Consider the following 288358-nt stretch of genomic DNA (forward strand, 5'->3'; position numbering starts at 1 on the left):
TCTGAAATGAGACGACAGATGAGTGATAGGAAAGGGACACAACAGATGAGCTCACTGGTTCAGCTTCTGATGTGACTCCAGAGTAGAAAGGGCAAAATAAAGGACTTTTCCCTCCACCCATTTTCATATTGTGTTTTGCCAATATGAGTGTGGACATAGATTTCACATTGTATTTTACTAATCTGAGTGAGGAAAGAAGACATAAGCAATGTTCTCTCTCCCCGTGAGAGAACATTTGTTTAATATTTATATAAAAGGGAATCAGCCAACACTTGTGGTTCTTCTAGTACAATCGAAACATCTCCTCAAGGCAACACATACAGTGCAATTTGGTTTGTTTACAGCTTTGGTTTACAACCATTCTGCTAGTTCTCAGATAGTAAAGTGGATGATATACTGCAAAGAGCCACAACATGAGAGCAAACAAACTGGACTGTGCATGATTTACAACACGCCTTTACATTTTTATAGCGAAAAAGGGAGCACTGCTTTCCCATCCTTCAGACTTTAAAGTTTTCGATGACAAGCAGCCAAGCATAATTAAACTTGATGTATTTGTAAATATAAAATAGCTGAACCAGCCAGTTTTTTCAAGCGAGAGGAAGAAGTACTTACTTGAGGGACTGAAATATTATAGTGAGTGTATTACGAGGTAAAAAGTATTTGTGTTACATCCAACTGAACGGGAGCTTTCACTGACTTGCTATGCTGTATATCAACCATTATCCTTATCTGACCTTCAAAGAGAGTTAACTCTCCCAAGGCCACTTTGAAAATTCCTGGCTTAAAGCATTATGGGAAGATGGCACCACTAATACAGCAACGATAAACAAAAAGTAGGTGGAGATTTGCACCCACCATGTTGCATAGCCCCATTGGAGACAATGGGACTTAGCATTGACTTCTCGTGGGGTTTCACAAGGCAAATGCCAGGACAGAGTTTGGCTCAAGTGTGTTGGGACCACCGGGGCTGCAGTAGAATAATTTACACTGATATCTAGTAGGTGAGATTCACTTGGGGTTCCCCAGTAGTGGAAAGTTTGCAAGACAGCAGCAAACTCTCCTCTTTCAGAAAACTGAAGTGGGCCAGCACAGCTCAAAGAGTGAGTAGTGCTGGCTAGCGGAAGAGTGGGATGAGAACACCCCTGCCCCCTACCCCCTCTGCGAGTAGAGCTCCTAAGGAACTTTAATCATAAAGCTCCCTTGGAACTTAATTTCCTGGTGGAATTAAAGCTGCTTTTCACTGATGGACACTCTGAGGGAGGCAGCAGGCAAAACAAACCTGCAAGGTCAATCCTACCCAGGATGCAGCAGGCCAGCCACGTGGAAGGGTGTGTGTGCACGCAATCTGTATATCCCTGCATCATAAAGAATGAATCAGGCATTTTAAAATCTTAACTGATTCAGACTCATAACCAAGAGGTAAATATTATTGTGCTCATTTTACAGATGGGCAAACCCAGTCACGGAGTAGTTCAAGGACTTGTCCAAGGCCACAGAGCATGTCAAAGGCAGGGAAGGGAATAGAAGACAGAAGACTAAGGTGTCTCCTTCGGACTGGCTGGCATTGATATTACACCCATTGGTGCCACATATCTTAGTTGGCACACAGGTAGCATTTTGTACAATTCAGTTGCATAGCAGCACTCTGGGAAGTACATTTTTACAGGAGTTTTACACTTGAGTCCACAAACTCACTTCATACTCTGTTTCATGTTTCACAGCCCACCCGAAGCCTGCAATAACAACGTCTCCAAGATATGCAGCTTGGCACAGCCTTATTACTTAAATACCCACATAAATTTATTCCAACCTGATCTGCAGCTCAAATGTAAATTCAATAAGGCAGAGGGGGATTTAAAAGCACTGTAAATAAATTAACTTCTTGATGCATGATTATTATATTTTATGGAGCCATTTAAACACTACAGCATTTGTTTCAAAAGGACAAGGAAAGTTGCCTCTTTTAAAGCACACACATTACTTTGATAATTGAAATGAGAAGTATTGCCTAATTCAAAATGTTCCTTTCTCCTTGATACAGAATTCTTCTTTCTGTCTCTACGAAAAGAAATCGCAATTTTAATTGGCCTTCTGGTTTCCTTCCCATTGATTAGCCTGATTCTTGATTGCACGATTTTTGGCAGTGTATCATTAGGGGAGAGGTCTGCATATTTTGAGCAGTTCCGTAACTTCCGTATATTTTTGCATTTAATAGAATAAAGTGAATATAAAGTTTGTGAATTATACCAAGATGGGAAGGGTTGCAGGTGCTTTGGAGGATAGGATTAAAATTCAAAATGATCTGGACAAACTGGAGAAATGCTCTGAAGTAAATAGGATGAAATTCAATAAGGACAAATGCAAAGTACTCCATTTAGGAAGGAACAATGAGTTGCACACATACAAAATGGGCAATGACTGCCTAGGAAGTAGTATTGCGGAAAGGGATCTGGGGTCATAGTGGATCACAAGCTAAATATGAGTCAACAGTGTAACGCTGTTGCAAAAAAAGGGAACATCATTCTGGGATGTATTAGCAGGAGTGTTGTAATCAAGACACAAGAAGTAATTCTTCCACTCTACTCCACGCTGATTAGGCCTCAACTGGAGTATTGTGTCCAGTTCTGGGTGCCACATTTCAGGAAGGATGTGGACAAATTGGTGAGAATCCAGAGAAGAGCAACAAAAATGATTAAAGGTCTAAAAAACATGACCTATGAGGGAAGATTGAAAGAACTGGGTTTGTTTAGTCTGGAGAAGAGAAGACTGAGAGGGGACATAACAGTTTTCAAGTATGTAAAAGGTAATTACAAGGAAGAGGAAGAATTTTTTCTTCTTAACCTTTGAGGATAGGATAAGAAGCAATGGGCTTAAACTGCAGCAAGGGAGGTTTAGATTGGACATTAGGAAAAATTTCCAAACTGTCAGGGTGGTTAAGCACTGGAATAAATTGCCTAGGGAGATTGTGGAATCTCCATCATTGGGGATTTTAAAGAGCAGGTTGGACAAACACCTGTCAGGGATGGTCTAGATAATATTTAGTCCTGCCTTAAGTGCAGGGGATTGGACTAGATGACCTCTCGAGGTCCCTTCCAGTCCTATGATTACATTGAACCAAAGTGCACCAGCCATCTGGTTACTGGTACAGGGCAGCATTTTCAAAGGGGAATGAACCCGGTCTCTGTTTGTGCATGTACAACTTTCCCCAAGGCAGAGATTCCACAGCTGCATCCTTCTGTGCATGGAAATATCAATCAGTTGGGAAGGAAGAATTTTGTTTTATACTTAAATTGCTGAAAGAAGTTGCTGCCGATTCCTTGTGCACTGCACTGAAAATTCATTTTTTATAAAGAGAACCAGCTGAATACCAGAAATATTGATTTGTCTAATAAAGTATTGATTCTTTAATAATTGATGATGTTGAGGAAATAGTTGCTTCTTGCTAGCCTAGTCATAAAGCAGCTGAGAAATGCATTCTCCCAGTTCCAAGCAGCTGTCAATTTCAACCATGATTTAGAAGTTAATTTTCCAACCCTGAATGATTCCAGATGTTAAAGGATTTTTTTTTATTCTTCCAATCACATTTTTGGGTGTGCAGAAATCAAAGCATTAGGATTGATTGGCTGAAAAAAAAGTGAAGCCTTTACAGATTTTTTTCACACCTTGCTGAGGTAATGACACTGCTTCTTGAGAAGTGGGGAAGAGTCAAGGCCTGTAGGGTATTTGAGGTGGAAAGTTGCACACTCGGCATTAGGTTTAAGGACACCGTTTAGCATGTAGGGAAATACATGAGTGTTTTGTTGCTGCAGAATAAATGTGTGTTAGAAAATTTGCTACAAAAAGGGTAAAAACAGAGAATGAGATTGGGGGAAAAAAGCAAATAAATGAAAGGAAAAGGGATGGAAGGATGATCTTGTGTTTAAGGCACTAGACAGAGGCAAAGAAGATCTGGGTGCGATTTCCAGCTCTCCCACAGAACTCCTGTGTGACTTGAGGCAAATTGCTCAATCTCTCTGAAGCTCAGCTCCTCACCGTCTAAGTCAAATTTGCTGGCCACTTTAAAAGGCCAGCAGCATCTGGCTTTCAGTTTCTGGCTGTCTCTGTAGAATACCCTACACTTGCAGGCTAGGGAGGGAGGCATTCAGACTCGCCTTTCCTAAATAAGTCACTCCTTCTGTACAGGAGTTAATAGATCCATAGATTCTAAAGCCAGAGGGGAGCACTGTGATCATCTAGTCCAGGGATCGGCATGTGGCCAGCCAGGGAAATCCGCTGGCGGGCTGGGATGTTTCCTGCAGCCCCCATTGGCCTGGCACAGCAAACCGCGGCCACTGGGAGCTGCGATTGGCTGAACCTGCGGATGCTGCAGGTAAACAAACCGTCCTGGCCCACCAGTGGATTTCCCTGGCGGACCGCGGCCAAAGGTTGCTGATCCCTGATCTAGTCTGATCTCCTGCATAGTATAGGCCAGAGAACTGCCCTGAATTAATTTCTGTTTGAACTAATGTGGATCTTTTAGAAAAACATCCAACCTTGATTTAAAAATTGCCAGTGATGGAGAATCCACCCTAGCCCTTGGTAAATTGCTCCACTGCTAAATTACCTTCACTGTTAAAAATCTGTCTGTTATTTCTAGTCTGAATTTGTCTAATTTCCATTTCCAGTCATTTGCTCTCAAAACACCATTCTCTGCTCAATTGGAAAACCCATTATCGAATGTTGTTCTTCATGTAGGTACTTATGGTAATCAAGTCACCCCTTGAATTCTCTCTGATCAACTAACTAGACTGAGCTGCTTGAGTTTACTGCTACAGGGCATGTTTTCCAGTCCTCTAGTCATTCTCGTGGCTCTTCTCTGAGCCCTCCCCAACTGAGCAAGATCCTTCCTGAATTGTGGGCTCCAGAACTGGGCACAGGATTCTAACAGCTGTTGCACCAGTACCAAAAACAGAGATAATATAGTCTCTCCAATCCTACTTATACAGCCGAGGATCATGTTAGCTGTTTTGGCCCCAGCACCACACTGGGAGCTCATGTTTAGTGACCTGTCTTCATTATTATCATCCCCTCACCCCAGTCCTTTTGTCATCTGCAAATTTTATCAGGGATTCTTTTATATTTTTTTTCTAGTTCATTGACAAAAATGTTAACAGCATGGGGCTAAGAACCAAGCCCCAGGCGACTAGAAACACACCTGCTCAGTGATGATTCCCAGTTTACAAGCACATTCTGAGTCCTGTCATTTAGACAGTTTTTAAATCCATTTAATATGTGCCTGTATCATTCTAGCTTTTAATCAAACTGTTGTATGGTACTAAGTCAAACTCCTTGAAGAAGCTTAAGTATATTATATCCACACTATTATCTTCCTCAACCACATTTATAATCTCATCAAAATAAGGTATCAAGTTAGCTTGATGAGATCTATTTTCCATAAACCCATATTGATGGATTAATTATATTACGCTTCTTTAATACTTTATGAATAGAGACCCATACCAGCAGTTCTATTCTTTTGCCTGGGACTGATGTTTGGCAGAGTTGCAACATCGGGTTAAAAGCCAACTGAATTTCACATGCCTAGATCAGTGTTGACTGGCCCTCTAACACTAGTAAGTCAGCTTCGTCATTAACCCAGATCTGCCACTTAAACATGAGCCTTCAAAATCTTAAAGTTGGTTATTTATTTCTTAAGATCAATGAATTAAAAAAAACAAAACAAAACAAAAAATCACCATACAATACAAAGGCTAATCTCAGAAAGTAGCCTTTTCATTACAGTTTGGTCATAAAATACAGTATAAATAATAGCCTGTTACATTAAAATAACATTTTAGATTGCTACATGGGGGGATTTCACATCCCACTCCCTTCCCTTTGCCAGAGTAACTATTACAAATTTGTCTCTGAAACACTCTTAACATTCATTATTTCTGGCACACAACAGGCCACATAAAATAAAGCACATACAAATTCTGTATTTCAAAAAAAAAAAAAAAGTGCACTTTTCGTATTTTCACCACAAGTACGACATGTCAAATTGCACAGCTTAAGAGATTCTTGAGCACAAAGCCAGGACATCACAATGAGATTTTTTGATTGGCTATATAGCTGCTAAAAAATAATCCAGACTACAACAGACACACTTGTTCAGCTGTTGTTTCATAATGGGAAATAATTGTAAGCAATGCCATTTTTTCCCTAACAGAATTACCATACAATTCCATAATCTCCAAAATATCAAAATAATACTCAAATGTATATTGCACCCACAAACTCTGCACTGTCATGCTGTGTAAATGTGTCTTCTTTTCATGAAGGGTATATGCTCTGGTAATCAGACAGGCTAAAGGACCTTCTGTTTAAATCTGTAACACAAATTGTGTGCAGTTGTAACACACTTTTCTTTTGTGTTTTGTTATACATTTGCTGCTATAAATGAAAAAGATCCTGTTTGCTAACCCCTCCCAGACAATCCTTCTGTTTAGTTCAATTTTTAAAGGGTGAAGTCATTGAAGCGAAATCTCATGCACTTTACAAAAAAGACAAGATCAGCACAGCATTAAAACACTGATGAGTGCTGGACCTTTGATGATAAAGTCTTGTCTAGGGGATATTTCTGACTAGTATAATGACAGTAGAAATCTGATTTCACACACTGACAAAATGGATGACACTGTCAAGAATATTGCAAAGGTAAATGAAGGCTTAAAATTACATTTAAAGAGGTTGCCTGGTGAAATCTCACTAGACTCGAGTCACTTAGAATCCATTCTAGCGTTTCACATCTGTGGGTTCTAAGGCTTCTTTGCGTGGAAATGAGCATTGCGCATCACTAGCAGGAAATTCACATAGATCCAGCATCTTACAGACGTTCTCTCTCCTCTGTCCCTATATATAATTTAGAAGTAAACAAGTACATGAAACAAAAATACAGATGAGTGAATTAATTATGCCCAATGTCAAGCCCACTCCAACTTTATCAGTTTTAGAGTTCAGTTCGTCCCCAAACCTTCTTAGGTTAGCAGAGACTGTGGTTAAAAAAGAGCAGAAAGGGGAACAGAGAAAAATTCTAATAAAGATCATTTGTATGAACCATGCAGTTTGTATCATTTTCTTGCAGCAACCAGTGTTCTTCTTTCTGTAATACATAGTGTGGGCTTCTCTTTAGCTAGAAGAATATGAGCTTTTGTTTTAAATGGAGTGCTTGAAACCGCCAGCTCACTCCCATGAGTTTCTGAATATGCTGGAACTCTGGGGTCTGAAATTATGTTCCAAACTGGAACCTGTCCATTTCCAGACATCGAGATTTGGCCAGTTGAAAAAGATTTGGGCTGCAGTTGCAAATCAGGGCTTTTGCTTTAGGCCGTCTCTGTTTTCGAATGCAGGAACAAAGGTTTGTGAACAAGAAAAATGTTTGGGCAAGTTCACAAAATGTTTTCAGTTGAGGTCTTTCCTATTTTCATGCCAAATGAAAGATAAACCTATCATCTGCTCAGCATTACAGGGATATCTGGGTATATCTCACTTAATCATTTTCCTGTCTTGGGCACAGGTGCACCTCGGTCCTGCCTATTCTCTGCATGTGGCACATAATAGTCTATAGTCTTCTGTGAGCTGTAATATTTTGGTCTAATTTCAGCTGTTGGGGTTAGTGTGCAGGTGCTAGCTGGTCTTGGTGGCCTGCAGTATACAGGAAATCAGACAAGACCACCTGGTGGTCCCATCTGGCCTTAAACTCTATGTTGCTAAAACAATATTCTCAGGGCTACTGTAACCCACTAGAGAAAATCTAGGACAAGCACCTCAGGCAAGACTGATTTTCATGCTGTGCTTCTATTCTCCCTACTGACTGAAAAATGGGTAATCAAGCCCATTGCTATTTACCAGGAATATTAATGAAGTTTAACATCTCAAGAATGATTTGGTGCAGGATCAGAGTTTCAAATGCACCCGAGTTAGGATGATGAGTCCCACTGAAAGTCAACTGGACTTATTCTCCTAACTTCCCTAGGCCCTTTTGAAAACCCTACTCTTCAACTGTGCCACCCCTGTTAGAGGCGTGATTAAAACAATCCTGAGGCCACTCCCAGGATCAGAAATATGGGCTCTTGTCCACTAGGCCCAGACGTCAGTGTACGAGGTTGTGACTCATCTTCCCTCTACTCAAACAATGAAATAGGGAGGGCAGGTTTTAGAACTGCAGGCTGAGTTTGGTGAGATTCTGCAGGGCATATGGCCACAGCCAGTGTGCACATTACTTGCTGCCATTCAAGTTATTTCTGCAGAACTCTTAATCAGCTGGAAGCAGCTTCTAAGCCATGACGCTGGCAGGCTGCAACACATCCTGCTACTGTATTATCTCTGCCTATCCCTGGGATAAGGCCCAGCTGCGGGCCTGGTGACATTCTGTCTACTGACACTGTCTGTTAATGTCAATGGGAGTTCCATGGTAGCTACATTTCCATGTTCTGTGCTGATTGCTGAAATTACAGAATTGTTTTCGTCTGTGTTAATTTTTTTCTAAGCATTCTAGGCAACAAGACTGATCAACTGCAGGAGTAGAATTCTAGTCCATGAAATGATACAGACAATCAAACAGCAAGAATCCTGCTTGGATCCTGACCTGCAACTTCTTCAGCCTAGACTTAAACAGGCCTCTTTTATGGGAGCAAATAACATCTTACTGTCAAGTATCAGAGGGGTAGCCGTGTTAGTCTGGATCTGTAAAAGCAGCAAAGAATCCTGTGGGACCTTATAGACTAACAGACGTTTTGGAGCATGAGCTTTCATGAGTGAATACCCACTTCGTCAGATGCATGTAGTGGAAATTTCCAGGGGCAGGTATATATATGCAAGCAAGCTAAAGATAATAAGGTTAGTTCCATCAGGGAGGATGAGGCCCTGTTCTAGCAGTTGAGGTGTGAAAACCAAGGGAGGAGAAACTGGTTCTGTAGTTGGCAAGCCATTCACAGTCTTTGTTTAATCCTGAGCTGATGGTGTCAAATTTGCAGATGAACTGAAGCTCAAGAGTTTCTCTTTGAAGTCTGGTCCTGAAGTTTTTTTGCTGCAGGATGGCCACCTTAAGGTCTGCTATAGTGTGGCCAGGGAGGTTGAAGTGCTCTCCTACAGGTTTTTGTATATTGCCATTCCTAATAGCTGATTTGTGTCCATTTATCCTTTTCCGTAGAGACTGTCCAGTTTGGCCGATGTACATAGCAGAGGGGCATTGCTGGCATATAATGGCATATATTACATTGGTGCCAACTACAGAACCAGTTTCTCCTCCCTTGGTTTTCACATCTGAACTTCTAGAAGAGGGCCTCATCCTCCCTGATTGAACTACCTCATTATCTCTAGCTTGCCTGCATATAAATACCTGCCCCTGGAAATTTCTACTACATGCATCTGACGAAGTGGGTATTCACCCACGAAAGCTTATGCTCCAAAATGTCTGTTAGTCTATAAGGTGCCACAGGATTCTTTGCTGATCTTACTGTCAGTTATTTCTGGGTGCAATTTAGTCCCTTTAGACATTAAATTACCAGCTTTGGTAGCATAAGTGATTTAAATTGTTCATGCAGCCAGAATTATTTGCAGCTCGAAGGCACAGTTAGGCTGAAGATTTGGTTCATTAGGCTCATTTCTGATCTGAAACAGGCAGGTATTCATTACTATGTGACTTGAAAATACTGTTACAGAACCCAACAGAGCAACAGGTTGCCTATCACTTTGGCTTATAACCATCTATAACACCTTCTACTGATGTCTAACATATACTGATTATGTCTGTAACATGCTTAGAATATCTGTTGATTATTCATAAACCATTTATAAATGAAACCTTCATGTAAAGTGAAACCACCCTACCTTTTGGTTTTTCTAGGTAAATTTAATAAGTTATGTTTCTAACTAGATAGAAGCCCACTGTATGTAAAATAAAGATGCTCATTAAAAAGTAATTTTTGCACTGCTTTTGGGATTACCATGGGAATCAAATAAAAAACAAACAAACCACAAAACAGAGCAGAGCTCACATTTTGGCAGAGTCAAATTAAACTAAACCCACAAAAATGTCCATTCTAAACTTGGAGCCCTTGATTTTCAAGTGGATTTATATAATGATAATTTAATAGCCTTTTGATAACTATGATTTGCAGCTGTGCATGCATGAACTCTGTTACCTAAACCTTATGGGGCCGAATCCACAGGACACTGGTCCTGTACTAGAAAAATTCACTGGTGGTCAGAGTATTGGCAACTGACCTTTATCAATCAGGTGGGAAGTTTAACTGGGAAAAGGAGACTAATTTTCACTGTAAATTAAAACGGTAAGCCTCTTTCATTTAACAATTAATATTGTAATCAGCTGGCTAGTATATGTATGTGTGTAATTCTGCCATTTACTCAGTGGAGTCAGAGCTGTTCAGCTGTGGGTCATAGCCCCTGCACTGCTATGAGCTGTTGGAGATTCTATTTTATTTCAGAGGATAGGAGATTAAGCTTTTGAAGCAGAAAGATATAAATTCTGTCCCCACTGCCAGAGGAAATTCTGAGTGGCCATGGTGTGCCAGCATAGCAACAACTGTTACCACCAAGAAATAATAGTTCCTAGGTGACACTGGACTAGTTCAAGAATTAACCTTGCTTGGCGTACCAGGCACTCAGTCTTCCTTTTTATATGATATGATGTGACCCACTCATTTTTTAAAACAAATCTGCAATTTACTTCCTTCTTATAGCTTATTCAAATCAACACAATTAAGCTAAGCCAGTGGTTCTCAAACCTTTTTTTCTGCGGACCACTTGAAAATTGCTGAGGGTCTCGGTGGACTACTTAGTGATCTTTCCAAATGTTGTTTGTATCATTAGGTAACCATTGTAAAGTGCTTTGGATAAAAGCACGATATAAAAAAAACCCTTAATAATAATTAACATTTTATGTTCTACAAATAAAAGCACACAACTCATATTTTAATATCAGTAGTCTCACCTTTCTAATATAATGGATATACCCTCTCTCTCCTGGGGCTGGGAAGGATGGGGGGAGTCTCTCCCTTTCTCCTCCACTGCAGCAGACCCCGAGCTGGGAAGGAGGGGGGTCTCTCCCCCACCACAGAGCTGAGGCAGGGAAGGAGGTCCGTCTCTCCTTGGCAGCCGCAGCCTTAGAGCTGGAGAAAGTCACCTCTTTCTCTGGATGCCACAGTCCTGCATGTCCCAAATTCCCCCCACCCCCTCTTCTCACCCCACTGCCCCCTCCCACCTACCCCCAATTCCCACCAAGGCCACCACCTCACCTTACATGTGCATCTTATCCAGGGTCTAGGCACCTAATTAATGAAGCCATGCCTGCATGGCTCTACTAATTAGATGGGTGGCTCTTCATTCTGTTGTGTGCAGCCTTCCAGGCACACACCTTAGAGGGATCTATCCGCGGACCACCTGAATGGAGCTTGCGGACCACTTGTGGCCCATGGACCACAGTTTGAGAACCTTTGATCTAAGCACGACTTACTGACAATCAAAACTTTAGCAAATTGCACTGATTTCCCTAAGATTTAACTTTCTCTGACTGGAATTATTGGTCTGTTGGTCAAGTTTCTGATATAACCATTTGTCCAGGAGACATGATAGCAACACCTGGCAATGCAAGTGAATTTGACTATGTGCAGGTGGGCCTGGACACTATTGTGTCAACTTGTGCATAGGTATATACTAGACTACGATGTGGCTGATCACAAGAGCTTGGCACACGTTGCACAAATGCTTGTGCTGGTTCCGTTTCACTCAACTCACCCGTGTAATAGCAGAGGTACCTCTTTAGCTTATTATGTGGAGCCTGTGTTTTTGGTGTAGATGGTTGGCTGGTAGAGATGGGAGCATTAATTCAAATCCTAACGCTACACAGCCCATTCGGATAAAAGGTTTGCAAATCCAAATCTAGGGTTAGATCTGACCCAAGTCTCACTTTTCATCTGGCCATAGATTTGGTTTGCTGCCTGCATGGTGGAATACAAATTAGCTCCTCCCAGCTGGGCTGAACTCTTGTATTAAGCACTCATTTAACAAAGAGGATTTATGCCACATAATGGTTTGTGTGTACGCACCTGCTGTTGGAACATGACTGACTGTAACAGAGCCAGGCACCTCCTGAGCAGCTTTTTGTGGTGTCTGGCTACCAACTTCTCCCCTATTCAGGGCCCCTTAATAACTTACCATGAACAGATAATTACAACATTCCCCTCCTGGGGACCCATTTATTGAGTCCTTACATACTGGACCTCCTGGTCCCAACATCAATTCAGTTACACACTGCTAGTCAGGGTCTCTAGTAGGAGCTAAGCTCCATATTCCCAGGCTTTACCTGACTGAACCTCAGCCCTCTGGCTCTGGCTACCAGGCCCAAACCATTCTCTCAGTCAGGGCCCCTACCAGGAGCCTGTGGATTACTGCCTCTCCTCTCTGTCACAGCTCCCTTAGTTTCAGAATCTTCCCAGCAGAAACCTTTCTTTCACTCACTACTACTACCACTCCCACTCCTCTTTTTACTTCATTGTGTCCTCTTGCTGCTCTTTATAGGGCAGTCATCCTAATCTCTCCCAGAAGTGGCTCATTCTGTAATCAGGCGTGGCTCGCTCCAGCCCTTAGGAGGCAAATCGCCCCATTACACTGGCCTTTTCAGACCCAACAGCTCTGTCTGCTGCCCCTCTAGTCTGTCAAAAAGGGGCCTGGTTTTGGAACTGGGAATCCTGAATTTAAATCATCTCATTTTCTGTTAATTCTTTGTGTGTGTTGCTTGCAGCTAGAGGTTGATAAATACAGCTCATTAGGTCACAGAATAAGAAAATTGCACTAGAGTCTTTTGTGGCCCTTGTACCTCAGACTTAAGCTTGCCCTTTGGGATATTAGCAAACTCTCTAATAAAACACCTGCAAATTGAGAAAAACTGGAATAAGAATGGCTAAGAAATCAATTATCTATGCCCTGCAGAATTCATGCAGGTTGCTCTATGCCTCTCCTTCATCCATTAGCAGCCCTCTTTCATCATGGTCCAGGCATGTGCTCACCTCTTGATATCACTCAACTAATTTTTTACCTTTTTTCAGTGGTAAAAATGGGATTTGGCTATGAAGTGAATGTAAGATTGCCATCTTCTTTGTTTTTAACAATTAGATTTGCATCAATTTAAGCATTCTAGACTTTGTCATCATCATCATTATATTATTATTATTATTATTATTATTATGTATTTTTTAAAGTATTTGTGTGATGACCTTGCTGGAAGGATCCAAGAGGCATCGAGGCCCCATTGTGCTAGGCACTACACACACCCCTAACAAAAAGATGATCCTTGCACCCTAAGAGCACTGAACAGTGTTTTCCAAGGTGCTATCCTGAGCTAGGTAAGGCATTATAATTATTTTATTATTTAATTTAGGGACACTAAATTGACTCTCCTGGACACCCTGGTCTAATTAATCAGAATTAAGAATGAGTTCTATAAATAACCACCTTGCTCCCTGAGTGCTATATTCCCTACTGATTCCATTATTTCCATTTCTCTTTCTTTTATCACCTCTCAGGTTACTACTCCCTCTCCCTCAAAAAATATCCCTGTTCACTCAAAACTGCCTTGCTCCTCATTAAAGTCTCAGCTTAGTGCCACCAAGAGAAATGATGTTGAGCTCTTCGACTTCAGCACAGCATTTCTGTATGGAGAAAAGGATGAAGCACGATATGAGTTGCCTAAGCTTGACATTTATAGGCTGAAGAAGTGCTGTGGCTTCCCAGATAACACTGCATCGGAATCTATGCCATACTGAAGTTACAAAATGCGTAGCCATTATTCACAAGAGGCAAGGCCGATGCTTTAAAATAATCCCAAAGTTACTGGCAGAATGAAGCCTATTTGTTCCAACAAAAATGAGACTGCTAAACACATTTGTGTTATGGAGAATTTAGAGACCATGCACTAAGGTCCCAGAGGTCTCTCTCACATCCTAAATCCACATTGAAACACATTCTCCCTTCCTTTGGCTTCACTCGGGGCTCAGTATGTCGTTTCCCTAGTGACTTGGCTGGAAAACGTATGGTTGCTAGAGATGCTGTTGGACTTCCTGGTGAAGCTGGGTCTTTTTTTCTTCTTCCTCCATGGCAGGCACAGGAACATGAGCGTGGAGAGGAAGGTCTGGCGGAAGTTTGCAGACACCAGGTTGTAGAGGATGGGGTTGATGGCAGAACTGACGTAGAAGAGGACATTTGTCAACATGTAGAAGTAGTGGTAGAAATTATAAAGGAATCTGATGGAACAGAACAAGAAGAGAGTGGAAATATGAGTAGAGGAGGAGAGTATGAATAACTTACAATTGCAGGGTTGGAGAAAGTGGAAGCCAGATTTTCAGCAGCTGGGGATTGCCATACTAGATATCAGATTTGGTCCATCTAGTCCAGGGATCAGTAACCTTTAGCCTGTGGCCTGCCAGGGTAAGCATCCAGGTGGGCTGGGCCAGTTTGTTTACCTGCTGTGTCCACAAAGCTGCAAGTTCGGCCGATCGCGGCTCCCACTGGCCACGGTTTGCTGTCCCAGCATTTCTCATCTTCACTGACTTTTTTAACAAATGATTTTCAAAATCATTCTTAAAAAATTTCATTGACCAACCCCCACTTTTCAGCAAATCAAAATTAGCAATGATGATTTTGAAATTACTTTTGATAAAAATGTCAGTAAGGAATATCATGAGAAATTTCACCAAAACCAGAAGATGAGTCCATTTCAAACCTGAAATGTCAGACACTTTAGTTTGCAGTTTTAGTCCTGTCAGTCCCAGAGTAGGAAAGACAAGGTAATATCTTTTGATGGAGTAACCTCTGTTGGTGGAACAGACAAGCTTTCCTGCTGCACAGACCTGGAGAAGTCTGTGCAGCTTGAAAGCTTGTGACTTTCACCAACAGATGTTCGTTCGTTAAAAGATATTACCTCACCAAACTTCTTAGTGAAACTGTCAACCTGTTTTTCATCCAGGTCTAACTATAACCCATACAGGAGTTCCATCCTGTTCCCATTTTAATCAACTGCAAAACTTCCATTTCTTATAGGTATGTAGGAACCAGACTATGGCCAGGAACTCATCAGCTATATAACAAAAAGGTGGTTTTGAGTGTGATGTGCAAACACTGAAAGGGTAGAAGGCACAGGAATGTCTACAGACTGAAGAACTGTGTATAAGATACTGCAACTGCCTTCTCTAATTGCTTATGAGAGTTGTCATTGGTATATGCCAACCTTTGTAAAGTCAGGACAGTTATTTTTAGTGGTATGGGAGGTTGTGCTTCATTCTAAGGCTGTCACCATGATAGCATGAATTCTGATTATAGGGTTTTGCTCTGTGCAAAAGGTTTTTAAGGGTTAAGACACACAGACCTCCAGAGAAAATCACAGTTTATTGCAGAACCCATGTCAGTGTCTCTGATTTAATGGCTACGAAGTGCTAGGATATGGTGGCAGTGGAAAGCAGCTGAAGTGCACGTGTTTGGGAAAGTGCACACCTTTCAGCTGAAAGAGCTTGTCACTTAGCCCCTGATGGTGTCAATAATTATAAAGAAAATGTGAAATTCTAGTAGCTTGCAGTGCTGGTGCCCATTATCCTGGCCAAAGGAAGTACTGTGGAAATAAGTATCCTTTTAAGCAGTTCCTTTTGAAATGTTCTTAAAGATCAACAAATGTTAACTTTGGTTTAGTCAGTCCTCTTAACTCACTTTAACAGTTTCTATACTGTGGTTTATCCCTACAGAAACGTGCAAGATTTCTGACTCATACACACAGAAAATCTTCACTGGTTCTTGTTCACTAAGGCCACAATTTTCAAGTGACTGGCAATTTTAGGTGCCTTAATTTTTGATTGCCCAACCTGAGGCATCGAAAAGGGACTGGTCTCAAGGCAAGCACTCACAAACAAGTCTCTTTTGGAAAAATCTGGGTCTCTAAAATCACAAATGCTGTCCAGGGTCATACTTTATATTGACTCCCTTTATAAAGAGGTTAATAAATGATTAATAGATGTTTTAACAAATGGATAATCAATGGTTGTAGATTGCCATAGAGTCCAACAGGTCAATAGGTTGCTTATAACCAGCTATAATACTTTCTACTGATGTGCTTAGAACCATCTATAACTAATACTACTCAGGTCTATAACTTGCTTATAACATCTATTAATCATTTATTAACCATTTATAAACAGCAATTTAACTGAAGTGAGAGTCTCTGCCTTGTTTTTCATTTGTTTCTGTAACTATTAACTGAAAAAGGACCCTGGTTCATCTCAGGCTAGGTTCCTCTTTAAAGCTGGTTTCAGGCTGCTACAGGGAAAAGGATGGATGTATTTAGACAAGCACCGTTCGATCATTCCCACAATAAACTGAATATAAAGATCATCTGAGTTAAAGGCACAACCATCATGCTGGGCGGATGCCACCAGGGTGCAAGCCAGGTTAGAAGAATGGCTGGGTGATGTGTTCTGACAGAGTGGAGTGATTCTTGGGGAGCAGGGGAATAATTTGAAGAGAGACAGCATTTTCAGTAGGAAGGGTACAACCACTGGACTAACATCCCTGGATTACTATTTGTGAGCAGGTAGAATTCATAGGCATAAATGGCTGCATTACACTACGAGTGAGGGGTGTGATTCCCTTGCTCATGTACACATGCTTGCACTAGCTCCGTGAGAGCTAGTGTGAGTATAAATAGCAGTGTAGCTGCAGTCGCATGGGTAGCAGCAGAGGAGCGAGTATACACCTACTGGGTTCAGAAAGGTTTGTACTCAGCACGGCTCAGTCGTGCCTCTGCTGCCACAGCCAGTGCTGCCGCAGCGACACTGCTATTTACACTCATGCCAGCTCTCATCGAGGTAGCGTGAGTACGTGTACATGGGCAGGGGAACCAAACCCCTAGCTCATAGTGTAGATGTAGTCTAGGTAGTAGGGGACTCATTTGCAGAGTGCTCCACAGCTCCACTGATCTTAATGGACGTTACAGGTGCTCAGCATCCTTGAAAATCAGGCCTTGTGCTCTTCTACCTGATCACAGATGAAGGATAAATAGGCCTGTGATTGTGATGTCTTACCAACCCCAAAACACAAACCTTAAACACTGTGTGTTAAGAATTGATGGCCAGTTCCAATCATTACAAATACATCGTTGGGCTGTAACTATGAGGTATTAATTCAAAAGAAGAAGATTTCTCTTGTTCAGACATGGGCATATTTCTGGATGATCTTACATCAAACCACCGTAAACAATTCATTAACTAGTGACATTGATAGCTCGCCATTCATAATATATCTGTAATTTCTGGACTTTCTTAAAATTCATCATGGCTTTTAAAAAATATTAAAATGCAAATGGAACACATCAATCTGTGTTAACTGCTGACAAAGTTGTCTATTCCTTGTGCCCAGAACAAATATTATTGTTACATAACTGCTTGCTGCTTTAAGTGCTTTTCTTACAGTAAAGTAAACAAGAAATAACAGTTTGCTTCAATGCATGCCTAAGAGTCTATTTTCACTATTAAGTGTAAAATCCGGTTATTACCATAGCAGGATATACAATTTGTTTCGGTGGACTGCTCTACTGGAAATCACTGTTTCTTGTGCTTGGAATTTATGAAATTTTAATAATCTCTTAGTTTGGCTGCATTTTAGCATTGTAGAAGTGTCCGCTGCTCTCTTGGTCTCCCATTCACTGCAGGAAACAGAACTCTTTTCAGAGAACAGAGGATGTAATATTGTAAAAGAACTACGTGAGTAATGGTTAGATTCTTCGCTGAAACCATCTCCTGCCATCTTTGCCTCAAGGAATCTGGGGCTAGATTTTCAGAAAGTTTAGGTGCACAATTGCATGTGCAAAATGTATGCTCTATTATTTACCTGATCTGTATGTGCAGTTACCATGACTATGCAAAAAAAGGATAGTTGCATAAGCATATAGCTAATAGATGTATTTGCACATGTTATTTTCATCTTTTATGTGAGCAATGTCAATACATGTGCATACAAACTAGGTGTGCAGTTACAAGTATAATTGCCCACTTAAACTGTCTGAAAATCCTTGCAAATGGATGATGATCCCTATATGTTAATTCTGGCCTTTCATTGCTAAAATTAGCAAATAACCTACTCCACTCTTCTCATAGACTCATAGATTTTAAGGCTAGAAGGGACCATCTTGATCATCTACTCTGACCTCCTGCATACTGCAGGCCACAGAACCTCACCCACCCACTCCTGGAGTAGGCACATAACCTTTTGCTAAGTTACCGAAGTCCTCAAATAATGATTTAAAGACTTCAAGTTATAGAGAATCCACTACTTACTCTCATTCAAACCAGCAAATGATCCATGCCCCACACTGAAGAGGAACGCAAAAAACCCCTAGGATTTCTTCCAATCTGACCTGGGGGAAAATTCCTTCCCAACACCAAATATGGTGATCAGTTAGACCTGGCGCATGTGGGCGAGACCCAGCAGTCAGACACCTGGGAAAGAATTCTCTATAGTAACTCTGAGCCCTCCCTTCTAGTGTCCCATCTCCAGCTATTTGCTATTAGCAGTCACGGATTGCCTACAATGGCCTGTGACCAATCTCATCAAAACATCCCCTCCATAAACTTATCAAGCTCAGTCTTAAAACAAGTAATTTTTTTTGTGCCCTTTACGTCTTTTGGAAGGCTGTTACGGAATTTTACTCCTCTAATGTCAAGCCTAAAATTATTGATGACCAACTTATATCCATTTGTTCTTGTGCCAATATTGGCCCTTAAATAACTATTCTCGCTTCCAGGTGTTTATCCCTCTGAGGTATTTATAGAGAGCTATCCTATCTTCCCATAACCTTCATTTTGTTAAGCCTTACAAGACAAGCTCATTGAGCCTCCTTTCATAAGGTAGGTTTTCTATTCCTTTAATCATCTTCAGTAGCCCTTCTGTGCATCTGTTGCAGTTTCAATTCACCTTTCTTAAACATGGGAAACCAGAATTGCACATAGTATTGCAGATGAGGTTTCTTCTTGTATCATGGTAATAACACTTCCTTATCTCTACTGGAAACACCTCACCTGATGCATCCTAGGACTGCATTAGCTTTTTTCACAGCCGCATCACGTTGCTAGCTCATAGTCTTGCTGTGACTGACTAATACACCCAGATCTTTCCTCTCCTCTGTCGCTTCCAAATTCTTGTTGTTAGTCCCTAAGTACGTGACCTTGAATTCTGCACTGTTAAATTTCTTCCCATTTCTATTACTTCAGTTTCCAAGGTCATCCGAATCTTCTTGTATGATAGTCCAGTCCTCCTCCATATTGCAATACCTTTCAATTTTGTGTCATCCGCAAATTTTATTTGCATATTCCCACTTTTTTGTGTCAACTTCATTAATGGAAATGTTAAATAAGATTGGTCCAAGACCATTCCTTGAGGAGGTCCACCAGTAACCTCCCTCCTGCCTGACATTTGAACTTTCAGTATGACCCGTTGTAGTCTCCCCAGTTCCTTACTCACCTTTCAATTGTCATACTAATCTCCATCTTCTCCAATTTAACTAACAATTTCCCATGTGGAACAGTGTCATGCATTACTGAAATCCAAGTAGATTAGATCTACTGCATTTCCTTTATTTAGAAAATCTTCTCAAAGAAAGAGATCAGGTTGATCTGGCATGATCTACCTTTTCTAAAACCAAGATGCATTTGTATGTTGAAATGATGCAACTATTTTTCTGTCAGTGGATTCTCTCCTATCACCTGGAAAATTTAGCTTTTTGGAACTAAACTGTGTTTTGACATGAGCTGCTCCACCTTACAGCTAACGTCTCTGTGTCTTAGATACATACTAACAATCCACTTAGGATGGATAAAAAATGATTCAACCAAGGATACTTAGGGACTGGCAGAGGTGAAAATTGGTCACTGTACTAGTAATAGGTGGTAATTTTGTGATTGCCAACATGAGATAATCGGATGCTATTTGAATACATGCTAATGTTTTCCACCACATACATCTTTGGAATCCAGCTTTAAGACCTGTAATAAAAAAACCAAGCTGAAGACAATTTTGAGACCTGTTTAAGTTCATATTTTCCCTGTAAAACTTCAGGGCTAGATTCTGATCTCCTTATTAAATATCACCAGACCCCCTATTGACCTCAAAGGTGCTAGTAGTTGAAGAACATGGTAGTCAGTGGAAATAAGGGGAGCACAGTCTGGTCCTTGGATTTCTGCAGTGGCATGGTACAATCACATTTTACTTCAAAATAATGACTCACTCTGTCCAGTGATCTGCTGGAACATAGCAAAACATGAGACGCCGTACATGATAAGGAAGCCAGCAGACCACAAAGGCAATCACAACAGCACCTGCAAAGTACAAACATTTCCATTATTCTTTCCTGGAAATAAAAAAAGTGATCAGTTTTTGTGCACGTTTAACACTGTTTTCTTTTAAAAGCACTAGCATGGTCCTATGTGCCATTGTGCTAATCAATAACAGCCCCAGAGGGATAACTGTGGCTTTTACCTTTTATGGTAGAACAAGGGTAATGGAAATAATGGAAATTGGTTACAATCTCTGGGGGAGTAGTGGGGTATAAACAGAAGAAAAGAGGTCTAATGCATGAAAAGGCAGTAAAGGACACCTCACATTGTCTAGTTCAGACTCCGCATCAAGCAAAATCTGTTTCCACATTGTATTTATATTTTATCTAACAGAAATAACCATGGCACTTTTTTCATCCAGTGGCACATAGAATAAGGAATACTATGACCTCAGTAGTTCATAGCACATACCTATGTCCCACGTGTATAAAGCCATTGAATTCCCAGGAGTCCCACTGTGTTACTGATCATCAAATGATTTCTAAGGATGATTTAGCTCTTTGGGGCAGGACTCATCTTTTTGTTCTGGTAGGACAACATGTAGGGGTCCTGGTGCATGACTGGTGGTGCACGACCACAATCTAAATAACGCATACTACTACTACTAATAAAAATCAATAATCAGGTGTATCTACCAATCGTAATGTTTTATTCCCGAGGGACACCTTTTCAGCAGGAGTTTGCAACGCACCAGTCACCACACACTCCATTAGATTTGTCGAAGTAGAACTTTGACAGTTCTGCTGGAAACCTTGTGACATGAATGCAGTGGCACAGATGGAGTCTTTTTCTGATAAGCGCAGAAGTCCATTTTAAAATGGGATCCATTAATATGATCTTGTAGCAGGAATAACATTTTTATTCCAGATCCACTTATTGACCGAGGGAGTTCTATGGGCGTGGCCCTAACAGCATCCCAATGCAAGAGGCTCATTGGTAGGGAGTTTCAGCTGATCTGACCAGTTCAGTGTACCCCAGTTCATTAATGTCATAAACTGTATCTGATGTGTCATATAAATTATCATTGGAAAACTTATCACACTGATCTCCCCTCACTTTAACTGAATTACTCTTGATTTACACTGGTAAGTGGGAGTAGAATCATGTCCTTGGAAGTTGTCTGAAATTATTTCTTGACATCAACCCAGGACCTTGGTAGCTTGGTATTTTGTTCTGCGAGGCACAGAGCTGTGGTTATCAGTCAGTCAGAATCGTGGACGATAAAGCCCAGTCGGTGGGTACCTTTGTTAATCTAGATTTTTTTTTAAATCAGGGAATCAAGGGAAAGATTCTTTTCTTACAATGCATATTTCCAGTACTGTAAGAAATGACAGGCATCTGGCCGAATCTCAGCAGGAAACCTCAATCAAAACAGCACAAAATAACGGCCATGGAGAAAACTCAGAGATAAATATAACCATCATATTGCTTTTCATCCCAAATGTGCTTTACAGATGGTAAGTGCCAAATTGTTCCTGGCCTTTATGTGGGCTCCTATGGTGATGGGAGACAGGAAAGATCCCTTTGAGGCCTACATAACAGCTAGCTGCAATTTGCAGCCTCCATATTCAGGGAGGCACCTGTCATAAACAGATAGCTAAGGGTTAATGTCTCTTTCACCTGTAAAGGGTTAACACAGGGAACCAAACACCTGACCAGAGGACCAATCAGGAAACAAGACTTTTTCAAATCTGGGTGGAGGGAAGTTTTGGGGTGTGAGTTCTTTGTTCTTTGTCTTGTGTCTGTGCCCTCTCGGCTCTGAGAATGATTTTTCTATCTCCTGGCTTTCTAATCTTCTGTTTCCAAGTTGTAAGTACAAGGATAGTAAGACAATAGGTTTATATTGTTTTCTTTTGTATTTACATGTGTGTAGTTGCTGGAATGTTTTAAATTGTATTCTTTTTGGATAAGGCTGTTTATTCATTTTTTTCCTTTAAGCAATTGACCCTGTATATTGTCACCTTAATGCAATAGAGCCTATTTTTAATGTCTTTTTCATTCTTTTTTATATAAAGCTTTCTTTTTAAGACCTGTTGGAGTTTTTCTTTAGTGGGGACTCCAGGGAATTGAGTCTGCAGCTCACCAGGGAATTGGTGGGAGGAAGAAGTCAGGGGGAAAATCTCTTTGTGTTAGATTTACTAAGCCTGACTTTGCATACCCTCTGGGTGAGGGGGGAAGAGAGATTAGCTCTCTTGGTACTTGTGTTTCCAGGACTGGAAACAGGGAGGGTGGAATCCCTCTGTTTAGATTCACGGAGCTTGCTTCTGTATATCTCTCCAGGAATCCAGGGAGGGAACACCTGGAGGGGAGGAGGGGGAAGGGAAATGGTTTATTCCCCTTTGTTGTGAGACTCAAGGAATCTGAGTCTTGGGGTCCCCCAGGGAAGGTTTTGGGGAGACCACAGTGAGCTAGGCACTGTATAATTCTTAGCTGGTGGCAGCGATACCAGGTCTAAGCTGGTAACTAAGCTTGGAGTTTTTCATGCTAACACCCCTATTTTGGATGCTAAGGTCCAGATCTGGGAAGAAAAGTTATGACAGCACCCCTTTTCCCTGGGTGTGAACAGTGCCTCAAAGAGTGGGAACTTGTCCCCAACCATTCCCTCTTCACCAACAGGGCTGGTGCACAGAGGGGACTATGCTGTGCATCATGAGGGGGCCTAGCCGCAGGCATGTTCCTCCTAGGGAATGGAGCACTTGAGGAGGATTCTGACTTCTGAATACAGATTAATCCTCCAGAAGTTCCCCCACTCTAATCACCCCATACTATGGGCCTATACCAAGAGGCCCATTTGGTCCTTCAGTAACTGACTGTCCTCATGCTCCTGTGGAGCAAGCAAGAAAGTGATCGTATCTCCATTTTGTGGGTGGATACAATGAGGCAAGAATGACTTGCTCAAAGCCACCCAGGTAGTCGGCGTCTGAGCTGGTATCAGAACCCAAGAGCTCCTGGCTCCCAGCCCTGTACTTGGAGCATTGTACCATGATCAGTGCCAGCTGTAACAGGACTCTACTGGGAAGGAGTAGGGAAGAGAATCATCGCCAGAAGGAGAGGTCAGGCCATGGCATTCTTGTGTGAGACTCTCACGCAGCCGGTTCTGTTGGCTGTGCCTATGGACAGCCATGTCAGCAAATGGACAGTCCAAGGAAACAGAGGAAAGTTCGTACAGTGTAAAATGAGTTAGACAAGCCCAAGAGGCCCCATTTAAGATGAGACTGAAAAGTTGAGAGTTCAGACATTAGCCAGAACTTTGTTCCACTGGGTTTGAGCTTCCCCTCTAGCCGGGGGGTGGCGGTGGTCGGCCTCCCTGCTCTTCCCCAGGCCCCGCATCCACTCCTATCCTTCCCCCAAGTCCCCGCCCCCATCCCACCTCTCCCCAGTGCGTGCCCTGTCCTCGCTGCTCCCCTTCCCTCCTGGAGCTTCCTAAACACCGTGAAACAGCTGAGAGGCGCTAGGGAGCGGGGTAGCTTGGTTGCTGGTGGGTGCTGCTAAGCAGTACCTGCTAATTTTCTCTGTGGATGCTCCAGCCCTGGAGCACCCACGGATGTCAGCGCCTATGGTCCTGAGCTGGGGCTAAGTTGGCCCTCGATTCTCTTCTCAGCGTATGCGTAACTGGCCTCAGGTGGCATGTGACCAGGCTTCATCACCAAATTTGGTGCAATGATTGGATCATTCACTTCCCCTGCCCACGATGGGTAATGACGGGGAGCACAACATTAACGCTGATCCACCTCCTAACCCCCTCACTCTCCACTATGATCTGGCGTCAAGGCTCAGAGGAGATGATGTGCATGGTTGGAGGCAATCTGATTTTCTTAATTAAAAGTATAGCACTGAGGCTGGAAGAGGGGTACATTTGCAGAGGCTAGCTGTATTCCCCTGGGGCATTGGAAGACCTTTCACAGGTGCTGCAAAAGCCATTAATTTTGATAAGATTTTTGGGAAGGTAGGAGGTATGCTCCTGAGAGAAAGCTAGAGGATCTGTTCTTTGCTCTTTTAGCTGAATGAATTCATTATTTCAATGTGATTATTTTTTGGCTGCTGTGTTGTCACTGTTTGCAATTGTAGCTCTAATTCACTGTTAGGGCACTTAGAGCTTTGTGATTAAATCTAAAGAAATAATAAATTAATACGTTCAATGAGGGCCTGATCCTGTCATTTACTTTGGTGGCTGCAGGTGCAGACCTCAAATGAGATGAGGTGAGGGAGAAGCTGGGCACTCTAGCATCTTTTTAAAACCATCCTCCAAGTCTTCAAGAGGGTGTGAAGTCATTCTTCACAGTGGGAGGCAACAGGTGTCAGCTCCTCTCAGCCACCCTGCCTGGAAACATTGCAGGATGCACAAGAAAAGGATGTTTGAATAGCTGCAAAGTTCGGAGTGACACTGATAACTCTCAGGGAATTCACAGGAGGACTGAGACACCATCTTCAACTCATTTTGTGATGAGTTTAAAAAAAGCCTAATACAATAGACAGACATTTTTGTGAGTGAAAAGCAATGCACATCAGGCAGACCTGCTTTCTCCTGTAGAGCTGGGGCTATTTCCCTCAGCTGTGCCTTTCCTTTATTTAGCAAAATTCACTAAAGCATGAATCACAGTTCTGCTATGCTTCTTCAAGTCTCCCAGTCATTCTGGATGGTAGCATTCGGGCAGCAGCAGCTGTACGGGACGGGCTGTATTGTGGACTGCCCTTTGCAGAGCAGAGAGAGAATTAGAGAACAAATGTCCTCAAGGCTCATAACAAGAGCAAAGTGTCTGGATTCTAGTGTAGCAGACTAGAAATTTTGTGACAGCTCCTCTGAATGAAAAAAATGGAGCATTTTTATTGCATATAAAAATAAATGATTTGCTCATTTATGTATCCTCTGCGCTATTGATTTTGATATTAAATTCAATGTATTTATGCTGCTCCCATGTATACTAACACCATATAATAGCATTGTAGAAGCTGTCAGGAAGAAAAACAGAAGTTTGTAAAGGGCCTCCAAAGGTGTTATGTGTATGTACACATGTTTTTACATACATACACACCACACTTTTCATGTGCTACACATGCTTTAAAAATGGTCCCCAAGAGGTTCTTTTGGAGCAAAGTTTAACAGTTGTGCACGCCCTGGTTTAGCCTTATTAAGAGACCTCTTATGGTTGATTTAAATCCCAGATATGCAGCATCTCAAAACTGTTTTTACTACTGTGGCAATTGTCTGGATGTTGTGGCATTGTGCATCTCACTCAGAAGGCCCTGCTCTGTATTTGTTACCCTTAATACTTATGTTTCAACTTTATCAGCTGGATCAAGAATACATAGGGTGGCAGCCAGCCCTTCTCTATCCACTCCCTGGGATCCGATTCCAATGGCACATGTCAATTTCCATCTAAAAAACATTGAGTAAACACCTCCCCTTTATCTCATTCTCTTTCAGAAACCTAACGCTCCTTCTCTTTCATCACGCCTTGGTAGCTAGGTGCTTACCCAGGAAAGAGATGGGTTGTAAAGGGAATGTGGGATAAAATAGATATTTAAACAATGTCTGTTGGATCCCAGAAACTGTTTACATACAATCTTTGGTTCATTCAGGGATTTCTTCTTGAGGAGGCAGAGTCTATTGATTACACGTCGCAGTTCAGCTTGGGTGTTGTGTTCTCAAAAAGAAATAGATACGGATGAGAGAGTTCATTTAATCTCACAGCAGAGTAACACGTGCTAGAGCAGAGCACACGGGGTGACAGTGCCCTGGGGACTGACTCAACAGGAAACATTACCTTCTGCCACCATGGTGTAGATCTAAAGCCCATTAAAGTTATTGAGCATCCTTCCACCAACTTCTGTGGGCTTTGGATCAGACCCAACATTGAATCAGTCTGTGGGTGACCTGCAGGAATGGTGTTCATGGGCCTGGAAATGGATTTTTCTCTCTTTGTCATTTTTGTGTTTTTAAAGATGGTTTGTTCTTTATTCCCCAAATTGCTATTTCCTTATTGAAAGAGACCAGGCCCATTATCTCTGCCTCTGAAGCAAAAGTGCTCTTAACTGAGTCACACCAACACGATGAATACCCATTTATCACATTGGAAAAAACCCAGTGAACTCAAGGGCTGCTTTTACACTGAGTTAATAGGGGCAGATCGGGCCATAATGCTGATATTTCCACATATGAAAAAAATAGGATTCAACATCTGTAAGCAGATCCATGGTGAACCAGACTGGGGAGAACACAGACACAACCCCCTAGGAGTGGATAAAGCCTGTGTTTGGTTTTTTTTTTCTTTCTACCCCATTTCTACGTCTAACTTATTATTGAAAATCAGTTCAGTCCTTAAATTATTGCATCTGGGCTTTTCTATACTTATTTAAACTAATTACAGCTTTATTCTTCTATCTGTTTAAAATGAATTACAAGAATTCAATGCTGCTGCTGCTGCTGCAATATTAGCTTTTAACCATATTTTGCTTCTAATACTATGGCTTAGTTTTTAAAATTAAATCTGCAATTTTGAAAGCGAGCTCGGGGGGATTTAGATGGAGAATTCCTATTAAAATTAATTGTACCCAAATCCCTTAGGCAGTTTTAAAAATCACAGTCTAAAAGTTTATTAAACCTTTTAAAAACAAACTATGAGATGAACACATATAGCTTCCATATAAATCTGCATTTGACAGTAAGACGGAAAGTCTAGTAGAGTATTGTCTAACTGTTCAGTGGATGACTGCATATCAAATGTAGCAAACCTTTGTTCTGCGTTGTGAAATCTAAAGTGTTTTAAGACACAGTTATACATTCTATTCTTCATTAGAAATTTAACTTTGTAGTAGGGATGCTCAACCAAAAAAAAAAGGCAAACATATACAGTACTAACTCACGTATCAGTTATCCTACAAGGCAGTGCAAAGACAAAACAAATGTTTAGAGGAAGAAAGCAGCAGATAAACAAAAGAAAGAAAGAAAGAAAGAAAGAAAGAAAGAAAGAAAGAACAGCTTGTTTATTGTGCAGGAAGCCCTGCAGAGGAAGCTATGAATTTTGATGGATTTTTTTTTTAATTTTGCAAAAGAAGATTTAAAAGATGCCAGTCTTGATTTTCTCAATAACATGTTAAACTAGATATGAAGACAATTTAGGGAGATAATTGTATTAGATTACACATAGTATTTTATCTTGGCCTGTGTTTATCCTGCAGTGGCTGGGAGACGGTTTTTTCCATGTCTAACTTCTATGAGTACTCACACTGTGTTAGTATAAACATGGAAGAATGCATGGTCTCTAGAAGGGCACTGACCGACATGCAATGGCCTCCAAGCTCAGTCTGTGTGCTGAGTGCAGGAATTACAGGAGGAAGGAGGCACTTTAAACTGTCTTTGTGCCCCCTGTATTCTGGGGCCATTTGGGAGCTTATGTGTTTCCTCAGGGCTGTTTCAACTGATGCGCTGCACCTAAGGTTCACTATGGGCCCTGGGAAGCGGAGACTTGTTAGAGAGGAGAATGTTTTGGCTGCAGCTCCTCCATAACTCACCCTGCCACTCTCAACTCACTTTGCCCCCACACTTTCTGCACTGGAGGCCACAACTCTACAATCTGCTTCTGTCAGGGGTATTCCCTGGGGATTGTTTCTGTCTTTTGACTGGCCCTTTGTGCCACCGGAGTGGTATAGAGAAGCCTTAATGGACTAGAGATCCTGCCCCTAGAATTCTGTTTATCACTCTCCATTGCTGCTAATACTTTTGCAGGAGCTCGGTGCTAGTTTTCTTTACTGATTCTGTTCAGCTGATGTTGACAAATCTTGAGGATTTTCTCCCAGAGTTTTTGAACAATGCTGAAATGAATGTGGCTGGTGGACAGTTGAGCAAAGGCAGAAGCACTTTGGTTACAAGCCATTTTTCCCAGCCTTACCTGAACTAAACATCTCAGCTTTTCGAGGGTCAGCTGGTCCGTAGTTATTCATCTCCAACACCTCTTAAGGAATGTGCACTCTGGTATGCAATGCCACCTCAGACTGTGTAATGGGGCTTACATTTGCTTTAATGCTGATTTCTAGAGAGGCAGCTTTTATGTGTACCTGTTTTATATTCTCATTTAGCTGATGCCTATGGAAAGTGTGTGTTACAGGTCCGCCACTGTGCCGATCCACACGGGATATGAGTTGTTACAGCCCCCACCTACAGAGCCAGTATGCTTTCAGTTCTGGAGGTCCCCAGTGTGTCAGCCAAGATGGTGGTCATCACACCATGGCAAGAGAAGATATTGCATAAAGAAAAACAAATGTTACCATGTTATTTGAGATAAAAGACAGTTAAAAGTGTTAGTGCCAGCAGTGGCTAACAGGTCACTGAATACCGCAATAATTCTTGGAAAAGAGGTTGTGCTAATTTGGTGCAGTACATTACACGCTTCATGTAATATTTACACAATTAAATTAATGTCTATATGGTCATGACGCCAGGAGGAGCTGAGACTAGCAGCAGGTGTCGCGGGCCCTCAGCTCCCTTTGAAGTCAGTTGGATTTGAAGACACATGGCATTTGACAAGAGACAACCCTCTGAAGCTGCTATAAAGAATGGCTCACTGGAGTAAGCACCAAGTTTGAAATCTCTAAGTACTCTGGAGCTGCTGATTTCAATTCCAGCAGGGTCAGCTCAGCCCTTCATCCTTCCAAAGCAGACAAACTGAGATAATTGTTTTGGTGTCTTTTAGAGAAGACCTCAGAATCCAAGGGCCCAACCCTCTTCAACCAAGGAGTGCCACTGATTTCACTGGGATGGGTAAACTTTTGCTGGGATTGGGCTCCGAGTTGCCGTGTGGGATATGTCACACAAAAGGACCACCTGTTCTTCCTGGCATCCTTAAACTCAGGGTCTCGTCTCTTCATTGTTGTGCACTATAGGCCTGATCTAAAGCATGATGAAGTCGATAGAAAGACTCCTTCTGACTTCAGTGGGCTTGGCATCAGGCCATGTATCAATTATCTGTGTGGCTGTGATCCATCACCCCAGAAGTTGCTGCATTTCAGTGGGAAATGGTTCCTATACATATGCAGCTTATAAAATAAATACTAATAACAGTTAATAATAATTAACAACCAGCCCTCATTGTGACATAGAGGCCCATTGGTGGTTCACTACTCTGCGTCAGCAACTTTTGTCAGGCCTAACATACTCAGTACACCTAACACTCGTCATGATATCTACCCAAAAGGTGGCATGTAATATATTACTGGACTACTAATAACTCACTGATCATTAATGTTCTCATGTGAGGTATGTACAAGGTGTGTACAAAGAATTGTGGATAGGTGCTAGAATTATATCTTTAAAATGTGTTTGGCAAGCAACGCATAAGCACGGTTTGCCTTAGACAAAGAAGTGTGTATTTGCTTGTCTGACCAGCCTGGTCGTCAGGCAGAGACAATTAAGGTACAAAGTCATTGAACTAGCAGTGTGGGAGAATAGCCCTATCTTTATAGATAGGGGACTGAACCTAACGATAAGCAATTGAATCAACTACTTGTATACAATATTACAAAGTGTATCGGGTGAGGTCTTTTACGAAAGCCAGTGACACACTGGTGGTTTATATCATCGTGAAATGTCTGTATTAACACTATATGAGGAATTATGGCTTTTAATTGACATTATGCTTTAACATTGGTGACCAAACACAGGGAGAAACAGGAGGGAAGGAAGCTAACTACCTGTCTCCGTGTAAATGAAGCAGAGTGGAACGAAAACAGAAGACGCTCCATTTACATACAAATCAGCAAGCGGATGGAGACTGCATCCCCAGGAAACCTTCCTGCCTCTTGTAGCAGGGTCAATGAACTTTGGGAAGACAACATGATGTCTGTACCCCAGCAGCTCATAGACTCATAGAATCTAGGACTGGAAGGGACCTCGAGAGGTCATCGAGTCCAGTCCCCTGCCCTCATGGCAGGACCAAATACTGTCTAAACCATCCCTAATAGACATTTATCTAACCTACTCTTAAATATCTCCAGAGATGGAGATTCCACAACTTCCCTAGGCAATCTATTCCAGTGTTAACTACCCTGACAGTTAGGAACTTTTTCCTAATGTCCAACCTAAATCTCCCTTGCTGCAGTTTAAGCCCATTGCTTCTTGTTCTATCATTGGAGGCTAAGGTGAACAAGTTTTCTCCCTCCTCCTGATGACACCCTTTTAGATACCTGAAAACTGATATCAGGTCCCCTCTCAGTCTTCTCTTTTCCAAACTAAACAAACCCAATTCCTTCAGCCTTCCTTCATAGGTCATGTTCTCAAGACCTTTAATCATTCTCGTTGCTCTTCTCTGGACCCTCTCCAGTTTCTCCACATCTTTCTTGAAATGCGGTGCCCAGAACTGGACACAATACTCCAGTTGAGGCCTGAATAGGGACCAGGTTGTGACCTCATGGTCGCTGTCTGGGTTCTGCCCTGCTCCTGGGGCAACATAACTGCATGCTGCCCCTTAGCATGCTGGATACTAAGGTTACCCTGGCCAGTCTGCTGTGCCTATGAATTCTACACTCTGGATATAGAGTGACAAGATGTCCCAATTTTATAGGGACAATCCTGATTTTTGGGTCTTTTTCTTATATAGGCTCCTATTACCTCCCACCCCCTGTCCCGAGTTTTCACATTTGCTGTCTGGCCACCCTACGTGGACACCAGGCTCTATGTTCACCCTTTTGTGGCATGCTGGTGAGTAATTATCTGATCATGCCATTTTACCACGGACTTCACTGGGCGAAGGATCAAGCCCTAAGGGCTCAAACAGACTCTCTCAAGGGGCACTTCACCCCACAATTGAAAATATTTTCTCGTTTGTAACCATCCACTCGGAGACTTGGAACTGATACCTGATCATTTTTTATTGTGTCACATGTCTACCCACAACCTGGTTATTGTGCAATTGATAATGTTGGGAAGTCTGACCCGGTGTCCCTGATTTGTTTTAAAGGGACAGGAGCATTTCCTGCATTTCCCACCCACCTCCTAATTTGGCTGCCCCCAACCTGCATATCTAGTATCCAATCTAGGGCAAGATTTTATGTGTCCACTGGCATGTTTTAAATATCAAGTATTAAAATACCAGTTGTTTTTGTTTTAAAGCATATATTACCGGTGTGCATCAGTCATTACCTGTGTGCACCAGTCAGTATGTAAGTACTTTTCAAATATTGAAAATATTTAAAAATACTCATGAATGAATTCAAAAAGCAGGCACTGAACGGTGAAATGTGAGAATTATTTAGCTTGTTGCTTGACTAAATTGGGTAAATATATTTGGAAACAATAGAAAACCTCCACAATACCTTCAAAAGACAATCCTGCGAACTTAAACTCATAATGCATTAACAGGTGTGTTGTAAACAAGACACGAGAAGTCATTCTTCCGCTTTACTCTGCGCTGGTTAGGCCTCAACTGGAGTATTGTGTCCGCATTTCAAGAAAGATGTGGAGAAATTGGAGAGGGTCCAGAGAAGAGCAACAAGAATGATTAAAGGTCTTGAGAACATGACCTATGAAGGAAGGCTGAAGGAATTGGGTTTGTTTAGTTTGGAAAAGAGAAGACTGAGAGGGGACCTGATATCAGTTTTCAGGTATCTAAAAGGGTGTCATCAGGAGGAGGGAGAAAACTTGTTCACCTTAGCCTCCAATGATAGAACAAGAAGCAATGGGCTTAAACTGCAGCAAGGGAGATTTAGGTTGGACATTAGGAAAAAGTTCCTAACTGTCAGGGTAGTTAAACACTGGAATAGATTGCCTAGGGAAGTTGTGGAATCTCCATCTCTGGAGATATTTAAGAGTAGGTTAGATAAATGTCTATTAGGGATGGTTTAGACAGTATTTGGTCCTGCCATGAGGGCAGGGGACTGGACTCGATGACCTCTCGAGGTCCCTTCCAGTCCTAGAGTCTATGAGTCTATGAGTCTATGCTGCTAGACACCAAAACTCATGGACTAAACAGCGATACTGGTTTCATGGCTCATTCTAGCAATTTGTAATACACACCTGCCTGCTAACCCCAATGACCCACTTCAAACTCCTTTTGTGTCACTGTCTAACCTTTATTGCCCACTCCATTTCAAGTGGCCTCTACAACCTGTGTTACCCCTTATGCTTAACAATCTGTCCCAACTTGTATTTAGCTCAGACACTCTGATTTCCTTCCCAAGCCCTGAAGAAGAGCTCTGTGTAGCTTGATATCTTGTACCTTTCACCAACAGAAGTTGGTCCAATAAAGATATTACCCCACATACTCTGTCTCTTTTAATGGTTTCTATATGAGAAGAGCAAATAATCAGCAGATAACAGATGGCAAGTTTTTACACACTGCAGGTGGTATATTAGGAGCTGTTATACACATATATGCATAAAAGACTCAAGTCTTAGAAGACAGTAAGCCCTGGATTCATAAACCACTTCACTGTTAGCAGATAGTGGATTTGTTTAGGCAAAAGGTTACCACAGAACAAAGTCAAATGAGCAGAACACCAGGAAATCCAGCTGCACAGAAGTTTCACACCTCTTGGGACATCTTTCAGTAGTAAAGAGGTAAAGCTCTGCACTATTTAATAATTAATACTAATCATAATTAATAATGAGAGAACTGGATGGAAAATTTGGAGAGGGGAAGGCAAAACTCTGTGCATTCTATTCAAGGAGATTTAGAGTGATCATGCTGACACACAGAGGAAATTACCCAGAACTATCCTCATAAGATATTGGAACGAAGCCAGCTCTTTGAGCTCTTTGAATTTTGATTCTCACACCTACAGTGACAGTTGGGTAGGACTAATATCAGGAACCCACACATTTAATAAATTGCCAGTCTGTTCTATAAAAGGGCCCAACTCAGACATTCTTTGGCTCTGAACTTCCTCATTATTTAGGACACAACTAAAAGTAAATGTAGCCAAGAAAGAATGCAAAAGCTAGCAAAGAGTGTGAATGATGTGTTAATTCATGAGCTACCGATTCTGAGTGCCATTAGCCTCTTTTGGTAATGTACTGCTCTAATGATTGTGCTGAGTGAATTCAGAGCTGCCAAGTCTAGCCTATGATATTCTGACGGTTGGATGAAAACATACTTCCTGAGAGAAATTAGGAAACTTAAAGCAATGAAATTAGAACATAAGAATGGTCTCATGATGGCATATATCACATTGGTAGATGTGCAGGTGATATATGCCATCATGTGCCAGCAATGCCCCTCTGCCATGTACATTGGCCAAACCAGACAGTCTTTATGCAAAAGAATAAATGGACACAAATCTGACATCAGGAATCATAACATTCAAAAACCAGTGGGAGAACACTTCAACCTCTCTAACCACTCAGTGACAGACTTGAAAGTGGCAATTTTGCAACAAAAAACTTCAAAAACAGACTCGAAAGAGAGACTGCTGAATTCAAATTAATATGCAAATTAGATATAATTAACTTAGGTTTAAACGGAGACTGGAAATGGTTGGGTCATTACACTAATTGAATCTATTTCCCTATGTTAAGTTCTCCTCACACCTTCTATGGGGCATCTTGATTATCACTTCAAAGGTTTTTTTTATCTCCTGCTGATGATAGCTCATCTCAATTGATTAGACTCTTCCAATTGGTATGGCTACTTCCACCTTTTCATGTTCTCTGTATGTATAAATATCTCCTGCCTGTGCGTTCCATTCTGTGCATCCGAAGAAGTGAGCTGTAGCCCACGAAAGCTTATGCTGAAATAAATGTGTTAGTCTCTAAGGTGCCACAAGTACTCCTGTTCTTTTTGCAGATATAGACTAATACGGTTGCTACTCTGAAACCTGCCAGAAAACAGTCACACTGTGCTTTCTACCCATGGCTGTCACCATATAAGACAGAAGAGAAGCATCTTTTATTAGAATTCTGTGCCATTTTTGAACTGATTCTGTTTTATCACCTCCCAGTTTATCCTCCATATTCCTTTGCTTTTCCCTTGTCCCCTTAAGTTAAGACATCAAGTCTGCCACAGTTCAGCTCTACTTCCAGGTTCGAGATCTTTGATTTGACCTGTGTCTGAACCACAGCTCAGCACAGAAATAAAGGGAACAAAGCAATCTCTGTATTGCCTCAAGTGTTATTGACTAAACCGTTTTCCATTAAAATGCTGTCAGTAGTTTTGCTCTTGGCTTCATTTATAAACTCTACCGCCAAGAATGTGTACAAGTGAGCATATGTGCTGAATAGATTTATGGACTCTGTGTACAGAAAGCAAGAAGATAAATCGTGTTAACCACAACAACAAGCAACCAGAAACTCTCAGCGACACTTCAATAGGCACCCCCGCAATAGCCTAATTTCTCTAGCTAATTATCCTGAACGCACATACAAATGGTTGGTTAGACAACATATGCACTACTAGTTATGGCAATTGTCTGTGCAACTGCAATAACTATGTGTGCAAATGTGAATCCATTATTGCACATGAAAATTTGCCTGGGCATGTTTGCAAAAGCTGGGCCTGCATGTCTACCTGAACCATATTTAAATTATTCAGAAGTTTAGTTTGGCTGTAGTTTATGGAAGCCCACGGTTTATTAGTGTAGTGGTTCAGGGCCAGACAGTGGCCTTCCTGTGTATTGGTGCACAATGTGGGCTGGGGGAAAGATGCAAAATGCAGCCTCTGTGCAGTCACAAATGCAAGCTTCGTGCTTGCCTGAGCACATGGAGTGTGTGGGGCTACGGCTGCTCTCCACTCCAAAGGGAGCTGAAGAGGATGGCTAGGAGGCGTGGTCCATTGCACTGAAAAGGCGCATTCCACATGTGTCCTGGGCAGTTCTGGAAGATGCACTAACTTGGGTGCCCTCTGGGACAGCACGATTCAGCAAAACCTTCAGTGCAGGACCGTACTTATATGGCACAACTGAACCCTGAGTGGCTTTAGCGCAAATGTGCAGATGAAGCCATTCCTGATGCTCCACAATGCAGTTCCTCCTTCTCCTCATTGACACTGAGTGACTGCTGGAACTCCGTCCAGCTGCAGAACCCATTAACGGGACCTCCAGAGCAAAACCTCAGCAGCCATTCGCCACTGCCAGTGAGCAGCAAATGAAAAAGAAAGTAACCCTGTCCCTCAGAGAGAAATTATAACACTGTCCATTCCCTCCCATGTAATTAAAAAACCAAACTGTCCTCAGGGAGTTAAACTGTCTCATTTTGAAACCTCAAGTCATAAAAGAAGAACCAGAGAAAAAATAGGCCATGTGTGTTCTTGGTGAAATCAGGTGAGCTGGTTGTGACATTTTAACATTATTGTTTCAAATGTGCTGTGAAAATGTCAAGTTTTGCAGGGAAAAAAATATTTCCTCAGAAGTTTAAAGGGATGAAAATTCATGATTTCGTCCAAAGTTTAGGATTCTGCCATTTTCACCAACAGAAATGGTGAAATGGCAAAGCTGAACCCTGGATCAAAGCTGTGAATATCTGTCAAAGACAAGGCAGGTGAGGCGATATCTTTTATTGGACCAACTTCTGATGGTGAGAATTAAAAGATATCACCTCACCCCCCCTTGTCGCTATAGCATCTTGGGACCGACACAGGTGCAACAACACTACATACAATATCTGCCAAAGTCTCTTTTTTCACACATAGTTACATTTTAAGTGAAAAGCTGATTCTTCTGCACAGCTCCAATAAAGTGACAAATATTTTCACAGCAATTATTGATTTTACTACATGATAAGGAAAATAAATTGGACTAAGAAATAAAAGGGGATGGATTTTGAGAAGACTCTCCGTCCAAAAACTGAATTGTATTTGTATGCATAATTACTGTAACTGCATACACAAACAGCATTAATCACACATGCAGTTGAGATAATTGTGCACATTTTGTATTGTGTGCATAGTACAGATCCAAATCTTTGACTGCACAGGTTATCCTTAGCATCTGGCTGCTTAGCTCTTGATCTCTTGGTAAAATCACAAGTTATAAATAAAATGGCTTCAGTATTTGGGCCCTGATTCAGGAAAGCTCACCTATATGGGATGGCACTTTAGCACATGCTTAATTTTAAGCACATACTTAAGTGTTTTTCTAAATAAGGATGGACTTAAAGATCTGCTTAAGTGCTTCCACAAATGATCATGCAACTGTATAACCTTAAATTTGTCATCCGTTCACTAGTGATAAGACACAAGTCAAATAACATGGTTGGTTAAAAATGGAAAAAAACAATTCTGCAGGAAATTTGGCAGTTGTTTCCACTTTAGAGTTTGAAATAGAATAATTTTTGGGTAATAATAATTATAATATTTGTATTATAATTATTGATTACAATAATAATAGTTTTGAGTTTTTTCCCCTGAGCACAACAAAATAAGTGATATCTAGGAGGTTGCTTTTACTTATAAAAAGAATAGGAGTACTTGTGGCACCATAGAGACTAACACATTTATTTCAGCATAAGCTTTCGTGGGCTACAGCTCACTTCTTCAGATGCATTGAATGGAACACACAGACAGGAGATATTTATACATACAGAGAACATAAAAGATGGAAATATGCATATAGACTGGAAGAGTCCAATCAATCGAGATGAGCTATCGTCAGCAGGAGGAAGAAAAAACCTTTGAAGTGATAATTGAGATGCCCCATAGAAGGTGTGAGGAGAACTTAACATAGGGAAATAGATTCAATTAGTGTAATGACCCAACCATTCCCAGTCTCTGTTTAAACCTAAGGTAATTGTATCCAATTTGCATATTAATTCGAGTTCAGCAGCTTTTACTTATGTTACTCCAACTTTTCCAAACTTCTCTAACTTTTGAATAGCTTCTGAGTCGCACAATTACAGAGTTTCATTTTTCTGTTTGCCACTCTTCAACTTTTCCAAGGTTGAGGGTTTGGAAAAGTTAGAGTGTGGCAAAGGAAAATGAAAAAAAGAAAAAGAATTAAAAACTCTCAAAAGCCTAGATAGCATTCATTTTACTGCATTCACTGGCAAACTTGGGGGGAAATGGGGAAAGAGAAAAAGAAAGGAGAAAAAACGAAAAAATTAAAAATTTGGGGGTTTGAGGAAAAACTGGAAAATTTTGTAAACCAAAAGCTTTCTTATGGAAGTTTTGGGCTTCAAAAGAGGCCATTTTTCACTGGGAAAAAAAAAAAGATTTGGAGAAAAACTACAACCAGATCTAATGCTGCTATCTGTAATTCTACCAGGTATGTCCCAGAACATGTTGCTAACTCATTCAATGCTTAACAGGTACATACGCAGGACTCTCACTCCGTGCTTCAGAGCTTGCACACGGCTGGGCTCCATGGACATGCTGAGCATCGTCTGCTGTCCTCCAATAATGCAGACCTGGTTTTCTTGTGCCGCTTGCTTGAACATGATGATGAGCTGGTTGGCGATGATACTATTCAGGACAGAAATGACGACCATTGGAAACACAAAGGAGATGAACGTGTTGACCTGCAGGAGATACAAATGGCAAACCCACATAGGACTTCAGTCAGGAGATCATATGTTATTTCACATGATATCAGATAAACAGCATGCAATGGAAATCTTTTCCATCCACTTAGGCTACATATTTAGCTTTTGGAATGCATGACTTATTGCACAGACGAGAAACTTAAACAATGGTGAAAAGGTTCACATCGGGTGGCAGAAAACTGGATGCAAGTGGCTAAATCAATCTTTCTCCAGTTATGGTGGCTTGCCCCTATATCATTGCAGTTTGTTGATTGAAATAAACCATCAATCTTGTTAACCACATGATCAGCAGGATACTTTTCAGCTTTCATAGTATATGGTAGCTCTTATCAATGTTTTCTGAATAGCAGTTCTTATTGTATTCTTTTCCTGTCATGGGCAATTCTTGGGCTCAGTTTCTTCTGTTGCATTCAGAATAGTGGCCTTTCCTTGTAGATTTAATGACAGTTTTTTGTTAGCGGGTGATCAAATTATCCAATAACCCTTGTGCTCTCAGAATGAAAGTTGATTGGAATAAAAAGCGGAAGTTGTATTGTTTTTAACAGAAATTATTTGGCTCCTGGGGTTTTGACAAAATTAAATGGAAGATCAAATTAATCAGTGATTGCCTCAAGTGGGAGGCACCCTTGAGATCAAACAGAAACATTTGCGAATTCTCGCTGTAGTATCTACAAACTCAGCCAGGAAGTGAGTTTAACAAACAACAACTTCAAGAAAATTAGAGGCATCTACCTCTTGAGGATGTACTTTTAACCCATGCCAAGGCTCAGTGTGATAAGGTCGCAGCCACTTTATATTGCCACTCCAGTGTCTTAAAACTCTGGCTCACCTGCACAGTACAGTGAGAGAGAGCAAGAGAGAGTTAGGAAAGGGACTGTACAATGGCATTAAACTTTGAGCTGAAACCTGATGAGTGTATATCAGACTAACAAGCCTGTGTCTCCTATACATTTGAATTGGAAAGCTTATTATGTATTTCCCACCATGATTATTATGGCCTGATTCAAAGCCCATTGAGGTCAATGGAAGTCTTTATACTCTTAGACTCTGGCGACTGTACATTTGTAGGAACTGAGAGTGTTATAGGTCTAGGTGTAGGTAGTTAGCACTTATATTTAACCCTACCTCACTGGCAGAATTGCAAGAGAAATGTGTAGTTGTGAAGTGTCTATCACCCTTGGAAACCTTTGTTCAGAAAGCTCAAATTTCTAGAGTGGAAAATGAGCTACAGTGATTGCAAGGAAATCATTTAACTAGGGTGTTCTGTGGACGTCCTAAGCTACAAGGGCAGTGTCTGGGTAGTTTATGATATCCGCATGGACTTGTTTCCATCTTAGTCGTCTGTGAAGCACCACAAGCCATGAGCCTTAAAAAAAAGTAATGAATGTAACAGTTTTAAAATTTCAAAACATTTACAATTTAAACTATTTTCTACAAGTGCCTGAAACCATTAAAACAGTTTTGTTAAGACAAAAAATTATAGGGATTTTTGCCAGAGTCAAAATTAGCAGTTTAACAGAGATCCTTCTAACTTCATTTCCCAAAATGGCCAAGTCTCCATCACAGCTGAACGGTCTAAAACAATAAATCAAAATCCATCATTTGAAAGTCAAACAAACAGATGATAACTTATTAGAAGAATGGTTTCATATGCTGTTATTTCCGCCAGCTATATCTCAATCTAATTCAGGCATGGTGATCATCCACTTGGATGATGAGTGCTTTATAAATATCATGAAGGAATGGCTAGATAAATACACACCAATTAGTTTTATGAATTATTTATACCAGCAGTAATGCAAAAAATAAGTACTACACAAACATTTGGATAACAGGCACACTGCAGTTACAAGTATTTACCTTTTTGGTTCATAAATCTAAGAAAGATGTAAGTCTAGTTTTCGAGAATAGAGAAAGAATTGTTGTTACCCACTTTTCTTTAGCTAGACCAAAAAAATTGTATGTAATGCATAGCAATTTGCTCCAGAGCCTAATGTACTTTAACAAAATAACCAGCTGTGTTCCATCTCTAGCTATCCATCTGAGGAGAAGGTCTTTTTTGGCTAATGCTAGCAATAGCAATGAAGTTCCTCTACGGTCAATTTCTTGAGGAAACTCCTAGATACAGCTCATTAAGACTATCTGCTAATTGCTCTTGTTCTGAACATTTTCTAAGCAAGACTCCTGTATCTTCTACAAAAAAGATATCTTACCTTGTTGGTACATTACACAGTTGGGCCTTAAAAAATGCCTCATCTTTTGAAATCCACCCCAAAGCCTCAAAGTGCTCTGTAAATATTAAGGGTCAGAGTCTCATCTGGTCCAAAGTGACACAGTTCCATGGAAATACATGGAGCTGTGCAGATTAACACTGACTGAGCATCTGGATCTACTTAGATAAGTTCACAATGCACCTCAGAGGTAGGGATGAACTTGTGACATAGAAAGGTAAAACGACTTGCCCAAATTCACACAGCACAACGGCAGAGCTAAGAGAAGAACCCAGGGGTCCTCACCCCCATTTCTGTTTCTCTAATTGCTGGATACACTTCTTTCTTACCTGATGCATAACTACTGCACTCAAAGAGAAATGCTTTACCCACTTCCCTGTGTTTCAGAGTTTACTAACTTTCAGCTAGAAACTTTGGCCCTGCCCGTAAACTGGCCGCACCCACAGCAATCACACAGGAATCATCCAATATCCTTATAGAGCTCTTTAAAGCCCTGTTTCTTTGCTTATATCTCATTGCTATTGTGCACTCTTCAGAAAGCCTGAGAAACTATCAGGAAACTTACTGACTTTCTCTTTTAAGAATTTATAGTGACAAAATTCGAAAATCAGATCTTGGTGGAAGGCAGTTACCTTGAAAGACTATTTTTTTCCTTTCTCGATTTATACCCAGGCTCTTATGATAAAATATTATCGACAGAATCAATGCCTCCCCCAGAGGCAGGAGGTTTTAATTTCTGTCCAAAATTATTTACAAGCACATCCTCCTCAAAGCAATGAATGCTGCTAAAAGCCTATCTCCTTCCTCCTACCCCAAGTATTCTGTGGTTTTATTCTTATTGGGTTTCTTTTTAATCAAATTCTGTGAGCTCAGCCTCGAAACTGAGCTGAGTGGTGGCCCAGCGCCACCTCATTTTCAGGAGTGTAGTGAGGCGGCCTGGCTCCCAGCCAGCCCAGAGTAGGAAGAGCCCAGCCGGAGGCCGGACTTGGAGGAGCTAAAGAGCTCTGAGCCCGCCCCGCAAAGGGTCAGGCGCCGACCCAGAACTATAAAGGCGGGCCCTCAGAGCTCAAATAAGCCCCAGCAGCCGGAACGAGCCGATGTCCCTCAGGGAGCTCGGGACTGGGAGACTCCTGCAACCCGGGGCAGCCGCCCAGAGCGGCCCGAGCTCCCCCGCGCCCGCTACCTGGAGAAGCTGCTGGAGCTTCCCCGCGCCCACCAACCAGAGGAGCTGCCGGAGCTCCCTCGTGCCCGCTACCCGGAAAAGCCACCGGAGCTCCCCCGTGCCTGCTACCCGGAGGAGCCGCCAGAGCTACCCTGGGCCGACTTTCCAGAGGCGTTGCCGGACCTACCACCCCGCCCCGGCCGTGACGAACCCATGCACCTGGACCCTGTGGAGGATGACCCAGGATCCAGGTAGGCCCCGAGGGGGAGTCTGGAAGTAGGCCAGCGGCAGCCGACCCTAGTCTGGCTGCAGCATACCCAGAGCCAATGTCAGTGTGTTGCGGCCAGGATCCCCATTGACACAGCAGCAGGCTGCCTGCCGCTGTTAGGGCCCAGGGCTGGGACGCAGAGGAGTGGGTGGGCCTGCGTCCCCCCGACACCCCACTCACGGGTGGCTGTCTCCCCCTCACCCAACGCTCAGGCCCAGGACCCTGGGCTTATCTTACTGAACTGGTTGCTCTGCCCCTGCCTGAGGGTCTGAGCCCTGAACTGTTGTTTGTTGTCCCGCCCTGACCCAGGGCCTGGGCTTAATATACTGAACTGGTTGCTCAGCCCCTGCCTGAGGGTCTAAGCCCGGAACTGTCGTTTGCTGTGGCATGTAATGAGGCGGCCTGGCTCACCGCCACCCCAGAGAGGGACGAATCCCAACAGCGGACGTCTACACAGAGAAAGAATGATGTTGCTTATAATGCCTGATCCAACTCTCATTGAAGACAATGGGAAACCTGCCATTGTCAGAGATGCAAATCTGGCCGGCTCGTGTGCATGCATGTTGGAGTCTATGCATCCTAATCGTGCTTTGGGCATGCATGTTGGTGCTGACACACAAGGAAAGAACCCTTTGAACATTTGGCTATAAGTGATTTACTTATTTCTCCAAGCAGACATCTTCTTTAGAGGCATTATGCCAACTGCAAAGTTCTCATTGACTCTGACAGAGGTCGGATCAGTCCCAATCCATGATACTGATGAATGCATGTACAGTTCAGACTAACTCTCAGATGCATCAGCAGCATTTGTACCATTATTCCTTGATGATGAAGGAAAATATACTGACTAGCAGAGTAATTCTCAGCAGGAAGACACATCTCTACCACGATGAGTCTGCTCGCTGAAGAATGGCAACTTCTTAAATACAGTGGTGAGTGTCTGATTACTGGATGCAAACAAACATCTGACTGTCATGGCCTAAAAATATAGCCTCCTGAATAAGTATCAGAGGGGTAGCCGTGTTAGTCTGGATCTGTAAAAGCAGCAAAGAGTCCTGTGGCGCCTTATAGACTAACAGATGTTTTGGAGCATGAGCTTTCGTGGGTGAATACCCACTTCGTCAGATGCATGTAGTGGAAATTTCTAGGGGCAGGTATATATATGCAAGCAAGACGCAGGCTAGAGATATTGAGGTTAGTTCAATCAGGGAGGATGAGGTCCTCTTCTAGCAGGTGAGGTGTGAAAACCAAGGGAGGAGAAACTGGTTTTGTAGTTGGCAAGCCATTCAGAGTCTTTGTTTAATCCTGAGCTGATGGTGTCAAATTTGCAGATGAACTGAAGCTCAGCAGTTTCTCTTTGAAGTCTGGTTCTGAAGTTTTTTTGCTGCAGGATGGCCACCTTAAGGTCTTCTATTGTGTGGCCAGGGAGGTTGATGTGCTCTCCTACAGGTTTTTGTATATTGCTATTCCTAATATCTGATTTGTATCCATTTATCCTTTTCTGTAGAGACTGTCCAGTATGGCCGATGTACATAGCAGAGGGGCATTGCTGGCATATGATGGCATATATTACATTGGTGGACGTGCAGGTGAATGAACCGGTGATGGTGTGGCCGATCTGGTTAGGTCCTGTGATGGTATCGCTGGTGTAGATATGCGAGCAGAGTTGGCATCGAGGTTTGTTGCATGGATTGATTCCTGAGTTAGAGTTGCTATGGTGCGGTGTGCAGTTACTGGTGAGAATATGCTTCAGGTTGGCGGGTTGTCTGTGAGAGAGGACTGGCCTGCCACCCGAGGCCTGTGAAAGTGTGTGGGATCATTGTCCAGGATGGGTTGTAGATGCCTGATGATGCGTTGGAGGGGTTTTAGCTGGGGACTGTATGTGATGGCCAGTGGAGTCCTGTTGGTTTCTTTCTTGGGTTTGTCTTGCAGTAGGAGGCTTCTGGGTACATGTCTGGCTCTGTTGATCTGTTTCCTTATTTCCTTGTGTGGGTATTGTAGTTTTGAGAATGCTGGTGGAGATTTTGTAGGTGTTGGTCTCTGCCTGAGGGGTTAGAGCAGATGCGGTTGTACTTTAGTTCTTGGCTGTAGACAATGGATCGTGTGATGTGCCTGGGATGGAAGCTGGAGGCATGAAGGTAGGCATAGCGGTCAGTAGGTTTTCGGTATAGGGTGGTGTTAATGTGACGATCACTTATTTGCACCATGGTGTCTAGGAAGTGGACCTCCCGTGTAGATTGGTCCAGGCTGAGATTGATGGTGGGGTGGAAGCTGTTGAAATCGTGGTGGAATTTTTCCAGAGTCTCCTTCTCAAGGGTCTAGATGATGAAGATGTCATCAATGCAGAGTAGGCAGAGAAGGGGCGTGAGTGGACAAGAGCTGAGGAAGCGTTGTTCCAGGTCAGCCATAAAAATATTGGCATATTGCGGGGCCACGCAGGTGCCCATAGCGGTGCCAATGTTCCCAAGCCAATACAGAGTGTTTGCTGCCATATAACATCAGTCTCCAAAGTTGCGTTTTTGGCCTATGCTTTCAATGGGAATTAGGCACTTAACCTGTTTAGGAGCTTTTCAAAAAATCCCAGCAGGTGCCAATTTGTATTTTAGGCAACTAAATATCTTTGAAAATCGGACCTCTTTTCTTTCTGTTTGTACAGAGCCCAACACATGGTGCCCCAACCTTACTGGGCCTTACTGCAGTTCAAAGGACAACAGAGGGATTTGTTTAGTCAACTCTTTACTCCCTGCTCTTTAGGTATACCAGAAATTGACTTTTTGATACCTGATTTCCTTTTAACTCCCTATTGCCAAGTGAGTTCCTAACTTCCACATAAACATCAACACATTTAACACCTAACAGCAGATTGACACAGAAGATGGATGAACTGGGTTGGGACTTCATATGCTTATGAGAAATAAAACAGATGGAAATTTATAAAAATTTAATCAAATTTCTGATAAACAAAATTCATCAGCCTCACACAATCACCTCAATAAAATCAAGCTTCTCTGAAGTTTGTTTGAATTCTGTCGATTCAGCTGTGACTGTGGGTTTCACAGAAGTCGTGCAGTGATGCTAACAAGAGACTAGCAAAACCACAGAGAAACTAAATCAGAGCCCCATCCAGCTCTGTTGTAGGGATTTTTCCTGTGATTGTTATTGTAACTCTAACTCTTCTGTATTCAAAACAGAAACTCCACCAGTCCCTGCTGAGGTTTATTCTGATGCACTGTGCTTATGTGTAGTCTCCCCTGAACTGTTCTGCTCACGTGGTCTCCCTGGGATACCATTGAGGCTGACTTGAATTTATTTGCAACATCAATAGCTAAGATAGACCATTCACTTCACTTAGCGACTCTGGGGAGGGCTGAAATTGATTCTGTAAATTAGAAGCCCTGAAAGATTTATTATGTGGCCTCTCTTTAATCCCAGGAGCAACACCCTTCAGTAGCTGGGCCACTTTGGAAGGATTCTGCTTTTATATTGATGAGCTCCTCACACAAACTCTGTGTTGGGCTTTTCTGTTTTTGAAGGGGGGCTAAAAACATCCCTTCACTTGGACGTACTTTATATGCATGCACATAATGGAGGGTGCAATGGGTTGCATTTCTACACCAAGGTAAAAAGCACATAGGAACCTGATCCTGCATTAATGGGAATGCTTTGGTGTGGTTACCATGAATTACATGCTCCTACCTGGAGGCAGGACTAAAACCTAGAAGGGGAGTGTGTAGCTGAGCACTACACTAGCATCTACATCCTTAAATGCACAGTCATCTGTCCAGGCCCAACTCCTTTTTTTTAGGAGTAAGGGAGAAGCACACAGAGGGTTGGAGAGTTTCAGATGTTCAGTCCAAACACTACTCCCAGTGCAGAGCCTGTCTCACAGTCACATTTAACTTCCACTGGAATGGAACAACCTTGCAAAAGAACTTGCAAGACCATTGTCTCTAAACCAGCCACATGGGTAACAGCTCATTTGCAAGTTGTTTGGCAGACTTCCCTAAGCATCATAGGAACCACGCAATGATGCTCTCCCAAGTGCACCCTGAATAACACTGCCAGGACCAGCTGTGACACAGAACGTCTGTCCTTCATGACAGCACTTAAGCATTGGCCTCACATGTGACTTCTCCTCTTGACACGTATGTGCCAAAGGAAGAGAATGCCTCTGCATGAGGGAAAAATCAAGGAGGGTAATTTTCAGGCTCTACTGGTTGCAGCCAAAAGAGACACATTACTGTCAGCATTGAGGATTAGTCTAAACCATGGAAGAGGTCAGAATGGAAGAAGGTGATTCACATAGTCACTCTGTCAAAGCAATGGGTAAAGGTACCAATGGATTATGCGATGGATTTGTTTTGCAAGATACTGTGTGTTCCTTCCTATGTGCTCGGAATCTGGTCCTAAGGAATCATATCTCCAGATAAGCCTGCCCAGCTATCATATATTTTCAAGTGCACTTCATTTCCCCTTTTAACAGCCTGCAGCCACAAAACGTCTTCACTGACAATCCTGAACATTAAGTACTTTTTCCACTGATGCATCAAATGGAAGTTCAAAGCTGAGATTCAAAGTGAGAGGTATTAGCAGTCAGTGGAGTCCTTGGCTTTCACCTTAAGCCATCCTCCTCTTTATTTTTGTGACATTTGGAGACTGTTGTTATTCTTAAAGAAGAACCTCATTGTCCTAAGCTGTTTCAGGATATGTAGACAACCTGGAAGGAAGATTGTGATCTAATTGAGATAAGTCAACTTCTCGTTATGGAAGCTTGATACCAATGTGACAACCCAAGTCGCCTTGAATTGCATTTAAGTGACAAATTCCAGAATCTCTTAGTAGCATTATACAGCCTTCAGCTGTTCCATTGGTTCTGATTTACAATTTCCTTCCCAGCAAAATGGATCTCGTAAGCCAACAGACCACATAAAACCAATTGTATTTTTAAACAAAACCTTCAGAACGGATCTGCAGTTCTTTGCAAATACTGTTTGCCCGAGGAGCCGTTTTATTTACAGTTCAAACCATTCCAGTGTCATCTGGCTATGGAAAGCTGAGGCATTCAAAAGCCAGAGAAAAGCCAAGAACTGTGAGCACAGAAGCAAGTTGGCTTGAGCAGAAGCATAACTGAGAGATAGTTGAAAATAAACAATTGTCAAAATGGACCAAGATAGACGGCTAATTGGAACCTCAAGTTCTGATAACTTTATCCTGGAAGAGACTGAGGCTCCTATCAAGTCACAGTAACAACGTTCAAGTATGACTCAAGAGAAAGATTCCCCCACCCCACCCCACCCCACCCCCGCCACCCTTGTTACATGATGAAACATGGAGGTCACAGCAGAGGCAAATATTTAATTTTTCAGAGATGCCAAAACTATGCCTTCTAAGACAAGGACACAGCTGCCTGCCATGTCAACTAGCAGAAAATCAAATAGGGACTAGGAATGGGAACTGGCCAAAATGAAGGATAATTTATAGCAGTGAGTTCTGAGACTGAAAGCCAATTTTCTTTCTTCTCTCTCTGGATGTGGGAAGTCTGATAATTGAAATATAGAATATGCTGCAGAGGAGTGTGGAAAACAGTGAGGTGCTAGGAACTGACCTGGACAGACGGCTCTTTCTGTGCTCACATTTTCTCACATCAACTATACCTTTAGGAAGCCTTCAGCTATGAGCTGAAGCACACATCTTGAGGTGTGAGAGCGACACTGACCGTGAAGCTCTTGATTTTCTGCTGGTGAGGACGTTTTAGCTCAGAGATTCTCTATCAACACACCAGGAAGGATGGTACAGTGGTTAGCACACAGGCTGTGGGAGACCTGGGTTCAGTTCCTGATCCACTAGAACTATCTGATGCAACTCTGGACAAGTCTCTTATAGCCTCTCTGTACCTCAGTTTCCCTTCTGTAAGATGGGGATAAGTGCTTCCCTACTTCACAAGGGTATTGTGAAGGTAAATGCATCAAAGATTGTGAGATGCTCAGATACTACAGAGATGGGGGCTATATAAATACCTAAGATGGATAAGCCCTCTTGAATTCCAAGAGCACCACTTGTGAAATGGTCATTAGCGTCTCTGTGTTTAGGGACTTTCTGGAATATGATGGTAGAAACTTCCAATAATCCAAACAATCATTTGCTTTTTGTTTCTTAGCAAACCAATTAAACCCTGTATCTAAGATCTAACAATCTACCACATTCTGGTGCATCTAATTTCCAGTGGAAATTAAAAATAAATTATTCTCCCTCTGATAGTGGAGACATTTATTGTTCGTATATGTCAATCAGAAGAGCACATTCTGTTAGATCAACATTTGACTGCTAAGAATCTTGATAATTTGACTAAATGAACTTTACAAAATTTCCAGTTCTCACTCATTGCTTATAATTATCTTTTTTTTTAAACTAGTGATGATTATTTTTAGCTCTTAATAATTAAAACACCCCTAGCAAATTGCAATATTGCATGTTCTGACAATCAGAGTATGACAAGCTTCAGCAAAAGGAAAATTACACAGGAATCACAAAGGAAAACTAATTTGAAAGTCAAGTGATTGTCTCATAGTTGTTACTGGCGCATTTATTGCACTGGATGAGGTACATCACATATTGTGATAAGCGTGTGTAGGACCCATGGATCTTGAAAGGTGTGTTGTGGGGGGTATTGATCATCAAACACAGAAAAATGATAGCCAAAACACCATATCACTGATGGGTGAACACTTTTCAGAAAGTGATCACTCCACACCTGACCTCTCAGTCCTCATTCTCAAAGGCACAACACCTTCAAACAACAAGTCTGGGAACTTAAATTCATCACTCTGCTAGCATGGGTGGCGAATCGCATAGTAGGGTGACCAGACAGCAAGTGTTAAAAATCGGGACGGGGGTGGGGGGTAATAGGAGCCTATATAAGAAAAAGACCCAAAAATTGGGACTGTCCCTATAAAATCAGGATATCTGGTCACCCTATCGCATAGATGGTGAAAAGCTGTGCCTTCCCAAACAGCCTGGTGTGGCCCCGTCCACACTCCTCCCTGAAGCCCTGCTTGCCCTTCCCCCTTGGCCCTAGCCCAGGAGGCTGCTCCTCTTCAGGAAAGCAGTGTGCTGGGGCTGGGGCGAGGGTGGCCCAGACTTGGGGGGCTGGGGCCAGCCAGTGCTGAGGGGGAGGGGCTGGAGGCACTGGGGCTACCTGCCCTGTGCTTGGGAGGCCTGGAACCATGCACTGCTGGCCTGCCCTGTGCTTGGGGAGTGTGGGGGGCCATGTGCCACCTGCCTGCCCTGTGCTTGGGGGCTGGGGGAAGGCTCCAGTGAGGGAAGGGAGGCTGGGCCGGCTGGGGTCTAATTTGGTTCTCATTCCTGGTGTATACTTCTCTGGGACACCCAGACATTTTGATGCAAGTTGACGTAATTGTCACTCTCTGAGGAAGACTGCCCCAGGACTGCACTAGGGTTTGCTGGAGGCCAGGCTCAATGTCCATGGTCATTAGGTAATTGTGCATGAGGAAGCTATGTTTGGATCATCCTGTTCCTATCAGAGAGCTATTAACAAATCAACAAACATATTTGATTACAATGCTATTAACATACTATGCTATTCAATTGCTATTAATTACAGTGCTATGAAAAACAATGCAAGTAACAATGTAACACATTTACCCAAAATATAGAAACAAAGAATTTCACAGTCTGGTACTGTGCTTACCTGGCAACCAGTGATGATGTGTAGAAACCCACAGGTAGGAAACATTCAGAGCTGGGATTATGTGGGAAACGATTTAAAATAGCAGAACATAGGTGTACTCAATCCGGCTTTGGCACAAAGAGATGAACTAGGTGATCTCTTGACCTTCCTTCCAGCCCTACATCTCTATGATTCTATACTCTCTTTGGGACCAGGCACATCATTCTGCCACTATTTTGTTGTGTGAGCTAAGAAAAAACACCCAACAGCTTTGTGCCTCAGTTTCCCTCTGTGTAAACCAGTGGCATTAATACTTTCCCATCTTTCTAAAGCATGTAGAGATATAGCTGCAAAATATTATTGTTCATACAATCTGATAGGTATTAAGATACTGTAACTAAAAAGACCCACATCAGTAGTGTCCATATTTTGCATTCTACAGAAGACTCTTGGGAGAGCTTGAATTTCTCTAGAGGGATCTCATGTAGTCCAGAAGAGGTACTCTAACTGTTTTGCTCTCGGAATGATATCCATAGACCAAGGAGGTTCAGGAGCAACTTAATTCCACCCAAGCAAAACCTTCTCAACAGAGTGTTAAATATCATCTGGAGACATTTAAAACAAAGGTTATAATGATGTGAAACATTGTTCACATGCACAGCTATCTGATGTCAAAATGTTACAGTCTGCTATGAATTACAGATGTAACCTTTGAAGTTAGCACACAGCACAGCAGTGACCATAGAGGACATATGATAGCATCAGGCTACATATCTGAAAGAGGCAGGAAGGGGAAATCAGCACTAGTTTTGTTTTTGTTTTTTTCTTATGTTATCAGTAGGAATTAGTCAAAGAACCCTCACATAATTATGCAGCAAACTGCAGAAAATGTTAAAGAGTGAACTAAGGGGCTGATTCTCTTATTGCTTACAATGTAAATCAGGAGTAATTAATCCCCTTGAAGTCAATGGAATTACACTAGTGTAAAACTGATTTAAGTGAGGAGAATCAGACCTCAGATGTGTACACCTCAGGAAAAGGAAACCAAGCAAAAAATATGAGTGTTCCCTTTCCCTAGCTAGACACATCCTCAAAGCTGTAGGGTTGGGAAGCCCACAAAGAACTGCACATTCGTGGCTGATTCAGAGCCACCTCTGTTTGAATAATTCCATGAGCTTCACTGATTTAACTACTCTCTGAGTACGGTTATCCAGCCAGTTATGCACCCACCTTATTTAGATGGGGCTACTATAAGGTGGGTGCATAACTGGCTGGATAACCGTACTCAGAGAGTAGTTATTAATGGCTCTCAATCCTGCTGGAAAGGTATAACAAGTGGGGTTCTGCAGGGGTCTGTTTTGGGGCCGGCTCTGTTCAATATCTTCATCAACGATTTAGATGTTGGCATAGAAAGTACGCTTATTAAGTTTGCGGACGATACCAAACTGGGAGGGATTGCAACTGCTTTGGAGGACAGGGTCAAAATTCAAAATGATCTGAACAAATTGGAGAAATGGTCTGAGGTAAACAGGATGAAGTTCAATAAAGATAAATGCAAAGTGCTCCACTTAGGAAGGAACAATCAGTTTCACACATACAGAATGGGAAGAGACTGTCTAGGAAGGAGTATGGCAGAAAGAGATCTAGGGGTCATAGTGGACCACAAGCTTAATATGAGTCAACAGTGTGATACTGTTGCAAAAAAAGCAAACGTGATTCTGGGATGCATTAACAGGTGTGTTGTAAACAAGACACGAGAAGACATTCTTCCACTTTATTCTGTGCTGGTTAGGCCTCAACTGGAGTATTGTGTCCAGTTCTGGGCACTGCATTTCAACAAAGATGTGGAGAAATTGGAGAGGGTCCAGAGAAGAGCAACAAGAATGATTAAAGGTCTTGAGAACATGACCTATGAAGGAAGGCTGAAGGAATTGGGTTTGTTTAGTTTGGAAAAGAGAAGACTGAGAGGGGAGATGATAGCAGTTTTCAGGTATCTAAAAGGGTGTCATCAGGAGGAGGGAGAAAACTTGTTCACCTTAGCCTCCAATGATAGAACAAGAAGCAATGGGGCTTAAACTGCAGCAAGGGAGATTTAGGTTGGACATTAGGAAAAAGTTCCTAACTGTCAGGGTAGTTAAACACTGGAATAGATTGCCTAGGGAAGTTGTGGAATCTCCATCTCTAGAGATATTTAAAAGTAGGTTAGATAAATATCTATTAGGGATGGTCTAGACAGTATTTGGTCCTGCCATGAGGGCGGGGGACTGGACTCGATGACCTCTCGAGGTCCCTTCCAGTCCTAGAGTCTATGAGTCTATAAACTGGTGTAAGTTAAAGGAGCGCCAGGATCAGTATGAATCTTATATTTCAATGGCGGTTCCATCTTTTTTCAAATTGACATTTACAGGCTGCCAGCTAGGATTTTAACACTAGACATACTTCCTTATACTCCTACACTGGAGAGTTTGTCTTGACACAGCAATCGATATTGACAGTCACATCCCCGCCATGTCTACGCAATAACTAAACAAAGTCACAACTGATTGAAAGGAAGCTTTTAGTAAGATGTATACATGCTGCACTTCAGCACACTCTCATGACCAATTTGGGAATAGCATCACATTGGGGGAGGGATAGCTCAGTGATTTGAGCATTGGCCTGCTAAACCCAGGGTTGTAAGTTCAATCATTTAGGGATCTGGGGCACAAATCTGTCTGGGGATTGGTCCTGCTTTGAGCAGGGGGTTGGACTAGATGACCTCTTGAGGTCCCTTCCAAACCCTGGTATTCTACAATTCTATCACAGGCTCATTAGAGGCCTCTGGACAGTCTCAGCCATGGAGGAAGCAAACTGATTGTAATTTGTATTTGCACAAGTGAGGAAGTGAGCAAAAGCCTGAAGGAAATCTGAAGTCACTGAGTCACATCCTAGTCCCAGGGATTTTAATGGAATAACTCACACTGTCATCAAAGATATAATATAAGTGAAGCTTCACAATAGGTAACTCCATTTGCCAAGCTCATTCTGCCCACAAAAGCCAGTACTTCAATGATGACACAGGCACTGATGGATTGTTAACATTTTTCCAACTGAATTTACATGGTTTCTACCACATTAACAAGTATCATTTGCATTAAAGACGGAACCTCCTCACTAGGTTTTATTAGAGAGGATTTGTTGATCCTGCTTAAAATATCTGAAGTAATTGGGGTTTTATGAGACTGAAGATATATTGTATATTCACTCTGGCTGGTTGCTTATATTAAGATATTTTAGTCTTTTTTTGTTGGTTGATGTTTGTTAGGTTTCATTTCCATAAAAAAAAATCTATGTGTCTGTGGAGTTTAATGGAGTCATGCAATATTTCCAGACCTGACCTACCTGCCTTAAGACCTACAGCAACTACCATTAGAAGATAGGACATGCTGCACAGTAGGCCCCGTTCTATATGGTTGGAGATGCAGGGGAACCCTGGATGGTTAAAGACTCTCTAACTTAGTCTGAATCTGTCATTCAGATATCGACTCTATTGTCTTCCAATTGCTGATCCTAGGCAACAGCTTTGCCTATAGTTCCCACACAGGCCAGCTCTGTAAATGTTTGGCCAGAGTATCCGCATGTTAAAGGGCTAGGCGAGAACAATGTGGTCCAGTGGATAAAGCATAGGATTGGGTTTGGGGTGAACTGGATTCCTTCCCTAGGTGTGCTTCTGAGCATCTGCAGTCTGTAACCTTGAACGAGGCACTTCACCTCTCTGAGCCTTCTATAAAATGGGGTAAAGGCTATCGAGCTGGCTTTGTAGAGCTATGAGGTAAAAACTGCTCTATAAGGGCTAGATATTGTTAAAAGCTACAGACACTGCTACTGTGCACATGTGTATAGTCTGCTGTACACTCTAGCTCAATGGGCACAACAGCTTTCCTGAGAAGCATTTTTCATGACAGAAATGGAAGACACCATAACAGCATTAGGGCCCAATCCTGCTCTCGTGGAAGCTGAAATTCAATTCACAGCATCAGAAACTGAACACTGGCTACAAAGAATTTGCAAACAACCCATCTGGTATCTGTTTTCCACCTGTTTGCTCCACACACATTAATTGCTTTGGGGTCTGCGTCTGATCCACTGGTGAGATATGGTGTGTCCACATAAATTGCATCTTCATCAGTATGGCTTCTTTGTTGCAATAGAGCATTTCACTATTGGTTACTGTAGCTTATCACTTCATACCCATGAGCAACCAAAGACAGAGTGATTTGTTGATTCCAGTTGGGACACTGTTTAAGAATACACAATGTGGAGAATTTTCAAGCCCATATGCATCCTACTTGATGAGAATGCAAAACAGTTAACGATCTGGAAGTGGAAAATTAATCATACACACATCAGGAGTTAATCATATACAGAGCAGATCGAAATGAACTGCTCCCCCACAAAGGATCCAACTTGTGGCAATGATGAACACATTCTGCCAACCTTCCCAATCATAAGTCTCCCTTCATAGGGAAATCACTTGCCCACATGAAACAGTAGCTGATGCAAAACAACTTCAATGTACTTCTTGCTAAGGAAGAGATTTGCAAAGCCACCAAGGTGCTGGAAGGTGGCAGCATTCCTGGGCTTGACTGAATACTTGCTGACATCACTTCCTTGCACAGTTAAGATCTTGAGGTGTGAAGTATTTCCACACTAATCACAGATAGTGGCAATATTATGCTAATTATTATTAATCATAAATGATGGTAATATCTGAGCTACATGGGTGATTAATTAAATTGACCCTGTTTTGCTTGCAAATATGAGTGAAGGCTATAGGACATTGCCCATAGGTTCATTAGCCCTGACTTTGCTTCTCAAGGTCTTGTTGTTGATTTACTTACAATGACAAGTTGAAATTATGTTTTAAATAATACATCAGTGCAGTTGGCTTTCACGTTTCAAAATCTGCTGGGATTTTGGTCTGCACTCGCGTTTGTAAAGGGGCTGTTACTCATCACCCTTCAGAATTCATTTAATTTTCTATCCTAACTCTGCTATTTGCTTGCCGTCTATATATTTTAATAAACGTTCCTCCTCTGATGGCCAATGCTCATGACATTTAAATAATCTAGTCTTAATCCAAGTCCCTATGGGCTGTGGAGCCCTAGGACTATTTTACATCTTTCCTTTCTTCTTTCTTCCCTTTGAAATAGGGGGAGAAAACTGGTGGCACATCAAATAGTGGCCTTTTGTCAAAAAAAGAGCTCGCCTGGTTATCATGCTCCCCGCAGTTCTGACTGATTCTGCTTTGCTGATGGTAACTACTGATGCCCTTGTCAAAACTGAGAAGAAAATCGTCACACTTCCTATGCTGTTAGACATGACTGCAAGCTTTCAGTGCAACTGACACATGTTTTCCTTGTGTGGGCTTTGTAAACTGAGATTGGTTAAGAAGGTGTAGCCATTCTGTTCTTAATGAGAACAGTGCAGACTTGTGACATGCACTAATGCTGTATGGTTGTGTAAATAAATCATAGCAGATGTTTTCTGAGGCCAAAGCAGGGATCTTTGCTTCTTTAACTTCTGCTTGGTATTCCACGGTTCTTCAATTCATGCTCAATATATTCATTCCAGTGAATGTGAATCTGTTATGCTTGAATATTTTCTCACAGAGCAAGTCTAAATAACCAGAATGTAAAGACAGTCAATTATCCATATTTTTTCACTCTCGTCATCTGGTAACATCAAATCTCTTCAAGTCCTGGTGATTGCAGCCATGGCATTTGCCTGCATGTGTGTTAGAATATTTAAAGGGCCCACGTGTGTGCTACAAGTATAAGTCAATGTTTGTGCTGTGAAGCGAAGGGACAGAGTTTGTGTGTTCAGTTGGATGCTGCATAGATTCCTGAACGTTAAGAGCCAGGAAACCGTTGAACTGGAGGTCACTTCCCTCACTTTTTTAGAGATCTCTGATAGATGCACTGTATAAATGGCAGAAATTAATATGGACTGCATGGTGGCTATGTGGAAACATTAAGAGGAGTAAGACATGAGTCCAGGCATATAGGAACAAATTGGCGCGACATACCGGCTACTCCTCACCTGGGCCAGCTCTAGCAATTTCGCCGCCCCAAGCACGGTGGCACGCCATGGGGGGCGCTCTGCCACTCGCCGCTCCTGCGGCTCCGGTGGACATCCTGCAGGCTTCCCTGTGGGGAGTCCGGTGGTCCTGCAGCTCCAGTGGACCTCCATCGGAGCCGCGGGACCAGCGGACCCTCCACAGGCACGCCTCTGGGAGGTCCACTGGAGCCGCCTGCCGCCCTCCTGGCAACCGGCAGAGCGCCTTCCGCGGCGTGCCGCCCCAAGCACATGCTTGTCGTGCTGTGGCCTGGGGCCAGCCCTGCTCCTGACAAGGAGGGGCGCGGGACAGAGAGTGGGGGACGCCTTGGGTTTGCCCTTCACATGACAGTTGTGTGGCTGAACTGAGGTTAGGAGACTGTGGGTAGTAATTTGCTGTTGAAATAGGTCATTTCCTTGGGCATGCAGTAAACCCACAAATAATTAGTAAGTAGTAATTTGCTACTGGTGTGGATTATTTCCTTATACTCGTTCTACAGTAAAACCACAATCTAACCCTGAACACATAAACTTAATGATTGGTTTCACTCCCTTGTCAACTTCGGGGCCAGATTAAGTGTTCTAAGACCAAGGCTAGGCCCTCAGTTTGGGGAGTCACTTGAGATCAGAATTTCAGGATACATTTAAAAAAATGTTTGTAGTTCTCAGAGCTGCAAAGAAAAGCTTGAAAACATGAACTGAAGGGTAGCCAGAGCCTGCCTGTGTGTGCACGCGACCTGAAACATCCCCAAAAGGCAAACTAGTGGGTGTGTGTATGCGGGGGGGAAGCATAGTATAGATGCCTAGAGCTCTTGACTGCTTTAATTTGGTTCTGGTCAGTCTGCACTGGTATAGTAAATCAAGCTTGTGCCTAAATCTTTCTGCACAAAGCTGGAAGCAGAGATGCTAAAGAGAAATCCAATCCAAGGGAGGTGCTGGAAGAGAGTTAATAAAGAACAGGAAACAGAAAAATTGACACTAGGCCCGATTCTGATCTCCCAGACCCTGCTGCAATGAAGAGGTTACTCCAGTGAGATCAGTGGAGTTGCACTGGTGTCAAATTGCTATAAGTGAGATAGGAAAATAAGAAAAAGATGAAATCAGTGCCAACACTTCCAGGGATGATTTGTCCGTTGGTTTGCCTCCAGGATGAAACATTTTTAAGCTACTTGAAATGGTTCACATATGATTAAAAGTCACATTAATACAGCTGATAAAATACCATCATGTCAGCTTAAAATAATTAGCATTTGACGAATAGTTTGAATTTTGAAACCACCAGGGTCTTTAATCAAACTTTATTAGTGTTAACCAAAAGCAGCAATTAAAATTCAGCCTCTGTGGGGCTATGAACTTGACAACAGATGCTTAGAGTTTTGCTCCATTGACCTTGGAAGTTCCACCAGTTCTTGACTGGTTTGTGGTGCCAAGACCTGCCATAGCCAAACTGAACCTCTTTGTTTTTTACAAGAAAATTGCTCAGGGCTTGGATTACTGGTTCTCAGATGGTGCAAAGCCATGGGTCAAGATAGGTACGCACTCTACTCTGAGGCCAGGCCTACACAGGATCTTTTGGTGGTACAGTAATGTAAATGGGGTGATTTTTAAAATATTTCTATAGTGGCAAAACTCCTACTGTAGATGCAGTTATACTAGCATAAAAGTGCTTTTGCCAATGAAGCTTATTTCATTCGGGGAACTGGTATAAGCTATACTGACAACAGCAGTCTTTTGTGGGTATAAGCTGTGTCTACATGAAGCAGGTTTCCTGGTATAGCTAGTTATATATATAAAACTTTTTCTAATGTAGAGTAGGTCTCACCACTGTGTTGAGAGCCCAGTGCAAAACTCACCTTCCCACAGGAGCTTGCTCACAAGAAAAGAAATCTATGCATGATTATCTAAGCCCTAGAATGGAAGAGCAGTGTATATTTCAAATAATTTTATTCTTATCTCAATACAACTCTCAGTGCCTAGATACTGTGGTGATTGGCTCCCTCTAAATACGTAAGGCAGATAGATTTTGCTACAGTATTTGATGATTAGCTATAGCCTGGACTATGGTACTAATCACTATGCCAGGGAAACCTGTGTGTACTTTAGGATAAATTAGCATTTTAAAACTCTCTTAAGTCCACTTTCCATGATAGTCCTTCCCAGGAGGATATTCAGGTCATTTTTCTTGTCGGGTCTCAACAGTATTTAAGAGAGACCTGTGTCTTCTCAGAGCTGTTCTGTAGCTTTGAAAACATAGCCAGTCTCTCAAAAACAAATAAGTGTGAGTAGCATTCACTGTTTGTGTCCCACTCAAGTTACTTTCCCACAGCTCTGCAAGTCCCGACTATGCATTTCATATTTGCAGGGACTGGATGAGCTACCAGGAAGAAGTCTTTCAGATTATTGCTTGAGAAAGAGGCAGAAATTGACCTGCCTCTGTTATACTTGAACAGTATTGTCAAAGACAAATCAAGAGGTGCTTTTTTGCCTATACGCCTGAGACAGCATGGTTTACTTAACTGATTTATGAGCCTGGAACTATCCCTTAACAAGGGGTCTCTGAGGCTTATTATGATCTTATGGAATATAAGAACATTGCACCTGCTTCTTCAGAGTGATATTTTTGAAGGAGGAAAGTCCAGTGGGATACTTAAATGAGTGCCTCTCCTATTCAGATCAAATCCGGCATGCCTTACCACACAAGAAATACTGCTACAGTCAAGGGGTAAATGTGGGGAGTAACACAAAACAAGATGTGATCCTCCTGGTGTATTGTGTGCTAATTGCTAACTGTATGTCTTCAGTTAATTACATTCCCTCCATCATGCCTTATAAAGAGGAATGCCAGAGGGATGAGCATAGGAATGGCGTGAATTGTGAAATCGTTTGTTCTTTACTAGTCCCAGCTAGCTGATTGTTATTGGCAAGTGCATTGCTGCATTCTTATATTATAATACAGTACATGTTTTCATGCCTGTTCCTGTTCCTGCTGACTTTAGGGGCAACTGGATTGGGCCCGTCTTGATCCAACACATTTCTAATAGCAGCTGTTTAATCAACAGAACAGCAGGGTAGTTCTTAGGGGCACATCCCAGTCCCTGTGCTTAGGCCTGGGATTGTTCACATGCGGAAACCACTGAGGTCTAAAGCAATCCTCCCCTCATCACAGACCTTGCAATATTATCAGAGATGCTCTGCAGCTGATCCTGCATCCTCATGACTGCAGCAGTCCCCATATCTCTTGTGCTACACCCTACTATGCATGGATGAGCAAGTTGGCCACACTCCATAACTGCAGCATAGTTTGTAGCTGATCTCTTCTCTCTGGAGAGGTATTTCATTGTTTTGCATTATTTTAGATGCTTTGTCACCCAAGCTTTCACTTTGACAAACAGACTTTGTTCGAGTGTCTCTGTGACTTAAGAGAATCAAGTTTACATTGTAACTTCCAGTGTTCCAGATGGTGCAATAGTGCATTTAATGCAAAGAATGTTCTATTAGTACAGAACATACGACTGGGACCCATCCAGCTGACAAGAGTCAACCTCTGGCAAATAGCTGCTGTGATAACTGGGCCTCTAAATTTCCTTTCTTGTGAGCACAATTGGAAAAAGTGAGTAAAAATTCCTAAAATGTCACAGTAACCTATAATAACAAATATTGATGGGAAAAGGTACAAAAAAGAGGCAGAGAGGCTGAATTCATCCAAACAAAAAGGCCCAGTGATCTATCTCGAGGACAGGGCCGCCCAGAGGATTCAGGGGGCCTGGGGCAAAGCAATTTTGGGGGCCCCTTCCATAAAAAAAGTTGCAATACTATAGAATACTATATTCTCGTGGGGTCTGGGGCAAACTGCACCCCCCACCCCGCTGGTGGCTGTGCTCAAGGACTGTGTTATGAGCATGCCTAGTAAACAAGAGAAGTGTGGGAACAGAAACCAGTGAACCAAAACCTGTGTGTCAGAAATTAGGGTTACTTGGTACACAAACTAATGAGAGGATAGGATATTCCATCCATCATGCCCTTCTGGGGTTCTCAAAAAAGAAACTTTGGGTAAAAAGCTAATGGACCATGACACTCACTGGCTGATTCAAAGAAGAGGAAGGAGTAAGCTTCACCATGATGTCCGCCACCCCCTCTGTCCCCTTGGACTCCAGACCTTCTTTATCTTAATCCTGGGAAATGTCCTGACCAGACTGTGCCACACAGAGGGACTCAGATGACACCACCACTTCCACCAGCTCCAGCTAAATCCCAATCGCCACCTGGTATATAAGACTTTTTCCCTCTCTACCCCCATGTGTCTTTCCTTCCTTACCTTATTTCTTCTCTTTCCTATCATTTTCCCTTCTCTCTAATAAGAGTCTGGCTTAGACAGCTAAGACTGCATATTTTGCAGCACTGCTGGAAGCCTGTGACCAGAGAGGCAGCTAAATGGTATGCCCTAATCAGCCTGATGCTTGAACAAATTTGTCAGGTCTCTGAATGGCTGATAAGACTGTTGGTGGCCCTGTGTTTTTCCCAGCAGTAAGGCTGCAAGTGAAAGTCAACACCCGAGACTGGTGCTGCATTTTCTATCTTTGATGCTCTTTTCTCTCCCTTTTTGGGAGAATTTGTCCTGCTTTGTCTTCTAGGAAATGGGACTGCACTTTTAACAGCAACAGCTATGACAGCTCCAGGTCACCTCTATTAACTTCTCCTTTCCTCCAAAAGGACAGTTATTGCCATTTTCAATCTCATCTAAGAGACTGTCGAACAAGGGGCTGTTTCCTTCTAACGACTCGCTACAGCAAAAAGGAAAAGGAACAAGAGATATTATTGAAATGAAATGAAAGCCTTACTAATACTTTACATTTTAAATACTTTAAACTGTTTCACCTGTTCTTTAATAAAAGGTTAACAGGATTTTAATGGTTGATGTGTTTAATGGTGCCAGGGTACTAAGCAGGCTGAGGTCTCTGTATGCCAAACCCCTAACTTTGTTTAAAACTATTTAATGTTGGACAGAAAGTGGGTTATGTTAATACCTTTGGCCCATATATTCCATTGAAATGAATGCAACATAGCATACGGCATGTATGATATACATCTGACACTGGGTATATTAGGAAACAGATGAGAGAGAAGCAGAAGAGATCTTGGATATTAGAGACGGGATATAATTTAAATGTTATTGTTGCTAGTGATGCACAAAGGCTCAGAATTAGCACCCACAATCTTACCAATGAATGTGGTAGGTTTTCCATCACTTGAAATCTTTCTCAAAGATACGTTCTAGTTCAGCCAAAAGTTACTGGGTTCAATGAAGAAATTACAGGGTGAAATTCTGTGGCCTGTATGATGCAGGAGGTCAGGCCAGACTGATCATTTCTGGTAGAAATGGATGAATTACAGATTTTTTTTTTGTTCCCTGGCAATCCCACAAATTAAAAGAATAAATCTTTTGGGTTGAAAAGAAACTGAAATTTTTCAAAATCTTTGGCAAATCAAAAACATAAAAACAATTAGTTTTGGGTTGCATGAAACATTTTGTTTGACCTGAAACAAAACATTTCATTTGTAATTCAAGCATCTATTAATGTTTTAAATTAAAAATTAAATTAAAGGAAATTATTAAATGAAAAATCATTTTGAGTAAAAAATGTAAACATTTTGTTTCAAAAATTTTGACATGAAACATTTTGATTTTTTTTTTTTTAGTTTTATTTCCAACTAAAACAATTGGGCAAAATCGACACAATTTTGTGAAATGTTTCAGGGTTGTTGAATCTGCATTCTTCTTAAAAGAAAGTTTTGGGTGAAAAATTTCTCACAGCTTTTCTTCCTGGCCATAAAAATCTATGAGGCTATGAAAAAGTTCAAGTGCGTTCCTAACTTCTCCATATCAACACAGTCTGCAAAACTGGGATAGTAAATTAGTGAGACCTGACTTTTCCAATGAGATTTCCTGCAGGGTCAGAAATACTGTTAGGATGGACCCTTTCATGCAGTTCGAGCACTTCCCATCCTGGCTATCATCAGCCAAGGGAAAATCCTGAGTCTACTTCTTATAGCCATAGAGGCTCCCCAACAACAAAACTTAAGCAGATCCAGTGTGCAAGGGGGGCCAGGTCAGTATTTCCCCAGCTCAGCATGAAGCTAAGTTGCACACAGGCTCCCTGCACACAGTGTTTCTTATTCCACCTCTTAGGCTCCAACTGCAAGAGGAAATTAATTGGTTGGGGAAAGCATTTTAACATCTTTGGCTAACAGTTTCCCAGGAGGGGCTACCATGCATACATTCCTCCGACCTGGATATCAGGAGTTTACTACTTTCACGCAAGACCTCCCCCTCAGTCTCTGATCTCCTCAGGGCAAGAACACGTGAACGGTGCCTAGCGCATGCAGTGTGCTACCATAAACAAACAACAATAATAGTAGAAGTGCACAAGATTATAAGTTAAGTTGGAACAAGTGATATTGCATGACAGCCAGTGGGAATCTGTTGTAACAGTGCTCCAGACACCGCAACCCTAATGAGTCTGTTGCGCTTCACTGAGAGGGTATCCATTCACTGCATTCTCCTCTTGACAATGCAACTGTGGAACATCAAGTTAATGCCCTGTACCATTTCCCATATGTACATTCAATTGCAGGTTGCCCTGGTGCATTCATCCCACTTGGGTTGCCAGGGTGTTGTCTTCTGCAGCAATATCACCTGACTGGCTCCTGTGCTGAACTGTGACTGATTCATTCAGAATCTTATCTGCTGTATTTATCTGTGTCATAAACAGATAGCTAAGGGTTAATGTTCTTTTACCTGGAAAGGAGTAACCTGAAACACCTGACCAGAGGACCAATCAGGAAACAAGACTTTTTCAAATCTGGGTGAAGGAGGGGAGTGGGGGGGAGCTTGGCTCTCTCTCTCGGTATCTATTTCCAAGACTGGAAATAGAGAGGGTGGAATCCTTCTGTTTAGATTCACGGAGCTTGTTTCTGTGTATCTCTCCAGGAACCCAGGGAGGGAACACCTGGAAGGGAGAAGGGAAGGGAAATGGTTTATTCCCCTTTGTTGTGAGACTCAAGGAATTTGGGTCTTGGAGTCCCCAGGGAAGGTTTTTGGGGGGACCAGAGTGCCCCCAAAACACTCTAATTTTTTGGGTGGTGGCAGCTTTACCAGGTCCAAGCTGGTAATTAAGCTTGGAGGTTTTCATGCTAACCCCCATATTTTGGACGCTAAGGTCCAAATCTGGGAATATGTTATGACAATCTGACATCACATCCCCCTGAAACAGCCTTAATGGGCAATGTTCCACTGTTTTTATAGGGGTATCATACGGAGCAAGATTCTTGGTTCTTCCTTCTCTCCCCTCCCCAGTGACCACAACTGAATCTATCCACATGACACAAAGATGATCACTGCATTGTGTGTCCTTTCCCAATACTATTCTTATCTCCATCCTAGTAATGTGCTTATGACATAAAATAAGCTCATTAAAATTAGTTTATTTTTATTATACGTTTTTGATACCAAGATTTTTTTGGGGCTACAAAACAATTAAGTATAAGTTCAGCTCCACTGATCTTTAAAGAAAGTTTAAGATAATGCAGTCATGTTGCTGCAAAGCATTTTCCACTGATCCTGTAAAACCATTTCACCTTCCAAATCTCACTTTACAAACCATTTTTATTTGAATAAATCTGTGACGGTACGTCAAAAAGGGTGCTTTGTGCATTAGTGCGCTTAAAGGTCTCACCCTTTTCTGCTGGAGAACGATGTACATCTACAGCGAGAGAGAAAAGGTACAGCAGGACTGAAGCTAAGGTGGTAGAATGGAAATTAGTCTGCTTTGGAGGAAAAAGAATTCGCAGCCATTTTATTTCCTGTGTTATAGGAGTAAAGTAAGAATGGCTCTGACAAAAAGCAGGGCGGAAAGGATGAATGCACAATTGCTTGGGACACTTAGGGCCAACTTTTAAAAAACGAGGCTCAAGGTCCAGGTACAATTGTGCACTTACGTGTGAGTTAGCGATTGCTGTGACTGAGGGAGTAAAACAGGTGGCTGCAGATCCAAATAGATACTTAAGTTATCATTTGCATGTGAAATACCCCGATCTGCATATGCAACTGAGATAATTACTCATGCAAATGTGCACAGACTTTAGGCCTGCTTTTTTGAAAATGTGCCCTGTTGATGTAAATGCACTCTCCGCAGCAGCTCCTGCAAAACCATAGAAGGTGTCAACCAATGACAGGAAAACTCCTGAAGAAGCTGTGCTGCTGTAGAGATGGGAGACAGGTTACTTGTGTAGAGGCTTAGGATCTCCATAGATCTTGCATTACCTACTGAATTCAGGGACCTGAGTCCCTTCCTCATTCTGGAGCCTGTCTTCTTATTGAAATAATGAACAAGAAATTCCACAAGTCATCCTGCAGGAAAGCACACAAATGGTACAGAATAATATGGCCCTATGATTGGAAGAAATTGCTGACTGAACTGGGGGGAGCAAGCAGAGTGTGAACATGAGTTTTTCAGACACAGCAGTCTTAAACTTGACCCAAACTGAGAAGAATATAGACTAGACAACCAGCCCACGGGATTGGAAAATATTTCTGCTTCTCATCATGATGACAATGAGGTAGTGTTAACTGGTTAAAACTCCTGCGCTGAATAGATTAGTTCTAGTGGGACTCAGCCTGGTGTCAGAGCTACAGATACAATGTCTTAATAGGTAGGTAGAAAGAGCGGGAGAGGGAAAAGACAACACTGGAATTCTTATGAGGTTTGAAAAAGGTTCATCATACTGTAAGTTAGGAAAACAAATCCAATGCAAAACATATACTAGTTGCATTAACAGGTGTGTTGTAAACAAGACATGAGAAGTCATTCTTCCGCTTTACTCTGCGCTGGTTAGGCCTCAACTGGAGTATTGTGTCCAGTTCTGGGCACCGCATTTCAACAAAGATGTGGAGAAATTGGAGAGGGTCCAGAGAAGAGCAACAAGAATGATTAAAGGTCTTGAGAACATGACCTATGAAGGACGGCTGAAACAATTGGGTTTGTTTAGTTTGGAAAAGAGAAGATTGAGAGGGGATGTGATAGCAGTTTTCAGGTATCTAAAAGGGTATCATCAGGAGGAGGGAGAAAACTTGTTCACCTTAGCCTCCAATGATAGAACAAGAAGCAATGGGCTTAAACTGCAGCAAGGAAGATTTAGGTTGGACATTAGGAAAAAGTTCCTAACTGTCAGGGTAGTTAAACCCTGGAATAGACTGCCTAGGGAAGTTGTGGAATCTCCATCTCTGGAGATATTTAAGAGTAGGTTAGATAAATGACTATTAGGGATGGTCTTGACAGTATTTGGTCCTGCCATGAGGGCAGGGGACTGGACTCGATGACCTCTCGAGGTCCCTTCCAGTCCTAGAGTCTATGAGTCTATGAGCTGTACAAGACCTCATCAATTAACTGCAAATAATAATAATTAATAATAAAATAATATTAAACAATAATAAAATAAGTTTTATTCTGCAGCCATGATTCTGCTCTCATTTTCCAAAAGCAAACACTTAAAAAACCACAACATAATGCATAACTAACCTATGGAACTCATTGCCACAAGATATCATGGAGGCTGATCAGTAGGATTTAAAAAAAGATCAGACATTTGTATCCACATTATAGGATAAAACATTTATATGCGATATAAACCCTCTTGCTACAGGGCATAATCCGGCGGCGACTGACTCCCTGGCATTAAGAAGAAACGTCTCCTATAGGCAGGTTAATTTTTCACTACAGAAATTGCACCTTACTCTGATGCCTTTTTGCACCTTATTCTAATAGTAGCCATTGTTTGAGATGGGATACTAGACTAGATGGACCACCAGTCTGAAACAATATGACACTTCCTATGGTCCAATGCTCCACTGAATTCAATGACAAAAGCTCAGCAGACTTCAATGGTGTAGAAATAGGATCTTGTAAGAAAAAAGGAACCTTGTTTTTCCTAAATTAATTTTAATTTTTAATCTGTTTAAACTATAGATGGAGCAGAACTCATCATCTGACGCCAAACACCCCATAGCTTGGGCAACTTTAGCATCAGTAGCCAAACACTGCAGCTCATGCTTGTGTGGAGTAGCGGTCAGTGCTATGAAAGGGTCTGGGATGCAGCTGTAGAGAACATAAATCATCCTTTCTTTGGCAAAGTGGGGTGTAACGCTACACCGCATATTCTTCATAGAAATATTGTTATGATATGAATATGGCATAACTAACACATATTGTATGCAAAATGGGTCATGTAAGGTATCATTGGAAAGGTTAAGATTTACTGAATATGATTATCCTATCTGTATCATTTCTGTATCTGAAGTTAGGAATATTGACTATGTAACAATTACAACTGTGTGTGTACTTAGGGGAACGCCCACCAGACGGTAGGCAATCAGCCTGAATGGGCCATTTAAGAAGGCCAATAGAACTTTGAAGAGAAGCTTCCTGGGATGTTGCTTTGGCATTGCAGGGTCACATGATGATGTCACCTAGTATGGAGTACCACCTTGGGCACTGCTGGTATTTTCCACAGTAAACAAAGGATTCCCACCGTATGTAAATCCTACTTAAGGCTGGGAAGTGAGCCAAACAAGGCTCTTCTCCGTTAGCTCCTGCCCCAAGAAGGAAGACTGCTGAAAGCACCTGAAGAGACAAAGGAACTAAGCTGGAGAAAGGCAAAGGCCGAGTTCAGGCTGAGACGGGGTCTAGCCTGCGAAGAGAAATAACTGGAAGTTTAAGCTGCAGAAACTCTGCAACCCGCCTCAAACAACATCCAGGGTGAGAAATTACTGTTTGTAACCTGTTTCTTTAGTGAATTAAGCTAAGGTTGCATGTTTCGTTTTATTTGCTCAGTAATCTGCATTGTTCTGTTTGCTATCCCTTATAGCCACTTAAAATTTATCTCTTGTAGTTAATAAACCTATTTTTTATTTATTTCAAAACCCAGTTTATGCAATTCATATCGGGGGGAGAAGGAGCCAAAGTGTTGTGCATATCTCCCTCCACATTGAGGGAGGGGGTAATTTTTACGAGCTTGCGCTCTGCAGATCTCTCAATACAGCATAAAACAATATTATTTTTGGGTTTACACCATAAAGAAAGTGAGCATGTGAGTGCTGGGGAATCCCCTAGCTGAGTCCTCCCACAGAGAGCTGATTGCAGGCTCTGTGTGATTTTACAGCTGGGTGTGTCCCTACTTGTGTGTGTGCTGGAAAGGGGCTTGAGAGTTTGTCACAGCAACACAGAGTAAGGGAAACCCAGGCTGCTGGGATATGCGGGCTCTGTGGGACTCCAGCACATTCGGTGGCACCCCGATAGGGTGGTCCAGGTCGTTACATGGGGTTCTGCAGAGACTGCAGCTGGCTGCAGTTTACAGACGGCCCTTGTTGCTGTGTTATATAATACATACATAAAAATAATATACTTTTTAAATACAAGCTTTAATACAAGGGCTTATCTCTAACTAAAACAATGGCTTCCCCAAAACAGGAACAGATCCTGGCTCCAGCATAAAACATTCCACTCAAAATAGTCTTGGAGACAGAACCCTTGCGGAGAAGAGGTGACCTAGCACCCTCAAGTATGCAGCCAGGCTTTCCCAGCTAATTATTTAGCTAATAAATAAGCAACCAGTTTATTTTTTTAATTAAAACTAATTGTCATCTTCTTAAAATATTTGGCTTAAAGGGTGATAGGACAAAAGGGTTATTGTTCTGGGGAATTTTCTGAAGACCAAAGATGCTAATTTCCCAGTGTTATGATCAGTAATCAAGAATCATTTCTCTGATTTATCTTCTAAAGGAAAGACTTTACACTATTTATGACATTTAAATTACTTCAGATTTTCAAGTCCAATATTGTCATAAATATTCATAGCCCAAAACTGACTATTTAGAGTGGGTTTTAAAAAAATTTTTAATTTATTTTCTCCAACTAACAACTAGATTCAGGGCATGCAAACACAAAATGGAAAGGCCTTTGTTTGTTGTCTTTGTTGCCCCACAACAACTAGCTCACAGACAACATTTATGGGTTTTGTTATTATTTATCAGACTGCATGCCAAAAAATAGATGGTGACCATTTTCCTCATCCCCTTCATTAAGGCCATTTGTAAAAAGCTTGTGCTATTTGGATGTTGCTGGATGGCTTCACTGTAATTTTAGTGTTTGTCAGATCCATTACTGAGGGAAATGAGAGAAATTCAGTGCCAATTTCTGCAAACTACAGATGCAAATCAACACAGAGCTGATAATAACCAATGAGAGAACCACAGCCGCTGGCTATACTGTGCATTGCCCATTCTATTTTTTACTATTGGCCAGCGATAGCATGTTAGCTTCCTCATTTAAATAAAGAGGAGGGTTTGGATTTGATAACACAGCCTCTGTGGGCACCAAATGCAGCTTGGCAAAGATGATTGACAATACTTCAGAAAATTAGAAACCGTGTCATAACTACGGTTATAAAAGAACTTGCAAAAGTGTCCTTAAAACCTTTGTCGGCTTAGGCTTGATGCTGAATGGTGGTGAACATTTGCATCTCCCATTAAAGTCAATGGAGATGCAGTTGCAAAGCATAGCCTGAGGTTAGGACTTCTCCTCATCTTCCGAAGTGCTTTACAAACTATGGGCCCAAAGCTGAAGTTCTCCAGCAAAACTCCTGTTGACATCAGCAGGACTATTTCCCAGATAGGGATTGCAGGATTATCCCATTATTCACACAGTACCCCTGAAATACAGCCATCTCCGGAGAGGGTGTGCATCCTCCACGTGCCGTAGTCTAGTTCTGTGCAACATGGCTTGGTTGGATGGCTCGGGAAGGAGTGGGAGTGTGGCAATAGGGTCTGCTGCTATCTGGCTCCTCAGGTTCTTCAGGTATACCGGAGTGTCAGTCAAAGGAGTTTCAGAGGGTTTAGATGCAGGTGCCATACTTGGAGGTAAAGGGCCTTAGTGAGCCGTGGGTTTGGGCTGTTTGCCTTCAGGAGGACTGGTTGGCTGGGGTTTTGGACTGCTGAACTGGCAAGGCGAGAGAGGACTGTTTGCTCATGTCTCCATGTGGCTAGGATACTTGGGTTTCAGATCAGACCCAATGTTTGAAGTCCCTTAGAGGTTAATCCATCCCTGTCAGTGAGAGGGTGGAGCTAAACAGTGAGACTAAGTAAATAAATCAGTTGCCAGATGAACCCTTTAAGAGGGGAACAGAAGCACCAAATGGAGGCTGTTTCCAAGAAGGGGTGCGATTCCTTCCATTTAGGAACGGCTGCTCACCAGGCAGTGTATATGGAGAATGAGAGAAAAACTGCTGTGAATTGTCATGGATGTACCAGGTTTTCCTTTCTGCTGGAAGACAGAAGAGACTTCTGGTGTATGAAACGCAAGCTGGTGGCCATATTGGAGAAAGTACATGATATGGAAACCCAAGTTTCATCACTGTGTAGCATCGAGAAAATGAAGATGTCTTGGACAACCAGATTCAGAAATTGTTGCCACAGATGCCACAAGAGGAAGGATCAGTGATACAGGAACTAGAAAAAGTAGAAACTGAAGAAGCAGAATGGTGATTTGTGACCAAGAGGGGAAAGAAAGCCAGGAGGCATTAAACCCAGCAGGAAGTATCAAATCATTATCAGATATCCAGTGAGTCAACTACAACTGTTTTTGGAGGAATAGAACTGAAAGCTATAGGGGCTATTCTTCATAGCTCTCATGGTACAAAGCAAGTAGCTACCAAAAAAGGTTCTTCAACTATCTTAAGAAGGCAAGCAATTGCTCTACATCAAGATGAATGGACAGAGAATTTAGTAAGGGAAACTGTCTTTTGTGCTAAGGTGCTGTCTTTTGTGAACAAAAATAAAAGATAAAATGGTAAGATTGGGTGGGACTGTAAAGTCATCTGACAAGTCTCCACTGGAGATGATACACATTAGAACCAATTAATTGCATCCTGTGGAACTACACAGAACACAGAAGACATCAGGGATCTTGGAAGGGAGTTGAAGAAAAGGAAAGTCCAAATGGGTCTTCTCCTTATAGTTGCATGAGGAGAAGGCAGAAGATACTGGAGGTGAATCATTACCTGCACAACTGAATCAATGCACATATGAATCAATGAGCTAGTTATCAAAGTGCAGGAGAGTCTACTGGGAGGGGACTGTTACAAACCACCAAATCAAAACTGAAAACAGGATGATTTACTCCCTAAGCACCTGTCTGTAGTATGTGGAAAGAAAAATTATGTTGTTACGGAGACCTCCAATTGAGCAACATAAGGTGGAGGCCCCAGGCAGCCAATCGTAAAAAATCATTAGTTTCTAAAAATTGTAGATGATAACTTTCAAACACAAAAGGTATTCAACCAAAAATGAGATAACTTTATTTTGGATGTCTCTATGACATAAAGATTAATTAATCACTGTACTAGAAGTTGGTGGTTGCCTAGAGAATCGTGATCATGACCTGATTCAATATGGACAAACACGGGACAGTCCTAACTTATAATATATATACTTGGTGCTTCACAAGAGCTAATTTCCCAAACCTTGATAATATCTTGATGTCTTCAAATCAAGACTGGCTAACTTTCTGGAAGATATACATTAGCCTAGTGTAGACTAGACCTAAGTAACTAAATAGCAACTGCTGTAATCCCATGAATAATTCAGAGCTGCATTTCGGTATCTGTACTTTGAGTATCATGTATCTGGTCTCTTCTGCACCATTTTGGTGATAAAAAAATGAGCGACATTTCTTATCTGAACATTTTAAAGAAGAGTTCATTGTATATTGGGTTTTTTGAGTCACTTTTCTGAACATGAAGAGGCAAAGAATTCAGACTGAACCGCTGAGAATAGTGAGATATCTGTTTAAACTCTATCAAAGGCAATCCAGGTGAACCAGCCAGGCAAATACCTTTGCACATATCTGTCTCAATAAAGGGCAAATTGGTTTTCCACTGAAACGTTCTTCTTCTCAGTTTCCTGCCTGATTATCTCCTCAAATTTCACTCTATCTGATAACTTTCAAAATGTAATTAATTTAGCTGCTTTTCTTCTGAAGAACAAGGCAGGAATAAAAAACTGGCTGTTTTTATGTTCATTTATCTAAAATGTATTTGTTTTTTAAAAGGCTACGAAGTTGCAAAAAGAAACAACACTCAGAGTGGCCCCTTCTGCCCTTAAACTGAGGAATGATTTCTAAGCCTAAAACGATATTGCTGCTACTAGGAACTCTCAGTGCTTTAACTAACACAAGAGACAGGTAATCTAATGCTAATGGATCAGAAAAACATTGTAGATTAACCATTTACCCCTTCTATTTCATAAGATGGGAAATCAGAAATGAACCATAAAACTAGTGATAGATGCCACCCATCCAAATTGGATCCAGGTTTGGCTTTGGATACTGAAACGTCCAAACTTCTGGGCATCTATTGACCTGGGCATTTGGGTTCAGGCCTCTCTCTACCCAAAACCAGGACAAATTCACCTGGGGGTGAAATCTTGGTCCCACTAAGGTCAATGGCAAAGCTCTCATTGATTTCAATGAAGCCAAAAATTTCACCTCTGGAAGAAGCTGGCTGGCTGATGTCTGAGAACCTTTTATGAATCAGGCAAGAGTTTCAGGGGACTTTCTGATTTTGGGTGAAAATCAGACAAAATTTGGTGATTTGATCAGAATTTCATATTGCGCATTTGGACTGATGATCTGGAGGATGGTGTGGACTGCACCCTCAGCAAGTTTGCAGATGATACTAAACTGGGAGGAGTGGTAGATACGCTGGAGGGTACATAAGAACATAAGAGCGGCCTTACCAGGTCAGACCAAAGGTCCATCTAGTCTGCAGAAGAGAAGAACGAGGGGGGATTTGATAGCTGCTTTCAACTACCTGAAAGGGGGTTCCAAAGAGGATGGATCTAGACTGTTCTTCTCAGTGGTAGCAGATGACAGAACAAGGAGCAATGGTCTCAAGTTGCAGTGGGGGAGGTTTAGGTTGGATGTTAGCAAAAACTATTTTACTAGGAGGGTGCTGAACCATTGGAATGTGATACTGAGGGAGGTGGTAGAATCTCCTTCCTTAGAGGTTTTTAAGGTCAAGCCAAGGCCAGCTCTACGTGTTTTGCCACCCCAAGCAAAATGTTTTTTGGCTGTCCCCCACCCCAGCCCTGGGCTCTCACCCCCCACACCAGTACTGAGAGTCCTGGTGGATTCTCCATCACTGGCTATTTTTAAAATCAAGATTGGATTTTTTCTTTTTTGGAGATATAATCTAGTTCAAAATAACTTATTTTTGGGAACTTCTATGGCCGGTGTTATACAGGAGGTCAGGCTAGATGATCACAGTGGTCCCTCTGGCCTTGACATCTATGAATCAAGGCATGCACTTAAGGACTTCGCCAGACCAGAGTATTTATATGCCAAAGCAGACTCACCGTGCTCAAATTAATTTGACAGCTTTGGTTCAGGCAGCTTTTGATTATCTTTCAGTCACAGATCTTAATGCTCCTCTATGATTTGAGGAACCATAATGAAATGTTGACTTTTCATATACCATGACAAGAATTGGTTTGCATGAATTGAGTCTGAACCTCAAGTTTTACTTATAATTCAGAACTTTCAGGTTTTGATTTCATCTGTTTTTCTAGTCAACTTGTCCTATAGGGGTATGGTAGGAAAACAAGACCCCGGAGCCAATTCTCCTAGGAGGATATTACAACCTCCTTTCATTTCTGATTCAGTAAAACATATGGAGAGCCTTTGAAGTGACAACTTCTCATAAATAATTCCATCTAATGGGAGATATTTTGGTAATTGCAGCATTTTAATTTCAGCCTTCAAGTGTGGAGAATTCTCATTAGCTCATGTGTTCAGACACTAATGAATTTGCATGGAGGATACGTAGAGAATGGAGATAAGGGCTGAATTCATTCAGCATCTTTTGGACATGGATTTCCAAGGATTTCCAACATTCATTAAGCAAGCCTCACCACTTCCTGGGAATGAGATAAATGTTATTATCCCATTTTACAGGTGGAGGAGAAACTGAGACACAGAGAAGCTAATTGAGCTAACAGAACAGAACTAGATCTGGTCAAAAACATTTTTGTCCAAAAGATTTCACAAATATTTTATCCGGTTTTTAATCAAAATTTCATTTGAAAGAAAAATTTCCAGCTGGTTTCCAGTGTCTTGCTCTAATCTCAAGGTAACACAGTCCTACCTAGAACAAAGATAAAGCTAACAGTGTAGAAAAAATATAACACGGGCAAGCTGGCCATACAGATAATAAAAGTTGATAATGCAGATTAGCCACACATCCGTATAAGATGCAGATGGGTATACATAGAAGCTAAGTACCATTTCTTAAGGGCTGGCTAGTATCTGGCCCAGTCTCAATTTACATGTTTTTTAAATGATTAAGCACTAGCTCAGAGATGTGTGAATAAGCTCTATTATTCTCAACATGATGTCAATTGTGAAGGCTCGTGAAGGGAATTTAAATATCAGCATTATAAATTATTTCACTGTTATTGTGTTCAAGAAAGAAGAGGGCCGCTGATCAGCTAATGTCACTGTATGCACAAGGCATAAGGAAGATGAGGGAAACTCGTATTGTGAAGAATGGCATCATCTACAGTAAGTGGCAGTGATTTGACATCTCAAGATGGTAGGGCTGGGTGGGTGCGGCTTGTTTTTTGGGCAGAGCAGCACTCCATTCTCCCCACACAATTCCACCCTTTCATTTAATATGGTTTTGAAGGGGTTTGCCAGATTAAAAGCCGAGGTAAATAAATGTGGAATTGCCTGTCCCTTAAATGTGCCTACCTGGGACTGGTGTGTGTCAAAGGTCAGGCTGGTGGGAATGGCAGGCACTGAAAAGAGTCATTCCCTCTATTTAATGCCTATGGAATTACAGGCTCAGGGAGCTATCACTTTATTTTGTTTGAGACAGGAATTAAATGTTTTCGAGACTCATCTCCCTGCTGGGTCTTTGTTGCTAATCAGCCTGTGAGCGATATTGTCAGAGAAAAGGAAAGATACCGAAGCAAAGGCAAATTTGTGCCGACCCATGGGAATTTTCTGTGCATCAGTTTTATTGCTGCTGACAGCATCTCTTTTTCAAGTGCTTTTCTTTGCATGTGTCTCCCTGCTTAAACATACAAAGAAGTGCAGCAGAATCACCCCAGTCCAGACAGCCTCACTTCAAGAGCCACTTCAGACATGTCCTCATTCTCTCTAACCACTTTCCTCCATGTCCTTGATGGTCTCAAGGACTTTGTCTCCAGTTCCCTTTCTCCTTTTCTTCTTATCCACCTCCAGTCTCAACACTGTTTCTTTACACTGCTGATGCAAGATCCTGCTCCTCTGCAGCAAAACTACTACCCAAAAAAGCCTTCTTCTACCTCACCATGTCCATTGAGTCCAACCTCATTTGAAAACTTCTCTCCTCACCCTGGTCTATAGCTCTGATGTTCTTTCCCCCATGCAAGGCATTGTTTAACTCTAGAAAAGCATATAGGGCAATGCCCATTTACACCAGCTGAGGATCTGGTCCATACTTTGCATGAAAGATGTGTTGTATTTTTTTATATTGAAAGATGCAAGTTGGTGGTTAGTGTCACAATAACCCCTTTCCCCGCACGCCTTCTACAATTCATGCAAATTCCTGCCCATCGATACCCACTGGAAGCAAAGGCAGTAGCCTTTCTTATACGATCTGAAAACTCATACTCAGAGCTTTTCCTGTCCTGCATGAAGAAATACCTTTTTATTTTGTGTTTGCTCATGCACATAATGCAAGCAATCCCCGTAATCCTGAAGTCGGAATTGGAAGCTAAATCAAAATGCATTGAAAGCTTTCAAAGGCAAGAGACCTATTTTTGGCCCATCAAAAAGATACTCACAAGCCCTGCCCTACCTCACCACTATGTGGAAACCAGGGAATATACAGGAAAAAAGGGTGGTACAAATGGGTTTGTTTATATACTGCACTGCAGGCATAAAAATACAACAAGACCTGAAAAACATCCATATTTGGGGTCGGGAAGGAATTTTCCTCCAGGGCAGATTGGCAGAGGCCCTGGAGGTTTTTCGCCTTCCCCTGCAGCGTGGGGCACGGGTCACTTGCTGGTGGATTCTCTGCAGCTTGAAGTCTTCAAACCACAATTTGAAGACTTCAATAACTCGGACATAGGTTAGGGGTTTGTTATAGAAGTGGATGGGCAGGTTTCTGTGGCCTGCTTTGTGCAAGAGGTCAGACTAGATGATCATATTGGTCCCTTCTGACCCTAGAGTCTATGAGTCTATGAATGATGACTAATGTAACGATAGAGGCGGCTTTATCCCCCTATAGTAAAGAATAAAAATAAGGGCCCAATCCCATTGAGATAAACGAAAAGACCCCTACTGATTTCAGTGGACTATGGCTCATGCTATACCTGAATTATAACACTTGTGCTGTGGTTTGTTTGGGGTTGGGTTTTTTTTTGCTATGAAAAATGGGGTTTCTGCAAGGAAGAACCGGAGAACTGTTCATACTAATAAATCTCTCTAGCTTATGTATATAGTAGAGACAAGTGAAAGTGTTTGGTTGTCAGCAGTAGAGAAATATGAGCAGAGAGAGCAACACACCAAGACTGGTATTTTAAACAAAAGTTAAATGACAGCAAATGCAGAGTAGATTGCCGCTAACTTTTAAAGTACATTTTGTATCTGTTTCTATTGAGTTAATACTCTTTTGGCAAAAATACATTGTTAAAAAAAGAACTTGACTCCCTTCCATCTTATGTTGATCTTAATGACACAGTCCTCACTTGAGCTCTGTGATCCAGCAAAAGATGGATGTGAAACAGACCTACCCAAGTCTTTAGACCTATCGGTATTAGGAAATTTATAAGGAGAAAATTACATCCTGCCCTCCTGTAATGTGAGGTACAAATGGGTTTGTTTATATACTGCACTGCAGGCATAAAAATACAAGAAGACCTGAAAAACATCCATATATTATAAGAAATGGTGTGGCCCTAACTAGCATGATTAATCAGAAGAGGAAATCTTGTGTCACCTGGATCCAGAATTGTATTGACATACTTGTTATGCCTTGTAACCTACTAGTCATAGCGTGGCCAGAGAGGATGTGAGTTTGGACGTGAGTTTGTTCCAGGCACCAGCTCTGGAGGTCCTTGGTTCAGTCCCTGGTGTGTAAACCAAGATGGCAGCCATCAAAAACAGGATCTACTAATGGTTACTTGATAGACTGGAAACTCAGCATTCAGCCCATCTGTAGGTACGTGGAAATACTGAGGGCAGAAAATTCTGATTCAGCGTCAAACAGGTATGCTGAAGTGAGTGTTAGGAACTCAATGCTTTTCATGGACACATAATGGCATTTCGTAACCAAGCCTTTTTGCAGATTTTCCTACTGCAGCCCTATTTCCAGGATCTCGTCCTTCATTATCTTTAGGTAGGTGATTGTTGTAAGACGGTCTTAGATTAAAAAAGACTTACAGGTTTTCTTTACATTTAGAATTACCCTTAAAATGGCAAAAGGTCTAAGCCAGATATTGATTTTGGCTCTTAGGCTGTCTAGACTCCTGGAGAAACAGAGTAAACAGACACCGCTGTTCCTCTCTTCTGTGACTACCACTAGGAAAGTATTAAAACAAAAGCCAAGATTAATTTATTTTAATACAAGACCAGGAAAGAGAACATCAGCAACTAGCAACAAAGTATACTAGAAGTTTAGAGGAGGGGGAAGGATTCTGTGCCCCAGTTTCTGCTCTAGTCTGTAACAGTGTTTCTCAAACTGGGGTCACCACTTGTGCAGGGAAAGCCCCTGGTGGGCCAGGCCAGTTTGTTTACCTGCCTGTCCACAGGTCCGGCCGATCGCAGCTCCCACTGGCCATGGTTCGCCGCTGCAGGCCAATGGGAGCTGCTGGAAGCGGCGGCCAGTATGTCCCTCGGCCCGCGCTGTTTCCAGCAGCTCCCATTAGCCCGGAGCAGTGAACTGCAGCCAGTGAGAGCTGCAATCGGCCGGACCTGCGGATGGGGCAGGTAAACAAACTGGCCCGGCCCACCAGGGGCTTTCCCCACACAAGCGGTAACTCCAGTTTGAGAAACACTGCTGTAACAGAATTATAATGTTCTGAATTAAAATTAAGCAGACACCTCTATAGAAGCATAATCCAGGCAGATGATAGCTGACTCCTGAGTAATGAAAGCCTTACAGACAATCCTGACAACCAATTGTTTAATAAAAAAGAAGTGGCATGTTTCATAAGATGAATTTTACCGATGAAGCATTAGGTCATTTTAAAGGTATAACTTCCCCAATTAGACCCTTCTAGGTACAAGCCTCCGGGATGTCAGTCATAAGCCTTGGTTGATGGCAACCCCAACTGCACCCCAAGCTTTGTTTTGTTTGCTTTAACTTAAAACCTATGATATATATGACATAAACTGGTGATCTATCAGTTTAGTTCCTAACAGAGGCAGCATGCAAATCAAAATAATCATAATCCAAACTCCCACTGTCCAAGTCATAAAACCCACCTTCACAATTCACAGTGTCATTTGATAATGCATCTATGCATTTCATGAAGGCTAAGGATTTCCTGGATCTATGCATTCAGCTACCTCGGCAGCTTTAGAGGTATTCTTTCTATGAGGCACAGGGATGTGAAGCCAACAATTTACACTGATCTTTTCCCCTGGTCTATCAATTTGGCACTTTTCACAGCTGCTAAAACCAATTAAAAACGAAGGGTCGAGATTTTTTGAAAATGACTGGAGATTTTAGGTGCCTCAATTTTGAGTGCCTATGTTGAGACACGTTAAGGAGACTTGATTTTCAGAGGTAAATCAATAGTGATTTCTGAATAGTCTGGCCATGAAGAGGAATTCATGAAAAATAATATTAGAAGAAAGAAATTGTATCTGAAGTAAATGAGAAGAGAAATAAATTTGACTTGTCCTCGTGTGGGGTTCTGAGAAGGCAGGTCCATTTTAAGCTTTGTAGTGTATAGACATTATTGGGCTCCTTACTCATGACACTGAGAAGCATTCTAAGCACTGTCAAAAGCCAGGGATACTTACTTTTCCATGTGATCTGCCAGCTATTTTGAGAGCAATTATATTATGTTACTATAGCATCTCTGCAGCTCCTGGCATTTGGTACAACTCCTCTTACCAACTATATAAAAGCCCCTTTATAATTTATCTGGGGAACTTAACCAAATTTGACTGAGGTTAGTACGCATGAAAATGAGAGGCTGATTGCATGGCAACTACTGCATCTGATATAAGCTGGTTGGTTTCACCTTTGCCTCCCATGACAATTTAGCTCCAGCCTCTCTGTTCTTATCTTGCTTCCTTTTGCTCCACCTTTAGTCCCCATGGCTCCACCCCAGCATCTGAATTACCACCCCCTTCTCTATCTTTGTCCTATTTTCATCTCCACGCAGACTCCAATCCCTTTCCCTGAGTCTATAGTTCCTCCCTCTCCTTCATGTCCATCCTTAAAGGCTAAAAAGGAGGCAAAGGATTCTCTTTTCCCAAGGAACAGCCCTGTTCTTCTAAGAAGTTAATAAACTTGGTCCTCTGCTCCTAGAAGTGTTCATAGAAATTTAAATAACAATAATACAACAATCATAGCCCTATATTGTGATAAAAGAACACTTGAGCCTGTTTCCTCACTCAGCCTCCTGCACAGCTACCTGGGTGGAAATGCTCATATTTTCCAGCACAGATGCAAGCAAAGCCCATCTAGCAAACTTCTGCTGCTGTATAATTAACTATGGACAAGCAATAATAGCAGCATTGGAAGGAAACATGTAAACTCTGCCAGTGCACAGGGGTGAAAATCCTGGCCCTATGAAAGCAATGACAAAGCTTCTGCTGACTTCAGAACCTGGGAGAAAGCCTAGCCCAGGGTAGGCAACTATGGCATGCATGCCGAAGGTGGCAAATGAGCTGATTTTCAGTGGCACTCACACTGACTGGGTCCTGGCCACTGGTCCAGGGGGCTCTGCATTTTAATTTAATTTTAAATGAAGCTTTTTAAACATTTTGAAAACCTTATTTACTTTACATACAACAATAGTTTAGTTCTATATTATAGACTTATAGAAAGAGATCTTCTAAAAACATTAAAATGTATTACTAGCATTCAAAACCTTAAATTAGAGTGAATAAATGAAGACTCGGCACATCACTTCTGAAAGGTTGCTGACCCCAGGCCTAGCCCCACTGAATTACAACCCCCACCCAATCCCACTCTCCCAATCCATAGCCTTTCCCGATCTGAGACCATCCATTGTGCCAACTGATCAAATGTTTTGTTTTTAAAGTTTACACTGACAGATATCCAGTGGAGCTAGGTTGAAACCCTCCGTCTGTGAAATAAAACAAGTTGCAACCAGCTTTATGGAAGTTGTGAGCTTTATGAGTTAGCTTACTCAGACATACAATCTGTATTGTCTGTGCATTCCCAGTGCATTGTCTCTTCCCACTCTTTGCCTAGTACCAAACTAAAAAGAATTATTTTAACATAGTAGTTAATGGCAAAAACTTGCCACTGGTCTCTGCAAACATAGTCAATCACTGAACCATTCAAGCTGAGAAATCCAGCATCTTTCAAAGGGGGGAAACTGGCCTGTAAAATAAAAGGACACGGGTATCTAACTAGAGACCCAACGAGCTAATCAAACAGCAAGGAATTTTGTCTCATCTTCATGTCAATCGGCAGCAATGCAGATTGTCACTGAAGCATTTGTTCATTGCTGAGTTACTGCAACAAACCAGAACTGATAAAGGAGGGCTGGAGGACAGGTCTGAAAGTGGGTTTTATTCACTGCAGGCTGATGGATAGGATGTAAATGCCTCTGAGGGGTGCTGTGAGGATTCACCAGACACAGTGCTTGTAAATCACAACATCAGGGGCCAAATCCTCAACTGGCGTAAACTGGTGCCATCTATGGAAATGTCAGAGGACTCCTGTGGAGCTATGCCAATATACATGCTGTACATATGCTAAATATTGTAACCTCAGTGGTAGAGGCAGCCAGAACCCTCACACAGTGGCACCTGCCTTGGAGCTGGTGACAGACAGCAGCACCCACCAAAAGAATCCAATTCGCTTCCCCCAGCCACTTTCTCAAACCACACCCACCCTAACAAGGGAGGGGTAGCTCATTATAATATTATTGGGGCTCTTAGAAACAGACTTTCAGCAAAGAAAAGTCTTCTCCTTACTCCAACCCTTGTCTTATGGCCTACATTTTCTGACAGTGACATGAACATCTGACTGCTGAGGTTGCTTCTGTATTTAACCATGATTGTATGCACAGCTGCAGTAATTGCATATATAAATGACTGTTTATTGATTAGCATTTCTACAGTGCTCATCACCATATTGTGGTCCCCATCCCCCAAGGAACTTTGAATGTACCAGTCTTCTCTCTTCATTTCGGCTGATTGAAGATAAGTTTCACTGAAGAAGCATCGCAAAGACAAAATGATAAATCACAATAAGTTGACCTTGTTTTTACTGATGATATCACCTGCTTAGTTCAACACATTGCTTAATGGAAGAAAAGACCCAGCTTTCGGTAGATACAGCAAAGCAAGTTTGTTTGTTCATCAACACAGGGAAGACAAAATATATGGTTGTCAATGTCCCAGAAGTAACTGTTGGAGTGGATGAAGAAACACTAGAAGTAGTAAGTCATTATAACTATGTAGGGAATAAGATGTTCTGTGATGGTAACACCATGCTAGATGTCAAGTAACAAATTTCAAAAGCAGCAAACAATTTTCATAAACTTGAAACTATTTGGAAAAGTAGCATGATTGGCGGTGACCCAAACATTTAAATTTTTAACGTCCCCATAATGTATGTCCTCATTTAGAAATTTATAAGATCAACTCATTCCAGAGTAAATGCTTGTGTAAAATCTTCAGAGTCCATTGGAAAAAGTATCTTGCAAAACCAGAAATACTAAGTACCACAAACCAATTTAACACATCAGATATGGTAAGAAGATGATGATGGATATATTGAAGACAGGCTTTTAGGATGCCACTAACACAATTTCCACAGAAAGTGATAATATGGACACCACCTGGAAAGAGAAAAAGAGGGCCACCTAGAGAAACATGACACAGAAGAACAAAGGAAAAAGCCAAATCCATGAATCTGGCACTCAGAAGCCTGAACAAAGCCAAGACTGGAATAAATGGAGGAAACTGGTGGATGCCCTTTGCACCTGAGGGTGCGAGAAGATAAAGAAAGAAGAAAGAAACATGGCACTGATTTGTGTCACCCAAGAGCAGCCACCTCTGGCTGATTAACGAGTGAAGAGGATAGGCTTTGAAGGGGAGTCTTCTCCTTTAGCAGAAAAATGAAAGTCAAAACTTGTCAGGCTTCAAGGGTGGCAGGTAGGAAATATGAGGATCTTTGGGGCTCCAAGAAGGTTAATCCCCAATAAGGAAAAAGCTCCTTCTAATCAGGGGAACGCACAGTGAGGAGGATTTAAGGGATCAATTTTCAGCCCAGCTGAGACTCCTTATCTAGTCTCCGTGTGTGAGAACGCACTTTAAGACCATGCATGAACTGCTGGTTCAGTTCCAACGATCTGAGCCTGCCATTCATCTGCAATGCACAGTCAGTGTGCAAACCAAAAGCAGCTCTGGCCACCAAAACTTTGCCCCCTCCAGTTCTCTACCCATCTCTCTAGATTCTTTAGCCCTTGTCAATGTAGTTTCTACATTTCAGGCCCATATTTTTCAAAAGTATGCAGAATTAGACTCAAATTCCCCCAGGCACTGAAATAGGCATCCAGAGGGGATAACATTATGACTCAGATGGCCCCCCCACAGCAGCAGAGGATACAGAAAGAGGCAGATTAGGAAAGCATTGCACCATGCAATAGGACGGCAGGACGAGACTCTGCACGCCATCACTGACTAGCTACGCACTGCTCTACGCCAAAAGAAGCAGGCTTCAAAGAGACGTGTACACAGACCACCCTTGCTGATGGGCTCTATCACCATTTCCATTTGCCTGAGTGCCATGCAAATCAGCCTGAGGTGACAAAGGAGAGCAGGTGCTGAGCATCGACAGCGCGGAGGTGTGACTAAAGAACCAGTCACCTAAAATGACAACAGAGGCAGCTGAATAAGGTGAAGCGTGAACGCTGCCGTTCTTGAGGTGGGTAGCTAGAATCAGCTCATTTGACTTTCTCCTTGCTCCTCTTCCAGGTGTTTCTGTAGCCCTGAAGCATGTGTGCTTTTGTAGGGTATTTTTAGCAAGCTTAAGTTTACAGAAGGTGAAAGGGAGGCAAAGCATCAGCATCTGGAAGAAGTCATTCCACTTCCAGTGTAGCAGGAGTAACACATAGACTTATTCATGAGTGAAGCCAACTTTCTTCTTTTTGTGTCTATCACCCTCTATGTTAACACTTGCCGGATGTAGGGAAATAATTGGCGTTGTCACCAATTATTAGAACTCAGAAACTAAGGCTCTGGGAGACAAGTATCATTCTCAGACCATTCCCCCCCACCACCCTCACCACTCTATACGGCTTTCAGAATCAGCCTATTGCATTATTTAAGCCAATGCACATCAGTCACTTATCATGACAAAAGGACAGAAAGGAAATCATTTAAAATGGTATTAAGATCATCAGTCTGACCACAAAGCCTCAGGGATTCATAGTGGAGGATTGGTCCACCACAGCCCAGGCACAGTCTGAGTGCCAGTGCCACATTAACGTTTCCAGCCAACTTTCATCTCTTGTTTTAATGAGGGAGAGTGTTTAGGGGTGGGGGCGGAGGTGGGGATGGGGGCGGAGGGCCGGGAAGAAATCTCACAGAAGCCTAGCAATCGACAGTTAACATTCTTTCCTGCAAACAGATTCCACTTCAAGGAGTTGAGGAGGTTGGGTGCACAGACAACATGAAGCAATTTTAATAAATCTCGCAAGACAACATCCTAATACAGTAACGCCTCACTTAACATTGTTGTTATGTTCCTGAAAAATGTGACTTTAAGCGAAATGATGTTAAGTGAATCCAATTTCCCCATAAGAATTAATGTAAATAGGTGGGTTAGGTTCCAGGGAAATTTTTTTTCACAGACAAAAAACTACATACTATATTGATATACACACAGCATTTGTTTTAAACAAACAATTTAATGCTGTTCACAGCTATGATGATTGTGAAGCTTGGTTGAGGTGGTGAAGTTAGAGGGTGGAAGAGGCAGGGATATTTCCCAGGAAATGCCTTGCTGCTAAATGATGAATTAGCACTCGGCTGAGCCCTTGAGGGTTAATACTTTGTTGTTAATGTAGCCTCACATTCTATAAGGCAGCAAGAATGGCGAGGAGGAGAGACAGCATAGCAGACAGAGACAGACACACACCCTGTGTGTGAGGAAGAGAGAGAGATACACTCTGCCTCTTTAAGTAAGCTGACCCACTCTTAAGTGTGTTGGTGTCACTAGGCATAAATCTAGGTAGCTCGGGAGGGTGGAAGATCACGAGTGCCGATGAAGCCCTCCTGCTCAGGCCTCAATGAACCAATGTTCCTCCATGTTAAACACTTTGTGTAACCTAGTGTAACCTAATGTACTAATAGCTGCAAAAATGTAGTATTAGCAGTTAGTTTTCGGTTGTAACAGCCAGTTCTCTTTTGTTATACATTGAAGCTAGGCTAAAGCATGCTCAAGGCCGTTTTAAGATACTGTATACATGTCTCAGCAGCGGAGAGGGGGGAGAAAGGGGGAAGACAAAAGATTGAATGAGAAAAGATACTGCAGCTGGATGGGAAAGGAGGGGGGAGTGAGAGATCAGCTAGTCAGCAAGAAAGTTTTGTAGTAAACAACTGGGATATAAAAGGAAGAAACTGCTTGTTTTAGGGGTGCAGGATCTGAGATTGTTACTTCTCCCTTGCACCTTATTTGAGCTCAAATAAACTTGTGTTTTGCCTCTCCACCCTGGTGTGTTCATTGGCGCTATGCACTCTGGGCAACGAACCACTGTTGCTTGCCTCGGGCACCCTCTGTGTCGGCAACAAGTGCATTGTCTTTTTAAGTGGATCAGGAAGTTGAGACAGCAGCTGCTGCCCCAGGCTCTCTGTCTCTCTCCATCTGTGTCCCCTCCCTGTTCTATATAGAGAAGGGGTAAGTGGGGTGCAGTAGCAGGGGAGAGGGGAATACTCTGACATTAGCCCCCATTCCTCCCCTACACAACAAGCAGGCGTCTCTAGGAGCAATTCCCAGGCAGAGGGCAGGAGCAGCACATGGCAGTGGGGGGAGGGACAGCTGAACTGCTGATTGATAGCCTGCTGGGCGGCTGCAGCACAGGGAACTTACAGGAGTGGGGAGCTGATCAGGGGAGCTGCCTGTCTACCCTGGTTCCACGCCCCCATCAGCTAGCTGCAATGGGCTGCTCTTCCTGCAATCAGTGGACAAAGCAGGCAGCTGCTAAACAATGTTAGAAGGGAGCATTGCACAACTTTAAATGAGCATGTTCCCTAACTGATCAGCAATGTAACAATGAAACAACATTAACTAGGACGACTTTAAGTGAGGAGTTACTGTATTTTGTGCTGAGCAGGAGAAGCTTAATCCATTAGTTGGAAGCTGCTAGTGTCGAGAATGGCAAATCTTGCCACAGATGGTACCTGGAAGGTTAAGATATTTGAAGCACCCTGCAGTGGGCATCCATTAAAAATGGTGGCAGTTGCTCGGCAAGCTTGAAGGATGCAGTCTGTTACCATGTGTATTGCTAGCTTACATCACCTCCAAACATTCAATATCAGGAAAGATCTGCAAGAAGAAATGCAGAATGGCACAGGGAATCCTCAGCATTTAGAAAAGTGTCAGGTTCTCGCTGAAATGCACTGCTGGGGTTTTGGCATGTGTCACTCTCTGACTTGCCAAGGACCCAAAATTGCAGACCACCCATCCTTATTTATGATTCTGACTCTTTTTTGTTTTTTTTATAGATGTTTGAAAACAGTCCTGCTATCACCTTTTTCCCATGGACAGAATTTACTGGCCCTCGGCAATGAAAAAAGAAGTAATGAAAAGAAAAAGTGAATCAACATTATTCTCACCCCTTTAAAATGAAAATGAACCCAACAGAACTCAGTTCGCTTTGGATTTGTTTTGACAATTAGGTTCCTCTCTTCCTAAAAGCAGCTTGAGTGCAGCTATCAAGTGCTTCAGCAACAAGCAAAGTTGTTCTGCCTTTTCTCCAGCAAAAATGAACGAAATGAATGATTAAAATGTGATCAAGACCCAGCTCTCTTTCTCCCCCTCATTTTGCAATTCAATTTCCAAGATGCATCAAGCCAAAGAAAACACTGCACTGAAGTGACAGTCTGATTATTGTTTATTCTCAGTTGATACCGTAAATTACCAATCTGCTGCTATTCTTAGTCCTCAAAGAAACTAAGGACTTCAACTTCTCTCTCTTGTTTTAAAATCCCAACTAAAATGTATTAAACAATAATCTTTTAATTAAATGGAAATGAAAGCTCTACTCAAGAGTGATGATGTTTAGCCACAGCAGTCCCATGTGATTGCTTTGATGGATAATGTACGAAGGGAATGGTCAAGCATCACTGCTTCCCCAACAGCATTTTGTCTCCTCCGCTCACTCGCATTGGTGTGAAGTAGGAGTGTCTAACTTTTGAAGCACACAGCATGCCACCCCTGTTAAACCAGCCTACTTGAGCCCAGAATCAGCCCTGGTCCTGTCTTTATTGTATTGTTTGGGGATATCTGTCCACGTTCAAAAGCAAAGCAAGTTCCAGCTGTGTTATAAAAGTAGTGTTGGCGGAACCTGGCACAAACTCTGGATGCAGAAAAGCCTCCTAGATACTTCCTGACTTGATGAAAATTAGAGATGAACCAAATTCACCAATGTGGATCCCCTTTGCTGGATATGGGGGGAAATTTGGGTCAAGAACCAAATCTGAACTTCATAGTTAGCCTCTTTTTTCATCATGGACTGAACCAACACCCTGGATCTAATTTGACACACTTGTTGTCCACCTAATGGCTAGTCCACCTAGAAGATAAGAGCCACCCAGCATCAGCAGGGCTTTAGCTACAGGGCAGATGTTTGTGCTTTTTGGCGCACAGGGTCCAGTTTCAATCTCTGCTGTTTATTCGCGGCAGGGGTCATTACACAAACACTCCAGAATTGTAAAGAAGCTCATATCTGGATATATACAGTATCCAGACTTTGTAGGTAGGACCCATTGCCACTGCATTTAATGTAAAAATATGAAAAACGACTCTGAATCTTGGTAAAAATCACAAACGTTCTGCTCACAAAAGAGAAGTTCATTGACTTCCTCTCTTCAGCCAAAAGGGGAAAAAAAGGTCACATCATTAATTCAGTTTGAATACTACGCATTTCAACGATGTCTAAACAGCACTAATAACACATAGCCTGATGTGATCTCTGTTTATTTTACCAGTGAGTTTTTGCTCTGGAATTGATAATGTGGCTCCAGACAATCTTGTTTTGTTCACCTTGAAACAGTACAAATGTGTAGCTTTAAATAACTGGCAGCTGCGTGAGACCGGAGAGCTGGAATGAACTGCTTCCATAACTTCTTTTTTATATTGTGGCACGGCAGATACTTAGTGCAGTAATCACGTACCAAACGGCAACGTATCAATTTCTAACTGTGAGTTGCCACAGGTATATCCTGCTCTAAGTACAGAGGAAAAGCCGTGATCACAGTGGGGATAATTCCTGGCAAATGGTGACTTTTTCAATGGCAATCAATGTACTTTTCAGTATTTCCCAAGCTGTACTTTTCCTTTTGCAGCACAATCAACTCCTTTACAGCCAAATTTTTGACAAGTCACAGTTAGAATTATGAATGCAAGGCAAAAGCAATTCTCATTTTCAACCATATCTCTGGTCTCTCAGATAGTAGCTATGCTTTTTCCCAGCAGCCCCTGCAATGCATTCTTTGTGATTCAATACATAAAAAGCAGCTTTCATTGAGATTACTTATCTTCATGTAACCTTTACAGAATAACAAACAATTGTACGAAAACACAATAAAAAATAAGCACTATTCCTGTGTGGAAATTAATTTTCCAAAGCTTAGTCATTGGTATTTATCAATACAAATTACAAATTACAATACTAAAACGCTGAGTTTTCTCTCCAGCTGCATCCCTGAGCATCGATGATTGCATAGCAGTACAAAGTAAAGACACTTCAGATTAATCTGCTAGCTGTCTGTATTACAACTACCTTTACAATAATGCAGAAATTATTACTTTGGCAAGCCTGCCAGGAGATGAAGTGTTCACAAGAGGATGAATATTTTATTATTGCTATAAACTACTAATATTTTAACAACATAAAGCTGTTTGGATCAGGGACAGTCTCAAGGTCTCCTAATCCACCCCCTCATGCTAAGGCAGAATTTAGTATAGTATAAATAATAAGGCAGAATTTAGTATAGTTCATCCCCGAGAGGTATTTTTTTAACCTATTCTTCAAAATCTTCCATGATGGGTCCACAACCTTCTTAGCTAACCTGTTCCAATGCTTAACTATCCTAATAGTTAGAAAGTTTTTCCTAATATCTAAACTGAATCTTTGTAAAATGAACAGACACTGGAGGAAAAATGATCTGTTACACATGGTATTCCAAAGCCTCCTTCTCAGTGTGGGAGCAAGTTTTGACTCTTGGGAAGACATGCTGTGTTACTGTCAGTTTTGCATTATACTAGGTTATGTATAGAGGCAGCATCAAAAGAGAGGGAGCTGTGTTACAGTTTGCACTCTGATTAGAGTCAGTTCTTGAGACAGAGTTGCTCCCTGGGAACTGGGCATTGGTATTGGGCTGAGATTCCTGGAAGAAGGCATTGCTCTGCATGCTGTTTGGCCACCTCATTTCAGGACTGCTGCATATTTATAAATAAAGCAAGTTACTTTCAGAATATACCCATGTTCCATATCACGGATTTCTTCTCCACTGGTAAACCAACATACAAGGCCCCAAACATCTCCTACTTCCTGACACAGTGGCAAGGCCGAAGTCAGAATGGGACACTGGTGTCAGACAGGCAATAATATGATTATATATGCAGGACAGGGGCAGCTCCAGGCCCCAGCATGCCAAGCGCATGCTTGGGACAGCATGCCGCAGGGGGCGCTCTGCCGGTCGCCGGGAGGGCAGCAGGCAGGGCTCTGGTGGACCTCCCGCTGGCATGCCTGCGGAGGGTCCGCTGGTTCCGCGGCTTCGGTGGAGCCGCGGGACCAGCAGACCCTCCGCAGGCACGCCTGCGGGAGGCCCACTGGAGCCGTGGGACTGGCGACTGGCAGAGCGCCCCCCGCAGCATGCCGCCATGCTTGGGGCAGCAAAATGTCTAGATCTGCCCCTGATGCAGGATGAGTGAATAATGACTGACAGACATGAGTAAAGGCTTGGTCCAAAGCTCACTGAAGTCAATGGGCCTCTTCCCATGGATTCCATTGTAGTTGAGCAGACTCTAATCCCATAGTGAGCTTTGTGAGCGGATCCCCAGCCCTATGAATAGCTCATTGCAGGATCAGTATCTGAGAGTGGTGGCTAAGGAACACAACCTACAAATAAACACCAAGATGAAAGAGGAATTGTTGTAGGGAAAAATTAAGAAAGGGAAATTTTACACTAAATATCAGGGTCAGTTGCCTGCTAATGATATGTACTGGACTGTGGAATAATCTCCCAAGGAAAGTGGCGGAAAACCTATTGCAAAAATAACATTGAGACCTAGGAAATTTTCTAGTTTGAAAACTGCTAAGAGATATGTGAGTCTCCAACCCTGTAACAATTTCACACACAACACATGAATCAATGTAAAATCCAAGCCAGATCAAAGAATGTGTTATTATAAGTGAGCAACTGTCTAAGACCATGATGATTGTACATTGGAAGTGTGAGAGAGAAATTTTAACCATTGAGCCTCAGCCAGGCCTTGGGCGGGGGCTGGGGGTCTCCTCCAGGATAGAAGGTTGAACCTAGAGATTATGACCCTTAGGCCATATGAAGTCTCAAATGAAAGCCGGTGTCTCCATTTCACAATGTCGCTGTGAAATGTGTGTACAGATACCATGTCAGGAGATATATACTGACAATATGTTCTCAAAGTCTATGTCTGGGAGTGTTGGTCACTAGCAAAGGTGAAAGAAAAAAAGGTTTCCTGTCAGACAAGAGATGTATATGCATCTGCCTGTTTACATATAAGTTCAGTATTGTCTCGTTTACAATAGGTCTACCATTATCAGTCTGAGCTGAATGCAAATGAAGGATGATGGGGACTTCAGAAAGAATCTAACTGAAAAAGAAAAAACAGCAGTAGGGGAGGGAAACTTGAACTTGTTGGACTATATCTGGGGGCAGAGAAGACTCCCAGGCAGCCTTCACTGAGGAAGTTAAAGAACAGAGGCTTTGCTTCATGAAATAGAGGTCTCAGCCTCTGACATGAACTTCTGGTGAGATAAACTTCTTTAGACAGGAGGTTAACCTGTGAGTTAAGTTTAGTCTCTAGAAAGCATGTTATGATTTTATTTTGTATGTAACTGTTTATTCCCAATATTCTGACTCATTGTCACTTGAATCTCTGTTGATAACAAGTGTATTCTTGTTCTTGTTATGAATGTTTGTAAGTGTTAGGCCAAGTGCTGGCCCTGAGCTGAATCTTAAGAACTGGTGTGCCCTGTTCCTTTGGAACAGCAGACCTGGTATTTCTGAGAGTGTTCAGAGACTAGGGGGCTGGACCTGGACTCTGCAGGGAACACATGGAGGATCTGGGGTTGATGTGTGCCTTTTGCTACCTTCACAGAGACAACGAGGCCCTGGAAGGCAATGCTTGGGCAGCCAGAGGTTGGTGGTTTCAGGGAGCAGATCCAGAGCAGCTTCAGACAAGAGAGCTTTACCTCAGGGCAGGTAGTAGTAAAGTGTCTTACAAGCCTGGGTACCTCGGGGGAGCATCACGCTCAGTTTCATTCCATTGCTCCTAATGACACTCTCTCCCCAGAATGATTTATCTGCCTCTTGGGTGTCAACACCTTCATGTACTGGTAGATCATTATCATTGTAGCAATCTGTATGCAGCTTGGAGGGAGGAGAACAGGCTGCAGCAGGGAAGAATCAGGAGAAAGCACCAGGAAGTCAGTCTGTGAGCACATGGCTTGAATGCTAAACCTCAGCTGATTTAATAAAGAGACAATTTAGTTTTATAAGCACGGAGTTCTCTCCTGTTACTACCCAGCAAGCGGCCATGAAATTATCATTTCCTCCACACCTTAATCTTTATTTACCTGCTTCTCCTTTTAAAGAATTATTAATTTTTAAAATCTTTTCCCCTTAATTTCAATGTGCATTGCGCTTTGCTGACTCATCACTTTGCCCCACCCTAAGTAGTCCAGAGAGTGTAACAGAAAGTTTCCTATTACTGTATGGGGAAAAACCTGAAGCTCAGGAATTGCAGAATGTTAGCTGAGATAGCCTGTAGGACAAGAACAATGAAATATGAACTACATTAAGTAAGGGTCAAGCCTTAAAGAATTGCATCACAGGCAGTAATTAATATATGGCCTTTGGCACAACAGAAGGTGATGTTAGATTAAACATGAATTAGCAAGACTCTGGAGTCTACTTGATTAAAAACCAATATCTTCTGAATTAAAATAATCTAGATACAGATTAGCTTTCTCTTCCTATTGTAACCACATCTTCAGTGCCCTAGTAGTAGCTGAAAAAGCCCCTATTTTTAAGCACACGTAATGGTGGAAAAAACTATTCACTGAGCTGAAATTTCACAGGCTTATTCTCATTGTGAGAGGGACCGTCTCTAGGGAGTATGTGTGGGGTAGGTGGGTTGCACCTCTCTACTGCATTAGAGAGAAGCTCAGAAGGGGGCCACTCATGGCATGAGTGGGAGGCAAGCTCATTTGCCAAGCCTACCCCTAGCTGGAATTGAAGAATGCTGCTGAAATCTCTACCCCCTGAATAAATATCTCTGCTCCCTGAATAAACTGTTTCTAGCATGTCTTTTCCTATTTCTTTTCCTTGAGGGCTTCCTGGCCACTTTTCTCTTGGAAGGGATTAATGTCACCAGATTAGAGAATGAACCAAAAAATTGTTCCATGTCCCCATACAAATGAATAATCTCCTCTGTGAACACTTCTCTACAAGCATGTTTAAAAGCTCTATTAATGTATATAGTTTTACACATTGTTTGAGAGAGAGGGTAGGGGTTAACATAGTAACTTTAGGCTTAGCTGAAAAGTCTGTTCACAGGAATTCCTTTAACAGAAACTTCCTTCCTGTTAAGGGGAGCTGTCCCCTTAGAGAGGCTTAATTTAAAGAGTGCAATTCTAACTGATTGGGGTAGGCTGAATTGTAGGAAAGCAGTGCTAGGACTCAGAGAATTCTGGGAAAGCAGCACTCTATAATAGGAAAGGGTTTTCACACCTGTTTTCAGTCTTGCTCTGACTGCAGGAGGGATTAGTCAGTGCTAAAGCTAGGGGATGATTATTTAAATATAGCTATACTGGTAACCAAATTGTTTTATGTTTTCGATTGAAACAGCTGTCTTGAGATTGTTTGTGTTTGAATTTTTCACACTGGGTCTAAGTGGTAGGTTCCTTTGTTAAAGCTGAAGGCCCTAAGCTTGTATACTACGCTAGTTAAAAATGTTTGTGTGCTTTGTACTACATCTGACAAGGACTTGTTAAGTGAGGAACTAGATGACCTAACAGGACTCTTCCATTACTAAGTTCTGTGATTCTAGGATAATGGTCCCTAGAGTTGTCTAATGCTTTCTTGTTGCCTAGTAGGAAAGTATCTGTCTGTCATGCTGTTAAGATAACACAGGAAGAGAGAGCCCCTTTGTTGCAAGATGACCGCAAACAGCATCTAGCAGACCAGGAAGCTTTTCCAATACTCGCCAACTGTTACACAGGTAACTTGAATTCCACAGCACAATGCGATCTAGGACACCAAATCCACTTTCAGGGTCTGATGGGGACAGAGATCTCTGTGATTGTCAGAGTTCTGCCTTCTCGTTTCAGAGTGGGAGGGGAGGGGAGGGAAGGGGTTTCTAACTGCCTAATACCCCACCCCAGCTCTGAAGCAGTCAAGGCCCTTGAAAAGAGTCAGCAGTGGCTTGCCCTCCCCCTGAGGAGAAGAGAAGGCTACTGAAAGTCATACCCGTCTGTAGTAACCCTCTGGGGAGGCTGTAAATAGCCCCATCCTATCCAGAATAGAACGGAACTTTTTGCAGTGTGAATTTGGCTGTGTTTCTCACTGGAAGCTCCTTTACTGGACTGAGTATCAGCCCAGAGATCAGGAGACATGAGTGCTCTCTGATATCAACTCTGTTACCTAGGCCAACTCATTTATCTTTGCTGAGCCTCAGTTTCCCCATGGAAATAATGCTTGCCCATCTTTGTGAAATGCGTTTCGATCTAGGGCTGAGAAGCACTGTAAAATGCTAGGTATTAATGACAGAAATGATGTCTGCATATCCTAGGGAATGAGTGGAGTTGCTTTTCTGATTATTTTGATTGTAAGTTCTTTCCCCAAAGAAAAGGTTCTGTATTTGGACAGCACCTCGCATGATTGGGCCTAGGCTGGGAAGCTTCTGCATCCATCTCCCTTGCTACGGTGGCATGGTTTACCATGGAGTATTCACAAAGCATGACTATAGCCCAGCACAGTGTCCTGGCTTTCTTTAGCTGAAAGCCACACAACCAGTAATGACAGCCCCGTAAAGTAACTACCCACATACAGTCTGGCTGTTAATATGACCCCATAAGTTAGTGCCTCCATGTTGCATAGCTGTCTAGTTCCTTCTGTAAACTACTTACTAATATTGCCCAAGGTCTGTAAAACATCACTTTGAAGGACAAAATGCTGGCGAATCCAACTGAGTTCGGAGAAGTGTGAGCATAGACCCTGCCCAGCTGGGAGAGAAATGTAAAGCAGGAAGTACAGTTTTATTTACAAGCATGCATGGGGACTATTAAGAGACCCATATTGTCATTTATGCCCATGGAAAGTGGATGCAAAATACCACAAGACTTTTAGTGCTTTGCACTGGTGTAAATGACAGACAGTGGTGAATCCGACCCACCACACTTACTTGGAAGCAGGAATTACTTGTATATATTAGAGCCCTGGTGTGCAGATTTAGCATGGTGGGAGAGGAGAGCAGACAGGAGGTCAAATGCAAAAGCTGTTAATGAAACTAGAATGAGGTAATAAGCAGGAATGGGTAATAAGCAGGAAGAACTGGAAGTGCTAATAAATAAATACAACTATGACATTGTTGGCATTACTGAAACTTGGTGGGATAATACACACGACTGGAATGTTGGTGTGGATGGGTATAGTTTGCTCAGGAAGGATAGACGGGAAAAAGGGAGGAGGTGTTGCCTTATATATTAAAAATGTACACATTTGGACTGAGGTGGAGATGGACATAGGAGACGGAAGTGTTGAGAGTCTCTGGGTTAGGCTAAAAGGGGTAAAAAACACGGGTGATGTCGTGCTGGAAGTCTACTACAGGCCACCTAATCAGGTGGAAGAGGTGGATGAGGCTTTTTTCAAACAACTAACAAAATCATCCAAAGCCCAAGATTTGGTGGTGATGGGGGACTTCAACTATCCAGATATATGTTGGGAAAATAACACCGCGGGGCACAGACTATCCAATAAGTTCCTGGACTGCATTGCAGACAACTTTTTATTTCAGAAAGTTGAAAAAGCTACTGGGGGGAAGCTGTTCTAGACTTGATTTTAACAAATAGGGAGGAACTTGTTGAGAATTTGAAAGTAGAAGGAAGCTTGGGTGAAAGTGATCATGAAATCATAGAGTTTGCAATTCTAAGGAAGGGTATAAGGGAGTACAGCAAAATAGAGACAATGGATTTCAGGAAGGTGGATTTTGGTAAGCTCAGAGAGCTGATAGGTAAGGTCCCATGGGAATCAAGACTGAGGGGAAAAACAACTGAGGAGAGTTGGCAGTTTTTCAAAGGGATGCTATTAAGGGCCCAAAAGCAAGCTATTCCCATGGTTAGGAAAGATAGAAAATGTGGCAAAAGACCACCTTGGCTTAACCACGAGATCTTGCATGACCTACAAAATAAAAAGGCGTCATATAAAAAATGGAAACTAGGTCAGATCACAAAGGACGAATATAGGCAAATAACACAGGAATGCAGAGGCAAGATTAGAAAGGCAAAGGCACAAAATGAGCTCAAACTAGCTATGGGAATAAAGGGAAACAAGAAGACTTTTTATCAATACATTAGAAGCAAGAGGAAGACCAAGGACAGGGTAGGCCCACTGCTCAGTGAGGAGGGGGAAACAGTAACGGGAGACTTGGAAATGGCAGAGATGCTTAATAACTTCTTTATTTCGGTCTTCACTGAGAAGTCTGAAGGAATGTCTAACATAGTGAATGCTTACGGGAAGAGAGTAGGTTTAGAAGATAAAATAAAAAAAGAGCAAGTAAAATATCACTTAGAAAAGTTAGATGCCTGCAAGTCACCAGGGCCTGATGAAATGCATTCTAGAATACTCAAGGAGTTAATAGAGGAGGTATCTGAGCCTCTAGCTATTATCTTTGGGAAATCATGGGAGACGGGGGAGATTCCAGAAGACTAGAAGGGGGCAAATATAGTGCCCATCTATAAAAAGGGAAATAAAAACAACCCAGGAAACTACAGACCAGTTAGTTTAACTTCTGTGCCAGGGAAGATAATGGAGCAATCATCTGCAAACACTTGGAAGGTGGTAAGGTGATAGGGAATAGCCAGCATGGATTTGTAAAGAACAAATCATGTCAAACTAATCTGATAACATTCTTTGATAGGATAACGAGCCTTGTGGATAAGGGAGAAGTGGTGGATGTGATATACCTAGACTTTAGTAAGGCATTTGATACGGTCTCGCATGATATTCTTATAGATAAACTAGGAAAGTACAATTTAGATGGGGCTACTATAAGGTGGGTGCATAACTGGCTGGATAACCGTACTCAGAGAGTAGTTATTAATGGCTCCCAATCCTGCTGGAAAGGTATAACAAGTGGGGTTCCGCAGGGGTCTGTTTTGGGACCGGCTCTGTTCAATATCTTCATCAACGATTTAGATGTTGGCATAGAAAGTACGCTTATTAAGTTTGCAGACGATACCAAACTGGGAGGGATTGCAACTGCTTTGGAGGACAGGGTCAAAATTCAAAATGATCTGGACAAATTGGAGAAATGGTCTGAGGTAAACAGGATGAAGTTCAATAAAGATAAATGCAAAGTGCTCCACCTAGGAAGGAACATTCAGTTTCAAACATACAGAATGGGAAGAGACTGTCTAGGAAGGAGTATGGCAGAAAGAGATCTAGGGGTCATAGTAGACCACAAGCTTAATATGAGTCAACAGTGTGATTCTGGGATGCATTAACAGGTGTGTTGTAAACAAGACACAAGAAGTCATTCTTCCGCTTTACTCTGCGCTGCTTAGGCCTCAGCTGGAGTATTGTGTCCAGTTCTGGGCACCGCATTTCAAGAAAGATGTGGAGAAATTGGAGAGGGTCCAGAGAAAAGCAACAAGAATGATTAAAGGTCTTGAGAACACGACCTATGAAGGAAGGCTGAAGGAATTGGGTTTGTTTAGTTTGGAAAAGAGAAGACTGAGAGGGGACATGATAGCAGTTTTCAGGTATCTAAAAGGGTGTCATCAGGAGGAGGGAGAAAACTTGTTCACCTTAGCCTCCAATGATAGAACAAGAAGCAATGGGCTTAAACTGCAGCAAGGGAGATTTAGGTTGGACATTAGGAAAAAGTTCCTAACTGTCAGGGTAGTTAAACACTGGAATAGATTGCCTAGGGAAGTTGTGGAATCTCCATCTCTGGAGATATTTAAGAGTAGGTTAGATAAATGTCTATTAGGGATTGTCTAGACAGTATTTGGTCCTGCCATGAGGGCAGGGGACTGGACTCGATGACCTCTCGAGGTTCCTTCCAGTCCTAGAGTCTATGAGTCTATGAGGTGCTGATTGAGTCCATAGCATTCCAGCTGACAAACTCCTCACACGTATGTGCCAAAGAGTAAAATAGCTCCAGATAACTGCAGGGCACAAGAATTTGTTGAGCATCATCTCAGATTAATTTTCCTGACAGCTTGTATAGAACGAAAAGGGGCTATATACTTAGAGATAAAACCTATAGCGACAACATACTCCGTGATCAGCATATTTACTTTAAAAACAACAAGGAGTCCAGTGGCACCTTAAAGACTAACTAATTTATTTGGGCCTAAGCTTTCTTCTTCAGAAGAAGTGAGGTTTTTTACCCACGAAAGCTGAGGCCCAAATAAATTAGTTAGTCTTTACGGTGCTGCTGGATTCCTTGTTGTTTTTGCAGCTACAGACTAACATGGCTACCCCCTGATATTTTACTTTGTTTCCCATTTAAATCTCTCATGGGGAAGGGCAAGGAGAGAGATTCTAGTACTTCAATTTACTGGCTAGCTTTGCTGGGTCATAGCTGGCTGACTCTATATGAGACACTGAAAGAGGCACTAGCTGTTTAAAACATCTCATGAAGGCCTGGCTAAGCTTCACTAAGGCACTTTTCTGCTTATCCAGTTCTGGCACTAACCACTCACGTGCTGCTCTGAATTCCAGTGTGACCAGACCCTTCCATTAAGGATCACTCCACGGGGTGGGGATCTCCAGACACATTCTGCTCTAGCCATACCCCCAGCCAAACGGGGAGATGCACCCTATGGCTGGGAGGGATGAGGGGAGAGTAGGTCATGCCAGCCTTGCACTGTTAGAGAAATCCTCACCTGCCATGTTAGGGCAACTCTCCCCACTGTTGGAGTCCCAGTAAATCTCATGGCAGCTGCAGTTGCTTGGCTCTTTCATTTATATGTCTCAATAGGGAGTTAAGAGCATAATTTCCGACACTTACACTTGGAAAACATCGTTCTAAGATTTAGGATTCTTCAGGGTGAATCAGTCTTTGTATCTGTCTAAAGCAGGGGATCTCACAAGACATTTTTGGGTGGCCTTACAGTGCGGCCACCAACTGTTTCTGGTGTCTGCTCTAACTATTTTCCCTAAAATACTTTAACTTTAGGAAAAACAACAAATATGCACATATCCATGTCCAAATGATTGTAATTTATGCAGAGTTTTTTGCACACTTGATAATAAAAATAACTTACAGTTGTACCTATCTTTACCGGACCCAAAGAGACTAGAAACACAAAGAAGGTGCTTTGCGCATTCTTGTCTATTTTGTTGTTTGTGGGTGGTGTTTATTTTACTTGCTAGCTATAAGGCTGCTGCTGTGAAAACTGATATGTATATTTGTATGTATCACTTTTCACTGCCTTCCAGCTAGCTAATAAGTCTGCTGTGAAAAGTGATATACATACAAATATTGCTTTTCACACCAGACTTACACAGCCCTGGCAAGTCATGGATGGGGAGGGGGGCAGTGGGGGGCCAGGGGCGATGGGAGTGAGACTGGGGCTGGACCCTGAAGCCCTCTGGCTGTGGGGTATGGAGCCTGAAGCCTTCTGGCCAGTGCCTGCTGTCCCAGGGCTGAAGCTGGAAGCCTGAGCCCCACCACCCCTGGGAAGGTGAGGAACTCACACCAGCTGCCTGCTCCCCTGGCATTTGTGGCTGCAGAGGAGGGCAGGGCCCAGCCCCTGCTGGCAGCCCCAGGTGAGGGGCCATTGCTTTTCTCCCTCTCCACCCACCATTGCTCCCTCCCCACCCACCATGCTGCACAATGGCCGCATTTGAGAAACTCTGTTCTAAAGCAGCATGCACATGAATGGCACTATATAAAAATAAGACAAATAGCCTTGCTGTTAATCTCTGTAAAGGATTTTTCATCTGAGTGTTGTTCACATTAAATGATAGCGGAGCTGGAGGTGCAGGTTTATTAAACTATGAATCACAGTTTTAAAATCTCTGATTTTGTTCTTGCTTTGATAGCAGGGTTCTCAAGTGAGCACCCGTAATGGTGGATGTAACCAGCAGGGTTTAGTTGTTTACCCCAGTGGCTGGGGGAGTTGGGTCATCAGATGCGTAAGTCCCATCATGTCTGCGTACATGCCATTGACTGTAAATTAGAAGCTGCTGAAAAAATGTGACTTAATATGTATGTTTCTCTGTATTCCAGACACAACTGTTGATGCATTGTAAACAGCAGGAAAAAATGTTTGTGTTTTACATATTAAATCTAAATATCTATTTATACAGAGCTGTACCAAGTCATTCCATGTTGCTAAGAGCAATCCATTGTTGCAGTTTTTTTTTAAAACTGCATTCATATGAATTTATTGGATATGTTAGGTAAGTAAGAGATAATGCTCTCAGTATAGGAAGCAATAAATAGCTTTGGTGAGTGGTTAAATGTCAAATCTGAGGCATTTGATTGCTGTGGGGGTGGGGAAAAAAGGCTGGGTATTCCTGCACCAGGAAGATGATCTTCCTATAACAAGATGATCGCCTCCCTCCAAAAAAAATCCTTTAGGGCTGGGGTTGGTACAGAGGTACTGAGCCTCCCTCAGGCTTTCCGGTGCCCTCATGGAGGTTGAGGTTTAGATGAAGAACTACCTGAGGGAATGGTTTTGTGCTGGAACGAGGCTGTGACTGGCTTTACTCAGGGCCCAATACCACTCCCTTACACTTCCACTTAACTCCTCGGAAACCAATGAGGTGGCACTAGAATAAGCAAGAATGGAATTCAGCCTGTAGTCTCAGTTTTGGGGGTCAATCCTAAGGTGTTGAGCCCCCCTGTCAATTCTCATCAAAGGTAGGGGGAGTGTGGTATTTAAGGGGAGGGGGGAGGAAAGCTACCCCCCAACATTAATCTTTTCATCTAATCTAAATTGTCATGATGTAGGCCCTGATATCTGGTGAATGAGCATGATGGGATGATTGCTCTATCTCAGTGGAAAGGAGGAGAGTCCCAACTCTCCACTGGAATAGGGCCTCTGGTTTTTAATCCTAACGGTTCTTGAGATATCAGTTCTTCAATGTGTCACTAGTCCAAGATAAGCTACTACTTATCTGGGATATCAGACTAGTAAAAGTTTAGGGTGGGAGTGAAAAGTGGGAGAGCAGAGGAGGGATTTCACATTTGGGTGAAAAAAGGAAACCATTTGTGTCGGGCTGATTTGAAAAAACAGCAGCAGCCAGAGCCATGGGATCTTACAGGTAGCCCCAGAAGTACTGGACTAGGCGTCAGCGTAGAGGCGAGCACGCTCTGTCTCCCCAGACATCCCAGTACCAGCCTTTGGCTGAAGGTGGGTGATCACTGTGATTTGTCCCATAACAATGCACGTGTGTGTCCTACTGACCGTCTCACTGTGCTCGTGTCCACTAATCCACCTCTAAATCCCTGAGCAGCTTTCAGAAGCTGCTGGTTTGTTCTGACCCTGCCTGTCAGGGGAAAAAGCTAAAAGCATTTTTTTTTTTAAAATCCTCAGTATGTGGAATTTTCCCACAATCTCAAATATATCTGTCAAGTTGTGTGGCTTCTGTCTTTGTCAATAAAATAAACTCCAAGATGATAAATAGTGCAAAAAAAAAAAAACCTCAACACAACCCACCTTTGAAAGAGTTCAGAGTCCTTCTTAACTACTCTATTTACACACTAGTCCTGTTCTGTGGGTGCCTCTTGCCTCTTTCTTTCCCTGATTCTCTTCCCTCTCACTCTCCTGAGACACTATGGGGCCTGTTTTTCCCTCAGCATAATTTAGAGCAGTCTCAGGGCTGTTTGCTGGTAGGAGATTGCTTATGAGTAAGGTTACATTTTAGTGACGTTCCATTACTTTACCGGACCTCTGTGACTTCTAGGGCTTCAGGGGATGGAGGCAGGACTGTGTGCCCCTGCTCTGCAACTGGGGCTAGCTGGAACCAGGACCCTGCAGCCCCAGCCCCATGGCTTCTCCCAGGGGCTGCAGCTGGGGCTGCACTCCCTAGACTGCGTCCCAGGCTTGCCGGGGCCTGCAGCCAGGGCCGTGTGCCAGTGGGGGCTGTGTGCCCCCCTTGTGCCTTCCCAGGGCTGTGCACCCCCTGCTGCAGCCAGGGCCACGCACCCCTGTCCCACCGCTTGCCCAGCTCCAGAGCAGGGAGTGTGTGCCCCCACCGCCCCTCTCTGTCCCTGCTGGAGCCAGGGCTGTGCCCCTCAGCATGATGTGGGGGCTTGGCCTGTCAGTCCCCTGCCCCATGGGACTCCATTCACCCTCCTATCCCCCCAGTTATTTTTAGTAAAGTCATGGACTGGTCAAGGGCTCTGAATTTTTGTTTATTGACCATGACCTGTCCGCGACTTTACTAAAAATAACTGTGATAATATCTTAGCCTTACTTATAAGCATCACATTGCTGTCGTACATCTGTCATCTCTCTTACACCCTTGCCACAGGAAGTGGTGGGGTAGAGCAAGCTATTGTGCCTCTATGCCAACCAGGAATTCTCCACGCTGGGAAAACCTTACCTGTTCTCTTGAAAGGCAGCTTCACAGCCCTGCTGTAGTGCAAAAAGGTAGATGTACATGCCAGAACTTCACTCTACCATCATCTGTCACTTGCAGGCTATAGATGTGTAACCCTTCTGCCCATCAGAGTTGCCAGCAACAAGGGCCGGGTTCAATATCCAGGGGTTCCATTTCAAATATGCAATGCAAAATTGGCTCAAACCCCACTTAGCGATCTGGGACAATTACATACCACCCCATGGGCACTTCTAGAGGAAGTGCTTCCCCTCTCACAAGCACAGAGTCTGAGTGTAGCAAAAGCCTTTTAATAAAGGAGAAAAACAATGTGGAATTATGTTGGGGAAACACCACAACCAGGATTCATAACACAAAACGTGAGCAAAAGACCCACCCCCAAGTAAGTTTGATAGCAACCCAACAGTTACCCTACCCACAGTTTCTGACCTTGGTCAGTACAGCCCCCAGAGTTCAGAAGTTCATCTGCAGAGTCACCTCTCAGCCTCAGCAAAAGTGGGGGGAGGTATGGAGGACATCTTACATGCTCCGCTGCTCTGGCTGACACCTCTCTGCGGGGTGCTGCTGCAGTCTTCACTGCCAACTGTGCCTCTCCGCCAGCTGCCCTCCTACCCACTCACCAACTTGTCTTCAGCCTCTCCCCAACACAGCTCTCAGTGATTTCAGCTCTTTAGCAATTTCAGCTGTTGGGGGTGGCGGGGCAGTGCTGGCACACTCAGAACCACTAGCACAAAGTAGGTCTAATGCTTAGACCTAGGAATCAGTGATTTCATTTCTGCAGCTCCTAACTGAGTCAAAATTAGCCCTATTATTACACCATGGACAGAGAAGGGGTCAAAGTGGTGTTTAGGGCCCACATTGTCCAGCACACACACCTGTCCCACCCTCTCTCAATTCACTGGGCTTTAGAACCCATGTCCCTTGCCTAGTGAGTGCTACTTAGTTGAGGGCGAGTCCCTTCATCATCAAATGCCAAGTACTGTCCTAGATTCACATAACCAGAGTACAATATTTTATTACTCCTGACCCAATAACAAAGAGACTGGGGGGGTCCTACAGCAGCCAAAGTGGGCAAGCAGTCCATTATGCTAGGAGGGGTGGGTGTGCCCATGCAAACAAGATCAGCCCCTGAAATCCTTTTCCACAGCTCACTACAAGCTGTCTAGGTAGAGCTCATTCTGACTCTGCTTACACACACAATGCATGCATTACACACCACCCGTTCCTTCCACCTTGAGACAGCTGAGCTTTATTTCTCTTTCTTTCCAGGGACAGAGCTGGCCTTATATTCCAAGCACATAACAAAAGATCAATGCCAGGTCAAAAAGGGTAATTCAGTTTCAGAATTTTCAGTGTCTGGACAAACAGCTGTGAGAAATGGTATCACGGGAGCAGGATGGAGTGGCTATAAAATGAAACCAAGGTGAGACTTTTCCAATCAGCTTTTCTCCTCAGAATGAAATGAGTAAATTATAATGACCTAACTATCTTCAGAGGGTGGAATGGTACCTCCAGGAAGAATCATTAAAGGAACATTAGCTGTAAATTAGGCTCTTTCAGACAGGGCTGGCTCTGGCTTTTTTGCCACCCCAAACAAAAAAACAAAAACAAAAGGAAAAAAAACCAACCTGCGGGGCAGCTGGAGTGCGAAGCAAAAAACAAACAAATAAATAGCCTGTAGGGCAGCCAGAGCCAGGGTGCAAACTTTCGGCTAGCAGGACTCCCTGTGCTGCAGACATGCCCTGGGCAGTGGAGTGCATGCCCCGGCTAGCAAGGGCAGGGGGAGGAAGCAGGGGAGAAGAGAGAAAAGAGGGGAGGCCAGGGCTTCCTTCAGCCAGGGCGCTCACCACTCAGCCCCTCCCGCCGTGCCGCCTGCCGGGAGGGCTCCACGCCACTCCGGTCAGCGAGGAGGGAAGGACGCTGGCTGCTGGGCTTGCTGCAGACCTGGCACAGGCTGGGGCAGACAGAGCACGCAGCCGGCTCCCAGCAGGGCACTCCCCCTTCTCCGCACCACCGCCCTCTACAGCCTGGAGCTGGCTCTGCTTTCAGAGTCAGTGTGAGTTGTATTTCATAAGACAGTTTCCCAAAACTCTTAAAGTGGCAGATAAAACAAAATCATATTAGTATTGTTGGCATCACACAGTCGTATTAATGTAGTTATAGACTGATTAAATTCATACTTAGTATGGGCAGGATATATTCCCCTAAAAGGATGTATCAGATATGAGATGAGACTTAATTTAGTTATTTATTCAGCACCATATATCTGTATTCTTCTTTATAGTATGGTAGCACCTTGGAATCCCAGTCAAGGACCAAGTCCCGTTGTGCTAAGTTCTGGGTAGACACTTAAGTCCTGTTATGCTGGGAGAGGTTAATGGCTGCCATCAAGCAGGGCTTTGACCTATAGATCAATCATAGACCTGTTTGAAGGAGGTAAGCAGGCAAAGTATCTTTCTTTCAGCCTAAATGGTATGCTCAATTAAGCCCCTTTAGGGAGTGAGATAGCTGTAAATGGTAAAAACCACTGCCCAAGACAATGGGTCACCAGAAAAGGCCTGATCAGAAGCTGATGTGTTCCCTGACTGCAAATGCTGGTGCTAGGGAAGGAAATCGAGCAGACATCAAGAGAAGCAATTGTGAATGTGGCCCTGAGAGGGAACTGAGACAGAGCTCCATGGGGCACAGACTTGGAAGCTGAGAGCAAAGAAATTGCCTCCTTCTATTTGACTCATACTGTGTTCAGGGAAACAAGACCTTGTGTACATTCTCTGCAAATATATAGTATTGTACCAAAGACTATACCTGAGTCATCTCATCCATTTCTCTTTGTAATGGAAACAAGCTGGCAAGGCCCCAACATTAGCTAACTGCTTGTGCCAAAGGGGCTATAGTACTTACATGGCTCCCATAACCATAGTGTCTGACCACCTCACAGTTTTTAATGTATCTAACCTGACAACAAAAAATGTGAAGGGGATAATCTCTCTTCCCTTCATTTTACAGATGGCGAAATGAGGCAGAGAGAGGTTAAGTGACTTTCCCAAGGTCACACAAGAAGTCTGTGGCAGAGCAGACACTTGAATCCAGCTCTCCCAAGTCCTAAACTACTGTCCTACCCACTAGACCAGTGATACTCAGACCACACTGGTTCAGGAGCAAAATTAGTGATCAACATTACCCAAAAGAGCCACAGTCATGTGAATTCATTGTTTCATTTACTACAGTACTAGTAGTGTTTTAATATCATGTGCTGCAAAGAGCTGCAGGAGACACAGTACAGAGCCACTCGTGGCTCAAGAGCCTGAATCTGAATATTGCTGCACTAAATCATCCTTCCTGCCCCACAGATCAGTCACATCAGACAGGATGCAACCAGTGCCATAACCAGACATATGGCTTGAGAGGATGAAATAATAAAACAGCGTGAAGCAGAAAAGCCGAATTCTCAGCTCTCCACTTGTCTAACCAGCGTGTCCAGTGGATGGCTCTTCCTAAAGAGTAGACATAGGATTTGAAAACACGACTTGCCTAGAGAAAATGACTGAAATGGCCACTTTCTAACCTTGCACAATAGTCTCAGAAATGCCAAAGAGTGAAATTCTATCATGGAACAGGAATTGCCTGACTGGGATAGACTAGTGGTGTATTCAGTCCTTCAACCTCTCTCTGGCACAGGTGCTTTGAGAAAGGTGCAAGATATCCCAGAGTGGACAAACCTGGAAAAACTTACTCATAAGGGAAGCTTCTTCCTGATCTCAGTCAAAGATTCTTTGGTTTATGCCCTCAATCATGTAGATTTATTATCCAACCTAATAAATCTTATCCCATCTAATTAACTGTTGACTGATTAGCCTGAAATAGCCAATCTTTTTCTTTTTTTAACCTTCCTTGCCTCTATTATACCTTGTGGCAGAAAGTGTGGATTACGCTGTGTAGAAAAGCATTTTCTTTTAGGACTTTTGAATGTGCTGCCTTTCAGTATCATTGAATAGTATAAATAACTACACAAGTGCAATGCTTAGGAGGAATTGAGTCAACATATGTCCATTATCCATGCCAGAGAAGCCCCCACAAATTGCTTTGAAGGCTTAGTGAGTTGTGATCAGCATACAGTAAACCACAGCATTAATTTCAAAGCAAAAGTTAGAATCAAAGGACGGCCAGCAGGAGGAGGAAAATCTTCTAAAGCAAGGTAAAATCATATCCCACTAGATTATGTGCTAGTCCTAATAGCATTGGCCCTAGATTCAGCCTGTATTATCCAAGGGGAGTAATTGAAACTGGAGTATACAGGAGGGTATTGTAGAGAGAGGGCTGAAAATGGTGCAGAATTCAGATTCCTCCCAGTCTGTTCTTCTATTTTGTATACTGTGATAAACTCAGGACAGACAGCTGCCAAGGGAGGGGTAGGAATCAGTACCAGAAGGTTAAAAGGCCCTCCTCCTTATCAACTGGGAGGCAACCACAGGTCAGTCAGGTTCAGCTGTGAAAGGTTACCAAGGTAGCAAATTAGAATCAGCTGAGGGGGGAGCTACCTGAGGTTAATTGGGATCAGCTGATTCCAACTTGGGGCTGCCTGAGACCTTTTTAAACCCTTCCCTGTGGAAGGAAGGGGGGCAGAGCAGAGCGAGAAGGAGCCCTGCTGCCAGGAGTGCAGGAGCTGTAAAACAGCGAGACCCTCCAGGAGGAGAGGCAGTACTTTCTCCCACAACGGGGTAAGAATTCGCTAACCAGGACTGGTGGAGATACGGGGAGTAAACTTCCCCTGTGTCCCAAGGGGGACTGCATTACCTGAGCTTGTCTCACCAGGGCTAAAAGCAGCAGAGACTGGGGAGGCTGAGAAAGTGCCTTGCCATAATACTTAAAGAAATGGACTTGGCAATGTGACAATGGGAAGGCTTTATGAAAGAAATTTACTGCAGAAGATGCAATAGCGGAGAAATGTAAATCCATTGTCTGGGAGTGGGGAGAACGCAGGCAATGATGCCTCCAGTGAAAATAGTTTTTCTCTTATAACAATTATTCAGCAGCACAGGGCCTGTCTCTCTTGTCAACTACAACCATGTAAATCAGGAGGAACATCACTGAAGTCAATGAGAAAAATCCTCCTTGTAGTCCGACTGACTCCCATGGAGCTTTGATTTATACTAGCTGAGGATATGTCCCATTGGTTTTATGTTCAGCACTGTTTTACACCAAGATCAGCTTGAAACATTTCCATCCAAACACTTGACAGAAAATAGCCTGTCTAGGAAATGAGAAATCTTGTGAAAATTTCCAGTTTTCACTGGAAAACCCCAAACCTGACATTTTTCAGTGAAACAAAAAATTTCAGTTGCAGAAAACTGGGGAAAAAAATTCAAAGAAAACTTGACAATTGTGGCAATGCACCTTCTCAGTCTCCCCAGTCTCTGCTGCTTTTAGCCCTGCTGAGACAGGCTCAGGTAATGCAGTCCCCCTTGGGACACAAGGGAAGTTTGCTCCCCGTATCTCCACTAGTCCTGGTTAGTGAATTCTTACCCCCTTGTGGGAGAAAGTACTGCCCCTCCTCCTGGAGGGTCTCGCTGTTTTTCTGCTCCTGCACTCCTGGCAGCAGGGCTTCTTCTCTCTCTACTCTCCTCCCCTTCCTTCCACAGGGAAGGGTTTAAAAAGGTCTCAGGCAGCCCCAAGTTGGAATCAGCTGGTCCCAATTAACCTCAGGTAGCTCCCCCCTCAGCTAATTCTAACTTACTACATTGGTAACCTTTCACAGCTGAACCTGATTGACCTGTGGTTGCCTCTCAGTTGATAAGGAGGAGGGCCTTTTAACCTTCTGGTACTGATTCCTACCCCTCCCTTGCAGCTGTCTGTCCTGAGTTTATCACATATCCTCCCCCTGCCCCCCCTGCTCAACACTACAGGGTTGGGCTACTTGGGTCGGCAAACAATGTACCCTTGAAAGGCCATCCGCGTTGCCATGCTTTATTCCGGACCTATGTTGTACTTTGAAATGGAAGGGCTGTAGCGACAGGAACCACCTTGTCACTCTCGCATTTTTCTCTTTGTTTTGGTGCATCCACTTCAGAGGGGCATGGTCCGTGACAAGGGTAAACCTCCGTCCGAGTAGGTAGTAGCGGAGGCTTTCTACGGCCCACTTCACGGCCAGGCATTCCTTCTCCACTACGGCATATTTACGTTCCCTGGGCAGGAGTTTCCTACTGAGGAACAGGACTGGGTGTTGTTCTGCTCCAACCATTTGGGAAAGAACCGCTCCCAATCCAACCTCAGAGGCATCCGTTTGCAGGATAAACTCTTTCTCCCAGTCTGGAGATACCAGCACTGGGTCGGTGCAGAGGGCGGTCTGCAGATCTGCAAAAGCCTCCTCAGCCGCGCTAGACCATCTTACTATGTCCGGACCACGGGCTTTCGTTAGGTCTGTTAGTGGGCATGCCCTGGTGGCGAAGTGGGGGATGAACCGCCTGTAGTACCCAACCAGCCCCAGGAATGCTCTGACTTGTTTCTTCTGGACTGGTCGGGGCCAATTCTGAATTGCCTCTAACTTGTTGAGTTGGGGCTTCACCACGCCTCTCCCCACTATATACCCCAGGTACTTGGCTTCTGCTAGCCCAATTGCACATTTGGAGGGATTTGCAGTCAGCCCCGCCTTCCTCAAGGTGTCGAGGACTGCTTCCACCTTTCCCAAGTGCGTCTCCCAATCTGGACTATGTATAATGACATCATCAAGATAGGCGGCTGCATACTTGCCATGTGGACGCAACAGTTTGTCCATGAGCCGTTGGAAGGTTGCAGGAGCCCCATGTAAACCATAAGGGAGGACTGTATATTGATACAGTCCCTCTGGTGTTGAGAAGGCCGTCTTCTCTTTGTCGGCCTTGGCCAAGGGAATTTGCCAATAACCCTTAGTCAGGTCAAGGGTGGACAAAAATCATGCTTTCCCCAGTCAGTCAATTAACTCATCTACCCGGGGTATAAGGTACGCATCAAATTGGGACACCTCGTTCAGTTTCCGGAAGTCATTGCAAAATCTCATACTGCCATCCGGTTTCGGTACAAGGACCACTGGGCTTGACCATTGGCTATGTGACTCTTCAATAACTCCTAACTTCAACAATTTCCTGACTTCTGTTTTGATCTCTTCTCTTTTCGCCTCTGGGACCCAGTATGGCTTGACATTCACCTTCACTCCAGGCTCTGTGAGGATGTGATGGTGAACCTCCGTAGTCCTGCCTGGCTTTTCCGAGAACACATCCTGGTTGCGCTTGATCGGGTGATCACCTCAGATCATTGGTCAGGGGTCAATTCTGGGGATATTCTCACTTGGCCAGGTAGGTTGCTCTCGGGAGGAGGTGACCCTAGAGTGACCACATGAGCTTCTCTGTCTTGCCAAGGTTTCAACAGGTTTACATGATAGATTTGCTCCAGCTTCCGGCATCCAGGCTGTCGGACCTTGTAATCGACTTCTCCAATGGCTTCTATTATCTCATATGGCCCCTGCCATCTGGCCAGGAGCTTGCTCTCTGCTGTGGGTACAAGCACCATTACCCGATCTCCCACCTGGAATTTTCAGATGGTCGCTTGGCGGTTGTAGTATGTTTGTTGGGCCCCTTGTGCCCTCTCCATGTGTTCCCGTACTATGGGGGTGACTTGGGCTATCCTGTCTCTCATCTGCAACACATGTTCGATGAGGTTTTTCCCTGGGTTCGGCTGTTCTTCCCAACTTTCCTTGGCAATGTCCAGTATGCCACGGGGGAGGCGACCATATAACAGTTCAAATGGGGAGAACCCAGTTGAAGTCTGTGGTACCTTCCTTATCGCAAACATTAGGTACGGTAACAGAGTGTCCCAGTTTTTCCCATCCCGGCTCACCACCTTTCGTATCATGTTCTTCAATGTTCTATTAAAATGCTCGATGAGGCCATCTGTCTGCGGATGATAGACTGATGTCCTTAGGGTCCGTATGAGGAGCATTGCACATAGGTCCTTCATTAATTTAGACATAAAGGGAGTCCCTTGGTCCGTCAGAATCTCTTTAGGTATTCCCACTCTAGCAAAAATTTGGATTAATTCTTTAGCTATGATCTTGGACGTAATGTTCCGTAGGGGAACGGCCTCGGGGTACCAGGTGGCATAATCTATCACCACCAGTATGTGCTGATGGCCTCGAGCTGATTTTTCTAGCGGCCCTACTAGGTCCATAGCTATTCACTCAAAGGGGACTTCAATAATCGGCAGAGGTACCAAAGGTGCCCTTAGGCGTGGTCGGGGCCCATGTAATTGGCATTCCGGACAGGAGGCACAATATCTTCGGACCACCGCATATATTCCAGGCCAAAAAAACCTCTGCAGAATTCGATCCAGGGTTTTATCTATTCCCAGATGGCCCCCGAACAAATGGCTGTGGGCTAGCTCCATCACTCCCCTCTGATGTTTCTGTGATACTAGGAATTGTTCCACGACCTGCTCTTGTATACGGACTACCCTGTATAGCAGATCCTTCTTGATCACATAATATGGCCCTGGGCCCTTGGCGCTTCCCTCCACAGGGACCCCATTCACCTCAACTACTTCTTTGCGAATATTATTATATACTGGATCATTGGCCTGATCCAGCCCAAAATTCTCTAGTGAAGGCCCAATTTGCCCAAACTCAGGGGGTTCTACTTCCCCCTCCCCCTTGAGGGAGGTCCCTGGGGAACTGGGCCCAGCTGCTGGCCTCCCAGCCTCCTGCCTAGTTTCCCTGTCAGTCCGACCGACTTTTTCCCGTACGAGTATAGGCTTCTGGTTCTGGGTCAGGATTCTCGTTCCTCTCCTCTTATCTGCCCTCCTTTCTCGCCGAGTCTTCCTGGGCTTCCCAGGGGGCGAGAATAAATCCCGGGCAAACTCATGGAAGGCCAGGGGGTCACTAACTATCGAGGCCATCTCATTGCTCTCTGGGTCATTACCACCTTCTGACTCCCCTCCAGGAAGTAGACTGCCGAACCCTGGGAAGTCTCGTCCTATGAGGACTGGGTAGGGGAGTTTCGGGACCACCCCCACCATCATTTTAGTGGGGTTTCCCAGGACCTCCATTTTTACTGGGATGGTCGGGTAGTAATTGACATCCCCATGGACACAGGATATCCCTGTGCGCTTGGCCCAGGATAGTTGATCATACCCGACCAGCTTTCCCGAGACCAGCGTGACTGCGCTTCCTGAGTCTACTAATGCGGTGGTCTTTATGCCATTCATTTTAACTGACCTAGTATATCTATAAGGGACCATCGCTACCCCTACTAGATTTATCAGGTCACATGGCTCTTCCAGATTTCCCAGGTCACATTGCATGGGCTCCTCTAGGTTTGGGCATTGGGCAGCTATATGCCCTATCTCTCCACATGCATAACATCGGTATCCTGCTCGGGGCAACCCCCTAATTTTCGGGCTGTGAGGCCTTACCCCCTGAGTCTTTCTCTCCCAGTCCCCAAGTCCCTCCGAGTACTCTGGCTGCTCTTCAGCCTCCTTCCTTCCCTCCAGAGTTCGGCCCGGAGCTACAGCAACTCGAGCCCTTGGTACATAGACTTGCCTCCTATTCTGGCACCTCCCTTCCCCGGTGGTCCAAGAAAGTTCCTGCGCTGCTAGATGTCTCTCTACTAGGGCAACTAGCTCATCATAGGAGGAGGGATCATTTTGGCTGACCCATCCTCGTATGTCCGGTGGTAGCCCTCTCATGTACCTGTCCAGCACCATGGTTTCCACGATTTCCTCCGGCCAGTGGGTCTCGGGGCGCAGCCACTTCCTGGCTAGATGGATCAGGTCAAACAGCTGAGACCTCAGGGCTTTGTTGACCCGGTATTTCCACTCATGGAACCGTTGTGCCCTTACAGCTGTCGTCATGCCCGACCTCGCCAGGACCTCCACCTTTAGCTGGGAGTAATCTGAAGCTGCTTCTGTTGTCATATCGAAATATGCTTTCTGTGCCTCCCCACACAGAAAAGGAGCCAGAATACTGGCCCACTGGTCTTGGGGCCAGGCCTCCCGCTGGGCTGTTCTCTCAAACGCAAGGAGGTGCCTCCACGTCATCATCCATCGTCATCTTCTGTAAGTAGTGACTTGCCCGCAGGGGCCGAGTCCCAGGGGGGCCGTGCGCTAGGGTGGTCAGGGCCTTTAACTAGTTCACAACCTCATGTAGGGTGGCTTGATCCTGAGCCGCCTGGCTCATCAGTAGTTGATTTGTCTCCTGCTGTACTCGCACTGCCTCCTGCTGGGCAGCTATCTGCACCCTGGTAGCTTCTTGCTGGACCGCAGTGGCCTGCAACAATGCCTTCACTACATCCTCCATTTTGGGTTTTTTTTTTTTTTCTCTTGGTTGGGGGATGCTTTACCCTGCCCCAAGATGACGTGCCACGAAGTCTCACTCTAATCCCACTCCTGACACCACGTGTGGCAATGCACCTTCTCAGTCTCCCCAGTCTCTGCTGCTTTTAGCCCTGCTGAGACAGGCTCAGGTAATGCGGTCCCCTTTGGGACACAAGGGAAGTTTGCTCCCCGTATCTCCACTAGTCCTGGTTAGCGAATTCTTACCCCCTTGTGGGAGAAAGTACTGCTCCTCCTCCTGGAGGGTCTCGCTGTTTTTCTGCTCCTGCACTCCTGGCAGCAGGGCTTCTTCTCTCTCTACTCTCCTCCCCTTCCTTCCACAGGGAAGGGTTTAAAAAGGTCTCAGGCAGCCCCAAGTTGGAATCAGCTGGTCCCAATTAACCTCTGGTAGCTCCCCCCTCAGCTGATTCTAATTTACTACCTTGGTAACCTTTCACAGCTGAACCTGATTGACCTGTGGTTGCCTCTCAGTTGATAAGGAGGAGGGCCTTTTAACCTTCTGGTACTGATTCCTACCCCTCCCTTGCAGCTGTCTGTCCTGAGTTTATCACACAATCTTAAAAAAAAAAAAAAAATCCCCCTCAGGAGAAACTTTTCCTCCCCAACCAGCTTTGCTCACTGTATGCAGAACTGAAATTAATGGAATTACATGGTGTAATATCAGCAGGAGAAAAGAAGCAGGCCTAGCGTATTTATGCAACTTGCAGAGGAATATTGTATGCGCAATTCAATCTTAGTGCACTCAACCACCAAATGTCTCCCTTTCAGAGGGCTACAAAATAGAGTAATCCTTACCTTTTATACCTGTCTCATCACTATATATCCCAAAGAATCATCTCTAATTTTCCCAAGCCCTTTAGGATGGCTCCATACACAGTGGTGTGGGCAGAAACTAGTTAAGAATGAAGTGTTAAAAGGATAAGTATCTAACTCAAGAATATTTTGGTTGGAAGGGAGCAGAGTATTTTAGACAGCAGATGTCACACCACCCAGCACAGAGATGGAAAATGTTGTGAGGATACCACCTTGTTAAAATTCTGGCAACACAAAACTTACCAAATGCATCTGCTATATATGGAGACTATTACACTAATGATCAAATATGAACGGCCTTCACCGTCACTGTGATTTTCATGCTACTCTTAAAGCTATGTGAGTAAATAGTTTGGATTGCTGTTGGATTTGTTGAACTGCAGAGAGCTTTCAGCAAACTGCAAGCCAGAACCTTACGTCTTGCTCTGTCAAACAACGAAGGCAATGGAAAAGTGTCCTTGGACAAAATCTATTTCAGACTCCAAGAAAAGTGGATTGCAAACATGGCAAAGGAGAGCTGCAGCTAGGAACCAGCCAGCACAGAACATAACAGATTAGCTTCTTGAAGTAGACATGGAGTATTCTGTGAGTGAAGAGAAAGTGGCATGTAATCCACTTAACTCACTAAGTGGCTGTCAGCTGTGAAAAAATAAACTCGTGTTGACTTGTGCTCTATTGAATGAATGAAAATCTATGGACTTTATTTGCAAGACTCTTATGTACTGAACACAATGCCACAGAAGTGGCTTAAGACAGTGTAGGGAAGTGAGCTGTTAATTCTTTCCTCCCTGCAAGGTGACTCTGAATTTAGTTTCTACACATGCCTTCAAAAATATTAACCCAATCAGTTGGAAACGGTTGTTGAAATAAAGGGGCTACGGGGGAACTTCTTTTGCCTCTGGCCAATTTTATGAGGTTCGGCAGAGCATGTGTGAAGAGTTCCAATAAATCCACTTTTTTATGTGCCTGTTTCTCTCCGTTAGTTTTAAGGTAGTGAGGGTGATTTGGGAACCTGAAGAGAAGAGAGCCACACACAGAAAAAATGGACTGAGAAGGGTTCCTTTTCAGTCTGAAGTTCTAAGATAAATGATGATCACACATGGGCTGGATTTTTCACATGCTTATGTAAAATTGCATGCATAATTGCACATGTAAATGATCAGTTACATGCCCAACTGGCTATTTGTATGTGTAAATTATGTGTGTGCAGCTGCCCAAATGGGGATGGATTCTCCACTGCCTTGCACTTTCTGTTGCCATTTACACCTGTGCAAAGTGGACAGAAAAATCGTACCAGATCAGACAAAGTTTTGCACCCACTTTGGACGGGCATAAATGATGATACAAAGAGCAGGGCAGAGGAGAGTCAAGCCCAGAGGCTCTCATAAAAATTACAGATGGGTTAGATTTCTATTTAAAACTCTGATTTTATTTGACTTTTTTAAAAAAAATCATCATGTTTGAATCCATGAAAACCTTACAATCCAGATTCAACGGTCAACGTATCCTCTGAAAATGCAGCTGTAAAATGGGCACTTCCCGTGCAATAAGCCTGCAGTTGTGCATGCAAACAGGCAATAAGAAGAAGTACATGCAGATGTGGCCACACAAATTTAGGGGGCACTTTGGAAAAATGTCTCCCTTCCACTACCCTTATTGTCATACTGTTATTTAAAGTCTAGAAATGGATAACTTTTTAGGCTACTAATGCAGACTGAGCCTAATCCCACACCGTAAACATTGACTTGAGCAAGTTGCCTGATGGCTCTGAAAGGGTACGGGGATGCAAATGTAAAAATTACATTCCACACAATAAAGATATCAAAGACTCCGAAAGCATATGGAATCTTTGATGTTTAATGTCCTAGAATGTAGTGTTTAAATTTTGCCCCCAGCTGAACATCTTTCCAGGTGCCTAAGTACAAGAAAAACTCAACGAGAGTTTGGCCAGAGCAAGTAGTGAAAGCTCCTTGGGGCAGGGACTGTGTCTTCTTTTGTATTTGAATGGGGCCCAGCACATTGTGAGCACTACCAGACAACTAGGAAGATGTGAGAAATATCAACGAAAACAGAGGCATGGGGAGCCATCATCTGGTCCGCTTCCTGCTGAAATCAATGGAAAGTCACCCATGGAGTTCAATGGGAGGTGGATTATGCCCTTGGCAAGGGAGCAGCGTCAAAGGACACATAGACGGCAGCACATGATTGTGAAGTCATCATACTGGAGGGATAGCGGTAAGCTGCCAGGTAGCAGCATTCCTTTAGCGGGCAGGAAAGGGGATTAGGTGTGACACTTGCTCATGAAACATTGGGCATTCAAGACACTCAGGAAGGTGGCTGAGCAAAATCCTTCCAGATGCAGAAACTGTAGCCCATCACCAATATCATCCAACGTACCCCTGCAGTGACTGACTCCATGGCTTCTATAAGATAGTAAAATTACATGAAAGCTGCCATGAACACTTCAGGTTCAAAAGACCCCTTTCCCATCCACTGCAGATCCCAAGAAGTCTATGTTCTCTGCTGGGATAGACCCTGCTGTGTGGAGAAATGGATGAAAGTTAGAAGTGTCTCAAGCTGAACATGGAGAATTGGGCAACCTCTTCTTCTTGACTCAGAAAAGAAACAAAACATGAAAGATTTCAATGATGTTCAAAGCAATGCTAGAACGATGTGTAACAGGAAGAAGTGGAAAGATGACAGTATTGGGATGCAAATGTAAAAATTACGTTCAGGGCAATTAAACATCAAAGATCCCCAAAAGCTTTTCCCTGCCAGACATGGCACCAGTGTTCTCCATCATCGCGACTGCCGGATGGAAGTGAATCTAGCACCATATCATATCTGCGCAGATCAAACCTGGTGCATGTCAGGAACCTTACCCCTTTGATAGGCATCAGAACATGCCCAGGGCAGAGAAAACAGAGAAATACTTCTAAATGTCAGTAAGTGAAAGTGCCATCTGTTTGGCTCAAGCAGATGCTGTATAGAGACCACAGTAAAATCCTTTTAGGGAGGGATGGGGGAAAGACAATTAAATAGCTGTTTTAAATTATCCAGAAGAAGATTAAAGCCAACTACAGGGTTTTCTTTCCTCTGTGTAGAGGAGCCAGTATATTAACTTAATCTTTCCCACTTTTTTGCAAACGGTCAATAAGAGGAAAACCTGAGAACTAAATTGATCTGCCACATTTCCTTGTTCTTTTACTCCCGGCAGCCGACATCAGAGAAAAGAGAAATCAAATGAATTCAAATCAGTACAAAAAATATTGTGTAAGAACTGCCACAACACGGCAAACCAAGTGGTTATGCAATGCAATGAAAGCATAAGCTTATTTAATTTAGATCCAGCGATAAGGACGGCTGCAGTGCAAAGGGGCTAGGATTAGTCATTCTTGGCTAATGCCGCATTTGGCAATCAAGATCAGCTGCCTTTGTTGATGTGGTTGCTTTGAGGAGCTGATATCTCGTATGTTTAATTCTCTGCTTAACAAAATTTTTCATTATTAAAAGGAAGAATTCAAATCACTGAGCCTGATTCTTCACTGTCCTGCACCTTGCAGAATGGCTTTCACCTGCAAGAGAAAGTGCAAAACATCTCAGAATTCTCTTTGTTTGATTAGTGATTGCATTTAACCCCATTCTGCACTCGCGGCATACAGGTGGAACACCCCAGTTCAGGGCTTCATCCCTACTCAGCACAGCAATTGAGCATTTACATAAGACTTAAGCATGTGCTTAAAGTTAAACAGGTGCTTAATCGCTGTGCTGGAGTCTACATGGCCACATAAGATGCAAAACAGTAGAGAATCAAGCGCCCTAGCTTGCCTATCTACAAAAAAGTTGTGCCACTCTACCTGTGGCAGACTAGTTCAAGTGTGCAACCCCTGTAGTTTGCACATAATTATATCAGGATAATGATGCTTTATATAGCTCCCATATGGGAAACTATACCAGTATAAAGGTAGCTTTATACCAATATAACTGCAGCCACTCTAGGATTTGTTCTGGTAAAACTATTTCAATGTGAAAAAAAAAATCAAACAGACCCCTAACCGAGATAGCTACATGCATATAGACCAAGCCTTGATGATAGAAAACTTTTCTAAAACAGGTTTAGTTTCCCACTGCTGCATGTAAGAGTGGTGAGTAATTTACCTTTAATAGCATTAAAGTTTTAAACCTAAAAGTTATGCTAATGCAAGGACAAGACAGTAGACACATTCACCTAAATTACACTGGTGTAAATCCAGAATGTCTGTACTGAAGTTATAGAGTCACTCTGGTTTGACATAGGTACAAACAAACGTAGAAACTGACCATATTGTTTTAGTGGTCTGCAGAGAGCTTCTGTCACCGATCGTTTGTTATTTACACTGTGCCATAGATATACCTGCCCCTTTGCTGACAAACAGAAGAAAAAGGCCAGGAACCTGCCCTCTGGGAGGGGAGGTTCCTGCAGTTCCACCAGAGCTAACCTGCCTCATCCAGCCCCCGGAGGATTCGTCTTTTAGAAGAACTATTCAGGTGGTGTAGAGCGGAGTTGGTTGGGAATTTAACAAGGTTTTTTGATGGAAAATGGCAATTTGTGAAAACTGAAACTTTTCATGGGAATTTACCGGTTGTGATGAAACTTTGTCACCACAGCTGGTCTTCAAGACACCTTCTGCTGGGGGATATGACAAGGGAAAAGGAGGAATGACTGGGACTCCCTTGCATGCCAGTGATTTCTGGCTGCTGGAATGGCCCCTCTGGGCTGAGGGCAGCGGGCGTCAATTGCCAAAATCACCAATTTTGCATACACATGCTCCTGATCTATGCTGAACATTCCTGTGTCAGCTCAAGATCATGGCCAGTACCCTTCCCTGGGGAAGAATATAACATAAGGGCTGCACTGAGGTCAACTGCAGTGCTCGTAATATGGGAGGACTGAGGTTTTTTATAGACTTCACAGAAAAAATACATTTATAAAAGTGAGACTTGAAGGATGGAGGCTAGGCAGTAGGCTCCAGGAAGTAGTGAGTTTCCATTAGCACTAAGAGATGCAGCAGGTGGGCAGAGCTACAGACATCATAACTTTGATGAACATACTGAGAGACCAAGCTTACATGCTGAGGCTCTGCTGGCCCAGTCTTGTATTTCTGATTCTCTAGTTCTTCACCAATCTAGGTGCAGAGAAACTAAAAAGGATCCAGCGGTGAGCAACAAAGATGATCAAAGCTAATGCCAGCCATATGAGCAAAGGCTGTAGGAACTGGGTATGTTTAGTTTGGAAAAGAGGAGATTAAGGGGGGATATGATAGTGGTCTTCAGATCTTTGAAAGGCTGCCATAAAAAAGATGGAGAAAAGTTGTTCTTTTTTGCCACAGAAGGCAGGACAAGAGGCAGTGCATCCAAACTACAGCACAGCAGATTTAGATTAAATCTCAGGAAAAACTTCCTAGCTGTAAGAACAGTAAGACAATGGAGCAGACTCCTCTGGAGGTTGTGGAAGATCATTCACTGGAGGTTCTCAAAGAGCAGCTGGACAGGACAAATCCTGCATCTTTGCAGGGAGTTAGACCCTATGATTTCTATCCTGAATCCTGACTCACTTTTTCCAGTTCCACTCGTTAAGTTCCCCTGAAGGCACTCTGGAATGGGCATGACATTGAGAGCAGGCAGAAATAAAACAGAATGGTTAGTTATGAAGCCTATTCTTTCATACGAAGGATTATGTACTGTACCAAGTACTTTAACAGTCTGCAGACACTGTGACACATAATAAACAAGGGATTTGAAGAAATAGGCAAACGACTTCCATACAAGGATCGTGGGACTAGGAGCTGCATTACTATAACTGCCCGCCAAAACCTTTGAGGAGTTGCAGAACAGCTCCCTGTATTAGAAACAGGTGGTAAGAAACATGTGCGTTCTGAGAGGTAGATTCTCACCACGTCTGTCTCAGAGCAGACGAGCATTTAGAAATTCAGCTTTTTGCCCCCTGTTGCACAGAGTTGTGCACTTGGAACACAGTCACTTTCCCTGACACATTTTCACACGTGCTGAGCCCTTTCTACACTGCCAAGCATAGGCCAGATCCTTGAAGTCAATGGAACGACACCATTTTACTGCAGCTCAGAGTCTATCGCCGTGTATTTTAACAAGGGGACTTGCGCCAGCTGTCTGTGCAAATAAATGGCACAACCATATGCGTCAGGTACTTGTATATCTAGCCACAGTGAATTACGGTCATCCCTAAAGGAAGAAGCAGGCTGAAGTCAGTACCGAGGCTGAGAAGAGGTTCCCATCACTCAGGACCTGCAATGCTATATTTGCGCTACAAACCCCACTAATTTCTCTGATACACTGTTCCTGCACTGGAACAATTGGAGGATTTCTTTTTTTAATCAAAGTGATTATAACTTTGGTTGTACCACGAGAGCAGCTCTAAGTGCTGCTATCCCCGGAGTGTGCGTTAGTTGACCAAGATATGTATGAGGGTAGCAGAGAGAGAAAGAGTGAGAGCCATCTGTCCTGTCTCTACCACATATGCACCACCCATCTCCCTTGTAAGCTAGGAAGGAGCAGGACTCTGGGGCAGCGCTGTGGGTTGAGGTAGTGCACTGCTGGCTTTACCATTGGGATAGGTGTTGCAGCCTCATGTCCTCCTTTGGCCAAAGATTTTTCAATGTAGTTTTTGGGGGTCTCCCGCATGTAGTATCCCTTGACATTGTTTCTGAGCCCTACAGCAATGTCCTCCATGTTCTATGTTTTAGAAGCAGCTAGAAATCAGCCCGAGCAGCAGGATATATTATACAGAGCCAGGCTTGGTACGTTGTGTACAGTGAGTAAAAGCGGTTACTTGGAATTCAGCTGTACATGTGTGGTTTCTTCATATTTCTACTGCTGTGTAAACAGCATAATACCGCTGCCCAGCTAAATGTGAAGAATTGAAAGTGGGAGGTATTTCCCTGACAATAACTGGGGAGATGGATCCAGGCTGTCTCCTCCTTCCAAGACCAGAGATGATCCTGGGCAGCATGTACCTATGTGGTGGAGGCCTGGGGGAGTGTGGGGTGGGGGTGCGGGGAGGGCCACTGCTGGCTGAAATAATGGCTCTCATAGCCAGCTCAATAGGCTTGCACAGTATCATGGGAGAGCTGTCCTATTGTGAGGAGAAATGGAGCCTTCTTTTGTAAGACTGAAGGCAAAGTAGTTTTGAAACTATTGCAGCACAGGTAACTACAAGGCCTGATTACTGAGTTAGATGCACAAGTATATGTGTGAAAATGTTTGTGCAACTGTCTGTCTGTTTTGCACTTGGAGTTAATGATTAATATATAAATCGTGCAATTGCTCATCGAGTGTGACTACAAGTTTGCACGCAGTCACACTGGCCAGGCCTGCATTTGGCACACAGTTTCACTTACTTTTTCCTTATGCAGTTACATGCCTCTCTTGTTTGAAAGTCAGACCCATGGACAATAGCAGTGCCATGAAATAGCCAACAGCATTCTGGGTATTAACATGCAATATGAGCAGACCAAACATCCCACTCAAAAACTCTTCTTCCTGTTACCACCATGGTGAGTAGCTTTAAAAACCTATTCCAGCTGACGTGGCATCCAAACATTAATTTGCCTGTGTGGAAATGGTTTTGAGAGGTGCTTTAGTTTATGTGAACACTTGGCTGCAGTTTCAGTTAGAGGATGGCTTTCAGTTAAAGTATTAAACAGACTTAAATAATATAGTTCCAATGTACTTAATGCCTGCTGCCAAATTCAAGACTGAGGCCAAAAGGCAAGTCAGATGCACTGGATTGCAAACAGACAGAAGGCTGGTCAATGAAGATACACGATAGAGTATAAGCATAAGCAGCTGCAAAGATGATGACATACAAAACTGGGAAACATCACTATTTTGTACGATTAAAGATCAAAGGCTCTCCAGAGCTAACCCCATCAAGGCATGATGAGTTTAAAGTCCTGCATTACTGTTGAACTATCTGGTATAATTGTGGGCAGGGAGGTTGAATTATCTAATGTATTACTGCATTTATTATTCCCTAGAAAGTAAAGAGTATTTTTAATTACTGTCAAAAGATTAACTAATTAACGTTCAGTAAAGCCTTCTTAATTAAGAAGTGTTAAAGCACAGGGCATATGCTAAAGACCTGTCATGAATATTGGTTCAATTTATAGACTCACAGACTTTAAGGTCTGAAGGGACCACCGTGATCATCTAGTGTGATCTCCTGCACCTTGCAAACCACAGAACATCCCCCATCCAGTCCTGTAATAGACACCTAACCTCTGGCTGAGTTACTGAAGTCCTCGAATCATGGTTTAAAGACTTCAAGTTACAGAGAGTTCACTATTTACACTAGTTTAAACCTGCAAATGACCCATGCTCCATGCTGCAAAGGAAGGCAAAAAAAAAGCCCCAGGGTCTCTGCCAATCTGACATCGGGGAAAATTCTTTCCCAGCCCCAAATATGGCGTCAGTAAGACTCTGGGCATGTGAGCAAGACCCACCAGGCAGATACCTGGGAAAGAATTCTCTGCAGCAACTCAAGAGTCCTCCCCATCTAGTGTCCTGTATCCAGCCATTTCATTATGTTCATGAATATTCTAATTTAATTGTGGGAATGTTTGCCAAAACCTGCAAATTTTAAGCAAATATTGACAAACATTTGCAGAAAACAGATTTTAAATACATATCAATATTCACACTAGACATTGATTCTAAGTGGTATATTCATCCAATCGGGCAACAGAAGCAATACCGTGCACCTGTGTGTCCAATCGAAGATATTCCCCACAGTTTAAACTGGTTTCTGACTATGGAATAGTTTCAATTAACTGCTTGCAAGCCAGATACAAAACAAAAAACTATCTACAACTAATATTTTAGAATTAATTGAATCATGAACAAGTTCAAGAAAATCATAGCCTGCTTGCAGACAACCTGCAAACAGGAAAAGTGCTTTATTTAACAGTATTTACCCAGCTCTGATAAATGCAATATCATTATTTCCATTTTACATGCGGAAAACTGATTCGCAGTTTATTGGCTTGCCCAAGGCCACAGACCTGTATGTTGTGAGAGAATGCATTGTCACACACCGTGCCACTCAACTTGATTAATGTACTTCAAGCCTGACTTGCAATATCTCTACTTGTTCAGTCCTGTTTTTCCCCCCCTCTGTACTAGCTTCATAGAGCGAAGAACTGCATGCTGCTTTATCGTATGTTTAAAAGGAACTAAACTGCCATTAAAACAGCATCTCACATGAGCAAATCAGCATTTAAATCTAGGTCTCCAGATAGGGAAAGCTGCCATGCTACATAAATGAATACCAAGCCCGCTGCTGTTTTACATTACAAGTTATCATTATGTCCTCTTTGTTTTTTCAATTAGTGCACAAGTGAAATTAGAAAACCCTGAAACAAAATATACGTTTTTCTACACTGGTCAGTTAGAGCACACAAAGTGATGCTTTTCCTGTTGTGTAATAAATTAATGCCCTTGCACTTTCATGTTTAAAATAATACAACACTGATATTCCAAAGCACTGCGATATATATTAAACAATGATGATTAAAGTTGCTTAGAAATGTATGTCATCTGTAATCTCTGAAGATGCATATTAGGAGATAAACCTACCTTCTCAGCCCCACAGTCAGCCATTGGATGTCATTTTTAATCCTGAACAGAAGATGATTTGAAATACAAGATATCTGGACTTCAATAGCACTGGTCTCCCATTAAGGATGCATCTCCTCAGAGATGAGAAAAGTTTGGATAAATACACAGGGCAGTAACTGACATCAGAATTCCACAAGATGCCTGACCCATAAATAAATAAATAAAATTTAAAAAAGGGCTGCTTGACCTGAAGTTGAAAGTTAGGTACTATACTCTGTCTTCTGCTCAGCACACATATTTCAGCCCTCTTCATGGGAAAAAAGGGTGCTGATTTGCTTCCGTTTAACTGAATATAATTCCCTCTCTACGAACTAATCTGAGGAGTATTTGAAAAGAATGATTTAGTGTACATACTGTTATATACTCTTTTAAACTCCAATTGGCTAGAGATGAATTCCCACCCCTTTGAAAACTCATGTCTAGAAGACAAGACCCTGAAAAGTTCTCAGATCTGAGACTGGCATCAACAGAAAAAACTACATAGGCTGATTTCTCTTTTCTTCCAGTTCGAGTCCAGTTTCCTTACATTTTCAAGCCTGTTGCTCCAGTACATAAATATCCTTGAAAAGTTAGAAACTCCATCAAAAAGTAAAGGTAAAATGTGCATAAGAAAACAGAACACTGACTAAACTGGTTATCCTGCATTCTGTTCCGCGCACTATATAGTGTTAGATCTTCAGTTTGTGTAAAGTGGCACAGCTCCTCTGAAGTTGAAGGAGTTACTCTGATTTATTCCAAGTAACGATTTGTGCTTAAATAGCAGCTCTTTGCCTTGCAAGTTAGTTCATTTTTAATGTTTGTATTGTGACATGAGCCGTAACTTTGTGAAATTATGTTCCGTTGCCATAGGGAGGAAATGCGATGATATCAGCAGAGAAACGTAATTTGAAGATTGGAAGAAAGGAAATCTATGTTTCCTTGATACCATGACAGGTTAAGAGCAGGTACAAGAGAAATATACAGAACTCAGAAAAGTCAGAGTCAAAGGGTGAGATTGTATTTATTCCAGTCGTTAACGGCTGCTGTAAAATGAAAACAGTAACATACAGGACACACAAGCCCAAGTCCTCATTCAATGGAGTTTTGCCACTTTACACCAGCTGAGGGTTTGGCCCCAACAGCACTGAGCACTGGAGACATTATTAAAATGGGGAACTGGCTTTGTTTTCCCCTGAATTTACAGAGAGCCAAGTCACCAGTGTCTGCTTTAGAAACCGTCTCTGCTACTTGCTGAAGTGCAGTGGAGAGATGCTAGTTTGGCTGAAGCAGATGTTGGACTTTATTCTGATCTCATGAACACCTGGATTTGCCTGGCTATAATTCCATTGGCTTCAGTGGAGTTACTTCTCATTTTCCCCAGTGCAAGATCAGAATCAAGCCCCAAGACAGATCAGAAAAGACCTTTGCTTCTTTTATGCACAAAAATTGCACAGGATGGATGGATGCGTTTGTTCCCAGAAGTAATCTGACTTCTAAATAAATTACATTGTTAAAGCTGGAAAGAGATCAGTATGTCAATTCTCCTCCTCCCATCCCGCCCCCCTCTTTGGCCAGGCAGCAGCCTGCAAGAAAAGTAAGCACATGTTCACCTGGAACACCACCACCTTCTGCTCTCCAGAGACCATTTCACGGGACTTACCCTCAGTCATACAAGCGCAAAGGGTGACTAATGCTGTGGCTTGCACAAAGCACATCTACAAAGTTTTGCCCCTGGGAGTATGCAGAAATCTTCCAGGGGGCACTCAACTCATCTAGATCAGTGTTCCTCAGCCTGAGGGTTGCAACCCCCAGACAGTCATGGGATGGGTTTAGGGGGATCACAAGTGCAGAGCCAGCATTACAGGGTGTCAAGCATGGCAATTACCTAGGGCCCCACACCACAAGGGGCCCTGTGAAGCTAAGTTACATGCTTCAGACAAGGTTCACAAGTGAAAAAAACAGGCTCAAGTATCACACTGGAATATAAATATTGTACTTATATTTCAATCGATTTATTTTATAATTATACGGTAAAAATGAGAAAGTCAGCAATTGTTCAGTACTAGTGTGCTCTGACACTTTTCTATTTTTATGTCTGATTTTGTCAGCAAGTAGTTTTTAAGTGAGGTGAAACTTGGGGGTATGCAAGACAAATAAAACTCCTGAAAGGGGTACGGTGGTCTGGAGAGATTGAGAACCACTGAGCCATAGCATGGGCTTGCAACACAGCCAGGTCAGTGAGTGACCATGCTCTACAGAGCTGCTGTCAGCTGTTGTTCTCTAGGAAAGCCAGCAGCTGCTAGGTTAAAAAAAAAAAGTCAATCAATCAATCAATCAAAGCACCTTACTGATCACTGATCTCCAGTGTACCTACATGCAGTCAGCTCCTAGCATAAACACAAAGGAACACAGGGAAACTCACCTGAATGACAGTCTTAAGCGTAGAGGCTTCCACAATGGTAGTACAGATCAGAGAGTCCGGCTGCTGGTCCCTGCCATAGATCTCGCCCATGGTGAAGATCATGGGGATGGCCAGCAGGAAAGAGGCCACCCAGATGCAGCTGATGAACTTCTTGGTCCTGCTCCTGGACATGATGCTCTTGGCTTTGAAGGGGTGGCAGATGGCCATGTACCTCTCCACGCTGAGGCTGGCAATGTTGAGGGCAGTGGCGTAGGTGCAGGCGTCCCTCAGGAAGTAGTAGCCTTTGCAGACGGCGTTCCCGAAGGCCCAGGGGTGGTGCACCCAGATGAAGTTGTACAGCTCGATGGGCATGCACAGGAGGAAGATGAGCAGGTCAGAGAAAGCCAGGCTGGCCAGGTGGTAGTGCACGGTGCTCTGCAGGTTCTGCAGGGACTTCTTGCGCACCAGGGTGTAGGCGGTGATGGAATTGCCAATGGTGCCCACCAGGAAGAGCGCCAGGTAGATGACCGTGACCATGACTTTGGAGTAGATGTCGGTGTTCACATCCAGGTCTTCCTCGTCCGGCCCTTCGGAGTACGGATCCGAGCTGTTGGAGACGTTGCCAGGCGCCTCGCCGGTGGGCTGCAGGTGAAACGGACCCAGGTGCTGCCGCGAAGAAGTTGCGTTAAGGTGCATGGTCAGGAGCCGGGCGGCCGAGGGATGCTCGGCGAAGGAGGCTGCCCCGAGCGGTACCCAGCGCTCCGCCAGGCTGCGAGGGTGGAACGCTGCCACTAGACGCGAAGTGGAAACTTGGCTCGTTTAAATGCGCCGGAGAAGGCGGCGCCCGGAGGGGGGGCGAGAGCCCGCCCAGCTCGATTCACAAAATCCAGGGGAGGAGCAGCCGGCGGCTGCACAAGGGGCTGCGCTTAGCTCTCCCCGCGCCCGCGTCTGGTTCCCAAGGCTGCTCCCGCACTACGGGGTTGAAGCGGGACGAGGATCGCTCTCCCACAGCCCGCCGGAGCTGGGGAGCGAGTGGTGTGTGATGTGAACGAACTGGAAAAAGGTAAAAGCCGGATCGAGCTGGAGCCTGGTGGATCCTACTCATTTTTACCCCCCCCCACCCCCACCCCCGGCTCAAATGGCACCAGCGGAGAGCAAGGCTGGGTACTCTTGCTAGACCGATGTTAACCCAGACCCCGATGCACCCCCTCCCGGAGAACCCGTGCGCAAAAACCCGGACCCAGCACGTGGATTTCTCCTGGGTCCAGCCACGTTTGGACCCTGAGCTACCAAATGCTTGTTTCTAAACAGTGAACACGCCTCCCGCCTCCTGCACCAAAACATTCCCGAGTCGGGTGCACCAGCGCCCACAAAAACCTGGACCCAGCCCCTGGATCTAACTGGAATCTTTGGCCCCAAGCCCCACCTTGTACAATCTAAATAGGAAAAGTGTAGCCACAGCTACTTCACTGTAAAAATCTGGACTCCTTGCATCCTGGCCCAGGTAGTTGGTACCTGGAGCCTATTTTTAATCTTAACCCCCTTCCCCCACCCCCAGCTAAATTCTACTGTCTAAACAGAGGGGGAAATCTTTGCGACCTAGTGCAGCCAAAACACCCAGCTCCTGTTGCAAACTGGTACAGCACCACAAAAACATGACTCTGTGGTGAGGTCTGCGGGATCTTACCTTTTTTTTAAATTCATCATCATCATCATCATCATTATTTTGCTCCCAGATTCCAAAACTGGGCACTTGGTGGTGTTCCTACATGGCCAGAAAAATCCAAACTCCAATGCATCCGAGTGCAAGAGCGACATAAATACACCTGGATCTTGCTGGATCTAGCACGTTTTGCCCAGAAGCCTATTAATTCTACTGGGTAAAGAGATCAAGTGCTGCTGCTCCTCGCCCTGCAGTTTACAATGTAATTAATTAATTAAATATCAGCAGGACCCCGTCGATCCAGCTTTTACATTTTTCCAAGTAAACGTGCCCACATGTGAATAATCCAGCATGGATAAAAGATGTGGGTTCAGTTCCTGCAGCCAGCCTTTTCCCCAAGTCCTCGTGGCTTGAGACCTATTGCAAAGCCTATCTGGCTAATTAGCCAGGAGAAGGAATTGTGGAGGAGAAGGAATAGAAACTGCCAATGCTGTAGATCACCTTTGGAAACAGAGAAGCCTGGACTCTAGGGCCACATTACACAGTGTGATGGACATTCAGCAACCAAAATCATTGTTACAATGGAGAAATTATTAACAGAACAGCCAGGGCCAGGCAAAGGATCTTGTGGCCACTTTCCCTGCCACACAGGGCTCAAACATCTGCTGCTCCCTATCTAGCGTGAAAGGAAAAAAAGGGGGAAGATAGATACAGAATCAGTGGCTCTTGTCTTAATGGAATAAACACTATAGCACGGTTCACTTATCTGGGGTATGTGCATATGTCACTCAGAAAGAGCATAAATAACCAATCTGCCTGAGGCTGCCCATGTGTTTGGCAAAACTACTCCATGAGGAAAGGGAGACAAAAATATGATCTGAAAATGGTTCCCTCTCTTGTGTATGGTTATGATGTATCAGTGCTAACTAACCTACACAGACAGACAGACAGACAGACACCCCCCCCCCAATGTTTCCCTCTATTCTGTATCCTCCAAGTTTCAGGATTTACAGTCCCTGCCTCTCTCCAGCAGCTCCATTTCAGCTACAGGCTTGTGGAGAAACTAGACTGAATATGGTGCTAGAGGCAAAGTCTCCTCTCATGATCTTCCTCGTGCAACAGACATGTTTGTCAGCAACAGTTTGGGCTAGTACAGCAATTTTCAACAAGAGGAAAGTCTAGCTCAGGGATTCTCTAACTGGGGAGTCATGACCCCCTGAGGTGGTTACGTGAGGGTCAGGGGCTGACAGCTCCAAGCCCAGCCATGCACGGGGGAGAGGGGGGATGTCAGTCCTGAGCCCCTGTTAAATTTAAATTAAATTAAATTACCCCACCACTATTTTTAATTTATAAGGGGGGAGGGTTGCACTCAGGGGCTTGCTCTATGAAAGGAGTCACCAATACAAAAAGTTTGAGAACCAATGGTCTAGCTGGATAGCTCTGTAACAGGACGACTTACCCTCTCCAATCAGAAATTTTGGAAAAGACAGAGGCCTTGCAAATTGCATATGATCCATGATAAACCCGATCTTTGTAAGAGCAGCGAGTCATTTTTTCAACAAAGTTTGTCTCAGCTTACAATTTTCTTGACTTATTTCAAGAAGTTATTATTAAAGAATGCTGCAGTGCAGCAGGAGGGTGCTCCTCGTTGCCCATATTAAATTTTGATTTGCATTTATTATTGGCTGGTCCCATAGGCCACGTGGTAGCATTTCAGTTACATGACTGGATCAGCATAGATAAATTCCCTCTATAAATTCCCAAGGAGTATTCCACAGATATTCTCTACCATTCACTATAAATTCAGTGTTTCCACCAGCTTTCCTCCCACTAAGGTCAATTGACAGAATAAAATAAAAGAGGGAGCCAGCTGAATTTGCATAAACATTCACGCAAACTGATGGGAACTGTTTTGTAGCATTCAACTCTAGTGAAGCATATTGGCCTAAAGGGGGGACAATATCCCTTTAATTTTAACATTTCGGAGTCTTTTCTTATGAAATCTGCATGAAAAGAAAAATATCTTTTATTCCCTGGGGTTAGTCTGTCAAGGGCTGCTGTGTCCATCATCCACAAAACCACCCCCACCTGATCATTTCCTTCTGGCTTCCAAGGAGAAGTCTCCTGGGTGACTTCTTAAGCGGCATTTGGAACATTTAAGAGGAACTAAGGAAGGCAGAACAAGAACACAAGAATGGCCATACTGGGTCAGACCAAAGGTCCATCCAGCCCAGTATCCTGTCTACCAACAGTGGCCAATGCCAGGTGCCCCAGAGGGAGTGAACCTAACAGGTAATCATAGAATTGTAGAACTGGAACTGACCTTGAAAAGTCATTGAGTCCTGTCCCCTGCCTTTACAGCAGGACCAAGTATGGTCCCTGACAGACTATTTTGCCCCAGATCCCTAAATGGCCCCCTCAAGGATTAAATTTACAACCCTGGGTTTAGCAGGCCAATGCTCAAACCACTGAGCTATCCCTCCCCCCGATCAAGTGACCTCTCTCTTGCCATCCATTGCCACCCTCTGACAAACAGAGGCTAGGGATACCATTCCTTACCCAAGCAACAAATTATAATTAGTGAGTCAGTTCCAACCTTCCTTCATATCAAAGAGTCATTCTAATCCGTCTAGGGCACTTAAAGACATAGAACAGACAGACAGCTCAGCTGATCTAACAAGTGAACCTTTCAACCAGTGTGGTAATATAGGGCCTGATTGAAAGCCTACTAAAGCCAGTGGAAAGGATTCTATGTCAAAAAGAACAAAATCTTCCAATTAATCCACATTCGTTCAGATAGGCAGTAACCAGATTATTTTGTGATCATTTCACAGTGGAGGATTTTTGTTCCTTTGCAGTCCTGTAATTTCATGTTAACCATGCAAGAGTGAATCGGTCCCCACACTGCAACTCACACATCTATTGGGCTATATGTGGTTTGAAACATCTGAGAGCATCTGCGTGTGTGTATAAAATTCTCGGGTTTGGAGTGTGTTTTAAGTTTCTGTGCACTGCCGATCACAAATATTTTGGATTACAACCAAAAGAATGCCATCTATCACAGCCTTGCACCTTTACAGCTGCCACTGGGAGCTCAGAACACCACTTCCTGTGCTTTAGCTCAGCTCTGCATACCCCCCCAGCCTTGCAATGACAGTTACAGAAACCAACGCTTACTGAAATATCAGCCTAGGTGGTTCAGCTGCACCATTGCTGTTGATTTAAAGTCAATAGTCTTACAGGCCATTACAGTTCATTTTAATTTCTAGAGCTTTCAGTCCCTACACGTACATCAGAGGAATCGGTGTCCCTTAATTAACAGCTGGTGCACTCAGACATTCTCTTTTAATGTCAGCAAATGCCTCCATAGGATTTTTCTAAGTTAATTGATTTAACATATACTATTAAATACTTGACAAGTCTGCTCCAGCCATAAATGTCTGAGGCATTTTTGTTAGCATAAACAGAAGCTCCTGCTTTACAACCAGACCCTTGCATCTCTTTCACAAGGCTGGGGCGATCCCAAGTGCTGGGGTGAAATACAATAACTCTCATTAATTATTTGGGGGGGGGCGGGGGAGGAGTGGTCCTGAGATTGTCTAATAGGTAAGGAACTTTGAAATAATCTCAGTGTCTTGAATCACAGAAGTGCACAGTTTCCTTTTGATTTCTTTGTAGGTGGCCACAGATCAGAAAGAATATTTGATATGAAAGGAATCTGGAACTAACCTTGTTAATTGTAAGGTGTTATATTCCCCTGCCACCTAAGCGTTTCAGGGCAGGGACTGTTTATTACAATGTATTTGTACAGCAATGGGACCATGATTTAGGCTCTGCTGAGATACAAAAAATAATACCTGCCGTTTTTTTAAATGCTCCAAATGCAGTTCAGGAACAGACCCAGTCTTCAGCTTATGGCATCCAAAGCAAGAGAGGAGAGATCCAGGATGAATGGATGCTCAACTATCGGCCAGTGACAGACTGACCGGGGGGTGGGGGGAGTTACTATTTATGTTCTTCTTTGCTGATATTTTATAACAGAACTTTATAACTGGTTTTGCAACCAGTGTTTATACAAAGAATTTAAAGGGGCACACTCGATTCCTGAGGAATTCGTCTATACAAACTATGGCAGGAATGGACACTGCACATCAAGGTGGAGTTGAGACACCTTTATAGAGTACATAGTTAAACAGGCCTACTTGTAAAGATTGCACTGCCAGACAGGAAACCCCCACAAAGCTTCTCTGAGCCAAAGACAAGATATAAGACCTGGCCTGCTTCAGCCAAATGAAAAGAAAGGTCTAAGGTGGACGCCCTTCATTTAAAAATGAGAGTATAAGAAGGCCAGGAATTATATAGAGAATGGGAGTGCTCATCCCAGAAATCCTGATCCTCACCGCCAGCTTCCACTGCCTGGCATCACATCCCTTTTATAGAGTCTTGAGTGAATTAAATAATTCCCTGCAGCTGTGCAGACCTGAGACCCAGCAATTCCCTGCACTCAGTGCAAGCAGCTGTGGTCCTTTCTCTGGCCAGAGGAGAGAGTTAACCCCTCCTCTGCAACCCTTTGTGTAGGGTCTATTGAAAACACTCTAAAAAGCACCAGGGTTCTTTCATTGCTAGGAAGCTGGACGAAGATGTTGGCACAGAAAAGCACTGGGCAGGACGTTGCTCAGGTTTCTTTCAGATAAAGGAATTCCGAAATGGAGGGGCAATGACTCTTTCCTGCCCTCCCTTCCCCACGTCCTTTTAACCATGCAGTCTCCACGCAAAGGAAGCCGAGAGGCTTTGAAATGAAATGTTCTCTCCTTGCACACCTAAACCTCCACCCTAAATCCCCACTGTTTGTTTCTGAACTAGGCAACCTTTCTGCTAAGCTCGCTTCTTTTAATATATTTTGTGTCTGTGTGTCTGGGGCTTAAAAGAAAAAGAATCAGGAAACCAAGAGATGACCAACCTCAAATGTTACAGAAAGGCATTTACTTAAATCATTCAAGAAAATGTCACCCCAAAGACCTTGTCTAATCAATCTACCTGGGCTTTAAGCAGAGGTCCCACTGAGCCTAAGAGAAGAGTCCACAGATTGCCAAAAGAATCCTCCCAAATGCCCTTTTATGTTAATCTAATGTGACGCAATAAAAGAAATATATCAGTACCCATCAGGAACTTTTATTCTGATTAACCCTCCTGCAGTCTGATTTCCCCAGGCATGCCTGCTAAGGAGTCTAAAACCTGCAGAGGCAAAGCTGTGCAGGGAGTTGGCCCAAAGAGAACAAGGCCAGTATCATTTTCCATTAAAGTAGCAGCCTATAAGCCATAAACACATACCTAGCAGATTTCTGACTCATAAGGCTGGACTGATTTACAGCTTTTAAATAAATTTGCAGTCTCTCCCTTCTTCAAATGTCCCTTCCTTGATTGCAGGAGCTTGTGAGCTAAGCTTGAATTGTGAATTCACCCAGGATATGTTGCTGGAATACTAGATGTGTGGAGTGGCCAGTGAAAGAGGAAGGCGTGGGGGACACTGGCACATCGAAATGACCAATGCTAACGGTGTTAGTGGATGTTTCATTACGTACGTGCTTGAAAGTGCCTCTCCCTCCAGGATATTGAAAAATAAAATAAGATATTTCAATCTGAATGGGGAAGAAAGATTTTCAGTTGTGATGTATCAAATTATTTACTAGATTAGACTGAAATGATTCAAGGAGAGTATTTTAAAGCAGAACAACTGACAGAGGCAATATTTATGGGACTTGACTTTCATACCAGACAAACGGTGTCATTGGAACCCTTTTAGTTTCAAAACTTTGGTGAATAAAGAAAGAGGATTTCCCATCTCAGAACAGAACAAAGGTGCATTTAGTCCAATATCCTATCTCTCAGGCTGACCAATGCTGAGTGCTTCAAAGGAAAACACCCTACCTGCTTACCTACACACACACACACACACACACACACACACACACACACACACACACACACACACACACACACACACACACACAGAGTAACTCTGGAGAAATGCTTCTCTGCTCTATGCTCATGATTCACTTAGATCATTTGCATGTGGCCGCCACAGGTTCACACTGCTGTTCAATGAAGGATAAGTAAGATGCCTGGTGGAAGCTTCTAAATATTGCACTTGCTGGGCCAGATTCATCTGTGATGCAACACCATTGAAACCAGGGGCATTGCAGCAAGGGTGAATTTGGCCCATCCTGTCAAACTAGTTATTTGGTTGGCTGATTTAATTTTTCCAGGCGTTTGGTCAAACGACAGAAGATATGAACTTGAGTCTAAACTGAAGCCGATGCAGATTTTCATATAATAGGCAACCAGTCAAAGCAGAGAGGAATGAAATGTACACAATGACATTGGCAGCAGAGTTAGACACGAACGCACGTGTCTTCCTTTTCAGTGGCTGTGGACTTCAGGGATCTCTCTGGAGCAGCTTTATCTTCTACCTGAGACTGCAAAGGAACTCTAAGAGCAGCAGGAGACTTTTTTGGCTCCACTCATGCTCCACAGGAATTCTGGGCTGGAGGTAACCAATCCCTGCAGTTGGAAGGTGGCAGGAACAAAAACAAAAAGAGAGGTCCCTGCCATGATCTGGGACGAGGAGTATGAATTCCATTATTTTCATCTTAAAAAACCTATGACTTTTGACATGCTGGGATTTTTGCACATGGGTGGGTGGGTCTGATGGTAACAGCTGAATAATTTTCAATGGGAAAAAAAAATCTAAAGTGCTGCCAGTTTAAACCCTGAGCCACACTGGGAGCTAACAGAGAGCAGAAATGTGTGGTGATGCTGCACAGACACAAAGGACCAGACCAGTGAACTCTCAGTCAAAGCTTTCATTCCCTCAAGAGTGTGTCAGGTTTCTTCTTCCCGCACAGATTAAAGGATTTTTAAAAGCCTCCTCCTGAACTCCGATCAGCCATCCCTACCTTTCATGCCCTCACAGTACACAGGACAGGATTTAACCCTAAGTACATAGTGATTATGCACATTGAAGGTCACACTACAAGCTGACACAGAGACCCTGGGTTTCTTTCACAGCTGAGAATGCAAAATGCATGTGTGCACCTAAACTAGTCACTGCAACACCTACAAGGGGGACTAGGTGCCTAAAGACAATTGCAGCTAGTACTTCTCCAATCCTCAATCAGGCAAATCTCCTCTGAAAATGAATGGAAGTATTGGTCAACTAGAGGCTGCAGTATTTGGCCCAAGATCTCCATGTGGCTACCAAAATGTGGATTTAGAAACTTATGGGTAGGCACACAAATTGGAAAGTTGGACACACCGTCAGTTTCACCTGCCTTTTATTTAAATAGGAAACAGTGACTTCCAGGTCCCATAAATTGTTCAAGTAACAGGCACAATCAGATTCCTTGTGGCAGTCAAAGCAGCTTGAGTGCACAATATAAATGATTGTGCATACACACACACACACACACACACACACACCTTTATGTCTGGCAAAATTGGAATAATCAGTTTTACCACAGATACAAACATAAGGAAGAGGAGTGAAGAATTCCAAGAGGACAGGGAGAGTTTCATTGCATTCAAATTACACCCTTGATTATAATCCCATAGAGTGCATGCATTGCTAGAGATTAAGCTAGTAGTTTTGTATGACTGCTAATGGTTGTGTTATTACATGTTGCCATTCAGTGGAAATACCAGTGTTTCCTTCTTTTCCAAGTTGTTTCCTTTTCTTTTCTGATTCTCAGTCTTGGGTGATTACCTGTGAGGTCCCTGCCTGCATTTTTGTTGAAGACTGTCAATAGCACCACTTAGTGGCTTGTTCCACAAAACACATCATGGTCCATCCGCTGAAAACATTCATATTTAGAAGGCACTGGGTTCCTCATTCCTGACTTTCTGTCATATAACCAGAATTTTCACCAGGGCTCAGCACCCACAACTGTGGCCTGATTTTCAAGAGTGCTCAGCTCCCATTTAGGCACCAAAATAAGTGGTTAGATTTCAACCCCCAATGTGCTGAGTTCTTTTGAGAAGCTGGCCATAAATGTCACAGTGGGAGTTGCTGGGTGCTGAATACTTTTGAAATCTGGCCCCATATAACTTTCTAATGTGTATGAAGCACCGTAAATAGCACATACTTCCCATAGCAGTAGTAGGGGGCAACCAACCTAGCTAGTTGTTCTTCACTTTGGGGAAGAATTGTAAAGAATTTATATTAGGGTGGTTCGAGTCTGCTATAGACCTCCTGCCCCTAGGGTCTGACTTGGATATGGACAGAGATCTCTCTAATATGATGAGGGAGATAAATACTTTAGGAAATTGTGTCATAGTAGGAGACTTTAACTTCCCAGATATAGATCGGAGAAGAAATGCTATTAATAGTGATAGGGCCCTGGGTGTGATAGATGACAGTTTTCTTCATCGTCAATGAATTGCTGGGTGCTGTTGGTGGTCTGTGATATACAAGAGGGCAGAGTAGATGATCTGGGGGTCCCTTCTGGCCTTGAACTCTATAACTCTAGTTTTAAGATGCAGCTTGATAAATTCATGAAAGAGATTATATGACAGGGCTGCCTGAGATAGCAGGGGCATGGACTCAAGGACCCAGCAGATACTTCTGTCCCTATGTGAAATCGTTATGAAATACTGTCCCGTTCTGAGGAAGTTTATATACCACCAGAGTTAACACGGTTTTCTTGTGTGAATTTTCTTGTGCTGAAAAGATCGTGGGCTAATAAAGCTTTTTTCCATGTGCCTCACCCTAATGGTACACATGATGTTCAGTTTCATAATTCTAGACACTAATCATGCAGGCCCCCAGTTCTCCACTACGTCTAAGCTGTGTTCAGACATAGCGTACAGTGGCTGTGCCAAGGAGACAGCCATGATCCCCTGACCCTCAGCCACTCAGCACCAGTGGAAGTTAGAGTAGCTGGGGACCTGGAGATCAGGTATAGTGCAGCTCAGGTCCACCAGACCTCCTCCTGCCCCCAACATGGCCCCTCGCGGTTATGCCCAGGAAGTGGGGCAGCTGGTGCCAGAGGAGGCTATACTTGCTGCCTCTGCCAGCTTAACACTGGGTGGATATCCCCCTGATACAGAGGGGATTCAAGGGAATTGCCAGTTGGCTTCAATTCACTTTGGGCTGCTAATGCTAAAGTGAAGTTTGCAGAATGGAGAATTTGGTCTTTCACAGCTGAGTCTGAACAGCCATGAACTAGTCTTATTTATAGCATACGGCTCAGCTCATTCCTGGTATTCTTTCACTTAAGAGCCTACATCCTCCCAGTTTTCACCTCACAGTCACCTTGAATTTGCCTGAGTTCCAGTTCCACTCCACAACAGTCACCAAAGAAAACCCTCAGACTTGTAGAGCCAGATTTTCCGAAGGGATCTGCTCCCAGAAGCTCTTGTTGTCTCCCATTGGGTGCCAAAGGGGACGGAGTTGAGCTCTTTTTGATAATCTGGCCTGTAATATTTACACAGAGTATGTGTTTATTTAGCTATCCTTAGGCAGGTTAATTATTAGAAACGTGGAATTTAATTGGCTACATTGTGCACATTTTAGTTCTATTCAAGAGCACTTACTCCCAGGAGTAACACATTCATTTCAGTGAGTCTCATGGATTAGTAAATGCTCACCATTGTGACTAAGGGGTTCACAGTCTGGTCCCAGAGTTCACAGCACATCCCTGTAAGGGATGCATCAGGGTCACTTCACCCATTATGACAATGCGTTATTTTTTTCCACCCATTTGTTCTAAGTTAATTTGGTGATTTCTCAGTTTTTATTATTCTGTAAAATTCCCACAGAGTGATTTAAAAAAAAAATCTTGTCTTCCTCCAACCAGTTCGATCCAAGTTCTAATGTGGATATATTACAGAATGGTGCCAACCAGTGAGCCTCTGAAATCCAGGAAATCCAGGTAGGAGAACAAGAGGTGATTCTATTGGCCAAAAGATTATTGGATGGGATTTCCAAAGCTGCTTTCTGGGTTTTGGTCACTAGGCAGCTTTGAAAATCCCACTCTAAATCTGGGGACAGTCTACAGATCCCTTCATCCTTCCAATATGGACACAGAGTAGGATTTTCAAAAGCACTTTAGTGATTTAGGAGCACAAATCCCACTGACTTTGCAGAGAGGTAAAGCTGATGTCGCTATTGGCATGGAGAAAGCATGTGCGCAGTATATTGGAGACACTGGGGTAATTATGAAGTAACTTTTCTATAGAGAACATTGAAAGTTTGTTACATTTGGTTCCAAATGGTGTCTTGAAGCTGCAAATACAATCAATAGTTTAGCAGAGGGTGTGATCTACAATAATGAGTAGAATGCCTGTCATATATAATCTTGCAAAAGAACATTTAAAGATAATCCAGGTTTTCATTGCAGGAAGGAGACAGAGAGAAGTAAACTTTTTGTCATTGTTTCTGTTTCACACATACCCGGACAAAAGCCAACACTCTGTTGTAGCAAGAAAAGCTAAGAAGGAAATTAAACAATTCAAAGAGGAAAAGAGCAAGACTTTGATGGAAGATGGTGTTCAGAAGCCAAGTGTAGTCATTGCCAACAATCATTCCACTGTATAGCTATCGCCATTAGAGACAGAGAAACTAGAAAACAGCAGCAAACAGAGGATATAAATGTGAAGGAGTTTAACACTGGGGGAAACCTTCCACAGTAAAGTGCTACATTGCACTCAGGAAGCCAAACTCTTTCAGACTGGATCTAAGCTATACAATTAAGAAATCCAGGGCTTGTCTACACCACCTGGCAACGTGCACTACTGTTTGAAATAGCACTGCATTAACACACCCTTGGAAACTTTTAATGCAGTCCTGGGGGGGGCTACGCACGCTAGTTAGTGCACAACACATTGGCGTACGTTAGATCACACCCCTCTAGTGCACATTGCTGAGCCGTGTGGACAAGCCCTTTGGGAGAACACAGAGGAATCCACGTTCACAGTGAGTCTCCTGGGCAGGTGACTGACGCAGAAAATATCAGTGTGTTCTAGCACCCTCGGATCGGTCTCGGGAGGAAGGAGGGGGTCTGATGAGAAGCAGGATTAAGATACAATACAAAGGGGCAGCCTCAGTTGGTTCCTAGAGGCTTTTTATTGTTCTGTTCTTGAGATGATTTACGTTAATGATTGTATTAGTCAGAGCACAAGGATACACGGAGGACATGCCAAAGCAGGCTGGTGGTTAGCTAGCTACAGTCACCAAGGAAAAAGGCATGCATTGTATTGTTATTGTTCCTTTTAATAATTCCTTAGATTGATACAGTGCTGCACAACCTGAAAGGACCCAGCGCAAAGGACACATTGCTCCCCTCTGCTCTGGGAGAGGCAAATTTGGCCAGATATCTCCTATGCAAGAGCCTCCTGTCTACATAATTGTGAGCCTAGAAGGAAGTTGGAGGAGCAAAGCTGCTCTCCATGGTATCTATCACGCCCGGAAACTCATGGTGATAATGAAGTATGGCCATACATGGGTTTCCCCACTTCCTTTAAGAACCCCCATACTTGAGCATTCAGCATTCAGTCCATAGCAGCAACAGAAGCTGAGTTACCACGGCAGGTGTGAGGGAAGGCTAGTGGAACCATTCAGAAGAAACTCCACTAGTGAATTCTATCCAAGTTTCCTGTCCCCTGCACAGCTCTCTCTAGCACAGGGGACAATCTAGTTAGCCCAATCAATGCGATAATCCTACCACTTGATACCACTAAGTGCAGCTATCTCTCTCTAATGAAGCCAGTTCTACAGATTCCATTGTTGGAGAAAATTTATCTCCAGAGAAATAGTGAGCAGACTCCAGTCCAGTGTTACAAACCTTCCAAGCAGAAGAGTCAAATATAATCTGAGTGCAAAATCAACTCTGTGAAACTACTGGGCCAAATCTTGGCTCCAGACAAGCTGTTTTGTGTTGCTCCAGTGGTGTGAAATAGCCCTAAATCATCTTAAGTAGATGGAAATTCCCAGGGTTAAGGGAATCTAAGGTGGACTCCTCCATCCTTCAGGTCACAGCATAGTGGGGCTGTTGGTGGCATACCAAGGGGAAGGGGACTTTGCAGGAGTGCTTCAACACTCCCGTGATTCCCAGATGCAGAAAGAACCCAGATGATTATAATTATAATTTAGAGCAGACTGGGGTGGGGTGGAAGGGCCAGGGATTGGGGGAGAAAATAGATGGCTCTTTCCCTCATACACCTCCTCAGCTGTGCTAAGCAGAGTTCTGGTGCAGCTCAGGCTCTGGTCCAGTATTTCAGAGAAATGGCTCAACAATGTGCAGTCCGGTTTATATGTATTCCATTTTAGTTTCCTTTTTTTTTTTTTTCCCAGAAAGGTAAATGATAACACTCATGTCTGCCTGAATCAGAGAGGGATCTGGTCAAATCTCCTTTCATATTGTGGCATCTAAATGCTCTGGGCCAGAATTTTAGACAAGTGGGACCTGATTTACAAATGAGCTCAAGGCTAGATTTCCAAGTACTGAGCACCCAGAATTGTGTCCAGGTTCTCAAAAGAGCTGTGCACCCAACTTGCCTCCAATGTGCTGAATGCTTTTGAAAATCGAGTGCAGACTGCTGAGCTGTTTTGGGAGCTGCCGGTGCTGAATAACTCTGAAAATCAGGCCCTTAAGAAACAAATATTTGGTTAATTTGGTAGAAAGATGTTGTTTACTAAGGATGGGAATCTCAGACAACAGTTCCTCCATTTTAAACATTTTCAAGAGAAAAAACAACAAACCAACCAACAAACAGTGCTATTCTGACTTTGAAGGACAAATAACTCCATCTGTTCAATTGCAAAGAAAATTACATCTTACATCTGTTCTCATGCTGTAGAAAATAGTGTCTTTTATTTGAATACATTCTCCCATTTGTTTTCAGAGGAGGGTTTCTTTTTTGCCTCTAGTTTTATACAAAATTGTAAACACCCTGACAGATTTAAACACAAAAGCAATGGCTTCTTTTATGATGCTGTTGGTAGAACTTATCATTTTAATTTCTTATTGATTCCCAAGGCAGACAAGGATTTTACTGTGACAAGAAGGAATGCTAGCTATGTCTTTGCCAAATGAAACCAACATATATGGGAGCAGAATACAAAGAAAATGGTGGCTCATGGTAAATGCAAAGTTTTAGCTTTTCCAGTGCCCTGCCCATTATATTTTGGGCCCCAAAATCATTTGCTCCCTCTAACATTTTTCTATTCTTGGCTTTCTCACTTTATTTTGAACAGGGTTTGGGGGGGATGGCTGGAACATAAATCTACCTTCGTTGCTGAAATCATGATTCTTTTACTGGCTAAGAAAACATTTAAAAGAACTATTGGTCTCCAAGTCGAAATGTTTGCAGGCTTTAAAATATAAAGTCTGTAAAAACATCCTTGTCTGATCCTGTCTCCATCAGAAAGCTGAAATAGTTTGTTAAGATTTCCTTGCCATTGTAATGTCTCGCACAGGTGCCAACGTGTTACATTTAACTCATAACAGAAGCTTCTTTCAGGGCGTGGGAATGAGGAGGCAGAGATGCATCCCAAGCGGTTCAACAAACTATTCTTATATTACCCAGAGTAGATGAGCCAGTGGAGTCACTGTGGCACAAGTGACCATTAAAATGCAAATGAGGGACTTCATCTGACAGAGCTACCTCAGGACTGCTTTCAAAATAAGGATATGGAGGATCAAATCACAATATTCTGCACTTCTATAGCACCTGCCAGCTGAGGAGCTTAAAGCACTTTTCGGCCAACATGGATGGAATTCAGCCCTGTTCAGAGAGCCAGTGTAAGACCCATGCACCCCTTACATCCCTCCAAACAGGTGTTAAGTGGGACTTAACGTGGTGTACAGACCCTTGTGCTGGCCCTCTGCACAGGGAGGGATTTCAGTACAATACATGAACTGTGCTGCTGACTCTGGTGATTTCATCACAAGCTTGTGATAAGGGTTTTTCTCTTAAAGCTCACAACTGGCAGAATCATGTTATTATTTGAGAATCTCAGCTTCTGTTTTTTAAAAACAGTTTCTAGGCCTCATGGTTTCAGAGAAGAGCTGGAAAAGATGAACCCTAAAGTCTCCAATAATCAAGCAATGAAAAGAACCCCACGTATTTTCCAGTTCTCAAGATTTAAACTGATGTCATGATTTTTTCGGGGAGGGGGTGACTTCTGATTTTTGAATGCTTGGGGCTGGTAATCCTGCATTTAGCCTTGAAACACCCCTGAGGCACATCAGTATTAGTATTCCAGTTTATAAAAGGGGAACTAATGCTGAAAGCAGTTAAATACCCAATCCATCTTCCACCAAATTCAACTCTGTCATTGACGCCAGTGGAAGCAGGCGGAGGTCACAAGTGACTTACCTAAATTCACACAAACCTGTGGCAGAATTGAGAACTCAGCTGTCCTGATGGCAGGTCTCTTACTTGAATCACTAAGTCATATTACTCCAATTTTTCATGTTTAGAACAGAGGAGAGACCTTCACTCGTTTTTATTTCAGTGCTTGAACTGGATGCCGTTTTGAGGCTTTGGAAAAATTTGGACACCGTTTATTTTTTTTCATTTCAAGATTCTGGTTAGAACCAGAACTGCTGTCTAAAAGGTTGTCATGATGGTATTTCCAGCCACAATCCGAAGTAGAAGTCCTAGAAGCTCTCTGATGCAGGAACTATCTTTTTCTTCTGCATTTATACATCATCCTGCACAGTGGGGTCCTGGTTCACGCCTGGGGATTCTGGGTGCTACCACAATACAAATAATGGAAAACTCGAAAGGAAAATTTCTACATGTGACATTTCCAGCCTAGTTTTGCAAGCTCCAATAGTTCAAATAAGCTCCAGAGAAGCATCCAAATGTCTAGATGTTCATCTGAACTACACCCAGACTCCAACCCTTCACAGGTTCATCACTCACTGGTTTAGTAACAGAAGTGACCAGAGGGAGAGTGGTAGAACGGTATGAAAATTTGGATTTGCAATTTTAGGGTAGAAAATGTGTTTATAAAAACTGAAGCCTCCTCTCATGGGCAATCTATATGGTTTCTTATTGGGCACTTGAAAGCTCTTTGAGGGTTATCCAAATCTCCCTTCATTTGTCTGTCTACATGGCAAAAAAATATGGTTCCACTGAGCAAATGCACTAATTTCTGGGTTTAGGGTTGCTTGAAGCAAGATTTCTTTCCTTTACCTGGTCTGTTGAATCAAATGGTGCCCAGGTCATATCTTTTTGTGTGATTTTCAGTCTCTTTGTTACCTCTTGATTCTTGTGCTATTGCTAAGTGACCTCCAGCCTGGGCACGTCTAAAGAGTATTCATCTCATAAACTGTCAAATACCACAATCAATGTTCACTGGCATTTAGGGGGGGCGCTATTTTCTTCTGCAGCGACCGCAGCGGCCTGATCTTCGGCCGCCCCGGTCGCCACTGGCATTTAGGCAGAGTGAGCTTGGGCAGGGGGGCACAGGGAGGGCCACCTGCAGCAAGTAAGGGAGGGGACAGTACGCAGAGGAACTCCTCGCTCCAGCTCACCCCTGCCCCATCTCCTTCCCGAGCATGCCATGGCTGCTTCACTTCTCCCACCTCCCAGGCTTGCAGCGCCAATCAGCTTAGGTGCCGCAAGCCTGGGAGGCGGGAGAAGTGAAACAGCGATGACGTGCTTGGGGTGGAGATGGAGCAGGGGTGAGCTGGGGTGGGGGGGTGCCTCAGGGGAGCAGGTGGGGGGTGGGGAGCTGCTAGAGGAGGGTGCCTCAGGGCAGAGGGGGGAGCTGCCGGCTGGGGGTGGGGCGCAAAGTGGAAGTTTCGCCTAGGGTGCAAAACATCCTTGCGCCGGCCCTGAGCGGGGGCGGCATGGATCCACGTTCATGTCACGCTCCCTACCAGCCCTGGCCTGGGCTGGGGAAGCTAATGATCCAACCAACGGACCAAAGTCGGTGATGAATCCTGGTCACGTGCCACCTGAATCACAGTGTGCATGCACAAAGAAGATGACTCTGAGGTCAACTGGCACTGGGGCAAAATGGTGTGCAATTAACTAAAAGATTTCTTTGAAATCTTTGATTCTTGGGGCATCCGCTTTGATTTTTCAGGCAACTGTCTAGAAACTTTTTCAGATCTCAGTCTGCTAGTCACAGCGTGTTGGGTAAGATGGGTAGTTCAGAAGTATCTCATGAGAGTTATAGTCATTGTTTTTCCTGCACTTAAATGTCTGTATGACAGAGCATCACTGAGCCATCAAGGAACAAACACAAAAGGAATTCAGATGAAGAAAACTCAACGTGAGGCTAAGCGGCAGAATGTGCTCCCAGATTAGTTTGTACAGAATTATTACTTTAAGTGCATGTAAACACATGCACGGGTGCACAGGCACGTACAAACACACACCACCTCTTTTTCATCAAAGTTGTCTAATTTTTAAAATTACACTTGTAGTCGGAATTCCTTCTCCAGTGTTCACATTGCCTTGTATTTGACTTTTGTGATCTTAATTGTCACCGTTTAGGAAGAGTTACTTATATCTAATTTTATGAGTGCTTCATCTTGTGCCTAGCAAGTGTTTATTGGATGGTGTCTCATTCATGGCTAAAGTACACACTGTCTTGGTGGAGTGATAGGCAGTAGGCACTTGCGTCATTTTGACAGAGTATCACAGAGTAGATAAAGGGTAGTTATTTTATTTAAGCATCAATCAGATTATGGTTGCCTTATACTGGATAGTTTTCAGAGTAGCAGCCATGTTAGTCTGTATCCTCAAAAAGAACAGGAGTACTTGTGGCACCTTAGAGACTAACAAATTTATTTGAGCATAAGCTTTCGTGAGCTTATGCTCAAATAAATTTGTTAGTCTCTAAGGTGCCACAAGTACTCCTGTTCTTTATACTAGATAGTAAATCTCACTCAGTAACTCGTTATTATTGAAGATGGTTTTAATATAAATAAGAGGTTTTTCCTTTGCATCCCAGTGAGGAAGGCACAATACGGTACCCTGTGACATCAGCATCTGTTGCTATGGGAATGACTATAATATCATTCCGATCTCCAAATACAGATGCTGTAATCTGAAGTCCCAGAAAAGACTGACAGCAAGAAACAAATAGGTATCTCCAGGAAGAAGCAGTGAAATTCTAGGATACTGGTTCTCAAACTTTCCCTTTCACACAGCAAGTCTCTGAGTGCGACCCCCCCCTTATAAATTAAAAACACTTCTTTGTATATTTAACACCATTATAAATGCTGGAGGCAAAGCGGGGTTTGAGGTGGAGGCTGGCAGCTCGCAACCCCCCATGTAATAACTCGTGACCCCCTGAGGGGTCCCGACCCCCAGTTTGAGAACCCCTGCTCTAGGAGGCCTTATTATGGTGGCTAAAGTGAAGGACATGGATAGTGGTGACTGGAGGAAACTCTTTGTGTGACCTCTGGGTAAGTCACATGTGCTTGCTGTGACTGAGTCAACTGAATCAAAGGAAGAAATGGAGAATGGGTGGTGCCTGTGTGCTGACTTTTCCTGGATAAAATGATACCAGAACAAAAGAGCCAATCATAAGGAAAATCAATAGTAATCTAAATGTTTAGAGCGAATTCTGAATGGGCAGCTCCCAATCACTGAAATCAACAGGGGCAAGGCACACGCTGAAAAACTGATTTGGCCCTTGATGTCACTGCTTTTAATACTTTGTCCACGAGCATTACCCCATCCTCCAATTTTGTGGTGCAATTTTGCAGCAGCAAATAATTGTGCCTGCAATTAATTATGAACACAGTTCACTGCCCATATGGCTACCAGTGTGGTAACTGAAATTGGGTAGTTGAATGGTAAAGAATTATGAATTGTGCCTACAGTTAATTGTGTCTGTACGGTGAAGCATTGTAATTTTCAGCTGCAATTTTTCTCAGATCAGACCCTTTACCTTTAAAGCTAAATGTAACAGGTTTCATGCATCAATGTGGCACTCATATACCCTGGCGACGAGCATGAGCTGGATGGATAAAAAGATAATCATAAACTTTTGAAATGTATGTTCCAGCAAACCAAACGTACAGGCAGACAAGACAAGCACTAAGAACAAGACACAAACCTGAAATTACCTGCTTTTATTTATCAGCTTAATATTCTACCAAATCATGATTCAGTGACTTGGCCTTTATGAACTGTGCATTTTGTATTCGTTTTCCTTCCTTAGAAAGTTGAGTATAACTGACATAATAGTAGATTAAACTCATAAAAGCTCATAAAAATGACTCCATAGGGACATATATTTTCATTCATTTTGAAAGTATATACTTTTCCCCTCTTTGTATCTATAACTTAATGGAGCTCTTTGCTTTCTTACGAGTCCCTTAAGGGAACCTATAAAAATCTCATACGGGGCTGTTGTTGACTAGAATCTTACAGAAATGTAAGAAGCAATGGATAATTTGCCATATACACGAGATTTGAGAAGATTTTTGCAAAAGGAGAACTCTGCCAGGAACTAAACAGAAGTCCTTTTGCAATATCAGCTACCTCCACCAGTCTTTTACTGGAATACAAAGGAATTTTCAGGTAGCGAATAAGCTACATGAGGGATCCCATATTGTTCCCTGAGTGCAATAAAAAGAAACATTTGGGGCCACATTTATGATTTAAATGGAGTTCTGCCAGGAATGAGTTTGACACATACCAAGGATAATCAGATTTAATTTGGCCCCAATTCTGAATGGTGAAATTTTAAAAAGCACCTACAGGAGTTAGGTGCCCAAATCCCACTAATTTCCACTAATTCCTTAATCTTTAGGAAAAAACAGGGCATAAATACTTCCGTTTATGTTCCTTTCTCTCATCCAATGCCTACATGTTGCTCATCTCAATCTAGAAAAGCAATAACACAGAGCTCTGCTACGTACACAGCAGTGAGCATCCCCACGGCTTCATTTTGGCTTTGTACAACCTCAAAGATTATTAAGAAAAGGAAAACAAAACGGAAGGTCGTTCCATTCAGGGAGCCCAAGCAATCAGTCTGTGCGTTAGCCAGAACCCTGCTTTACACTGGTGCTTCTCGGATATTCAGAGGGGATTTCGGGCTAAGAAATGCTCCTGACTGGAGGAGATGGAGTCCTGCATTGCTCACATATTCAGGGGTGCACTCATTTAACAAGAAGTAAAAATCAAATAGACGGGGGAAGGAAGAATTATCTATCAATTCTTAATTTGGATGAACTGCTACATGGCGTCTGGTGTTACTGATCCAAGCTGGAAAAAGCAAGAAGGAAATTCCTTCACTCTTTACTTAACTCTTCTCAGCTATTAGATGGATTATTAGTTCCGATAGTTCTCCTGTGAAACAATTATCCGTTGAATCACTTTTCCTTGACAAGCTCCTGCACATCCTCCCACCAGTCTCAGCTGTAACATTCTAATTTGATAATTCCCCTTAGGATGTGGAGCTGCAATACTTTATTCCTCTGATCTGGAAGCTGGTGATAAAGAACGATCATAGGAGAGTCTGAGATTGCTTTGTTCCATTTCCCCCCAGCCATGAGAGGTGACCGTGGTAAAGTCTCTCTCCCTCATATTAGCACTGCTGTATACAGCAGTACAACAGATATTATCCTCTGTATTGCATAGGAGCTGGTGAACTTTTTTCTTTCAGCTCAGCCACTAGACAGCAATTCATCTGGTGGGGCACAGATGAAAGGAAAAGCTGACAAGCTGAAGAAATGACAGATTTCAAATAGAAAAGCTTCCTATAATTTCTAAATACCCAGCCCCAGATCCTCAAAGGTCTTTAGGCTTCTAACTTCCATTGATTTCCTAAATACCATTGAGGGTCTGGGGCTTACTTCCCAGAACTTTCAGGTGAGACACTATCCAGTGATGGTTCTGTGGGCAGTAAATATCCCATGATGCTTTTTACAAGTGCACATCTTGGCCATGCTGTCTTGGCTGAAGTGTAATTTGGTTAAGTGTATGTTCCCCCTACCTGAATGACTCCTATAGTTTCGGCTGGATAAAGCATTATTTTTGTCCACTTTCTATACTAGTCTATTGTGTTGTACCACTCTGTGACGGTAATTCCACCCATGGCTGCGTTTCATTGGTGGGAGAAGAGATTTATATTTACATGTATTTGCAAAGTGCTGTAGGAATGGTAGGTATTATTCTTAGCAGTGCTAAGGACAGAGGGAATAGGAGTCGTATGTTTTTCTTGCAACACGTTTCACAAAACAATGGAATGGTACAAGAAGGCTATGAGGATGAGAATATAAAGAAGAGACCTCGCTAACATGGAGCATTTGGCTTTGCAAAGGTGATACGCTGTTTCTCTGGCACGTCCACATTCATGGAAGGTCAACTGTTACAGAATTGCCTCAGTTCCAGTGGGTGGAGGATGACAGCCCACAGGCAGGCTGCCCAGGAGAACTCCCCCATCTTCCCTTGTGACCCTCACTCCTTGACAACCTGGAGGGTGATTTGTAAGTAGTAGATCCGTGACTGCATTGATCCACTTGCCTGAGCCTCCCATGGAAGGGTCAGGCGAGGGGGGCTGGAGTACTACAGTGTGTGGGTTGTGTACTATATTGTACCCTGGCCACAGCTTGGGGGAAAATCCCCCACCCCCCAACCCTCAGCCTCCTATGGGATTCCCTCTAAAATAAGGTTTTTGCTGAGAAATGACACAGGTGGAAGAAGACACCTAGAACTAAGGTGCTTCATATCTGACCCGGGCCTGCAATTGCAAAGGGAGCATTTGCATCTGCAGGCGTAGACCCTAACTGGATGAATGCTGAGCAGATGTTCCACTTCCAGGGAGAGACAGACAAAGCTGATCACCCCAGAGTGGAAGCTTTGCTCCTGGAAACGAATAGGCAAAGAGGATAAACCCTATGAAGATAAGGCTAATGAATGCAGGAGAGAGATCTCCCATCTCAGACACAGAAAGCTAAAGCCAGGCTTTATGCTTCCTTATGAAGCCATCTGGAAAAATGAAACCCTGCAAACTCAAAGTCTGACCGACCCCGCACACATGCCCAAACAGCCACTTGTCAATCATCATTATTTAATAGCTAGAATCAGAGGTGTGTGCAGGAATGTAAATTTTACTGCGTGGGGGGGCACATTAAACCATATCAACACAAGCACATACATCAGCTGCAAAGAAATACACAGCAGTACCCTCACCATTTTAATGAACTGTACCTTTGATCCATCTCGAATACGGGCTCCTTAACTTTATGAGGGAGAACATGTGCAAACCAAGTAGGCTCACATGCATCCGTAACCTCACATTATGGGGATATGTGTATGACCTCGCTGAGTTTGTGTTAGGATGAAATACCCTAGTAGAAAAAGGGGTAGGGGGAGGCAGAGAGCTCCTCCAGACCCAGGGCCAGGTGGGGGGCTCAGAACTCCTCTCCCCCTGGGCTGCAGTGGGGAGAGCGAATTCCTCTAGCTCGGGGGCTGCAGCAGGCAGAGCAGAACTCCTCTAGCCCTGTATCTAGCACTTTTCAGCTGTAAATTTCAAAGGACTTTACAAGGAACAGTAAATATCCCTGGCTCCATTTTGTAGATAGGGAAACTGAGACACAAAAAGGTTAAGTGAATTGCCCCAGGTCAGTGGCAGAGCTAGGACTAGAACCAGGACCCATACTATCTGCCTGATCATTGACACCTATGTTTTAAAGGTCACCAGATATGGAGTTTGTGATATTTTTCCTGTAGATAACAGTATTATTGCCGTGGGGGCATTCCCTCTCTCCCTCTCAAAGTAACCAGCTAACCTGTTCGGTTAATAAACAAATACAAGCATGTATTCTTTTTCTGGCTTTCCAGTGACACCTTGTACATCAAAATTAGTGGAGAAATGGCCAAACTAAAATCCCCAAATGCAGTCAGACTTGAGAGCTCCAGACTATGTTGTTCATGAAGCTAATTACCCATGTGCCATTCCCATGTTTCATTCTGTGCATTCATCAGCATAGAAAACAACAGCTAATACAAACCCAGTATTGTTTTGGGTTTGAAGTTTTGCATATTTAGCAAGCAACCCTAAAGTACACTTCACTTACCAGGACCTGCCTTCTAGAAGTTACGTAGAAGTGACTGGCACTCAGATAAAGAAAGATAAAACGGCCTTAATATTTTTAAACAGACTTTGCCATGAAACAGGCTGTAATATTCGCTTGGATTTAGTCGCCTTACCAAGAAAGGTAACTGAGGTAAGTTTTAGGAATTCAAATGCAGATAGCTCCACTTGTGAGGCACACGGCAAGGGAATGAACTAACAGCTCACTTTGTAACAGAAATGTATGTAACCTATTATTACTGTTCAAGGCCTATGTTATTAGAGTCAGGCTCAGCTTTATCAATGCAGTAAAGAATATAATTAACTGTCTCTGGTCCTATTCTTCAGTTACAATCTTCCTAATTACACCTGACTCCAAACCAAACACAGAACTTGCTGTGTGCATATTATTTTGTTATTTAAAAAACGTATAGTGGAGACTTCTGGTATTTTAGCAGAGACTTGTCTGAGCAAATAGAAGACAAGGCATGCACAGTATAGAGAGGCAGGCATGTTGGAATTTGAGTCCAGTCAGAAGATAACCCTTTTTTTCCCCTCTCCATTTGTGCCAGTTGAGGTATCCATTCTGCAGAAAAAGGATCTAAAACCTTCAGTCTAGACTGCAATTCTACAGTCTGCCCTGAGTAAGGGGCAGTGTAGCTGCCATGACTCAGGAGCAGACCAGGGAGTGGATTGTGCAAGAATCACAATGCCTCCCCCTGTTCTCTTTCGCTCTGAGGCAGGGAGTAAAGCCCAGAGCCTTGAAGATATTTAGGAACCCATCAAAATCAATGAGAGTCAGGAACCTAATACCTGCAGGGAGATGGGCCTAGTTTCATAGCTTCTCAAGTCCAGAGGAGACTATCACAGTCATCTAATGTGACCCGCATAACAGGCCACACCACAGAATCTCACCCAGTAGTTCCAGCATCATAAAATTGGAGCAAGTTAACTCCCTGCAAGGCACCCAGCCATCTACTTGGACCAGTAAAGAGGGAGGTATTAAACCAGTGAAACTTTATGTGTAGACCAGGCCTGTGGGCTGGACCATATGCCTATACAAGGGAGTTATGGAGTGTACACCTCCCTCATAGCCCTGTAGAGGCTGCCCAGACCTTCAGACCAGGCACACAGGAGAAAGTGGGACTATGTGTGTAGGGAGCATGTGGGTAGGGAGACCAGTCACAACCTTAGCTCCACCCACCTAATTTGCTGGTCAACCCAGGTGTCCTAATTTGCTAGTGACCTCGGCCAGCAGCAAAGTGTTTTCCCCTGTCCCCTGAACAAGGAAGATGGAGGCAAGGGCCCTGAGACTCAGAGGCATAGCTCTGAGGTACAATGCTACCTGGGACTTCTCATGGGGTGGTAGAGTTGAAGGCTCACCCTTTGCTCAGGGCTGTATTTGAAGGCTCAATCTAGCCCTTACCTAGCAGCTTGTACATGCAAAGAGGAGCTGTTTTTATGGTGAGCCGGATGAACTGTCAAAAAATTATTATATCTTTAAAACCTTACTATGCAACTTAAAAAGAAGTTTCTATGCTTCATCCTTCCCATGCACCTTCACGAACTGCTTTGCCCTTATCTAATGAAACCCAGCCTTCCATGTGTACAAAGACACAGTGGTGATTTCTCTCCTGAATGCTATTGTCCTCTCAGGAGAATGCACATTATTAAAGTTGACCTTTGGCTCTGGTCCCTGCAAGGCCCAGTGTGATTTGTTTGAAGCTCCCTGATATTTTTTTTCTCCTGACTATTGGAGAGAGCTGAAACCAGATGGATAAAAGAAAATAATAAGTCGAGAGACAGTTGGTATATTTTCTTTTAAGAAAGCCAGTGGGAGAAAAATCAATAACAAACAACCAAACAAACCTGCACACCGTTATTTCTACTGTCCAACATGGGATGCTGGCCCTTGCATAACCCACTCATGAGTGTGTATTATTGGTCCACTTCTGCACCAATCCACTCAGGCCAGAAGTGTTAAAGACCCAGCAAAAGAGCCATAGCTCAAGCTGTAGCAGCTCATGCTTTTAGCTCTGGAGTGCTCTGGTTCAGTTCCTTGTGTGTGAGCCAAGATGGCTGTGGTGCATTGAAAAGTGAGTAGGAATTGTAAGCTCTGTTGCTTTAATTTGCAAGGGGTTTCCTGGTTCTGCTTGCAGACTAATGGGTTCTGTAGGGAAGCATGTGATCAGACTCGGTCCACTAAGTGCCAGCCTGCAGCAAGGTGGGCTGAGTTGTGCCCCTCTACCTTAAGGAGCAGCCTGCTTGGTCTCTCTCTGTTTTGGGGTTATGATGCGCTAAAGTCCTAGATTTTGAGAAATAAAGTCATGTTACACTGCAACCTTCTTGAACCAGTAGTTTATGTTTTTATCTAATTTCTATTTGTAGGCCAGGAACATAACAAGAGCAACCATTCACTTGTTCTTCTAACAGCCCCGAACTACCACTGAGCCGTGTGTTAGGATAATGATCTTATTCTACGGGGAAGGAATTTTTCTTTTCCCAAAAGAATCTGGCCTTTGTAACAGTTATGTAATATTTAGTGTAAACCAAATCTATGATTAATACTAGAAATGGACCTCAACTGGAACCTAGATCAGGCTATAAGTCATGATACAAGCTGTAACTGGATTTTCTAACAAAGAAAGAGGAAGAAGGGGAATTAGTGTGAATGTACAGGAGCTGAAAAGGAGGTGGGGGATAGTGAGAGTTACAGGTGACTATTTACCCGCTTTGGTTTATATTTCAGGAGTGCCACATTTTGAACTCTGTTTGACCAAAGGTCAGAACTGAATGAGGTTGAAGTCAGAAAACAAAATCCATGACCATATAGTAGTACATTTTAAGCTGGCCCTCCCCTCCTTCTCAGACTTGGCTTGGACATGTGCAAAATTGTGTACTCGCAAAAATGCATCTGCAGTTTGCAGGTGCAAACACATACTAACACTTTTAGAATTTTAGGGTGCTTTAAATGTTCTGCCATGCCAGGGCAAGATATTAAAAACCACCTATCTGACTTAGAAGCACAAATCCCATTTAAAGTCAATGTTGCTTTTGAAAATCCCATCCTAAATCCCTACCTGCTAAGAACTACTGGAAACTGAATACATGAAAAATGACTAGGGATAGTTGATAACTTTTAAATGAAACATTTTTTCTTTGGAAATGGGATATAATTGAAATCTAAATTTGCCAAGGGAAAAGGTCCGTTTCAGCAGAATTTTCAGTCAGCAAAAACCAAAATCTTTTGTTCCAGGTTGACATTAATATCTGCTGAGCCACTACAGTGTCTCCTGGGAGTTGTAGTTCTAGGTTCCTCATTCTTCTCTATGAGCCCTGCTTCCTGGCAGGATTACATCTCTCAAGATGCACCATGGTCCTCCCTGTGTCTGAGTTGCTGCAATGCTCTTATCTATCAACATTTTTCAGTTTATTTTTTTCCCTTTTTCATCCTTAGCATTTTTTCTTTTTCCAGCTTGCCACTGAAGTGAGGGAAAAGGAAAAAAAACAAAAAAAAACAAAGTGAAAACTGACAACTGAAAGATTTTCAGAGGCTTTTTTTGTTGAAAAAAAACACACATTCTGAAAATCAACATTTTTTCATAATATATTTTTGAAGAAAGAATTGACATTTATTTTTGGACCAATTTATTAATTATTTCACATATTGGAAACTGAGACAGAGCGATTCAGTGACTTGACCAAGGTCGCACAAGAAGTGTGTAGCAGAACAAGGAATAAAACAGAGATATCTTGAGTCCTGGTTCAGTGCTGTAACTACAAGACCAGCCTCACTAGCCATAGCTTGTCTAGCTGTGTCTTTCTGCCTCCTCTGTTTTTTTAGGATTGTAGTTTTTCCATTTCTTTCATCATTCATTGATAAAGTACAGGTTGGCAGTCACAAAAGCTCACATTTATTGTTTTCATTTTGAATAAAAGTCTTGGCTGGCTTATAACTGAGGATATAGATTACAGGAATAGAATGTATCAACATCTCCTTTCATCTCTTAATGGCCATAATTTGCTTACATAGACTTCACTTGGTTGCATCACGCTACTAGCTGCAAAGCATGTAACCTGCCCACTGCAATTTATCACCAATTTTTGTAATGGGTTCCAATGTTGCTGTGAAGTCTCATCTTCACAGATCACTGCTGCTGCTGACTGCCTTAGGATTTCTGACTGAATATCTTATAGACAAGTAAGGCCATGTGCATCTCTTGGACTACACGTTATTTCTTGTTATGGAGTATTAACCGGGGTTTGACTTAAACACTGCTTTGGCAGACAGTTAGTAACTTACAATAATAGGCAGCAAGTTTCCAGCTTTCTGATGAATGAGGCATATGGGTTGTGTTTTAGAGATGCTCTCTGAACAGTAAGTAGGAAGAACTGGAGTGCAGTGAATTCAGCTGTTACCAAAGCTTCAGATCATGGCCTGGATATGTCAAGCAAAGCCCTGGGGTCAACACTGTTGTGTTAATGGGGGCGATTGTGTCTCTCCACTAAATGCTAGTTCTGCATTAAGGAAGAAAAGCCTAAGGAAAGAAAAAGTTATAGCTAGGACTGTGAGGCTATTTCAGGACAGTATGAGGCCTAGCCACTCAGATTATTCATTATTGTTACACTTCTTTGAGTGTTTGGGTTGAAGGCAGCTGACCAAACATTTAATAGGGCAATAATATAGAGTAGAATGTCCATCTGGACAGTTATGATATGTCTTCGGTGGTGTTATAACAATAAAACTCACACTGCACTGGATCTCAAAGTGTTCCACCAATTTTAATGAACCCCCACACCACCTTTATAAGGTGATTGTTGCAAAGGTTTTACTGCTCAACTAAAGCATAGAGAGGTTAAGTGACTTGCCCAAAATCACACACGGAACCAGTGACCGAGCAAGAACAGAAACTGAGAGTCCTAACTCCCAGTCCATTGCACTATTGAACAGTATGTTTCAATAATTGTAATAATCACCTAGAAGTCTTCTTGTCAAAGCATCTCATTGCTATTACACTTTTGCTAACCCCAAAAGGTTAAAAAAATACAAGTTAGGCCTGCCAAAAACATGAGGTTGCTTTAATAAATCATGAGATTTAAAAAAAGTAATAAGTGTTGGGATATTCTTATTTGTCTTCTGGTTTTTCAGCATCAAGGGGTTCACATTGTAACTATGATACCTATAAACTTCTTTTTCTTAAAACTGAAAGCTGAGATTCTCACAAAAATCACATGACTCCAGGAGATGGAGCTTTAAGAAAAACACTAATTATTGTGACACTCATGTTAAATAGCAAGAGTTGTCCACAGGTTAAATATAAGAAATAATACTGTAGAAAACAGCCAGACCTGCACAGTTACTCTCCATTACAGACACAAAAGTGACTTCTTTTCCAGCCAACTGGGCATATCCAGTTATTTTAGGATTTTAAAGGAATTTCATACTGCTAGCACTCAATTTGCTCCCAAGGTACGAGAAGACTGAAATTTCACTAGAAGCCTCTGGGAACATAACAAGCAAATATCTGTCTATGTGTGTATAGAGTTTTGCAGCTGCATCCTTTGAAATCCTCTCTGGAAATTGTGCCCCTAATGAGGAACACTTCTGAATGACAGTGAAAACTAGTGAGGTATATATTATGGATAGGCCATGGGGTTTGCTTACACTAAGAGCCAACACAAAACTTCTCTCCGAACACAAACCAAACCCACACAGAGCGAGTTCTTATGGAGGTGCTAAAAAGCACTGAACTGGGTGAATTTTTTCCTCATCAGTTTGAATGTTCACATACTTCCCCCGGGAGCAGAAACAAAAGTAAAGAGATACAGTGAGAGGTCAGTATTGTAGCATTTCCAGGATGTCTGGAAGCAGAAAATGCAGGAAAATTCATGAGAAAACCTGTTCTCCTGAGATTTACATTCCAATTTTGCAGACCCAAGGGATTCAGATAATTTCACAGAGTCTGATTCTGCTGTTTGCCTTCTGGGTCAAAGACAGTTGAACTCAATGGGATCTGTGCTCAGCATTCCCCATGTGATTCTAGGCACCTGGCAGGATCACACAGGTCAGACAACTGAAAGATGCTGAGCTGTTAAACTCCCATTGACCTCAGCATCTCCTCAGGATTTGGCCCCACAATGTTGGTTGCTTGATGTTTGCCCATTGCTGGCTCCAGTCACGCAAGTTAGTGATCTTTTTTAAAAAAAACCAATAACATAAAACCTGTTCTCTGCGTTATGACAGTTGCTACATATAAACCGAATGGGAGACTATACACTGCCACAGGACAAAAGACACCAATAAGCTGAAAAGCTGTGATTGCAAAAGATTGTGTTTTTTGACTCCCTTGCTGTATGGATGATAATACAAGAAACTGTTCAACTTAAATGATATCACACTTCATGGGAAAGCATGTTGTATCTTTCCTTAATGGAACACAAGGTAAATTACTGTGGTGATTGAAAGAATAGGTGAATCAAAATAGCACTGAACCCCTGATTAATGGAGAATGTTTCCTTTAGAGAATCAAGGAAGAATGAGAGATGATAACTGATCAGATTCATCTCAAAATTAGGTTGTGCTTCCCTGTCTGTTGTAGCCACCTGTTACATCTTGTGTTAAATCTTGATTGTAAGCTCTTGGGGGCAGGGACTGTCTTCTTGTTATATGCACAATGTGAATGGGCCCTCGAGACAATAAAGCAATACAGAAAATATTAATGAATAACTGATGAATATGTTTCTATACCAGACTCAGCATGCAAAGGAGGTTTAATGTCTGAAAACACAAGCTCCTAATAATACCAAACTGTGACATCAGACATGTTATTGGCACTGTGTTTTGTTCCTTTAAAAAAAAAAATCCAACAACTCAGCAATAAAAAAGAAAGGAATCTACACAATCCTATGTTGACTCTGGCTTATCAGCTTCCATGAGGATTTCTTAAAGTGATTTGGAAAGCAAGGAGACATGTTACAACGTCCTCTACTGAGCTGGTGTATATTAGAGAGGGGGTGGGAAGCAAAGGAAGTTGTTTTCTTTGAGGGGCCATCTTCTACCACCCAGCAGGGGCTGCAGGCTTGAACACAGGAGAGACAGCACAAGGAAACCAGACTGCAGAGCGACTGTGCAGGACTCAAGAATTCTTAGGGTACGTCTACACACAGGCTAGCTTTCCTGAGCAAGCCTGAATCCAGATAGCACGTGTCAAAAGAGCCGTGGTCACAGTGCAGCATGGGCTAGTGAGCCAAGTACTCACCCAGAATCCATGCCCAGTTTGCACAACTCGCACTGTCACCCATACGGCATGGTCTTCAGTACTGTCCTTACCTGTGGTCGCTGGATTCAGACTAGCTTGCGTAAGGGGCAGTTAGCCCTTGCACAGCTCCTATCGGCTCTCCCTGCAGAACCAAAGGAGGGATGTTGGGGGGTGGGGGAGGAGGGGCACGTGAATAGCCATAGGTATATGAACTACATGGATCCAAAAGCCTTGCAGGGGCTATAGTTACTACTACAACCCATAGGCCTGTACCTTTTTAAGTCAGCCAGTCCCCTCACTGAGAGCGGTGCAACCCTGTCTTGTCATTGGTCCATGAACTGCTTGCCCCATGCAGAAGCCTTCTTATTGGCTCCAGAACAGTTTTCTAGATCCTTCTATCCCCACCCCTGACTAAAAGCATGCTGGGAAATGGAGTCAGAGGACTCTGGCAGCCATCATAGTTGTAGTCATTTTGGAAGGGGCCCCTAGAAGCTCAGTCTGGTGCCCAAGCTGGCAAACGCCAACCTGGGGTTACAAACATAAAGGACTCCTGGGCTCACAAAACCTCTATGCTGCTCTGCTGTGTGTGACGATTGACGCTTATTTGCAATACATAGGAAGCTCGGATAATCAGCTCTGAAAGTGGGAACCAAGGGAATGCAGCTTCTTTTGGGCACCCTTCTCCCTCCATTCCGGCTTTTATGACTTTTCAGTTTCATCATCAATCCTTTTCCCTGTCCCCTACTCTTCGCTACTGCAGCAGTAATTCCCACTCAGCTGGAAGTGGAAGGAAGAAAATATTCTACTCCTGATGCAAATAACTACTCTGGTAGCTAATAAGAATTATATGGGTGCATGTGGAAGAAACAATAGCCTGATGAGGGTGTGATAAAATAGGAGCATTCAATCATTCCCATCTTAAAAAGCCACTTTGTCACCGAACTGAGACAGCCACTGGAGAATTGGAGAGGGTTCACACAGAAGTGGTTATACTCCTTCAACGGTTAATACAGTAACAATTGCAATTTGAAACTTTTCCATGCAGCAACCAGCATGGACATCATTGAAATTCAAGAGAGATCCAGTGCTGGGTTGGTATCGCTGCTGTGATTGCATAAAGTGCTGTAATATTGTTATTGTCATACTGACGGGTGTTGGTAGCTAGTAGCAAGTGTGACTTGATCGATAGGCAATCACAGCCCCGTTGAAACTGATTGGTGTGCTAGCTGTCCTTCATTCCAGCTAAATGGAATAAGCAATTAAACTCTTCTATGGAGTAAGATAGCTGAAACATTAGATGCCACTACCCAAGGTTCTGGCCACATGGAAGGCTCCATGCAAAAATGAACTCAGGAAGAAAAAAAGAGTGGCTTAAAGCCCAGCCACCCCCGGCCTTTGTTTTCTGCACTGTGTCTCCCTGACTGTGACCTCTAACCCGAGAAGATCCCATGCAGGGTGAGCTGCACTGTTTTAGAGCTACCTAGCTGTGACAGACATATATTTATGATTTTTATTAGAAGTGAGGGCCAAATTCAGCTTTGGTATAAATCGGATCAAATCCCATTGACTTCAATGGGAATGTACTGATGCCCGGACTGGAACTTGACCCACAAGTTCCAGGGGTAGGAGGACATGATGGTACTTTGGGGTTCATGAAAACACTGACGTTTTTGAGGTTGTTAAATTTTGGGTTTCACAAAAGTTTTTCCCAGTTTGATGAAACTTTGTTTCCTAGATTTGACTATAACAGCCATGAGATTATTATAAAAGCCTCATAACACTTAGTCCCAAGTGGCATTAGAAAGGAAAGTGACATGTGAAGCAGCATATGGCAAATGTGTATTTAGAAGCACAGAAAACAGACAAAACTCATTTGGGGTCAAGAACTAATCAGGCAATGTATGTTTTAGGTTCTGTGTTGATGCCACTGAGGAAAAACATTATATTGAAAACTATATTTATAAACATAATAAAATCCAACAGTGTACAAAAGGCTGGACAAAAATGAAAAAAAGGGGGTGGGAAAAGAGTCTAGTTTGTGGCAAATCATCTCTTCTTTGGCCACTCAAAAGCAAAGTCAGAGGATTTCATATACATTCTTTATGTAAAGGACTGTCGATGGTTTGCGTGTAGTCAAGTTCATAATCAACATTTTCATGGAGGAAAAGAAAGTGCTTATTTTATGGTTTATTCTTCCTGATTCATTACCTTCAATATTTGGCACAGATTCACAAAATACCATTTTAGACACTGAATAAATTGTTTTATTGAAAAAGAATTGTTTTATTGGGCATTAAGTAGCAAGATCACTTTTACACATAATATTATGAAGTTCTTGTGGCCCAAAAGGAATTGGTGGGCTCCATTGTTGACCATGCAGTGTTCCAGAAAAAGCAGGTAATCTTCAAAGAACACAAGATAAATAATATTGATAATATTGTCATGGCTTTGGGTTGCGGTATAAAAACAATAAAACCCTGGGAAAACTGTTTCATCTTTATAATATTTCTCTGATGTGTATACATTTTCTCAATCCCATTGCTTCTACTTGGGTATCATGTGTCACTCTGCACATGCATATGTAACTTTCTGTCATTCCAGGAAGCAGAATATAATAGGCCTGACTGTGATCTCATATTTTCCAGTGTAAATCAGGATTAACCCAAATGAAGTTAATGAAGTTATACCAATGTAAATCTGGGGTGAGCAAAATCAAAGTCAACCCATAATCTTTCATTGAGTCTGGTAGCCATTGCTTCAATTCCAGAATTGGGTCCAAGACTTGAGCATGAGTTAGATTGACAACATGTGTGAATTATCTCTGCAGCTAGGTCCATATGGTGATTCTTCTTTGTCTTCTGATGCATGTTGCTATCATGCCACCGGAGAAACATGCCAGATGGCTCAATTTGTTGTTCAGAATTCCTTCTCTCCTTTCTGCACTACATGTTAATCTGTCTTCCAGCAGATTTTTAAAACATTCTATATAGCCTCTAGCACATCATAGTACATTTTAAGCTTCATTATCTCTCTTGTTTGAGATCAGCCAGGATTTGATCAAATATTCAGAAAATCTGCCCTCTAATTGAGTTGTGGTGATGTACCCAGTTTGCATTAACTGGATGAAATAATTAAGTTAGAGATGGTGACATTTCTCCATTCTTTTCCGTGTTTTATGGACATTCATCACTTTTTCATTCAATAACGAATTGCCAGATTGCTCAGTAGCGTGTGGACATTCTAAGCCCCTAGCCCAGGATAGTATATGTTTAACTGTAAGCACATCATTCATTTCACTGAAGGCTATTGGACTATGCACAGGCTTAAATATAAGCAAGTGCTTGAGTGCTTTGCTGGATCAGGGACTAAGTGTAGGGTCCCATATCCTGCCAAGATGCTAGAGCCTGCAGATGCCCAGCCCCAGTTCATACCAGCTCCTAGATTTAGGGCATCTTCTGTCATATGAATGGCTGGTAAAACAGTGAGAATATTTGAGGCAATGATGAAAGTCCTTGGGCAAGCATCACTCCCATCAAAAGACTTTAGGAAAGAGAGTTTATGAACTTCATAAAGATCTAGGCACAATGGGAGTTTCCTTGAGTAACGACCTGAGGACCTGGCCAAATGATTTCTGAGCGGAGAGGTCATCATGAGCTCAGGAGCTGGGTCCCTGATGGTCCCCCTATGTCAGAATGTGCAACCAAGTTGCATTCAGCCCAGGGTCTCAACATTTTTGCATTTATCCATGGGAAAGTCTATTCATGGACAAGTTGCTGATAACATTCCATCCCTAGCGGTAGAGTTCAAGACTTCAGGGTTCATTTCCTTTTTTCTAAAGACGCCAAATAGTTGGCAAAGAAATGTTATCAGTTAATTAGCAGAAAACTGAGCAGAAGGCTGTCTGTGGATGATCACTAGTACAGTGGGGCTTTCTGTTGAAGACAGCCAAGCTAATGAAGTCACAAGATGGGCTCCTGCAAAGCTCTGTCTTGATGAATGAAGATGAGCCAAGTCAGTGAGAAAATTCTGGCACCACTTTCAGACAGTCACAGAAACCTTGAACATTCCTCTGTGTATGGCTTATATGAGCATTGAAGGACTAGATCTTTATCAGTTAGTGTCAGTAACCATTAAGGCTATTTATTTTGTATATTTTAACACATGATGTTGACAATGTGTTTTATGGGCTATAAAGCTCTAGCTGTTTGAATCTCAACATCTACTGACATTAAATAATTATTGTCTGACCTTCCCATAATGTCCCACAATGGTGAACATTTAAACTGATATAAATAAATAGAAATAAACAGATATTATCCATCAAAATTATTTAACCTCCCCATCCCAAATTCTGCCAATGCAAGTTATATAGGCAACTTGTGTCTTGGTTCATGGAGACAAATAAGACCCTCTTGGTTTGGCTCAGCCTGTATATTTTCTGGCTTACCAAGGTCTTCTGTCTGCAGAATGGTGATTTAGTTACTAACATCTATCCAGCACCGATTAAGGAGCATGGCTCTTTTCTGTGTGTGTGAAATTCACTTCCATGCAAAGCCTTATGCAAAGATGGTGTCCTATATTAGCAGCTTAAATGGTGCTTACGGCCTTGTGTGAATGCATTCTGCTCTCTCAGCCTGAGACCAATCTCTCACAATACCAACAGAATATGGAATTATATACTTATTACTGGGGTTAGGGGGCACTAGTGGGTTAATGCATTAGTATTTCATACCTCAAACCCTGGTTTAGGCCACACAAGTGGAAGCAGTTTGCTGTCATGCTATTCTCTAATCATATATATCACAAAACTACCAGATGATCTCACAGAGCTGATAAGCTGTGTTCAGAATTGAAGAGTGCCTGGGGGCAGGGCTTCAATGTAAAACTAAGATGCTTTGGATAAGCTGGGTTGGTGGGGATAGCAGCATGCACGTTACACCCTACACCTTGCTCCAACCAATGCTATGCAGCCCTGAATTCAAAGAGTAATTAATTTATTGACTCATTTAAAAGATACAAAAGAAATAGACTCATTCCTGGGGCTTCTGGTATGAGAAGCACCAATGCTAGAGGATTATCAGGAGTTATTAAAATGCATTTGGCTTTACTGTCTGCTCAGGAGATCAGTCAAATTAAAAGAGAAAATCTCCAGTTTTAACAGAATTGAAGACTCAGTTAAAAAGTCACGAAAACTTTAGAACTGTATATGGCATCTATGAACTTAATAAACAGCCACAAGCTAATAAATGCAGTCACCAATATACTCTTCTCTTGCAATTCACTGATGATTCAGACCTTCCCAGTGAAACAAGCTACTGCTTTGATCCTCATTAACTGTACAGGATGTTAGAAGACATTTTTAGGCCTTTTACTCACTTGAAGACATCAAAGGTTCAGAATACTTGCTGTGCATTCAATGGGAGATGCAGATGCTCAGCCTAACTCAAGATGTCTCATTTTTGCAGTAGCTGTAAACTACTCCATTTCTGGCCCAGATCTCTGTAGGCTCTGTGAGATCTCATGAAATTCTTTATCACTTTACCCTCTGTGCAGTCAACCTGGCCAAGATTCCCTGTCTGCCAATCCTGTGCAAATTCTCTCTCTACGTCTGCAATGATCGCCCTCTCTGTCCACTCTTTAATGTGGTCCCTTCCCTCTGTAGCTCCTGGCTGCAAGATCTTCTTTTGGTGTCTTCAGATTTACTTCTAATTTTGAATTAAAATGACAACCAAATGACAAGCATGCAGAGCCCTACGCTCCACTTTACTGTTATCACAGAACAAATTATCCATAAACTTTAGACTGGGGAATTCAGCATCTCTCAGCTATGAGAAGAAATCATCATTTCATTTAAAAACATTCTTTGCATTCACCCAGGCTCAGCTACTGTGGGTGGAAAGAAAAATTCAGGGAAATCAAAGGGCTGAATCTTAAGCACAATAATAAAATTGCCGAGGCAAGGAAACCACACAGTTAACAGGCTAAAAACTTGAGCAGACAACACAGAAAAGCAAAAAGCTATAAGAAGAAAGATGGGAAATCCAGACCTCCATGAATATGTAATTCGCATGCAACGAATTCCCAGCGATCTCTTCTTAAAAATAAATAAATAAATAAAGGATTAGCTGAGATTGCAACTCTCACTGTTGGATGTGGACCTTGCCACTATTACCCACCTGTTTATCTCAAGATGAGACTATTGCACTTCATTCTTCATGGGTCTATACCTTGAAAACATCCAGGTCCTGTAGCTGGGGCAGAATGCAACAGCTTGCAGACTTAACAGGGCAGCTTGTTGGGCACATTTGATACCAGTACTCTGGGACCTGCACTGGCTACCCATTGGTGGAGTTAAAGGTGTTCGTTATGACCTATCAAGCCCTAAATAGCCTAGGACTGCCTATCTGCAGGATCATTTCTGTCTCCAGGCCATATTGCCCCAGCTATGGTCAGCAGCATACCTAAGATGGGGCCTTCTCATTAGAAAAGAGAGAGGGCACTGGCAGGATGTTCCATGACAGCCCCAAGGCTCTGGATCTTGCTCCCCCCCTTGGCATGAAATAGGCCAGATTTGGTGACCTCCTGGCGATGTTGGACAAGACACCTGTTCGACAGGGTTTTGGGAGAGGGCTCAGGCCGTGCTTCTCAGAGCAATGAAGTGGTAGAAAGGAGTTTCTGTAGGAGATGACTGGCTAGCTGAATTCCTGCTTTCATGTTGCTGGGATTTTACTGCATTAACAATGTTAGTGTGCCCAGAGTATTCAGAAGGCATCTTTTTAAATGATTTCAAATCTAAATAAAGATTATTGTGCTAATGAAAGATGCTGGAGTGACAGACCGAGAAACAGGCATGAGCAGAGCTAGCTTCCCCCAAACCCTGTGAAGAGAGACTCCATGCATGTACTTCAAATATTTTCTGGCATAGTAATGTTGATTAGGGATGTGATTTTTAACCTTTTTAGACTGGTAAAAGCCCTAGAACTAGATATTGTTATGCTGGCAAAGAAGTGCTTTTGTTGGGAGAGCTTATTTTGTTTGGAGAACTGGTATAAGCTGCATCTACACTACTATAGCTATACCGGCAAATCTTTTCAAGTGCTGAGTAGGTCTTAGTGCTTGTCCTCTTTGCTGAGGCTGCCAATACAGCTAACAATTGTCATTTATGAACTGTACTGAGAATATTAAATGGATTCAGCACTCAGCAAACATGATGTGGTAGCCCCTCTTGATTGCTAGTCACCAGAGGTAGATTTGAACCAGTGACCTGGAGGTGAAAGGCTTTGCATTGCGTTCACACTCCCTGAGCCATCCAGTCTCCCCAGCTGCCATCCGCTTTGAAACACATATGCTCACGTCACCGTTTTTCTGCTAGCAGCAGGATCCATGAGATGAGGGGTTTGAAATTTTCTTCTTCCACACCCTTCTATGCAACAATGTTTGCATCCACCATAGTTTCAGATAAATATACAATTAATATATCAATTAATACATGGCAGAAAATCTGTAAACACCAAGTGAGGTGGTTTGATATTGGAGCATGACCTGGTATGTTCAATAAATTCTTCAGCCTCAGAACTGGATGTTCATTAATGTCCCACATTTTACTCAGTTTGTAATCCTGGGTAGGGAAATCTGGGACCATCCAATGATCAAAGAACATTTGAAATGACAATCTGAGGACACAAAGGATAGCAGCACCTGTCGTGTCGGACTAGCTTGCCAAAAACAACAACAACAACAACAACAAAAAAACAGGCGGAATGAAAATGCAAACAAGTGCAGAAAGTTATTAATAAAATCATCTTAAAAACGCAAGGAGTAAATCAAGATGCACTTTACTAGAGGCTTTGTGATTTGTGCAGGGGCATTCTTCATCTGCTGCTGTTAGATATTTTTCCATTGCTATTTCACAGTGACGGCTCGCTACATTTTGCTGCTTCATACTGAGTCAAGTAATAATTACCGGTAATTAGTTATGAAAGGGTCTTCTAATTAAGAGCAGACTCTCCATTGCTATGTCTCTTTCAATGGCATTAACTGGGGTTAGCACCAGCAACACAAGGGGAAGACCATATTGCCACTTCTTTCCATTTTACATACATTTACTTACACCAATGACTCCAGATCAAGGGTCCTGCTCTATGAAGCCCCTACTTCCATTGAAGAGAATGCAGCGCACACCTCCTTACAGGCTCGGGCCCCACGTTAGTGCTATCAGTGTCCCTGAGTAATTCTGTTCAGGTGGCTTTTGAAGATTAGACTGTAAGCTCTTTGAGTTAGGGACCATCTTTTTGTTATATATATGTACAGCACCTAGCAATATGGGGCCCTGATCACTGACTGGGGCCTCTGGGAACTAGAGTCCCAGTAGGCCGGCTTGTAATCTGGAAACACTCTAGTGGGCCTGATTCTGATGTCACACTGGTGTAAATTGTCACTCCATTGTTGTCAATGGCATTACACTGGTGTAAAACCAGTGTCTATGAGTCCAGATAAGACCCATTGCTATAAGCAGGACTGCTTATACGAGTGCGGGTTACTCGTAGATCATCATCTAGTCTGACCTCCTGCACATCACAGGCCACAGAACTTCTCCCACCCAGCCCTGTAATAAGCCCCTAACCTCTGGCTGAGTTACTGAAATCCTCAAGTCTTGATTTAAAGACTTCAAGTTACAGAGAACCCACTGTTTATTCTAGTTCAAACCAGCAAGTGACCCATGCCCCATGCTGCGGAGGAAGGGAATCCCCTTCCCCTTCCCAGGGTCTCATGTATATAAGGGCTGCAAAATACAGCCTGAAGGGGCTACTTAGGAGATACTGGGCAGAGGATGCAGTGTAGACTAGCACAGGCTTGCAGGGCTGAGGCAAGTCAGAGCAAAGATGCTGACTAGTGAGTTCCAAACTTCCAGTCACAAAAGGATGCTAGGCACCCGCAGAGTCAAAAAGCCAGCTCCTCAGCTGATGTGAATTACCATAGCTCTGTTAACTTCAGTGGAGCTATACCATCTAATCATCTCTTCAGCCCATCAGTTTCATCCTTTCACAGCTCCCTTAAAATACAGAAAAAAGCCAGTCAATTAGTCATCCACTATTGGTTGGAGAGATGGCTTATATTAGAGATAGTGTAAATCTGATCCAGTGTAACCTGAGTCACTATGAAGGACACGACTCTTAGCAGAAGGAAATGGTTCCTTGTTATCCGTATGCAACAGGACACACCTGAGATTGGCATTAGAGGTACAAATGCCAGAACTGCCCCAGGAATGTTATTTATGGTATCCCATTGTGCTATTTGCTCCTGCTCAGCAGAAATATATACAGACATACAATTATTGGTCTGTTTAAATGTAATTACCTAGTAATAATTGGCACTGATCAGAGACAAATACTGCATCACCAGCAGTGGATGCCGTAGCGTTTTAATTCTTTCATGCTGTCATCCAGTAACCAGCACCACTCTCATAGTACAATGGAGAGCAAGAGGCATAAATAAATAAAGTCACCATATTAGGGCTAATAAAAGGTGTCCCACCATGGCAGTCTTGTCTGGTGTCATTTGGCATGGCATGTTCTGTGTGCAATCTGTAAACATGCCAGACCAGGCCTTCCTGGCTCCTTAAGGCAGCAATTCTGCACAGAAAAGATACAAGGATGCCTGCCTCTGTCTGGTTGAATAGGCTAAACATTTATTGGGTCATGCAAAAGAGAGTGGGATTTTCAAAGTCAGTTCAGTTTAATACGAATGGGATGTGGAATTCCCATCAGTCTCTTTGCAAACCTTGACCTAAAATCCCAATAAATACAGGCAGCTTTTGCGTAAATTGAGATCTGATGTTCCAGGCTTAAAGTAAAGCAAAAAGTGTCACTTTTCCAGGTGGCAAGAAAATAAGTATTTTTCCTACTGACATGTGATTTATATTGATGATTTGCCTGAAGGGCTGTTTGAATATCAGTTCTCATATTCCAAATAGGCTTCCTAAACAAGAGCTAGAGTTGCACACAAAGAAATCCTGCCTTGTTTATTCCAGAGATGTGTGTGTGTGTTTGGGTGGGGGGTGAGGGGGCTATTTGTGTGTGTGTGTGTGTCACAATCTTATCTCTGGTGGAACATATCGCCCTATGAAATGTGCTGAACAAAGATAACTGGGTCTAAAATATCCTCAGGGATTTATAATGCAAAGAAACCAATCTTGATATTGACACTGAAAAATATCAAATGGTTTTAAGGCAGTGAATGATGAGGCTGTTTGTCATATGCCGTCTCCAGAGAATTTACTATAGAAAGCAAAGTTTGGGGTATTTATTTGTTTATTTTTATAATCACAGATCAAATACAAAAAAGCAGTGAGAAAATGTAATCATACCTAACTATCTACCCTTTGCACCAATTGGTGTTCTTTTCCTTTATCCATTTTAATTTTGTTGGTGGTAGTTATCAAAATGAGCAAACAGAATGGGATGTGATTTACAGGATCTTATGCAAATTCACAAAAAGCTAAGTGATATAAATGAAAGTTCTGCGAATGGCTACTGTTGCAGTGGTGCACGTAACTTGCATGAGGTGTTCGGAAGCTCCTGTGTCTTATCCATAGTTATAGGATCCATTAAGATGCAGAAACACTCATAATGTAGTCACACGATTACAATGTGCGCACACACAGTCGGGGTAATTCAATGTTCAAACGACCAATATGATTTGTCATTTGTTGGCACAATTACCTGACCCGTGCACATGACCGCGGTATGTGGACATGCAAAATAAGCATGCTAATGCACACGTAAGCTTCTGAAAATCTGGCTCTACATGTGAAGATTTCCTTAAGTGCTTACTGCATAATGACTAAATAGCACTGTACTAAAATTTGCACAGACAAAATGCCCATTGAATACAGTGGAAGTTTTGCCTGAGTACAGAGATCAGGGTCAGTCCTTGTCCCAATGGATGCTTTTGAAAATTCCATCCCTAGCGTCTAAGTGGCTTGGGAACACAAGTCCCAGTAGGACTTGTGCTTCTAGGCCCTTTTGAAAACCCTACCCTATGCTATTAACTCTTGAAGTGTAACCTGTCAATAGAAGACTTGGAAACTTTTCTGAGCGAGATGCTTAGCCTACGGGAAGACACCTTTGGACCAGTCCAGTGGCACAAGGAAGACCTGAAGCCATTCTATCACAGGGGAATCCCACAGCAACGTATAGCTGTGTCCACATGGGATGTTACTGCAAGGCAGGCTGGTGCACTCTAGATTCACACCCTGGCTTGGTGCACTGTAAGATGCCATATAGGCAAGTCCATATGAGCCTATGATGACAGGACAAGGAGTAATGGTCTCAAGTTGCAGTGGGGAGGTTTATGTTGGATATTAGGAAAAACTTTTTCACTCAGAGAGTGGCGAAGCACTGGAATAGGTTACCTAGGGAGGTGGTGGAATCTCCTTCCTTAGAGGTTTTAAGGTCAGGCTTGACAAAGCCCTGGCTGGGATGATTTAGTTGGGAATCGGTCCTGCTTTGAGCAGGGGACTGGACTAGATGACCTCCTGAGGACCCTTCCAACCCCAATATTCTATGAAGAGCTCCACAGTTGTGAGTGGTGGAGAAAGGCAAATACAACACAGTTGAGGAGGGAGTCCTCTATTTGGAAACAATTTTCCCATCAGCACAATGCATTTTTGTTTTTGTCTCTCCCCTTTGCTCTTTCCTGCCAGGCATTTGCATGACAGTAAGATCTTTGGACCAGATTTTCAAAAGAGCTTAATACCCATCTAGGTACCCAAATGATGTTACCAGTTTTTTCAGAAGATCCATGGGTGCTGCTGAGCTCTGAGATCTTTTGAACATCTGGACATTTGTTTCTTGAGGATTCCTGTGGTTTATATGCCAGAGGAAGGCAAGGAAGGGTCACATTTTCAAAAGGGCTCATCTTCTCACTGAATTTATCAACAGGAGTTGCTAGGTGCTAAGCCCATTTGAAAATCGGTCCAGTTGATTTAGGAGCTGAGTGCCTTTGAAAAAGCCAGTCTCCACTGATGGCACTAAGAATATCTGAAAATCTGGTCCATAGTGACAACACAATGCAATGACAGCATCACTGGTCTCTGAGGAAAGGGATTCCCATAGACAAAAGATTATGATGCCATGTGAGGAGCAGAAGATGGATTCTTGATCCTCTATTCATTCAGGAACATTCATTATTAACAACTCTGCTGAGATAAATACAAAAACCATGATCCATGATAAAATTTCCAGCTCCTTTTTAAACACTTTCTAAATATCTAGGGCCAAAGGGTGAATGCATCGGATCTGCAAAGATGGCTAGCCCGTCTCTCTCTTTGCTGCTGGATTCATCATCCACAGATGTCCATCCCCATCACGTTGCCTTCCTGCATCCATTCTTCGCAACATGGCCAGACTACTTGTTCTTCAGTCTTCCAGATGTTATTCTTTTCGGTCAGTGCTTAAAAGGAGATGAGTTTTCATAATTAATCCCACCAGGTGATTACTATTGTTCTGAGGGAAATTAAATTAATTACACATATCTCATGCTAGTGTATGGAAGGGTAAGCAAAACTGTCCGGCTCCCACTCTGACTTTTGTAGGCATTAAAGTTTAAAGATTGACCAAAAATGGATCTGAGCCACTAATGTAGTTAAGTATATGCTTAACTTTAAGCAGGAGTTTAGTCTCATTATAGTAACAATGGAACATAACGTTCTAAATCCCCTTGAACTATGGAAAAGTTCAGATTCAGACATGAGCCTGCTCATGTCTTAAAAGTAAGAAAACACTTAAATGTTTTGCTTGATCAGGTCTAAGTTCAGATCTGAATCCAAATTTACCAAAGTTCAAAGGGGTTTGGATCTGATGTTCAGTTTTGAATTCATGTTATAGAGATGGACCTGAGCCATTAGAGTTCAGATCTTGAGCCAGATTTGCACGTCCACAAAGTTCAAGTGAGTTCCAGTTTGTATCCATACCTAATTTGCCTGGGCTAGCTCAGTTGGTAGAACATCAGACTTTTAATCTGAGGGTCCAGGGTTCATGTCCCTGGTCAGGCACAGAGAATCCTTCCTCCTGCGGGAACTCCAAAGAACATCAAAAGGCACATCCTCCTTCATGTTACACTTCTTGTGGGGGGAGGGATAGCTCAATGGTTTGGGCATTGGCTTGCTAAACTCAGTGAGTTCAATTCTTGAGGGAGCCATTTAGGGAAGTGGGGTAAAAACCTGTCTGGGGATTGGTCCAACTTTGAGGAGGGGGTTGGACTAGATGACCTTCTGAGGTCCTTTCCAACCCTGATATTCTATGATTCTAATACTGACTCCTGGGCCTAGAGTTTTTCAGGTACCAGTTCTTAGCAAAATGAGTCAGATGTTTCATTGCAAACCTAGCTCTAGTTTCTTTTTATTTTCACTGGAAATGCTAAAATGGGGTTCTCTTAATCCCAATGAAAATGCCCTGCACAAAGTCTGTTTACTCAGTGAGATGGTAGCTGGTGGATTATTTAATTTTTGTGCATTGGGAATTAGATAGGAGTAATGCTTTAGACAGCAGCTAGCTCTGGAAAGCAGTGGAAGTTAAAGAAAGCCACACTTATGCTAATATTGCTATTCCACCGCAAAGAAGAAAGGTTAGCATGAGTGATCTCTCTCCAGTGCCTTATTAGCTGCCTGCTTTCAGTTATAACATTTGAGCTGATGCAGATTGGAAGTGATGTATTTTCACTCCTTGCAAACAGCTGTTCTGGAGTTTTAATTATGTACACCATATAAAAAGAATCCCAAATCAAAACACTTGGTGGGGGAATTATTTTTCTCCCCCTTTAAAAAAACCACAATTTGTGTTTCGATTTATCTCTATAAACAGGATATTAGAGAAGCAAATGTGATAACACTTACTTTAATGAGTGTTTCATGGTTAATCCATTTTAGCATTTGGATGTTCTCAGCTGGCTTCTGCAGTAATTACATTTCCATTATCTTTAATTCATAACCTGATCTTTCATTACAAGCAATTTCTTCCTTTCCCTTTTCTGTGCTTGTATTTGCCTTTGATGCACAGTGCTATAGGATGTTCTAATTCTGGGTCTAGTATCAACAGCGTTCTGACTGGGGGTTTTTGAGAGTGACAGAAAAATGCAGACAATTTGCACCCTGAAACCTCTGAACGATGATGCCATCACCTTGAAGGACTCCAGCAAGACTTTCCCCTCTCAGTCTGTGAATCTTTCATTCAACATACATTCATTTGCTGATGCAGAAAAAAAAAAAATCACATCCAGGTTTCCTTGTAACAGCTTTGGAGGTCAATTTTCTGGCTTGTTTGTTATGAAATGAGGAGCATTTTTGATCATACTATGAGTTCAGTTATGAAGACCCAATTATCTCAACACCGATCAATAAAAAAAAAAAATCCAGGCTTTCTCCAATGCTGCTAAGCAAGTGGTATCTTTTTTGTGCAACTCTCAAAGTGCTGGGGAAAAGGTGATTGATGAGGAAGTGTTTTTATTTTGTTTTGGAACATTCCACTGTGATACAGGACTAGAGTTTTCCCTCTCTTTGTAGTGCGATGTGTGTCTGGTAAGTCTTGAATCATGATTTCAGAATAAAATGGAGTTGTTCAAAAGGAATGTAAGGACTTTAGGAACATTTCACTTGCTGTGGAAACCTTGATTAGCTAATATACGGACATGGGATCGGGTCACAACATTCAGATCTGGATTTCCAACCATTTTCCACAGTATGTGGAAATTCCCCAAAGTCTCTGCTTTCCCTTTGAGGAACGCTGACTTATTCTCAAATCTTGGTGCAAGACTTTGGGTGGGAGCTCAATTTCAAAAACTATATTTTGTGTGTGAGAGTGTTTGTCCGTATATGCTTGGGCAAGCCAAAAGAAAGTCAGGAAACAGAGATAGGAGGCCACTGAACCACAAAGACAGAAGGGAATTAATCTATTTTAATGAGCATGAAGTTTAAGAGAACTGCCAGCAATGAATTCCACATTCAACTTGCAACCCCCAGTGAAGTGTGTCATTTCTATTTCAACAGCATTGGAGTGGTTCTGCCAACCTTACACTCAATTATATTCAGCAATTCAGGTCAATGCCAGAGCAGTTTGCCCGGCTAGCTGGCAGCCAATAGATAAAAAAATTTTCATTCGATAAGAAACAAATGTGTCAATGTCATGTGCTTAACCGCTAGCATACAATGCAAAAAACATGTTGCCATGGTGATTGCTTCCCATGTAGAGTGAATAACAGGAAGTTTAGAGACTAAAAATCTCCAGTCTCCCTGAGATATTTTTCTGGAAGGGGTTGAAGAAAGGTAAAGGTCAACTGATGGAACCATTGTTTCCAATGTTAGTCATGGTGATAGACAGATGCTTGAGCAAAGCGAGTCGCAAAGGATTTGGGGAGGTCTCCCATCTGCCTCAGACTATTAAGTGCATGACCTTTACATGGGGATCCAGGAGCTCTGAAATATCTGCCTACAGGATATAAGCAGCTCATTCCCATTTTTAATCTACCAGTGGGATTTTTATAAGAATTCTGAGAAGGCTAGTAAATCTCTCAGGGATTTGTTGTGAACCTGCATGTGATTATAAAGAACCTTAAAGGTGAACGGAGAAGATTTTATTACAAGATGCAGACAAAGTCCCAGATCAGAAACAGTTTCTGTTTACACTAGCGTCACCAAAAGACCAGGGCCCTCAGCCCCTCCCAAAGTCCTTGTGCTCATCAACAGAGGCACGAAGGGGACTTAAATCTGCTTTAAGGCAGCACTGAGGATTCTTCTGCCAGAGGCACAATTATAGCTAACCAAGACTTGCCTCCTGTGGCATAGATAGTTCCTTCCTAGCATGTGGGGACTGGGGACTTCTCAGGAGGTAGGGACAGAGTATGATCTGCTTCAGAGACCTTGATTGGTAGAGCAGCTCCTTGGGATGCTGCTGTAACTTGTTCCAGAGGTTCATTCAGACCCTAGGATTAGTGGCAGGTATTGTGAAGACACCTCTACCTTTCCACTTTGGGTGCACTGAGCATTGCTCTGATGTACCTGGGGATTTAGTCCCCAACTCCTTTTTTAAGCCTAATTAAGAGGTCTGATTTCAGAAGCCCTGAGCTCCCATTGACTTTGGGCTACGGAGCCATAAGAAGAATAGATGACAAACCAAAGGTAGCTGCACACTGATACTAGGACTCATTTGCAACACAAACTCACTAACTGGGCTGTTATTTTCTTCCTGAAATTTAAATTAAAACCAAATACAGTGCTAGGGAAGGCTAGAGTTAAAAGAAAAGCCAGGGAAAAGAAAGAACAAGTAAATGTGAAAACAAAAATAGCAGCCTGGGAAACTGTGATTCATTGAACAATAGATGTGAAATTCAAATTCAAATGTTCCAAACCCTGGTACCTTTTCCTTGGCTTCTGATAATGCATCACAGTCAATGAATGCAAAAATAACACTACAAATGGGATTGTTTGAAAGTGTAATTGGAAGTTGCCAAGGCTGAATCCCCACTCTGGCACTTCTAGTGCAGAAGTTGGGGGCCTTCAAGGGTTTTAAAAATTTAATACTGGCCCCTCCAGGCATGTATTACACTCCCAAGGTTACAGCTTTTCTCTGACTGGCTTGGTAAATGCTGCCACCACCCAAATGCAAAAAAAACCCCTTGAACCCAGGAAGGAGCACTTGGGAATTCCTTCCTGTGGCATACCTTCAAGCCCTTTCACCCCCCTGCGGGGAAGAGCTGAGAAAGAAAACAAAGGAAATTAGCTATTGCCACCCATTAATTAAACAACATGCACAAACCTCTTAGGATACCAAAAACCTAATCCTGTTCTTAAAAAACGTAAATTTTATTAAAAACAAAAAGAAAGAAAATACATCTGGAACTTAGGCTTTTGCTAGATTTTAAAAGAGTAATTCCAAAAATCAAGCACCCAAACTAGCTTTCTTGGGGGTTCAGCTTAAAGGTTACAAGCAAACAAAAGCATCTGGGGTTAGCTCACAAGAGCTTGTTAGAGTCCACAAGCCAGTAAGAAATAAAAGAAATAACCCTAACCGCATCCTTATAGACATTCCCTGATCTACTTACATATCTGAGGCTTCAGATAAGTAGGTTTGAGGTATGAACAGATAATCTATAATCATACCTGACTTAGCGCTGCTTACAGCATTGCTGCTCTGTGTCCCTGCAGCCCAGAGAGAACAACAGACAAAAGGAAAGTTTCTTTCCCCCATTCTAAAAAGTTCTACCTTCCCATTGGCTCCTAAGGTCAGGTGCCCACTTCCTTTTCTTTGCCTGGGGGACTTTTAACCCTTTACAGGTAAAACAAGCAGAGAACAGCTACCAAGAGGGATTTTACAGCTAACTGGCTGGTTGAGTGTCCATAAAAGGGAGCTACCCCCCACCCCCTGTTTATCACAGAAGTGCTTTGGGAAGTGGTTCTGCTTCAAAGAAAGAGGAAACGAATCTGGCGATAATTTTTAATTTGTACATTAAGTCCCCTGATATTATCTATTCCGCTTTGCAGTGTTTGTTTTTGAACAAATTATAGCTCATTCTTGAAAATAAAATAGCTGATTAATCTTTGAAGTGGCTGATTACTGGACAGAGGAATTGTTAAAGGGTGCATCCACGAAGCACACAGTGTACATAACTCACCGGTCAGTATGTGTTGGGTGCCCCAGTCTCTGCCAGATCCACATAGAATCTGCTACAGTTGCCAGCTGGAGAAGCTAGTCCTCTAGCTCAACTCTAGACATGCTTCCTCTCAGTCCTGGAGGTTCCCAGTAATTATAACTGCTATGGCTTGTGGACTCTGATCACAACCTGCTTGTGGCTACATCTTTGCTTTCAGAGGGATGTGGAATACAGACATTGCACTCTTAGCTAGCATGGGTATAAACAGCAGTGTAGATGGTGAGACATGGCTGAGCAGAGTGCCCTCTGTGCCTGACCCTCCCAGGGGGTATACCTTACATGGGCTCTCGATACGTCTGGTGTCTACACTGCTGAAAATGGCAGTGTAGAGTTCTGCTGCCTCCCTGCTGCCTAAGCCTTTTCCCACCGCCTCCCCCTGGTGTAGCCTTTCATTGCAGTAGGATGGCGGTACACGTGTAGTGCCTGTACTCTACACATGGCTGTAAGTGTAGACATCGCCTGTCTCATGGCTGTGGAGCAGTTGGCACCTCTGTCCCCTTTCTGGTCTCTCTGGGTATGCCTACATAGTGCAGCTCCCAGCCCGAGCTGACAATCCTGGGCTAGCCTGGCTGGCACTAGCGCTCTAAAAACGGCTGTATAGAGACGGTGTTTTTGAGATTGTGGCTCAGGTCTGAAGCCTAAGGTGGTGGGAGAAGGGGCTTCAAAGTCTGAGCTCCAGCCTGAGCTGCCACCATTAAACACTGTCGATACGGCTATTTTTAGAGCACTAGCGTGAGCCCTGTTAACCCATGTATATCGACCCGGGCTGGGAGGCTCACTCCAAACCTCCGTGTAGACGTACTCTCTGAGTGCACCCCCTCAGAGGTTAGGCCTTGTGCCCTTACCTGTCTTGGGTGAAATGTTGCAATTCTCCCACTCACATAGACTGGGCTCTGAGTACAACATCCCATCTATGCCAATCACTTATTACCATGAAGGTTTGACTAGACCAGCCTGGTCTCAGTTTTGCTACCAGCGGGTGTGTCCCCTAGTCTGTTGTCCCCCTTTCCTAAAGGCCTACCATCCCTTTCTGAGCCTGAGCCCAAGTTCCATATTGCTCAGTAGCCTTTGTTACGGGCTCTGGGTGTGCAGTTTTCCTTCTGCCTGAGACTGGTTCTCCCAGTTGACCAGCCAGACTATCCAAGCTAATGTCCCGGTGGTGGTGGGACTATTTGAGGAATCTGTCTGTACAGCTTATAGATTCTGGTTAATGCTATGAAGTTGTTGTTATAAAATTGCTGTACCGGGGAATGCATCCCTGTGGATGTAGAATCCACCACGTGCTGATAGAGCTCAAAGCACACTTCTGCCAGGCCAGGGAGAGTCATTAATCTTAAAGACTGTACTCTGACCAAACCATTGCTATGCTAAAGTGGCTGTTTGAAGCTGAGCAAAGCTACTTCCCCTAGCTTGTCTGCAGGGGGTTGGGGAAGGGGAGAACTGAAAAACATCAGCAGCAGAACAAAGAAATGAGGTGTTGATAGGAGGACATATAAACTTAAAAGACCCACTCAGCTAGGAAGAGGAAGTTTACGGGCAGGAGAGAAGTGTCAGGCAGGCTTTCGTAGCAGGGGTCCTGTTTAACTGCAGCGCATCCAAGGTCCGAGAAGACTAGTTGAAATATAGAAGGCTCCATGTTTCAGAATTGAAGTCATGGGCTGCAGGATCCTGGGCACCCCAGAGAACTGTGCCCAAGCCCAAAGAACTCTGCAGGGTGGTGCAGAAACTGAGGTGGGTAAATGCACATAGGTGAGCTTATTGTGTCTAGATCTGTGCATCTCTCATCCAGTTAGGTAACGAGAAATGGTGTTTTAGAATCCTGGGCAAAGTCTGTGTGTCTGTTGGTTGTCACTATCATGTGCCCCTGAAGAGATAAACTGTAAACCAGAACACTCACAACTCCAGTGGGATTATGGGGACCATGGAAGAGCTGCTGGGGCAGTGTAGGGGAAGATGGCATTAGTTTCAGGGCCTAGGGAATTGAATCGGGGGGTCCCCACTTCCAAGAGGTGTGTCAGATGCAAGCTCTGCTCTTGGAGGGTGTGTTTCAGAAATCCTATATGTAAAACACACGTTGGGGGACAAACCCATCTTCACCATTGAGCTTCCTCATGTCTGTCACAGCTTGGATGATGTGCAAGTTGACCTGATTAGTAGGCAGTTTGGGGAATGAGTGTGCAAATTGGGTGCTGTGTGTGCAATAGGACACAAACTGTCTGAAAACTGCACCCCAAAATTAGTTTCCCCTGTATTATATCAGAGAAAGTATCCTCCCCCTTTCTGAAGCTCTGCACTCCTGGCAGTCAGGCTTCAAAGGGGGTGGGTGATCCTTGAGACTCATGATTTCATGCAGACACAATTTGCAACACTGGGGGAAAATGGTGAATTTCAAAGCTTTTGGTGCATGTTTTGTACTTCTCACATTTGTTTCAAGGGGTGTGGGGCTTATCAGATATTGGTGTTAACCTAACAGTGGACACTCCACTCATATAGCACCTTTGTGTCTTAGAGAATTACAAACTAAATAGCTTTAGGGATCTGTTCACTTCACGCATTACCAAAACAAAGTCACCTCTGGGGTTGGATGTGGCAGCCATGACAAAGGTGGACATAGCCCTTTTAGGACAGGAAGTGAACTTCTTATTCAATTAAACCAAGAGGGACTTTGGACAGCTGACATATAATTACCCCCACTAGAATTTGGATGTTGGTTAACCCACCTTTTGGAAACCCCTGCTAGCCCCGAAAGACACGCCATGGGTTTATTAATGAATGACTATGAACAGTCCAGACTTTGGCTTTAGGTCTCCCCTGAAAGATCATTCTACTGGGGGAAAAAAAAACATATGGAACTTAAACAATTGGAGCAAGGTTTTTGCAATAACCTTCCTCATCCCGCAAGCAGTAGAAGGCTGAGGGGAGAATCCACCAGAATTTGCATGTTGGCACCTGGAGCAGGAATAATTTGATGTTCTAAACCTGCTAGAATCTGATGTTTCCCTCTTTAATATTCATACATAACAGCGGCTGTCGAGGGCTGGAAGAGCTTGCTGGCAGCTCTGTACTAAAATTCAGCCAGCTGATAGATACTGGCAGTGGGTATCTGGGGTAGTGAAAAAGTTCATTGGGTAAAATAGACCAGGGATTTAACAGTTAGAGATGCCATAATGGTGCCAGGTGCATAAAATTTGGTAAACCTTATGCAGACTGAAGAGCTATTCCTCTGTTACCTGTAACTAGAATCACAATGAAGAGGTGAAAGTGGAAGAGAAGAGGCTAATTAAGGCCCTGTCTAGTAAAAGCTTTCCCCAACCCTAGAACATCAAAGGTCAGTTATAATAAATAGGATACATGACGAAGCAGAAACAGTTGATGTCATTAATACTTCCTGCAGCTGAAACACACCGATTCAGAAGAGAATAGACAAACAATCATGGTCACAGTGGAAACCACTACAATTTCAAACCCATCACGTAACAGAGGCAGAAAAAGCTAGGGGCAATTGTATCCCCGGTGGAACTGCAGGGGAGTTAATGACCTTTCCCACAGACAAACTGGCCATGAGATTGAAAAATATTAGCAAGGCCATGCAAAGGAAGAAGTGGTTAAATTGCAGAGAAGGAGAAATGCATAGTCAGGTGTGTTTGAGGAGGGCAGGCGGCATCCTGAAGTGCTCTGAGCGCAGGGAACATGGAAAGGTTTGAGTTCTGTGGTTGCTTTTGTGGGCCAGATAGCTTTGGGCTTGATCCTGTGCTTGTTGAAGACAATGACAAACTTTTGTTGACTTTACCAGTGCAGTATCAAACCTTCAGTGAGTTTGGAGGTCAAACTCTGACCTATTCTTCCCTATGTCCTGGCAGTGCCTGCCCAGACTGCATGCTGTTCCCAGTGGCTAAAGAGAAGCAGCCAGCCCTCTTCTTGTCCCCAGTCCAATCCCACCCCTCCACTAAGAACAAGCTGCTGTCATGCAGGCCCTTTTCTGGATCATTCACAAGGAAGCAGCTGTTCTCTGCTTAAGGGATGGGTTCTCAGAGCATAGACAGGTATGATACAGATCATCCACAGAGATGGGATCTGATAGCTTAAGCTTTTCTCTCATTCACATTCATGGAAGGGAGCATCCCTCTCCTTCATGCTGGTTTCTGGGATGGGATCCCAGATGGTGAGTCTTTTCTAGTCTGATTGTGAGGAAGTACTGAGGTTCTCCACTTTTACTGGTTTTCTGGGAAGGGGCTTTTCGATCACAGAGGCTTCCTTCTTGGCTAGTACTTCCCACTACACTATGACATGATGGTGGTTTTAGTCACTCTGGCATCACAATGCAATGATGCACCATGGTGATGCACAGACTCCATCCTGGCCAGAAAATCCTTTGTCCTGCATTGCTTTCCGCAGCCCCCATTGGTCTGCAGCAGTGAACTGCAGCCAGTGGGAGCTGCGATCAGCGGAACCTGTGGACCCAGCAGGTAAAAAAACCGGCCTGGCCCATCAGGAGCTTTCCCTGCACAAGTGGCGGCCCCAGTTTGAGGACCATTCGTGTAAGAGATCACCCAACACAAAGGCAAGCTTCTCTGGGTGACAAGATAGATCAGAGTACCCCAGGGGACTGTCTGTGACTCCATGTTAAGGTTGTTGTGCCCGAGCAGTTCATATTTGATACTTCGTTGGTGAAATCTATGTATAGAGCTCTCAACCAACTTGGGGTGTGTGCCTTGCTTCTTAACCATCTGTCCTGAGGTTGGTATCATGGCCTTGAGCCACTCTGGACAGCCTGACATATCAAACCACTCAGTATTACATATAATAGGCCGATATTTTTTAAAACTGTCCTTCTTTTCTGTGCTTGCAATTCATGCAGGTACTTAATTGCTTTCACAGTTCATGTCTAAGTACTTGATTGCACCCACAAATCAGGTACTGAAATGTCTAATGACGTAAATCATGCTCACAAATAATTGCAGGAGCAAAACCGGCCCCACAAATCTTTGCTCCTGCAAAGAGGGAAGTTGAGTTTAGGCTGAAAACCGTGGTCAAATCCTGCTTGCCTTACTCATGCAAAAGTCTTGTTGACATAGACCAGGATTTGGATCTCAGTTAATCTGTTTATTCAGCTCACTCTGTGCAAAATATTTAGCGTACATCTTCACTGAAGAGTTAGCCTGAGTGATTGGCACTCAGACATGAGCACCCAGGTTAGCCTAGCCCAGGGTGTGATCACTCCCACTGCACAGCCCTAGTCCCCATGTATGCTTCTAGGATTCTACAGGCATATCCCATAGGTCTTTGTTCTGCGGTAAGCTCTATGATTCTTTCCCAATGAATTGTGAGAAAACTTGTCTGCCCTTCTGGGTACATGAGGGAATTGTGAGAAGGCACTGGAGGACTATCAGCGCTCAAGTAGTTTAGCCTGTGTTCTCACTGCAAAGTGGGCAGGTTACCCAGCTCGAGCGAAAGCGGAACTTGGGCTCTGTCTCGCAGACCCGGCCACGTTGTGTGTGTGGACGAGAGAGGTGTAAGGGGCAACACTCAAGTAAGAGCTCAGGCTAACTCTGCAGTGAAGACATATATTTACACTGCTCCTATAGCAAAGAGCTACTAACATGGATAACAGAGGGAGAATCTCTCCCTTAATCAGTAAGATTAAGAAAACAAATGCTTGGTTGATAAACGCTAAGTGCAAGGTAATTAATCTCAGCTGTCTTTTCCCAAGTCACTAAAACTGTGCAAATAAAACTCCTAAATGTTTTATAATGGCACAAATTTTTGCATATTGATATATAAACCTTCCAGTTAATTGACATGTTTCCAACCAAAGGCAAACGAGACACTAGCAGAGAAGAGACATTCTTAAAGCGAGCAGCATTCTGTTTAATGATGACCTAATGAATTAGACATGCGGAACATTGACAACATTTGTTTGTCTAATTAGATGAATAAAATTGGAGTGGGCTCCCTTCACTTTCTTGAAGATATACAGCACATGCATCCCAAAGGACAGCACCCAGATGGCTTTGGGATGCTCCTCAGGGACAGCTCCTCTCCCTATGCACCGACAGGCTGGCTGGGATCAGCTGAGGCTTGCTTATTGACAGTCTCTTGTTGTGCACTTTTGGGGATCATCAGTGGGACATTGCCAGGAGGTGATTTCCCAGCTGCAGAAGGTGCTCCCTGTGGTGGTCCAAGGAGGCCATGTTTATTGACCTCTGGACTCCCAGCTACTACAGCAGTGGTTCTCAAACTGGGGCCGCTGCTTGTGTAGGGAAAGCCCCTGGTGGGTCAGGCCAGTTTGTTTACCTGTCAGGTCTGCAGGTTCGGACGATCGTGGCTCCCACTGGCTGCAGCTCGCTGCTCCAGGCCAATGGGGGCTGCGGAAAGTGGCATGGGACAAGGGATTTGCTGGCTGCCTCTTCCCGCAGCCCCCATTGGCCTGGAGCGGTGAACCGCAGCCAATGGGAGCCACGACTGGCCGAACCTGCGGACCCATCAGGTAAACAAACCGGCCTGGCCCGCCAGGGGCTTTCCCTACACAAGCAGTGGCCCGAGTTTGAGAACCACTGATCTACATAGCCAGGCTGTGTCCATTAAAATATGTCCTGGGGTTGAGTGGCTGATTTTCCCTGCAGGGGATTGTTGCTCAGTGGATTCATGTTGTGCATGAAACCCACTGGACCACTCTCATGCCCATTCCAGAGGCAGCTGCCAAGACAAGCCATTGAGATCTCCAACATAGTGATGACAAAGGTATGACTAAACAGCACAAGACCTTCATCCAAGATGAAAACAGGTGCCCGAATGGCACTCCAGAAGCAATCATGAAGCTAGATGTTAACTCTAACCAGTGGCCAGCAAGTGCTCCCTCACCAGAAGGGCCAGATACTTAAACCTGCCATGTTGTCTGGTAGCTTCTTTCAACTGAACAGCATCACAGCTCTTGTTTATGTGACTCTGGGTAAGGGACATTTAAATATTTTAGGGAGCAAAAAGAGAAATCCATTCCATCCTAAAGAAGTAGTGATGTAAGTGAAATAATTTTAATGCATGTGTACAAAATGCAGAAATAACTTATAAGGCTTGCTTGATAGGAAATGGGTGTTATCATGCAGTGAAGAGGAATAGAATGTTTTAACATGTTACTAAATAAACACTAATCATGCACTAAAAAGCAGATTTTCCACCCCAGGAGTGAGAATCTGGCCCTTCTACTGATGTGTGCTTTTTTCATAGAAGTTGGTTCTTTGCCCATGCACCGAACTAACCATTAATGTCTGTCACTGTTCCAGCTGAGCAGATATTCAGCATTAACTGCAGGTCCATTTAAAAAAAAAAGGTTAGTCAGGTGACATCTAACTGATTCTGATCAACCTAAAAACACGTGTGTTTAAACTGAAAAATGTTTGATAAGAGTTTGGGAAGCTATTCTTGCAATTCATCACATTTCTACAGATAAAATCAAATACATGGAGTGAGCTGATAGAATGTAGATTGGGTTTCTGAAAGCTTCATTTATTTCGACTGTCATACTCTTCCTGTTATGTACATGGGCCAAGAGACTCCAAGGTGATTAGGCACCTAACTCCTATTGATTTCTATGGAACTTAGGAGCCTAATTGCCCTTGAGACTTGTCACATAAGATTTTCTAACTTGCTAAAGCAATCAGAAATTGTGATCTATCATGTTAGTTATAAGCAGGACAGATTACCATGTCTGACAGTTTCTGAGAGCTGCAGTTGCTGTAGCTCCTATGCAGTGCATTTTTATTGCGCTGACTGCTCTTGCTATTCTATATAGATTTTATAACAGAGCATCTAAAATGTTCTCCACTAAGAAACTGTTGGCCTCATGATCAGTATCTTCTGTTAATCTCAACCCCAGTGCGCAAACTTTTAGAATATTTCTCAGCACCATCTACTAGTCACACTGTACATGGTTATTGTGTTGCAATGTCACTTGATAATGCTACATGCAACTCATGCCTGAACTGTGAGTCAGGCATGGCCGGCTACACATTTCCAGCAAACTGTGTCTAGTGTTCCCGCCTCAGGGGCATGCCTCCTCTGCCACCACGGATGTTATGCTAAGTGCATTGGCTACCACATTGACCCAGGGAAGCCAGCTTGTTCAGTATGGAAGTGTTCTTGTCTTAAGCAGATCGACTACACTACACCAGTAACTTCAAGGGATAAACTAGTCTCTGCTGTTAGCGTGACATTCTCTACCATTAAAAAAAAAACATGGGAGATCAGTAACTTTGCTGGGCTAACATATTATTTTACAAACCAGGGTGTTGGACCCAGTCTTCAGCTATGGCAAGTTCATCCCCGGCACAGTTGAGAGGAGGGTGGCAAAAGTCAAGTCAAAAGTTCAAGTCACCTCTGGCCGCGGGAATGCTCAGGCTGGTGAAGACTGGCATTTTTTTGGCTCTTATTTCAGGTCCATGTAGCATTTTAACATACACTCTCTGAACAGCAAACCCTAAATGTCCACTGCCTCTGGCACTAGCATTTGCAAAACAATACTGAAGCTGCACGGAAGATGAGATCATTATAATGGCATTTATTCTGTTCCAAGAACAATGCCTCTGGCCAAAGAAAAAGTTAGGGCATTCTGTTTTTTTGGATCCTGTTGTACAATTTCCTTTAAGTATAATACTATTCATGTCAACAACACAACAATCACTGCACAACAGTGGTTCTCAAACTGGGCCTGCTGCTTGTTCAGGGAAAGCCCCGGCTGGCCGGGCTGGTTTGTTTACCTGCTGGGTCCGCAAGTTCGGCCAACCACGGCTCCCACTGGCCGCGGTTCACCGCTCCAGGCCAATGGCGGATGCGGGAAGCGGCCGCCATCAAATCCCTTGTCCCGCGCCACTTCCTGCAGCCCCGATTGGCCTGGAGCGGCGAACTACGGCCAGTGGAAGCCACAATCAGCCGAACCTGCAGATCCAGCAATAAACAAACTGGCCCTGCGTGCCAGGGGCTTTCCCTACACAAGCGGTGACCCCAGTTTGAGAACCACTGCTGTACAACCATAGGTTTGCAAAATTTGTCTGGTCCAAATAACCCACCCAAATTACCTGCTGTACTTCTCTGGCTCCACTTGGTTTTAAAGGAAGCCAAAAAGAAGAGTTATTCAGAAAAATATCATTCTAAACCCAATCCAAAGTTTGTGACTGAAGCCAAAGCCTGCTCAGTTCAATTGGGAGGTTTTCTGTTGAACTCCATAGGCATCTGTTCTGGCCCCACATTATTGTTTCTATGCCCCAAAGAAATATTTGGCATAATGTCAGGAAAGTGATAGCCACGTTCCACACCAGAAATCAAGAGTTTCTTGATGACATCTACAGATTTGTTTTCTGACAGCTGAATTCTTCTCTCACATCAGTTTTGACATCCAATAACTCGGTTGAATTCTGCGGAGTTATTTCCACCTTTATAAGTGAGAGAAGAATAGGATCTGAGAAGCACAAGCATCAAGCTTCGGCTCCCCACCCCAGGCCTATGCTTTGGCTGCAGAACAGCTTGGCCGTCAAAACCAATTGGTGCTCAAGCCTTCACCTTCCGAGCTAAGTGCACAGTCATCTGCAGCCTCCGCTTGCCCGTCTGATCAGTTGTTCAGTGTTGGGAAATCCTAAGTTGGAGACTGAAATGAGGTTATAATACGGTGAAGCTCTTGTGGCGAAACAAAGTTGACATCCTCCAGCTGACACTGTCATGTTACAGGAGGAGAGAAGAGGGTGCGGTTGCAGCTGAAGGGACTGGGCACCAGGGGGCTTTGGCACAATCTATCACATCCCAGTGAATACAACACAAGGACATGTAGAATGATAAGTTGCCACCTCCTCATCATATATAGAGGTTTATGTCAGTACAAAAATCTCTAGGAAGCCTGCTTGGATGGAACAGCCAGACTAGAACATGGGAAAGATCACTAAATATTGACATATAGGAATGGATATGTGTTAACCACTTTTCCTATCTGTAAGAAGCCCAGTTATGAAAACCCTGTTCACAGCCATATCCCCAGTCTGCCAGATTCTAAGTGCAGAATGTGGTATCGATAGTCATGTGCATCTCTCAAACAATTACAATATGTGCCCTATCTCCTGCCAAAGAGTCTCCTCTGTTCCTGCCTTTCCCCTTATCTAATGGAAAAGATTTTGTTCTGATATTTCTGGCTCCCTGACTCATTTCTGTATCTGCTGATGTTCTGACTGAACCTAGCTGGTTGCTAAATACCAAATTTAGCATCAAATATTTCTCTAATTTTCATTTTCTTAAGATTCACGTGTTCTCAGAAAAATGCCTTTTTTATTCTTGAGAACAGAGGCCAGCTCCAAATGACTCTTTGTCCATGGAATTCTAGTTGCCCCTCCCTCAGAAACACCACTGTGCTTCTCTCTCGACATTGGTTTGTAGAGGAGAAACAGTGAAGATTTCCTTAAATTATATTCCATATGGGAACTCGGAGAAACCATGGTCAATGTCAGAAGGGGTAAAGCAATGGGTAAACGCTGGACCTTAGACCTGAATACTCCTGGAACATGGTCTCCTTGTATAACAGGGAAACAGAACTTTGCAGGACTAGGTTAATGCACAGATCCATGAGTAGGGCCCCATGATGACTTCAGAATCTCAGTTTAATTTTCAAATACTATAGTCTAACCCCCCAGGATGTGAAGAAATGTTTAAACACATGACCAGCATGTAAGCAGTACAGTGATGTCATCTGTCTGAGTCTGCAGACAGCCTCCAGCAGAGGGAGACGCACCAGCCACAAGAGCTAGGGAGGAAGGTGTCTGGGCCACACGCACCAGTAGAGCAAATCAGCCGCCCCCCTACACCATGTAGATCAGGGATTCTGCCATTGCTTTGGGGCCCAGTTGTCACCTCCACCACTGTGGAGGAGGGAGAAGCCCACCCCCATCTGTCCATGCTCAGTTGAGTAGTGGCCATGGGTCCCCCTCATATGGGGTGCCTAGGTTGCCAGGTTGCCTTAATACAGCCCTGTTTATTCATAAAAAACATTTGAAAATCCTTTTTTGTATTGTCCCGTTTGCTCTAGTTCTTTCGCTGCTCATGGCGACGTAAAGACTTGCTTCTCTCTCTCATGGTACTACCTATTACTGCCTTACACTCCTATTTCCTTTCATTTATTAGCAATTTGCAAGTCTTATGCTTTGGACAGGCTATAGCCAGAGCTCTGCTGCCCTAAGGTTTGTGCATTTTCTTTGGCATGCACATTAGCAATTTTTCAGACAACATGGTTTATATTTGCAAGCACAGACAGAAGGAGCTTGTGATAGGGATGCACTGAAAACAGGTCTAGTAGTCAAATGATCATATGTCCTGGGCATGATTTTTCCAGGCCATTTCTTCCAGAAATAAGCCCTCTTGTTGGCCATGCAATCTGGATACATTTAAGGAGAGAAATTTGTCTACCCTTTAAAAACAAGGAGTTTATTTTTATGGACAGAGTTGTAAGAAGGTTTCAGTGACCATGAGAGTAAGCCTGACCTCATTTACACAACATAAGTTGGGAGTAATTCCATTAAAGCCCCTGGAGTTAGACCACGAGGAACAATGTAAGATGAGAACCAGCTGTCTTGTGTGTCATCTGGACAATCTCTAAAATGCAGATAGCAAGGAGAGCTCTGTAATTGACCTGGATGGGAGCAGAATCTGGCCCAGTATGCCTACAGCCTAACAGAGCAAGGTTGTTATTCCTGCCTGGGACATTTCAGATACAGTTATTCACCCACAGCAGGTGGACCAAATGGCCCCTGTCTTGTTAGCAACACAGAGCTTAACTCCTCTCTCACTTGCACCCATTGCCCCACTGGAGCTGGTCCAAAAGGAGAATGAGCCAGTGTGTGAACTCAATAGCCAGCATGTCACATCAAGCTCCCTGGAGCAGCAGGTTTTCAGGCTCTTTATTCAGGGTGCTCTTGATTATGCAAAACAGAGCAGGTCAGCTCAAGTCGGTAGATCTTCCAGCCCTCTGTCCCAGCTCAGCAGCCCCTGATGGCCCTCTCACTGCCTAGTGTGTCTCCCATCCCTTTCGCAGCCACGGTTTCTGTTCCTGCTCCCTATTGGCCCCTTTCAGCTCCTCTCTCCTGTTACTCCCACCAGCACCTCTCTCATACCAAGTGCAGGCTGAGCCTTATAACTCCCCCAGAGAGGTGTTAGATCAGTTACCTGCTGAGTCATCTGAGCCAGGCCTCTGAGCCCCATCACCTGAGAGGCAGCTAACTAGGCACGGGTGGGGCTGACCTCCCGCTCCCGGGAAGGACTGGCCCACACTGTCACACCCAGGGGGTTGAGAAATTAGTTCCACATTCAAACACTCCTGAACATTAATGGGAGTCAGGTCTCATTCCAGGTCTGAACAAGTAGAACATTGCAGCTTGCCACTATGGGCCAGATACACAAGGTGGGTTACAGTTCCAGCCCACCCCTCAGATGACACAGTGAGGTTGCAATGACCCAGCTGCAAATGTCCAGCAGGGAATCCCCTTTCAGAGGGCCACTCCCTGTTGGGGCATCTGTTGGTTGAACCCAGACCTCCAGAAGGTGGCAGGTAGGGCTGTGCTATGCAGAGTGGGCACATCGCTTCTGCCAGATAGCGACAAAAAGGCCTGGTTTCAACCTGCAATCTAAACAAGTCTGATTGCACACTCAGTAACTAGCCATAATAAAAGCATACACCAGTTGCTGCATTAAAATATTTTCCACCCAGTGAATCCGGGGAGCAGGAGCATTGTTTGTTCTAATTAGCGTGGGAAATTGGCTTGGGTTTAAATAACATCACAATCCACTCTGCCATCATTATCCCTAGCATAGAAGTGAAGTTCATTTGTTGACAAAGCCGACAGGGGTATTTGTGGAGAACAGAATTAGAAACAGCTGGTTAACTCATCAGCCTCCTGAAGTCACCTATCCTTCCAAACTTATGTCTTCTGCCATCATCTCCTTCTTCCATGGCTGAATTTGATTCACCCAGGAGAGGAAGCCTGGGAGACCAGTATGTTTGGAGACACCAGGTAGGCAGGCTATAATGCTCGGATCATCTAATGAGCAGAACCTTTTCCTTCCTAGTCTCCTGCCTCTCCCATGATGTCATTCTGAATGGAATTAGTGTTGGAGGGGAAGAGGTTGGGCTAGCAAGGAAAAGCAAGGTAGAAAGCATGCTACAGATATGTGCTCAGAGGAGCTGCACCTCTGTGGCCAGAAAAGGATTTTAAAGTCTATATTTTGAAAACTAATTTTGCATAGGCAATTTTATGGGAGCTGCAAAATCCCACTTGTGGTGGCTACAAGGGGCCCGTGTGTGCTCAAATCAGGAATTTTGCAATTACGGGGCAATTGATTGTGTGTGCACATAATTCCAGGCACACATCTAGAAACTGGCCTGACACTGTCTTGACAATTTCCCCCTAAATATCAAAGGGGCTTGACCAGGATGAAGGCAAGAAACACCAGCTGGGAAATTTGCTTGAGACTAGCACATCCTGACTCTCTCTAGCTAGGAATTTACAAGCCCCTTATCTCCATATTATCTAGCTTCACTCAGAAATAATTCCAAAGGAAAGGAGAGTCCTCTGTCTGCCTGACACTAGACCACACTTCACTTGGGCACATTCTTCAGCACTGATAGTGCCCGCGAAATCCTAGACTGCAATTTCTGTAATGCTTCCCCTGGATGTCAATAGGTGAATCTGATGCAGAGCCTGATGGAGTGCAGCACATGTAACCAGTCTGAGACGCCAGACTTGGAACACGATAGAAGAGAAAACATCAAATGCTTCCATAGGGTTTGTTACTCATTTTTAAAAATGACTATATCTTTATTCACACACACCTCAGTGGCCCCTAACTCTGTCCTGGCCACTTTATTCTGTATCCATCTGACAAGCCATTTTTCACACATGGCGCAGTTATTAGTAGTGCCTATATATAGTGTTTTTCATTGGCATATCTCAAAGTGCTTTACAAGCAGATAAGTACCCATTTAACAGAGGGTAAACTGAGGCATAGAGAGGTAGCATGACTAGCCAAAAGTCACCCAGCAACAGAACCAGAGATAGACCCCATATCTTCTGAGTAGCAAGCCAATGTGCTGTCCGTTAAGCCACACTGCCTTCCATAGCCAAAGCTTCACAGCTAACCTACTTAAAGGAGAGAAAACACAGGGTTTGTTTTGGTTTAAGTAGGTTGAAATAGCAATTGCCAAATGTTGTGTGGCCAGAAAGTACATTCATCTTCTAGTTTGTGGCTGGAGCCCTGGTGAACAGCATGTAAAGGGGGATTTGAACCATACCCAGTAGCTTGTGCTAACAATATGCATAATTTGTAACTAGAGCTGGTTTAAAAAAAAATCAAAAACAGTTTGAAGAAAATTGTGTCCCAGCTGTTTTCCTGGGTTTTTTTTCTTTGAAATTCAAGCTCAGCCTGCATTTTTCACTGAAATGTCAACCTTTCAACCAATTCTACTCACAACCCTTCTCAGTTCTCAGATGACACTATCAAAGGTGATTACTTCAGGAAGGGAGTGGGATCCAAGAGCTGCAAGTAAATGGAAGCAAGTGTCTGAAATCCTGAGCGTGCAGGCACAGGGATGGAGGCAGGGTTTATTCACATTCGACAACAAACCCAGCCTTCCAGGAGCAAGCTGCTGATTCAGAGGAACATTGCAAAAACATGAGGGTGCCTCAGTTTTGTGGGAGGAAAATGGGCTTCCCAGCCATAGCATTTCATTTGAACTTAATATAGATGTAAAAAGAATGCTGAGCAGGGATGTAATATTAATAAAACCTGCTTCAAATAAAGGAGGCTTGAGCAGTGTTGCTAGTTGTCAGGTTGCTTCGGGGGAAAACAACAGGGAAACAAGCAGCACAGAGCAGCTTGCTTGTTAAGTCCATTTGAGAACACTCACATACGCAATACACTAATACATTAACTGCTGCCCCCAAAATAGCAACCAGTTCAGGCACTCCAGCACAATGGCGGTAATTAAAAGGTTTGCCGAGTGCTCCCAGTCATTGCTGTAATCCAAGTTTTCATTCCATTTCAGCCAAATCTCCCATTAGGTTGATGAGTTGTTAATACAATCCCTGTGTAATGTTCCTACTTTAGTCTAGAGGGAGCAGACTCCAGCCTGGGCCATGTAAATGGATTTATGGGGTAGGGAGGGAGAAGTGACACATATACGCTATGTGTCTGAGGCTTCATTCCGAAACCCACCTTTCACAGGTTGATGGCTGGTCAAACTCTGTGTATATATATAGTGAGCTTTAACGGTTGACTGTTCAGTAAAGGGTTCTTTAGAAAACCAAGGCCCGTGTATCCCCAGCTGGAGTATGGTGTTGTTTATATCGCAGTCCTGTTATAAGGGATAAGTCTGTTAAGCTGCAGGGAATGTTCATGGTAATACAGATAGTCTCTTCTTGTGGGGAGAGCAGATTAGAGTTTGAAATAATGTCCCTCCATTTCCCATCTACTAGCAGGTTATACAGTGCAGAGGAAGCGAGGGGGAGGGCTTAATAATTTCAGCTGTAGTGTAGTGTCTAAGCAAACGGAGATAATCTTTCAGGGGCAAATCGAAAAAGGTGGATCAGGATTATGGTTTGTCTGCAGCTGATCCTGATGCTGGAGTAAAACCAAGACTTCAATTTAATGCCCTCCATTGCCGCAAAGCAGCCAGGGCAGGTGCAAGGGGTTACATCGAGTGTGCTGCATTCCTTATCATGTACCTGTTACGTCTCCTCTGATTGTGCCAAGAAGAAATGTTCAATGATTAGACCACAAAGAGAAGGGTAGGATGAATTTCTGGAAGGAAAATTGTGCATTTGCTTTTCAACCTCATCTAACTCAAAAAGGGCCGAAGGGATTTGGCTAAAAATGTAAAAAATAAAATGAGTGACCTTTGGAGAGAGACCAAACAGGGAAAGTATCATCCGAAAAATAATTTTTGTCTGAACCATTCTGAGTGCAAGAAAACAGGTGCAAGGGGGCTTATAATTTAAACTATGCTACCAAGAGCATATTACATGTGAATTGAGGTTTGATAGAGCTGTAACTGTAACACGTCTTGGCAAAAGAAGCCCAGTAAATCAGCTTGATGATCAGTCCGTCACTCGGAAGCTGCCCCTGAAGAACTGCATTACCTGACTCTGCCGTGTCAAATAGCACGTCAGAAATCTATGCACACAGCATCAAATCTTAGCTGGTCTATTGATTAGGACTAGCTCATCCCAGTCATAATGTGGCAGGTTTTAATTAAATGACTATACAGATGGGCATAGCAGCAGGATTTTTTTTTTAACCAAGCTTTTGGGCTAGATTTCTTTTTTCACTACATCGTGTCTGAAGGAGCAGAAGAGGCGTTTGGGATTGCGTATTGCTCTGGCATAGGATTTCCCCTCTCGCTACATTGGTGGACATTGGCTGCCTGGCATCACTGTGTACATTTGTGTTCCAGATTTGTGCATGCTAGAGTGCAGATGGTAACACATGCGACACACACTGCATCAGGGTATATAAGTTGTGAACCGTGATGCTAATTTTCAGCGTATGGATGGGCCCAACAACAGTGTGAAAGAACGCTGTGAATTCTCCAGTCAAACTCTCCAATGCAGGGCAAATCTTGCTTCCTGCAAACAGTCTGAGTTCATGGGCTGTGTATAGAGGGTAACCATTGCTTGCTCTTTTACTTTTCTCCAGAGGTTTTGGCTAGCAGATCTGAGGTCATAAGATCCGCTGGCCACACAGCTCCTTGGGCCTGCTGCATAGCTCATGGCTGAGCTATGCTTTGCAACACACAGGGACCTTCTATAAGTGCCACTGTGGTTGGGGTCTCCTGCAGTCCCTCTGCACCCAGAGTGATGTGATCCTTAGTCATTCGCTTCACGCTTGAAGGCTAAACTAATGGTTCTGCTTTGTAACTGAAAACAAAATGGGCCAAGGAATTCAAAGTGACTGGTGATTTTGGGCCCCTCAGCTTTTGTATGTCCAAATCAAGACCCCGAAAGGAGGTGTGATTTTTGGAAAGTGCTGAGCACACACCCTGAAGGCAGCTCAAGCTGGTCCTCCAAAAATGGAGGCTGTCAAAATGGCTAGTCAATTTTGAAAACCTCAGGGTGTGTTTTTGCAATGGCAATCCCAACTTCCCAAATGTAGCTAGCTATTTATACTGTGATCATTGCGAGGGTATCTGAGCCCCTTCCCCAGACATGTAAAGCCTGCAGTTTAAACACTATTGATCTTTCATCCTTTCTCTCCCAGCTTTGCGCATGGACCTTCTGTTAGTTTGTTTTAATATTCTCTTTTCCTCCTCTTTCCTTTCCCAGGGGTTGTTATTGTGGGAAAGCTGTAGTAAAGAGTGAGCTCTGATTACACTTTGTTCTGATGTATTAAGCTTCATTGTAAAGCCATTTTGCAGTTACAGGCCTACTTACAGTCACACGCTGCAGAGACAAACAGCTGTATATTTTCTGGCAAAATAGACTATAGCGATCCTTCCCTTTAAAAATCATTTTACAATACTGTAGTGAATCTGCTTCTGGGTTTGTTCTTTTCATTCTATCCGCCCTTCTTTTTTTAGAATACAATTTCATCAAAAGTGGCTTTAAAAAAATACAGTGAGTTTCTCTGAGGTCCCTTTTCTGATCATATGCTCAATCATTTTATGGACAGAAATCTCTTTTTCCCCATGGGAATGCCTTTTTTTTCCCACTTTTATTTGTTAAAGGTTTAGTATGAACCTTGATTGGTTTATTTATTTTGAAACTGAGGAACTCCCATGTTCACCAGTGTAAATCTGGAATAAAGCCTATTAATTTATGTTTGCATGGTGTCTAACACAATGGGGTCCCATTCTCCATTGGCCCCTAGGCCCTACCATAATACAAACAATAAATAATATCAAATAACAATCACCGGTTACCCATACTGCACACCTTTCCTGGTTCTTGATACTACAGAATTTTACAAAGGCGTTGTCTGTACTGCCACCTAGTGGTACTATGGCAACACTACACAAATGTTGTGAATCGAGAAAAAAAACTGAAAACATTTTCTGGGGTATGTATTTCACTCTGCCTGTATCATCCATTCCAGAGATAGCCAACAAAATAGTATCAGGCAGGTGATGGCTGGTACAGTGTGTGTGGCTAGCAAGGGTCAGAGAGCAGAAGAACCTTCTATCATAAACAGATAGCTAAGGGTTAATGTTCTTTTACCTGTAAAGGGTTAACACAGGGAACCAAACACCTGACCAGAGGACCAATCAGGAAACAAGACTTTTTCAAATCTGGGTGGAGGGAAGTTTTGGGTGTGAGTTCTTTGTCTTGGGTCTGTGCCCTCTTGGCTCTGAGAGTGATTTTTCTATCTCCTGGCTTTCTAATCTTGTTTCCAAGTTGTAAGTACAAGGATAGTAAGACAATAGGTTTATATTGTTTTCTTTTGTATTTACATGTATGTAGTTGCTGGAATGTTTTAAATTGTATTCTTTTTGGATAAGGCTGTTTATTCATTTTTTTCCTTTAAGCAATTGACCCTGTATATTGTCACCTAATACAGAGACTATTTTTAATGTCTTTTTCTTTCTTTTTATATAAAGCTTTCTTTTAAGACCTGTTGGAGTTTTTCTTTAGCGGGGACTCCAGGGAACTGAGTCTGCAGCTCACCAGGGAATTGGTGGGAGGAAAAAGTCAGGGGGAAAATCTCTTTGTGTTAGATTTACTAAGCCTGACTTTGCATACCCTCTGGGTGAGGGGGAAGAGAGATTAGATCTCTCGGTACTTGTGTTTCCAGGACTGGAAGCAGGGAATATCCTAGGGTCGTCCAGGGAGGGGAGCCTGGGAGGAAGTAACAAGGAAACAAGGGGAGGGGGTTATTTCCCTTTGTTGTAAGACTCAAGGCATCTGAGTCTGGGGGTCCCCCAGGAAAGGTTTTGGGGAGACCACAGTGAGCTAGGCACTGTATAATTCCTAGCTGGTGGCAGCAATTACCAGGTCCAAGCTGGTAACTAAGCTTGGAGGTTTTCATGCTAACACCCATATTTTGGACGCTAAGGTCCAGATCTGGGAAGAAATGTTATGACACCTTCTCCTCCCCATCCTCCTCTCCCCCCCGCCCCCGGCCCCAGGATCCGACAGGAGCAGCTCCAATCCTGGGTCTTGTGTGCATTGAAGACAATGGGGAGAATGCATATAGGTGCACTCAGGCCATGGCTTCTTAACCTCTACAGCACCTGCTAGCAAACTTCAGACCGTGCAGGAATGCAGACCACACCTCCAAAAAGGAAAGGTAATAAGTGCTATGATCTTCACAGGACGCCTTCCTCCAATGCTTCCTCCAAAATTTACTCCACAGGCAGAATGCCCCCAGTGGAACTGCACACCTCTGAATCCACTCCCACTGTGGCAGATGCTCACAGAGCCACAACAAAGCCATAACTATGTGTTCGAGAGACAGGTTATGGATGGACAAGTTCAGTGGAGATTGACAGACATTGCCGCAGATCTTCTGGATTTCATACAATAAGCTCAATACTATGTGAAAACTTTGTCCATAAATTAACTCTATAATTATTTTGATGGTGAGCCAATTAAAAACACATGCTTTCCCCTCTATCTCCAAGGATGCATGTGCTATGGAAACAATAAAGAGACCCACAAGCGAATCTGACATGCTCTTTTGTTTTCCTGTCCAGTAACAGTGGACATGATGATACAGTGGATTAGGCCTGATAAATCCAGCCAGATGGCTCCACTCATTCGTGACACCTTAAAACAATGCAGTGTTCTGTGAAGTCAGAGAAGTCTAGTAGAACATGGAGCTGTCCCCACAAGGATTTAAATAAGTCCCTCAATCTGGTCTTATATACAGATTCAACATTTATACTAGGCTTGTATCTCTGTAATGCATCAAGCCAAGATCTCAGATTCAAACACCCCTAACTTTAGGTTTGGGGATGTAGGGGGTGGGGAAAAATTAAAATTTGGATCCAAATTTTACAGCTTAGGCCTGTCTCTAACGAAAACACTTTAAGGAATCATCTGCGCCATTGGAAAAGCTGCTCTTAGTTTTTCCATGAAACCTGAGTGAAGAGAGCTGACTGATCTAGTAAAATAATTTCTTGATACAATAAAAGGGACTTGACATGTAGTTAGTCTCATCTGAAGGCATGACAAATGTCATTATGGAATGCCACAGTTTGGGAGACTGCTGAGCCAAGTATAATGTGCCATAATTTAACAGTAGCCAAAATACGGAAACATCTGAATGCCTACTAGAAAATCAGCACTAGATCTTAAAAAAATAAATTGAAAGCTGTTTTAATTTAATATTTTATTTCAATGCACCAATACCAAAACAATGCAGGCTTTTATATCTCACATATACACAATCTGATTGCCTTTGTATCTCTTAATATATCTGTACTAGACACTGGTTCACCAATACCATGCTTTAAACATCCAAGAACCTGGAGAGTTTACAGCCGTAAAACCCAACAAAGCTGTTATTTGTCCTCGTAATCAAGAAGAACAAAAGGAAGAGCAAGAGTGGAAATTCAGCCTGGCAGGTGGCAATTGTTAACGAAGGCCCTGATCCTGCAGTTGAATCAACGCATGGTGATCTTCACGCTCACATGAAGTCAGTGCAGCTCCTCGTAGACCAGAGCTGTGTGTGTGTGTACAGCTCCAAGTTCAAGATCAGGTCCTAAAACAATTCACTGGGGGGAAAGTGAGGTTCTGATCTTGCTCATGTTGTTCTTCTTTGATAACCAAAGACCTCTTGTTTTGCCCTTGCAAGGCAGCTGATCCTGCTTGTGCAGAATCAGGGCTGGGTCCCCAGCGAACGAAAAGTGCCATAGCTCCATTGACTCTGCTGGAGCTACCTCACTTTACGCCAGCTGATGACGTGTCCCTCAATATTTGACAATAATGCACTTGGCACAAGAAAAAAAACGGTTTTGTTTTCTAAAAATAAACCTATCATTGCATTCAGGTTGGCACAACAAGGAAAAGAAAATGAAAGGAGTCCCAACTGGGCTGAGCGCAGAAGAGAAATCTCTCCTCAGAGCAACACACACACTGGCATTCTGTTTCGTTTGGTTGTGCTCACACTCTGCCCTATCCTCCTTTTCCCACAAAGATCCAAGAATAGGCTCTTGTTTCTACACTTGTCCTTGACCTAAGGTTGTCCCAGGTTCTTAGATTCTCCATACATTTTGATTCTGGGAATTGCTGTTGTCCTTCCATGTTGTCTCAGCTAACGATGAACAGTACCAAGAAACATAATTGTGTTCTGAGCTCAGTACTGTAAGATGAACCCTAAGAAATTCAGGAGATCCAATTCCTATGCCACCAAGGCTTCTCTCTATAACAGCCCACTGACCTGAGTGGGCATCATAGTGTGCTTATTTCTCAAAGGTACTAGACAGATCGAAGAAGTCTTACTGCCAGAATGGACCTTCTCTGAAACAGAATCAGATAGCTCCTCTTAGCTGTCTGCTTACCCTGAGCCTGGTCCGATGCTCTGAGTCAACAGGAGGCTTTCCATTGTCTTCAGTCTGTGTTGGCTCATATTCCCTAACCCCACTTGTGTAACCTTCCTCCATGAGCGCAGGAAGAAAGGGATAGTAGTTAAAAAGAGAACCAAAGCTGTGGGGTATCAAAACTTCAATCACAATCCAAAGAGCTACCTGGCACTAAAAAGTATTGTGTCCAGAGAGTTGCTTAGCACCACACTTCTCACTGATATCATTGAGAACTGCAGGTGTCTATGGCCCAACTTTTCCAGTTGTGACTACATTATAGCTATGAATAAGCTAATTCATTCCGTTTTCCTCAGAAGCACCATTCAGAATCAAATGAAGCTGATCAAGACACACACAAAGGACCTGTCAAATATTGCTTATATTTCTGTGACATGATAGCAATACAATACTTCACATGAGATGGGGAAATGTCCTTTCAGATACGATATGCACATACATACTTTTCTATATACAAATGTTGCCCTAATAGGAACAAGGTTTTTTTTGCTATTTAATTAAAATCAAGGATTTTCAATCCCATGTCAACATAATAAAACACCACTATTCTTTTGCTCTTGAAATGATAAATTCAAATAAATTTCATTTTATAAACACCACTAAAGCATGTCATATATATATAAACACTTCTAACATCATAAGTACATTATTTCCCCAAAATATTTCCCCAAAATAATGTCATGCAACTCATCAGGCTACTGCTTGTACCCAAAGTGTTGGGAAGTCTTTCTTGTTTCTCGTGTACTGGAGTGGCAGACTCCTGTAGATAGTGGTTGTCTTGCTCACAGGCACCTGAGAAAACTATTGACAGTCATGAAGAACCGTTTACTATCGGTCAGGGTTAATCTCTTTGGGCCTAGTCACACCCCTTAAACCCCCACAGGTGTGTAAGATGGGGAGTGGGTGTCAAGCAGCAGAGAGGGGGACGCCACACCTAGAATACTGCAAGGGCTCTGTATGCACCAATGCGTAGGCGTTTATTCTGGGCAGGCAGTATCAACAGGTCCATGACTACCCAGACCTACTGACCAGGGATGCCTTCCAGAATGTCGGTGTTCAGCAGAAGTAACCATGCTATGATACCAGAGACGTTGCAGTGTTTCCCAATACAAACTATTCTCTTTCAGGGTAGGTATACATGGCATTTTGGAGCGAGCCTTTCAGCCCAGGTCAATGGCTCTAAAAGTTGAGGTATAGACAGTGCTTTGAACTTGCAGCTCGGGCTGAAGCTGCTGAAGTTGTGGCTGGGGCTGGGGGATTCAGAGCCCAAGCTCCAGCCCATGCCCCAACTTCAATGTGTTACTATACAGCTATTTTTAGAGCAATAGTGCGACTAGCCTGAGGCTGAGAGGCTTGCTCCTAGACACTGTGGTGTGACAACGGTTGGTAAATATGGGCCTTTTAAAGGTGGCTTCTGCATAGTAAATCCGTGGCCTTGGTGGAGGAGGATTCATGGATGGCAGAGGAACTCTTATTCAAAGCCCGTTCCCAGTGAGCGTCAAGGAAAGAACGGACATTTTATTTCAACCCCGTATCTCCACCACAGTATCAGCCTCAGTAGAATGGGAAACACCAGGCATGGTATAGGGCCGTGTTTAATGGTGCCGGCTGTGCTTGGGAATGTTTGGTCCTTTGCGAAAAAACTATAAACAGCTTTTTAACCTTCTTCACTCTTTTACAAAAACATAAATATAAAAAAATATATAAAGTAGCTACAAAATCTTTCTAAATATTTTGTAGTGACCATTACATGTTGATTAAACAGCTCGTTAGTGGTTGTCCTATAATTCTTCACTACAGTTTTATGCAGGGTAACGAGTTCAGGGGCCTGCATCTTCAGAGGGGCCTCAATCCAACTGCTGAATTTTTACCTGCAATTTTTTCTTGTGCAACCATTTGAAGAGCCAAATAATAAGATTCTGACACCTGCCTAATTTCGTGGGTGCGAGTGACACAGCCACGCATAAATCTGGCCATCAGATGCTGAAAATCCATTGCTTGTCCTTGCCAACAACATATGGTTAATACTGCAATGCATATTTAAAGGGCACTTTTGAAAATGTGGCCTAGTTTATTTGCAAACAATGGATCAGATCATCATCTGGTGCAAATCAGCACAGGGCTGTCGGGGGGGGGGCAATTTGCCCCAGGCTCCACAGGGGCCCCCACGAGAATATAGTATTCTATAGTACTGCAACTTTTTTTTATGGAAAGGGCCCCTGAAATTGCTTTGCCCCAGGCCCCCTGAATCTTCTGGGCAGCCCTGAATCAGCATGGCACCACTGAAATCAACAGAGCTATGTCTATTTACACCAGCTGAGAATCTGGTTGATCTTTTCATTAGCTTCATACAATAAAGTCTGTCACTATGTTAGGTTTCTCTTTAAACTAGCAGTCTAAGAAAAATTAAATTAGTTCTGATTTTTCTGCATACTTAAAAACAATGTCTTTACAAAGCAAAACAAACAAAACATTGCATAGATCCATATCTTATGTGTTTCTGTGTCAAACAGCACAATAGCTCAAGGACAACAAATAATCCAACTGCCTTTACAGGACATTACAAAATATGTCCATTGTAAAACAATGGAAGAAAAGCAGATTGTAACTATACTGCAAATCCTGGGAATGGAATTAGGAAACCAGAGGTAGTGACAGAAAAAGGCTTGGGTAGTGAGTTCAAAATAGCCGGCGGTGTTCAAGTTTCAACAGTGTGTTGCATGTGATCTACTGATGAACTTCCCAGGGAATCCGTGATCTCAAACATATTTTCCATTGCACAGTAATATGAACTATTGCAGTTAAATGTCTATAACTGAAATGAACAGAGAGAGAATACAGCGTGCATTATGAGCAACGCCATATGTGCTACAGCAACACAAAAGACACTGTTCCTTGTTTGTTCCTTGCTTTGCGTATGGTAGCAGACTGTCAACACGAGGATAGGCCGTTGATCAGACCTAAAAAGCCTGAACACACGTGCTTTGCAACTGACGGTTCTATGATGTATGTGTTACAGGCCAGATTCTCCGCAGAAGTGAATGGTGCCAGTTTACACCAGCTGAGAATTTGATCCCACAGTGGTACCCTGGCTTCTTTAGTGTGGTTCAGAAGTGCTATAAATAGGGTGACCAGACAGCAAATGTGAAAAATTCGGACAGGAGGTGGGGGATAATAGGAGCCAATATAAGAAAAAGATCCAAAAATCGGGACTGTCCCTATAAAATCGGGACATCAGGTCACCCTAGCTATAAAGCTACCAGTGAGTAAAATAACAGTGTCTAGCACCAATGCACAAATCCTCATATTGCATCAATGGACATATCCTCACACGTGCTTCTGCCATTCAGAAAATGTTATGCCAAACCAGAACTTACTTCAAATATCCTTCTTTAAATGAAAAACGAAGTGTTAAGCAATAGTAATAATAATAGTAATCATAAAAACAGGAATAGAACAATATCTTGACATGGTATTTATGAGGCTGAGAGAAAGTCCCTTGCAGTATTTACAGTGCTAGTCAGCAGCTTGGGTCTGGAGAGATGTGTTCTCCCGGAGGACACAGTTCCCATTTTCCAATGCATCTGAGCTCCCTGGTAGGGATTCTGGGGGAGGCGGTTTGTAAAGGAAACAGGCCAGCAGGAAGAAGACTGTTCCAACTACCTGTAATCATCAAGACATCCCCTGTTACTAACACAACCACTTTTAATACCCAGCATGACTCTAATTTATTTAAAAACCCAGGGCCAGATCCCCAAATAAGGTAAACCAGCATAGCAACTTTGAAGACAGTGGTGTTGCTGGTGCCAATGGAGCTACGCCAGTTAACAGTGACTGAGTAGCTCCCTCCAGGTTTCCCAGATCCAGATTAAAAGAGTTTGAACATGTTCCAAGGGAGTTGTAAAGACAATTTGACATGCAGGTGATCTGTGCAGGAGGATTTGGCTGGATTATAAAGACAAGGAAGAGATTAGCCAGGAAAACATATTAGTATGTGGCTCTGGGACTATGCTCCAATTGATTATGAGCAGGTGTGCATGCCTACTTCTTAGAAATGTGCATGAAACCTCAGTGAGCAGCCAGTTAATCTACACAGTTCTCTTGAATGTAGAGGCAGCAGAGCAAGACTGCACAAGGGTGAGGCCCGAAAGCCTTATTTTAGAAGCTCTTGCTACCATGTGAGTAGTGCTTAGCATGAGGCAAATTATACCTCTACCCCGATATAACATGGGTTGGCATATAGCGTGGTAATCTCTGGGCTCTGGCAGGGGGCTCAGGCAGCACTTCAAAGGGTCCGGGTCTCTGGCTGCTGCGGGGAGACCTGGGCCCTTTAAATCACCACTGGAGCCTTGCCGCTGCTACCCCGATGTAACAGGGTTTCAGCTATAACGCAGTAGGGATTTTTGGCTCCCAAGGACCGTGTTATATTGGGGTAGAGGTGTACAAATAAAAGTTCATGCCATTAGACACACGATTTATGGTCATACTTTTTAGACCGACATTGTACCATGCTGTGGGGGGTAGCGACTACCCATTAGCATTATGAGGGGGATTTATCCACATCAAACAATCCCTGACGATGATGAAGATCACATATAAAGTTCACATATTGCCCTCCCATTGTCATCTTTCTAACAGACTGACCCCCAAAATCTCCATTTAAACCACTGCAACTTCAGGAAAGTTCAGCTCTGAAGCTGAACTTTGCAGTCATGACCTATCATCACACAGCATCAAACTCTGTATGTAAAAAGGAATCGTGCCATTAATTTGGAAACAAACTGGTTTTCTTGCAGCTGGGATTTGTTTTTAAATGAAGGTCTGTTTGGATTGAGGGTGGGGGAAGGTCTGCTCTTTACCTTGTTCTTGACAATTAGCCGGGGCTAGATTCTCTGATCACCTGCCTCCATGACAGTAGTGCACTGGGACCGATGCTCCCACCATTTAAAACATCTGGAACCACATTGCACTGAGCTACATGGATTTAGAGCAGCTGAGGATCTGGCCTGTAGTATTTTGCTGTGTATACTAGCATTGCTACACATACATACCTTCTCACCACAGCTGCTGATTCCTACTGTGACCTGCAAGCTAACTGCCAATTTGGACTGAGCTAAAACAATGCTTTCTGCTCATAAATACTGAAACATTCGCCCTCTCGACATTTTCGAGCCGTGATCAGAGAATGGCTATTTACTCTTCTTTACAGCATGAGCAGAATGACCTGAGACACACTAGCTAATAGACTGCATTTATACACTCAACTCTAGTTCTAGAGTGAGTGATTTTAATAAAATGTGGATTTTGTGGAGTTTTTCCTCTAAAATTTTTAGAGGAAAAACATTTAGCTTGGAAAATAATATGAAGTCAGGAGAATTATGGTACCGAGAGAGTTGTTAAATTGCGAATCATAAATGGAATATTTGCATTTAGTGACAAACACTGTGCTGTGTTTTCACACCAAAGTTGTGTGAAGATAGCATTTGTGTTGTGATCAGAACAGCATAAAGGAGGTTTCCAAAATTCTGCCACAGTTGGCGCTGCTCATCTAACCAGTCATAAGCAAAAAGCACAGGCTAGGAGATGTGAAAGTGAAATAATAACTGGGCATCACCTTGTAGACAATTCCAGCGACCAGAGTGTATCGGCTCATGGCGGAGTTCTGGTAAACGTAGCAAGAACCTTGTTCTCCACACTGGTCCTGCCACACCAGACATGATAGATCAATCACTGAGCCAAAGGCAATAGGACCGGGAATGCCTCCTGCATGAAGACAGAATGGAACATCAGTTGATATAACTTCAATCTATCATCCTCAAGATAGCCCAAAGCACAGGTTTTACAGGTACAGTGACTGAGTAAGCTAACACTGCAACCTGCATGGCTGGAATTTCCAAAAGAGCTTAAAGGAGTTAGGCACCCAAACCCTACTGAACTGGGTAACTAATGCCCATCAGCTCCTTCGAAAACCCCAGCCTATGAACTCAGCAATGACATATGTAGTTATCCAGGGCCTTGGACAACACAGCCCATTTTCTTCTTGGAATGAGCAGGTGCCCACCGCTATTGTTTACTCCTCTGGAAACCTGTTATGGGAGTTGTAGTTTTCCGTCCAACAGCCAGTTTACATGGTTAACAAGAGAGCTCACTTCAGCATATGACACTATAAGAGTTCAAATCTGCATCCCCACCGGGAGCCCCAGGAACTTTTGGTGTCCTGGCCAGGCTGGCGCCCTGAATTTACTAAACTCATGCTAATGACATGGTATGAAGCTTTGCTGTTCTGTATTAAGTTATCTCTACGGCTGGGGGAGCTATTCACAGCGACCAATCTAGCTGCACAATTGAGCTTTTTTTCTTCCTGTTTGCAAATTACATGCAACAGGATTGGATGTTTATGAATAGTGTAGGTAGGTGAGAGAAAACATCCTCCACTTAAACATCACATATCCCCAGTCCCCTGCTGTTAAACTATCTGTATTCGGCCCATTGACACTCCTGTGATAAGTGGTTTATAAATACAATAGGAAAGACATACACATTCACTCCATACTATACCTAGAGTTCTTACTACAATCCACTGGATTCCTAGTGAAAACGACCTCTGTCTATCAGAGACACACCTGGAGTACACAAAGGTAGAATTTTAAAATGTTGACATGAAGCAGTAGCAACTCGCCAGCAGCAGAGAAAAGCCTCTCCACACCCTGTAACACCATCAAACAGTGTACTCTGATGATAAAGGGATATACTTTCAGCCAGAATGAGGCTCATTCTCCCCTTTTGTGGACATAATGTGCACCAGCAAAATTTGTGTCCACGCTTTTGAGAATTGTGAGGGCAAGTCTGGGTATTTGCACATCTAACTACCTCACTGAGGGCACAAATGAGCTACATACAGGCGCGAGCACTCAGATTGTGCTCACAATTGGAGCAAATTGAGAATCACGCTCGATATCTTCAACACACTGAAAACTGGGCCATTTTCATCAGGCCCTGTACCACAATTGCTAAGATAAAATGAAAATGTTTGCTTTCAATTGCTTCCTGCTGAAACGGGGGCTTTGTACGGTAAAGGGAAGGTTCTGCTGCTTACCGTAGAGTTGCAGTCAGCGCTGGAATACTGCATAGGAATGTAAAGAAAATCACAAAAAACATGAAAACCAGAAGGACAGTCCTTCTCTCACAGGAGGAAGTGCATTTCCCTGCTATCGCTTGGGCAGATCCAGTGGGATCATTCTCCAGGATACAGCTACACTCCTGGTAAACCTGGGAAACAAACACCTCGTCAATTTCCCAAAGAGACAGCGTTTCTATAGTCATAATTTGGGCCATGACTAGAATTGCATATGGTCAGATCAGCTATTTTTACAGCTAGGTTTTGCTCCTGGAGCAGAATAAGGCAACCACAGCAGGGCCATGGATTTGGCCTTATGCCAGTTTCCAGTCCAGATATTATCAGGTTGGGTGGCAATGAACTTCACAAGACTGCTCTCAACTCTGGAAACATTAGTTATTGCATAGTGTGAACACCCTCACATACATTGTCCCCTATGTGCACAAAATACTAACAGGGGACTAAGAGCACACAATGGAACAAACTTTGCTCTGAGAATGGGAATTCTGTGCAAACAATGGGACAAATTGAGTTCCCAGTTATACCTGTGTAAATTCAGAGTTCAGTTCAGTTATCAGCAAATATAGGCTTGAAATTAGATGAAGATTTCTGACCATCAGAGGAATGAAGTTCTGGCACAGCCTTCCAAGGGGACCAGTGGGGGCAAAAAACTTAACTGGTTTCAAGACTGAGCTTGATAAATGTGTGGAGGGGACAGTATGATGAGACTGCCTACAGTGGCATGTGGTGCATCTGCAACTGCTAGTAGCAAATATCTTCAACCTTGGGAGATATTTCACCAGATGGGGAGGGCTCTGAGTTACTACATTAAATTATTTCCCAGGTGTCTCGCTGGTAGGTCTCACCAACGTGTTCAGGGGCTAACTGATCACCATATTTGGGGTCAGGAAGGAATTTTCCCCGGGTCAGATTGGCAGACACCCTTTTGGGGGGGGGGTTCGCCTTCCTCTGCAGCGTGGGAGCATGGGGCACAGGTGGGTTTGAACTAGAGTAAATGGTGGATTCTCTGTTCTTTAAATTATGATGTGAGGGCACAGAGGTTGGGGGTCTATTACAGGCGTGGGTGGGGAAGGTTCTGTGGCCTGCGATGTGCAGGAGGTCAGACTAGATGATCATGATGGTCCCTTCTGGCTGTAAAATCTATGAATCTATGAGTTATGCAGGATTTACATCAGTGCAGCTGAGAGCAGAATCTGACCCACTGCCTGGAGTCTAGACCCTTAAGTAATAACAATTGGAACTTCAAACTCCAAAATGGAACAGCAGGACTAGGTCAGTGCTGGGCAGCAGAAGCATTACCAGAGTACTTGCATCTCAGTTGGTGCCCAATGCTCATGAATCCTATGTATTCACAGGGGGTCCTTCTACAGTTTATATCAACCTTAAAGCAAAGCTCAAAACCTGAATAAACTTAATGTAACTTCATCAAGGTTGGCCAGAATTTATGAAGGCGGATGTGCTAACTAATGTTCTTTGCTAACACCTGGGTTCTTCAAACCATACCTTCTTGCCACTATCGAGGATTGATATTTTTTTGCACCCTGCATGGCAGGCAGAATAATACATGATGTCATCACTTCCACAGACTGGACTGTAGATCTCCCTTAGACAGTCACATTCAGTATTGCACGCTGCAGTCAGGTTTAGGCTGCTTTCGAGTAAGATGCTAAAGGAAACAGTGGATTAGTCAGCAGATGTTCCTTTAACCGTATCTTCCAGGGCTGGGTGGGGTGGAATAAGGGCTTGTTTACATTACCCGCTGGATCAACGGGCAGTGATCGATCCAGCGGGGGTCGATTTATTGCATCTAGCCTAGACGCGATAAATTGACCGCCAAGCGCTCTCCCATCGACTGGTACTTCACCGGAGCGAGAGGCGCAGGCAGAGTTGATGGGGGAGCACCAGCTGTTGACTCACTGCAGTAAAGACACTGCGGTGAGTAGATCTAAGTACGTCGATTTCAGCTACTTTATTCACCTAGCTGAAGTTGTGTAACTTAGATCAATCCCTCCTTACCCCCAGTGTAGACCAGACCTAAGAGGAAAAGGAGGGCACAGGGGTGTGTGAGAGGGGATGCTAAGGCAGTGGGATGCTGGAAGGTGCTAGGCTTTGTGTAGTCATACACTTGGAACATGCCTATAAGGTTGGCCTTGCAACCATGCAGCGACATTATTCTGTAGTGCATTAATATTAACCTCAGTGTTGATCGCTCAGATTTATCCTTGTGTTTCTGTACCATCACAACACACGACTGACGGGAACTGTGATCATTATTATTACCTTCGGTCATACATCTGCGTTACTCCCGCCATAGGCATGTTAGGGCAATGAATGAAAAATATGAAAACAGGCAGTAGACTTGTCACTGTGCAAAGTAAACACAACTTGATGATTCCTGAACAGCGAAGCTTAAACTTATTCACGATGAATCCTCCCAGGAATGTGCCTCCTCCCCCCGCTGGCACAACAAGATAACCTAGGGGAAAAGAAACAAGCCTATAAATGTCAGGAGGGGAGTTTCTATTCATCTGAATGAATACATTACAGAGTTGGCATAATTCTGTGCCACTGGCCTATGCTTGTTTCTTGATGGGAATTTATAGGACTTGAAAAGAAAAGAAAAGAAAAGAAAAGAAAAGGTAAGAAAAGGAAAGGATACCTTCTGCCTTCAGTAGCAGCTCTGAAAGCCTAGCCCCAAAACTCAGAAAATAAGGAAATATTTTCTGCATATAGTGCAGTTCTGCCCTGAAAAATGACTCTCCAAGAATAGCATTATGGGGTTCCATGTTTTTTATATCCCACTGAATTCAGATCAAATTTGCTCAGTTTGCCAATTTAAATGTATTAACCTATTTGTGTACGTGTGTATATATATCAGCCTGGGATCTGAGAGTGAAGCTGGGTTCTTTCCAGCTGTATGTTACCAGTAATACAGGTTCCGCAACTCAGATACTCTCCTCATTTGCACTTGAATAGATACCACTATTGACAGTTCTCTTGATGGTGCACAAAGAGGAACAAACCCCAGCTCACTCTGTGTTGGTTTGGCAGGATCAACTGGTGTAAAAGTTGGAAAAACATTTCCCACTAAAGTTAGTAGATATAACACTGATTACACACACAGTGCAGGTCTGCTGGGACGGAAGGTGCCATTTATATCTAAGATTGCAGCCACATTTTACATGATACACACAGTGTCATTACCGCATAGAGTCAGGACTCTATTTGACTCTGTGATAAAAGAGATCATCTCCTTGATCAGGAGATTTTAGTATTTTTAGACAATATAACATTTACATGGGCATTATTGAAAATCTGTTTTCTTACCAAACAAGGTAGCAGCTTCAGAGGCACTTAAACTATACTGTGACTCGAGGAACTTGGGTCCAAAAGTAGACATTCCCGCAATAAGTGTGGCTTCAGTTGCTCCAGCTAAACAGAGGAAGATGAAGGTTGGGTTCTTCAGAAGCAGCAATAATGATCTGTCGAGTCCAAGAGGCATACAGAAAAGACAAATATGAGGCAATTGCATTGGGTGATGCAGTTTTACTTTGTTATTGTCTCTTTGAATCTAAAGGGCTAGAGGGAGGTCTTTAGACTCATCCGTGCATAAGGGTGGTACCCAGCTGTCCCACCTTTCATGGGAAGAAAAAAGACAGGAAATAGTTGATGCAGCTCTTTGAAAATGCAGCATGCTTCTCTCCACATGCTGATTCAGTCATGGCACCAAGGAGCAGCACCCCTCTCTGACCACTCCCTCTCCACCTACTCAGGGTGGGGACTATTGGATGAACATTGTTGGGTAGCATGCCCTGTCAGCAGTCTCCTCCCTTGGAAGTGGAAAATCTTAAGTTTGTCCACTGAGTTTGATCCACGTTGTAGAGGTTTCTCAATATTCTTTTTCCACTTGCCTACTCATGTAGAATGATGATTTCCTAAACTGAATACCTGGATTGCATCTGCAGATTTGTGAATGCATCTGTTGTGTCCACCTAGCTGATATTTACATAAGCAAACAGGGACCAGCATATGCAAAATGGGTGTCGCATATGCAATCATTGACATCATAGGTACAAAATAATGTGGGTCTTGCAGACACCAAATGGTGAAATCACAAATTCTGTGGATGCAGTTTAGATGGTGAGTTTTGAAAATTCGGGGCTTGTGTCTGCAAGATGTTGAGTGTCCTCAATTCCCATTCAGGGCACTAAAATCTGAGGGTGCTCAGCACCTTTCAGAATTGGGTCAGAATTGAAGGACAACATACCAATAAATACCACTTTTAGATCCTGATTCTGCTAGCTGTTGAATACACTCAATTCTCATTACAGTTTATGGGAATTATATCAGTAAGCAGTGATCTTAATCTTTGTAACCCTAACCCAGACCAAGTGACTGGGGTCAGGAAATAAAGCTAGGTTTCAGAGTAGCAGCTGTGTTAGTCTGTATCCACAAAAAGAACAAGAGTACTTGTGGCACCTTAGAGACTAACAAATTTATTTCAGCATGAGCTTTCGTGAGCTACAGCTCACTTCTTCAGATGCATAGAATGGAACACACAGACAGGAGATATTTATACATGCAGAGAACATGAAAAGATGGAAGTATGCATACCAACAGGAAGAGTCTAATCAATTGAGACGAGCTATCATCAGCAGGGGGAAAAAGAACTTTTGAAGTGATAATTAAGATGACCCATATTATTAAGATGACCAATTATCACTTCAAAAGTTTTTTTTTTCCTCTGCTGACGATAGCTCATCTCAATTGTTTAGACTCTTCCTGTTAGTATGCATACTTCCATCTTTTCATGTTCTCTGCATGTATAAATATCTCCTGTCTGTGTGTTCCATTCTGTGCATCTGAAGAAGTGAGCTGTAGCTCACGAAAACTCATGCTGAAATAAATTTGTTAGTCTCTAAGGTGCCACAAGTACTTCTGTTCTTTTTGAGGAAATAAAGCTGTGTCTCATACCAGCACTCCTGTGTGTCACATGTTTACTGTTCTACAACTCAAACCTAATAAGTTTTTTCCTGCTCTAAGTACTTTCATAAAGATGTTATCGTCCTACTGTAAAGCAGCAATCAACACAGGCCAGACAAAGTGGGTCCCAGTTTAAGTTTAACTAGTATATTTAGCAAATACATTTTCCTTTTGACTAACTGGAATTTATTAGGGGAAAGCAGACATTCCAGACAATTTGCCATGTGCCATATGTATGCAGAAAGATGATCCAGCAGTGATCCTTCTGTTGGATACAGAAAAAGCCCCAGGCTTGCTTGATAGTCTCAGTTCTCCTCCTCTATCTGCGATATTGATTTAGGAAATCTACACTGCTTTGCTGGGATTTCTTTTGTTAACTGGCTTGAAATTCTGTCATGTAACTCTATTAGCCTACTCCAATTGCTCCCCTCTGAGGCTATTATGTGTAATGAAAAGTCCTCCCAAAAGCAATTTGGAACATACTGGTTATCTCTGGAATGATAGTAAGTCATGTACTCATCAGAGTTCTCCATACAGACAGATGATGTGTGCGTGTGTTTTATATCAAAATCACCTGACAGTTGCTTATTGCTTTCGAGAGAATGTGGAATGGGGGCAAAACTACTGCCATGCAACTAGATGTCACATGAGTAGAGCTGGTCAAAACGTTGCTGATAGAACTCTTTTCTGCTGGAAAATGCTGATTACATGAAATCAAAATGTGGGAGAGTATTGATTCTGTCAAAACTTTTGATGGAAACCAGGCAGGTAGGTAGGCCAGCCTCCATATGTTTCCCAGGCAGCTGCCTCCTGGAGCTTCTGAACTCCCGGGGCAGCCGCTTCCCAGGGCTGTGTGCTCTGGTTCCCATGCTACCTACTCCTCGGAAAGCTGGCTGCCTGGCTGTGGAGTTGGGCACCAGGGAGTTGGTCAGCCTCCATTTTGATTCTCCCGAAATGGAATTTTTCATCCCATGAAACATTTCAAATTATTCACTTTTCACCCTGAATTGAGATTTTGTTCCCTTACAAATTGAAACATTTTCAGTGGGAGGGAAGTTTTGTTTTCAGCCCGTTCTAATGCGAGGTCTCTGCATCACACGTTCTGGGATTTAGATATTCTTGAGCGACTACCACTGTGCTGCATATGACTTCTTCACACTCAAGCAACCAAAAAAGAAAAGAAAGAAAGACAAATGGTAAATTCCTATAATGTAATTTCACAGGACCCTATTGCAACCGTTCTCTCTAACTGTTAGAATCAGCTTAATTCCTTGAATATTCTTCCAGGGATGACCTTTTCTTTTTCCCCCCAATTATTTCCCTTAAATGTAACATGAAAGAAATTAATCTGCATGACTGCATTTTATTTGGAAGCGTACTGTCTAATCTGTTGACTAGAAAACGTATGGCTGATTATGTATATTGTGTGATAGCTCCTACCTTCTATGCTCAAGAGAAAATAGAGCAGTAGGACAGTAATTATTCCATCACAGGAGAGACATTTTTGCCTGCAGAGTGAAGGTGTATGCATCAGATCCTCAACTGGTATAAATCAAGGTAGCTCCAGTGACACCATTGGAGGATCTACCTTGTATTCTATTGCTAACACATGTAGGGACTGATCCTGAGAGATAGTGCCCAGTACAAAGGGTACTGAAATCAATGGGAATCTTTTCATTGATATCAATGGGCTTTGGATCCAGGGAAGCTGCTGGAAGTCCTGGATGTCCTCAACTCTTGAATTCACTGGGAGCTGAGGAAACTCACCATTTCCCAGGGATAAGGCCTGCTATATATATTAAAGTCTGATCCTGCAACCCTTACCCATATGGGTAGCCCTTACTCGTGCAAATAGTCCTATTGACTTCACGGAGACCATAAGAAAGATAAATAAAATATATGGAGATATACCTATCTCCACAGAACTGAAGGGACCTTGAAAGGTCATTCAGTCCAGGGCCTTATCTTCACCAGCAGGACCAAATACTGATTTTTGCCCCAGATCCCTAAGTGGCACCCTCAAGGATTGAATTCACAACCCTGGGTTTAGGAGGCCAATGCTCAAACCACTGAGCTATCCCTCCCCCCACAGGTGAGGATCTACTCACCTGTGCAGAATAGGGACAATGGGATGCCATAGCATTCACAGTCTAGTTACATTTTAGTAAGTCAATAACATGCTACTTAAAAACTCTACACTTATGTTTACATCATTTTGGTGAATGTGCATGGGGACTTTTTTTGAAAGGGTGATTGTTAAAAAGCACCAAATGAAACGCAATGAACTTCCTCCCTTTCCAAAGCTAAAACAGTGTTAAAGTTATGATGTAAACCAAAGCTTCCTCCCCTCAGGTAATCCAAAAGGCAGGAATGTAATATTGAACTCAGCTCCTTGTTCTGGAGATCAGTGCATTGTGCATGCCTAATATACCAATGATCAATCCTCATAAAACAGATGTTTATCAATTTTGTATAAAACTCCCCTTCTTTGATCAGCCCCAGCAAACTATTTCTCAAGCATGCCTCTCGTATATTCTGTTTAAATGTCTATTAGATTGACACCAGTGGACTTTTTCATGTGCACTACCAAAGTGGAATATGTGATAGAAATCTGCAGAGGGAAGTAGGAAAAAAAGGAAACTTTCATCAAGCTTTTCTGAACAGGAATCAGGCCGCAATTCACTGATTGACTGTTTCATCATATTGGCTTCATTCCTGGTTGTTGCTGGCTGCGAGAATAGTATCATGTTTTAAGCAGTACATGCTTTCTCAGGAGCAGAATCAGGCTACTTCAGGGGTTCTCAAACTGGGGGTCGGGACCCCTCAGGGGTTACAAGGTTCTTATATGTGGGGTCACGAGCTGTCAGCCTCCACCCCAAACCCTGCTTTGCCTCCAGCATTTATAATGTGTTAAATATATAAAAAGTGTTTTTAAATTTCTAAGGAGGGGTCACACTCAGAGGATTTCTATGTGAAAGGGGTTTGAGAACTACTGGGCTACTTGGATAGCACTGAGAGGTACCTTATTCTACAGGTAATTCCACATATCTCAACGGAACCCTCTTACTCTAAAGAACATGAATAAATGTGCCAGAGTCCGACCCCTATTTAACACAAAACTGGAACGGTGCTCCTATAAAATTAAGCTGCCTTTTGCCCTTGTAACTGACACATCAGCACATTCATCCAAAGCTGCCTCGTTTACAGATGTGATCCATTCCTCTAGAACAACTTCCCTTTAGGGCATTTTCTCTTCTCTCAAACCAAACCAGAAAACACAGAAGCATGTATAGTTTTTTGTTTTTTTTTAATAAAAGGGACAACTGACTCATTTTTTAAGATGCATAAAAATACAATCAGGTCTAGGCTGGCTCTTACTTTATATGATCTGGTTTGCCCATTTCTAATTATTTGCCATGTGTTCTCCAGGGATTAGGCACATTAAGGAATGTTCAAGGCCAATGAACTGATCCTGCAGCCCTCACTCAGGCAAAGCTCCCATGAGGTCAATCAGAGTTTTGTTTCGGTGAGGCCTGCGTTATGCAAAGCACTGAAGTTTAGATACAGCTCCCTTAACATTATTTAAATGCAGTTTTTGAATTTAATTTCCGTGTGGTGAGTCATGACCTCCGAAAATGGCACTCGGTCAAGAATTTCATTTAATAACAAGGTGGAAATCAGTTCAATGCAATATTCTTCATAAAATGTACTTAACCCATGGTGAACTGCTTTGGTGTTGCCCTGTGTGAATAGCTGCTTAGAGTCAATCAAAGTTGGCTGTTGTATGAGGTAAATTCGCCTGTGCATCTCTGTTTCAATCCTCCTTTTCATGTGCAGAGGCAGTTAATGATTCTAAAATTCACAAATGACCCTTAGCAACAGGATTATGGTTCTGCAGCAGCTATTATTTTTGTTTGCATTGTGTGGGTATAACCTGTCAACTGTAGTTGTTTCTAAGAATGGTACTTGGAGAGGTTGAGGAAATAAACCTATAGTTGCTGGTGTTATACTCAGCTTCCACAAAAAAAAGTGCATCACAACTAACACAGAGCATTTCTTCAAGATCCAAGTCCTGTACATTCAGTTAAAACAGAACTCCAAACATTACGTGCAATAGCATCATTCAGTAACTCCCAAACATTGCCATTTGGTATCATTCAGCTTCACTACATGACCCTTTCTGTCTCCCACATTCCTCCAGTTAAATGCTAACTGAAAACACCACAGAGAAATTCAGTAGTAAGATGTTACCTGTATCTTATTTAGGTCAATTGTTCATTGACACTTCCTGCTTTATGTTTCCAGAAAACAACTCCCCCTTAAACTGGCTTTTGGCCTGTGCATGTGGCTACGTTTACACTATGAGCTAGGGGTGTGATTCTCTCATCAAGGTTCTATGATTATAAATAGCAGCGTAGCTGCGATAACATGGGAAGTAGCAGATGAGGCACAGCTCAGCCCTGCTGCTACCCATGCTACCTTGGCCACACTGCTCTTTATAGTTACGCTAGCTTGATGAGAGCTAGTGCAAGTATATGTGTACACAAGCAGGGGAATTACACCCCTAGGCCATAGTATAGACATAATCTCTGTGTGTGCCTATACAGATAGCTGAAGACTGGTCCTGGTCCCGGTCCTGCACTCTGCCACAGCTACTTTGCATAAGGAGAGAACAGAGGGAAAACCACAAAGAAGTTGACTGGCACAGGAGAAAGGAAATGGAATAAAACAGAAAGGAAACTGAGATAAAACTAGGACAACAGGAAATAGATTCTAAATAGAGATACTGTATTAGACTTGCTATGAGCAAGAAAAGGAAACGAAGATGAAAATTAAAGGGACATATGAGGAAGCCAACATGGGACTAAAATAAGAAAAGCTCAGAGAAGACAAAGATGAGGAAACACTGGACAATAAACAAGTGAGCAGTGATGCAGAGTGAGCAGTTTATAAGCAATTTAAGGGGAAGAATCAAATGATGTACATGTAGTTTAGAACGTTGTTTCTCAAACTTTTTGGTATCGGGGACCAGCTTGCTGCCTTCCTAAACTGTATCAGGGAGATCTCAGGGACCAGTGTCGGTCCATGTACCGGTCGTTGAGAAACACTGGTTAAGCCCAGTGGTGACTGGTATTAAGCCACCTGCCGTAAACCCCACCATGTCACATATCCCGGATGGTACAAGGGTCTCGGTGGGCACAAAATTGTGCTTATGAAAACAGGTAACAGTTCCTGTAACACATTGTGATGCTCTATGCACTGGACTGGGTTTTATTTCAAAAGCTGAACACAAACAGTTCCATAAACGTAAACTGTCCCCATATCAACTATGGAGCTGCATTTGGTGTCTGAAGTTCCTAGATTTATTCCTCGCTCTACCATTGAATCTGTAAAATGGGGTTGATGATACCTACCTGTACAGAAGCATTATAGTATTAATGTTTGTAAAGTGCTTTGGGGACGATTGGCTTGATCTTGGAAGATATAGAATGTCATCAACTCAAACTGATTTCAGTAGCATCCTACAGGATCAAGCCCTAGGTATTGCAAAGTATTTCAATTATTATTGTAGAAAGCCAGATGGAATTGGGGCCATTTCCCTAATTTTGGTAAGAGCTATATGAATGTCATGCACACGCAAAGGTACTCACCGTGGAAGATCTTTAACTGTTTTCCCAAAGTCGGGATCCGATGCCGTCTCTTGGCTCCCATCTTTCAGCTGATGAGCCTCAGAGACTCTCATGATGATGTAGCGCTGGGATCCTGAAAACATTGATGTAGGAAATAGAGACTATATGAGAGGAGGGTTTATGTGCCACACAAGTCACAAATTCATGAGGGAAAAAAGCACCATAGTATAAACCTGATGCTAATATGACTCAATTAGTCAGAAAATGCTCAACAAAAATGTTTCCATGTAAAAGAGGATTTTTTTTTCTGCGAAATTTTTTCCATTAGATACTTCTGTGCAAATGTTTTACCACTTCCCAACCAGCCCAACAAAGAGCAGCTAGGTGCCCAACTCTCTTCGAAAGTTAATAGGAGTTGGGTGCTTGACTCCAATTTATTCCATTGAAGCCCTCCCTCTCTCCAATTCCATTGTCTCACATTAGAGACTCTCTCTCTACTCGTTTATAAGAAGCATAAAGGGGCGGAACAGAGAAAGACAACGAAACACTGGGAAGACAGGTGGCTGTGAAATGGAAGGTGTGAAATCAATGTATAAATTACACTTTAAAATACAAGAGCTTTTTCCCCAGCCTATTGTTTCCTCATTCACTGGCATTCATCCAGAAGGGCAACATTTAGTCAGGCATATCTCAAAATAGGAGGAGACAGCCCGTAGGAGTTAATGACAATCAAAGTATTATGCACATCTGTGGGACAGACAGAAAATGTCACATTATCTCAAGTGTTCAGCAAATCAGAACAAAAGACAAAAGACAGAGATGGAGAGGAGGACAGAGAAGCAAACAAAAGACCTTAATGGAGAACAAAATACATGGGTGAACTTGTATCCTGTTCCTTCCCGGTGTATAGGCAGAGCTGTATAGCATGCAAGTTGAGGATAACTGCCTGAATGCAAGTGGTAGTAGCATAAAGGACAGCATAAACAGCAGGCTAATAGTAACAAAACAAAGAAATAGGGTTCTGCCTCACTGGAGTAATTAACATCTAATGACTAAGTTCTTTCCGCTCCAGCCTAAAGCAGCCAATTTGCATGGCCTCATCCATAGACTTATCAAATCTGTGACACTGAAATGAGAAACAAGGTTTGTATCACAGCAGCAGCAGCAAGGCTCAGGCAATGGCTTCACTGAAACACAGGCTAATGTCCATTAAGAAGATCCCCAAGTGTTCTACCCGAAGTTATTCAGGATTTCGTTCTTCGTATACCTGGCAGCCGGTGAGGGTAACCCAGAATGGGAATGGCAGTGAGAAGGGCAGCAGCTCCAGCACCCAGGAATCCTATCCACCAGGCCCCAACCCAGAGAGTATTATCTGGGGTTAGATCAACTCTGTAAAAGAACAAAGGGGGGAAGGAAATTACCTAACTGGGATGGAACATTAGAGACTTCACCCTAACACTGGCATGGATCAGGAGTAGCAGGTGAAGTCAGCAAAATAAAACTGGTGCAAGACGGAGGGCAATCTGCCCCCAAGTATATTCTGTGCACTTGACAAACTGAAAACTTGGAGCCAAATTCTGCTCTTCCTGAGATGAGTATAAATCTGAAATAATTCCCCGGGCAGCAATAGAGATAGCAGATTTATACTGATGCATCTGAGAGCAGATTTTAGTCCTTGGATTTTACTTCTTACTGAAAAATAAAACCACTGTCCAAGGGGGCTCTGTGCTGTAAGGAACTAGAGAAGACTTATCTTTACTATTAAAACATCACTATGGGCTAAATTTTAACATTACAGCCTGATTGGCTAAGGGGCTGTGCTGTTCCAGGGGCAAACCCAGAGAATGAATTGAGACCCAGAGAGTCACAGCTCCACCCTGCTTTCCTTTCTCTGGGGAACTTGGGGTACAATATTTGCCCCCTTTTCACAGAACAGCTTTCTCTCCTGAACGTGCCCAAACAGCTACTGGGGTGGGGGGAAGGGGACAGAACTACGGCTCCTTCCACTCCAAGCAGTGGAGTATCAGCTGAGTAGCCCCTGCTGTCCCTCACATGGCTGCAATAACAATTTGGCCAAGGCTAAGCAGGGGAATTACAGGGCTTTATCCCCCATATTCCCCTGTATGGCTGAGTAAGGACTGTGGCAAGAAGAACAACATGTGGCTGGGTGCTCCCAGCCTGGAGTCAGTGCTCAACAGCAGTGTGAAAAGTACTGTCAGCCCTCGGCATTCTCCTGTAAGTCAATCATAACAAACCCCAGTACAAAAGGCTGAACATGCCTGAGTATTCAGAACCCTCATCTAACTGTGCAATGGAAACTCTGCCAAAGGGCTCTTTATTCGCAAATAAACTGCACAAATAATCCTTCTGAACTAAAGGCAAATTCAAAGGCTGGCACAGGCGAGTTCCATCGGTGACACAACCCCTGGGGCTGCCGCTTCAAAGCTGCTCCAAGCTCAGATGTTCCAAACACCTATGTGGTTTGCCAACGGTGTGTCTTATCACATGAGAGAGCCGCAGAGTAAATTTAGCGCTTGGCTTTCATGATTGAAATCAAAGGGGAAGCGAAGTACTCCAGCATTTTCCACCCCATTCTGTGTGTAACCAAAGAGCTGATCAATGTGTGTGGAAACAGTATGAAACTTAGCTGAGAATATAACATCAGACAAACTCAAAAGTGCTCAGCATTTGAGGCAAGATATGCAAGAGAGCCCAGCTCTTGTCTCGGCAGCTGAGCAAAACGAGCTGAATTCCGAACATGCCCAGCACTCTGCAGGTCCCACTTTGGCAACAAGAGCTGATGGGAGCACTTCTGAAAATCTGCCTGTTTCATTTAGGTGCTGAAATGGGAGCTGAGCTCTGCTGAAAATCTGACTGCTTCTTTTGCGTGCAAAACTGGGAGATGGAGGTGCTGAAACCATTGCAACCAGGTCTCTACTGTGGTGCCCCTATGATTTGTGCATATAAGCAGGTTTCTGAATGAATAAACAAAATATTTTTACACCTGGCTACCTACGCTAATGCTCAAATGTGAGCTTGCTACTATAAGCCACCCCGCCATCTTGGCCAACACAATTTGTCATTGGTACTTATATGGCCCATGCTACTGTAGTACCTCAGCTAGGGTGAAAAGATAGCACGTGCGAAAAATCAGGACACTTTGGGAGGGTATAGTTTCCTATGTAAGACAAAGCCCCTAATACTGGGATGGTCCTGATAATATCGGGACATCTGGTCACCCTAATCTCACAACTTTATAATCCTTAATGTCTTTATCCTGACCACATCCCGGTCAGATAGGGGAATACTATCATCTTCATTCCACGGGTGGGAAACTGAGGCACAAAGAGACTAAGTGACTTGCCCAAGGTCACACAGGAAGGCCATGGCAGAGCAGACAATTGAATCTAGGTTTCCCAAGTTCTAGGCCAGCACCCTAACCACTGGACCATTCTTCCTTTCAGACCCACAGCCGATTGGCAACTATAACAGATCATTCATGACATTAAAAACACGAGTTGTTTAACACTGTATTTATCTCTGAGCACTCATCAGTTCTGGGTTCCATTTTCATTTCTATTTTTGTCACCCAGGCCTGCGATCAATAGCAGATCAATCTTTTGCTACAAGGCTCATTGCCGAAAGAAACAACAAAACAAAATGATTCTGTCCACTAATCTACCAAATGTCACATCAAAATGACAGGCCAGGCTTGCTCATAAAACACTTTTGCAAGGATCATTTGTTTGCTGCAAATGAAAAAGGACCCCCTCCTCTCCCACAGAGTAATCCAAAGAGTGACGAGGTGGCACTGCAGAATCATTGTGAGGCATACTGGAAAAGGTGACATGCTGCATACACAGGGGAACTTATTCAAGAAATCCTCTTGCTCACCACAGCTCAGCTCCAGCACATGACAAACCACTAAGATGATGGAGTTAGAAAAATAAGGCTTGCGAGCAATTCTTTTCCATTAATGAAAACCCATCTTTCTAGCTTCAACCATATCCACACACAGCCCACTTACAAATTCACTGCTGGACAAAACCCCTTTGAAGACAATGGGTAGTTTTCCATTTAAGTTGCTAAAGGTTTCATTTAATTTTTTTTAAAGGAACTGCACAGCATAAAGGAAAAAGAACAAGATTATTTTTACCAACTTACTGTTTGCCTATTTCAGAATAAATATTTAGAAACATTCCTCCTACCAGATAACCTGCTGCGGGCCCAAGGATTGCAGCAGTGTAGAAAATAGCTGAAAAAGAAAACAATCAGTGTTACTGAATCTTTTGCATTTTTCTGAAAGCCCTGACTCAGCTCTTTCTTTAAGCTAGCCCTCAAATGAAACGGTGCAAAAAATCCTAGGGTGATGGTAGACACTGCCCTGGGCAAGGGAGTGGCATGAAAGTGCCATGATCTTAAGTGCAGCTCTGGAAGGAAGTGTGCCTCACACAGGGCTGTAACCAGGGTAAGGTGAATGGGACAGCTGCCCCGGGTGCGAAACCGCAGGGGCAGGAAAATGGACTGGACAAATGCTGAAAAAAATGGCAGCAAATATGCTTGCTCACCCTGGGCGCTAAAATGGGTAGTTACAGCTCTGGACTCACACACACAGCTCTGGTGTCTCAGCTCCCTTCCGCTGTGGGGTAACGGTCAGTGCTGTGGAGGCTATGGACTGCAGCCAGCAAAGATCCTCCTTCATTTTGCAAGGCGGGATTCTGGACTGTAGGGGGCAGAAGAGCCTGGCTGGCTGTAGTTTAGAGCAGGTTCTCACAGCGGTGCCAGGTAACATTTAGATGAAAATATATTGGTTGTTATTAAATACAAGCTCTCTGGGTGGTAAAAAGAATAGCAAGATCCACCCCCTGATTCTTTCACTCAGGGAAGACAGTAATTTCCTGCACGTCTTTACTAGCAGCAAATCATGACACTCCCCACACTGTCTCCGTAAGTAGAGGGATGAACTATGACTCTGCCTCCTTCCTGACCTTCCCTCCCCACATGCTCCAGCAAAGGAGTAAGCAGGCACGCAGGCCTGGATTCGTACAGACTTGCATGGGCGCACAGTTCAAGTCACACCTTTTCCATTTATTCCTTCCATGGTTGGGACATAGGCAGATGGACACTCATGTATTTGAGACTAGTCCAAGTACCTTTGGAGGCAATGCACGTGCATGTGTTTGTAAGACGGGAGTCGAAATTGGTTTCAGCAGAAAAACTACTATGTAATTTGGAGTCAACTTTTTTCATTATTTACCAGTCAAGGGCTTGATCCTGTTAGCACGGCCTACCAGCATAATGCTGGGAATACTCCTGTCGTCTCACTACTGACTGGCAAGCAACATGCATGCTAGTGATGGCAGGATTGGAGCCTATATTTTGCTTTACCCTTCACTGCCATCAGAATAGTGACATGAACCATGGACCGGAACAGACTCTTGTGGTTTCTTCCTCTATCTCCACAGCCCTCCGGTATTACAGCTCAGGCCCATAGGTCTATCCAAAGCCAACTGAAGTCAACTGGAGTCTTTCAATTGACTCCAGATTAGGTCCTTAGTGAACATGTTCTCTATCACACCAATTTATATTAGAGGTCTTTTGCCATTCCCACATGATTAGCCATGCATAGAAGAGGATCTTTATTATGATCAATGCCCTTCTCATGCTGTAGCACTAAAAGGAGAAATGCGATCTTCAGGACAGCATGCTTTGGGGAAGGACAAAGAACCAGTGGATTGTGTTCTAAGTGTAGAAGCTGAGGTCAGACCTTATGAATGGGGGAGGATGAACCTGGAGATTTAAAGTAATGCATCTAGTTGCTGTAATATTCAGGCAACTCACAACATTATTCTTGCCTGTAAAAGGGAAAACTCAAAATCTTCCAGCCTGTTGCTTTCCCTCTCCTATTGTCATCTTTTCTGATATTTGGAACAAATTACTTGGATTACCCTTGGCGAGCTTCTCCAGCACATTACATTCCGGGCCAGCACAGATGCATTTGATTTCTCTTCAGCCAACATGACTGAAAAGAACAGAAGGCTCTTCCTCAGTAGGCTACTTGACTTACCGATATACACAGGGGAATAGTTAGACTTGACATTTTCATCTAAATAGGTCACTCCAAGAGTGTAGAGTGGTGTCGCTCCAATACCATGCAGGAACTGCCCGAGCATGAAGACAAATCTGTAGTTTGAGAGGATCGAGACTCTTTCTGCACATGGCATGCTCTGGTGGGAAGAGCATAAGCCAGTCTCTTCTGAGAAGTGTACTTCAGATGGGCTAGTGGTGAAGTGTGGCAATGCAAAGACAATGGACCCGACTCCCATAATGAGCACTCCCCATCCCAGCCACCGTGGTTTATGCCCATTGCCCCCAAAGTAACTGACAAACATCAAGCAGATACATGCTGCTATGTCATAAGAGCTTGCAATCAATCCACTCTGGTAGCTGTGCAGGTCAAAGCGCCGTTCTATTGAGGTGATGACTGTATTAATGAAGCCATTCACTATCATCCCTTGCAAAAAAGAAGCCACACAGAGGAATAACAAAACCCCCTTAGGTGTGTTGAAGAACTGTAAACAAGCAGGCGTGAAAGCCCCCCACCCACACTCAAGTTTGTCTCCTTCGGAGGAGACATATTTAACTCCTTTGTTGCTTTTCTTTTCGGATGCTGCATTGCAGAGAGGTTTCACACAAGAATCTGAAGGGCTGTTTCTGTTGGAATATAAAGTATCATTGCTCAGTGGTGTGTTACAAGGCTCCTTTAAGCTGTTCTCAACTGGACTGGATGCGCCGGGTACAGTTAAATTCTGGGGGGAATTGAATTCATTTTCTCCTGTCGAATTAAAAGACATTTCCATCAATGGGCAACCAAAGGCTTGTTTGCCTGTTTCTGGCTGAGGATCTTTTACACGATGCAGTGACGATTTGGCTCCCCGTATGTTGCAATTTATGGTCAGTTGTAAGCAGGCAGAGGGTGAGTGTCAGGTTCTGGACCACTTCATTCTGTGACAAGAACATCAGAAGTTAGTAAACATGACATGTCAAGCAGTTCACCATTCTCACTGATTTCTGTACCAAACCTTCATTTCTGAACCAATTCTCCCTTCAAGTTTAGCAAAACACTCAAGCTGCAGTCAGAACTTCAGATTTACCCAAAGCCTAATCCTGCCAATGGACTGAAATGTCAGAGTCGCCTTGAAAAAGGAGTAAGAAAACCCACTGTACGTTAAATGATAGTCACGGGCAACATAACGTTCTTACAAAAGCAAGGGGATTCTATGTTCATTCAGCAGCAATGTCTCCCTTTTCCCTTATTACTACAACAGTTTATGCTGAAAGTGTATCTCAGTGTGTCTCATGCCAGGAAACATTGGGACAAATTCTCTTCTCAGATACACATGTGCAACTTCCATGGAATCTGAGGGCAGAATGCAGCTGCTAGTCATTCTGAAAATGTTCAGCACAGATGCGGCAATGTACAGAACCAAACTCAGACCATGCCCAGCCTATTTGTCTGTTTTGTCCACCTGTTTTGTCCTGTCTGCCATGTAAGTGGTGTGCTCCTTGGGTCAGAGACTGTCCTCCTTGTTACTCATCTGTACAGCACTGACCACAATAGGGCCCAGATCCTATCGTAGAGTCCCTAGGCACTGCAATAATAGAGATAATAAATAATGTTTATTATGATGCAAGACCTGACAGGTGGACCAGCCATAATAAACCACCCCCGCTCACCAAGGTGCAAGTGTTACAGCTGCTCAGTGCTGTGGTATGCCAGACCTCTAAGGCAGTGCACCAGGTGTACCATGACTTAAAGGCAAGTGTGCTGTCCCCCTGTAATGGTCCCTCGCCCTCCCACTCCGAAGGAGGCCACTCAGTCCGGTCCTGTCTAGCCAGGACCAGAGTCCACAGGTCTTTGTTGCTAGGCAATATAAGCACTAGCCCCAAGTGTCCCACTAATGACTAAGACACATGGCTGAAGTGAACAGGTATTACACTAGAACTGGCAGAAAGGGGACAATAGCAGATATCCTCAGTACAGTGGCTTAAGCAGTTGCAATCAGGGAGACGCTCTAGCTATAGCCCAACTAGGCAGCTGCTTAGGGCGGCAGATTTGAGTGGCACTGTGACCCCATGCACCAGGTTGCAAAGCCACTCACTCACATTTGATCTGGCCACTTCTCCATCATGATGGACGGGCAGTGGGGCGAAATATGCTGCCATAGGCCTATGAAGGGGGGGGTGTAGTCAGGCCGAGTGGCCTCCCTACAAATGGGAGAGCAAGAGACCATTACAGTTCCCTTGGAAGGCGGAGCCTAGATCACCCCATCCCCCTTGCCGGAAGTACAAGGGCGTGGCTGGAAGTATAAAAGGCAAACCTTGCAGCACAGTTGGGGCAGAGCCTGCGGAGGTGAAGGACGTTCTGCTTGTTTTGCAGCATCCCAGAGGGGAGCCTATGCCTGCCTGTTTCTGATCCCCAGACACTGACGAGGACTGGCTCGGAGTGCCTACCGCCATGTCCCTGAAAGAGCCAGAAGAGGCCTGGAGGTCACAGGTACCGAACCCCGGGGAGGCAGGAAGTGGCCCGAGGCAGCTGCAGAGCAGCCGGCTGCAGAGCCCAGCGTGGCTCAGTCAGCGTGTTGTGGCTAGATCCCCACCGAAGCAGGTGCAGCTAATCCTGCCCCTGCCAGGGCCCCGGGCTGGGACGCGGTGGAATAGGGTGGGCCCGCGTCCCCCTGCCACTCCGCCATGGGGTCGTTGACTCCCTACACTGTGCAGGGAAGCTCTAGCCCTGAAGGAGCCTCCCATACCAGCACCTGTAGACTGTTTGCTTTGCTGGCTGCCTGAGCTCCACCCAGGCTAAAGCCAGCCCTGATACACTGTTCTGTTGCTGGCTGCCTGAGCCTCCTCCAGCCCAGGCCTCCAGCTCAGTTATAGACTCTGTTTAAAGGCTGACAGGTTAAGCCGCCCAAACCCAGGCTAAAGCCTGACTGTGACTATTGATTGCCCAGCCCTACTGTGGGCTCTTGGCTGTCCTGCGGACTCTGGTCCTGGCCAGACAGGACCGGACTGAGTGGGCTCCCTCCGAGTGGGAGAGCAAGGGACCATTACAGGGGGGCAGCACACTGATTGTCTTGAGCAGCCTATGGTTGCAATTTAAGGTAAAACAATAGTGGTTCCTATTTGGGCCCCTGGGAAGGGTGGTAATCCAATAATAGAGGGTTAGGGTTAGGTTTCCTCAGGCCTAGTGCGATCTCTATTAAAAAGAAATATGGTTTCCAGGCCAGTGGTGTATCTCATTGGGGCACCTCTGCAATGGCTCCGAATCACAGGACAGCATTCTACTCAGTGCAAATCTGAATTAATTCCAGTGGCTGCAGTGGAATTACTTTAAGGACTTGTCCACTTGGGGACACTTGGGAAAATTAATCTGAAATAACTAAAGGTGTGACTTTAAAGTGGATTAGTTAAACTGCATTAAACGTCTGTGTGGGTTCATTCAGAATTACAGTGGCCTTACTTCAGTTTAGTTTGAACAGAGGTTTCATGCAATTTTACCAATCCACTTTAAAGCCATATATTTAGTTAACTCAGATTAATTTTCCTCAGTGTCCCTTGTGTAGACAAGCCCTAAGTTTACAACTAGGGTAAGTGAAATCAGCATCTGGCCCAAGTTCCTTACCCTTGATAGATAATGTACAGGAAAAGACCAGTGACACAGCAAAGGCAGAGGGATTGCAAGGTGACAGTCAGCACGCATCTGATCATTTCCACCATTTGTACTTGTTTTAATGTGTAAAGACAGTCACTCTTTAACCATCTCTGGGGAGAGGTGCAGAGGTGTGGCAGTGGAGGAAAGTCCTTTCCAAAGAAGTGAGTCTGAAGCGGAAGAGGGCATATCATTTGAATAGCTGTAAACCGCGGATCGCTGCAGTGGCCATAAAGCAACAGAGGAACAGCTTATCCTGATAATCAGTGCAGATGAGACCTCAGCAAAACCCTGCTCTGTATTAAGAAACTTTTAACAGTTGCTATGTGGAAACCATGAATTTCACATTGTAAAAGGTCCCATGTGCTCATTCTTGGATATTGTTTAATAACAGGTTTTAACTATCACGAGAACGTTCCACACTTGGATCAATTTTATTTCAGGCCCTGAGATCTATTTGCAATTATTCTGTGAAGTCCTCTCTATAGCTAATTAGACTGTACATGCCATTTTAAAGCCAGCCAGAGGGCACAGACAGCTGACTATAAACTGATTACTGATGAGGACTGCCTACTCTCAAAGAGATTCTTAGGCCGAGTACTCTTGGCGGCTCCAGTTTTCCCCCGTAACTAGTTGTGCAATACACTGGTTGAACGAGAATATGTGGAGACAGTGAGGAGCCCCACTGAACACTGGTCTTAAATAAATTAGAAAATAAGCTCTTTGAATTGTTTAGTGCAGGATATTTTCAAAGCATCCATATTTCACATTCAATCCCTGCATATCGGGCTGTTGATGAACCCGTGATGTGCTACCAACGCTTGCACAAGAAGCTCCTATAAAAATGTTTCCCTTTAGACTGCAATAAACCTCATGTACCAACAGTGCCATGGGCTTGCAGAGAGCAGGGGTGAAGGAGAAGAAGAAACTGTTTGCTCTTGTTTTCCCTTTAAAACAAAAACACTTTCTGATCATCTTAACCCAGGGTGAAAGCAGCAGCACTCGACAAACCAATTAGTACAAAACTGCATTTTGCTGGAAACACTTATAGATTATTTCTTTGTATCTATATCTATCTATCTATCTATATATACTGAGTGCACCAGCTTGGTATAGATTCACCGCTCTGTGTGTCTGTGTGAGTGAGAATTTGACATCCAGAAAACCACTGGGACCAACTTGTGTGCAAAGTAGGAGTTTGTGGCTGCAGAGTACAGGTGCAAATACTGAGTGTGCAATTTTACACTGCCAAAACAAATGCTGACATCGGAAAATTCAGGCCAATGGTGCTATGAGAGGTATGGACCTTATGCCAATGTTATTAACTATTTCACTGCTGAGCATTTGGGGTTTCATCCTGCAAGTTGCTAGGCACTCCAGCCCCCAATCCTGTCTTCAGTAGTTCAACAACCCATACACTTAAATTTAAGTGCTTTTGGATCACAGCAGAAAGTGCCTAGCAATTTTCTGTACTGAGCAGTTTACCAGGAATGTCCAGCTACTGTGGGACTGTGCGTGGAGTGTGGATTTGTGACCAGCATAGAGAACAACCATTCTTTTTGTTTTCCCAGTTGAATTCCTTTCAACAGGCTCATAATCTAAGAATGTATTCACATTTCATGAGTCATTTTCACCGAGATAAAATTTGTATTCTTTATGAACTGCCAGTTCTAAATCCTCAGGGCTACTGCTAGCACGTGCTAACACTGAAACTAACCACACACTTTGAAATACAAGTGTAGTGCCTAATTTAAAAAAAGTATCATCATAAAACAATAATGTCATAAATATAAAGCTATCTGTGAATTTTTTTACCCAGTGGCCTTATTACTGCCATCACCCTTCATTTATTTTCACTTCTTTTAATATAGAACAGGCAGCAATAAATAAAAATGCATCAACGTTCTATCTACATTAAAGTAAAAACATGGCTACTGCTTTGAGAGAATCTAGGCTATACGCTAGAAAATATATTCAGATGACCATCTATACTATGCACCAGTTTCTTTACTGAAGTTTACTTTAGCATGAAGCCATAAAAAAATCAGTCTCCCAGAGTGTATCATTTTTGCAAGCTCATCTTTCTGGTATTCTGATTACACTTGCTCCTAATAATCTAAAGATAATAAACTCTTAAACTATGGATGTGTGTCATGGTATACAAACTCCCCACCCTGGGCAAGCAGGGGTTAAAGAACTGCTCTGGGCTCAGCCAGCCCTGCCTGCTACACCTGTAGGAAATGATCCAAACGGGGAAGGAGTTAAAGGTGGAGGAACAGCTCAACTGGGGACAGACCAGAGAAGAGAGCAGACCTGAGCCCTGTAGCTCCAGCAGTGGAGAGCTGAGGGCAAGACAGAATCTCTCCACGTGACACTGCCCAGAGATCCCTCCCGGAGGAAAGGGAGCCCCTGCTGCTGAGACAGCTTGAAAGGGAAGCATTTCCCGCTGCCTCTCATAGGGACTCTGAGTTTTGTTCATTCCCCTCTATTTTGTTTCAATGACCTCAGCAGGGGAAAACCCTAGGACCCAGCTGGCCCAGGAGGGTGGGTAGGCCATACCGCTGAAGGAGGAAGTTGCCCAAGAGACGTAGAGAGCTACACAGAGCTGCCCAAAGCTGCCTTGCGGTGAGTGGACACCCTTCACTCCGCCTAAATGCAGATGGAAACTGTGGGACCATTGCAGGGGAGGAGAGGCCAGGCAGAAAGCGGCACGGGGAGGGCAGCTGTAAGCTGCCCAAGCTGTCAGATCACTCAGCCCTCAAAGAGCCTTGGGTTGGAGACTCGTGGCATGGGAGGGCCCCAGGCTTCCTTACCAACACCCCCGCTGCAAATCATGGGGGCCTACGCCCTGACAACTAGGCAATGCTGCCCTACTGTCCAATTCCTGAGAGAGGATTGTCACAGGATGTTTTATCTGATTTTTTTCCCCACACAGAGAAACTTCATTATTTAAACTGTCAGCACTATCTGCCTTTGTAGTCATATCCTGACTGACTCAATGTGCACCTACATGCCGCATGAAGGAAAACTGCACTGCTTGAATATAATTTCCAGCAAACCAATTTTTACATAGGGAAGTAATTTAAAAATAGGGCCATATTAAGTAGGAGCAATTCGCTTCCATAGGGGAGTGCACCTCCTTCAGAGGACAGAATACAGCCTTTAGAAAAGAGAGCTTGATTTAACGACATACAATTCCTAATTGTCACTGTTTATAGGCACCACACAAGTATCGCTTTTCACTGATCTCAATTTTTAACGACTCAGCTGATCATTTCCAGATTATTTTAAATACTTACAGATTACTTTGCATACTGATTACACTATCATTTACCCATCTTTCAGAAAGATTACAGCCAAACTATGCTTATAAACTTTCTTGCTTGTAAACCTTCTTTTCTTGTAAACTTTCTGTACAGCCAAACCTGAACGGTCAATTTAGCAAAAGCAGCAAAGCCGCAAAAGTATTTGGCTTGCATTTGATTATGAGATTAATAAAAGATCTCCTCATGCCCCACCCCCAAAAATATTTGGCATTATATCAATAGTGAAAATGACAAAGGTTTTCATTGGATTAGCATTGAATATAGCACAATAAGTCACAGGACCAATTAAAAACACTCTGGAACTCAGTTGCAGACCTCAGTTAGAGGAATGGCATCTGACATAATCCTATTTGCTGAAGCATGCCCAAGAACAGCTAATCTTCCTTTTTACTCTGTGGCAGTTGGACTTTTATAGGGTCCTACTATAGCAAATGGCATCCTTTCACAATTCGTAAGGAATATTTGCTTGAGTAACTGAATAAAAACCAAGCCCCTTCTTCAGGAGTGAGGAAGGCTCACTGATTCTGAACGCCCATCCATGACTCCCTGGTCCCATGGCTTTCTAGCAGCACCCATGACTCCAAATCATTTGCTTTCAGGCTAGATTGGGGAAAACACAGCCAGGTGGCTGAGAAGCTTGGTGGGTCAGACCAAGCCTCATAGCAACACCAAAGCCTGTTCCTGGGGGAATAATGGCCTGTGGATCAACCAACCTGCAAAACCACTTACTGCCCCCTGCAGGCCTGCCCTTGCCTGGCTGTCAATTCACCTTCATGACAGCATGCTGAGAGCTGATCTCTACAGCAACCCCTCCACTATGGATTCTGCACACCCATAACCTCTCATAGACTCTTCTCACCTGTTCTCCTGCATGTAGTAAAACTGTAGTTGTATTTGCTCCTGTGTGAGATAGAAATCTCCATTGCTGCAGGCTCCAAATAGATTAGTCAACATATGTCTGAGTGGGAAATACGAAGCATAGAACAAACATTCATTGAGTATGTATAGCCCCAAAATATGGTTCATTAGAGTAATAGGTACTGTACTGGTTTCAGTACTTCTCATACGGCGTATGAGTGATAGTCATTGTGTCCTGAACCAGTTGAAACGACTGACGACAGGATATGGTGCCCAACCTAAATCCTAAACCCAAACACCTCAGACTTTAGGAAAGTTCAGACCTAGACCCAAATTTTGCATCTCAGGCCCACCCATCACTCAAGAACAGGCTATATTCTTCTGGCCCCATCTGGTTAATTTATCATAGTAACATGTATTAAATTTTTCATGGATTATTTAGGTTATGAGGATTATCCATATTATTTCTGTCACAGATAATAAACTCCATATGGATAAAGTATAATCCACTCATTGGTTTATGAACGGCAAAGCCTCCCAAGGAGTGTCACAAATCCACATGATGCTTCTGGGAACTGGCTTTTGCACTGAGAGTGCTGATTTAGTAAAAGATGGGAAAAAAACAACATGTAGAATATACTGACTATATTGGAATCCTTCCCTGGTATGTGTGTCACACTTTAAATAATTTCACTACCCTAAAATGGCTAAGGGCCTGAGATCTTTTACTTTGTAATCAGTCCAGGAAACAGTGAGTAAGAGCTGGCCTCAAGAAAATATATTCCATTTAATAATTGCAAGGTAATAGTATATTTCAGATAAACTCTCCCCTTTCCCCTCCAGTTTGATAAAGGCTCACTGTGGTTCATTGGGGCTGTGCAAATGTGATAAGGGCAAAATTTGGCCCTCTGTATGAATGTAATTTACTCCATTCCAAGGCCAGACGATCAGCCTGAGAGCTATCTATGGCACCACTTGAGCAGGGACTACTCAATGCATGTAAGACTAGTAGGATCTGATCTTAAATGATCACTTCAGCAAGGCTCTATACTAAAATAAAATATTATTAATAAATAAAGCTTAGCACTTACAGAGTGCTTTGCACTTTTTCAATGCATTTTGCAATCATTAACACATTTATGTAATAATACTATTTTCTCACATAATGTATTTTGATGGGTTTCAATTAGTTACTTGATAACACATTGAAGATGAATCAACCCAGATTTTCAGAGTGTATTTATTTATTTCACTTTATTCATGCAACTATAAAAGTGCTTGTGCACGGGTCTAGGTGTCTTAGACTCTAACAACACACAGCTTCAAGTCAAGGAAGAGATTTAACAGCATAACTTTCATTCCGACAGAGAAAACATTACTCAAACATAAAGTTTGGCCTTCTGTAATATAATACCCAAGCCTCTCCCATTAATACCATTCCTTTTTTAATGCCTTTCTCCCCAAAAGTTTGAGCAAATATATGGAAAAGTGGGTGCTCAGTTGTGCTCACCATCCTGTACAGTAATGGTGCTCAAATGTGGCCAGTTGGATGTTAAGTGAGTGCACATTTACTGTGATGCAAGATAATTGCCCATGAAAAATTAGGCACTCCAGTGCAAATGGACTTTTATGCACATGCATTTCTGAGAAAGAGTTAAGTATTATTGTTTTCAAGCAGTTACGTTCTTTAATCATATCTAGATAAGTTCCCTGGTCAGAATAAAATTGCAGCATAAACCTTTCAAAATCAGTTTTTCCAAACGGTTGTCACAGTGTAACTGTGAATACCGCCTTTTTTAAGGGGAGGGAGAAGTATATTAATCACAATGTGGAACATACTGTGGCTGACATTTTAATGCCAACCACTATATCTCTCACTTTTGTACCCTCTCTATATATTCATTAACCAAAGTAGAAACCTGACTCCAAAAACTATATGCCAACAATTTAAAAAAAACCCACGGATGTGCAGAAAATAGATAAATCTCTCTCTCTTGCTCTGAAAGTACGCATCTATTCAGTTGACACAACAAATCTCAAAAGAGTAGTAAAAAGGACTCTAGCATTGTTTTCCACACTTTACATTTTTGAAAAACTTCATCATTAGTGAAACGAAATATCATTACCAGGCATAATCTTTGCAGATCATCTACAAACATCAATTTAATCCAGGTAGCTACCTTAGCAACAACTGATAAAGAACTGCAGTCTTCTTCAAATTCTTTGTGAATAGGACTTTTTTGTACAAGTAACAATTTATTAGCCATCTCCTGTAGGGCCCAATCCTGGAGTAAGCTCGGGCCCCTGAATGCTGTGGTTTGACAAGCCTGGCTCATTAAATTGCATTAGTGGCTTAGGCAAAAGTTATTACTGTTTTGTCCATAGAGTGGGCATATTAGATCCATGCATGGGGACTCACCTGATGGAAGCAGAATATTGGGATAAAGTCTATTTATTTTTTATTTTTGCTGGATACTTAATGTTATGTGTCTTTAACAAGATTCAGATAAAAGCAAACTTACAAACTGTCATTCCCACTAGGTTACATATTTTCAAATCTTTAACCTCTATTGCTTTCCTCCAGGGCAGCAAAGTTTCACACTGATAAGAAATGATTAAATTCCAGTGTCTATCATGGAATCCACTTTCCCTTTTAAAAAAGAAAGATAACAATACTGGAGAGAAAAGGTCAGAAATACGTTCACTGTGAAAGCATTCAGCAAATTTATTCCCTTTATTAATTATTCAAAAATACATGGCCAGACTTTTCTAGTACTTCCACTAGTTTTATACTATCTTGCTACTGTTACATTGACTTCAGTGGAGTGACTCATTTATGCTGGTGTCACTGAATCATGCCCAGTGGGTTCTACCAATTACAATTATTGCTAGCTCAGAAGAAAGCTAATTGTGAGATGGTCCAAGATTTTTTTTTATATAAATCTCTTTTAAATGTGGGACCTAATCAAATGTTAAATTACAGGCTGGGGTCGGTGACTTTAAATCCACTGATATGAAATTAATTATGCCATGCATCAAAAGAGAAGGCTGGAGATGGCAGGGATCCAAGTCCTTCTTGAATCCAAGGTTATCCAGGAACAGCTCATTACTGATCTTTAGAAACACTGGTATTTTCAGTATGTGTAAAGTGGACACAAATTAGGACTATAAGCGGAAATGGACACTGCATCAAGGTCTGCCAATATTTTTCTATAGCTGACAGCAGAATCATGCTCTGTCTTCTTCCTTTACATTAATTTTCCCCTTCTATTGTTATTATTTGATACTGTGGTCCTCAGTACATGCAGCAAAGCCAAGATTTAGGTACTTTGGGACCTCCACAGTTTCCTCCAAGTTTTGGCTGCTGGCTGCCTGGGAAATGTGGTCAGCATTCAACCCTTCATCATATTCTGGAACTCCCACTTCTTGGGCTGTCACCAGGGGCACAAGCTCCCTCCCAGCATTGTCTAGAATGTGCACCTTTCCGAAGATGGGGGAGAGAATCTTAGCAAGCAAGGAGGCCCTAGTTTTGAAACGCTTACGTGGGCAAAACACCCACTGTCTTTAATTGATGATAATACATAGCATGCTGATAGTGGTTTTTCAACATGCTTTAGAAAGGTGGGGAAGTGTTATTACCTCATTTTACAGAGAAGGAAACCAAGGCATGGAGAGGTTCATTGTCCTGCTCAAAGTCACACAGCAAAACAATGGCTGAGCCAGGGATGGAACTCAATCTCCATTCCTGTAACAGCCTGTGTGTGGCTGGACTTCTGTGCCCATGTGAAACGTCAGTGGAGGTCTGCTCACATCCAGTCCATTGCAAGATTAGGGACCAAGTCTCTTGGCTCTCAAGATGGAGTTCACTGCCTCTGCATGATCGGCCTTGCAGGAGTAACAATCATGTATAATTATACACATAGATCTATTAGTAGCTATGGAACTGCTAACCACAGTGTGAAAAATTTACCCCTGTGCATAAAAACCCTATGTTAAGTCATATTTAATTGTTCTAAGTAGGCTGAATTTCATCCAATATCAACAGAAAGCCACAGCAGATGATTACAGCATTTTAAGTACTAGATTACGTAGAGCCAAGATTCCAAGATGGCTGGAAGTTAAAGTCAGCAAAGTTCAACCAAGAAATAAGATGGACATTTTTAGCAGAAAGGACAATTAACCTTTGGAACAGACTACCAAGGGCTGTGATGAACTCTCTATCGCTTAGAGTTTTTAAATCAAGACTAGATGACTTTCTAAAAGAAATACTCTAGTTCAACCACAAGTTGTTGGGCTAGACTTCGGAATCACTGCATGAAAGCCTACAGCCTGAGTTATGTAGATCAGATGATTGGATTGCAGGGTTTTTTGGGTCTATCTCGCTTCCAAACAGCGCCGGAAGGGTGTGATATTTACATGCCATAAAGGCTGCAGTGGAACAAGGTACACAAGGAGTGGCTGTCCAGCTGAAATAGTCATGCTTTGCTTAAATCAGTTGCTTAAAATTATTTTAACATTGTTTTTACTGTAAGTACACTGCTTTTCAAACAATGTGCAGAAAAGAAAAGAAACAGTTTCTTCTTGCATCACTCTCTTCCTGACTCTCCCCAAAAGCAAACTAAATATAAGTTTTATGATTCTTCCTCTTACATGAAATACTATGTCAGCTTTTGGCTAATTTGAATACTGCGGTCTTGCTGCACACCACCACATTAGCCAGAATTCTGCATCCTGAAAACTCCCCTACATATTGCATAATTGTACTATTATACAGGCTTCTGAGAGGACTCGAACTTCCCATCCCCAAATGCAAATATCAAATCCCCAGGTTGCATCCACAGCTGCAGCAGTTGCACAAGGACACTTGGAACTCCATCCTGCTGAGTTAGGGATGAAAGTTGTGACAGAGTAGCACTGAATCAGCAACAGGGGCTACTGAGCATGACATTTGGGTGGTCACAATACCACAGGGTGAAGTAGAGTAAAGAGAGGAATGGGATGACAAGAATAATGTGGCCAATAGATATCATGAGACACTGACCAGCGGGTCAGGAACAATATGGTTTTCATAGAAGCCCTGGGCGCTTTTCGGTCAGTGGCTGGCCTCAGGACTGCCTCAGCTGTAGGCTCCTACAGTGGCTCTGGACTGGAAGCAGGAGACATTGAAAATTCCAAGTGTGCTCTCTATGCATTCATTGGGTTGCACACAGGCACTCTGACTTGGCCGCATGCTGTCTTCATCTCCCTGCATGCCCGTTTCTCCCTCTGCTTGCTGCCCTTTCTTAACGGATGGCTGTCTGAGACTAAATTAATAAAAATCAGACCATCGGTTTTGTAGCAGAACTCCCCTTTGCTTTCAAAGAAGAGAGCAGACAGCACATTATGACCCTGTGTTATTTAACCTTTCCAAGAAATTAAAATTCACACAAACCAGTGACCCTATACAAATGCAGATCCATGATTTAAACGAACAAACACAAACAAACAAACAAACAACTTTATTCCAAGGGCTAGAACACTGGCTTAAAAGATATAAACCCAGATGGCTTGTAAACCTCCCTGCTTCTCAGAGGGCATTTTCAATTCACGGAGCCATTGATCAGCTCTGTGATTCGTTCCCATGGCCAGCCAGCAAATTGCTGCCAAATGGTATTTCTTCCTGAGATAGAGGAAGAAACGAGTGTATAATGTTCTCATTGTCAAAGCAAAACATCTGCTGGAATTCGGAGTGGTTTGTTGTCCGTGTGTGGCAGTGAGAAAGCCTACGTTCATAGTATCCACTCTCTCTCACATATGAGAAATTATAGTATTACACAGCAGCTGTTGGAGGATACGTTTACTTGGAAATCTGAAATCTGCCTTTAAAGGATTCTTGCCTTCCATGAAACAATTGTGTGATTTTCATTCATGATTTGAGAACATTTTATTGTAGTCCACAAAGGGCCGTGTATCTTGCCAGTCCCCTTAGCCTTTAGAATGTTAAAGGATATGAATACAATGGAAGAAATCCTGCCCTTCAATTATGAACATGGAAGGTGTAACGGAGGGCAAAATTTGGTCTACTCGCCTTCTTCCTAACAAACTATGGGTCTGATTCTGCCACCCTTACTCACCTTGAGTAGGATTTATTCACATAAGAATTCCAGTCAAGGTCAATGCAACTTCTCACAGTAAGTAAATAAGACTCAAGGAAGAAAGAATCTGGCCCCCTATGTGATGGAGTGTGAGAAAAACTTGCACTTAAAAAACTGCATTGATTAAAAAAAATTAAGGTGGAGACATTCAAAGCTGCCTAGTGAACACGGGTGCCTAATTCACATTCATTGTAATTTAGATTTTTTAGGTAGCTTTGAAAATCTTCTCCTAAAATACTTCTTTCAATGTTTTCCCTCAGGTTTTAGGGAAAAAAAGCCCAACCAAATGGGTCACACTCTGCTCTTGGTTACCCTAATGTCAGAGGAGTTATTCTGGATCAGCACTGGTGTAACTTGAATCAGAATCTGGCTTCAAGGAGCCAGATCCTTAGTCCAGAGTAAATCTACTTCAGCAGCACAAAGAGGACTTAAAACTGCCTTCAGGAGGCTGCTAGGGATTCCCTCGTTATAGGGGAATCCCCTGGTAGCATAAAGGGCCATGTCATCCACTCCACCCTCATTCATCTAGGGCAGGGGTAGATAACCTATGGCACGCATGCCAAAGGCAGCACACGAGTTGATTTTCAGTGGCACTCACACTGCCTGGGTCCTGGCTACCGGTCCGGGGCTCTGCATTTTAATTTAATTTTAAATGAACCTTCTTAAACATTTTAAAAACCTTCTTTACTTTACAGAGAACAATAGTTTAGTTATATATTATAGACTTATAGAAAGAGACCTTCTAAAAACGTTAAAATATATAACTGGCATGCGAAACCTTAAATTAGAGTGAATAAATGAAGAATCGGCACACCACTTCTGAAAGGTTGCCAACCCCTGATCTAGGGGATGTATTGCAGTGCTAGGCATGGAAAGAATGTGCTATGTGTTAGCAGTTCTGGGCCAGCAGAATGGACATTCCAGCTGATATGAGTTACAGCAGCCCTGCACCTGCTCTAACTAGCACCAGGAATCAGAGGTGAGTCCATGGTCTCTATGTGGCCCCCCAAATGGAAGAAATTTTAAAACAACAGTTCAGAATATCTTAATGTTTTAAATTTGGACTTGAGGTGGTTTTCTGGGAAGGGTATATGTAGGAACAGAAAAGGGAAGCTCTTTTGGGAACCCTTATATTTCTTTATCAGGTGCTATGCTCATTTATCAGACCTCTATAGTTTCTATTTATTTTTCTATATCCTTGACAACTAGCAAAATAAAAGACCTATCTCATTGCCAGAGTGTGTCCCGAGAGCTGTATTTCACAAAGGTGAAATTGTATCTCTGGAAATATAGAAAAATACTTTTGCTAGGAATTTCTTCAGACAGACCATAACAAATCCTTATGTATCTCCTTTGAAAAAACAATATATGGTTTTCTCAACATGTACAATTACCTCCTACCTCCTCTAAAATCAATTTAAAAAACCCGTTAAGTGTTACACGTTTCCATTTCTTCTTAGACCTGTTATCATTCAGAAGAAACTGTATTCAGTTCCCTCAGTTTGCCATTCTGCAAGTTTGCATGGTAAAAAGTTGTTCATGTCACATATAAAATATACATAATTTTTTAAAATTAGGGGCCAAGTCATCCCTTGGATAGTTCTATGTAAATCAGTGGAATTACACAAAGGATGGAATTGACCTAACGTGTTTAATTACAATGGGAATTTCAAAGACTAATCTGGATGCTTGCCATTTTACTGAAAATTAAAACACAATCGAATTAGAATAAAAAGGATGTTTTGCACGTATATTGTGCTCCAGCTATTGATCACAATAGTTTTCATTCATTAAACCCCTAAGAGACAGCTAAATATAATGACATTACTTTTTGACACCAGCAACATGGAAATCTTGTGAAAAAGGTTAGCTAGGCTCTGTCCAAACAGAGGTTTAACATCAGAAAAACTTTTCTGTGTAAATATTAAACATTTTGCTTAAACAGTCCACCTACTTACCTCTCTGTCTTATGTATTCCCAATGCAATGGCCACTGTAGCAACTAAGGGCATAGGGCAAACCCCACTGAAGTCGATTACAGACCTTCCATTGACTTCAGCGCTCTTTGAATCAGTTCTTATGTCAAATCAGTACATTTCCTATCATGATCTCCAAAGTAGGATGGACATGTTTGTTTGGGAGTTGTAATGGGATAGAGTCTATGACTCCTAGGAGGTCATTGTTTCATATGGTGATGAATATGGTAATGACTGAATATCATGGCCAGCTAGTAGCTCTTCAGTGGCCTGCATGACAGAGTTGGGGATGTGGGGTTGCTCCATCTAATTTATAATGGACAGATGTCCATATCTAGAAACCATCATAACAATGGGTCTGATCCAATATCCTTCCGTGAACACTAATGAGCATTGGATTAGGCCCAATATGGTAGTTGAGGTACATTGGCAGGACAGTGTTTGGAGCTTTGAATTGTCATTGCTTTTGCACATCTCATGCTGAAGATAAAGGACTTAAGACCCAGATCCTCACAGACATTTATGTGCCTAATTCCCTTTGAAATCAGTGGAAGTTAGGAGCCTAAATATCTCTGAGGATCTGGGTCTAAGATTCTGATGCTGTCACTCCAGCATCTTTCACGGTCTCTAAATTCACTAAGGCCAGAATGGAGCTATGACATTTTATGTCACCTAGCATTTGGCTCTAAATTGCCTTAATAACAACAAGAACAACAACAAACAGGAAAGAGAAAGTGTTTCAAAGATATTAAAGAAGCACATGACAGGCCTGGTCCTATTACCACTGAAACAAAAATCAAAACTCCAACTGACTTCAAAGGCTGTCACCCTGAAATGCCTGCTAGGTGGGAATTTGTAACTAGCACAGAGCGTGGTTTTTCAGACCCATCTTAAAGTAACAGCACTGGAAGGATATGATCTTACATACCGTAAAGGCTGCAGAGGCATCAGGCTATCAAGAGGGAGACAGCATTAAAAGGGGAACTTTTCCTTTGATATCATATTCTATTTGGCTGACCACCAAGCCTCTAACAAACTAAATACAAGCAATGTGATTCTTCGGATTAGAACAAATACAGCATCAGCTCTTTGCTAAATATTTGCATAGCAGGATCTTACTATGCATTACTATATTATTATGTTAACCAGAATTTTGCATGATGGAAAAACTCTCTCATTGCATAATAATCTTACTCCACACCTCACTGACAGGAAGATGGCGTAGTGGTTAAGGAACAAACTGGAAAAGTCAATATTCTATTAATGCTACCCCAGTGTGGTCTGTTCATGCTACTGAAACAGAATTCAAATACAATGCCCAAATACTCAGTTTGTATTCCTAGAGTAACTGTGCCTGCATAATAGGGACTCAGTCCCGCAGGGGTCTGGAGGAGGTCTTGTGAGAGAGTGAGAGGTTGCTGATCACGGGGCTCTGTTACTCATAGTCAATGTGGATAAAAATCAATGATTTAAAAAAAAATCAAAAAATTGTATTTTTTTAATTTAAATGAGATTTTTTTTATAAAATGCTTTTTGAAGAAAAAACATAGCTAAAGATACATAATAGCTCAAAGATATCTCATCATGGAATAGAGATTATAAATTCTAATTCTATAGTATGAGACAATATATTCATGTCATGTTTAGGGTAAGAAAAGTTATGTAAATGAGTTCCAATAGTTCTTGGATTAGGGACCCAATCTTATGGGGTTCCAGGGAATTCTGCATAGATTATTTAGGTTAACCTTTCTATCTACCCAATGGGACTCAGTGCCAAGTCTAGAAGATACCATCAGAGATACTTAGTTTTGCAGTTCTCAAACTGTGGATTTGTGTCTCCAGAGATAACATGCTTGTTAACAGCAAAAATGTTTTAAAATAAATAAATAAATGATATATAAAGGTGAGAAATAACAGACCTCAACCCTATTGTCCCTCTTCAAATGTGTGTACACAGAGTCAATCCCTTACCTCTCTCTAAAAGTGTAAAGTTTCAAAAAGTTCAATGAACAGAAGATTGTTGGGGACGAAATTCTCTCACGAGAAGGGAAAACCTATAATGGCAGCAGGCCCTAAAAGAGACCTAGTTTGGGTCTCATCTATCGCCTCTATCTCTGAGTTGTGAAGAATATGTATTAAGGTTATAACAACCAACAAGAATGCACTTTTATGTAGAAATCCATGATTAAATCGAGTCTTCTTGACTAGTGATTTAAATCAAATCCACCCTGCTCATAATAAAAGTGAAGTAAACAAAGGAGAGTGATCACTGCCACGTGTTGGCTTGACAAGAAGAGTATTATCATCCGAGATCATTCTAAAGCGCTATGCCATCCACTTCACCCTCATTCATCTAGGGGATGTGTTGGGGAGGATTAGGCATGGGAAGAGTGCCCTGTGTTCTAGCAATCATTCTGATTGATTTATGGTGCTGCAGTAGTACCTAGCGGCCCCAACCACAGGCCAGGGTCTCATCATGCTAGGTGATGTACACACACATAATAAAAAGACAGAGCTTGCCTTGGTGTGTTTGCAATCTAAGATCAAGCAGCACTGAGTAGTTGGATGCTAATTTCTTTGCACCCTGGGGTGCTTTTCCATCAGTGACTGACTCCCCACACTGTCTCTGCTAAATGTCTTTGCTAAATACAGTTCTGAAGTAGTAGCAACTACTCCTGGTTGGCTGTAGAAGAGATTGAAAAACCTAGCTGCTATGCATGTAAACTGAACTCATGAGATTGCACTCACCCTCTTTGCCACGGTCACCCTATGAGCCAGATTCTCTTCTGCTGTAAATCACTGTAGCTCTGGTGACATCAAAGAAGCTTCTGTATGTCACATCAGCTGAAGATCCAGCCTTTCATCTAAACCTTCCCTCCCCAGCATGCCCACTCCCCCCGTCCCCAGTCACCAGCTCTCATTTCAGAGCACACAGAGGTGTCAACTCGGGTTGCTGAGCTCATTGTCCTACACTACATGGAAGCCTCTCTGCAATTCAGAGGGCTGATCCCTGGGTATACGTATACATTCATTGCATGCATCCCAGCACCATGTCTTGTCAAAACCTCAGACACATTCTTCCATTCCCATTATTGCTGATTACCAAGATATATGCAGTATATATACAGGGCTCACTTGTATCCCTTTCTACTCAAGTGATTCTGCACAGTAAAGGGTTTGTTTTTTTTAACATAAATTCATGTCCAACACTGCAATGTATACACCAGGAAACAAGGTATGAAAAAAGCTGAGGATCATGCTGGGATATCCCCATGCCTGGGTGAAAATGAACAATCTGTACAAAGGAGATAATGGCAGTGCTGACCTACCTTACCGGAAGTAGTGTGGAGCTCACTTTGCTAATGCTAAATGCCATTGAGATCTCAGGAATGCAAAACATGATATGAACATAATTATGATTAATAATATCCCAACAGATAGACTAGCCTTGCAAAGTATAGCTGGAAACATGGTTTGGCAGCTGCGGCACTGTGATCACTGCTTATCACACTGAAATAGCATTTCCCCCACCTGTTGTCTCTCATCTTATACTTAGATTGGAAGTTCTTTGGAACAGGGAGCATCTTTTGTTCTGGTGTTTGTACAGCTCCTAGCACAATGACATACTGAGTCCTGATTGGACCCCTAAGCAAAAAGACAACAATACATCTCGTAATTGATGTGGGTCAAAAATAACAAATGACAACATTTTAGTGAAAATGAGGCCTTATTTTGAAAATCCAGTGAGGTTTCTTTGGGGAAAATTATCAACATTTTTCTTTTTCTTGTGAAAAACATGCTTTTTAATTTTTTTTCCATTTTTAAATAAAAAATGTGATTGAAATGCATTTAATTTTGTTTTCAGTAAATTACAAAAAACTGAAACATTTCAAGAATGTTTTCAATAAAAATGGAGGAGGGGATTTCAATTTGCGAAACATTCTGAAAACATTGGAAAACAGATCAAATGAAATCAACCTCAAATTTTTTATTTTTTTTTCCCATGAGAAAAGATTTTTCTTGCATTACCGGCCCTAATAACAACAGATGTTGTCCCTTTCCATTGGGAAAATTACAAAGGCTGAGGCTGGGAACACTATGGGATTCAGCTCAGGGAGTTCGCAGTCAATTATATACTTGAAGAGAAGGGTATTGGGTGAAGTGAAATGGGCAGGAGTCGTGGCCTCCACTTCCAATGGATTCTGATGTTCCAAGACAGAAGAAGGCAGAGCAGAGTGTAATGGTGTGTCTGCATAGAAGGCTGGCCCCAATTTTCCCTGGCAGGGTAGTTTTTTTGTGGCAATTGCAACTGGAGAGGGGCCAAGAAGGAATTAAAGCCAGTGAAATAGCATTAATTTTCAATCAGGTATCTACTTAGGTTTCTGTGGGATCAGCCAGGGATGTCACTGCATAGAGAAGCTGGTCCACTATTCCACTCCCTCCTTCCTCCATCTGCTTTAAAATCCCATCAAGCCACATTCTTGCATGCCCCTTCAGGAGTCTACATGCTCCCAAGAAGGGATGGTGCCGTGAAGTTTTCTATTTATGCCCACAAAGACAGCCACTGGATTGGCATCCCCTCTGCCCAGGGAAGAAAAGCAAATGATCCAATTCATGCTCATCATAAAAATGGTGCTGTGCTCTGATTGATGAAGCACAACAAGATAAAGATAAAGATAAAGAAAGAATAAAATGCATTACTATTGTTATTTTATTATTAACTATACTTATTGTTTACTTAAAATTTGGAACATTTCAATGGTACCTGGTGATACCATTGTACTGATAAAAATACTGCTTAAAAAAAATCACAGAAAATATCATGGAAATTGAAAAATGTCAAGATTTTTGACAAATTCCTTTTGCCAGAATTTTTTTGGAAAAAAAAAGGCATTTTCAAGTTGAAAAATGTTATTCAAAAAAAGTCAACTAGCTATATGAAAACTATTTATTATTATTATTATTATTATTACAATAAGATAAAAAGCCTTCACTATTGCACTAAAGTATTTCTACTTTCTAAGAGATCATATCATTTGATTAACACCAAGCTCAAAGCATGATGACGTTTCAGTACGACATGCATTGTGCCTGAGTTGCCTGCTACTGTATCAGCCCATGTATGAGGCAGTAAAATGTTCTGTGCTGCTCATAATGGTGTGAGTTGAAAGGTGACCTCTAGTGAGCCATTATCTCCCACATATTACTTGGCAATCCCCAATCATGCTAAAGGAAATAGAGAAAAGGGTGCATAACATTTGAATGTGGTTTGAGTGACCTATTGTACATCTGAAAGTTTCCAAGTGGGGCAGTGATCATTCATGTTCTGGATTTTTTGTTTATGCCACAGGATTAAATTTAGGGCCAGATGCTGCTCTCACTTACACCAGTGTTAATCTGGAACTGAACTAAGGTCTGGTCTGCACCTTAAGATTAGATTGACCTAGCTACCTCGCTCAGGGCTGTGAAAAATCTCACTCCCTGTGCAACATGGTTAAGTTGACCTAGCCCCACACTGTGGATGCACCTATGTTGATGGAAGAATTCTCCTATCAGCTACCACCTCTCGAAGAGGAAGATTGGCTGCATCTCTGGAAAAACCCCTTCCGTTGAGGCAGGACACATCTACACTGCAGCACGATAGCGGTTTAGCCGCAGTGCCATAGGTGTGCCACTATGGTGTAGACATACCCTGGTTTACTCCAGTGTAACTGAAATCAGGATCTGCCCCTTTATGAGCAAGATTTTAATGTATCTGGGTTAACTCCATTGGACTCCACACAATTACTCCTAATGTACACCGGTCTAAGCAAGAGCAGGGTCTGGCCCTCTGTGGGAAGCATTTCAGTTTAATTTGATCATTAACTCAAGCGGAGGAGGGGGTGGGCACGAACTGCAGAGTAGTAGAGAGACTCATTTCCTGACAGAAGTGCAGGCAGGCGATAGCCTTGTGGCAGCAGCAGGTGCATGACCGAGAATAACCCAACAGAGTGCTGGAGCACAGGCAAGTCTCCCTCCCTTGCCTCAATTAAATAAGCCATTAGGCCCCTCCATCTCCAGCCCCTCCCCCTCTATCCTCTTGTCTCCTGGAAAAACTGCTCAGAAGCCCCAGCCCTCCCCAGGGCCCAGGGCCTGGGCTGAGTGTACACTTACCACATGGACTGCGGCAGAAGGAACAATGCTGCACGCTACAGAAGCAGGCAGTTTTCAGAGCATGTGGCTGCAGTGCTGCGTCTCCCATGCACTCTCACCCAGCTTCAGTGAAGGTTTCTGAGGAGAGGTGAATAAGGTCACCCAGCTTAACATTAATTCAGATCACCATCCCACATCTTTGCCCCCCAAGCAGAACCCAAAACTGCCCCATCAGCATGCAGGCCAGTGGCAAAATGAAAAGAAGCAGAGCTTAAAAGACCAACACATGCCTATCGGCAGCCTCTTCCCTCCTGTTATATTCCCCCAAAATATCCACAGTCAATGATCATAAATTATAACAAAATACTGCTGCTGGGTGGGGTGGTTCCCTGCTGTCTCTTTCATAACATGTTCTCTTCCTCCCTTGAGGTCTCAGCCCATTCCATGTGCTTTGTGCTCCCTCTTAGAGACATGCAAAATTAAGCTATTTAGTGACCAAAACAAAAACCAATAAACACCAAATAAGCCAGGATTTCACCCAAATTGTGCGGCCTGAACATGCTGCTACAAAAACAGGGAGGGAGGTAACGTGACATCAAGTGCTCATTCACTTGGTCTTTTTACTACAACTTTGTCAGCCACCCCAGTTCCCTAGCCATGTTAATACATTATTTATATCTACATGATTTAAACAGGGTGCCTAGGCTGTGCCGATGCTGTCTGTCTGTCTGTATCCCCAGAGCTAAGTGCTAGGACCCTACTATCCTGTGGAGTAACTGCTACGCATAACCCGACAATCAGAACACATAGCTCTCATTCATTCTGCACTGCTGCTCTTGGTCAGCCATTGAACACAGAATAAATATAAACTCATCCATGCTTAGTCCATACCTCTCCCCAGCCTGTATTTCCTGCCAGCCCTTAGCTGCCATCCTACTTCCCTAAGGCTGCCCACCTTGACCATTTACCCCCACCCTCCAGGGAAATGAAAATAATATTCAGCAGAACAGATGCTCAGAGCTCTGAGTTTTGCAATAAACCTCAGCACAAAAGGGACCTAAATGAAAACAGGAAAGTCTAATCTGGATCTCTATAATCATTATTCCATAGTCACTATATAGATAATTTATTACCTTACAATCTATTACACTGTCTCTCTGCATTATTCTATACACACAGTACTGGCTACCCCATTCTCCCCACCCAGCCAGCCATCCGCATGTACCTCCTCCTGGCCTCTGGCAGCTGCTGTCTCCTTCTGTGCATGAGTTTCTATTTCTCCCTCCCTCCTTCCCCATTCAGTACCATCTGGAGTCCCGGCTACTAGAAATGATTGATGAAGAGCCAAACCAATCCAGGCGGATTTAAGGTGGTGGCCTTATCCCAGCTGGACCAATAGAAGCGCATCTCCAGCTCAAGGTGTCTTTAAAACCGAAAGTAGCAGCCAGAGAGAGAGAGAGAGAGAGAGAGAAAGAGCGAGCGAGCCAAGCCAAGCCTCGCCTCCAGGGGAGGGGCAGGGCGGGGCAGGGGCAGGGGCTAGGCTGGGGGGTTGTGACTGCCTGGGAGAGCCCTGCAGTGAAGTGGGTGAGCAGGGTGGGGTGGGTTTACCCTGGGGAGAGGAGCATGGGGAAGGGAAGAAGAAAAGGGAGAAGGAAGAGAGGATGGGAAAAGGGAAGAGAAAGTTAGTGGAGGGAGGGAGGGAAGGGGAGATAGGAGGAAAAAGAAGAGAGGAAAGGCGGATGGGGGGCAAGGGGAAGGGAAGGGGATGGACTAGTTCAAGGGGGGCGGTCAGTTTCATTTCCAGACCCCAGACACTGAAAAAGATTCTGTCTCTCTGTGTATGTCGGTCCATCCTTTTGGGCATTCCTCTTTGCGCATGTCCCTTTTTGGGTTTGTGTGTATCCCCCTGCATGTCCCCCTTTGTGCACAAGCACCCTGTGTGTGCATGTCCTCTTTGTGTGTGTGTGTGTGTGTGTACGCGCACACATATTCGTCTGTATCTTTTTGTGTGTGTTTGTGTCCCTCTGCATCTTTGGGTGTGTCCCTGTTTGCGTGAGTGTGTCTGTGAGGCTGCATCTTTCCATTTGCCTACCTGTGTCTGTACACATGTCTGTGCATGTACACGTGTCTATATCTGTGGGTGTGTTTGTGTGGGTGCATGCCTGTTGGAGTTGATGTGCCTCTGTTTTGTATGAAGTGAATGAGGTAAAATGCATAATTTCCTGTCCTGGCCAAGGAAAAAAGTGCCCTGGGGCGTCTGTATTTTTGAAGAGATTCTTCTTTTGGTTCTATTGAAGCCCAGGCTCTCCGGGAGAGGACAATGAGTCAATGCTATTTACCAGGAAAGACCAAGGCAGGGACACGCTGCAGCTATTGTTCTCTGGCGTGTTTGGGTGACACACTCCAGCATACCCATTATGCACAGCTGGAGAGTTCAGAGCCACACCTCACAGTGCATGTTCCTTCTAAAATGTACAGGGCTGGCAAACAAAGGAAAGAAACAATTACTGGTGAAACTGACAAGGCTGCAACCAGCAATGACAGATTTTTAGTCTTTACTACCTTATATTACAATGGAACTCAAAATAAATATTTTCAAGGTTTATGTTATTTTCTTTTCATGCACAAGCAGATTATCACAACATTTATCTTTATGAATAAAATAGAGGGGAAAATAGCGCAATAGTTCCCGCAGAACTAAGAATTCCAGCTGAAATGCCCCTTTACCATTAAAATGTCTGAGGAAGAGCTCTGTGTGGCTCGAAAGCTTGTCTCTCTCACCAACAGAAGTCAGTCAAATAAAAAATATTGCCCTACTCCCTGATCTCTGAATAATCATAGGAAGAAACAAGGTTAGCCAAAGGGAATGCATCAAATGCCCTGTAGGCAGAATGGGCCTAGTTTTCAAAATGTGGCCCCCCCCCCCGTTGTTTGTGTAAATAACTTGCATATGCAATTATTTTTCTGAATTTTCACTTGCATTCTCTAGTGATGGATTTTTTACACATGGGGGTCCTGGGCTGAATTATTATGCTTGTGAGTCCCTTGACCCAGGCCACATCCAGACTAGGGTATTAAAATCGATTTTAGATACGCAACTTCAGCTACGGGAATAACGTAGCTGAAGTCGAATTTCTAAAATCGAGGTACTCACCCATCTGGACGGCGCGGCATCGATGTCCACGGCTCTCCGTGTCGATTCCGGAACTCCGTTTGGGTTGATGGAGTTCCGGAATCGATGTAAGCGCGCTCGGGGATCGATACATCGCGTCCCGACTAGACGCGATATATCGATCCCCGCGCAATCGATTTTAACCCGCCGATGTTGCGGGTTAGTCTGGACGTGGGCCCAGCGGGGATGTCTGTGCATACCATCACATTCAGGTTGTTCATGCTGTTGGCTGAAATAACCTATGCGAGGGGGTTGTACGCATGTGAGCCTGCTATCAACCAAATCATGAGCACACATCAGCGTTTCGGCAGCTTGCATGGACTCCCATTTTAAGGGCCATTTTATTAGGCTCTGATAGAGACCTCCCTATGGGATGGGGGAGCAGGCAGATACCAGACACAGTGTTGGTATATAATACTCTAAATATTTTTATTGATTACAGTATAAACCCCACTCACTCCACATTCACACTCCTTTCATGCTACACCAGAATCTGAAGATCCGAAGGAAACCCCGATGGCCTGTCAAAATTCATTCTGATCACAAGGTGTGGGGAACCTCACGTTACACACCTCTTCTTTTTCAGGACGCTGGGTCGATGTCTGATTCCAACTTCAGCTATAGCAAACAACCTTTTTCATAGACCAGTCCATTGCATCATTAGTTCTTTGTCTGATTACTAAGCCTTTCATCCATAACTCCAGAAGAGCAGTTCTGGGCAGGCTGCCATAATCCAAAACATTCCATTTCCTCTTACAGACATGACCAAGTTTGTTTTGCACAGACAATTCTTGACCGCTCATAACCTTAAATCCTTGCTTCAGCTGCCAGCAGGCAACTCATGTCCTCATGTCAAGCATACAGCATTTATACCAGGCCCATGCAGCCTATAGCGTATTACAACATCTACATTACAACAATTTCATATTGTTTAAGAATTTGACCCTGTGTTTGCATTTTAAAAGCTAAATCATTCCATAATCGAATATGTGCCTGTTTAAAGTATAAGCATAACTTAAAGTCTGCCCATGACGTCCATACACCTGCAGGAATGGCAGAGAACAGCAGGTACGATGCAGCAATATAGCCCTTCCCTTTGCAGTTCGGCTGCAGTGATATTAAACAATGGCTTGTTGATGACCAGACTGCATAGGAAGCTGCTGCACATCTGCTCTGGGCTGTTCACTCTGCCCAACAGCAATTTGGAGATGCATGAGCCTCTATCAAGTTTTGCTCTCACTTAAGAAACCAAATCAGAAGCTCCTGCTTAAGCTTCTTAGGTGGAAGTTAGATGTGAGAGGCCTGTTATCTGTGACGTGCTGATGGCAGTAGCAAAGGGAAGAATTCATTCAGGGAACCTTCAAGGCTTTGGGCTTCACTTTTTGCCACTTTATATTAATATTATTTATAAATAGGTCCTGGAGGTCACAATGGAGATCGAGGCCCCCCTGTGTCAGGTGCTGTACATACACATGATGAGAGACACTGTCCGAGCCAAAGAGCTTATATTCTAAATAAACAAGCATAAAGGAAGGGGAATCAAAGCTCAGAGAGATTAAATGACTAGCCCAAGGTCACACAGCAGAACAGAACTGAGGTTTCCTTGTCTGTTGACTCATCCAGAGGCGGCTCCAGAGGAGAAAGCACATGCCTGGGTCGGCATTGTAAGGGGCAGCATTCCAGCCGTCCTGCGGTGGTTCTCTCTCTCTTTTTTTTTTTTTTTTTTGCTTTGGCAGCCTGGACTGCAGCTCCGGAGCCCCCGGCCAGCTCCCCGCGCTCCGCCAGTCCCAGCCCAGCCGTGGCATGGACCCGGGCCCAGGAGGCAAGAACTAGCAATCCCCGCCACTCACCGTGCCACTGGGCTCCCCGAGATGTGCCACTCCCTGCTGCCTGCACCAGCCTCTACTTCTCGCGTTGATCTGAGCCCGGCCCGGCCAAGCCACCTTTAAAGGAGCAGCTGAGCCAGCACCTCCTGCAGCCCCTGGGGGCTCCGCTTGCCTGGTTGGGAGAAACACCCCAAGGCCGGAGGGGATCCCCTCTCACCCGGCTGCGAGCAGACTGCAGCGTCGCCCTTCACCCCCCTGCCAGCCGCCTTGGCCGCCCTCCACATGCTACCTGCAACTGCCTTTTTTTTTTCTTCGGCAGTCCGGCAGGCAGTAGCAGGTTTTTTTTGTTTGTTGTTGTTTTTTTAGCTTGGGGCATCAAAAAACCTAGAGCCCGCCTTGCACTCATCTACTAGTAGATCACATTGCTTCTCTTTTAACTGGCCACCCAGACTGTGTTCAAGATTGCCTCCTCCCAGAGCCTCACCCATGACAGATAACTGTGCCCAGATACCACTGGCCTTTTAAGGCTGTCATCACTGCTGTGATGCAGAGCTTATGTCCCCGGGAAGTCCACTTGGGTGCAGACCTCCCTCTAGTAAGCTTTTGAATAAAGACTTCTTTTGAATATTATTTATTTTGCTACCTTTCCTTATAGCATCCAAAACTGGGTGAGGTGTTTGTCCGATATAGACTAGAAGCCAGGGACTCTGTCCGTAATAGCTCTGCAAACCACAGTTCGATGTGGCACAAAGAGGTGTCACACACAGCAGGGAGGAGGTGGGGTGAGGATGGGCATGGGCAACCTAGACGAGGGACGGTTTTTATGCAGGGATTTTAATGAGGAGTGGTAGTGGCTTGGCAGACCCAGTGGCACAAACTCTATTGGTAAAAGCACAGTTTAGTTGATAGAATAACTGCATCTACTCTAGGGACTTCTCCAGCACAGCTCTGTTGGGCAAGGAACACGTCTCTTCCCCGCCTGACTGGCATACCTGTGCCAGGAAGTAATCAGTATAAATCATGTACAGGAGGCTATGAACTGGGTAGCAGCTTCAGTAGAGGGGCACATTTGATAGATATGTTTAATGAGAGAAAGATTAAAGAGCTAACAATTTTACAATTCCTGAGTGTCTCTCACAGCCCTCCCTCTGACAAGTTCTCTGTTATCATCTCAGGTTCTGTGTGATACATCCTATGTCAGTAAAACATCTCTCCTGCACAACCCTTTGGGTTTACACACCTGTTTACTGACCCCAATACAACTACATGCATTTGTACCAGCTGAGGATCTGGCCTAATTCAGACATTTAAGACAGTGAGCTAGAAATGAACAAAGGAATTTTTTGCCCCAAATGCCATATGCAGCTCAAAAGCCACAGCACATTGGACCCTTATTATTTTGGAGAAGTCCTGCAGGATTCAACATTGTCTCAGGAGTTTTGATTTAAATTGCTTTGATTTTAGTCACTGATTGCAATAGATGTCGAGAGAAAATCTCTCTCTTTGTTTGCAGTAAGAGCTGCAGCATGTTTTATCCAATGGGAAATGTATTTTATTCCTCCTCTGAAGGAACCAAAATATCATGCCAGATGCTTAACTACAAAGCTTGACCTTGAAAGTGGCTAAGCACCCTCATCATCAGGTCATCAAACGTGCACAGGCTACTGAGGACAGTTGCGCCAGTTAGAGTGATCATGGTTGGTGGCACTGCACCAAGCATAGTGTAATGAAGTTCCCAGAAGTTCTCAATCCTGAAAATCCACAAAGCACCTTCAGATCCCACAGAAATCAATGTCTTCCAGAAGGGACTCAGCACCTGCCAGGATTGGGCCCATAAAAATGGTGGTTGATAATAACAATTTGATGCTAGTGCATAAGAACCTAAGAGTAAAAATGGCCATAAACAAAAGTGATAATGCAGCGGTTCTCAAACTGGGGCCGCCGCTTGCGTAGGGAAAGCCCTTGGTGGGCTGGGCTGTGCCGGTTTGTTTACCTGCCCCGTCCACAGGTCCGGCTGATCATGGCTCCCACTGGCTGTTATTTGCTGCTCCAGGCCAATGGGGGCTGCGGGAAACAGCATGGGACAAGGCATGTGCTGGCCATCGCTTCCCGCAGCCCCCATTGGCCTGGAGCAGCGAACCGTGGCCAGTGGGAGCTGCGATCGGCCGAATCTGCAGACCCGGCAGGTAAACAAACCGGCCTGGCCTGCCAGGGGCTTTCCCTACACAAGCGGCGGCCCCAGTTTGAGAACCACTTTGTTAACTACTTTATTGACTTCCACGGCAGAAGATGAGAAATACATGAACAAAATAAACAAACAGAGCATAAAGTAAAAAATACATTGAATTTAATTACTCATTCGGTTTTAACAATCTGTGGTGTTATAATCAAATAGCTCAAGAATAGAATTTTTTTATGCTATTTGATTTTTTTATAGAGTGAATATCATTTTCATATAATTCTTTCCCGGATGGGTTTTTCTGGCAGGGTTATACCCCAGAGTTTTTAAGAGATTTGTGAAATTCTTGAGTCATCTTTGCCACATTTGCTGATTATATCTTTGTTTACAGGAGGAGGGACAATATGGCAATGTTGACTCACAGAAAGACCAGAAAGGACCAACTATTCCAACCTCCTCCATAGCCCAGGCCAGAGAACCTCATCCAATAATTCTTGCATCAAGCCTATAACTTCTGGTTGGGCTGCAGCATAGCTCTTAAAAACATCTAGTCTTGATTTAAACACTTCAAGTAATGGAGAATCCACTCTGGCCCCAGATAAGTTGTTCCAGCAGATAACTCCCCTGACTGTTAAACATGTGTATCTGATTTCTAGTCTGAATTTGTCTAGCTTCCGCTTCCAGACACAAGATTTAATCATGCCTTTTTCTGCTAGATTAGAGAGCTATCTACTGTCAGAAATCTCCACCCCATGTAGGCACTTGTAGACTGTGATCTAGTCAACCCTTAACCTTCTCCTGGATCAATTAAACTGATGCCTTGTGTCGTCTGTAGCTCATACATTTTTGGTCTTGTCCTTCTGTGCTCTGCTTGTCAGAAAGTCTGATTTTCTCTCTTCAGCTTACAAACCTATGGAGGGGAAAGGTTCAAATGTAAGTAATGAAAAGGCAGAATATAGAAAATTAAAAGTGTGAACAAACTACCGTAATTCTCAGACTAAATAATGCATTCACATATTGGTTCTTCACTCTCACAAGGATGGTAAGAAAACCAAACAACTGGCACAATAATCAGTCCTCTTCTCTCTTTTTTTTTTTTTTTTGACAGAGCTAAATTCTGCTCTAGATCTCTATACGTGGCTGTAGTGAGGTGGTGGGATACCCCACAGCCCCGCTGAGGGATGAGCCTCCCTAGCACTAACGTGGGCAGAACCAGTGGATCCTCCCCCACCCCTCAGAGGTCACGGCGCAGGACAGGAAGTAGAAAAGCCCCACTGCAAAGCTCAGTTAAAAGCAAGCCGCCGGAAAGACCAGATGCCTGTGGCCTAGCACCAGCAGACACCAGCAGACCGCGGTCGACCCAACGACTGGCTGGGCCAGCTGAGCCTACCCCTCGCCAGCTACCCTGAGGAGGAGCCACGCCTACCCCTCACCAGCTACCCCGAGGAGGCGCCGAGCCTACCCCTCGCCAGCTACCCCGAGGAGCAGCCGCGCCTACCCCTCGCCAGCTACCCCGAGGAGCAGCCATGCCTACCCCTCGCCAGCTACCCCGAGGAGGCGCCGAGCCTACCCCTCGCCAGCTACCCCGAGGAGCAGCCGTGCCTACCCCTCGCCAGCTACCCCGAGGAGCAGCCGCGCCTACCCCTCGCCAGCTACCCCGAGGAGCAGCCGCGCCTACCCCTTGCCAGCTACCCCGAGGAGCAGCCGTGCCTACCCCTCGCCAGCTACCCTGAGGAGGAGCCACGCCTACCCCTCACCAGCTACCCCGAGGAGGCGCCGAGCCTACCCCTCACCAGCTACCCTGAGGAGGCGCCGAGCCTACCCCTCGCCAGCTACCCCGAGGAGGCGCCGAGCCTAGCCCTCGCCAGCTACCCCGAGGAGGCGCCGAGCCTACCCCTCGCCAGCTACCCCAAGGAGCAGCCGCGCCTACCCGTCACCAGCTACCCCGAGGAGGAGCCACGCCTACCCCTCACCAGCTACCCCGAGGAGGCGCCGAGCCTACCCCTCACCAGCTACCCCGAGGAGGCGCCGAGCCTACCCCTCACCAGCTACCCCGAGGAGGCGCCGAGCCTAGCCCTCGCCAGCTACCCCGAGGAGCAGCTGCGCCTACCCCTTGCCAGCTACCCCGAGGAGCAGCCGTGCCTACCCCTCGCCAGCTACCCCGAGGAGGCGCCGAGCCTAGCCCTCGCCAGCTACCCTGAGGAGGCGCCAAGCCTACCCCTCGCCAGCTACCCCGAGGAGCAGCCGTGCCTACCCCTCGCCAGCTACCCCGAGGAGGCGCCGAGCCTAGCCCTCGCCAGCTACCCTGAGGAGGCGCCAAGCCTACCCCTCGCCAGCTACCCCGAGGAGCAGCCGCGCCTACCCCTTGCCAGCTACCCCGAGGAGCTGCCGCGCCTACCCCTCGCCAGCTACCCCGAGGAGCAGCCGTGCCTACCCCTCGCCAGCTACCCCGAGGAGCGGCCGAGCCTAGCCCTCGCCAGCTACCCCGAGGAGGCGCCGAGCCTACCCCTCGCCAGCTACCCCGAGGAGCAGCCGCGCCTACCCCTCGCCAGCTACCCCGAGGAGCAGCCGCACCTACCCCTCTCCAGCTACCCCGAGGAGGAGCCCTGCCTACCCCTCGCCAGCTACCCCGAGGAGGCGCCGAGCCTACCCCTCGCCAGCTACCCCGAGGAGCAGCTGCGCCTACCCCTCGCCAGCTACCCCGAGGAGCAGCCGTGCCTACCCCTCGCCAGCTACCCCGAGGAGGCGCCGAGCCTAGCCCTCGCCAGCTACCCTGAGGAGGCGCCAAGCCTACCCCTCGCCAGCTACCCCGAGGAGCAGCCGCGCCTACCCCTGGCCAGCTACCCCGAGGAGCAGCCGCGCCTACCCCTCGCCAGCTACCCCGAGGAGCAGCCGTGCCTACCCCTCGCCAGCTACCCCGAGGAGCGGCCGAGCCTAGCCCTCGCCAGCTACCCCGAGGAGGCGCCGAGCCTACCCCTCGCCAGCTACCCCGAGGAGCAGCCGCGCCTACCCCTCGCCAGCTACCCCGAGGAGGAGCCCTGTCTACCCCTCGCCAGCTACCCCGAGGAGGCGCCGAGCCTACCCCTCGCCAGCTACCCCGAGGAGCAGCCGCGCCTACCCCTCGCCAGCTACCCCGAGGAGCAGCCGCGCCTACCCCTCACCAGCTACCCCGAGGAGGAGCCACGCCTACCCCTCACCAGCTACCCCGAGGAGGCGCCGAGCCTACCCCTCACCAGCTACCCCGAGGAGGCGCCGAGCCTAGCCCTCGCCAGCTACCCCGAGGAGCAGCTGCGCCTACCCCTTGCCAGCTACCCCGAGGAGCAGCCGTGCCTACCCCTCGCCAGCTACCCCGAGGAGGCGCCGAGCCTAGCCCTCGCCAGCTACCCTGAGGAGGCGCCAAGCCTACCCCTCGCCAGCTACCCCGAGGAGCAGCCGTGCCTACCCCTCGCCAGCTACCCCGAGGAGGCGCCGAGCCTAGCCCTCGCCAGCTACCCTGAGGAGGCGCCAAGCCTACCCCTCGCCAGCTACCCCGAGGAGCAGCCGCGCCTACCCCTTGCCAGCTACCCCGAGGAGCTGCCGCGCCTACCCCTCGCCAGCTACCCCGAGGAGCAGCCGTGCCTACCCCTCGCCAGCTACCCCGAGGAGCGGCTGAGCCTAGCCCTCGCCAGCTACCCCGAGGAGGCGCCGAGCCTACCCCTCGCCAGCTACCCCGAGGAGCAGCCGCGCCTACCCCTCGCCAGCTACCCCGAGGAGCAGCCGCACCTACCCCTCACCAGCTACCCCGAGGAGGAGCCCTGCCTACCCCTCGCCAGCTACCCCGAGGAGGCGCCGAGCCTACCCCTCGCCAGCTACCCCGAGGAGCAGCCGCGCCTACCCCTCGCCAGCTACCCCGAGGAGCAGCCGCGCCTACCCCTCGCCAGCTACCCCGAGGAGCAGCCGCGCCTACCCCTCGCCAGCTACCCCGAGAAGCAGCCGAGCCTACCCCTCGCCAGCTACCCCGAGGAGGCGCCGAGCCTACCCCTCGCCAGCTACCCCGAGGAGCAGCCGTGCCTACCCCTCGCCAGCTACCCTGAGGAGGCGCTGAGCCTACCCCTCGCCAGCTACTCTGAGGAGCAGCCGGGCCTACTCCTCGCCAGCTACCCCGAGAAGCAGCCGAGCCTACCCCTCGCCAGCTACCCCGAGGAGGCGCCGAGCCTACCCCTCGCCAGCTACCCCGAGGAGCAGCCGCGCCTACCCCTCACCAGCTACCCCGAGGAGGAGCCACGCCTACCCCTCACCAGCTACCCCGAGGAGGCGCCGAGCCTACCCCTCGCCAGCTACCCCGAGGAGGCGCCGAGCCTAGCCCTCGCCAGCTACCCCGAGGAGCAGCTGCGCCTACCCCTTGCCAGCTACCCCGAGGAGCAGCCGTGCCTACCCCTTGCCAGCTACCCCGAGGAGCAGCCGTGCCTACCCCTCGCCAGCTACCCCGAGGAGGCGCCGAGCCTAGCCCTCGCCAGCTACCCTGAGGAGGCGCCAAGCCTACCCCTCGCCAGCTACCCCGAGGAGCAGCCGTGCCTACCCCTCGCCAGCTACCCCGAGGAGGCGCCGAGCCTAGCCCTCGCCAGCTACCCTGAGGAGGCGCCAAGCCTACCCCTCGCCAGCTACCCCGAGGAGCAGCCGCGCCTACCCCTTGCCAGCTACCCCGAGGAGCAGCCGCACCTACCCCTCACCAGCTACCCCGAGGAGGAGCCCTGCCTACCCCTCGCCAGCTACCCCGAGGAGCAGCCGCGCCTACCCCTCGCCAGCTACCCCGAGGAGCAGCCGCGCCTACCCCTCGCCAGCTACCCCGAGGAGCAGCCGCGCCTACCCCTCGTCAGCTACCCCGAGAAGCAGCCGAGCCTACCCCTCACCAGCTACCCCGAGGAGGCGCCGAGCCTACCCCTCGCCAGCTACCCCGAGGAGGAGCCCTGCCTACCTCTCGCCAGCTACCCCAAGGAGCAGCCGTGCCTACCCCTCGCCAGCTACCCCGAGAAGCAGCCGAGCCTACCCCTCGCCAGCCACCCCGAGGAGGAGCTGCGCCTACCCCTCGCCAGCTACCCCGAGGAGGAGCTGCGCCTACCCCTCACCAGCTACCCCGAGGAGAAGCCGAGCCTACCCCTCACCAGCTATTCTGAGGAGCAGCCAAGCCTACCCTTTGCTAGTTACTCTGAGGAACCGATGGTGCTGGGAACCGCCGAGGTACCTTACAAGGGGGAGTCCGGAAGTAGCCCGGGGGCAGCCCACCCAGGCCTGGCCACAGCATCGCCAGAACCAATGTCAGTGTGTAGCGGTCAGGATCCCCATTGATGCATTAGCTAGGGCCCTGGGCTGGGACGCAGTGGAGTGGGTGGGCCTGTGTCCCCCCTGCCACCCCACTCACGGGTGACCGTCTCCCCCTCGCACCAGACGCTCAGAGGCCTGAACTTCTGACTGAGTGTTTGCTGCCCTGCCCTGACCTAGGGCCAGGGCTCTGACTGAACTATTGGCTCAGACCCTCCTAAGGGCCCTGAGCCCCTGACTGTTTGTTTACCGGCCAGCCCTAACCCAGGGCTTGGGCCTAGAGCAAACTAGTGCGAGGTGGTGGGATACCTCACAGCTCCCTGTATATATGTGCATCCAATGGAAAAAAATTGGCCAAAAGATTGGAATGATAATGAGGAATGGTTCAACCATAAGCCATTCTCTTTATAATCTCAAGATTGTCACTACGCAGTGACGATTCACATTTGTTTTCTCTGAAAGTATCTGGCCTAACTCTTTCTCACCTTTGCCAATATTTATTTTGGAGACTATCTCCTGTCTGTCAGTGAGAGTCCCATGTCAGGCTTAGCCAAGTTGAATGATTCAGCGTAACTTTTAGCCAACACCAGCAACAGCTGCTCTTTATAAAACGATTTAAAGGGTACACAATTTCTCGTTGGCTGAGGCCTGACCTTTTATTTAGGGGTACAAATGTTGTGCCTGTAAAAAACAGTAGTCCAATATGTGAACCCTCAAGCCTGAAAATCATTCACATCCCGTTTTCCAAACCCCACTCCCTCCCCCCAAAAAGTGTAACAAATAGCTAGTAATGATTGGGTTTTGTAAAGAACTGTCTAGCATTGATGTAGGAGTGGGAGTTGTGTAGACAACTTCCATACGTGTTTATGAAAACAACACTCTAAGACTATGTCTATACTACAGCTTATGTTGGCAAACTTATGTCACTCAGGAGTGTGAATAGCCCCCATGCCCCCGAGCGATGTAAGTTACACCAACATAAGGGATTGTGTGCAGAATGCTATGTCGGCAGGAGAGCTTCTTCTGTTTGCAGAGGTGGTTTTATGATGCTGAGGGCAGAACTCACTCTCATCAGCATACAGCGTCTTCACCAGATGCATTGCAGCTGGGCAGTGACATCAGTACTGTGATAACTGTGATAACTCAGTAAGACCACACAGGGTTTCAGAAATGCAACATTATAATATATTCTGTTCAGAGTCTTGCACTGTGTCCATCACTATGGGATCTGAGGCTCAGCTCAGATCACCTGGGAGTTAGGTGCCTAAATACCTTTTAGGATCAGGGCCTCAGTCTCTTCCAGGTAGTGTGACCAGACAGCAAATGTGAAAAATCGGGACAGAGGGTGGGAGGTAACAGGAGCCTATGTAAGAAAAAGAGCCAAAAATCAGGATGTCCCAAGTAGGGTGACCAGATGTCCCAATTTTATAGGACCAGGGATGTCTCTATAAAATTGGGACATCTGGTCACCCTACTTCCAGGAGAGCATAAAGGCGTGTGACTAGTAATTATCATCTGTATTCTTATGATTTATCACTAACAATTCTGACAAGGCTCAAGATTTTCTAAAGTCACTAATGATTCTGAGTGCCTCCATTGTAGGGTGCCCCACTCGAGACACTTGATTTGCAGATGCTGGATGCTTAGAACTTTCTGCAGTTTTTGGCCAAGACCTGTAGATGCAAAATAATGACACTGAATAGATTGGCACTCTTTTTGCATTATATTACACGTTCTGTTCTCCTTTACAAGAAGCTGTTGTACACATCCTTTTATCTTATTCTCTTTAATCAATAAGGTAACTAGTACAATCCAGCATGACTTTAGTTGTAATACATAGGTTGTACAATCTCCATCGTTGGCGAGTTTTAAGACCAGGTTAGACAAACACCTGTGTCAAGGATGTTCTAGATAATACTTAGTCCTGCCATGCGTGCAGAGGACTGGCCTAGATGACCTCTCAAGGTCCCTTCCAGTCCTACGATTCTATGATTCTATATTGTTTGAAAAGGTAAAGAAGATGAGTTGGGATAAAGTTTTCTCTGAAAGACAGATCTTTCATGAGTAGCTGTTATGGAAATCTTCACTGCCCTGACTCCATATATATATAAACTATTGTACTGTTTGACATGTACAAATAATAACTATGACACACTCTAACTTTAGTGAAAAGAGCGCAATGAAGAAGTTTTATCTTTTCTTTTAGATATTTTTTTGAAAGATTCCTGAGGGGCTTGACTTCTTTTACATAAGCCTTTTATGAAAGTGTGCTTCAGGCACCCACAGCCCAATAAAATAAGGAGAGATTTAGAAAGTATCAAAGCTGCCCTTCAGTTGTGTTAAAGAGCATTATTGGAATGAAATGTGGCATAAAATTGAAAAGTGCCACAGAAGAATCAAAGGAATTCATCACACAAACAACCCAGAGACAAAAGAGTTTAACTCCAGTGCATCAACAATAGATCAAATCCTAAACTGTTTGATGAAGTGTATACAAGATACTGCACTTTGGAATGAATTTTAGGGGCATTTCGGGCTCTCCTCTGCTTCTCACCGCAGATCTGTGGTCTCTGTTTAAGTGCTTAGTTTTTCCTGCAGTGGTAGAAAACAAACTGTTAATACTCTTGCTTTAGCTGAAGGCAACCCGGAGTGCCAGAACAACATAGAAGGAATGTATCTTGCAGACATGAGAAAAGCAGGACTTTAATAGAAGGGCACTGGTTTTCCTCATCTGAATGTTCTGGTGGCCAAGATTGTTCCTGTTTAGACAAATAAAACATTGGCATTAGGGACAAGCCACCTCTAAGAATCAGGTTCACAGCTTAATGCAACCTGTTCAGCCAATCGACTACAGGGTTCTTCCAGGCTGCAAAACTTTAAGCTCTTTTATATCTCTCCTTGAAACCTACCTCTGCCACGAGGCCAGGAAAACACTGGCTCCTGGCACTGACAAGCAAATAAGTTCTGTTTGTCTGCTGATCTTTCTTTATTTTGTTACATTATCCTCCCACCCTTCCCCACCCTATTGGTCTCATCTATCCTCTGGTCAAGTCCTATCTGTCACATAGCCCATGAGCCCTTGGAGGCAAGGTCAGTCTTTTTGTTATATGTTTACATAGTGCCTAGCACAGTCAGGCCATGGGCCTTGATTTGGATTTATAGGCAATACTCTCATGCAAATAGCAAATAATAACAATAATAATTAAAGACATCAGCTGGACCCCGGCATGTGGTAACCCCTGCACAGCTCCAAAAACTGGGAACTGTTGGCACCAGGGGGCTACTACCCCTGAATGGATCTTTAATGGCTCCCAGTGGAGCAGATTACTGTCATACCAGTGAAAAAGGTCCACAGTAATTCTCTTACATACACAGCAGTTTATATGAGAGGGAATTATACAAGCAGTAAAGGGTTACATTAAGCACATAACTCCTATGTTAGACATTTAAGAACTATACATTAAGAGCTATACATTCCTCTTAGCAAGCCTCTCTTTCACAAACATACAGACAGGCCCTGCTTAGCAAACAGAGAGGGTGGTTACCAGTTCTATGGATGATTTCTTCTCTCCAGGTCTGGTCTCCTCAGTCCTCTGGTCTGTGTCTTTGCTGCCTGGAAACCCCTCTGGTCGCAGTCCTACTTGAGCCCACGGGGCAGAGTTTTGGCTACTCTGTCTAGTAGCATTGCTTCTTTAAGTGTTAATTAAGGAATCCCCCAACAATAATTTAATTTGCTTGATTTTTATACTCTTTTTCCTCAAAGGAGTCACGTCTTAAAATCATGCCCAGTGGGCATGTGGCTACTAATTTTTACCTAATTCATACTTTAGGAGGAGAATGCAGAGTGGTGCCAACTGAACATTACCCCACATTCACTCCCTTATCAGTCATCCACTTCAGCCTCCGTGTGATGTCTTTCAACAAGGTTGAGATGCTCCAGCCAGCCCATGCTCCACTCAGGATGTTCTACACATGTTGTCTGACTTCAAGTGGACATATTTGCTGAGTCCAAAATCAGACTGATCATACACGCAGGGTGGAGCCAGTCACTTTCACTTCTGGCTTAGCCTGATGCTAAGAGAAAGATTCTGCTCCCAGAATCCTCTTTGGCAGTTCAGTCATATCAAGCCATGTTCTCACCATTCATTCAGTATGGCCACACCAATTTGTCACTATCCCAACAGTCCTCCATTCGATATTCAATTACCAAAGATAATTGTAATATCACATCAATCATACCCACAATTTGTACACTAACTATTAGATCATGTCTCTCCTTTTCTGGTTTCTATAAAACTTAAAGCGTGATCTTACGATTTTTAGTAGCATAATTCAACAACTTAATTTTATAAGGTTTTTGCAGAGCTTGTTTTTTTTATATTGCTTACACGTTTGATATTCAAAACAGAAATATACAAGGAATAATATGGCAGTTTCAGAATTTTAAAATAACATTGCCTATTTAATTTTATTGTATGCTGTTTCTTGACATACACCATTATACCAAGTACACATCTGAGATCATATTTTTTCTACAGCCTTTTAAACAATTTTATATTTTCAAGCAAACATTCCTCTTACAGATATTATTCGTCTAGTTGACCATTCTATTTGGTCTGGGGTGCCTTGATTAGTTTGTATTTTCATATCCCAATCTCTATTATTCCACTCTATTTTCCTTAAATTTGGCTATGTTAATCTAGGGTGAGTCACAAAGGTTTTAGTTATTTGAGAGCGCGTTTGATATTGTTCGTACTGGAAATGAGTTACACCTTCACACGTACGTTACATTCCTTGGTCCAAAGGCCAGGTTATTTATTACTACATTACCCTTTTCCATTTGATACCAAAATATATCTTGGTTTATTTTATGTAATTCCCACCAACCCTTTTTTTATTGTAAATTCATGTTGCGTTTACCCCCTTTTTAATTCAAATTTCAATTTCCTCCTGTGATTAAGGTGCTCTGTTTTTCCTTGGCTCCTATTATTTGTTTCCATTTCACTTTGGATATTTACAATAGTCCATTTCCTTCTGGTACTATTCCATAGTGCCCTGTTTTATTTTCCAGGTGTGGATATATATTACCTGGTACACTTTTTGTTGTAAGTGAGTCTATGTGAGTTTTGACTGTTTTGCATAAATACTGTGTGTGGTGCCTTAGTTTTCCTGCATGTTACACCCATGCTTAGGTGGTTGGAACAAGGGCGTGTGACTTGCTAAGACCCTTGAAGGCAGGAAAGGCTGCTTCAGTTGCCTGTACGTAAGCTATAGAAGGTGCTCTTCATAACCTAAAACCTAGGTGCCACTTTGCCTGGGAAGTGAGACGAAGATCAGGAGGAGGGGCAATAGGCATGTTGGAGGTCGGGTCACTAGAAACTGGGCAGTCTGTGGTTGGGAGAGAGGCGGGGAGTCCAAGATGGACATGGCTGACAGTTACCAGCTCCCATGCCAACAAGTCTGTTCCACATTGTGTACCTGTTCATTAATAAACCCTCCATTTTACAATGTTGGCTGAGAGTTAAAGCTAACTGTGGAGTTGATGTGCAGGGCCCACGCCCAGGCGGACTCACTGTGGGGATGCTAAATGCCCCGAAGCCAGACACAGGGAAACCAAGGCCACTTAGGCTTCTTTTGCCCCAGCAGCAGTGTGAGGGGAGGCATGCCTTGCCAGGGTTTTGACTGGCTTTTTAGGGAGCAGTTTTTGAGCATGAGCCTGGTGACTCTCTGACAGACTGTTGATTATCCACTCCTTGGAGACTAAAGATTACAGAAATCTTAAATTTAGATTTGTTGTGTATATATATACTATGATTACAATCTGCAATTAACCATTTTATACGTTTTGGAAATTAGTGACATTTTTGTGTTGATTTGGTTATATTAACCCATGTTTATCCTTCCGTATATTACACATTGTCCCCACATGAGGTATGGCATCTTAAAGCATATTTATGTTAGGGGACTTTTGTTTGGACACTTTAAATACAGATTTATTATGAGACCCCAGTAAACCTGTTCTATTTGCACCAACTGCATTTTTATTGACACATTTTCATATTCTCGGTGATGTTATACAATTTTACAGCAGATCCTATATTTATTACTGGAATTTTAGTTTCATTTTAAAACCAAGCCCCTTGAATTATATATTCTTGGGGTTCTTTTTCCTGATGATGTTGGTGTGTCTGAGGGGTTTCTTTATGTGGTGTACGCGGGTCCCATAATTCCCCAATTTTGATATTAATTGCTTGGGATAGGTTGTCCCCCAATGCATAGGCACCATTTATTACACTTGAGGTCCCTTTTGTTAGTTGGATTATATTCCCTCTTAACTATTAAAGCATGTTTTCCTGATGCTTCTTGGCACTCTTTTGTTAATATCTTGGATGCTAATCCCTGTACCCACACAGAAATACATGCCTTATTTAAGTGTTTCTCAAACTGGGGTCACTGCTTGTGTAGGGAAAGCCCCTGGCAGGCCGGGTGGGTTTGTTTACCTGCCCCATCTGCAGGTCCAGCCGATTGCGGCTCCCAATGGCTGTGGTTCGCCGATGCAAGCTGTGGGAGCTGCTGGAAGCAACGGCCAGTATGTCTCTCGGCCTGTGCCACTTCCAACAGCCCCCATTGGCCCAGTGACCTCAGTTTGAAAAACACTGCCTTATTTGGTACATGAAATGTCCATATTCCCTGAGTGGTTTTTATGGCCTCAAAGGGAATGACAGATTCTGTTACCATAGAGTGCCAGATTTCCCCATCTTCCACAGTCTTCATTCTCATCATCCCCTTTACCGGGTTTAGCAACTTGATATTCCTTAATTGAGTTGTGGAGAGGTTTTGTAGTGGAAAATCAGTTACCTGGATAAAAATTTTTATTCCCTTTTACTTTGCTTTCTTTTAGCCTTTTTTGTCCCTTTTGTCCTAGTGAAATAAACATTATCAGGGAAACAACTCTAAAATGACTTCTGTACAAGCCTTTTTTTTTTATTTTAAGAGGTTGACTTCAAGTTGTTGCCCACAGTAAGGTTTACTCTGGCTAGGACTTTGATTAAATCTGCACCATTATCTATCCCAATACTGGAATTCAGACTTTCCAAAAGCTTTTTTTCTCTTTTTTTTCAAGTTTCCCCTCCTCAGAGAAGTAAGCCTGGTAGTAGTAGTAGCGTTGTAGTAGTCTCTCCCCCTTTCCGTCAACCTGCATTAGCACCACACCCAGCCATGTGTCTGAGGCATTGGTGAATACTATAAAGGGCTTGTCAAAGTCTGGTTTTACCAGAATCAGGCCCTTGACCAGAGCCTCCTTCAGAGCACAGAGGGCACTCGGGCACTGCTCTGTCCAGACCACCTTATCTGGCTTACCCTTCTTACATAGCTCAGTGATGGGGGCGGCTATGGAGCTAAAGTGGGGCATGGACCTCCGGTAGTAGCCCACCATCCCAATGAAAGCCTGTACCTGCTTCTTAGTCTGGGAAGTGGGCCAATCTCTGATCACTTCCACTTTGTCTGGCTCTAGCTTTAGGCAGCTGCTTCCCACTTGTGGCCCAGATATGACACCTCTGACATCCCCACCTTGTACTTTCCAGCTTTCACAGTCAGACCTGCATCCTGGAGCTGGTCCAGCACTTGTTTAACCTGGGACACATGATCCTCCCAGGTCTGGCTAAAAACACAAATATCATCAATATACGCCAGGGCAAAATTCTCCATCCCCTTAATTGGTCCACCAGGTGCTGGGAGATGGCAGGTGCCCCTGTTAGGCCAAAAGGTAGGACCAGGAACTCGTATAACCCCAGAGGGATGATAAAAGCAGATTTCAGCCAGGCCTCCAGATCAAAAGGTACTTGCCAGTAGCCCTTGGTGAGATCCATAGTAGTGAGATAACAAGCTCTGCTAGCTTGTCTAGGAGCTTGTCAGGTCTAGGCATGGGGTAGGCATCAGACTTGGTGATGGCATTAAGCCTCCTGTAATCCACAAAAAAAAAGATTGACCCGTCCTTCTTGGGGACCAACACCCTGGGAGAGGCCCAAGGGCTAGAGGATGGCTGGATCACCCCTAAAGCCAGCATGCCCTTGACCTCTTTCTTCAGGTCCTGGACTGTTTTCCCAGTGACCCGGAACGGGAGTATCTTACAGGAGGGTGGGCTCCTGTCTCCACCTGGTGGACAGCCAGGTTAGTGAGCCCAGGCCGGTTGGAGAACGGGTGCTGGTAGGAACCCAGCACCCTTTGGATCTCTGCCTGCTGGGCAGAGGTTAGCTGGTCAGAGAGGGAAATTGATTCCAGCGAAGGGTCGGTGCCTGTCTCAGGGAATAGATCCACCAGGGGATCATCTCCCTTCTCCTCCCACTGGCCACACACAGCCAGTACCAAATTCTCCCTGTCAAAGTACAGCTTCACCATGTTGACATGGTACACCCGGTGGCTGTGAGCCCGGTTAGACAGTTCAGCTACATAATTCACCTCATTCAGCTGCTTGATGACCTTAAAAGGACCTGTCCCAGGCAGCGTGTTGTTTGTTCTTTCTCACAGGAATGAGAACCATGACTTGGTCCTCAGTGGCATAGGAGCGGGCATGTGCTGAGTGGTCGTACCAGGCCTTCTGCTTCTCTTGGGCCCTGGCTAGATTCAACCCAGACAAGTCCATGAGCTCAGGGAGCTTTTCCCGGAAAGTCAGTACATACACCACCGCTGATTCTCCATTGAGGGAGGCCTTCCCCTCCCATTCATCCCTCATCAAGTCCAGGGGTCCCCTCACTCTCCTCCCATACAGCAACTCGAAAGGAGAGAACCCGGTTGATTCCTGGGGCACTTCCCGGTACGCGAACAGCAGCTGGGGTAAATGTTTGTCCCAGTCCTGCAGGTGCTGGTTTATAAAGGTTTTCAGCATCATCTTTAGGGTCCCATGGAATCTCTCCACCAGCCCATTGGACTGAGGGTGACACTTCTCCCACAAGTACCAGAGCAGAATTGACATGAAATTGGAGCCCTGGTCTGTAAGGACTTCCTTGGGGAACCCCACTCTGCTGAAAATGGTTAGCATCTGCCACAGAGTCTGCCCCTATAGAGGACAAGGCCACTGCCTCAGGATAGCGAGTGATGAAATCTACCACCACCAGAATGTATTTTTTCCCTGTTCGAGTTGCCATGCTGAGGGATCCCACTATGTCCACAGCCACCTTCTGGAAAGGCTCAGGCAGGGATTTAAAGGGCCTGGTGCTCCTGCCACTGCGGGGAGTCCCGGGCCCTTTAAATTGCCTCCAGAGCCCTGCCACCACTGGCCCCTTAAATCACCACTGGAGCTCTGGCAGCTGGGCTCCAGCAGCGATTTAAAAGATCAGAGGCTCCGACCACTGCGGGGAGCCCCGGGCCCTTCAAATCGCCACCAGAGCTCCAGCAGCCGGGCTCGGGCGGCACTTTAAAGGGCCCGGGGCTCCCTGCAGGGGCTGGAGCTCCAGGACCTTTAAATCCCCGCCCGAGCCCGGCTTACTTTCACCTCTAACCCTGGACCGGTAAAAGTTACATAGCAGCCTCTGCCTGATGAGCTGGATTCCCTGGTGACCTGAGAGAGAGACATTGTGGGCCAGGTACAGTAGTCTGTGGTGGTACTTCTGGGGGACCACTATCTGTCTTCTGATCCCCCACGGTTCCACTTCCCCTTGGGCAGTCCATTCCCAGTACAGGAATCCCTTCTCCCACATAAATCGTTCCCGGCAGCCTTCCCCCAGGGGTTTTGCCATGCTGTGGCCAGCAAGTTCCCTCAGCTTTTCTAAGGAGGGATCCTTCTGCAGCTCGGCCCAGAATTCAGTGGCTGGGGAAGGGGTAGGAACCTGCTTCCTCTCAGTGGCTGGATCTGAGGCTGAACCCCCACCAAGACCTGTCCCTGGTGGCTCCTTTCCCACCAGGGTAGGGACCTGCACTCCTGGCAGGGCGCTGCCCCCAGTGTCAGGGCAGAGTGCCCTTCACCAGCTCTGGCTACAGGTGATGACTAGAGCGCGCTGGGGGCTGCCTGGTCAATCTGCCATGTCACCTCCCATCAGCACCTCGGTTGGCAACTGATGATGCATCCCCACATCTTTGGGCCCCTCCTTGTCCCCTCATTTCAGTTGTACCCTTGCCACAGGTATCTTAAACGGGGACCTGCACATGCCTATCAGGGTCAGGTAGGTGTTGGGCACCACCCAGTCTGGGGCCACCACCTCGGGCTGGGCCAGCATCACCTCAGCGCCTATGTCCCAGTACCCTGTGACTTGCTTCCCATCCACCTCCAGGGGAATGAGGCACTTGCTCCTCAGGGACCGCCCTCAACCCACCCTGTAAACTGAGAACTTTGAATCCGGAGCATCAAACTGTCCTGAGGAGCTGGCCTGGGAGACTCCTCGCTCTTGGGCCACTGCTAAACTGCCAGCCCCTCCTGCCCGGGGAGCCAGCCCCTCCTCCAGCTGGGATCCCATCCAGTTTGCTCATCCTGTCCCTGAGCTTTTGGCACCGGGCCCACCTCAGGTCCTGTTGGTCCCCTGGGGCTGGTCGGTCAGCTCGGATATTGGCTGTGCCTCTTGGGAGGGATTTATCTGAGACTCCCTTCAGGGAAGCCCCTGGGCGACCCCCATTCTGCACTGATGTGGGCCTGTCTCCCTGGGATTCCAGTCCATATCCCAAGCTGCTGTCTACAAACTCGTCAGCCAGCAGCCTCGTGCGGTGCAGGTCCTTCGGCCTCTTGTCCACCATGAGCCACATCCTCAGGTCAGGGGGACAGAGTTCATATAGTCTTTCCAGCCCCATCAGTTCAATCGCATTCTTTTTGGTCTGGGCCTCAGCCCCATTCACTCATTTGCGGGTGTATTCCCCTATCAGAATGACCAGTTCCACACAGGTCATCCCCTGGGTCTTCTGCATACCCCGGAACCTTTTCCTGTACGTCTTGGGGGTCAGCTCAAACCTGCGCAGCAGGGCTTGTTTGAACAGTTCATAGTCCCCTGCTTCCACCCAATCCATCTGGCTGAACATCTCTATGGCTTTGGGACCCAGTAAGGGGGTGAGATGCTGAAGCCTGTCTGCAGGGTCAACCTGGTGCACATTGCAAGCCTTCTCAAAGGCAGTGAGGAAGGCATCTATATCATCCCCTTCCTTAAACTGAGGCAGCACTTTTATATCGGATTTCCCTGTGGGCTTAGCCACCCTGGGACCATCCCCACTCACCGCAGTAGGGGTCTCTGTCCTTCTCAGCTGCACCATTACCAGTTCATGCTGCCTCTGTCTCTCACGGTCCTCTTGTTCCTTATCACGGTCCTCTGGCTCTTTCAGTTTTAGTTCCATTTCCAACTCCAACCGTCTCAGCTCCACCAACGAGGAACTCGGCTGTGAAGATCCCCTGTTAGTCGGGTAGATGAATCCTGAGGCTGCCTGGCTGCTTTCAGCCCCTCTTGTGTCCCTGTTAAGTCAGTGGCTGCAGTGACCCCTGGGGATGCCTGGCTGCTCCCAGCCTCTCTTGCAGCCCCAGTTGGGACAGGAACCAGCTCCTTAGAGCGATCATTCTCTTCTAACTGAGCAATCAGCTGTGCCTTGGTGAATCTTCCAATGCGCAGCCCTGTCTCTGCACAGCTCCACAATTTCCTTCTTAAGGAGACAGTTACAGGCCATCTCCATGCTGCTCCTATGGTCACAGACTCATAGGCCTGTGCTCTTTCAGCTCCCCACAGTCCCAGGGAGAAATCCCCTTCAGTGCGACAGCCCTTCTCGGGGCTCCACTCTCTCTAGGGGGCTCCTCTGCCTCCTGGAACTGCACCTCTCTGAGCCTTCAGCATGCCTGCTAATGCCTCTTCCTTACTGCAGGATGGTCTGTCCACGGGGTGCAGTTTATCCCACCTCTGCCACCAGTTGTCACAGAGTCACCGGGTCAATGTTCTGGAACTACTCTGTTTGAAGCCAGTCAGGACTCTAGGGGAGCACGTCTCCTCTCTCTGATCATCCTGTCTCCAGGGCAAGAAGTTTACACAGCTTCGACCTTCCTGGGTCTGACCTCAGAGCATTCAGCATCCCCTTCCACACCATGCACTTCCTGCAGTGAGTCCACCCAGACGGGGCTCCTGGGGAAGTCAGAGAGTGGTCCTGCATCCCAACTCCGCAATCAGACGTGACTCTCAGCCAGCCAGTAAAACAGAAGGTTTATTAGTCCACAGGAACACAGCGTAGGACAGAACTTGTTAGCACAGAAATCAGTGACTTTCAGCCAAGTCCATCTTGGGAGCCCTAGGCCAGATGCCCTGGACTCCCCCTCTTCCAGTCCCCCCATGCAGACTGCCAACTTCTGGCCACCTGACCTCCGACACCTCCCCTGTTGCTCCTCCATCTCTTTGTCTCACTTCCCCTGGCAAAAGGTGTCACCTGGTCACATCCCCCCTCCTGGGTCTCAGGTTACATAGGTACAGACAGCTGGGCAGCCTCACCTGCCCCATGGCCTCAGCAAAAATCACACACCCCATTCCCACCACCGAAGTATTGGTGCGGTACACAGTGAAACTGGGGTATACACAATACCAATATAGGACAGTAAGACTTACATGCAACATAACAAGAGGAATAAATCCCCATTTTGTCACATCCAGATGATACAAAACTTTAAGATAGTCAAGACCAAAACAGACTTTAAAAAGTTGCAAAGGGATCTTACAAAACTGGATGACTAAGCATATGAAATTCAATGCTTACAAATCCAAAATAATGCACGTTGGAAAAACATAATTCCAACTACACATATAAAAGAATGAGGTCTAAATTAGCTGCTACCCACCCAAAAGAAAAAAGGTTCTGTAATCATTGTGTATAGATCCCTAAAAACATTCACTTCATGTGCAACAGCCATATCTGAAAAAAAAGCATAGGGAAAAAAAGCAACAAATATAATCAGGGATCTGGAACAACTTTATATAAGAAAAGATGAACAAAGACTGGGACTTTCCAACTTGACAGAGATAGCTAAATGGGGAATACAAAGAGGTGTATGAAATCCTGACTGTTGTTGAGAAAGTAAATAAGAACGTGTTATTTACTTCTCTCTTTTTTATAACACAAGAACTAAGGGTTACCAATAAGATTGCTATGCAGTAGGTTTAAAATGAACAAAAGGAAATAAACACAGGAAAATTAGCCTGTGGAACTTCCTGTCAGAAAATGTTGTAAAGGCCCAGACTATAACAAGGTGGTATTGTTTTTAGTAAAAAAAAGAGAGAAATTCATAGAAGCTATTAGCCAAGATGGGCAGGGACCATGCCCTGGCCTCTGTTTCCCAGAAGCTGAGGATGGGCTGCATGATTACTTAATCATTGCCTGTTCTTTTTATTTTCTTTGATACACCTGGCATTGGTCACTGTTAAAAGACAGGACGCTGGGCTAGATGGACTTTTAGTTTGACCCAGCATGTTTTTATGCTTGTGCCCCTAAGAAGGGTGCTCACTGTATTGAAATTTGAGTGACTTAATCTTCTGGTTTATTCTTCAGATGGAATCCTGTGGCACTGACAGGTCTAGTAATCACAGCGCCAACAAGCCAGAGCAAATTTCATAGCATACTTCTTGCTTCCATAAATTTATAGATTAACCTGCAAAAACATAAGCAAACAAAACAAAAAGAAAACATACAAGGCCTCTGACCAGACCTTGTTCCTTTTGCTCTTCCTTTTGTTTGTGTTGATTTCTCTGTCCAATGTTTGCATCAAACTTGCTACCCAGATCTTCTTTTGTACCTGCTCAGGAATTTATTTATTTGGTGTTAACAGGAACTCAGGAGTTCTTATAATTTAGCCTGTTATTAATTCAAAGAGGTTAGTAACATAACAAAGAAACAATTAACACATAACAGAATCAGTACAGAGAACCATTTAGCCCTGGCCATTGCTCTGGCTATTATAGTTGGAAGGTTGGCGACAACACGGGTAGATTTACAATTATATTTTTATAATATAATCAAGCGATGTCATCTGCCATCTGGTTTCTGTGCAAGCCAGATTGGGGAGTTGCAGGGGCTTTGACACTTTACTACTACCCCTTGTACTTTTAGATCCCGCAACAGGTTGTTTTTTAATGTGAGGAACAGCTTCTGCTGGATAGGAATGCTGAGGAACTGGCTCTACACATTTTCTCCACCACTATCTTTACCACTTTCTAGCTCAAACCATGAGAAATTCCCTTATTCACTTATTGTCTGGCAGTGCCACAGCTGCCATAGCTTCACAGGCTCACTTTCTTAATTCTTCTGAAATAACCTGGTTATTTACAGTCTCTTTCTTCACAACCAGCCTTTCTGCCAGATTAATCACTCTCTTTTCCTGCAGTACCAGATCTACTTTTCATACGGCTTTTCCAGTGATGCTGTTACAAACCACTGTATTTATTTAAAATTTAGTTTGATCTACTACCCGCGGCAGGTGTTTTAATACTTAAAGTTGCCTTTGCTCCTGTATTAATTAATGCCAGCAACCATCATATGTTTACTTCTGTCCCCTCTTCCATAGAAGATTTACCAATTATGTGGGGCTGTAATTGGGCTACTGACATTATCTTTGGGGACAAGGGTTGCTAAGGGTGAGGCATTTATACTGAAATGTGGAGCCACCCTGACAGAGAGCTGCCAATTTCATCTGCACCAATTCCGGGGATAACAAGCCATAAGAACTCACCGGCAGATCTTCTGTTCCTGTTCCCATGGTCTCAACAGCCTTAACTCCTGGTTGCAGCGTTGACTGTGATCTAGTCCTTGCCATCAAATCACTTAAAGCAGCTAGCAAAGTCTCCAGAAGTTGCCCACCCGAATGGGCCATATCCTCCCCTTTCCTGAAGTTGAGCCTATCTGCGCTCGCAATGATCCCCCACTAAACACTCCATGTCTCCTACCATACCATCCTCAGCCTGGTCCTATTTCACTGTAACTACCATGTCCCGTATCAGTGTGGTTGGAGCCATTATAGCCTGTTTGATTGCTGTAGGAAGCCTCACTAATCACTTTCTGAGAACTACCTGCTCCACTTACTACTCTTTCTGCCTCCCGAGCTGCTTTAATCAATTCAGCCTGATCTAAATCCAGCCAGGATCCTATGAACACCTTATTAGGTCTTCTTAAACCATCATAGATCAAATCTGTCAGCTGTTTCTCCTCGATTTCAGCCAGGGAGCATACCAACAACAGCCTAGTCCAATAAGCCATAACAGATTATTTTTCCTTCTGATGTATTAACAAAGCTGTCTGTCTCAATTCAGAGCGGGTCAAAAAGTATCAGGCTACCTTCTGGATAACACTGTCTCTGTCACCTTTGTTTAACTCTGCCTCCATTTCTGCCAACAAAGCCATTCCTTCCGTAGGGCCAGCACAAGTTATTATCAGTTCTCTTAAATCTTCAGGATCTAAATGTTTTCTAACCAGGTATTTCAACAGCTAAGACAAACACGTTCTTAGTGAAAGAGTCCATTTGTTTAGCCGTTGCCTGTTTTTTTGTTTCAGTCAGGGGACGATTTACTTTCTCTTGTATTTGCCTTGAAGGCTGAGGCATTTTTGCTATCACTAGTGGTTGGGCTGCCGGAGGCCCTGGAAGGTGCTCCTCTTCCTCTTCCACCTGTATATTTATTCTTTCCAGACATGTATGGGTTAAAGCTATTATTCGCTGAGCCTTGGTTACATTTTTGTGCTACAACAATTTCCAAGTCACATTTCAGGCTTTCATTCTGCAATTTTAGTTTTTCCAATTCCTGTTCCAAACTTTCTTGCACAACATCTCGCTGACATTCCAGAACATCTCCCTCCTTTACAAGCTCATCTACATCAATACATAGCACAGATGTCATGTGCTACAGTTTGGGCTTTCTCGGGAGTGTAACACTTTTGGTACCTCAACATTAAGTTGTCCAAAAAGTTTTCATGCACTGTGGGGACTCCATCAGCCAGACATGGATCAGACCCCTCGCTTTTAAACACCTGTCTTAACGAACACTCATCAACCACACCCGGAGGCTTTGCCATGTCCCCCTCATCCTCCAGTTCGAAGACCCTTCCCTGTCTGTGTTTGCGAAACATCATCGATTCTAGGAACGACCAATACAACCCGCTCACCAGTATATTTCCCTCTCTGCATACTGTAACTAAATCTGGTACCCAAGCTAAAATTAATATAAGTCAGAACTGATTCAGAACAATATTTAAATTAGTTGGTTAACACCAGTGACTCAGGATGCCAAGCTCTTCACAGGCAACCAATTCAGGAACAATTTGATTCAGTTTAAACACCTTTTTTTTCTTGGACACAACAGTAACCATCCTCTGCTACCAAATATTGGCACCAGGGGGCTACTACCCCTGAAGTGGATCTTTAATGGCTCCCAGTGGGGCAGATTACTGTCATACCAGTGGAAAAGATCCACAGTAATTATCTTACATACACAGCAGTTTATTTGAAAAGGAATTTCACAGGCAGTAAAGGGTTACATCATAAACATAACTTCTATGTTCGACATTAAGAACTATACATTAAGAGCTATACATTCCTCTTAGCAAGCCTCTCTTTTGCGAGCTTACACAAACAGGCCCTGTGCTAGCCTCACACAGTTCCTGCTTGGCAAATAGAGAAGATGGTTACCAATTCTGTGGACGATTTCTTCTCTCCAGGTCTGGTCTCCTCCGCCCTCTGGTCTATCTCAGATTCGCTCAAGGCAAGGCCTTGGCTGCCTGGAAACCCCTCTGGGCGCAGTCCTACTCAAGCCCACAGAGCAGAGTTTTGGCTACTTTGTCTAGCAGAGTTGCTTCTTTAAGCATTAATTAAAGAATCCCCCAACAGTAATTTAATTGCCTTGATTTTATATGCTTTTTCCTCAAAGGAATCATGTCTTAAAATCATGCCCCGTGGGCATGTGGCTACTAATTTTTATCTAATTCATACTTTAGGAGGAGAATGCAGAGTGGTGCCAACTGAACATTATCCCACATTCACTCCCTTATCAATCATTCACTTCAGCCACCTGTGTGATATCCTTCAACAGGGTTGAGATGCCCCAGTCAGCCCATGCTCAATTCAGGATGTTCTACACATGTTGTCTGCTTTCAACTGGACATATTTGCAGACTCCAAAATCAGTATTGATCATACACGCAGCATGGAGCCAGTCGGTTTCACCTCTGGCATCTGCCTGATGCTAAGAGAAGGGTTCTGCTCCCAGAATCCTCTTTGGCAGTTCAGTCATGTCAAGCCATGTTCTCACCATTCATTCAGTACAGCCACACCAATTCGGCACTGTCCCAGCAGGAACCACCTGTGTAGATTTAACCTGTAGGTTATTACTTAAACTGGGATTTGTGCTCCCTTCTATCTTTTCTTCTGAAGCTCAGCCAATGCCTAGACACACTTTCAACTTTATTGTTTGGAACTATTTCCTGAGCCCAAAGTCTCACCCAAACGGACATGGATCATAAACACTTGAGACCTGCTGCTGTGGCTGGCGCTGCAGCAATCCCTTAGCTCACAGTGTACTATTCTTTAACCAGGAAGAGCGATGTAGTTCTCAAAGATGTCAAAAAAACAAACAGAATTTCAGGAATCATTAAGAAATAAGACAGAAAATATATTGCCTCTATATAAACCCATGGTACGCTCACGTCTTGAATACTGCATGCAGATGTGGTCATCCCATCTCTAAAAAGATATACAGGAATTGGAAAAGATTCAGAAAAGGGCAACAAAAATCATTAGAGGTATGGAACAATTGCCATATGAGGAGAGATTAATAAGATTGGGACTTTTCAGCTTGGAAAAGAGACAAGTAAGGGAGAGCCCTATAATAGGGGTCTATAACATCATGACTGGTGTGGAGAAAGTAAATAAGGAAGTGTTATTTCTCATAACACAAGAACTAGGGGTCATGAAATAAAATTGATAGGCATTAAGTTTAAAAAGAGCAAAAGGAAGTATTTTTTCACACAATGCACAGTCAACCTGTGGAACTATTTGCCAGAGTATGTTGTGAATGCCAAGACTCTAACAGGGTTTTAAAAAGAACTAGATAAGTTCATGGAGGATAGATCCATCAATGACTAATGAGGATGGGCAGGGATGGTGTCCCTAGCCTCTGTTTGCCAGAAGTTGGGAACAGGCAACAGGGGATGAATCACTTGAGGATTGCCTGTTTTGTTCATTCCCTCTGGGGCACCTGGCATTGACCACTGTCAGGAGACAGGATACTGGGCTATATGGACCTTTGGTCTGACCCAATATGGCCGTTCTTACGTTCTTACGTTCATCCGTTCACTCTTGTCTGATTCTTAGATTGTAAGCCCCTTGAGGCAGCGGCTGTCTTTTTGTTCTGAGTTTGTACAGCACCTAGCACAGTGAGGTCCTGGTCTGTAACTATGCCCCTATATGCTATGGTAAAATAAATAATAAATAATTATAAATAATTTACCATATACTGTGTGAGCTGTGGCATGTTAATTGATCTCTCCGTGCCTCAGTGTACCCATCTCTTAGAAGGCTCTCTAATAGCCTCATATTCCAAATGCTATAAAAGGTGTGGTAATGGTGTAAGAAGGCAAACTACTATCATTATTATAAACATGTAGGGCTTGGGAGTCAAGTGGGCTATAAGCACATTTCTGGCCCCTCAGCTTCAGGAATGCTTGACTTCTCTTGCTTCTTTCCTTTTAGGGTTGGTCAGACCCTCAATAATCAATGAGGTCAATTGGTCCAGTTGTCTGCTTCCTTGCAATCTGTGCAGTCATTGATACCAGTGCAAAGCAGGTTACAATGCTACCATTCATAACCTTTCCTACTCAGCTGTGCGCTAGTGTAAATGACAAAGTGCAGGGAAACTGTCCATAGGGCCCACTGGGTTTTCAAAGGGAGCTGCAGGTGCTCAGCACCTTACAGAATCAAGCCCTTTCCAGTATCTCAGGCACAGTTACAAAATAGCCATGTGATGCATCTACTTCTGTAGCAACTATGTAATGAATACACAAAGGCTTTGTGTGTGTTCCTGCAGGGGTGGGGAAGGTTAAACTAGTTGCACAGTGACATGGACTTGTTTGCATAGCAAGATGGAAGGCAGTAGGCAGCGCAACACACCCTTCTTCTTTACCTTTGCTTTTGAAGAGACGTGCTATGTGCCTTGAAATGGAACATGTCCCTTCACTGTTTAACACTTGTCCTTCGTTTTCAGATTGGACATATAACTTCTTTGCTAGGGAATTAGAGAAGGAAGGCTAGAAAAAGGACTGTTATCCAGCCACCAAAAGTTTTGTGGGTTCTTTTTAATAAAATCTGACAAAAATCCATTGTAAGTGATGCATGAACTTTAAATGACTTTGGCTCATATTCTTAAAAACAAACAAACAAACAAACAAAAAACCCAAGATGACTGATCTAATCCAAGCCTTCAATTCTTCCCATAACAATCTTAAATGTCGGTACCTGAGTCTGTAGTTAATCTTGCTTGCTGTGTCACTCATTATCCTAGGCCTGTCACAAGTGATTTTGATTAACTTTACCTTTGTAATGTAATGTAACGTACTCATCTATAACTAGGCTTGGCAGGATTCAATTTTTTAAAATAATTTTGACAAATAATATCAACATTTTCTTTAAGCCTTTTTCTCTATTTTATCCATTTAAACTTTCACAGTTGCACGAAATTATAAGTTTTAAGTATTTCCTCCCTGATTTTTATCTATTTAAATGTTCACAGTTTCAGGAAATTATAAGAGAGGGAAGTCAGATAACAGGGTGGGTCAGACAATAATTATTTCATGACAGCAGCCATTGATTTCAAAAAATTAAAGATTTATAACCATTAAAAAACAAATGATCAACATCACATGTCAAAATATACAAAGTAAATATCCTTAATCAAATTCTAATGAGTTCTCAAGCAACAGGTTTCTTACTTTGCCTATCTCTAAAGTTTGATTCTTATCAGTGGAAATATTTTTTCATCAGTTTGTGTGCAGTGAAAACTGATGTTTATAGACATTTATTGACATTGACATTATCATTAAAAATCGAATCCTTCCAAGCCTATCTACGATGATATTGTCTACAGTATGTCACGATCACGAGTTTCAAATGTACAATTGGAAATATTCCAGCATGGTATGCTGCAAATTTAGTCAACTGTATTGAAAAGAGCTGCAAATTGTTATTGATTTTCCAGTCCTTACAATTAGATTATAAGGACTGAAAATATCCCCCAGGAAATCATTTAAAAAACTGTTGTGTAAAAAAATTACAACATGTTTACCAAAGTTTTATAGCAAAAGGACTTTGACCATTTAGAAATAGTTGCCGATATAAAGTCCAAAGTCCATCTGTCACAAAAGCAGGCTTGCCTGGGTGGCAAGACAGCCCAGAGTGCCCAAGGGAACGGTCTGTGACTCCATGGGAAGGCTGATCTAGTGCTTGTGGAGTTCACACTTGTTATTGGATTGGTGAAATCTAATTAGAGAACATATGCCCATTTTGGGGTTTGTGCCCTGCTTCTTGACAGTCTACCCTGAGGATGGCACCTACATTCATGATCCTCTCCAGATAGTTTGACAGGGGCTCTAGCCAGTTCTTTGGTAATGGTAAGAGGAACCCCTAGATATTGAATCTGGCTGTTATTGCTGCCAATGCTGCCTGACAGAATGGTTCCATCTCCATTAGCAGAAACTCCGAAGAAATCATTGCTTGACTCAGCACAGCAGTGGGACACCCCTACCCAGGTGCAACCATTTAGGTGACCTAGGCGGTCGCCTAGGGTGCTAGGATTTGGGGGGTGCCATTTTTTTCGGCAGCGACCACAGTGGCCAGATCTTCAGCCGCCCTGGTCATCATCGGCATTTAGGCGGAGGAAGCTGGGGCAGGGGAGTGCGGGGAGGGCCGCCTGCAGCAAGTAAGGGGGGGCGGCATGCAGGGGAACTCCCCGCCTCAGCTCACCCCTGCCCCGCCTCCTCGCCGAGCATGTTGTGGCTGCTTCACTTCTCTCGCCTCCCAGACTTGTGGCTCGGGGTGCTCGTGCTTGTGCTCATGTGTGGAGCAGGGGTGAGCTGGCGTGGGGGGGTGCCTCAGGGCAGAGGGTGGGCGATGGGGGGTTGCCACGGGGGGGGGACCTCAGGGCAGAGAGGGGGAGCGGCCATGGGGGAGGGGGGCCCCTCAGGGCAGGGGCACAGGAATCAAGGTGGAAGTTTTGCCTAGGGCGCTAAACATCCTTGCACTGGCCCTGCCTCTACCAGAGGGAGTAGGGCTAGTGGGATAATAGGAAATTACTCAGGTAATACTCAGCTCTGTTCTGGATGCAAACTAGCAGTGATCTTCAGGGGAAGAGGCCTCTTTAAGTTCTGCTGCAGCTGAGCTGAAACCCCTAATCCCATGGAGTATATACCATACTCCTCGTATCTGTGCATGCACTGGGCTTCCCTGCCGTCACCCCCAAAAACCAGGTGATGGTGTCATGGACATCACCCTCTGCCCCAGTGAGTCAGGGATGGGCTTTGGGAGTGGGAGCGTCCCTCTGTCTCTTTTCAGAGCTCCATTGGCACACTGTGACCCCAGAGCTCCAGCAGGCTCCCTCCTGCAGAGCCCACCTGAAAACCAGGCGAAGTGTGGGCTCATTCTGCTTTATATTTTAACAGCTACTGTTCTACGGCAGATTCCTGGAGGCATAACTCTTGGTTTGTACTTTTCAGAATAAATATCCTAACTGGCCCTTTGTAACATCAGAGTGATCCAACCAACCACATACTTGCCAAACCAGGTATCATGATGTAGCCCTTTGGACACAGAGAGCCAGATTCCAGCCCCTCCCATGGTGCTGGCATAAACAGCAAGCTGGAATTCCCCTTGCATGGGGGAATCCTGGGGTGGAATAGAACAAGTGTCACCAGTTCCTGGGGAGGGGCATATTGGGAACATGTCCAGACTATTGCTGCAATCCCGGCTGTCCCAACAGCTCCTTAGGACTGTTACCAGGAGTCTCAAGTAAGAACAGCCTTGAAGCAGCTCTAACTTGTAGCAGGGGCTGAACTGGATGCCCACCTGGCCCCAAGAAAGGGGAAAGGAGAGGGCCAAAAAAGTGCAGAGCCGTCTTTGCCTCCCCACAGAAGTTGCAGTGGGTGCAGCTCAGCTGGACCAGAGGCTTGAGCTCACAGCATGCAGCATACCACAGATGCCAGGGCTCGCGTTGGCAAGGCTCGCGCTGTGGTGGGCAGGCTGCCATTTATATGGTTGAAAACAAAGGAGAGAATGCCTCTTGCTGACAGGCTGTTCTCTTTCGAATTCTGCTCGACACTTTCCCGTAAGCACATTTGGAAATCTAAGGAGCCTGAACTTTAGACCTTCTTTGGCTGAAGTCTGAGAAGTTGTTTGACATTGTAACAACCACTGGATGGGTGTGGGTAGATATGATGCATTGGACTCTGGATTGTTTTGTCATTACAACTGGCTGAACTTTAAGATGTCCTGATTTCTAAGAATCTTAAGCAATAATAAACTTGTTGATCTCCGCACCACGTCCTAGCTTTGTCCCTGCTTTCTTGCTTACTTTCTCTCCCTTGATGAAACTGTCTGTCTCTTAACTTCATTTTCTTCCACAAATACCAGTACATCTCCTCCCCCATTCCACTCTGTTCCCATGGCAGGAAAAATCCAAACATCATGAATATATCATATAAAGATCATGCATGGCCCAGAGAAAAGTATCCTGGACTTGGCATGATTCTTGCATGTTCTTTCCATTAAGTGATCCTTGCATGTCTTGCAGTTCCTGGTGGGGCTTTATATTTAAACAGCAACTCAACCACCCCTACAGCTTTTAATAAATTAAGTCTGAAATCATATTTCATATACTGATAGTACTTAGATTCTCTAGCTCTACCCAAAGAGTGAAGGCATCCCAAGCTGTCTCCTGTACATTTGGCAGAGGTTAGATGTCTTTGTCTCTGAAGGAACCTTTTTCTCAGTTCTCACTTCGTCTCACTGATACTTCATCTGTGTCTTTGCAGTTTCTCTTCCTTTTTTTAGTGCAAGGTTTCCCCACAAAGATGATGAGAGTATATATATTAGGGGAAGGACAGGGTCTCGTGAATTATGTCAGAACTGAGTCTTGGAGGGGTAGCGACGAATTTATTAGAAATGCAAAGGTGAATGGTGTGGATTGTCGTGGCTGGCGTGACAGCGTCAGACATAACTTTGGTTAAGGAGTGTTGTGCCCGAGAGAAGGAGAAACTGGCAGGCAAGAACATAATTAGTTAATTTTCTGTAATTGTTCCTTTAGCTAAGATCCACCTGGAGTGGGGGGGATTTTAGTGGTGAACTGACAGTCGGCATTCAAGATAAACTTCTAGCAGATGTTCTGATAGGGAATGATATTATGGCTAAGTTGAGTATGGCTAATGTCATAACAAGGTCTCAAGAGAAGGATGGTACTGATGCCTCCAGCTTGCCTGATGTCAGTGAAAGGAGCTGCGAAGGGGAGGAGATGGCCTCCAGCTGGCTCCCCACTAGGACCCCGGTCATACCTACTAGACTTTTTTCTGTATGGCTTGATCATTTCAGCTCATATCCAAATGTATTTTATTAACTTTTGCAATGTAGATGTATTGCACTCCATCAAGCTGTATCTTGGTAATGGGTATTTTAAAAAATGTAAATCCCCCAAGAGTTGGGGGCATTGGCTTAAAGACACCTGTGTTCTACCTTGAGCTCTGCCTTAGCCTCACTGTGTGATTTTGGGCAACTCACTCAAGCTTTCTGTGCCTTACATCTAACCAAATACAAAATGAGGATAATAATGTGGCCTCTTCTTTCAGCACCAACAGTGACCCACTCTTGATACCGCTGCTGCTGCTCTGCTAAACTATAGCAGAGTTCTGGGTCTTTGCAGGCCATCTTCCTAGTGGGGGAGAAATCAATGACATGGAGTGTGGGTATACTCTGGATGTAATGTGCTTTATTTACACCATGGGCAGTCGCAAAGAGCATGTAAGCTTTCTTCTTTTCCAGAAATCTCAGCCACACACCAATGCCTGCTTCCCAGGAAGCCTCTCTCTCCCAAGAATGGCCTCCAACTAGACAAAATAAAGCTTTTTGGTTCTGACCAATTGACATATTCATCAGATAATTCCTCGCCAGCTCTAATCATAATGTACATGTTTCAAAGCAGAATTAGTAGAGAAAGGATGACCTGTAGGGAAGTCACAGGAACAGGACACAATTCCCAGCTCTGCCACTGACTTCATGTGTGACCTTTGGCAAATCACTTAATTTCTGTAATATGGAGAAAATAACCCTTCCCCACACTGAAGAGCCTCCACTATCTACATGGAATAGTCTGACTCTACTGTGATGCCATCTTAGTGATTCCATTGGAAAGCACACAGTATTATCCTAGCTAGGGAGGGAGAATGGACTCCTTAAAGGTGTGCATTTGTCAGGATATGCTTGCTGCTCACTTTTTCCATGCAAGAGCAACAACCTCAGTGTAACAAATGAGATGCCCCTCTTCAGAGTCAGCAGATCACATGATGTTAATTTTATGCAATGATTACTGCAACCCAGATGCAAAATTATCCAAAATCCCCTCCTGAAGACCTGAGAAATCATCTCTTTCTGTTGATAATTACAGGACAGACTAATGTGGCATGAGAGAAAACAAGGCGAATGCATTCCATACATTGGCAAGTGCACTCTTAATTATTCCCTATTTACTCCATCAATAATTTCCTGTCCCAAATGCCAAGTTAGGAGTTGGCCATCTGCACAAATAGACGCTGAAACCACCTGGGATAGTCTCGTGAGCATCATGGTAACCATGTCAGCCTGTGCAGATGCAGAGGCATCACCTCACAGTAACTGAAGGCAAAGAGAGTTTCAAGGCACCTTAGCACCTCTCCAAATCCTAGGAGTAGCAGGGCGTGAACTGTCCCTGGTGCAATTTAGAGCATCCATAGGGCTATGCTAATGTACACTGGCTAAAATGTTAGACCCGCAATAGAGGTCTCCCTACTGGGTGGGAAGCAAGTAGATACCGGACAATGTTGGTATACAATACTCTAAATTCTATTTATTGTTTACAAAAAAACCTTACTCACTCCACGTTCACACCCCAAACTATACCAAAGTCCAAAGGTCAGAATGGTCCCAATGGCCAGTTGAGTTTCCTTCCGTCAGGATAAGATCATAAGATGTGAGGAACCGACAAAAACACATCTATAGTCACATGGGACTCTGGATCAATAAACACCTCTGACTTGCAGAAATCATAGGCATCTATTTATAGTCCATTCCGTCACGTCATTGGTTCTTTGCCTTTGCTTACAAGGCCTTCTACCCACACAATTCCAAAGAGACAATCTTGGGTGGGCTGCCATGATCCAAGGCGTGCCATTTCCTCCAATTCTTATACAACTTTATATCAGCCCAGCTGGGGTTATTTCCTTTTTTTTTGATGATAGTGATGATGATTTTTGGTATTTTTCTCAGAACATAAGATTGTTTTTGCACAAAAGAGTTCTAATAGTCCTTGACCTTAAGTCCTTGTTTCGGTTGCTAACTTGCAACGCACACATTCATACCAGGCCTCAGTGACCTGTAATGTATCACATGGATATATGAATCACAATGTATATATATCCCAACAAAGACAGTCCCACAGAGATCAGACCGCTGGTCAGGGATCAATGCATTGTGCCGTCCTCATGCCCCAGGCAGCCTCAACATGCCTCCTCATCCTTTCTTCCACTCCAAGGTGCGGCTCTGCCAGCTCTACACCTCCGGAGCACTGCCTAGCTTCATGCCAAAAGCATGGGAAAATATGACCATGCAAGACGGCACCAAAGTTTGCAGATAAGGCTTGCAAATGTTAGCAACCCTTTCGGTGATCTTGAGCTCCCAGTCTCGGGTTTGCACCAACACACAAAATCAGATGAGCGTCACATGGCGTTGGAATTTCATCATGATCACACGGGAGCGATGAAAGGTGTATTTTGGGTTTAGCACAAGGAACCAGATATAAGGATTAGGGCTGTTCAGCATGAGGCTAACCAAAGAGCTTATGTGCTCCTCAGCTAGTGACTCAGAACGTTACCTCAGGTGTGCATGTGTCTGCATGGGAACTCCATTCACCAAAACGCTATGCATCGAAGTGGTTCCCTTGTTCAGTGCAAAAAGACCACTGTGCTCTAAGCCGTTCTGAGAAAGGCTCTGGCAGCCCTGTCCTTGAGACCAAGCGGTGAAAGCAGAGGCTGTTGATAAGAGGCACTAGCGAAGAAAGTATTATTAAGGCTCCTAGACTTTCTGATAAATAAGAGTTATTCATATATACATGAATAGGCAGGAGTGCACATTTCAAACATGAATTTCCCTGCTTGCCCACCCTCCACTCAAGGATATTCTTTAATTAGGGCTTCTGATTTTTGGTTTTATCCCATAAATACTGATAAAAATCCCCTCAATAAAAAAAAAACCCCAAACCCCCAAACCCCAAACCCCCAAATTTATTTTATCCAATAAATGCCAGAAAAGTACTGGAAATGTTAGCTTGTATCTAAGGGCTTGTCTACAGGGAATAGTAATACAAAGTATGGGAGTGTGATTTTTTATGCACACTAATGTGTTGAATATTAATTGGTCTATGTAGACCCTGCTGGTACACACTAAAGTTACTACAATTGCTTTAAAGCATACTAGGGAACTATATAAAGAGATCTCTCATTATAGTATATAATATACATTACTCATTGCCATATATACAAAGAGAAAACCCTTCATCATCCCAATTTTTTGTCTGCATAAAACTCAAAAACAGCTAAAAAATAAACCCTGAAAAATGAAATTAACAAATCCTGAATAACAGAAGCCTTATACATAATCACAGTTTCTGAGTGCAAATAAAACTGGCTTAAAATATCAGCTGCACAAATTTGTAGCAGCCCTAGGCAGCAATTTTTCCTTCATAATTATGCAGTTCTGCAGATACACACTCCCTTTCCTAGGTCGCTGGCCAGCAAAACATGCTTAGCAGTAGGGCAGGAAATTCACGGAATAACTGGATAATCAGCCTAGAGGGGGAGTGGAGCCTTATGCGCTTCTCTGACACCTGTGCAAATTACTGACGCGTTCCAGCCAATAGGCCCTTTTGGGTACTTTTCTCAATGCTCATCTCAGCTAAGATTTTTAAAGAAAAACAGGGAAAGAAGGAAACAGCAAGTCTCACTGCTCCACCTAGTGGAAGAGAAAGGGAAGTTGATTCATTCGAAAACAAGCCTCGCTTTTGTGGTGTCTGGGAGAAAAACTAATTTTGAATGCTCTTAGTAACTATTATTAATTATTATTAGTAGTAATAGTAATAGTTCTGAAGGGCTAAACACTTTCCTGCTTCTGTAGACTGAGTCTGTTGTGCATCTCAGGGGCTCCTTGCATTCCTCTATTCTCCCACTCAAGCTCCTTGTGGGTCACCCTCTCTCTCAGGGACTTCCTGAACCCTCCCCATCTCTTCCCCTCCCTTTTTCCAGGGGCTCTACTCCCCCCAACAATCCCCCCTCCCTCGTGCCCAGGGTTGTTGTTAATTAGGATTATGATTATTGTTGAGCCTAGAGGCCTTAATCAAGACTGGGACCACCGTTCTGCTAGGTGCTGTAGAGAAGGTGAAGAGCTTTCAAGAAGCAGTGGAAATGAGTTCTCTAACTCCTGAGAAAGGAGCAAAGTGTAAGGCTGACAAGAACCTGATCTCTTATGGCAAATTGCAGGCTCCAGACTTCTTAATGAGTTTCCTGGTTAGCTGTCTCATATATCTATTACCTCTCCTCAAATGTATGGGCATCCCCTGTTCCAGCAGTGCTCTGTAAATGAGATGTCTGTAAATAGCTTATAGGTAGAGTGCCAGTACATGGCGCTTAAGAATATGTGCGTGGTTTTTTGTAGGACTTATTGACATCTTGCATTCAGCGCTTTCCACCTGGGAACCAGCCTGGCTATTCAACAGTGCTCATTATTTACCTTAAAATAATACCCTCTACTTTTCTAGTTTGGTTTATTTGGAAATCTGATGACGCTTTGCAAGCATTTGTTGACTACTCCTCACTACACAGCAGCCTGCTTATTCACACAGCTGCTTTCTGCACCAATTAGAAACCTCCATCATTTCATCCTCCAAGCTTAGCCTTAACCAGAGCGTAGTACAGTGAACTACCCTGGACTAGCTCAAGCAAATGTGAGGGGTATGATCCATTGTCAAGTTTCTCACCCACATGGCTGATCATGATCACCCAGGAAATCCCACCTTTTGAAATAGCACATCCTGAAATAGCTTCCTGTTGATTTTACATAGGATGATTCAGAAGAAATGACTAGGGGACCACAGATGTCTTACTCAGGAAATGAAAAGTCAAATGTAGAACGCTGACCTTCTCATGACGTGTCTATGTCAATTCCATTTAGTAATCAGACATCCTGGACACACCCTCACACACACCCAGCTGGAACTTCAAACATTGCCCACAATGTACTCTTCTCTGTGAGTCATTTGGTAAATTCAATCCTTCTAACGTTACCCAGTTACACGGAAAGAACATGAACGCAGTCCAGGCATTGACAGAACAATCCAGGCCAGTGAGGGAAGTATGCAGCCAGTTGCCTATGCTTTGTAAGTCTACATTTGATTTTAATGCAGCCGGTGGAGCCCTTGAAACTGATTTATCATTTTCAGGTTACAACATTTGCCGAAGCAGAGTGGTTAAGCCACAAAGGAAGCACACTGTTCTAGGCCACATCACAAAAGCCAGAGTGGCAGCCTCCTTCCTCTTTCCTGTTGTTAATATTAAAAATTATTTCTGTAGCACTGTAAATCTGCAGAGTGCTTTACCAATAGTCAGTCACCTGACATGCCCTGGAAGATTCTGCAAACTCTTGTCCACATGCCATTAATTTTTACTTGTCCAAGTACTAAAGAGAACAAAATCTGTGATGGTGGTGAGAACATTAGACATGGCTAAACCTGGTTAGCTAGAATGAGAATATAAACCAGAACAGACCAAAGAAGTTATTTTCAGCCAGGCTGCTTGAATTCCTAGTGACACTCAAAAGAAAATAGTAAAAATATATTGATGGACACGGGAAACTACCGTCTTGATTCCAAACCTTTATTCAGCAGGAACCAGGGCACTGGGTTATGTGTCTGGAGGCCTAATCCTGGCTCAGCCATTGATTCAACACATGACATTTGGAAAGTCACCCTCTCTGGGCCTGAGTTGGCTCATCTATAAAATGGAGGGAATGATGCTTATGCAGCTTTTCAAAGTATTTTGAGCTTTACAGACAAGAAGTGCTAAATATCTTTATCACTATACTGTACTGTGTCCAGACCCTGCTCCATTACTTTTTTGCTTGTTTGTTTGGCAGATACAGATAAAAACCATTTGTATTTCAATCGCTATATCCTGAGTTCTGTGTCAGGCCAATCTCACCAAAGACCCTTTACCTTACACAAACAAAGATGTGTTTTGTGTAAAGGAATATATACAGAGCATTACACCCACTCTTCTATTATGTTTCTACTTTCTGTTAACAGAACAAGCGGTCATTGGTAAAGGCAGGATCACCCATCAGTATTTTGTTATGATCCAAACCCTTCCAGCCACCGCCACTAATAATTTAGTGAGTCCTCTGCCTGCAGCTTAGCATGTGAGCTTGACTTTCAAGGCAAGTTCCTATGGGCAGGGATCATCTTTTTGTTAGGGGTTTGTATAGCATGAAGCACAATGGGGTCTTGATTGATGGCTGGGATCTGTCACAAGACAGGTGGCCCCCCTCTGAGGGGGTCAGGCATCCACTAGGGAGAATTGGCCAACTTGTGACAGGCTACATTAGGGAGAACGAGCCAACCCAGTTGGCTAGTTAATTGCCTGAGTGGCAATTAATTAGTTAAAGAACCCTGGGCCTAGTAAAGGATTATGTGGCCTCAGTCAAGAGGAGAGGGACCCAGGCCAAGCAGCATGGGGATCTCTTGCTTATGTTTAGGAATCTTTGCAGAAAGAGACCTCAATTTCTTCTGGTCAGAGATTTTGATTCCCCCTTTCCCCTCCCTCACTCTCCCATCCGCACACGCACACTCTCTAGAGTCCAAGCTGATGGGACAAATGCTCCTGCAGGGAATCTCTCCATGGGTGGGACAGGGAGGCAACTGACAAAGTCTTTGTTTCCCAGAGGCCCATGATGAGCAGTAGATAACACCTCTTCTGGTGAGATAATATTTCGCACTTGGAAATGCTTCTCCTGTGATGTTGGGGAATTTACAATGTTAACAAACATTTGTATAGTTACGGAGCAAACATTTCAACATTACCCGAGAACATGGGATAAGCAGGATTAATACATGCGGCATTCTACAAGCATTTCATAAAGTCTAAAAATTAAACACATTGTTATAACAGTAATATCTATTTTGATAATGCCAACGCGCAGGTAAGCCAGACTGGTTTCCAGCTATGCATTCTTAAGTGTTCAGTGAGCTGGCACCTGGTGTCCCAGGGTCAGATTCACCAGGAAAGGGAACCTAGGAAGAATAATCCTAGAGGGCAGAGGTTCTGCGGGGGAGAGCTTCAAGTGCCAAGCCCTACAGAGACCTGATCCCAGCAAAAGGTCCTTACCAGCTATCAGCGTGTGGTCCAAATTGTAGCGGAACTACACACTGCTCTGGAGAAAAGCTGCTGTGATTGACCTGGGAGGGGGGTGAGCCCAGAGAGGGAACACTAGGTGGTAGCAAAAGGCTTGACTCCAGAAGAGGGCCCAGATCAGGAGGGCTTTGCTGGTCACCCATATAGACATGGGCAGATACTGAAGCTAGTCATGGGAAGGGTAAGGTTCAGAGGATAGGGGGATATGTCACTGGGTAGCTGGTCCTCTGAGGGTTCAGGCACCCAGCCTATCTGTGAAAGGCTTTGTGAAGGGGAGTGAGCTAACCCAGATCTGCCTGTGAGTAGCTAATTGCTGGGATGAAGACTTGTTTGTGTATCATGTTTTGGCCTTCAGTTAAGTAAATTAGACCCCTGAAGGGACACTGTTCACTACATTAAAATCTCATTGAAACCTACATTAAAACCTAATAGGGGAAACTGAGACAGGGCCATTTTCATTACCACTACAAACAAACAGTTCTTTTTCTCACCTGCTGATAATAGCTCATCTTAACTGATCACTCTCCTTATAGTGTGTATGGTAACACCCATTGTTTCATGTTCTCTGTGTATACATATATATCTTCCTACTGTATTTTACACTACAGGCATCTGATGAAATGGGCTGTAGCCCGCAAAGACTTATGCTCAAATAAATTTGTTAGTCTCTAAGGTGCCACAGGTACTCCTGTTCTTCTTGAGACAGGGATGAGTGGGCTGCCAAGGGGCACTCCAGGCATCCGTGTAGGGCCCCTAGGGGGTTATGCAGTACAAATAAATAAATAAAAATAATAGTAATAATAATTAATAATGATAGCATTTGTTACCATTAATTCAGTAGTTTGGTGAACAGGCTCACAGTTAAGCCCTCCTACTGTATTAAAGATGCTTTAAATATTCCAGGATGCCAGAAGAGGGCACCCTTGGCTACAGATGGGCACATCCATTATTAGAAAAAAGTATTCTTCAAGGGCACCCCAAGGAAAGCCCTGCCTAAGAAGCACAAGAGGTGCTACCTGGTCCTGTAAAAATAAAATCGTCATCACAGCTTTGAAGAACTTGCTGTAATATGTTTTCTCTCCATTTAAAAGACACTTACATGGAAACAGGGGCTCGGGCAGCTAAAGCACTGAAATAAGGCACCTCACTTTCAAAAAAGACCAAGTCCTTGACATGAATTAACTACAGTTTAACCCAGAGCCATGAGGAAGTTCGGTAGAAGGATGTGATTTATTAGATTGTGTGGCAAAGATAAAAGACTACCTCTGGGATGTTTTTCAAAGCTTCAAATTGTGTAATTAAAAAGCAAGACTCTTCCAGCTGTGCTTAAGATATAGAGGAATTTCTCTCTCCATTTTCTCATGGATTTCTGTTAGACGTTATTTTAGGAGGTCATCGCAGTGTGATGACCCAAACCTTTTCCAAGCTCCTTGCATACAGGCTGCATCTCTCTCTTCTTTCCCTTTTTCCTTGTCTCTTCTCTAATGCTCTAAGCAGTCCCGCTCTCTTCTCAGAGAGACAGCGTGGGTGAGGTAATATCCTTTACTGGACCAACTTCAGCAGAGTTGGTTGAATAAAACTATTACCTCACCCGCCTTGTCTCTGTAATATCCTGGGAGCAGCATGGCACACAACAATCTCTTCTTGCATGGAAATCTCCCCACGCCTCTCATGATTTTGTCACCTCTCCCTGCTCTTCCTGTTCTATCGTTTTTGAGATAGGGTGACCAGAATATATATATTGTAATCTCTTATTTCTCCCATCATAGTGGAAAGAAAAATAAGTGCCTGTATAGAAGAAAGCGGATGATCGCTGTAGACAGTGATGAGGACAATAGGCATTCTACTTTTTGCTTTTCAAAGCTTCATGATCTCTTTCTCCCCTTCTGTTTCTAGCCCTTCTCTGAAGAAATTCACAGGACAAGATAATGTGAATAATTACAGCTAGAAGTGTAGAACCTTTTAGTCAAACAGTACAGGCCTTGAGAAATCAAATTGCTTCTCCTGTCTTGTTCACAGTCTGAACCAAGTGTTTGTAAGGTACATAGATATACAGCTGGGCAGCAAACTGTTTTCCTGTCCTTTGAAAAAGGTTCAGGATTTCAATTTTTTCCTAGTCTGCATTGGGATGAAACCAAGGCCTTTTGAAATTTTCCATGAAAAATGTGAGCCCCCTCTCTAACAATAGCCAAGTGGTTAGAGCACTCAGCTAGGATGTAGAAAGTCCAAGTACAAGGCCCTGCTCTAACCTGATTCATTACTTCTCTCTCTGTGGCCTAATAAATATTTAATTATTCATACAGAGTGGAACAGCTCCTGTAAAGAGATGGATTCTATTGCTAGGTGATTAGGACACTGAATCAGGCAGAACAAGGATATGAACCCTTAGGTCTCCCACTGGGACATTCTGGGTGGGTTTCATAGGTTCTTCCTCTCCTTGGCTTGAGCAGAAATTCCATCCTGGACCTGAGAAACCTTCCCAACAACATGTTTTTTCCTGAAAAAATTCCCAACTGGCTCTGCTCAGATGCCACAGAGACAGGCACTGTATACAACGCTACACAGACAAATATGCTGCTCCTAATAGGCTGCAAGTGATTGGCAGTATATGTGAATTCTTAACAAATATTTCAATAGTAAAGAATAATAGTTTAGACTGAGCTTTTAAAAACTGGAATCCTTTTGTAATTGTGGGTGTGATCAGGCACGTAGACCTCCAAGCTGACCCAAAACTGTACCTACTTTGTACTTGTAGAAACAAAAATGGGGGGCTAGTTAAGGCTGAGTTGAAAATTGCATTTACACAGGGCCCATCATTCTGAAGATCCCCTGAGTGTATCATTCTGTGGCTCTGTATGTGAACGTCTTCCTCTAGTGGCCAGCCCAAACATCTACAAAAACCTGCTACAGACTTCCAGCTGACATGGGTTGCTTTTTTTTAGCTGATACATTAGAACAGGGGTCAGAAACCTATGGCACGTGTGCCAAAGGCAGCACGCGAGCCGATTTTTCCTGGCACGCTGCTGCCAGTCGGGGTCCCAGCCACCGGCTCCGCTCAGCCTGCTGCTGGCTTGGGTGAATGGAACCCCGGCCAGCAGCGGGCTGAGCGGGGCTGGCAGCCGGGACCCCAGCTGGCAGCAGCCTGCTGACAGAACCCTAGACTGGCAGTGGGCTGAGCCACTCAGCCTGCTGCAGGTCTGGGGTTCCATCCGCTGGCCCCACTCAGCCTGCTGCCGGTCTAGGGTTCTGGCTGCCGGCCCCTTGCTAGCTGGGGTCCTGGCTGCCGGCCCTGCTCAGCCCGCTGCTGGCCTGGGTGAGGCTGGCAGTGGGCTAAGCGGGCCTGGTGGCCAGGGCCCTGGCTGGCAGGAACTGGCAGATGGAGCCCCAGACCGGGGGTGGGCTGAGCTGCTCAGCCCACTGCCAGTCTGGGGTTCTGTCCCCCAGCCCTGCTCAGCCTGCTGAAGGTCTGGGATTCCTGCTGCTAGCCTCTTGCCAGCTGGGGTCCAGCCATCGGCCCTGCTCAGCCTGCTGCAGTCTGGGATACCAGCCACTGGCCCCACTCACCTTGCTACTGGTCTGGGGTTCCAGCCACCCGACCCCCTGCACTTATGTGCTTGTGCTTAATTTGTGTTTTTGATGATTTACCTTGTAAAAAAATCTCCCATGTCATGCACCCCCAGAAAGGGCATCTTATACCTCCAGGGTGTGTGTGCACCCCAGGTTAAGAACAACTGCATTAAACTGATAAGATTTACATTTTAAATCATAGATTATTAGGGTTGAAAGGGACCTCAGGAGGTCATCTAGTCCAACCTGCTGCTCAAAGCAGGACCAGTCTCCAACTTGCCCCCTCTAGGATTAAACTCGCAAACCTGGGGTTAATAGGCCAATGCTCAAACCACTGAGCTATCCCTCTCCCCCATTTTAAAAACCTTCTTTACTTTACATACAATGATTGTTTAGTTATATAATATAGACACAGAGAGAGAGACCTTCTAAAAATGTTAAAATGTATTACCGGCACGTGAAACCTTAAATTAGAGTGAATAAATGAAGACTTGGCACACCACTTCTGATAGGTTACTGACCTCTGCATTAGAACTTTGTGATTTTAGTGTGATTCCCCATGGTGACAAATATCTGTCTTTCCAAAATGGATGTCAGGTTCTTGGGATGAGCATTTCCTAAGAAAGGACGTATGTGATGAACTGGCTTAGTACTTACAATCATGTCTCTCTAGTTGGTGGATAAGATCATGCTTCTTAATAATATTTAATGGAGTTGTTCCTTTAATTCAAGTGGCAGGAGCTTGGGCTTTTAATGCAAATGGTCCTGGGTTCTGTGTCTGTGCACCTAGCTGTAGCGTGTTATATACAACTGCACTGAAATGCAGCCACCTCTGGCAGGGAGCGTGGCCACTAAGCACTACTCAGCATGTGAGAGGACATTTTGCCAGGGCAAATGGCTACTGATGAAAAGTTCCAGAAAATCTCCCATCTCGGTCTACACAGAGTAGACAGGAGTCTTTTGCAAGGTTTCCTGTGGAAACCCCTCCCCCTGCCTGCCACTGCTGCTCCTGCAACATTCTGCCAGTGGTCTCAATGGTACATTCAGTTACCCTGCCTCCAGGGCCCAGAGGGTCAGCCTTACTGGGATTCTAGTCTGTTTGGTTCCAGGGAGAGTTGGGAATTCCAGGCCTGGGCTATAATAAGCAACTGTTGTATCCACCAGTCAGTGAGACTGGCCAACATTTTACCATTTCATGCTGTTTTGTATATGTGTCCCTTCTGTACCATTTATCTGGCCAGGGAAGAAGGGAATGAAGCCATGAGGAGTCTCTGGCCATTAACCTTCTGCCTTGGATTGGCCACATTAGCTATTCCTCTAGGCCAAGTGAAATGGCATCTGAAACATCCTTCATCTCCATCGGTTTGAAGTTTTCAAGGACTAAATCTGGGATGTCCCCATTTCCACTCTCATGTCTGTCATTGGTGCCCATTGGGCAGGAGGGCAGAGCTAACACAGAGATAAAATGAGGGGCACATAAGGGAAGCAGCAAACCCAGTCTGAGCCCTACACTGGCAAGAACCCTTGGGAGCTGGCAGGGGTCCTGAGGTGTGGAACACTGCAGCCATGGTTTAATGGCCTGACTAGCATAATGGAAGGGGTAGAAATGCAGAGTCATAGTGAAGTCTGTGCTGCCAGAAAGGACTGGCAGCCTAGGCAGCTGTGTCCAGGGACTGGAGCTCTGCAGAACTGGTTGGGGCTCTGTAGGGCTTAGGGCCAGAATTTCCCAGAAATCCTGACTCCCTGCAGCTCCACTGCTGTCCTTCCTACCTCTCTGCAGCGAGGAGGCACAGATCAGAGCACCTTAAAGCCATGGGAGCTTACAAAGTTGAGTTCTGAGACCTTCAATTCCCACCTGCCCTGCAGGAGAGTTCCACTGAAAAGCCCTGAATTCCAGCAGAAAAGCTACACCCTTACCATAGGTTAGTGGGATTTTAAGACCCCATAGAATCAGATTAATCAACCACTGGTAGCTTTCATGGAGCAACTCATATCAGTGGGGCTGGAGAATACAACTTGAGCATCCCTCCTTCCACAAAAAAGGCAGGGATAGAGCATGGGAAGGAAGTCCTAGCCATCAGCCCTTCTCTTCTCTTTTTATTTCAGAGACACTACACACTCAGAGCCTGCTCTCCTCTGTCTTATGGAAGCTTGACATGTAAGAGGTTCGCTATGGGCTAATCAGGGTTCATGCTGTTTTTCAGGGGCCATAACATGTTTTTCCTTCTCCATCACAGCTTTTCCACTGGCTTTTAGAGAACATACATGTGCAGTGACACCAAACTCAGACATGCTTGCGTTAGGTATACATATGGAGGGTGGATCAGCTGGCGTGACCCAGACGAGACG

The 288358-nt window shown here is 43.8% G+C and overlaps 2 protein-coding genes and 1 non-coding gene across 6 annotated transcripts; 1 reads left to right on the forward strand and 2 right to left on the reverse strand.

Annotated features, from left to right (window-relative positions):
• Positions 1–11244: 11244 nt before the first annotated feature.
• Positions 11245–123941, reverse strand: NTSR1 (neurotensin receptor 1). The gene is made up of 4 exons (XM_030533812.1): positions 123201–123941; positions 37668–37869; positions 20324–20414; positions 11245–14303 (listed from the first exon to the last, which is right to left on the reverse strand). Exons 1-4 carry the CDS (start codon positions 123873–123875, stop codon positions 14054–14056), a joined length of 1218 nt encoding a protein of 405 aa, XP_030389672.1. The 5' UTR covers positions 123876–123941; the 3' UTR covers positions 11245–14053.
• Positions 123942–167132: 43191 nt separating this feature from the next.
• TRNAK-UUU lies at positions 167133–167206 on the forward strand. Its single transcript has one exon. It is a non-coding gene; the product is annotated as a tRNA-Lys (tRNA).
• Positions 167207–195672: 28466 nt separating this feature from the next.
• On the reverse strand, positions 195673–240703 carry SLCO4A1 (solute carrier organic anion transporter family member 4A1). Of its 4 annotated transcripts, none has more exons than XM_030533438.1 (14): positions 240525–240703; positions 239321–239437; positions 218692–218814; positions 217230–218167; positions 215327–215417; positions 212430–212551; positions 211184–211295; positions 203877–204031; positions 202830–203025; positions 202053–202215; positions 200508–200680; positions 199970–200034; positions 199026–199174; positions 195673–197074 (listed from the first exon to the last, which is right to left on the reverse strand). In XM_030533438.1, the coding sequence occupies exons 4-14, from the start codon at positions 218020–218022 to the stop codon at positions 196928–196930; spliced, it is 2166 nt and encodes a 721-aa protein (XP_030389298.1). In that variant the 5' UTR covers positions 218023–218167; positions 218692–218814; positions 239321–239437; positions 240525–240703; the 3' UTR covers positions 195673–196927. The 4 variants fall into 4 exon arrangements, with proteins under 4 accessions (XP_030389298.1, XP_030389297.1, XP_030389296.1 ...); XM_030533437.1 differs by lacking the exon at positions 218692–218814 and adding an exon at positions 225060–225158; XM_030533436.1 differs by lacking the exon at positions 218692–218814.
• Between the last annotated feature and the right edge of the window lie 47655 nt (positions 240704–288358).

Source organism: Gopherus evgoodei, chromosome 14 (genome assembly GCF_007399415.2).
Source record: "Gopherus evgoodei ecotype Sinaloan lineage chromosome 14, rGopEvg1_v1.p, whole genome shotgun sequence".
Classification (NCBI taxonomy): domain Eukaryota; kingdom Metazoa; phylum Chordata; order Testudines; family Testudinidae; genus Gopherus; species Gopherus evgoodei.

Excerpts from the sequence above, each read along its gene's own strand:
- NTSR1 (XM_030533812.1), bottom strand. The coding sequence starts at position 123,875 with ATGCACCTTAACGCAACTTCTTCGCGGCAGCACCTGGGTCCGTTTCAC. Across the intron at positions 37,870-123,200 it reads CGCTTAAGACTGTCATTCAG|GTCAACACGTTCATCTCCTT; the intron begins GTGAGTTTCCCT and ends TATCTCCTGCAG. Across the intron at positions 20,415-37,667 it reads GCACGGAGTGAGAGTCCTGC|GTGCTGTTGTGATTGCCTTT; the intron begins GTATGTACCTGT and ends TGTACTTTGCAG.
- SLCO4A1 (XM_030533436.1), bottom strand. The coding sequence starts at position 218,022 with ATGGAAATGTCTTTTAATTCGACAGGAGAAAATGAATTCAATTCCCCC. Across the intron at positions 204,032-211,183 it reads ACAGTTAAAGATCTTCCACG|ATCATTATTGCTGCTTCTGA; the intron begins GTGAGTACCTTT and ends TGGACTCGACAG. Across the intron at positions 199,175-199,969 it reads GATTGTAGTAAGAACTCTAG|GAGGCATTCCCGGTCCTATT; the intron begins GTATAGTATGGA and ends GTCTTCATGCAG.